General features: G+C 42.5%; 5 protein-coding genes across 7 annotated transcripts; 2 read left to right on the top strand and 3 right to left on the bottom strand.

Annotated features, from left to right (window-relative positions):
• Positions 1-53,560: 53,560 nt before the first annotated feature.
• LOC134578504 (germ cell nuclear acidic protein-like) lies at positions 53,561-63,262 on the top strand. The gene is made up of 4 exons (XM_063437493.1): positions 53,561-53,786; positions 60,927-61,065; positions 62,403-62,560; positions 63,233-63,262. Exons 1-4 carry the CDS (start codon positions 53,769-53,771, stop codon positions 63,260-63,262), a joined length of 345 nt encoding a protein of 114 aa, XP_063293563.1. The 5' UTR covers positions 53,561-53,768.
• A 1,468-nt stretch (positions 63,263-64,730) lies between these two features.
• On the bottom strand, positions 64,731-85,760 carry LOC134579563 (uncharacterized). The gene is made up of 4 exons (XM_063438891.1): positions 85,661-85,760; positions 72,106-72,205; positions 67,128-67,378; positions 64,731-65,399 (listed from the first exon to the last, which is right to left on the bottom strand). The coding sequence occupies exons 1-4, from the start codon at positions 85,673-85,675 to the stop codon at positions 64,827-64,829; spliced, it is 939 nt and encodes a 312-aa protein (XP_063294961.1). The 5' UTR covers positions 85,676-85,760; the 3' UTR covers positions 64,731-64,826.
• Positions 85,761-95,788: 10,028 nt separating this feature from the next.
• On the bottom strand, positions 95,789-150,019 carry ATL3 (atlastin GTPase 3). Of its 2 annotated transcripts, none has more exons than XM_063438613.1 (13): positions 149,838-150,019; positions 129,399-129,607; positions 127,124-127,264; positions 126,895-126,999; positions 123,830-123,880; positions 122,483-122,539; positions 120,811-120,903; positions 118,577-118,715; positions 118,299-118,426; positions 115,810-115,866; positions 115,654-115,725; positions 111,377-111,808; positions 95,789-98,172 (listed from the first exon to the last, which is right to left on the bottom strand). In XM_063438613.1, the coding sequence occupies exons 2-13, from the start codon at positions 129,603-129,605 to the stop codon at positions 98,089-98,091; spliced, it is 1,566 nt and encodes a 521-aa protein (XP_063294683.1). In that variant the 5' UTR covers positions 129,606-129,607; positions 149,838-150,019; the 3' UTR covers positions 95,789-98,088. The 2 variants fall into 2 exon arrangements, with proteins under 2 accessions (XP_063294683.1, XP_063294684.1); XM_063438614.1 differs by lacking the exon at positions 149,838-150,019 and adding an exon at positions 129,899-130,036.
• Positions 150,020-150,622: 603 nt separating this feature from the next.
• RTN3 (reticulon 3) lies at positions 150,623-194,723 on the top strand. The gene is made up of 8 exons (XM_063437718.1): positions 150,623-150,732; positions 152,011-152,097; positions 187,477-187,684; positions 188,352-188,490; positions 189,855-189,924; positions 191,892-191,938; positions 192,866-192,924; positions 193,101-194,723. Exons 2-8 carry the CDS (start codon positions 152,025-152,027, stop codon positions 193,144-193,146), a joined length of 642 nt encoding a protein of 213 aa, XP_063293788.1. The 5' UTR covers positions 150,623-150,732; positions 152,011-152,024; the 3' UTR covers positions 193,147-194,723.
• Positions 194,724-203,227: 8,504 nt separating this feature from the next.
• ZFTA (zinc finger translocation associated) lies at positions 203,228-236,861 on the bottom strand. Of its 2 annotated transcripts, XM_063438723.1 has the most exons (6): positions 236,506-236,861; positions 211,105-211,548; positions 208,708-209,958; positions 207,374-207,940; positions 205,379-205,798; positions 203,228-204,736 (listed from the first exon to the last, which is right to left on the bottom strand). In XM_063438723.1, the coding sequence occupies exons 1-6, from the start codon at positions 236,645-236,647 to the stop codon at positions 204,309-204,311; spliced, it is 3,252 nt and encodes a 1,083-aa protein (XP_063294793.1). In that variant the 5' UTR covers positions 236,648-236,861; the 3' UTR covers positions 203,228-204,308. The 2 variants fall into 2 exon arrangements, with proteins under 2 accessions (XP_063294793.1, XP_063294794.1); XM_063438724.1 differs by lacking the exon at positions 211,105-211,548 and having other exon boundaries at positions 236,506-236,860.
• Positions 236,862-267,562: the final 30,701 nt, after the last annotated feature.

Here is a 267,562-nt window from a genome sequence, read left to right as displayed (position 1 = left end):
CAGGGAGAGATACATAACAAGACATTCTCTTAAATTTAAGTCAGGGTAATTTCCCAAACCATTTTTTAACGTTATGCACTACTCTGGATTAAAGGGATTCTATGGTGTTAGCAATACAGATATGTATACCTAACACTATAGTGCTCTTTAGTTTCCTCTTAAAAAAACAATTTACTTACCTGATCTCCAACGGGGGACCTAATCCGCATGTGCAGCAAACGCCACAAATGCATTAAAGGACCACTCTAGGCACCCAGACCACTTCAGCTTAATGAAGTGGTCTGGGTGCCAGGTCCAGCTAGGGTTAACTAATTGTTTTATAAACATAGCAGTTTCAGAGAAACTGCTATGTTTATCAATTAGTTAAGCCTTCCCCCTAATTCTCTAGTGGCTGTCTCATTGACAGCCACTAGAGGCGCTTGCGTGATTCTCACTCTGAAAATCACAGTGAGAGCACACAAGCGTCCATAGGAAAGCATTATGAATGCTTTCCTATGTGACCGGCTGAATGCGCGCGCAGCTGTTGCCGCGCGTGCGCATTCAGCCGACGGGGAGGAACGGAGGCGGAGAGGAGGAAGAGAGCTCCCCGCCCAGCGCTGGAAAAAGGTAAGTTTTAACCCTTTTCCCCTTTCCACAGCCGGGCGGGAATGGGTCCCTGAGGGTGGGGGCACCCTCAGGGCACTCTAGTGCCAGGAAAACGAGTATGCTTTCCTGGCACTAGAGTGGTCCTTTAAGCCCTCCCCATAGGAAAGCATTGACTCTGCTTTCCTATGGGGATTTCACTGACTCTGGATGTCCTCATGCAGAGCATCCATCTGATAGACAGCCACTAGAAGCAATCTTAAACCTGATATGTAAATATTGCAGTTTCTCTAAGACGGCAATGTTTGGATTTAGGAGAAATCTGCAACCTTAAAGGGACAGTATAAGTATCCAGACCATTTCATCTCATTGAAGTGGTCTGTGTGCCATGTCCCTGTCTCCGTAGCCCTGAAACGTAAAATATTGTAGTTTTAGATAAGGGTTAAGACTGCCTCTAGTGTAGCCTGGCCCAGCACCAAGGAACATCAGAGCTGGAATCACACAATGTTTAAAGGGGTTTTAACCCTTTCGTGGGCAGGGGATACAGAAGGACACTTTAGTATGAGGAATACAAAGCTGTATTACTAACACTAAAGTGTTCCATCAATTATTTTCAAACTGACTAATATACATTTTACCTTATGCATAATATATATCATGTATAAGTCAAAATGTACAATAGTCAGTTTGAAAATAACTACATTTCCCTGCTTAGTGATTTAAAGAAAAAGTCAGCAATATTTTCAGGCTGATAATTTGGCCTAAATTGTGAAATTCACTTTTGAAGTTATTCACTAAAGTCCAAATTTTATTCAGATGTACAAAATTCAGTTAAACTGGACATTTTAAATTTATTTTGGATTTCCAATTCCATTGGTCATTTTAACAAAATCCTATAGAATATTGGGATCACATGTTCATCAAACATTAAATTTGAACTAAATTCATTTTAATTAATTTTAACCAGGTAGAAGGCAAATTCACAAAATAAATGTACCTGTATTTTGCAAGAAAACCTACCAAAATCCACTGTATTTGACCACTGGCAGCACAATGACAGCACTTGGTATAAGACTGTGGCATTTAGAGGACATGTGAAAAGCCTTGACAATATACGGCTCAGCGGAGGGGTTTTTACACCAAACACCAAACTGTTGTGAAATGAAACCTGAGCTAAAAAATGTATCCAAAAACTGCTGGTTTGAGCAAATTCCCCAACTCGACTATGGTTACAGCTTGGCTTTTTTTTTAGCTAAATTTTAAAGGCCAGTTTTCGATTAATTTTTATAACAATTCAGTGAATAAATTGTAGCAAAAGTGTAGAATCCTTGCTAAGCATTTAAAGCATAACACCCATAGTACTACAGTGGGACCTCGGTTTACGAATTTAATGCGTTCTCCGGGACGTTTCGTATTGCGAAAAATTCGTAAACCGAAACACGGTTTCCCATAGGAATGCATTGAAAACCAATTAATGCGTTCCGGAGGTGAGAAAAAAGTCAAATAAAGTATTTTATCTGTTCAAAACTCTTTATAAAGTGCACTTTAAAGGCATAAATACTGTACAGGGACATGATTAATCAAGCAATAACATTTCAAACATCCAACTTTATGTTTTAAAACATCACACATCAACACACAGTAAAAGGCATGCAAACAACTAAGCTCAGCTCCCTACCTTTCCACTTCTTGAGATGCACCAAAAAGGCTCCAAAACCTGCTGCAAATGGCTCCAAAAGGCTCCAAAACTTGCTGCAAAGTGCTCAAAAAGGCTCCACAATTTGCTGCAAATGGTTCCAAAAGGCTCCACAACTTGCTGCAAATGGCTCCAAAAGGCTCCACAACTTGCTGCAAATGGCTCCAAAAGGCTCCACAACTTGCTGCAAGTGGCTTCAAAAGGCTCCACAACTTGCTGAAAATGGCTCCAAAAGGCTCCACAAGGCTCCACAACTTGCTGCAAATGGCTCCAAAACCTCTCCAACACCTCCACACTACACACTCACGTGCTCCCCACACTTCAGTATGCAGGGGGCGGAGCTATAAACTGGGACACTTGTTTCGTATTGCGAAAAAAATACGTAAACCGAGGCATTTTTTTAAATGAATTTTTATACGTAAACCGAATTTTTCGTTTACCGAGGCATTCGTTAACCGAGGTTCCACTGTATTTACAGTAGAGTTTATGTATACTTATTGTGCTTAGTTTCATGTTTCCTCCAGTTTTGTGCAAATACTTTCCTGCCTTTTTGGTATCACGGTAAAATAATGTTTTTCTGCCAATTTTTATTCCTCGTTCTGTTTTTTGTTTTTTTTTTCTCCATTTTCACTACATTCACAAAATAAGAAAATATGGATATTTTTCCTTAGCAGTATTACTCAAGTTAAAAACTGCTTACCTGTTTCAGCAAATTCACTACACTGACTGTGGTGGAGAAATTTGTCTGAAAAAATAAGCACTTTTGGACCTCTTTTTTTTACACATTTACTGGAATATATTTGTGAACTGAAAAATAGAACCAAAATGGAAAAGGAAAAAAATTACAAAGGGGGGGCGGGGCCTGACTACCGAGCAAGCAGGACGCATGTTGAAGGAGCTCCTCGGCAAATACAGAGAAATTGGCCCAAAACTTGCTACCTGCTATACAGTACCGGCTGAACCCGATCTCTGAAAGCACGGGAAAGGCCGGGCACCAATTTCTACTACCCTGCTGAGAGCTTTATGGGCTCTGACAGTCATTGCGGCCTACAAACTACACTGGGGCGGAGGACGCGGCCGATCTCCCGCCTCGCCTACAAATCGACGACGGTCTGGGCCACTCTTCCCCCCCTATGGGCCGGTGGGGGTTATCCCGGCCCCCACGAAGCAACAGGACACAAGCAACTGTTTAAAAGCACCAAGCAACTGAAACCGCAAACCGGCATGCTGGCTGTAAAGATGGCCGCCACACGAAACCCAGATCCCTGGGCTCCCCACGAGGACAGCATATCAAGGGCATTTGATCGCTTTTGGGCGCAACTCTGGGAGAAACTCGCTGAACAGGCACAAGGACCTGCAACCACAGACTCAAAACAAAAGCTAGCGGCAACAAAAGCACCACAGCCTACACCACTCAGCGGCACCGAGAGGCTGATCATAATGAAAAGAAGGAGGAAGGCACGGAGGATACCCCGACTCAGTACGAGTCGTCCCACTATCAGAGCTCACTTGCCTGAAACCCAGTCCGTGCGGGTGAGACCGCCCTTGCACAGCTCTCGGCCTCGGATGACGAGCACTCCACGGAGACACCGGCTGCCGGCTCACACACACAGCAAGCCAGCCCAGACCACCCACAGCACTCACGCACGAGAGACACAACCGACTCATATGTGTCACCTACCAATAGACCCACATGCCAAACACCACCTTCCAGGGTCACTGCGCTTCCCGCCATCGGGAGTCGGCTGACCGGGGACTTACCTTGTACGGCGGAAGTCACACCAGGGCTGTCTGACCTACCGGACCCCCTGTGGACGCCACATGGTCTAAGGACAAGGTTCTATGTTTACCAGTTGCTCTCTCACTTAAAACAACTCTCTTTTATTTGCCACCCCACGCTTTGATGCGGAACCCACTTAACCTGATGGACTCCTGCAAAAAGCTTGCAGCCATGGACACACGCCATTATTTGCCTTTGCATTGACTATGCCTATGATTAGCCAAGCATACTGCCTAATGATAAAGTGTTGTACACGTAGCATGGCACATGCATCACTAAACTACACTAGTAAGCCTTAGAGCACAAACACCCACTTAAAGCAGCGCAGAGTGTCATAATAGTATAGGAGTGCATAGAATGTTTAGACTCACTGCCCATACTGCGCCCTGGGGTGCATTAACTAAGTAGCGCGTTGGTTTATAACTACACTTGTATATAATCACAAGCCTAGCAAGCTGTTTTTGTCCCCTAACAAAAACCAAGCATAACAAGCTTGTTGTAATAACTCCGATATACACTATCTCAACCAGCTACTGCTATTATGCAATCCGTGCCTATATACTATGACTAAGATAGCACAGCAGAACAGAATTGATAACTAATCGTTAGTATTTCATGGTATTTTAGTCCATCTCATATCATCAACCTGTTTAGTTAAGCTTGGTTAACAAAAATATATAAAAATGTGCGAATCCTCATGCCACTGTCAATCTGTATTGATCTATTGAAATACGCTGTTGTGTCGACCGTTAATATACTGTAATCATCTGCACATCAAAAATAAAGAATTTTAAAAAATTACAAAGGAGGTGCAGTAATAAATAATTTGACTCAAATAGGAAAAGCTGCAGAAAACCAGCATACAATTGAGCAGGACACTTATTGCACAAAAACTCCAATGTTCCTGAGCTTGTTCATTATTAATAACTATAGTGGTAGAGCCAGGAGCAGAGGTCCCTGCTAGAGCACCTGTATGGAGAAAACCACATTCTCTCCCGTAGATACTAATACATAAGGGATTAAAATGAACCTGTTATCCACAAATCATAGCAATCAAGTTCAGATGCAATTTATAAATTGTAAAAATGTATAGATTTAATTCTATCCTTCGCTCAACTTTGTTTCCAAGCACACAACATGGCTCCCTGGATTAAACTCGGGGCATTAAGCCCATCCCAGAGGTCTTCAAAAGCACCCTGTGCGTTTCCTACTCTTTCAGTCACCAGATGGACACATTTCATATACCGGGCTGACGGGGCAAGTTTGCCCATTTTCAGACTTGTACCTTTGGGTTTCAGCAGTGACGCAGGTTTCATCGCTGTCATTGGACCTACACCTCACTATGTTTGGAGGTATGGATATATTCTATTAGTGACACCCCCTTTTTTTATTTTTTGTACCACCTTTTGGAGCTGAACACTCTGATACATGTCCCTTATTATCTAACACAGTGGTTGTGTTTGAGGCAGACATTTTATACGGTGTGTTTTGAGATATGTATGTAATGCACAACCATAGACTTCATTATTTAGTTAAATCAGTAGGGAGTTTCTATCCCTTTTAATTCCACTGCACAGTTAACCACAATGACAGATTTTCAGGACGGGGCCTGGGCTGCACTATGCTGATGGCAAGCCCCTAAATTGCAAAACTATGCAGTCAGTGGTTGTTCATTGTTTGTTTTTGTTTTATTTTCCTTTTGGATAATTACATGTACATTGGCACAAAACACTATTTTAAAACTGCACGTCGAAGACAAGTGAGCATGCAGTGATGTGGGTTTGGAATCTTTGGGGGGTAAAAAAGATCTATGCCGGTTTGTTTGCATAGTCAGCATGTTAGCATGCAATGCTGTTTTGAGTAAATAGGGAAATATACATAAACTAATGTGTGACTCACCCAGTTGTTCCTGACTTTTAACTAGCTCTATACAATGCTACTCATTTACCATGAGATATTATCTATACAAATACTCATTAACAATGGTTACAGCTGTTTTTTTTTTGGCTGAAGATAGATAATAGCAGATGCTTACAGTGATGTAGGACTTATGGCAGGTTTGACATTTTTTTAGAAGGTTATTGCACATTTGTGAAGTGCTGTAGGAGAAGGGTACTTGTTGATTATACTCTCCCCAGCTAGCGTGAGGATTCCTGCAGCAATACATTGGTTGCAGCTGCTCCATTCCTGTCTCACATTCCTGTCTGGCTGGTGGTGGTATAATAAAAGGAACAAAAAGGGGCGGAGTTTGAGGACCCCTGCTCTATAGCATACCCTTTATTTTGGCACTAAAAGGGTTACAGTCAAATATACTCGCCTTTATTCCAGAGCTTAGAGAGTCTCTTTATTGCACCTCTGCTCCTCCTCTTGTCATCATTAATGATGGCTTATGTCCAATTAGATGCTTCAGATCGCCCCTATGCCTATCTGCAGTTGCCTGGTGGTGCAGAGACTAACTCTTTGGCTGAGAAAGATTAGTTGACACGCTCAGCCAATGATATGCTCCTAAACTGCTGGGTTTAGCTCAGGAAAGCTAAGGAAAGCTTTTAGTTGGAGATTCTGACTCAATATAATCTGTAGGAAAACAGGAATGGGGACCTGGCAGATCCCAGGTAAAGAGTTTAATCAATGGAAAACGGTTCATTTAATTACATTGGAAGGTGCACAATAACTACTACAGTACGCTGTATTGTTTTTGTTACTTGGAGTGTTTTTGTAATCCATTTTTTCTCTCTTCTTTCTCCTTGTTTTTATTTTTCTGAAATTCATCTTAATGTTTTATTTATTTACAATTTAAAAAAAAAAGTAAGGACTACTTTTTCTTATGCGGAGCATGATTTCTAACAATTAACACTCCTCCCCCCTAACCTGATAAGCGCTTCTTCTCAATTAAATTGTTAATGCACAAGAATGTCTGGAAGCTTACCTTCAGGGGTTAAACTGTTTTCCAGTGGTTTAAACCCCAAAGTTGTTTTCCCTGCATGACAACTCTGCCTCCTCTCTTCCTCCCACATTAGTGATCAGGCGCTGGAGAACTCTCCTCCCTCTGCCGACGTCAGCGCCAAATGCGCATGCGCGGCAAGAGCATTTCTCAATGCTTTCCTATGGACGTCAGCGTCTTCTCACTGTGATTTTCACAATGAGAAGCGCATCTAGCGGCTGTCAGTGAGACAGCCACTAGAGGCTGGAAACTGCTATGTTTACAGCTGCAGGGTTAACACTAGATGGACCTGGCACCCAGACCACTTCATTGAGCTGAAGTGGTCTGGGTGCCTATAGTGGTCCTTTAATTGATCTTTGGTTTGTCCCTTTAATTGTTTAGGGTGAGCTTAGGTTTTATGAATTGAACCTTTGATGTCATTTATAAAGTTCACTACGAATAAAATCTATTTATATATAAAAAAAAAAGTAAAGATGCTTAGTCATATTGGATAGAGCAAGGCTAAACCTTACTTTTACTTTCTCAATACACTATATGACATTCTCAGCTGCTGTCTCATGGCAAACCACTGCAGACTCATAATGAAGTTAGAACTTGTGTTCCTTCCTGTTGACTCACTTTGCTGGTTATTATGGAGAAACAGGATATTGGGTGTGTAAGTGACAACGTATAGCCATAATTTATGAGTGAATTTAAAGTGTACATGTCCTGGTACACCGAACTTATGTTAATTTTAAAGAGCATAAAATTACATCTATACAGAATTCACAGCAGATGTGTAAATTTTTTAGATATTCTTAATTAAATACAGGAGTTAAGTATGTTAATGTAACGAACGCTGGTATAACAGTTACCCATTCGTCTATTTTCTTTCTGAACTGCCAGAGCATGAGTGATTATAGCTCGCAGTTTGGGTGTTGAGGTGAACGATTCTCCATACGATATAACAGCCTCCCAAGTAGATTCTCCCAGTAAAGCAGACAGGTACCCAAACATCAGCCGAAACTAGATGGAGGGTGTAAGAGGGAATTAATGTTAATAGTGCCACACTGGCTTTTATGCAAGTCCCCATGCAAGGGGACCTCCCACGTGGACCTTGTGGGGACAGGGACACAAAGTGTACAGCCAATAATAATACAGTGACAAACTGTGACACTCCGAGTACAAACATATAATCCTCTCCTCTCTGCCTGGAGATAATTGGGTCAGATAAAGTAATAATTTAATTATCTCCAGGCAGAAAAACTTCAATTTCCCCAAAACTTGGAATGTACCCTAAGACACATAAAATCCCCACAAATGTCACATCCCCTGATAGCCCTGATCTGGGTGACCAACACATCCAAAAATCACCCAGATCAGTTCAGGGGTTTTCAAATTCTGTGGATGTCTTAGTTGACTGGCCGCACACGAGGCTCCTGCCCAAAACATTTCCATACGTTTAGGCTGTGTGGCTGTCTATTTCGACAAGTCTAAAAAAACAAATAAATGCACAAACTGCTCCCCCTGGCTCATAGTAGCGATTGTTCCCCTGGTTCGTGGGATCAAAACTACCGAACAGCGCTCTCCTAGCTGTTCGGGAAAAGGAAGCAGGTGTTCGTACAGTTTAACCAGTGTGTGGGAAGTCGAGTGTCCGATTTAGTTCCAGACACTCGACGACCAAGTCCCGCTGCCTCCTTTCGTGCAAACAAGATGGCCACACAGGGAGAGCACTTCATCGACTGTTTTCTTTGAAGTTAATGAGCCAGGAGGGTGGTCGGTGTTCGGTAGTTACAGCTACCGAATGGAGTGAAGTAAAATAAACGAAATAACTCTGGGATTTCTTCACAGTTAATAACAGTGAATATTCACCCAAAAAGCATGTCTCTCACTCGGATGGGGGAACAAAGGTACAGAGTGAATTACGTCACTCTGTTCTGATGCTGAAGTTCAGGCAATTTGGCCAACAAGTTGGCGTCAAAGGGGGGCTGAGCCTTATTTGGGGAAGTGTGTTTTTCAGGAGAATGTAGCCGTCAAGATGTTTTTCAGGAGAAGACAAGTAGCCGTCAAGATGAGCCGAATATACCTATATACCTAGGGAAACATGTATATATACACATATGTAACCACATCTGTATCTGTCCACTAAATGGCACTTCCATAACCCAGTGTTGTATGTGCACTGGGTTACGGAAGCATTGTGTGCAGTGAGGGATTTCTAGTTTAAAATGGCAATCAACACCCCGATTTTGGAGCCTTCCCCAGATCCATGCAGCCACATTTTAATAGTGTTGATAAGCTCTTTTGCTTGCTGGAAAGACAAACAGACAGCAGCATTGCTATTTTTTTTTTTTAATTCTTTATTTTTTCAGTGCATAAAAGTGGTACATGTAGTACTGAGGTGCCCCGAAAGCAATCCTCAGGCAATTCCTCGCTTAACATGCGGGGCATAGAAGTAACAGGCACAGTTTTATATTTTAGACCAGCTTGGTTAAGTAGGTTTACACTGATTGTATTATTAAAGGTAACATGCTAAGATTTAAAGAAGACAGGCTGTCAGCCTAGTGTTAAAATATGAGAGTCATGCGAGGCAAAGTTTCAAGACTTTAGATACAGGCTATCCATAACTAGGAGAACTCACTGAGTGTTATTGCTGTCAGATTATCTGGAATGAACATTCACATTGTGCATAGTATCATGCAAAGAGTTAAGTTAGGCAGTATATAGCTTGTACAACTACAAGTGATTCTCCTAAGCTAGGCAGCCAGCTTTTGTATAATACAAGAAAGTCATATATGCCTTATGTCGTGTTGGTCTTGAGGCTGTGGTGTTCCACGGGTTCCAGGGCCTGATGTATATGGTGCCGGTTCCCACGTCTGGCAGAGGCTTGCGTTCTGTTGATACCGTGTGGGTGGTCGTGCCAGAAGCATGTTGTTTGTATATCTACCCGTTGTTGCTTCTTGACGGATATGGCTAAGCCTGTGTGGTTGCCAGACATGCTCTCCCAAATGCGGAGCCGAGTGGTGGCAGGTAAGTCCCAGAGTGTCATAAGTAGCTCAGTACATCTGAAGCTGTTCAAAGGGGGCTGCTAGTTTATCCTGGATGGACTCCAGGGATGTTACCTGGGTCTGTGGCACGGGCACCCTGTTGTGGTCGTCTTGCCCCGCCATTACGCACGTGTCTGCATGTTGTCGGCCATTTTAATACTGCACTTCACTGCTGGGCTGGTGCTTGGGCCTTGCAGTTTGTGCAGCTGTCGCCCGTGGGGACTGGGCTAACCCCCCCAGTCCAAGGGGGGAATAGGACCGGGTCCGCCGTAGTTTAAGGTGCCTCTCGAGTGACGTTAGGCAGGATAGTGAGGCAGCGGCCGTCTGCCCCACTCACCGCCGGATAGGGTCCCGCCTGAGTTAGCGGTAATCTCTCCCCCGAGGGACTAAAACTCCCCGAGCAACTTGGCGGTCGCGGCTGTGGGTCTTAGAATTAGTATGCAGCTGGCTTGCAAGCTTAATATGCCGAGAATTGCAGGAGCCGTTCTTTTCTGCGACCGTCCATCTTGGCGGTCCGGCCCCGCCCTCCCCCCAGCATTGCTATTTTGATAACTCAAATACTAGTAATAATAATCTTAGCATAAACTATTAACCTTTTATTGTGCATCAAAATATGGCATTTTGTCACATGGAATCCTCTGCTTATTTAGCTATGAGAGGTCCTTTCAGTCATGTAGTCTTTATTTAAATGTGTGATTTGGAATAGGATCTTTAAAGAACAGATTGTTATGATACAATAGAGACCATTATTGACCCTTAAGTGAATAAAACAAGGTCTATAATCTTTGAAACGCGTTTCGACTATCTTATTGGCTTCCTCCGTTGACTGAGGAAGCCAAAAATATAGGTGAAACATGTTTTATTGGATTTTATTTGTTCATTGTTAAATACATTTGTGCTAGTTTACCAAGACGATTCCGGGAGTTTGTTATTCCAGATTTGTAAAGGGTAGGTGTTGCCTGATTAGTAGACGCCTAAACGTGGCTAAAGCCAGAGATGTTTCTGGAACCTAGTAATGCCCCTAACAAAAGAAGAGTAACAACTAATGTAAAAATATTAATTTTTAGTATATGGTTCCTATTTATCCTACGACTGACATCTTGTATGGTATTCCAGTTCATAAGGCTGAAAACGGCACTCGGGACAACCAATTTTTAGCATAAAACCAGAAGCTCTCATTTGCTAAACATGCCAATAATGCCTAAAGTGATCGTAATATGAAAAGTTTAAAGAGCTAAGAAAGGAAAAACCAAAAACACTACCGAAAAGTGTCTCCTTATTATATATGGTGTGAGAGTTGTAATAGTTATTGTCACAGAAAAATAATATAATCGGAAATAATAGATAAAAAAATGCTAATAAAAACTTAACTTGGAGGCGGAGTCAAGCTACTGACAAGGAAAGTCGCATGGCCGAGGAGCTCCCGACTAAAACCGCGTAAATCTGCCGATATTGGTGACCACCTCGGCTCAACGGACCCCCAAGGTGCCCTTAACACACCTGACAACAATGGGCAGAAAAACGAAGAAGCCTAAGCCCGATAAGCCCCGTCAGGGTATGAACATCGGGGACATGTGGAGGCAGGCCCACGAGGCCGCGAGCACGACAATGGAGTCCCTGCACGGAGGATGCACAGACTTCTCAAATGAGTCCTCCGACGAAGGAGAAGGGAGCCTCATCCCGACAGGCTTACCACCACTGCCTGAGAGATCTCGACCACCTGCTTCAACCCACACGCCAGTAACCATGGAGGCTATCACGGCACTCATGGCCTCCCACCACGAGAAAATTTCGACGGAGGTGGCAACAATCAGGAAAGACCTGCAAGGCCTGTGCACCCGGCTAGGTACGGTGGAAAACACCGCCAGAGACCACACAAGCCAACTTGCGGAACTGCAAGCGGCGGTCTGCGACCTGAAAAAGCAAGCGACACTTCATGCACAACAATTGGCCACCCAAGAAGATAGGAGACGCCAAAATAACCTGAAGCTAAGAGGGGTCGCGGACTCCACACCAGAGGCGGAGCTCCCTCACTTTACCAGGCGACTGCTAACCGCGCTCCTGACTCCAAAAGTGGCAAAAACGATCACGCTGGACGGAATTTTTCGCATCCCAAAGCCGACTACAGCACCACCAACGGCCACGGGGGATGTCATCCTCCGCTTTCAAACAGCAAGGGACAAAAGGGCAGTACTAGACGCCATCAAGGGCCTGCCAACATATACCTTTGAAGAAATGTCCCTTTCTTTTTATGCGGACTTATCAAGTAGCACACTATCTTGGAGAAGGTCCCTCCGTCAGGTCACCTCCCTTCCAAGGCACCGCTCCGATACCGCTGGGGACCCGGACGGACTCTGTGCATAGAGAGCGCAAGTGGCCCTGTGCTGGCCCGGAACCTACAAGATGCCGCAGGGGCCTTGGAGAAGCTAAACATCCCTGGAAGCTACATCAGCGCAGAGGGGCCCCACAAGCTGCAGCCTTGGGACACACTCGGTCAGCACACCGGAATTTGTGCCACGGCAAAGACCAGCGGAACCCTATGCGGTAGCTACCACCTGAACCGGGACTCTGAGCCTACAGACAGTTACCACACTGATTTTTCAGTCTGTGTAAGGGCACTGCACTTATCACGGATACTGTTTTTTTTGTTTTTTTTTTACTTTGTGCATGTTTGACATATTTTTCTTTCTACTAATCTTATGACTATGACACACTAAAGTAACCTAAGCACACTTTCTACCGCCCACCATGCTTTGCCCATTTATGTACCATATGAATAACATATACTTCCCATATAGACATGGTGGGTTACTATAGTATAGCCAGACATCCCATCGGCTAATTATGTTCTATACTTGTTTTTACCAAAGCTAATCTATATGCATTAGTCTAATGCATGACTATTATCCACACTAGCACACGCAGTATAGCCACTTACCTATAGTCATGTCATGGGTACGGGATGGATGCTCCGAAGAGCTCACCACACTTGCCCAGAATCACCCTATCACTCACAGCGCTACCACTCATATAGCTGTGTCCGTAACTTCAACGAGCAGAGGTACATAACATAAACTACACTAGCTCGCAGGGTGATACTATGCCCTAACTCTTACATCGCCCATATTAAGCGTAATTTATATCCGGTTTCGCGACCATCACATGTTTCTTTTTAATGTTACCATGTTAATACTGTATACAAGCATGTCTAGACCAAGCTTTCATGTAATTTATTTTAACAAAATCGTAAGATGACCCGACCTTTTCCACTTCAAAATATAAAAAGTGTGCAGTTCTCTCATTTGCCATGTTTGATAATGTACGTTGATGTTATGCCTGGGACTGCTGTTATGGCACCACAGGCTTGCTGTTGAACCTTGCACAACAAAAATAAAGAATTAAAAAACAAAACAAAAAAAAAAAACTTTTATTGGTTAATTCTAAAAGCCATAGAATGTAAAAATACACAGTAAAGACCCAGGTATTCAGTCCCTGGTGAAAAAATATATCTATATATACACTGCTCAAAAAAATAAAGGGAACACTTAAACAACACAATGTAACTCCAAGTCAATCACACTTCTGTGAAATCAAACTGTCCACTTAGGAAGCAACACTGAGTGACAATCAATTTCACATGCTGTTGTGCAAATGGGATAGACAACAGGTGGAAATTATAGGTAATTAGCAAGACACCCCCAATAAAGGAGTGGTTCTGCAGGTGGTGACCACAGACCACTTCTCAGTTCCTATGCTTCCTGGCTGATGTTTTGGTCACTTTTGAATGCTGGCGGTGCTTTCACTCTAGTGGTAGCATGAGACGGAGTCTACAACCCACACAAGTGGCTCAGGTAGTGCAGCTCATCCAGGATGGCACATCAATGCGAGCTGTGGCAAGAAGGTTTGCTGTGTCTTTCAGCGTAGTGTCCAGAGCATGGAGGCGCTACCAGGAGACAGGCCAGTACATCAGGAGACGTGGAGGAGGTCGTAGGAGGGCAACAACCCAGCAGCAGGAACGCTACCTCCGCCTTTGTGCAAGAAGGAACAGGAGGAGCACTGCCAGAGCCCTGCAAAATGACCTCCAGCAGGCCACAAATGTGCATGTGTCTGCTCAAACAGTCAGAAACAGACTCCATGAGGGTGGTATGAGGGCCCGACGTCCACAGGTGGGGGTTGTGCTTACAGCCCAACACCGTGCAGGACATTTGGCATTTGCCAGAGAACACCAAGATTGGCAAATTCGCACACTGGCGCCCTGTGCTCTTCACAGATGAAAGCAGGTTCACACTGAGCACATGTGACAGACGTGACAGAGTCTGGAGACGCCGTGGAGAACGTTCTGCTGCCTGCAACATCCTCCAGCATGACCGGTTTGGCAGTGGATCAGTAATAGTGTGGGGTGGCATTTCTTTGGGGGGGCGCACAGCCCTCCATGTGCTTACTAGAGGTAGCCTGACTGCCATTATGTTCCGAGATGAGATCCTCAGACCCCTTGTGAGACCATATGCTGGTGCGGTTGGCCCTGGGTTCCTCCTAATGCAAGACAATGCTAGACCTCATGTGGCTGGAGTGTGTCAGCAGTTCCTGCAAGACGAAGGCATTGATGCTATGGACTGGCCCGCCCGTTCCCCAGACCTGAATCCAATTGAGCACATCTGGGACATCATGTCTCGCTCCATCCACCAATGTCACGTTGCACCACAGACTGTCCAGGAGTTGGCAGATGCTTTATTCCAGGTCTGGGAGGAGATCCCTCAGGAGACCATCCGCCACGTCATCAGGAGCATGCACAGGCGTTGTAGGGATGTCATACAGGCACGTGGAGGCCACACACACACTACTGAGCCTCTTTTTGACTTGTTTTAAGGACATTACATCAAAGTTGGATCAGCCTGTAGTGTGTTTTTCCACTTTAATTTTGAGTGTGACTCCAAATCCAGACCTCCATGGGTTGAAACATTTGATTTCAATTTTTTTATTTTTGTGTGATTTTGTTATCAACACATTCAACTATGTAAAGAACAAAGTATTCCAGAAGAATATTTGATTCATTCAGATCTAGGATGTGTTATTTTTGTGTTCCCTTTATTTTTTTGAGCAGTGTATATTATCTTGCTATAACAGCACTGAGCGTTCTTGTCTAGCTAACTGCCTGAAAGAAACAGAAGTATCAAAATTAAAGATAATATAATGAAAAAGTATCTATTTACAGTTACACAATGTAATGCAGAGCAGCTCGGGGGAGAGAGGTAATAGCCATCTCTATAAACTAGACTCTACTGCAGTAAGAGTCCAATCAAATCAAACTGCCTAATAAGGTTAAACTGCCTAATAAGGCAAATGGCTAAACACCCCCAAATAGAAGTATTAGAACGCAAAAAACATATATATGAAAAAAGTACTGTAAAACGGGAGGTCCCTCATGAGAGTTAATCAGTGATAGTCAGCATCTGTACCTAGATAAGACTTGTCAGTATGAATCTAACTTGCCTTCGAGGGCACCCCTTAAGTCAAAACTGCACTCAACCCCCCACTAAGTAGCAAGACTAAAATGAAAATGATTTAAAAGCAAAAATGGGCATGAAGCCCAATCTCAGGATAGCCGTTCAGAGACGGTGACTGATAGGATGACGGCAGCGAAAGATAGAACGCTAAGATATTGCCGGCTATGGCGTCCTGAGCCCCTGACACGCGCGTTTCGTTCAGGTACTCATCAGAAATGGTAGATAACCATTTCTGATAAGTACAGAAAGCTCTACATCTGTGACCACCAAAGATGACACCCAGTGGCGTACACACGAGCCATGGGGCCCCGGTGCGAAAATTGATCCGTGGGCCCCCCTCCGCGCTTACTCTGTGCGGGCCAGAACCTCAACACATGGTGGTGGGCACCTGGTCGCACGGCTGCGACCCCTGCGACCGCAGTATATACGCCAGTTGCAGATACACACACGCACACACACACACACACTTAAAGGACCACTACAGACACCCAGATCACATCAGCTCAATGAAGTGGTCTGGGTGCCAGGTCCCTCTAGTTTTAACCCTGCAGCTGAAAACATAGCAGTTTCAGAGAAACTGCTATGTTTTACTGAGGGTTAATCCAGCCTCTAGTGCCTGTCTCACTGACAGCCTCTAGAGGCGCTTCTGCGATTCTCACTGTGAAAATAACAGTGAGAAGATGCTGGACGTCCATAGGAAAGCATTGAGTAATGCTTTCCTATGGGCGGTTTGAATGCGTGCGCAGCTCTTGCTGCGCATTCGGAGCTGAGAGGCGGATCGGGGCGGAGGGATCCCCAGCGCCAAGGTAGTCCGGCGCTGGAGAAAGGTAAGTGCTGAAGGGGTTTTAAACACACACACACACACACTCTCTCACGAACAGACACATACACACTAGCTAACAGACACACACATTTACTGACAAAGACACACTTAGCGACATACAGACACACATACACACTCACTTACAAAACGTACAGACTCACTAACAGACACACACAAACTAACACACTCAGTAACAGACACACTCAGTAACACACTCACTGACACACACACACTCACTGACACACAAACTAACACACACACAAGACACTCACTAGCAGACACACACTCAATAACAGACACACACAAATTAACACACACACACAAAAACTTACACACTCACTAGCATACACACACACACAGTAACACACACACTGACACAAAAACTAACACTAACGCATACACGTTTTTTTTAAAATGTGATCCCCAAGCCTCCCTACCTTTAGGAGTGCTGAGGAGATTCCCTGGGGTCCAGTGGTGTTGCTGGGCGGCCGGTCCTGAGGGCGCGCAAGGGAGCACCGAGATCCTCCTGTTCAGCTCCACCGCACGCCGCTTACTGATGCCGGGGCCGTAATATGACGTGGATCCCATACCTTGATAAAGGTCTGAGTAGTAGTCCGCACTTGGGAGGTTAACTTGTCCATGAGGTAATTATCTAGGATTTTTTAAGGCCTAGGGTAAGGGGGGTGTCTCCAGAGAGGACCACTTCTGCGCCAGGGCCCTCCGGACAGCTAGATAGATCATTTTGAGTAGTTTTTGCTCATGTCTGTTAAGTCCCTCAGTAGGTCTAGAGCAGAGTAGGCAACCTTCGGCTCTCCAGATGTTTTGGACTACATCTCCCATAATGCTTTTACAGCCATATTGCTGGCAAAGCATCAAAGGAGATGTAGTCCACAACATCTGGAGAGCCGAAGGTTGCCTACCCCTGGTCTAGAGAGTAGGCACGCCCATGGCTCTAAGTCTAGTTTCCGTTGCATAATTTGTGATCCTATGTCTACCACCCTTCGCCAGAAGTCCGCTACCAGCAGGCATGACCACCACACATGTATTTAGGTTCCCCTGTCCCCGCACTGATGCCAACAGGCATCATTGGGGACCAGTTTCATTCAGTATTGCTTTGCTGGGGTTGTGTACCACCGAAACAACATTTTATAAGACTGCTCCTGGAGAGTTACACACATGGACACCTGCGTGCATGCTTCCCAGATCTCCTGCCAGTCTATCCCCTCCAGAGTCTCCCCTAGATTGGCTTCCTATCGCTCTATATAGTGCAGAGGACCCCACTCATTGGACGCAGAGCTAAGGTGTTCATTCAGAAGTGTAATGAGTTTGGTTTCTGATGTTTCAGTAAAACACGTGTTAGAAAAATGTCATCGGTTTCGTGGCTTCCTTCTCTATGTCTTTATGTTTTGCAAAATCGCATATTTGCATGTATCGAAAATTCTAGAGGGGTGTAATGTTGTTTAAATGTTCGTATGTGACCAGGGCCGGTGCTTCCTATAAGGCGAACTAGGCAGCTGCCTAGGGCGCCATATAGGAGGGGGCGCCCTGCGCCACCATCGCCGGCCCTTTAAATGCTGCAGCCGCCTAAACGCTCTATAGAGAGCGCTCAGGCGGCTGCCGCACTGCCTCTCTCCTCACCTCCCCTTCCTGTAGTGTGGCCGAGCTCCTCTCTGGTCCGCAACCCGGCCGGAGTGATAGGAAGTGCACACTTAGTGTACACTTCCTTTCAGTCCGGCCGGGTACAGGAAACAAAAGCTCCTGTACCGCGGACCGGAGAGGAGCTCGGCCACGCTACAGGGAAGGGGAGGAGAACAAACAGGGTGGGGGGGGATTAAGGAGAATACAGAGAGGGGGGATAAGGAGAATATGGGGGGGGGATAAGGAGAACACGGGGGAGAGTAAAGAGAACACGGGGGGGATTAAGGCGAACACAGGGGGGGAGTAAGGAGAACACAGGGAGAGGGGTGAGTAAGGAGTACAAATGAAGAGGGGGAGGAGTAAGGAGAACACAGGGAGGGGGGGTAAGGAGAACACAGGGCGGGGGAAGTAAGAACACGGGGGGGGGGGAGACCACTAAGGGGCAGGGGAGAGCTCTAAGGGACAGAAGGGAGAGCTCTTTCACACTATGTGCACACACACACACAATGCATCCCTATACATACACAGAAACACACAATGCGACCCTACACACACACTGCTTCTTTTACATACACACAGAAACACAATGCATCTCTTACACACACTCAATGCACCCCTTAGATACACACACTGCATCCCTTACATACACATAAACACACCTTGCATCCTTTATGCATACAAACACAGATTTACACAATGCATCCCTTACATACAACCAGAAACACACAATATATCCCTTATACACAAACACACACTGCTTTCTATCCCTTACACAAAAACAAACTGCATCACCTACACAAACTGGTATCTCTATGCACTACATTCCATAAGCACACACATTAGATCCTCTACAACAACACGTAACACATCCCCATACACACACTCCACTCCCTGTGAGAGAACTCATGGGTGGAACATGTAGGCGGACTTTTGGGTGGGCCTTATGGGCATACTCACCGTCAGGCCCTGGGGGGCCAGAACTTGAGCTGTGTAAGGAGCCCAACAAAAAGGAGCTGCTTCCCGTTCTCCCAGAACATTGATTTTTGTGACCACAGTTACAAACAGCCTCCAGAGATCCTGTTCTACACCAGACCAGTGGAGCCAAACTGCAGCTAGAGCCCATCATCATCCTCATCTGGTTGTAAGTAGGCAATCTAGTATATTATACGTGGCACTAATCTCTAATTTACCTCACATTAAAGGGACACTATAGTCCCCAGAACCACTGCAGTTTAATTAAGTGTTTCTGGTGTCTATAGCCTGTCCCTGCACACACACTGTGTGCAGCACTGGCGTTTGTTCATATGGCAGATCATATTGGTGGGGAATTGGGATGTCACATGCGGGGGGGGGGGGGGGGGGGAGGGGAGCAAATCTTTCTTTGCCTAGGGCGGCAAAAATCCTTGCACTGGCCCTGTATGTGACCACTTCATTATTGACATATAGGTGCTTGTTTCTTTGGAGTCCAGTGGCTTCCAACCCCTTATAGTCCCTAGCCCTCATGCCCGGTGGGTATGCTCTGTTTCGAAGTACTGGTGTCAGCGGTGAGGGGGTTCCTCTTTTGTTTTTAATTCTCTTCATTACAGCATAATGGACTTTCTGCTGATGTTCCTGTTTTAGAATGAAACACAGTCACACAGCTAACATATGCTTCTGCTTCTGCTTAGTAACAAATGGATCTCCGTGAACTGTAGTGGAGGTGGGGAACAGCACCTAGTAATCTCTAAACTATTCAAAAATGGCTTGACTCCTATGGAGGCGGGCACAAGGGTACTCCTGGCACCATAATCACTATAGAGAGCAGTAGTGATTACGGTGTTTTGAATTTTCATTTAACAAATATGTATTTGTGAGGTGGGAAATGTAAACCTAGAAGGCCACACCTCTTTATCCTGCATGCCATCATGGCTACTGGTAAGTCATTGTTAAAAGCGCTATCGTTCGTGTCTGGCAGTCAGCATAGAGAAAGCATTCAGAAAGGTTGAGAAATTAAACAATTTTTGATTTCTCCTCTTGGTTGCCCTGGTCTGAACTGGATTATGTTTTTTTTTTTCTAAATCTTTTAATACAACTTTTAAAGTAAACAGAGCTAATGAAATAAAGTAATCCTAAATTACAGATAATTTTCTGTGTTTTATTCCTTGACCTTTCTATTTAACATATTGTAATTAAATGTGTTTATGTAATTTTTTTACCGAGGTGTATTTGAGACGAACAGCAGGACTAATGCGTAACCAAAATTCATGTAATACAGTATGACATTCCCATTTAAACAAGCAATATTAATACCCCATTTCAAGTTAAAGATAATAATAAAAGATGCTTCTCAGCAAGAAAATAAAAAGATTAATAACTAGCAGTCGGCATTCCTGAGGTGAGAGGAAAACCACCAAAGGGGCATGTGAAAATATGATCCTAAGTACAAACAAACAAGCTTGCAAGGTCAAATATAAAAGTCCTCCAAAAGAAAGCTTGGTTCAGGTTAGAACACATTCAGGTCTAGTCGATTCCTAGGCTAGAAGAATGCATCCACCAATGCGACTCCAATTACAGCAGTAACTCAAGAGACAATCACCTCCCGCCATGACACTTCCCTCTATAGCCGAAAAAGGAACAATGTCCCTGGCAGACTCTGTCACTAGGAGGTTACAGGAGTCCTCCAGACTCCCGCAGTTGTTGCCCAGAAGTAGGCCGCAGATATCTCTGGTACCGGGTGGATACCTTCCCATGGCTATGACCCATTAGCACGTCTGTTGTATACTCTGGTGGACTCTGACGTACAATGAGACTCCTTAGCAGGTTTCCAGAACTTTGCAAAGATCGCATCCAGTGCAGCCATAGTGGTATGCAGCTGAACTCTGAGGGACTCATGGCATCCACCGTATTAGATTAGGCTTTGTACTGCACAGCTTCCTCTACAGTCAGGACACTAGGACACTGAGGCCTCCCTGATGGTGACGAGGATAACCCTCTCCGGTCATGAGGGTAGGGGGGGACAAGCAAATAGCCACCAAATCTCAGGCAGCAACTGACCGGGAGTTTCACTACCTCTCCAATCCATGGCCGCATGAGGGTGCAATAGAAATTTGGAACTCTGTGGTCAAGAATCGCTCCAGAGTCAGATCAGTGATTAGAACCCCTTACCTTATTAAACGAGTAATAGCTATAGAGAGTACAATTTTTAGGATTTATTTCCTCCAAATAGAAATTGTTCTCACTAAATCTGCAGCCCTAAAAAGGTGCGCTTGGACCTATGTAAGAAACAAATCAAGGCGGAGCTTGCCTGCCGAGCGAAGCAGACGTGCCTGCTAAGAGCTCCTGAGCCTGAGGCCAAGATTTGGGTGTTAACGCCCGACCACCCAAGCGTACCGGCTGTGGACAGCGATAACCCTAACCAGGGGGTGATGCTGCATCGGGGGATACCCGTTATGAGACCCTCCGTGGCTGAATCGACCACATCGCAGACTGCGGCCTACACGGGTGGGAGCCGAGGAGAGGCGGCCGCTCTCCCGGTTCTCTGGCTGAAGAGGGAGCACTCTCGTATTGCCCCCCCCCCCCCCGGACCGGTGGGGGATATCCCGGTCCCTACCGAGCTGGACGACAGCAGCCCTGGACAAGGCAGAGGTAGCGGTGACACCCTCGTGCAGAACACAAGCGGCGACACCCAAGATGGCGGACACGCCTGACTCCGCAACACGAGACCAAGCAGACCGCTCTGACTATGCGGCACACTTAGATGCCATCTTTCAAACATTCTGGCACAAGCTAGAACTGCATATGAGACAGAACACTGCAGCAAGATATGGTGCCCGGTCTTCACAGCACCCAAGCGGCGGCAGCAAAGGACCCTCCCATCCATTCTACTCACCTAGAAAGTCCAAGCGAGCCAAAATAAAATGGCGCAGGAGAAGACTCCCTCTCATGCCGGCAGGGAAAAGCAAATGGCGGCGCCCGAAAACGACAATCACCCGGCGCGAAACACAGCCAGCCTCACCTGAGCAACCAACCTTAGTGCAATCCGCTGCCAGAACCGGTAGGAGCCGGCGTCCCAACACCAGAGAGACTCATACCGCACGGGCAGGGGATCCAGTGGAGACAGCGACCTATCACTGCCTGAGCAGGCGGACATGGAGGTCCACGAGGCTCCTAGACCCGACAGCCGAGATGGGTGAGCCCCTGAGTGGAAAACACGGCACAGAAGACATTCTCGAGGGCATAGGATAAAGGGGTCACTCTGGGACATGAGGCACGAAATATGGGAAGCGCAGCCTCTCGCAGTGGCATATAATGGTTCCCGCTTTAAGAACTTACCGACACACTTTTCCACAGCTGACTGCCGTATTTTACCTACCTAGCCCATCCAAACCTCTGCAGGACTTCCTAACATGTGAAACTCGGATACCGGCAAGCTTCTATTCATATGTTGTGTATACCTAGCCAGATAATACTAGTGTGTTAGCTATTCTATCTTACTTTAATTATAGCCTGTCTTAAGCTAAGCCTGTTCCTTACTTTTGCTAGTAATCAGTTTGAACACAACTCTGTGTCCAGCGTTAACAATCTAAAAAAAAAATGTGCAAAGTTTTTACACTGAAAATCTTATAGAGTTTTATTACCATGCACTCCTATATTGCCTACTTTATTCGTTTATATTTTTAGTTAATCTACTAGCTAACCGAACTACTGTTTAAACTCTAAAGCAATGTTTAAATATTACAGCGATGACATTCACTATAACTATTAACCCTAAACTACTGTTACCAAGCGACGAGTAACTCATAGTGACAATCGTAATTAACCAGCTTGTACCTAACCTGTTTTATTACCAAAAAATCTGTGCATTTCATCTAATGCTGCATGACTGTTAACAATTCTGTGCGCTCAAACTGTCTGATTATGCTGTTGTGGCATTATTGGCATGCTTATGTTATTCCTGCACAGCAAAAATAAAGAATTTAAAAAAAAAAAAAAAAAGAAACAAATCAAATAATCGAAAAGGACAGCTATTGGGCATACTGTCCTAAATAGCTATTGGGGCTGAAGATATATAAAGTAAGAAAGGGTGGAGAAAAAACTTTTATTAGAAATTAATAACAACAAAAATAAAAAATGAAGAAATATGGGAATATCTGCATAGTCGTAAAACGATAACGTGCAAACTAAAAATATAAGTGCTAGGTAAACGAGGCAGTGGATTATAGAAGAAGAATTTTAAAAAAAGGAAGCTCCTTAATATAAGTCTTGGGGATATTGTGGTGGAATCTCGGTAAAAAAATAAATTTAGTAGGCCGAGATTGCCACGTGGTATGTGTACGTGCATATACTGATGTATCGGTCGGTTGGTTGCACGTGGCAAAGATACAATCAGTAGTGTACGGAGCATGTGCAAGAATACAGGATATAGTATTCCCCTCCTCTATTGTGCTGGACAAGCCATGTGGTCAAACAGGAAGTTAGTCTTTGTTCTATTGATTGGTTAAGAGTATGTGTGGGTGGAGCTTATTATGGGTGGAGTTATATGCCTATATAAGGGACCTACACTGTATGTTCGGGGCTCAGATCTTGTTGTATTTTGGTGACATTAGTCCCTCTGAGTCCAGGTCGGTGAATCGAATAAAGATCTCTTCCTTCCTGAAGAAACCTGTGTCCATCTCTCTGTGCTCGGCTTCCGTCAGTTTCTCCGTTATCAATATAGCAAGTTATACTGAAAGGCTATAAATGGAAAGCCCAGGGAAATTTTGATTTAACCCTCCTGACCACACAAAAGACTAAAGTGGGGTGGGGGAGGGGGCAGAGAACAACGGGTAAAGGTTTAGCGAAATAATCCCCGCGACTACTTTGGTACACCATAGAACAGAGGGTGTCCCTACATCCAGTAAAGAGGCAGATAGAAGGTCCCTAATGACATTCAGGGAGAACTTTATTAGAAAATTAATTTCTTCCAACATGCAACCAGCGAGCTCAGCAGTCAGGCTGCGCTCCCTACATGTATTTATGACAATAATTACATTTGTAATATTTTTCTTATATAATTTTTGATTGAATTGCTAGCGTACCCCTCTATATTTTCTATTACTGAATGTATTGAAGGTTGTGCAAAATTTAATAAAATAATCATAAACCTTTTTTCCATCATGAAATATTAGTGATATATAATGTAGATAAAAATATTTTCCATTTTTTTCTGTGTATATTCCTTTTCTGTAATTTTAAAGGGACACTCTAGGCACCCAGACCACTTCTGCTCATTGGAGTGGTCTGGGTGCCAACTCCCACTACTCTTAACCCTGCAAGTGTAATTATTGCAGTTTCTTATAAACTGCAATAATTACCATGCAGGGTTAACTCCACCTCTAGTGGTTGTCTATTAGACAGCCACTAGAGGGAACTTCCTGGTTTCTAGCACAGGAAACCTGTGCTAGAGCGTCGCTGGACGTCCTCACGCTGTGTGAGGACCTCCAGCGTCGCTCAAAACCCCATAGGAAAGCATTGAAATGATTTTTCAATGCTTTCCTATGGGGAGACGTAATGCGCATGCGCGGCATTGCTGCGCATGTGCATTAGGTCCCCTCGGCCGGTGGGCGAGATCAGTCTCGCCCACCGGCCGACGCAATGGATAGGAGGAGCGTCGTGGAGGCGGAGACAGCGACAAGGGACATCGCCGCTGCCTCAGGTAAGTGACTGAAGGGGTTTTTACCCCTTCAGTAACCGGGGATTGGGGGGTGGGAGGGAGAGGGACCCTCCAGTGCCAGGAAAACTGATTGTTTTCCTGGCACTGGAGATTCCCTTTAAGTTATTTATATTTTTTTGGAATTGTGTGTTTTATATAACTAATAAACAGGTTTGTTTGGTTTATTCCTTAATGTTTCCCTACAACTCTCAAGGGAATTTTCCGATTCTGTGAAACCTTGATTTGTGTACTTGATTGTGTACTTGATGGGAAAAGTGTGTAAATTGAAGAAGTTTCAACTAATAGGGACATTCCATCCTTTTGTTTTGTTTGAGAGACTGTGTTTTATGTTTCATTCAGTGATATCTATGATTTAAATAGGTTATTTCACAACAATATTGTGTTTTGTAAAAAAATATATTACATCTGGCTAGTGATCAGCAAAAAATATTTCAGAACAAAGGAGAACAGACCATGAAAAACACTTCCCTATTTTCTGGATTGTTATGTATCTATCCTAAAGTGACACCTCAGACCCTTAAGGCACTTTAACTTGCTAAAAAGCTTTATGTGTTAAGTGTGTGTTTTTTTTTTTTTTCATTTTGCGGAAAGTGCAGATTTCAATAGAAATTTACACTTTTATAAATTATATTGGTTACACCCCCTTGGCTTCCAAGCAGACAACAGCTCCTGTTACTTCCTGGTTTGGTTAGCTTAGCTACTCAGAGCACCTGCCTTGCACAGCCTTCTCATTGAGCTGCTTTGGAAAGTCTGTGATTGGACAGCCACAGAAAGTCTGGGCGGGGCTAAAAGAAGAGGGTTTGCAAAGGCAGCAGACAAGAAATCTGCAGGTTTTGCAAGCTTTTTTATACCAGCAATGTAAAAATGCATTATTAAATGCATGCAAGTTTTCATTTGGGGTTTATCTACTAAACCGCAATTTTTATTTATTTTGTATTTGTGCAGTAGAGTGTCCTTTTTACTGGCAAGGCCTGAGTAAGTTTTAGCCCAGCCAATGGAAACAGTTAGCCCAATTTAAAGGGGCACTCAAAGCAACACTACATACAGCTCAGTGTTGCTAATGGTCTCGGACTGCCTTCCCACAGATTTTTATTAAACCATTTAGGAGAAATGGGCCTCTCTCTGGCATTCAGAGACGGCCTCTTCCTCAGTTGCCTTGATAAAATGGAATTTCCATTTCCACGTTATCTGTTTCAATCTGGATAAAAATACCCAGCAATTAAACCAGACTTTGCTAAATTTTAGAATAATGAACATATTTTCTAGTTTAAACAACTGGAGGAAAAGTGCATCGGTACAAACATGGTAGGATATTTAAAGATAGAGAGAGACTTTACCTTCACAGCATATTCTTAGAGGTTCACAGATTGTGTGAATAAGGTTTGCACACTCTTTATTTATAGAGTATTGTGGAATACAAAAAGCGGAGAAAGCTGCACAATGAAGTGGTGGACACTTGTAGTTTTTCACTTCCCCCTTATGTTCATATAATGAAACAAGTGTTTTAGAAGGCTCAAGGTTAAACCACTTGATTCTGGTCATATACTGAAGTAAAGTGCTTAGGAGTTGGCCTAGGAAAGAGATGGGACAACGGGTCTAATGTAAATTGTTGAAAGATAAGCAGGTATTACAGAGAGAAGAGGCATGGCCTGTAAAAGGCAGTAACTTAAAGGGACACTGTAGTCACCGGAACAACTACAGCTTATTGAATTTGTTCTGGTGAATATAATTATTCCCTTCAGGCTTTTTGCAGTAAACACAGTCTTTTCAGAGAAAATGCAGTGTTTACATTACAGCCTAGTGATAACTCCACTGGCCATTCCTCAGATAGCTGTTAGATATCCTTCCTGGGTCATGGCTGCCTAAAATGCATACAAACATTCAGTGTCTCCACCCTCTGCATGCAGACACTGAACTCTACTCATAGAGATGCATTGATTCAATTAATCTCTATGAGGAGATGTTGATTGGCCAGGGCTGTGTTTGATTTGTGCTCGCTCTGCCCTTGATCTGCCTAATTGACAGTCTCAGCCAATCCTATGGGGAAGCATTTGTGAGTGTCTTAGACCATCGCCACTCAGACCACACTACAGATGTCAGCAGACAGGGGCAGGTCAGAGGCAGACAGGGCCAGAGGCAGAAGCTGCAGACTTAAATACAAGTAAGAATTTACCATATTTAGGAAGGCAGGGGAGCTAGATGGTGGTTTTGCACTATAGGGTCAGGAATACACAGGGGCGGACTGAGAACCCTCAGGGCCCCCGGGCAAAATAAATAAAGGGCCCCCTTACAGGCCCCACCCATACTCCGCAGCAAGTGCCACCCATGTCCCGCCTCCAGCCACACCCTACACAATCTTTAGACACAAGGAACAAAAGTGCAATAATCCCTTCAAGGCCCCAGTAGAGACTACAATTGAGGGCTAATGGGCCATGGAGGGGGGTCTTTCTAGCAGAGGCTATCTCAGTGTCCTTTAGAGAGTGTGTTAGAAAGAATCCCCTCCAGGCCCTATTAGAGACTACAATGGGGTCTAATAGGCTTGGAAGGGGTTCTTTCTAACAGAGGCCATCTCAGTGTCCCTGCTGGAAACAGTCGCCTCCAGGCCCCAGTAGAGACTACAATTGAGGGCTAACGGGCCATGGAGGGGGGGGAGTATTCTAGCAGAGGCTATCTCAGTGTCCTTTAGAGAGTGTGTTAGAAAGAATTTCCTCCAGGTCCCATTAGAGACTACAATGGAGTCTAATGGGGCCTGGAGGGGGGTCTCTCCAACACTCTGGTTCCTATTCACAATATAGCAACACAACATAGCTCGCTGATACCTAGGCCAAGTTGGCTCCTCTTACCTTAATTACTGTTGTTGGCTGGCAGTCTGTGGGCTTGCTGGCAGGCTGTGGGCTTACTGGCTGCGGCTGGCAGGCTGTGGGCTTGCTGGCAGGCTGTGGGCTTGCTGGCTACTGCCGGCAGGCTGTGGGCTTGCTGGCTGCGGCTAGCAGGCTGTTGGCTTGCTGGCTGTGGCTTGCTGGCTGGCAGGCTGTGGTTTGCTGGCTGCGGTTGGCAGGCTGTGGGCTTGCTGGCTGTAAGCCTAACTGGTGGCCTGTGGGCTGGCTGGCTGGCTACTGGCCAGCCTGTGGGCTGGCTGGCTGACTGGCCTGTGGGCTGACTGGCTTGCTGGCTACTGGGGCACTTGGAGATTATTTAAATAAATAATCCATGCACAATAACCACTACTGCTCTGTGTAGTCGTTATGGTGCCAGGAGGGCCGGGCCCCCCTCCCAGAGTAAGTAGTCAAACAGTTTAAGAACAGTTTGACAACTTACCTGGGGTCTGCTGGGATATGAGGCTGTTGTAGGGCATAGGAGCAGTGGTGCAATGTGTAAGGGGTGCAGTGTGTGTGAAAGGTTCAGTGTGTGTGAGGGGGTGTAGTGTGTGTGAGGGGGTGTAGTGTGTGAATGTGTAGGGTGTGTGGGGCAATGTGTGTATGCGGGGGCTGTGTATGTGTGTGGCAATGTTAGTATGGGGGGCTGTGTGTGTATGGGTGGGCAGTGTGTGTGTGTGTGTGAGGCAATGTGTGTAAATGTGTATGGTGTGTGTGGGGGCAGTGTGTGTGTATGGGGGGCAGTGTGTGAATGTGTATGGTGTGTGGGGGTAGTGTGTTTATGGGGCTAGAGTTCACTCTCACCACTGCAACCACCAGGAATCCCTGGTGGTCACAGTGTTGAGAGTGAACTCTAGCCCGTAGCTCCAGGGCTAGAGTTTACTTTCGCCAGAGCCGTAACGTTGCCGTGGTAACCGCGGCAACGATCTGTGCTCGTGCAAGAAGGACCCAGAGGAGCTGCAGGCTGAGCTCCCGGGTCCTCTCTTCCTCCCTCCCCTGCCGGCTGCCCGCACGGTGCCTGCGGACAGGGGAGGGGGCAATTGCCCTCCTCTTACTCCCCCCTACCCCTCTTCTTACCCCCCCTCCCCCTCTTCTTACTCCCACCTCTTCTTACTCCCCCCTCTTCTTACCCCCTCCCCCTCTTCTTACTCCCCCCTCCCCCTCTTCTCACTCCCCCCTCCCCCTCTTCTTACCCCTTCTTACTCCCGCCCCCTCTCTTCTTACCCCCCTCCCCCCTCTTCTTACCCCCCTCCCCTCTTCTTACTCTTCCCTCCCCCCTCTTCTTACTCCCCCCTTCCCCTCTTCTTACCCCCTTCTTACTCCCCCCTCCCCCTCTTCTTACCCCCTTCTTACTCCCCCTCTCTTCTTACTCCCCCCCTCCTCTCTTCTTACCCCCCTCTCTCTCTTCTTACTCCCCCTCCCTCTCTTTTTACCCCCTCCCTTTCTTTTTACCCCCTCCCTCTCTTCTTACCCCCTCCCTCTCTCTTCTTACCCCTATTCTTTCCCCCCTCCCTCTCTCTTCTTACCCCCTCTCTCTTTTTACCCCCCCTTTCTTTTTACTCCCTCCCCTCCCTCTCTCTTTTTGCCCCCTCCCCTCCCTTTCTCTTTTTGCCCCCTCCCCTCCCTTTCTCTTTTTGCCCCCCATCCCCTCCCTTTCTCTTTTTGCCCCCCCTCCCCTCCCCTTCTCTTTTTGCCCCCCTCCCCTTCTCTTTTTGCCCCCCTCCCCTCCTTTTCTCTTTTTGCCCCCCCTCCCCTCCCTTTCTCTTTTTGCCCCCCCTCCCTTCCCTTTCTCTTTTTGCCCCCCCTCCCCTCCTCTTTTTGCCCCCCTCCCCTCCTCTTTTTGCCCCCCCCTCCCCTTCTCGCCCCAGCCTCCCCTTCTTGCCCCCCTCCCCTCCTTTTCTCTTTTTGCCCCCCCTCCCTTTCTCTTTTTGCCCCCCTCCCCTCCTCTTTTTGCCCCCCCTCCCCTCCCTTTCTCTTTTTGCCCCCCCTCCCCTCCCTTTCTCTTTTTGCCCCCCCTCCCCTTCTCTTTTTGCCCCCTCCCCTCCCCATTTTGCCTCCCTCCCCTCCCCTTCTCTTTTTGCCCCCCACCCCCACCTGTAGCGTGGCCGAGCTGCACTCCGGTCCGCAGTGCCGGCCGGAGTGATAGGAAGGTGCACATTGAGTGTGCACCTTCCTGTCAGTCCGGCCGGGTACAGGAAACAGAAACTCCTGTTCCGCGCGGAGTTTCTGTTTCCTGTACCCGGCCGGACTGACAGGAAGGTGCACACTCAGTGTGCACCTTCCTATCACTCCGGCCGGCACTGCGAACCAGAAAGCAGCTCGGCCACGCTACAGGGGAGGGGAAGTGAGAAGCTGCAGCCGCCTGAGCGCTCTTAAGAGAGCGCTCAGGCGGCTGCAGCATTTAAAGGGGCAGCGGGGCCCCCTGATGGCGGCCCCCCCTCCCGGCCGGGCCCTCGGACCATGTCCGAAGTGCCCGACCGGTCAGTCCGCCCCTGGGAATACATGTTTGTGTTCCTGACCCTATAGTGTTCATTTAAACCAAACTCGAATACTATGTTGTCTAACAGGATGCACAAAGATTCCTTGGGCTTTTTACCCAATTTTTTAAAATTGTGCATGGCATTTTAACTGTGAATGTCATAACACTGTTAACTTTTACTGCAATAAAATACACATACAGTATTTGAATTCAGTGATGTCTCACAAGTAAAACAGTATTTTACAGGGTGAAATATAGCAAATTACATTTTTCAGTTTATGCACATTGAAATTTGACAGATTGGTTATGTTGCCTTTGAGACCATATGGTAGCACATGAATGAGAATTACCCCCATGAGGACATACCATTTGCAAAAGTAGACAACCCAATGTATTGCAAATGGGGTATGTCCAGTCTTTTTTAGTAGCCACTTAGTGGCAAAATGTAGTGGCACAAACAGTGGCAAAATGTAGTGTTTATATGTTTGTGTATGTATAATGCAAAAAGAAAACAAATATGTTAATGTAACGGATCGCCTGGCACCCAGACTGGGTACCTCCGTTGAAGGATGCTCCTAGCGTTTCCTGAGGACTCCAAGCACTGCAGCAGACACCACAACCACCGAATCAGAGGAGCGTATAAATCCTCTCAAGCATATGAATGCTGTAGACAGTTGAATAGGAAACCATACGAATAGGTTTACACTCCTAGCAGTCAAACTGGAAAAGCATACAATAAATCCTCCCCCAAGAATGAGACGACACTTCACTTTGAGGGTTAAAACAGGAACTGAGGCTGGCACTCCCAGCCTGGTTTTTATTACAGTTGTTGAGAATACAGGTCCGCCCACAGGGAGGGACAAAACAACCAATCAATCGGTACAATACACACAGACACTCCCACACAAAATCCTCCCCTCTGCCTGTAATAGGATTACTGAACACAATGGGTAATCTCATTATCACAGGCAGAGGAATACAGTTTTATAAAAGACATCACAGGGACCAAAACATGCAATAACCCCATATAAAGTATATCCTCAGAACCAGGGGATCTGGGTGAACCACATATCCAAAATTCACCCAGATCCATTCAGTAGTTTGGAAGATACAGTTTAATGCAGATTCCGCAGAACATATACAGATTATATAAAAAATAATTACTGTATAATGTGTCCCCTGTTGTATAGTTTAGAACTACTGCACGATGTCTTTGTTTGCCAAATACCGGCGAGATGGCACCGTGTAGAAAAGCCACAACAATGTATGTGAGTTAAAATGGCCGCCATCCATTGTTCTCACCATGTGCTTAATCCATTGTTCTCACCATGTGCCTCTGATACATGAAATGGTGGTCACCCAGTAACTTCACAGTATGTCCCCAGATGGTTCTTAAAGGGCCAGTAAGGTCATACATAATCCATTATGCCCAAATATTGTACTTGAAGGGCCATATCTCCCAGTGACCATAATCACAGGGCAGGAGGCGAGCAAGCAGTCCCTTCCAGGAAACTGGGGCAGACTCAGGTGCAGGGTCCAGTCCGCTACATTTAACTTTGGTAGAACGCCCACCGTCCTTAACGGGTTAAATATGTATTTCCCCTTTACTTGTTCATTAGGAAGGAGTTAAATTCTAAAGCACAATAATATAATTCTGCCTTTGGGTTTAAAAGGAAGGCTGTTGGTTAGCATTAAAGGGACACTATAGGCACAAAAACAACTTCAGCCTAATGAAGCATTTTTGCTGTATAGATCATACACCTGCAGCCTCACTTCTCAATTATCTGCCATGTAGGAGTTAAAGGGACTATCCAGTGCTAGGAAAACAAACCCGTTTTCCTGGCACTAGAGAATCCTGGAGTGCCCCCCTCCCTCTAGCCCCCCATCCCATGTCGCAGAAGGGGTTAAAACCCCTTCAGCTACTTACCTGAATCCAGCACCGAGGGATATCGGCGCTCCGCTTACGCTCCTCCCTCGCCGACGTCAGCCGGCGGGGGAGACCTAATGCGCATGTGCGGCAATGGCAGCGCACGCGCATTAGACCTCCCCATGGGAAAGCATTATTCAATGCTTTCCTATGGCGAAAATCTGATGCTGAGGTCCATGAGGATTTGGATTCCGGAAGCCCTCTAGTGGCTGTCTGCTAGACAGCCACAGAGGGCAGACTTCGTGCTGCAATGTAAACATTGCAGTTGTACATTGCAGCACTAAGTGCAAAAGGGTCACAGCACCCAGACCACTTCAATTAGCTGAAGTGGTCAGGGTGCCTGGAGTGTCCCTTTAACCCCTTAAGGACCAAACTTCTGGAATAAAAGGGAATCATGACATGTCACACATGTCATGTGTCCTTAAGGGGTTAAATCCCTTTGTTTATACAGCTCTAGTCACACCTCCCTGCATATGACTTGCACAGCCTTCCTATACACTTACTGAAAAATAACTTAGATATTTTAGGTTCTTCTATTGCACAATATGTTTGTAATCTAGAATTTTGTATTGCATGCTTTAATAGCTTTCTAGACCCTGCAGGAGCCTCCTGTGTGTGATTAAAGTTCAATTTACAGAACAGGAGATATAAATTAAACAAAGCAAGTTACATTCTGATTGAAAATGAAAACTTTTTTTCTTTATTTTATTAGTGGTGTGACTAGAACTGCATAAACAGAAACAAAAGTGATTTAACTCATAATGGCAGAGAATTGATCAGTGTGAATTCAGGGGTATGGTCTATACACCAAAACTGCTAGATTGAGCTTAAAGGGACACTATAGTCACCAAAACAACTTTAGCTTCATAAGGCAGTTTTGGTGTATTGATCATGCCCATGCAGTCTCACTGCTCAATTCACTGCCATTAAGGAGTTAAATTAGTTTGTTTATGGTGCCCTAGGCACACCTCCCTACATGTGATGTACTCAGCCTTCCTAAACACTTTCTGCAAAGAGTCATCTAATGTTTAACCCCTTAAGGACACACGACGTGTGTGACACGTCATGATTCCCTTTTATTCCAGAAGTTTGGTCCTTAAGGGGTTAAACATCCTTTATTACAAATTCTGTTTAATTTAGAATGTCTCCTGCCGTGTTACTAGCTTTCTAGACTATGCAGGAGTCTCCTGTATATGATTAAAGTTCAATTTACAGAGCAGAATGCAAGTTGCATCTGATTGAACAAGAAGCCAGATGTGTCACGCTGGTTGTGTCATTTAGGGGAGGTGTGGCAAAGGATGAATAAACAGAAACAAAATTGATTTTAAATCCCAAATGGCAGAGAATTGTGCAGTGAGACTTCAGAGGCATGATCTATTCACCAAAACTGCTTCATTAAGCTAAAGTATTTGGTGACTATAGTGTTCCTTTAAGTTGTTTTGATGTCTATAGAATCACGTTAAAAGAAAACTATAGTCACCTAGACCACTTGATCTCAATGTAGTGGTCTGGGTGCAACAGCCCTTTAGTTTTAACCCTGCATTGCTTCCTCCTCCAGATTGAGTAAAACTTAGTCTGGGAATCAAATACTGCTGCTAGTATCATTTGATTGGGGAGTGCAGCATATTGCCCTGCATGTCTAGTTCCAATCCATTGCTTCTCTCTCCCTGAAGGGGAACTATGCCTCTTAGAAGAACGAGAGAAACAGAGTGGCAATAATGTGCTAGATAGGCAAGGATTTCTCTTTTAAACTTTTTTTTTTTTTTATTTAAGGACCACTCTAGTGCCAGGAAAACATACTCGTTTTCCTGGCACTAGAGTGCCCTGAGGGTGCCCCCACCCTCAGGGTCCCCCTCCCGCCCGGCTCTGGAAAGGGGAAAGTGTTTAAAACGTACCTTTTTCCAGCGGTGGGCGGAGAGCTCTCCTCCTCCGATCCTCCTCTTCTCCTCCCCGTCGGCTGAATGCGCACGCGCGGCAAGAGCTGTGCGCGCATTCAGCCGGTCACATAGGAAAGCATTCATAATGCTTTCCTATGGACGCTTGCGTGCTCTCACTGTGATTTTCACAGTGAGAATCACGCAAGCGCCTCTAGCGGCTGTCAATGAGACAGCCACTAGAGGAAATAGGGGAAGGCTTAACCCATTCACAAACATAGCAGTTTCTCTGAAACTGCCATGTTTATGAAAAAATGGGTTAACCCTAGAAGGACATGGCACCCAGACCACTTCATTAAGCTGACGTGGTCTGGGTGCCTAGAGTGGTCCTTTAATGTTTACAAAGAACTTATGTTATTTCATGAATTGCTGTTGCCTTTTTTTTTTTATAAATTCTTTATTTTTTTATTTTTAAATTTTAGTTGTGGTATTAGGGTGGGGGTACAGAAAGAAAAATCTGGAAACAAGGTTGTTTGATACAGAGTTGCATTGGTAACATTAACATTATTTGTAGTAGTTTTAAGTAGCATTTAGTTGTACAGCATGTTAATTCGGAGTCTGCGTGGTCATTTGTTGTCGCTTTTGGGCTCTGTGTTTTGTGGGGGAGCATGTCCGCTCCAATTATCTGGTGGGGGGTAGATCCGTGGTGCGTGTTGTCGGGTAGTGTCTTGGTTGTTTGTATGATTGGTGAGTTGTGTTTTGAGCTCTTGGGTACCCCTTGCGTCACTGTTGTTGCTGGTGGCTAGTGCTAATTTGGCTATGAGTTTGTTCTGTGCTCTAGGGATGTCTCTGAGGGGTCTAGATAACAGCCAGAGCCATGGGTCCATCGGGATAGTTGTGTGCAGTGCCTGCGTCGCCAGTTGCGCTATTTGGTGCCATAGTATGGTTATCCTAGGGCACTCCCACCATGTGTGTAGGTATGTTCCCTTATTCCCACATCCCTTCCAGCAGAGGTCAGAGTTTGTTTGTTTCATTTGTTTCAAGCGTAGCGGGGTGAGGTACCTTCTGAAGAGGGTTTTATACGCTTGTTCTTTGTGGTTGACACAAATCGATATTGTTGCGGTGGCTTCCCAGATGTCTACCCAGTCGCCTTGTTCCCTGGTGGGGCCTAAGTCTCTTTCCCAAGCTGCCATTTAAGGCATAGAGCCTTCCCGTGTGTGTCTACTTAGCAGGGAGTACATCATTGATATTTGTCCCCTTTGGAGTGGGTGGTTTTTGCATGCTCTTTCTAGTGGTGTAAGGGGGGTGGTGCTTGCTTGTCGTATGGTTGGCGTCTCTACAAAGCTACGGATTTGTAAATAGCGGAACAGGTCTCTAGTTATTAGGGGGGTCTGTTGGGGGAGGTCTGTAAAGGGTATGATGCTTTGGTTCTTATAGAATTGGTGGATACGGATCAGGTCATTGTCCTCGAAATGGGCGAAGTCCCTCGGGGACATACCTGGTGTGAAGTTCGTGTTCCGGAGAATGGGCATTAACGGGGAGGGGCACGAGATGAGTTCGTGCTTTTCGGTGACTTTATCCCAAATTTTGATCATGGTTAGGATTGCTGGGGAAGTGGGGGGGGGGGGGGGGGGGTCGGTGGTCTAGCGTCCTTTGGGAGCCAGATTTGTAAGGAGGGGAAATCTGATCCAAATATGTTGTGTTCCAAGTCGACCCACCTTTTAGCGCCTGGGGCGGCGTGGATTTGGATTGTTTGTGTCAGTTGGGTTGAGTCGAAGTACTGAGTGAGATTGGGAAGTCCCAGTCCTCCCTGTTTGTTTGGGATGTACAATGTTCGGCGTGCTATCCTTGCTCTTTTTCCAGCCCATATGAATTTGTCTATCTTGGTTTGCAATTTTTTGAAATCTGAGGCGCTGATCGGGATTGGGAGGGTTTGAAATAGGTAACCTCCTCCGTGGGAGGAGGTTTATTTTGATGGATGTCATCCTGCCAATCCATGAGATTGCCATGTCGTTCCATTTTTCGAGGTCTTGTGAGGCGGTATCGATCAGGGGTGTATAGTTTAAGTTGTAGGTTTGTGTGAGGTCTGTTGGGAGTGTGATGCCCAGGTATTTGATAGCTGTGTGCTGGTATGTGAATGGGTGTCGTGTTTGGAGCGTTTGGAGTGTGGGTTTGTCTACCTGGATCGGGAGGGCTTCTGTTTTCTCAAGGTTGAGTTTATAGCCCGAGACTTCTGCGTATTTCGCTAGTTCACTTGACAAGGATGGGAGGGAGTGTAGTGAGTTCGTGATTGTAAGGAGAACGTCGTCCGCGTATGCTGCGATCTTATACGTTTCCCCCCTAATGTTAATTCCTTGTATTTCCTGGTGGTGTCGAAGGGTCTGGAGTAGTGGTTCGAGGGATAGGGCGAATAGTATTGGAGATAGTGGACATCCCTGTCGTGTGCCGTTCTTAATGGGGAAGGTGGAGGGTGTGGTGGAGTGCAGGAGGAGAGTGGCTGTGGGGGATGAGTAAAGGGATCTCAGTGCGTCGATGAAGGGTGTTGGGAAACCGAATTTCTGTAGTGTTGCAAAAAGAAAGGGCCAAAGTAATCTGTCAAAAGCTTTTTCTGCGTCAAGGGATAAGAGAAGGGTTGGGAGGTGTCTATGGTCTGCGTACCAGATGAGATCGAAGGTACGTCGGGTGTTGTCGCTGGCTTGTCTGTGTGGGATAAATCCCACTTGGTCTGGGTGGATGAGTAGGGGGAGTAGGGGGTTAAGTCTTTCAGCCATTACCTTCGTGAAAAGTTTGACGTCGACATTTAGTAGGGAGATTGGTCTATAGTGTCCAGGGTCGAGGTGGGACTTGCCGGGTTTTGGTAGGAGGCATATGTTTGCTTGTAGCATGTCGGGGGGAAGAGGGTCTCCTTGCATAAGTGAGTTGAAGAGTTCGCTTAATTGTGGGATTAGTGCTGTCGCGATGGTTTTATAATAGAGGCCTGTGAACCCATCTGGGCCTGGGCATTTGTTTGGTTTGAGAGTTTTGAGTGCTTTTGCTATTTCTTCTGATGTGATTTCTGCTGATAGTCGATGAGCTCCTTCCGGCGTTAATGAGGGTAGGGTAAGTGAGTCAAGGTATATGTTGATTTTAGTGGTTAAGAGTGTGGGGTCGCATCTGTGTTGGGGGCTATGGTCATATAGTTCTGTAAAGTATTCTTGGAATATTGTTGCTATTGTGTCTGGTGATTCCTGTGGCGTCCCGTCTTTTGAGTTAATTTTGGTGATGTTTTTACGGGCTGCTCTGCGGTTGAGTTTGCGGGCGAGTAGTGTATCTGCTTTATTGGACTTTTCATATAAAAGTTGGCGGGTCCATTGGAGGGCTTTGGCTGTATCTGCGGACAGCTGTTGCCTTTTTAAACCAAAGTACTTGTAGTTGTTGTATTAGTGGTGGAACTGGACGGAAGTAAGATAGCCAAACTGCCCAGGATCCCACTGCTTATTCACACTTACATACAAATATTCTCTTCTACTAGGTAGTCTTACTTTATTGTGGCTGTTAACAGTTAGTGATGTTTGTTCAGGCATGTAGATAACATGAAAATATTTGTAAAAGTAAATTTAACAATTTATTAGAAAAATAATCAGGATTAAATGGATCCTATAGTGCCAGGAAAACTAACCCGATGAAGTCATCCTTTTAGATTGTAAGCTTGTTTGGGCACGGCCCTATTCACCTACACTTCCCATATGTTAAATGTGTTTATTTATTTTTTAGAATTCATTGTTTATCTTGATATATCAGCAAAATAATTAATTCTTTTGTCGAATCCGCTAAAATTAATTTTATGTATATATATATTTTTGAGTTATTTATGAATCTCACACTGATCTATTTTACATGTCTTTCCTGCTTTTACTAATTTAGCATTTCCTGTTGCATTCCAGTCACAAAGAGGAAATTGCAAAAACCTAATTAATAATATACGTAATGTTGCCCCTTCTGTGTTCTGTCTGGCTTTTTAAAGAAGTATCAAAGTCAAGAGATGTGCTAACCTCTACTTTTTTTTTTTTAAAGAGAAAATGTGTGCCTATTCTATTGTTTTATAGTGCTGCCATGAACTCCTATCAAAGTCAAGATTGGCAGTTTCTACAAAGCCACTTCCCCTTACTGGTTTCAGAAATCGTTGTGGTCAAACTATTTGCCACTTCTTAATGAACTTCACACCCCACTTCCCTAAAATGTGAACTTTACGATAAAAGCATGGAATCCTCAAGCAGTCTCAGCAGCAAAGTATATTTATAAAAAGTGCCCCTAAACATATGGTATGAAATTATAAAATAAGAACTCTAGTGATTTGAACAGCGGAGAGAAGAGAGAACATCCAAAGAGCCCTGTATAATCTTTAAAATTTTAATTGGAACTCTCACTTTTAAAGAGTGACATATTACATTATATAGGGGACCCATGTACTGCTCTGTTGCATAAGTAGTGGCAAAGGGGCTAATTTTGAACCTTCTTTTTAAAAATTCTCTAGGGCCTTAAAGGGACACTGTAGGCACCCAGACCACTTCAGCTAATTGAAGTAGTCTGGGTGCTGTGACCCTTTTACACTTAGTGCTGCAATGTAAAACATTGCAGCTCTAAGTCTGCCCTCTGTGGCTGTCTACAAGACAGCCACTAGAGGGCTTCCAGAATCCAAACGGACTTTTGGTCCGTTATCTGACACTGGACGTCCTCACGGACCTCCAGTGTCAGATTTTCCCCATAGGAAAGCATTGAATAATGCTTTCCTATGGGGAGGTCTAATGCACGCACGGCCATTGCCGCGCATGCACATTAGGTCTCCCCCGCCGGCTGACGTCAACAGGGAAGGAGCGTGGGCGGAGTGCGAGGGAGTGGGGACCTATTAACATTATAGTGCCAGGAAAACGGCTTTGTTTTCCTGGCATAATAGGATCGCTTTAAGGGTGATATGATCTCTGCTTTGTAGTGTTCATGTGAACTGTGCGAGAACTATGAGGGTCCATCCATGGCATGCAGCGCCATGGAGAGCAGTGCCAGATTTCCCATTAGGCAAGGATACCTGTGTCCTGTAGGGGGCGCCTACTTACAGCACTTTTAATATGCCTTTTTGGAGCTTAGATGGGCTAGTAAGGGGAGATAAATACCATGAGCCTTGGCCAGTGTCCTCTGTAGTCCAGGCAGCCTCCAATGCTTGCTAGCAGAGCTGCAGGATCAGATATAGAGGGTGTAAAACTCAGTGCTGTCCCAGCTCCTCCAGTGTCTGTGTGTGAGGCTGGACAGGGAGTGGAAGGGATCACTTCCTATCTGGCCACTACTAACCTTTCACACAGGAAGTGACTTGCAGGAGGAATAGGGACAGCACTCAGTTATTTACACTGTAAATAATAGCACCTATAGTTCTACTATCAATCATAAGAAGGTAAGTACTTGGCAAATAATCCTTACATTAAAGGAACACTATAGTCACCAGAACTACAGCTTATTGTATTTGTCCTGATGAGTATAATCATTCCCTGCAGACGTTTTGCAGTAAACACCCATTTTCTTTAGAGCCTAGGGATACCTCCATTTGCCACTAGATATGCTTTCTGTGGCAGTGTTGCATAGTGTGACTGACATTCAGTATCTCCTCCCACTGCATGGAGACACTGACACTTTCCTCATGCTGTCTTTGGCGTGTGCTAGCTCTGCCCCTGATCTGCCTACTTGACACAGAGTATATACAAAGTCGGGTCAGGATACGAGAAAATCACGAGTCAAAATACGAAGCCGAGGTCAGGATACCAGAAATCACAGGTCAAATACGAGCCGAAGTCAATAACAGGAATATAAGAAGAGATACTTCTATATAGCAGTAATGTGTATCAGGACAGATACCATGATAAGGCAATGAGTAAGGTTTAGAAAAGGCCTTAAATAGGTCAAAAAGAGTTTCCATCGGTCCAAACAGCATGGGCTCGCTTAGATGACGTCGATGACCAGCAGAGAGAGCCATTTGCGGGACCGAAGGTGAGTATACTATTCAGACCGTGAGGACTGCAGTAGTTCGGCCAAGCAGTACGTTCTGCCTGCGTGGTCTGAGGGGAAGAGCAGCGCGAACACCAGGCACCACTAAGTTTGTGACACAGGTGGTCCCCAGGCACACTCTTACCTCAAGGGATTAAACCGTTCTTGAACAATTTAACCCCAAAGTGAGTCTCCAGTGCCAAGCTCAAGTCCCTCAGACGGCATCTGTGTTCTGAAAGCTCAGTTTCAGTAAGCGTGGAGGGCCGCCAAGCAGAGGCACCTCTGATTGACTGAGAGCAGTAAGCTGACGCTCTCAGACAATCAGTGACTCCCCATTCACAAAACTAGCTTGAAAAAAAACGCACCTTTATCAAGCCAGTTTTAAAAAGCCTGGGGTTTCTTGGCACCATTACAACTTAATTTAGTTGAAGTTGTTATGGTGCCTAAACTGTCCCTTTAATATTCCTAACACTAAACACCCTATGTATTCTAACTTACATTATCCTCTCTAACCTTATTCACCCTTTAGCCTAACTACTTCTAACATATTAACCCTGCGTGCATTTACACAGCTGCATGCACGCACTATACTCACAGGTTCAAACACAATTCATTACACGTAGAAATATACCCATACATGTATACACAGGCAGTTGTCACATTTGAGTATATCATTTTGTATTTTTTTTGTTATGCCTACAATATCTAGTTAATATATTTACTCTATCTTCCTTTTTTAATTGTTTGTTTGGGAGGGTGTTGGTGAGCATGGGGTGCCTTAGCATTCTGTGCCCACAGGCACCTGGCATGTAAATTGGGCCGTGATGGAGGGACAAAAACTCCAAATAAGGAAATTGCCAAGAGTTAAGCAATCCGTTGCCACCTGCTAAGACATCGCTAGCTGCTGAAAGTTATGCCACCAGAATTTACTGGAGACAAAGAAGTAAACGAACATTCCTAAGCTGTGAAAGTCAATAAGGTAATCCCTAAACTTTATGACCTAGCTAGGAAGCACAACATTCTGTTTACATTAACCCAGTTAAGACAAGGCACACCAGGGAAGCTTTGCAAATAGAAGAGATTGTTTGTACTTTCTTCTTTTCTCTCACGGGTGTAGAATTTTTTTTTTTTTTTAAATCTACTTGTCCAAAGGACTGGTGGTCTAGTGGTAGCCCATTCTACTTACCCATCATGACAATCTTTTTTTCCTGACACAAAATAACTTAAATTCCAAAGATTTTGGCCCCTGCATAGAGCCTTCGATATTGACAGGCTATTTGTTAAACTCAGAACTAAGTAATATTCTCTAATTCTATTATAGTCACAACGTGGCTATTTTCCTTTCAGTTTTTCCATTTGCATTTAGTTTGCAAAAGTTCTGAATAATTGGCTGATAATCTGTTACATGTTTTCATTAGGTTACGCTAATATGTGTTTTTGTGCTCTTTTAGGTATGGGCTGTATCTATTTTTTTCTATGTACTTTCTGCACATACATTTACTTTTTTCTATGTATTTTCTGCACATACTCAAAGTGAATGGGAATAGTCCAAGGATGAGTGAACACGCTCTCAATATAAGTAAGACAATTCTCATGGTGAATGTGTGAATCTTCCTGTGTTAGAATAAAGTGACAGGATCATAGGTTTATGGGCAACTTAAAGTAGGTGAACATACTTTTGAGGTCTTTGGGTAAAATGACAGATTCTCAAGATTAGGAAGTGAATGGGCAGAGTCTCGTTGTGAATAGACAGATTCTCTGATTGGAGTATATTCATGTGATCTCAGGAGGAATGGACAGATTCTCTAATAAACCCATGACAAATGTAAAACCTAGAAGTTGGTTCACACTAAACCTCAAATAAATCTCTCAGGTTGATCTATTTGCCCAGCTCACTACACAGGAATTGGAAAACAGCACTAACAACACAGTAACCAAGCACAACTTAACCTGGGAAGAACGTAAAGCTCTTAAAGAAGCAGAAAATGTTATAATCAAACAGGCAAATAAGGGTGGCAATATTGTGTTATTACACAAGAAAAATATATAGAGATATGTATGACACATCTAAAGTTTCGCCAATGCTACCAAGAACTACCTAGCAACCCCACTACCACTTTTCTCAAAGAACTTAAAACTCTACTTCTTGAAGCACATGAGAATCAACTTATCAGTTCCCAAGAACTGAAGTATCTTCTTCCTTACTATAATCCCACTATTGACAAGTTCTATTGTCTGCCAAAGGTCCACAAATACATCAAGGACCCACCGGGCAGACCCATAATATCTGGAAACAATAGTGTAACAGAACGACCAAGCAAATACCTTGAAAATATTCTACACCCTCTAATGAAATCTTTACCATCCTATCTACAGGACACCACAGACACTCTCTTGGCATTAGATAATATTCAAGTTCCACTCACAACCTTCTAGACTGAATGTGGTCTCACGGTATAGTAATATATCGCACAACAAAGGTATCGAAGCAGGCAAATATTTCTTATATCACACATCATACAGTAACCAACAAAAATTGTTCATCCTGTCTCTCCTAAAGTTCATACTAACTAAAAACTTTTTTACTTCTAATGGAAAATTTTACTTGCAATTAACTGGTACAGCGATGGGCACGGCTTGTGCGCTGAGTTTTGCAAATTTGTTCTTAGGAAGGGGGGAGCAGTATGTTAGGAATTCTTCCATCTTCTCTACACACAAGCAGTACATCTTACTATGGTATAGATACATACTGCTCCTCTGGACAGGTCCCACACATTCTTTTAAACAATTTGCAAATCTTTTGAACCAAAACGATATCAACCTGAAACTTACTCATGTGATTCATGAAAGTGAGATGGTGTTCCTGGATCTAATGATCATGTTATCTTTAGACGGAACTATTCAGACACAATTACACCGAAAGTCTACGTCTACCAATAGTTATCACCGTTGGGGGAGCAATCACCCATATAAGTCTATCCCTTATGGACAATATTTAGGAGCACGTCGGAACTGTTCTGATGACATGTCCTTTTTCAACAAATGTCAGGAACTCAGAGGAAGATTTCGAGCCTTAGGGTACCCCAACAAGGTCCTAAAAAGAGCCTATTAGAAAGTTTGCCAAATGAATAGGTCCATTTGTTTAAGAACTTTGAGATCACCATCTAATACCAAAACCACAAGATGTATTGCTACATACGACAGGGGTTGGTCAACCTTTAAAAAGCATTGGCCAATCCTGAAACATAACCAAACACTGAAGGAATCCCTACACAGGTACCCAGAGTAGGTGCAAGGATTTTTGCTGCCCTGGGCAAAAATAAATTTGCCGCCCAATTCGCTCCACAGGGGTCCTTTATGTTTAAAAAACATAAAACATTGTCATACCTTGAAGGGTTAAACAAGCCTCTAGTAGCGGTCACACTGACAGCCACTAGAGAGACCTCCGCTACAATGCCATGTTTAACTACGAGAAGCATTGGATGTGAATCAGGTCCCCAATGCTCCTGTATGAGGAACATTGGATTGGACCAGCGTTGCCCCATCAGTGACATTGAGAGAAGTATAGAGGCAATCAGTGCAGGGGGGGGAGGGGGTCTTAAATTTATGTAGGGACAGAGACACTATAGTGTTTGGAATACAGGTTTATATTCCTAACACTACAGTGTTCTTTTAAAAGTATTGATCTTTTTTTTATTTTATTAAAATGGTCCTTTTTGCAGAAATGCAATAACTGATATATACTTACACACATTCATGCACGCACTCACACACACTCACTCACACTCAATCGTCCACACAATCACAATCGGTGACCTATACACACACAATGCAGTGACCCAAGCAGACACACACACACTGACTGATGCAGACAGACACACACACACACACACACTGGCCCCATCCCAGGGAGGCATGTCCTATAGGCCGATTAGGCGACTTCCTAGGGCGCTTGTTAAGGGGAGCACCGGGTCAAAATGTGTGCCCCAGCTCACCGGGCGCTAGGGTGCACTTACGTAGCTGCAGACTAGCGCCTGGTGCCATCAACCTCAGCCCGCAAAGATCAGAGAGCTGCCCCTCCTCTCATTTGCCGGCAGCGCACGGGTGCATCTTGTGATCGCTCCCTCCTCTTTCCCTGTACTCGGGGTCAAGTGGGCGGGAGGATAGTGAGGGGCGGAGCTAATAGGGGCTTACGGAAGCAAGGCGCAGTCTTCAATCCTGTGACCCACAGAGAGCTTAAATCAAATGGAGGCATGGAGGCAAGAGGGGGACTTACTAGTGTGTGTGTGTGTGTGTGTGTGTGTGTGTGTTATTTAAACAATGTGTATGATGTATGTCTGATTGGATCAGTGTATGTGTATGTCTGTTTGGATCCCGTACGCTGCCAGCAAATTGGAGGGTGGGGGGCGGCTTTCTAAACTTTGAGGGCTGAGGTTGATGCAACTGGGCGCTAGTGTCCAGCTATGTAAGTGCACCCTAGCACGCGGTGCCATGACCTGCGGCACACATTTTGACCCAGCGCCCCCCTTAACTTTTTTTTTTTTAATTCTTTATTTATTTGTGCTTGGTATAGCATGGTAAAAAAACATTTGAAGACAGTATGAAAGTTTAGCTTCAATCTGATCATTGACTTAGTATTAACATGAATGTTTTAGATAATAAGCACATTTTCATTTAATATACAAGTTGGGTGACAAACCCGGGGTTGGCATTATTGTGGTAGACATATGGAGTATGTTATGTTCCCCTGGGATACTCCAAGTGGTGAGTATGCGTTGCAGGCTAGTTCAGGCGTGAGGTTCTGGGTGCCTATGAATACTCACCAGTGGAGCTTTTGTGGGTTCCGTGTGGCAAGTGTGTGGGGTGCTCCGGTGTGTAATGTATTCTGTGTGGCATCTCCTTTGTCCCCTCCAACCCTGGGAATTGGCGGGGGTGGGCAGAGTGGCGATAAGCTATAGTAAGCGCCCGATATCTAGCACTTGTGGGGGGCTGTGTGGCAGTTTTGTAAGTGTGGGGGCCCCAACATTGCATTTGCCTTAGAAAAGAGACAGAACTTCAAAAGATATATATATATATACAGTGTGACATGAACAACAGGAGAGTCACATTAAAACTATTCAGACGGGAGAGTAGGCAGACGGGAGTATGTGATCGGGGTGACACCCCTCCTCCCATAATGGCTGGGTAGTCAGTGTGGTAGCTACCACCGTGCTCAGAGTTTCGCCCCTGGTTTCAGTCCTTGTGTAGTGCCAGGTGGTTAGTGCCAATGGTTCACCTGGTGGCTGTCCGTGAGTGGAGCTGTCCTCTGGTTCCCAATCCTCCGGTTGGCTTGCGGTCTCGGAGGTGTGTTGTAGACCCAGTGCCTTCATGAAAGGGGGCGCTCCGGTTGGGGATGTGAGATGGTGTGCAGTTCCGTTATAATGGACTAGCAGTGCGCCCGTGTTCCCCCACCTGTAGGTTATGCCGGCTTTGCGCAGTGCTGTTGTCACAGGCTCAAAGGTCTTTCGCCTTAGCAGTGTGGCTCTGGTAAAGTCCTGAAAAAAGGAGAGCTGGGCGCCCTCAAAGGCCAGTGGCGTTTTGCCTTTTATGGTAGTCATTATGTGTATCTTGTCTGATATTGTGACCAGGCGAAGGATAGCATCCCTGGGTGTACTGGGCGGTATACGTGCGGAGTTCGTCACTCTGTAGATCCCGTCCAACGCAATTTTTTTGGCGGTTGCCTGGGGCAACAGCGTTGTGAGCAGCCGTCGGATATAATGTGGCAGCTCTCCTCGGTCAGGACTGCGGCTAGGATGCCCCGAATTTTAATATGCGTCCGGCGTTGTTTGTTCTCCAGTGACATGATTTGACCTGCTAGCACATGTTGCTCTTCCTGGAGGCGTTGGACCGAATCTTTGAGGGTGGCCACTGTATCTTGCACATTGGTGATGTCTGCTTCTACAGTTCCTACCCTGTTATTCACTGTTTGTATATCAACTTTGACCTTGGCGACATCGGCCGCTTGTAGCTTTCGTATGTTAGTCCGAAGCACTTTTAGGTCCCCTTTAGTAGTGGGGGCTGTATCATCTTGGGGTTCAGCCAGCTGCGAGTGTTCCGCCGGGGGAGTCGTTTTTGTGGCTGGCTCATCGTGATCAGGATCGGCTGCCTGGCCGGTAGGGGGTTGCTGCGTGGTGTGTGCTGTTTCAGCTTGTTCAGGTCGGAGCCACATCTCTCCTATGTCTCTGCCTTGTGCGCTAGGGCCTGCCGGGGGTTTGTGTGAGCGGTGGCCCATGGCAGTAGTGCCAGAGTCCGGACTGTGTGCGTGTTGCTCGAGGAGGCTTCCACTGAGGAAGGCCTCCAGGCCTTGGATTGGCGTTGCGCGGTAGGCCGCGGGTTTGCGCCGTTGCCCGAGCTGCTTGGGTGCCTGGAAAAAAGGCATCAATCGGTGCAATGTGTGACACCAGTCAGTGCTGTATGCCTGTTGGGGCTCGATGGGCCTTAGTTTGGGGGATTTGCAGTGGATTATGCCTGGTTTCAAGGGAGCAAGGTTAGATGGCATCTGTACAGGATGACTGCCAGGCTCCGCCCTGTCCAGCTCACTATCCTGTGCTCCTGTTGGTTGACCTATACGATCAATCAACCATTCGGTCTGCCCATTGGAGGTCAGTTTCCCTCTGAAGAGCCGCTCTACTGGAGCAAAGTGCGTTGAGGCACTTATCTTAATCCAGTGCCAGGCTCCCTCTGCGTTGGTGACCTCTCCTCCCCCTGTTGACGTCAGCGCCGAATGCGCAGGAGCAGCACGCGCATTCAAACCACCCGTAGAAAAGCATAACTCTATGTTTTCCTATGGACGTCAGCGTCCCCTGAGAATCGCGGAAGCGGCCTATAGTGGCTGTCATGTAGACTGCCACTAGAGGCTTGATTGACCCTCAATGAAAACAAGTTTCTCTGAAACTGCTATGTTTTCAGCTGCAGGACTAAAACCAGGGGGACCTGGCACCCAGACCACTTCATTGAGCTGAAGTGATCTGGGTGCCTATAGTGGTCCTTTAACAGTAGGTCCTTATGTCAGTGCTTTAGATACATTGCACTGTTTCACTTTGAGAGATACTTTGTATTATGCATCACAAGTGAGAATTTACACCAGAGTGATTCAGAGCTATGTCTTAATGACATTCGACACAGGGATTTATTTGGGAATTTGTGTTCTGTCTCACTAATCATGTATGATTATTAGTCTTTATTTTCTTATTCATTGTATATAATGCTCATGGTTTGTATATAGTTCTATTCTCTTCTTTCTTTCACCTTATTCATTGTATATACATTTACTTTATTTACTTTTATATTTCTGAGATATATATTACTTGATTTACTTGTGACACTTATCTAATAGTGTTAGCCATTCATCTGATACACTAGTTATCGACATTTTTACTGGACATCAAAAAAAGTGAAGTTTTAACTATTTATCCATTACTTATCCATTGCTCTCTTGGTCAGGGAATTTCTCCATTTTTGTTTAAAAAATTTCTTGGGTTCATGCCCACCTTTGACCACTAAGTATTAGACTCCCACCCTTCTAGATACTAGATTCCCGAGGTGTCATAGTGAATGAGAGATTCCTGATAATTAACTGTACAAATATTCCAAGCATGCACTTGTTGTGTGCACATTCTGTAAACACAGTAAAACTAGATTTACTGTTAGAAATGTTGAATGCTAAATTCCTCCACACACAAAGGAGAGGTCTAGTACTGTTCCTTCTCTCTTTTCCAGATGACAGCATGCCACCCAGGTCAGGCATCTGAAACGGAATGGGTGTATACATAGAATGGAGAAGTGAAATCTTAGTATGACATTTTCGGAAACTTTAGATGAAATGCTTCATTTAATCCTACTGTCCATGAATTTCTATGAAAATAACAACATTACACAGATTCTTAGGAAACTATATTCAGTACTGAGAATTAAAAATTCGTACTTCTAGGTGAAGTCACCAGATTCACTTCCTTTAGTTAGAGATTATAAATAGGAATCTTTCAAAAAGAGATACACATATCTGTTATTTTGTTGTTAGCATAAATATATATGATGGAAAGCCTTAATCTTGGTGGGAGCATGAGCATTCCTGGTTGACTCCCAAGCTTGCTCCTCTGGGTCATAATCTTTCCAATGGATTAAATATGCAAGAAGACCCTTGCGCCTTTTAGAGTCAAGGATATCTGGATAAGTGGCATGGCTAACACCCCAGCATTACTAGTAGTCTCCAAGATCTTAGCCACCCCTCAAATTAAATTAAGCCTACATACCCCCTCTCACCCTAATAATAGTGAGGCAGGACCTTTAAACTAAATACCTGTAAAATTAAAGAAAAAATGTATACTTACTATCTTGTTTCTTCTGAATCTTTCAATCATCTGCCCCAAAAAGGCCAAAATAACGTGATGCAACAAAAAAGTACCAGATCGCAAGAAAAACAAAATTCCAAACTCTAGATAAAAGCAATAATAACTCAATAAAACTTATCTTCGCTCCTCTGCTCATACTGAGCTTGTATAGTCAGCAAAGCTTAGTCAGAGCGCTCTGACTGGGGCCTTTCAAGTGAATGGACAATAATGGCTGCCCAGTAATTAGATTTTAATGTTAAGTAGATATGTCCTCAACTGTCGCATGGCAGATGGGGCGCATAAGGGAGGTCTTTAGTATCCATTATATTAATATGTGGATAACCTAGGCTTTTTTGTAGCCTGGCCAGCCACCACATTTTTAACCCTTGTGATCCAGATGGTTATATAACTATTTGCCAGTTGGCTGCATGCAGGCCATAGAGAGTAATGGTCATTCAAAATCTGATCATTCTGACAGCCAAGTATCACTTCTCTCAAGACTTGCCTCTCAGACCACTCTGATTGGTTGGCTTAGTAGCCAACCAACCAGAACGCTCTTACTGATAGAGCATTCCTATGCAATGCAATCACTTACATAGTGTGGGAAAGCCCTTTTTAAAGAATTATTTTTACTTTGAGAGTTCAGCCTGCTCTGAGCCCTCTGGGGAGAAGATGAATTATCTTTAATTGCATTTTTTATATTTTCCAGATCTGTTTTTGTTAGTTTTTTCCCATTAGTTGCTGCTGGAATAGCGTTGGCCTTTTTTGGGGCTGAAAAAAAGATTAGTTAGCAGAAAGAAGACTTTTGATGTTAAGTATAATTTTGATTTTATTTTAGTGATATTACTTTTAATGGCCACAACCTCACTATTATTAGTAGTTAAAGTTACTTAATTTTAATGGTGTTTGGCTTGGAGATTGGGGACTCCTAGCCACTCGGTGGGAAAAGAGGGGTGGCCATGTCACTAATGGCATGTTCACCGCCGTAAGTGGGGGCTTGGTGGTGGACACTAGGTCCTCCCCCCCCCCCCCAAATCTTATAACTAGAACCCTCACCCCTGCCAATGGTTGGGAGCCAGGGGGAACATATGACTCAACTTGCTGCATCACAGTTGGAAGCATAGGTATAGAAATATTGGGGTCTTATTAACTCGTATACGGGTTTTATGTAGTTGTTTGGGAAAACATTTTATGTTTTTATAAATATTCTCATAATTTAAAAGCCTTAAAGCTTCATCCAGTTATGACTATCTGTTCATTATCCCAATCTTTATCATCTTGATTAATAACTAAATCATACTTTTCTTTTAATTACGTAATAGTTCATCAACTGATTTGGATACAATTTCTAACCCCTATCATTTTCAATTTTGTCAAATTCATTAAAAAGCATATCTTCAAATACATAAATGTATTCAAATTTCTTCCACACTGGGAACATTTTCAAGTTAGGTTTTAAGCCTGAATGAATACAATTAAACAATCTGATCATTTTGGATATTCTTTTTCTTTTCAAATTCCCTGATTATTTACATTTTCATGAATTCCCTTTTTCCTCAAATAATCTTTTCTAATCTTAAGCTTTCTAAGAAACTACTGAGTATCAATAAACAGTTCAAAACTGTTGGGAAATGGGGCGGAGCCTGACCGCCGAGCGGAGCACAAGCAGGGGACACGAGCTCCTGCTCGACGGGCTGAAACGGAGGCATAAACGAAGGCCAAATAGCCCAAAGACCTGCCAGGGTGCATCACCCACATCGGGGGTGCACCCCTAAACAGATAGATGCCTTTTTGGAGCCCGTAGGAGCTACAAAAGCAGGACACCGAACGCGGCCTACAGCAGCCGGAGCCGTGGAGAGGCGGCCGCTCTCGCCGACACCGGACCCCCAAAGCAACCAAGCAGGTCTCCAAACCCCCCCCCCCCCTTTGGACCGGTGGGGGATATCCCGGTCCCCACTGGGCAGAGAGATCAGGCAAGCTGATCAGTCCCCTGGCTACATCGCCGGCTAGACCACCAAGATACACACAAGATGGCCGCCCAGCAGGAGCCCAGATTGGCGGGCGCACACGCCACACTACCAGCTCGCTGCATGGAGGGCTTTGACAGGCTCTGTAAGGGCCTCTGGACGCTACTTCGTCGCCGCGGAGTGTCCAGCACCCAAGCAGCCAGAACAATCGCCTTATGGATCCGCCCTGAGACCCGCAGACGCCATTACAGATACCCACTCCAAGCCAACAGGCCCTCTAAGCGGCCACGAAGGCGCCAGGATCCGTCATAGCAGACCATGGTGCCAAGCTGCCAGAACCCACGCACTCGCTCCCAGACACACTGCAGCTGGGTCAACGAGCCATCCCTGCAGCCACATCACCTAATCACAACTAAGATGGCTGAGCACCACGTGGCCGTACAGGAGGACGCCTCACGCAGAAACACCACAGATGGAACTGAACCAGGGGGCCACACTGAGCAGCGAGCTTTACATGGACACAGCTAGTATCTGCTATCGATGCCCGTAACAGGCATAGGTTGAGGGATTCCTGGACTGCATAACTAAGCCCCCAGATTGGGCCCAAAGCGGTGGTGCACGCACCCTCCCTCCCCACGACCACATGCTCAATCATATACGCTTACACCCTGTACCTTTGTAGATCCCACTTTAGCAATAGCAGATCACCTACCAGGCCACCCAGTGTAACCTCACTTCACGTAGATAGAGAGGCAGTTACATGTCCTGTTTGCCTTTACAACCTAAGCATTAGCCGCTGACTCCACCTGTCTACATTGTTTTCTAGTGATCATATAACTACTAAAATGTGTGACCAATCTCTAACAGTCTCATACCTTATGTTTTGCAATGTACTAGCAGTTAAGCGATTATTGCCTGTTCTTCCTATCGTTAGCACAGATAGACCAAACATAGTTAAAAAAATAAGCGACTAATCTCTAACAGTTTCAGAACTTATATTTTGCAATGCACCAGCTATTAAGCGACTATTGCCTGCTCCTCCTATTGTTGGCACAGTTAGATCAACCATGTCCCTATGTTCTTGAAGCGATATATCTTGCCCCAGCTTGTATGTTATTCTAGAGAATGTTCTAGCCTGTTCACATAACCAGCGATGTATACTTGTAATACTTGAGCAATTTCATGTTTGTCACTGCATGTATATTGTTTTACACTGTCGACAACACCAACTTTGCTAAGACAGTCTCAAAAGACCTAGCTTGAATGTCATTATATGTTTTAATAGCTTTAGTCTGTCTCTAGCATTGCAAACCAGAGTTAACTATATCACCCATAGACCAGCTACTACACTGCTTAAGCCACATACTCACATAGGTAATGCTGCCACACTAGCAAAGCACAAACCATGGCAACCACAATGCAGCATATCCCGCGAAATCATATGTAATCCCCCAAGCGAGAACCCGCATATCTGTAAACACCTCACTATGACATTCAGCAAGATCAATCTTAACATGCACACATTTACCATGAATGTATTATAGCTTATCTTCAAAAAAAACTGCGCTGTTTAACCTGTCACGATCTGTAATGTATATGAAACTGCTTGCAGCAGCTGTCGTGGCGCTGCACGCTTGCTGTCATTTCATGCGCAAATAAAATAAAGAATTTAAAAAAAAAAAACTGTTGGGAAACAAGTCAACCCTTATTTAAAATATTGAATTGACCTCTAGTTAATTCATGCTTTCAAAGAATAAAAATCCCCCCATTTTTGTGATTTGTGTATATATATGTATAATTCTTGTTCATTGTCACTGTTATTTGGCGCCCTCTGGTGTCCATTACAACAGCACAAACAGACCGGGATTTTTTTTTAATGCTCTGTCTTAATTTTCGTCATTTGTCTCATCAAAGCAATATTTATCGGCTCCTCTTTAAACTTTCAATGGTGGTAATGTAATCAATTTAAAACAATAAAAAGCTTATTGGGAGACATTATAAGAGGGAATGCAGTTGAGGTCATATACGTATATTATATATACTATGTCTGACAATATTTCAAACAAGGTCTAAAATGTTGGTATAATAGCCAAATTATGATTCTTCTCACATACAGTAGGTGTGGCAAACAAAATTAAAAAAAAATTAAAATAGGTAAATGCCCTGCTTGTAGTTATTTGTAAGGACTTTCTAGGAGGACCTGAAAATGATCCCAAACTCTGCTTTGGCGTGATACATTAGTCACCACCCCCTGCCGTGGGCTGATGACAATGCAGGTGGATTTGCATGGGTGGCAGTGGAAACAGTTGCAACACTAACCTGTACATTGGCGTTTGGTTTATTAATGGAAATGTTAAAGGGACACTCCAGTGCCAGGAAAACAAACCGTTTTCCTGGCACTGCACGTCCCCTCTCCCTCACACTCCCCATCCCAGGTTGCTGAAGGGGTTTAAACCCCTTCAGTGACTTACCGGAGTCCAGCGCCGATGTCCCTTGGTGCTGGTCCAGGGTCCGCCCACACTCCTCCCCCGCCGGATGACGTCATCCGGTGGGGGAGACCGATTGCGCTTGCGCGGCCCCCGGCGAGGTGAGATCTAATGCGCGTACGCAGCAATGCCACGCACGCGCATTAGACCTCCCCATCGGAAAGCATTGAAAAATACTTTCAATGCTTCCCTATGGGGATTTTAGTGATGCTGGAGGTCCTCACATAGCGTGAGGACGTCCAGCGACGCTATAGCACAAATCTGTGCTACAAACCCGGAAGTGCCCTCTAGTGGCTGTCTAGTAGACAGCCACTAGAGGAGGAGTTAACCCTGCAAGGTAAATATTGCAGTTTATGAAAACTGCAATATTTACAGTTGCACGGTTAAGAGTAGTGGAACTTGGCACCCAGACCATTCCAAGGGGCAGAAGTGGTCTGGGTGCCTGGAGTGTCCCTTTAATGGTACTAGTACTGGTGATGTTGATGGTGGTGCTGGTTATGGTAATATTGACAGTTAATGGGTTGCTCGTGCCAGTGGTAGCAGAAGCAACTGATGTCACAGCTATCTCCTCTGGAGGAGGCTCTTCTATAGCAGATACAGAATTGGAGATGGTGAAGTTACAGGAGGCAAGAGCAAAGACGTTGCTGGAGACAATACTGGGCTGCTGTCTGTCCCCTCCACACTCTCCTTCTCTAATTGCTCTGGCTCATCATTGTTAGCATAGACAAGTGCAATATTTGCAGTGGTGCTGGAAATGGAATTCTGAACCCCCAGATTCATCACCACCACCAACAGGTACCCTGTTCTAAGTCCTCACTAAGAAGTGTCTCTGATGACCCTCACAAAGCAGACTCTTCTGCACTGTCTCTTAGTTGCTTGAACTAGCTCTGGTAGAAAGAGCTGCAGTGCAAACGTCAGTATACGTTGTTACAGCATGAAAAGGATGGGAAAATAATTTGACTCCTGGGTGTTGAATCGAACGTAACAGACATGCTGCTAATCTCCCTATTCTGAGGCTGAATACGACCAATAGTAATGGCGATGGTGGTGGTGGTGTTTCAGCAGGCCTCGTAGCCGGGACGTTCAAACTCTGAGAAGCCATGGAACCACTGTTGATGGTAGGTTTGTAAACAAGACCCCTTCCACTACTCTCCCTCTATTTTGTCTTTGGATTAGTACATGACATTGCTTATGGTGAGCTTGTAGGTTTATAAATGATTGTATATTGTGTAAACGTATACAACTTTATACAGTGAAATTAGTTTGTGTTGCAAAAAGGGTTGGTGCTTGAGGGATTTACTACTATGTTATTGTTTTTACATTAAACACTGCACATTGCTTGCACAGTTACACAGCACACACTAGACTGAATGCACTCACACAAATAGGATTTTCTTTCTTCAAACAGTTAATCTAATCTCACACAATGAACAATGATAAAATGTTCCTATCCCCCACCTAAAGTTGGCAGTAACTAATAACAGAACATTTGTATTTTTTTGCTTTTTTAGTGAACCGCATTGCACTCATCAAACAGTTAACAAAAAACAAAACACTTTTTAACCCCTTAAGGACAGAGCCAATTGTACAAGTTGTAATCAAAACAAAACCTGAAATTTGGTTGTTGTTCAACCATAATTCACCTCCTTGATATCAAGTGTACCCACACTTAATTGTATATCATTTTGTTCAGGAGAAGCAGGGCTTTCATTTTATATCACATATTTATATATGAAACAACTGTGAATAACATCTAAAAACGTATGAGAAATTCAAAAAAATAATTTTTTAAGTTCTTCATGACATTTTAACTGTTAATGTCATAATACTGTTTTTACTGCAATAAAATACACATATTTGTATTCAGCAATGTCACACGAATACCACTGTAAACCCCATGTACAGGTTTTATGAGTTTTTGGAAACTTACACAGGTCAAATATAGGACTTTCCCCTTTTCATGTAAATCATGTCTTTATTGTATTTAGGCATGAGAAAAACTAAATGAAATACAGTTGAGAGCACGCAGGCCTCTAGTATGTTACATTTGTAAATAAGATATACAGATGCGCAGAGGTGCCACTTGGGTAATTCCAAACGTTGCATTATAACTGGAGGTGTTCCAAGATCACATTGTATCTGTGGCGGGGTTGGTTATTGTAGGCTACGGTACTTAAATTATTATTTTTTTCCCTTTTTTTATTTTTTTATTATTATTTTTTTTTTACTGTAAATCAGTATAAATCAAGGACATTCAAAAAGCAAAACCCTTTTCCCTCGCAGGGGATATGGTGTACAGTACGCAAACAGAGTGGGAAAAAATAGGTTTACATGTAGCTCCTTATTGTTTTATTTATTTTTTTACCTTTCCTGGAGCTATATGTCGATCAATCACGGAGCGCATTTCCATAGTCAAACAGTTATGATTAAAGGTAAGTGTAGATGGGGCTTTCTAGTCCCCTGAGCATGGGTGCTAAGGTGGACCACTGAGGGTCTCTGGGCTGTATATCTATTGTCGTGGGGGACAAGTGCATAGTGTCATTTATAAGTTTGTTTGTTCGGCAATCGTTCGTGTCCTTCATTAAATCGTCATGTTCTATGTCAGCTATAGTCTTACTAAGGGTTGCTTGAGCCCTCTCTTAGGGGAAGGGTATAGATCCGCCTTATGTGTTGTGGTTTTGCCATAGACTGTGCTATGAGGCTCAGAGGCGGTCTTGTGAGGTGAATGTAGCCGTTGGTGTTGAGGTTATTGTCAGTCTTGGGGATCATTGTGTGGGTGGCTTTCCCCTTTTCCATTGAAATTTGCTAGATTGGTTTGCTGGGCCTGTGTTGTCTTTGAGACCGTATGGTAGACCAGGAATGGAAATTAACCCCATCTTGGCGTACCATTTGTAAAAGTAGACAACCCAGGGTATTCAAAATGGGTTATATGCAGTCTTTTTTTTTTTTTTTTAAATTTTTTATTTTTGTAGTGCAGGTGATTACAGATTATTGTCATACGCCACAACAGCGTTCATTTTCATAAGGTTACAGATGCGTTAAACAGTGGCATAAGGAACTTGCACAAAATTTTAGTTTTTGTTAAACATGCTTAGTTATACGATTTATGTATATGTTAGCAATCTAGTTGACAGACGAATATTACTCAGTGTTGCTACTATATGGTATATGTAGTAGATTCAGTGTTTTATCACGAATAGTAAGAGCATGCAGGTTTACGAATACAATAAGCGATTAGCTACAAGCTAGGATTGACATGAGTGTCCTAGAGTCTCTCCCCCCCCCCTGCCCTGACAAAACAATATTGCCCAGTGGCCCAATTAAGTATACAATTTAAGACAAACAACTTAATTGCAGGATGGGTTAATCCGGCGTGTGGTGAAGCATTTCAGGGGCGCAGATGCTTGTCTCCAGGCGTTGGGTTCAGCTGTGGAGTGTCCAGAGAGGGTTAAGCAGTTCTTAACGGGTGCTGGAGTAGGATAAGTCTCTGTAGGCTCGTACCTTCGCGGGAGTTGGTGAGAGTACGTTCTTACGACTTGTTTTGCCGCTTGATTGAGGGTTCTCCCTTCCGGTTTGAGGGAGCCCGGTCGACTTTCTAGGGTTTGTGTAGGCCCGGTCGGGATTCACTCTGCACGGTGCGTGGTATATGGCGTCGTATCGCATTGCAGGTCCCCTCTCATGGAGTCCGACGGCTGGCTCACCGGTGAACAAGTCGCTTTGCCATACGCCTGGTGGATTTAATAGCCGTTTCTCCCAGGTGAGGTGGATAGTACAGGGTAGGTGTTGCTGCGTTCCGTGCTCCACCATTAGTCTCGGCGTACGTGGGCTGGTTGAGCGGGAAGTGCTTTCCCTCGTTTGCAGGTCGGAGCTTGGCGGCCATCTTGGGCCCGACATGTGGACTGCAGTGCGGGTGGGGGACTCAGGATGCTGGCTTGGTAGGTTGGGTCTCAGAGGTGTGGACCGGGATCACCCCCCCGGTCCATAGGGGGGGGAACGGGGCCGGCATCCCCGCGGGTCCGACTCCAAGCCCCGAGCAGTATGCGGCAGGGCAGCGGCCGTCCGTCCCGCTCGCCTCTGGAGTAGGCCTCAAAAAGGGTCGGATAGGTTTCCTCGTCCAGGGGACTGTAGCCCGTAGGGCCAGCCTCGCCCTGGGCCCCAGGGCTCTCTGCCCGCCAAGGGCCACCGTTGCCGGCAAGTTTTTGCGAAGAATTATGCTTAAAATCGCCTGTTTAAAGGCTAGGCTGTAGGAGCTGGTCTAGCATGCGACCAGCCGGCTCGGCGGTCCGGCCCCGCCCCCTGCAGTCTTTTTTAGTAGCCACGTAGTCACAAACCCTAGCCAAAATTTGAGTTTATATTTGTTTTGCATTTTTCACAAATAAACTGGGCTTTCACCAATGATAACATCTGTATTATACATTTTACTGCTCTAAAGTACTCATATTTATGTAGAGTAATGTCTCACGAGTACAACAGTACCCCTCATGTACAGGTTTTGTGGTGTTTTGGAACGTTACAGGGTCAAATATAAGATTTGCCAATTTCTATTTTTGCTAATTGAAATTTGCCAGATTGGCTATGTTGCCTTTGAGACGGTATGGCAGCCCAGAAATGAAAAAAAGTAACCCCACCATGGCATACCATTTAAAAAAAATAGAAAACCCAGGTTATTCAAAATGGGGTATGTCTAGTGTTTTTTAGTGGCCAAAGTTAGTGTTCACATTTTTTTTGTGTGCATTTTTTTTTTTAACAAAACTGCACTTTTACTGGTGATATCATCGTCGTGATAAGTTATGCTGTTTTAAAACACACATATTGTGTTCAGCAAAGTCTCCCAAGTACAATAGTACCCCCCATGTCCAGGTTTTATGTTGTTTTGGAATGTTACAGGGATAAACATAGGACTTGCAAATTAAATTTGCTGGACTTGCTGCCTGGGTTGTCAGACTGGTCCCTCAAATTCTAATTAATTATGTTAAAAGAATACATAAGTATACACTTGGAATTTCTACACTATGTATTTAAATCCTACGTGTATATTTATGTAATTATTTATGTAATTATATCTGTTTATATGTATATATTTTTTCATTCTAAGTGTATTTAGATTATATATATATATATATATAATATATACAATTACTGTATGTATATATTGTGTGTGTGTGTGTATATATATATATTTAACTCCATAATAAGTGTATTTTGATATTGATATATATAACTATCAATATAAAAATACACTTATGGGATATATATATATATATATATATATATATATATATATTTTTTTTTTTTTTTTTTTTTTTTTACCCCTGATTGCTATATTCACTTTTTTTATTTTTTTCACCAGCAGGGGGACTGTCTGTCAGTTTAGGCCAGTGATGGCGAACCTTTTTGAGCCCAAGTGCCCAAACCGCAATACATGCCAACTTTTGTTTTCCTTAAAGTGCCAACACGGCAATTAAACCTGAATACTGAGGTTTAAGTTTAGAAAAAACAACTCGTACTGTTGTCTGAACTAATTAACAACTTTTGTTTTTAAAGAACACAACAACAGAGAGTTCCATGATACAAATTTTAAATAATGATATAAATAGATAAAATTGAAGCTTATATTTATTAGTATTTCCAACAAATGCAATACACACACAGACTGCTGAATACATACACACAGTCTGCTGAACACACACACACACACACACACACACACACAAGACTGCTGAATACAGAGACTGATGAATACACACACAGTCTGCTGAATACACATACAGACAGACTGCTGAATACATACACACACAGTCCGCTGAATACAAACATAGACTGCTGAATACATACACACACACACACACACAGACTGCTGAATACATACATACACACACACAGACTGCTGAATACATACATACACACACAGACTGCTGAATACATACACACACAGTCCGCTGAATACAAACATAGACTGCTGAATACATACACACACACACACACACACACACACACAGACTGCTGAATACATACATACACACACACAGACTGCTGAATACATACATACACACACAGACTGCTGAATACATACACACAGACTGCTGAATACATACACACAGTCCGCTGAATACACACACACACACAGTCCGCTGAATACATACACACACACACAAACTGCTGAATACATACACACACACACAGACTGCTGAATACACGTGCACACACACAGACTGCTGAATACACACACATACTGCATTGAAGGGTGTAGTGTATGTGTGTGTGTGAGGGGTGCTGTGTGTGTGAGGGGTGCTGTGTGTGTGTGGGGGGGGTGCTGTGTGTGTGTGGGGGGGGTGCTGTGTGTGTGTGAGGGTTGCTGTGGGTGTGTGAGAGAGGTTGTTGTGTGTGTGGGGGGGTGTGAGGAGTGCTGTGTGTGTATGAGGGGTGCTGTGTGTGTGTGAGGGGTGCTGTGTGTGTGTGAGGGGTGCTGTATGTGTGTGTGTGTGAGAGGGGTGCTGTGCTGTGTGGGGAGGTAGGGGTGCTGGGCAGGGGTATGGGGGCTGTGCTGTGGGGGGTGGGGTGCTGTGTGTGGGGGTGGGGGTGCTGTGTGTGGGGGTGGGGGTGCTGTGTGGGGGGTAGGGGTACTGTGTGTGGGGGGTAGGGGTGAGGTGTGTATGGGGGGTAGGGGTACAGTGTGTGGGGGGGGGTAGGGGTGCTGTGTGTGTGGGGTGTAGGGGTGCTGTGTGTGTGGGGTGTAGGGGTGCTGTGTGTGGGGGGGTAGGGGTGCTGTGTGTGGGGGGGTGTAGGAGTGCTGTGGGGGGTAGGAGTGCTGTGTGTGGGTGTGGGGGGTAAACGTGTTAAATAAGTATTCTAAATCAGTAGTAGTGCCTACTCTGCATTGATGGCAAACCTATGGCCGCGTGCCCACAGAGAGGGCCCGGCGTGCCACCTGTGGCACGCGTGCCATAGGTTTGCCATCACTGGTTTAGGCAGATCCAAAGCCAGCTATACTGACCATGTAATCGCTCTTTCTTCCGAGGGGCCTAAATTATAGAGGGGGGACTGCCTGGGCTGGCAGGCAGTCCTCCAGAAGAGGATCGCGGCGGAGGTGAGTAAATGGAGGTCGCAGGGGTTAAAAGTCATTAGGGTGTTCTATGCCGCCGTAACGGCTTTAAATCTCATTATAATATTGTAAAGCGCTACGGAATCTGTTGGCGCTATATAAATGGCAATAATAATAATATAATGGGGACAGCATTGAATGCCCTAATGGGTGTTAAGGGGTTAACAACTGTCTATTGGTAACCTAGTTTTGCACTAGGATTAATTTATCTCCTACTCAAAGTTGTTTCAAGTGCCCCTGGCAGTAGCCGCTACCTAATTACAGCAGAAAAATAAACCTAATCTCACAATAAAATTAATGACCCTCTCGCACCATCTCCCACACAGACACAGCAAGGGTAAAACACACTGTATGATGTCTGGTCTGTCTCCCACAGTAAGAGCAGTCAAAGTGTTTGGAAGAATCCTACTTAAAAGTATAGATTGTTTTACTGCTTCTCTATTGGTCTGTTGTCAATCTTTTTATCTCCTCTTTCATTGGGCAGGAGATTCGGCCCACGTGATTGGGCAGACCACTTCTCCAGTATGGCAAACTAAGCTGCTAATTTGCCCACAATCGAGGGGAGAAAAAATATATTCTTCTCCATTCTATCCCTCTTTTTTTATAGTGCCAGGAGCGATGCTGTCCAGGCGTTTGTGAGTCGGCACCCTGAGATTCTGGCACGGCCCAGATTTATCCAAATTGCAATTGGGGCTCAGCCGAATCTCCAAGTCTGCTTTGTGCAATGCAATTGTATTTTTAGTTTAGCATTGTATTAAAAAAGGAAGACTGATAAATCCTTCCAGTTGGGACAATTGTAGTAGTGTCATTTTTGACAGGTAGTTGTTTGATTGCCTGACTTTTTTTTCGGTCGAAGAAAGGTTCATTGTAGAGATACTGATTGTTTCGTATCGGATCTCTCTTCTCCATAGTCCGTCTATGTGAAGAACGTAAAATAAGGGTTGAAAAGAAAACTTTACAATCTCTACAGCCGCCCCATTTTAAACAGGAGGTGTGTTATTTATCAACTAGGTGGATTAATTAGGCTTACTCTACATTCACAAACTTATTTATTGGTTTCTATATTATGTGAAAAATAGCAAGTAAAGTATTTGGTGGTGGGTTCTGAACTAAAACACCAGGCATTGTACTGACCACCTATGTTTGTTTGTTTTAGCTTCCTGATGACCTGAAAATTCAATGGAATAAAAGGTTAAAGAAAACTGCTGGTTTCTGCAGAAACCCTTCCTACCAGCCTACTTACTTGGATCGCAGTGCCATGTTTGAGCTGTTAGAGAAAGTGTGTGACTGTACAGGTAATTTACTTATTGAATCATGTATGTTAGTTGAGTTTACTTTAATCTTTCTATCACTCTGTAAAATCTTCTGTAACATTATTTACATTTAGTTGTGTTTGTATCTCTTTCAACATTATCTTTTTATTACAAGTTGATACTACATTTGCCACCATCAATTATTATATGCTCAGTTCAAACTTTTAATACTTTATTACCTGGGGTTTATTTCCACTTTTCCCATTTGTGTACCATTCCTACTCTTTCAACAAACTTTTTTGTTTTTCCTATGTGTGCATGTATTCCACCTCTTTACCCCTTTCTGGATTTTATTATTTTTTTCCCCTCATTCTTCTGTCCCTTCCTGACACCCGTACACTGGGCCCTTGTAAGTATGTAACAATATTCCTATTAACATACGTTTAGTTAAGAAGAGAGCAGGACTTAATAAATGAACAGCCTCTAACACGTAAAGCAAGGAATAGGAGAGAAAAGTCTGCATCCTTAAATCTGCATATGAAATAATTTCATTAGAAAACCTTTTACTTAACCTATTAAAAAGGTAGAATGTTATGGTTCCATGCTTATCGCTTTATTTTTGTTACTTTTCTTTTCACCTGGTTTTATTTTCACTTTTATTTAACGTTCCCTTTTTTTTTCTCCTCTCTCATCATTTACTTTTATGTTTTTATACATACACGCAGACATCTCACCACAACGCCTGAGATAGGTACCACAACACCCAAACATAACGGGATCTATACACTGGCCTCTAAGACGCAGGCAACCTAGCAACAAGAGGCGTCTTAAATACCCGCCACCCCCTTAGGTCAGGGGTTACACTAAGCGTGCCAGACTACCACTAAGACATCTAACGGACCAACGGCCACACAAACATGCATAACGCACCGCACATAGTTCCCAGAAGGTACACACTCCCTGGCACTATATACACACAACAAAGCGAACCTGAGATCACACACACGCGTAAGCTCCTACGCAGCACTGCAGCCTCATGCAACACAAAGGAGCATACTTCACATCCCACGCCTTTAGTACCCCGGGAGCGCAACACAACCAACCACTAGCCTGTAGAAATCTAGCTAGCTCCGGGTTTGTCCCCAAACATGATCAAAATAAGAAAGTGCTTGCCAAACGCATTTCACTGTATAGCTTGACACTAACCCCAAATACTGAGAGTATACTCACTATTGCTGAATATTTGCAAACTAACGATCTCATGAAATGCTGAATGTAACTTTCTTGTACAACTGAGCAAAGAAAATTAAAGAATTAAAAATAATTAAAAAAAATAAATAAAACCTTTTACTTGATTTCATTATATTTTCTTTTCCTAGACCGTTTTCGGGACACACTGATCCATGAAGTCTGTCATATGGCTGTATGGTTAATTCATAAAGTTCCTAAAGGACCTGGCTCAGTTTGGAAATTTTCATTTAAACAGCAATTTGGGGGGAAAAATGACCATTACTGTGGCAAACTCTCTTGTTTTTTTGTTTGTGTTTTTTTTTTAAATCACTGTAAGATGACAACAGGAAGATTGGAGGTATAGCAGCCCCCAGGATGGTCAAACTGTTGCAGCAAGAGAAATGGGGCACATTCTTCTTATTTTATCTTAAGTTATTCAAATAAATTTGTGATATAAAAAAAATTGCATACCTAAATTATTATAATAATTACTTTATTACTGCACAGTATGCTGGTGTTCCTCTTCACGTTGTTAAGACCAGGAACTTAGACTGATTTCAAGCTTCAAAGTGGGGGTGTGGGGGGTAGCCACAGGCATTGAAGGCACCAAATATTGCAGCAGCCCCTGCTGCCATGTGAGGTATCAGGGAGCCGGGCTGGGGGCAGACATGTGTTGGGTGGTTGTCCTGGAATCATATTAAAGCAGGCCCCCAATAGCTGAAGTGATTCCTTTCATAATAACTGCTCAGATGGGGACTTTGAAGCTGGAGTCATTAAAGTAAGGAAGATAGGTGGTAGTTGTAGCAGTACCTGCCTTATCAGCTGCTCGGGCTGGGGGAACTTGTGGTATTAAACTAAGGAGGCAAGCTCATGATAATAAAGCAGTGCTTGTCACTGTGTGGGTCTAGTATCAAACATCAGCACAATGGGAAGGATATTGTACAAGAATAATTTTATAAAGACAAATTCTAATCAACAGATGGTGATGGAAACAAATATGAGCAAATGAGATCCTTTAGACCTCAAAAGATCTCCCATACTGTGAATACTGACAGCAGTTTGATTTTCTTTTTTTAAAAATACCTTTGTGTTTAATACCCTGTATAAAGAAAGATGCTTTTGCTTGTAGGATAGATGGCAGGAAATTTATTTCAAGCAAAAATATAGACTAATCTCTCAAACTGAAAATAACGATGATAGTTTGCACATTTGCAGCATCTGAACGATTGTCTCCGGTCACATACAGGAGCATTACCAGGGAATGCATATATGGGTATATAGAGTTTATCCCAATATTCTATAAGTGCTCTGCACAGCATATGTTGTTCATATGCATGAGGATGAAACACATAGTTGAAGAAAAATGATAGCATGTCTAATGGCAGTAGAAATAAACAGGAAAGAAGCATGTGTCTTGTGAAGGCTTCAGGGGTTAATTGAAGCATACTAGGTCACCCAACAGAGCTTCAAGGACTTCATAATATCTAACTGTGGTCGTTGTCAGCACTAGCCGCCTTGTCGCCATAGTGGGGCCATTGTCACTGGTCTCACTAAATTTTGATAAGGGTCTGGAGCTAGTCAACTATGGAAGTAATCATTCGGCTGTGGTGGGGCATGTTCGCGCTTCCTGCTTTCCAGCTGCTGCCAGAAGTCGTGAAAGAGCTTGACCAGCCATATTGGGTGAGTCGCATGTGAGTTTGTCAGCTTGGATGGCTGCACCTCGCGTGTTTGCTAGTTTCAGGTAGCCTCCCCATAGTAGCTTGGGTTTACCCCACTGGTCCCAAGGGGGGGTGAAGGGGGAGATAAGAGGGAGCTTGTCAGAAGGTAACTGCTTCTGGTCACTGACTTCATCATCCCCAACTGAATTTAACTTGTCTAACTATAAAGCTGAATATTGGAATTGTAAATGAGGCTAATGATACATCTATGATGAGTTCTACTGCCCCCAACCTTCTCCCTTTTGCACGTTTTCTCACATGTTGCTATTCTTATGAATACAAAGAATAATGCGCTCTCAGAATAAATAAATGGAAACCATGACGAGCACAGCACCAAATTAAAAGGAGGATTATATGGCCTTAAGAGGGCAACCATGTGAGACCAGAACATGAGTGCTTGTCGCCGGCGTGGTGATGCACGCACGTTTGCATCACCAAATAGAAATCCGAGGGGACGGAACCTTACAAAGGCTCCGGCATGCAGTGGCGAGCATCAGTAAGAATGCCAAGAGGAGGAGCAGCTACATCAGAGATAGACATGGGTGGCATGGACAGTAAGTATATGACCTGCATTGGTATGCGCCTCCTGTACCCACGCTGGACAGGCTCCATGACACATCATTACTTTCCTAAAGCTTCCTCTTGCCCCTCTCATTTTCTCAGTTTTCTGCTTCTGAATTGGAATTCTGCACCACAATTTTTTTATATACAGTTATGACTCACAATTATGGCATATCAGCAAAGGCAAATAAATCATATCCTTTACATTTTTTTTTATTGTATTTAGGATACTAACACAACATAAATCTTCTTCAACTGAGAGCACACGTCATAACTTTCTCAACAACGTTAAGTTTACGATTTGTCGGGTGCTTCAATAGTACTCATCTCTTCCGCTGTCTCTGATATTGTTGGCTCAGTGTCAGACTTCAGATAACCAATAATGCTAGACGCTCCTGCAGACGAGGCAGACCCTAACCAAGATAATCCCGTAGCAAATGCAGAGCCCACGGCTCCAGAGCTTTCGGAGATGGCAGATCCTAGATCTCTAATGCCACGAGTCATGGTCTCTTCTGCCTCTCCAGGCTGTTTAGCTAAAGATTCAGCAAGTGGGGCTATATATTCCGCAGCAGACAGCAACATGGCCGCTGGACCAGCAGGTAGTGTCTCTGCTTTAGAAGCTACAATAGGAGCTAATGTTTGTGCACCTGAGGCTAGCATGTTCCCAACCATTGCTAGCCCTTTTCCAGCAGCTGATCCCAAGACACCAGACACTGCTGTTACCCCTTGCCCTGCAAGATCAACGCCCTTGGCTGTTACCGAACCCATAACTTCAGATCCTGTGTTTAAAACAGAACCTACAATTTTGACTCCTTTAGCTGCAGTCAATGCCATCTCTCCCGGGATGGGGGCTAAGGCCCTTATTATCTGAAAAGCAAACGACATGTATTAAAATACAGCTTAACCTTGTTTGGGAGATCAATAGCATTCTAAAGTATTCACTATTCAAATGAGAGAAATGGTGAACCCTTTACACCAGCGGTCCCCAGATATTGTAGAACTACAACTCCCATGATGGTTTGCATGTCTTTGGAATACCTTTTGAATGGCACAGCATTATTGAAGCTGTAGTTTTAAAACATCTGGGGATCTACTTTTGGGCACCCCTGATTTACACTGAGTTCATGTGACTTGCATATGCCATACCAAATTATTCACAAACAATCTTCAATATAAATGAAGAATGATGTAGACTAAACATAACTTCTAACAGAAAAACTGTATTTATTTCACTAAAGGGCAACTGAAAGCACTTTCTTATTCAAATATGTTTATTGAAGATGTTTCACTTTCTGTGAATTGTTTACAGATATGATACCAGCGGCGTACATACCGCGGTCGCAGGGGTTGCAGCTGCGACCAGGCCTGGCACTCCAGGGGGCCCGGCCGCCCTGCGGACCCCTGCGACCGGGTACCAGGCCTGCTGCCACATTTTGCGGCCCCGGCCCACATATGGAGGGGTCCATCGGGTGGCCCATGCTGTCAGGGCCACCCAATGGATATGGATGGTGAGGGGGCGCGGTCTGTGCTGGGTGCTTTAAGAGCGCGACCGGGTCCCTGTGATTACATCAGAGCTGGGAGGAAGTGATTCCCCGGTCACTCCTCCCAGCATACTGAGAGGCTGAGCCCGCGCGGGAGGAAGGAGGAGGAGGGAGTCAGAGTGGGAACTATGACTCCCATCAGGCTGAGCCACCACTGTACCCCAGGAAAAGTAACAAGGTAGGAAACATTCTGTGTATGTGTGTGTGTTTCTCTGTATGTATGTGTGTGTCTGTGTCTCTGTATGTGTATGTGTGTCTCTGTATGTGTGTGTGTCTGTGTCTATGTGTATGTGTCTGTGCCTGTGTGTATGTGTCTGTCGAGGGATGTGTGTGTGTGTGTGTGTATGTATGTATGTGTCAGGGGGGGCATGGATTGGGAGAGAGAGGGGAGCACGGATCGGGGGAGAGGAGGGAGGCCACAGATCAGTTTTGCACCGGGGCCCCATGGATTGTGTGTACGCCACTGTATGATACAGATTGCTCAGAGAAGGCATGCATACCATCCAGAATATTTTCTTGGCATGTGACATAGTATTAAATTAGTAGCCTATGTGCAAAGCAAGCAACCATTAGGCTAATGTGCCAGAAAGTGTGTCCTAGCAACCACATTGCACACTGCATAGTAACAGCGCTACTTTCCTGCAGATATCAAAAGTCATGCAACTTTACCGCATAATTCATGGACACTCCATGGCTTTGGTGTCTAGATGTACAGAAAACTGTGCATGAAAAATGTGCAATTCTACCACATAAATTCTAAATGGCATGTGAGGTCTATGTGGACATTACTACTACGGTAACTCTAAGTCCATGCCACATCTGTCCAAACTTAAAAAAAAGCATGAAAACCATAAATTTCTATAGACTATAAATCACAAACTATAAATTGACCGTGCGTCGTTGTCCCACTATTCCATAAACAACACCATTACATGGTGGCTGTGGATAGCTTTGTGAGTTTATTTACCTTAACAATTCCACCTGCACCTCTATCCACCCGACCCCCATATACTTTACCAATATCACACTGCTCCCAACCGTGGACCTTTCTCACCATGTCTAGATTTGCACTGCCATATTTAAGCTCCAGAGCAAAGGTTAGGCAGCTGAACCCATAAGGTTTCTTCTCTCCCACCTCCTTCAGAGCAGACTCTACCACCTTGTCCGACGCCAAAGAAACCACTTCTCCATCAAACTTGTTATTCACTCGGTAAGTACAATCATATGCTTCTGCCTCCAGCTCTGTCTTTTGTACAACAACGGATCCTCCATGCACAGAGTCTTCTCCAGAGCCAACGATTCTACCTGGATAGGATAAAGAGGAAAAGATGTATAAAAAAAATCAACTGTCTACTAAAAAACAATACATTTGATCCAAAATTACAGCAGAATATCCACGTGCTTCACAGATGCCAAGTAATAACAACCTGAGCAGCCAACATGTTGCTCTGAGATAAGAGTCCCCCGTCCTTATCTTCGCAGTGGGATTCTCCCCCCACCCTTTCCCTTTCCCTTTCACACCTGCCCTTTCATTTTCCATTCCTTACTCTGCCTTTTCCTCTGTTTTAGTTATGTTTACTTATAATAAAATTTGAGTCAAGTTTGCATTGTTCTTTTCCTTTGAAGATATATTGTCATTGTATCTTTGTGACTTGTCTCTTAAGTAAAGTTTTTTTTGTTTTGTGGTTTTTCTTCAAATCACTATTTACATCTTGTAGATTTTTCTGTGCAGTGCCTTTTACTACAAAAATACTATAGCATGATTACTTGCTCCAATTTATAGCGAAAATCAATTACACTACCACGGACATGTTTGTACTCGTAAAACAAGAAAAAAAGTTTAGTCAATCCCCCACACAATCTCCTACAGTTATGGCTGAAGTAGAAGGCGAGGAGAGAGGACGTACAGCTGAGCTGAGGCCTTAGAAGTTTAAACTATCTTAGCTGTGGCATAAATCTTGGACACTGGTGTTATGATCCCCAGTCATCCATCCACATGTATTACCCCTAGCCACCCAACCACACCCAATCATCAATACCTATCAATCCATCCCAGGCAACATTCCAGCCCCCTTAGTCCCAGTCATCCATCCACACTAATTAATCTCAAAATGTCCTCTACACTCATTATATTCCCAGGCAATCCTCAACACCCATCATACAGGAGTGAATCTCTAACAACATTTTAAAATGGCTGCTATCATGCACAATAATCCTGAGCAGTAACCAAGCCAATAACATGGACAATTCATGCAAATAACGCATGTAAACAAAAATCTGGATGCAATTTCAAGTTATTTCAAGGAGTTTGCTATTGTAAACTATGCAAGGTATTTTCTATAAGATGTACATCGCAAGGAGAATATGTGAAACAATCGCATGCAATTATAAAAAAGCAGACAAAATGGTTATTGCTCAGTTTTTACTACAGGATGTAATTACGGCTGGTAATATAACCATTTAAAAGGATTGAGTATTCATTCACAACCCACTCTGGTCTAAACCATATGTAGAAGCCATTAACGGGAGTGGAGAGACAATCAAAATATAAACAACATAATGTAGTATTGACAAAATTCATTTAAAACCAAAATAAGATAAAAATCATAGTGGAGGGGGCAGGGCCGGACCGCCGAGCTGGCTGGTCGCATGCGAGACCAGCTCCTGCAGCCTAAAACCAGAAACAACTATATTTACATGAATTTTGGCACAAAACCTGCCAACAACGGTGGACCTCGCCGGGCAGAGAGCCCTGGATCCAGGGTGAGGCTGGCCCAACAGGCTACAGTCCCCTGGAGGAGGAATCCTACCCGACTTTCTCAAGGCCTACTCCGGAGGCGAGCGGGGCGGACAGCCGCTGCCCTGCCGCTTACCGTTCGGGGCTTAGAGTCGGACCCGCGGGGATACCGGCCCCGTTCCCCCCCCTCTAAACCGGGGGGTGATCCCGGTCTACACCCTCGAGACCCGATCGGCGACAAGTGCAACAGACGAAGTAGCAGGACCGCTAAGACCCACGCTCCAGGCAGTGTCATCAAAATGGCGGAGGCCATGCGGGATGGCATTGAGACCGGAACCCTCACAAGCTGCTTATCCATAGCAGCAGTACACAGAGTGGACTGCACACATCGCAGAAACTAGCTATAATCAATATGGCGGAGTCTACACTCGAGCCAGCGGACCCAACACAAGAGACTGACATCCTAGCACGGCTGGACGCCACATTTAAAGCGTTTTGGAAAAAACTAGCAGACCGACTGAGCACAAGTAAAGCTCGAGCTTCAGACCCACCTGAGACGCCACCATACCGCTCCCGCCCAGAACGCACACCCAGTCAGGCCAAACGTGCCAAAAAAATATGGCAGAGGAGAAGACGCTCTCTCCTGCAGGCAGGGACACACGTGACGGCGCCCGACAGCGACTGCCACACAGCACAAAGTACAGCAAACCGCACTCAAGCATGTAAGAACAGAGCAGCTAGCCATGAGAGCTGGGAAGAGCTTGCACTCACACCCGAGAGGGACCCACACTACACCTGCAAATATACCTGGGAAAAGGACAGTCCGCCCACACCTCAGCAAGCAGACAGCGAAGTACATGAAGCACGCAGCCCTGGTGGTCGGAACTGGTGAGTCCCTGAATGGATTACAAAGCCCGGGAACAACCCTTAAAGGCATAGGCTGAGGAGGACTCTGTGAGACATGGGGCAGGAGGAATGGGACACACAGCCCCCGGTAGTGGCAGACTATCGCTCCCCTTGATCCAGGAATTATACTACACCATGCTTATTGAGCCGCACATGTACCGCACAGAATTAACCCCCTGCCTCCTCAAGCAGCCCAACCTTGCAGATCCCTACATAACTCTAAACTCCTGCCATTGGAGAGACTGGGGCAGCCAAAGGGGAAGGTGTACCTGAAACAAACCAAGCTCACAACATGATCTATTACTGCTATTTATTTCTCATAAGCGTTGACTTAGCTTTTTCGTTTAAAGAGTTAGTGAGTTATATTTAGGCTTTCAGTGAAAATCTTCCTGCATCCAGATAGCGCAAAAATACTTGTGTATGCTTAACATTGTGTCTAGCTACCTAGCAGTGACAATCCTTTACACATACCCCAGACAAGTTAGTTAAACCTGTGTCTATGCTGGGGGCTCTAAAAAGTATGCGTTGTACTGTGATGTCAGGATATTGCTAGATCATCTAATCTGAGCTAGAATCATACAACACTTAAACGCCTATCGTTATGTCTAAACGTGAGCTTCTTAATTAATAAAAATTTGCTTGTAATTCTATATACCCCATTGTTAAAAGGAATGAAAATCAGCGTGAGGAATGCCGTTGGGTTACCGCACGCATGTTGTTATATTTCTTTGCACTGCCAAAATAAAAAAATCATAGTGGAAGTTATATAAAAAGTGTAAAACACAAGCACAGGAAAGAAAAATCTGTTAATGATGTGGATGAAATTGCAACACTCTCTTAGTCAACACACTGTATTGAGTCATTCTCTTATCAGATGCAATATTTATTTAAAACCAGCTAAACAGACCGTCTCGCATACCAAAGAAAATTTTAGATGGCAAGTATACACTATTACCAAAAGAAAATTAAAAATGCCCACTTAGTTCTGATCGAAGTTATTTAACTTTTTAAGCACGTGTACCATTCAATTGTACCCCTATCAAAATGATTATTATTCAACTTAAAAGGGATTGCCTGCTAAGCATCTACAGAAAAAAAGTGTGATCTATAATATTAATACAAGGGAAATGGTAAATATTTAAAGGAAAACAATAGGCATCAAAACAACTTTAGCTTAATGGAGCAGTTTTGGTGTATAGAATATGACCTTGCAGTCTTACTGCTCAATTCTCTGCTGTTTAAGAGTTAAAGGACCACTATAGGCACCCAGACCACTTCAGCTCAATGAAGTGGTGTGGGTGCCTGGTCCATCTAGGGTTAACCCTGCAGCTGTAAACATAGCAGTTTCAGAGGGTTAATCCAGCCTCTAGTGACAGCCGCTAGAGGCGCTTCCACGCTTCTCACTGTGATTTTCACAGTGAGAAGACGCCAGTGTCCATAGGAAAGCATTGAGAAATGCTTTCCTATGGACTGACTGAATGTGTGCGTGCGGCTCTTGCTGCGCATGCGCATTCAGCGGATGACGTCAGAAGAGGGAGGAGAGTCCCCAGCGCTGAGGGGGCCCGGCGCTGGAGAAAGGTAAGAATTTAACTCCTTCCTCCTTTTTCAGCCCGGTGGGAGGGGGACCCAGAGGGTGGGGGAGACCCAAAGACCCTATAGAGCCAAGAAAACGAGTTTGTTTTCTTGGCACTATAGTGGTCCTTTAAATTACTTTTGTTTCTGTTTATGCAACCCTAACCACAACTCCACTGGCTGTGACTGACACAGCCTGCATGAATACATTATTTAATTTTGAGTTAGATCTTTGATTACTTTACTCTAAACTCTGTAAATTAAACTTTATTTACGCAAAACGGGCTCCTGCGCGGTCTAGCCAAGGGCGGATCCAGTGGGCGGCACAAGGGCAAGTTGCCCCCCAGGAAGTCAAGAGGATATCTCGTCTGCCGGGCATTGCAGAGCCAGCCCAACAGAAGTTCCGTCCTAGAGAGAGGTCTCCACAGCTGGTGGGGAGATCAAAGATCTCCTTCTACGGCTAGGCCGCCCTGATGCCAGAGGTAGGGGCAAGAACTTGGTCTGACCATGCGAGTTCAGACCAAGTTCTCCTCTCCTTGTACATTATCAGAGTGTTGCTACTCTCTGATATTTTTCCTTGGCGCTAGCTGGAAGGAGCTGTCTGCACCCGCCAGAGGTACAGACATGCTGCATCTCCCACTGGACAATCAGGAAGGAGCAAATAAACTTTAGTTTATTTAGATTTGCTGGTTTTTGGATTTTAAATTAAAAAAAAAATCTTTCCTGTCCATACTTTCAAACGTAATAAAATGAGTGCAAAGTTGAATGTTGTCTAGCACTTCACTAGGGAAACAACCTCGTTGAATTGATAAGTTACCTGCTATGTGCACAATATAGCCGTCTCCTACATATATTGCCCAATGCTGATGTCCTGGTTGTGAAATCTCAATCATGTCCCCATTCTTGGGAGTAGGCGTCTATAGGAGAGAAAAAGAGAAAGAAAAGAAATGTTTTATTGTACTTATTCCATGGTATTTTACTTATTACAAAAAGAGTACCAGAATGACCTCTCCCATTAAAAATCTTGCCAGCATTATGGGTGTAAGATCATTATGGGGGATGTAGTTCGCAACATCTGGAGTGCCGAAGGTTGCCTATCCCTGGTCTAGGTTGAACTCTTTTTTTTTTTTCGGCCCACATAAACTTAAACCTTGTTTATCTGGCCCGTGTTAGCCTTTGCGTTTGACATGCTTGGTGTACACTAAACAGCCACAACATTAAAACCACTGACAGGTGAAGTGAATAGCATTGATTATTTTGTTACAATGCCATCTGTGAAGGAGTGGGATATATTAGGCAGCAAGGTAACAATCAATTCTTGAATTTCATGTGTTAGAAGCAGGAAAAATGGGCCATCGAAAAACATCTGAATGACTTTGACCAAATAGTGATGGCTAGACGACTGGAACAGAGCATCTCCAAAACAGCAAGTCATGTGGGGTGTTCAACATATGCAGTGGTTAGTACCTACCAAAACTGGTGTAAGGAAGGACAGGCCATAAACCGGCATCAGAGTCATGGGTGCTCAAGGCCCATTGATGCACGAGGGGAGCGAAGGATAGTCTGTCTGGTCCAATCACACAGAAGAGCTACTCTAGCTCAAATTTCTGAAAAATGTAATGCTGGGCATGATAGAAAGGTTTAAAACATGGAGTGAATATGACTCACTACGAGCCGAATAGATAAGTGCAGAGATAGATTACAGGTACGGAAAGTTAAGAGCTAAAAAGAGGGGACTCCCCCGTGAACTACAGAGCCACAGACAGTACATGCAAAACTGAACACACTGAATACAGAACCAAAAACACACACCACGGCAGGACGACGCACACACCACACGCAAACTCAGAAGCTCAAGCAACGCACACACGACACCACGGCAGCAAAACCCACCCAGAACACATTAGGAGAACACCGTATCATCGAGACGGACCAGAACACAACAAACCCAACCACGAAGAGACCATGCATTCAAGATACATACGGACAGCAACTTCCAAACCTCAGACGTACGACCACCTCAGCTTAGCACGAGGGAGACAGCGATTGAACCGCCCAGCACTTACACAGGGACATGGAAATGTTACCCCTACCGCATATAAAACTACGATAACGGCTCCTGTCTCGCTCAAAATAATCAAATAAAGAGACCACGTCAAGCACACATAGAATAAAGCGGGGGCGCACAGCTCTGACAAACAGTACTGCACATTTTTAACCTAAAATAGCCCGGCTTTACCAAGCCAAACATATTATCGCACCATTCATGCCTAACGATGTAGTATAACAGCCCTAGACTGAAGTATATAATGATACCAGCAGAGGGCCATCTCAGTTGTAATTATTGTTAAACTACATATGTTCTAAATGTAATATGACTGTCATTTCTGAAAAATTTCAATCAAAACAAAATAAAGCTTAAAAAAAAAAAATGGAGTGCTTTGCAGTTTGCTGTGTATGGGGCTGCGTAGTAGCAGACTGGTCAGGGTACCCATGATGACCCCTGTCCATCATCGACAGCGTCTTCAGTAGGGACATGAGCATCAGAAGTGGACCATGGAGCAATGGAAGCAGGTTGCCTGGTCTGATGATTCACATTTTCTTTTAGATCAGGTGGATGGCTACGTGCATTTGCTTAATTTACCTGAGAAAGAGATGGCAGCAGGATGCACTATGGAAAGAAGGCAGGCCGTGGGAAGCAGTGTTATGCTCTGAGAAATGTTCTGTAGGGTAACCTTGTGTCCTGGCATTCATGTGGATGTTACTTTGACATGTACCAACTACCTAGAAATTGTTGTAGACCATGGCAATGGTGTTCCCGAGTGGCAGTGGCCTCTTTCAGCAGGTTCCCTCCTACAATGCAAAAAATGTTCAAAGAGTTCAAGGTGTTGACTTGGCCTCTTAATTTCCCAGATCTCAATCCTAATCGATGGAGGCCCCAGCTCGCACGTTGCAGGACTTAAAAGATCTGCTGCTAATGTCTTGGTGCCAGATACCACAGGACACATTCAGATGTCTTGTGGAGTCCATGCCTTGACACATCAGAGCTGTTTTTGATAGAACAAGGGGGACCTACAAGATAAGAGGCAGGTGGTTTTACTGTTGTGGCTGGTCAGTGTTTAGGGGTTTAATAATTCTCCAACTCCCCTTTTTGTACTTATTGTATTGATGAAAGTTATAGAGTATTGATGGATAATATTCTTATTATTGGACTCTGGAATAGCAATAAAATACCTGGTTAATGATTTATTTCAATTAATGATTTATTGTAATGGTTATAAAATGTTATGATTCTTCCACAAACAATACAAGCTTGCTACCTCTCTGTTGCCCAATGCTATAAACATGCACAGCATGTTACATTAGGCTGAGTACCCCAGATCTTTATACTCACTCATAAAGGATTTTTATTTCATTCATTAAGCAAATTGAAAAAATAACCCAGCTCTACCCAGTGCAGGTCTCAAATTTATATACCGAAGTAGTTGCCATAGTAATTACCTAGAACATCCTATCAAATGCAAACTCTCTCTTGTTTACCAAGCCCGGACTGGCCATTGGGCAAACCGGGCAAAAGCTTGGTGGGCATGGGCCCAGGCCGAAAGGGGAAATTAAATGATCTCCCTTGGCAACTCATGCAGAGCCAGCCATGCTGTGTCCCTTTATGAGCCAGTGGGGAGATCAAAGATCTTACTCACTGGCCCACTGGCACTTCACTGCAGGAGAGTGAGGGAAGAGGAGGACCCGGGAGGATGAATATGCCTCCGGTGAGCTGGGCAGTTAGGAGCGTTGCTGTGGGTTACTATGTGCAATGCTACAACATAGTGCAGTACATGAACTCACCAGAGTAGTGATCTCAGCTTGCAGCCAGAAGAGCTGCAGGCTCGAGTAACTCACCACCAGCGGGCCATCAAGGTTTGCAATGCCCTCCTCCTTGGAAAAAGGAAGGAAGAAGAGACAGGGGATAGAAAGCTTTTTTTTAAAGTAAAAATTATATATATACTGTACAGACCCTAAAGCAACGTACTAATCCATACCTATAAAGCACTGACCAATTCTAGTCCCTCCTATATCTCTTCACTGATCCATTAGTATGCCCCTTCTCGGTCTATCCACTCTGTCCACGACCTTCTCCTGTCTGCTGCTCCCACCCAACTCACGCTTGCAGGACTTCTCACGGGCGGCTCCTTTCCTATGGAATATCCTGCCTACCGTCATCAGACTCTCCCCTAGTCTTCAATCGTTTAAAAACTGCCTTAAAACCAATCTCTTCAGGAAAGCTTATGGAATCCCAGAGTAACCTTAATCTCACATACCTGTCCCTTGCTCTCTCCTAAAGGACAGCACTCTACTCCCTCCTTCTGCCTCACTCCCACCTTGCTTGATTGCTATCTACTGTCCTATTGTGTTTTATACCCCACCTCCTATCAGGGCCGGTGCTAGGATTTTTAGTTACACAGGCGAAGATGCATTTTGGCGCCCCCAACCCTCATTAAAAAAAAAAAAAATGCATCTTCACCTGTGTGTCTTTCCTCCCAAGCCACAGGCACACAGGCATCATTTTTCAGTCACACAGTCAAAGTCATACAGGTACACTGTCATACAAAGACAGAAATAATCATACAGAGACATACAGACACATACAAGCAGAGATATACATGCATACAGAGACATGCAGGCATATAAAGACATACATGCATACAGAGGCATACCGTCATACAGACACATACATACAGACAGGCATACAGAAACATACATACAAAGACATTCAGGCACATACATACAGACATACAGGCATAAAGAAACATACATACAGAGACATACAGGCATGCAGACACATACATACATACAGAGGCATACCGTCATACAGACACATACAGAGGCATACCGTCATACAGACACATACATACATACAAAGACATACAGGCATACAGAGACACACACATACGTACATACAGAGACATAAAGGCATACAGTTACATACATGCATACAGAGACATATATACAGACATTCAGAGACAAACATACATCCAGTTACATACATGCATACAGAGACATACAGAAACATACGTACAAGACATACAGACACATACATACATACAGAGGCATACCGTCATACAGATACATACATACAGACAGGCTTACAGAAAAATACATACTCACACACACAAACTCACAGACACATACTCGAACACACACACACACTGACAGACACACATACACACACACACACACTGACAGACACACACACACACACACTCACTGACAGACACACACACACACTGACAGACACACACACACACACACTGACAGACACACACACACACACACTGACAGACACACACACACACTCACTGACAGACACACACACACTCACTCACACACACACACTGACAGACACACACACACACTCACACTCACATGCACACACACAGACACACAGTAATTAATTATCTAAATTAAATGTAAATTTCCCACCCAGCCTCCCTACCTGGAGTGCTGGCGTGGGTCTCTCATTGGTGGTCCAGTGGGGCTGCTGGGAGGCGTGCGGCTGCAGTTGATTAGGAGGAGGCGGCGAGGGAGCTCTCTGATCTCTCTGACCGGCTCCCTCGCAGGCTGTTTTCTGATGCCGCGGGAGCCGGAATATGACGTCATATTCCGGCTCCCGCGGCATCAGCAAAAGGCGCGCGAAGGAGCCGGTCAGAGAGATCAGAGAGCTCCCTCGCCGCCTCCTCCTAATCAACTGCAGCCGCACGCCTCCCAGCAGCTCCGGGGATCCAGGAGGTGACCAGGCAGGAGGGAGCACTTCCCTCCTGCCGGTCACTGGAATTTTGCGCCCCCAGAGCCGGTGCGCCCTAAGGCGGCCGCCTGTGCCGCCTTATGGACGCGCCGGCCCTGCCTCCTATAGATTGTAAGCTTGTTTGAGCAGGGTCCTCTTCAACCTATTGTTCCTGTAAGTTTTTTGTAATTGTCTAATTTATTGTTAAATCTCCCATTCTTATATTATTGTAAAGCACTACTTCATTTGTTGGCGCTATATAAATACCAATAGTAATAAACCATCCAACACAATCACACACTGAACGAATCCCCTATAGACATTAAATGCCTTATACACAAACGGCAACACCTTGTCAAGAATGGAATGGAATCAAACATGCAGTATGTAGATAAAGGTTAACGTATACCAGACCTTAGAATGGCCTGACTAACGTATAAGAATAAGGTAGTCAAATTCAAGCCGAGGTCAAGGAGTATAGAAATCAGGATAAGCGAGTAAGCCAAAGCCGGGTCAAAGGTGTATATAATGAAGAATAGTTACAAACGGAGCCGAAATCAAAAGCTGGAATACAGAATGCGGAACAAGCACTATAGGGATCAAAAATTAACCACAACAGGGCAAAGAACCTAGCCCTTTGAGTCCCTTTTATACGGTGGCTTGTTAGAATGGTAGCCACGTCCCCAAAACGCCATAATCCGAACGTTTCAGCGGAACGTGACGTCATTAGCGTCATGACATCGATGCCCCCTTTTCGCATCATAAAAAAGGGTGGGGCTATCACGGTCTGCGTGAAAATGGCTGGAGAAGGAAGGGAAAAGCTGAAGGGGACTTACATCATCATGTGAGAGGTGAGTACCATGAGGGATAGCCCTGGTCACCACAGAAGTGACCCTGACAAACCTGCACACACACACTACATCCCTTATACATACTCTGAATCTCTTACACACTATATCCATTTTAGACAAACACTACACCACCCACATACATAGGTTTTGTACACACATTTGATCCTCTATAGCAAACTTCCCCAAACTCCGGCCCTCCAGATGTTGCTGAATTACAACTCTCATGATTCTCAGCCTATTTATTTTATTCATAGAATCATGGGAGCTGTAGTTCAGCAACATCTGGAGTTTGGGGAAGCCTGCTCTATAGATACACATTACATCCTTATACACACTTTGGATCCCCTATACAGACACTACATCCTCTGTATGCAAAAATACATACACACATACGCTTTATCCCCTATACACAAACTATGCCCCCTACACACACACACACACACACACACAGACTACAGCATCTAACCACATATATTATACCACAAACACCAAACCGCAATCAGCCCATTCTACACACGCAATCCCACAAGCCTCCAAACACATGTACAGTACACTTTCCTGGCCCTTTTGTCCTCTTATGGAGACACCAGAGACAAGTCACAAGGAAACGCAGCGCAGTGCGTCATTAAATTTGCTTGCGCTGCAGAGAATAAATGGGGGAGCTCTTTAGCAGGGCTCTGCACATGGTCTGGCCTGGAAGAGCATTGAACTAACATTCTCGCTTTGAGGGGGCTGCGCTTGTTTTTGGTAATGACAAAACACCCCCCTCTCTGGCCCTTTCCCCTCTTACTTGGACGTTGTGATTGAAAAACGCAGAGGCTGAATTTGTTCCCCAGTCCGGTCCTGGAGTTGATCATTCACAATGCTGGCATGCGGCTGGTACCAGTTTTATAAAGCTGCCTGCAAAGTACCCGGCAATATACACTTGATGATTATTGATACAACAAATGGATCGTAATCAATATTGTGAACATGCCACAGACCTTAACTGAGTATATTTTCACTTACGTATGTGCAGTCATCTAGAAGTTTTTCCCTGCTTTTATTTTCCCTTATGTGAACGTAGCAATATGTCTGCTATAAACTTACTTCTGTATTCCTACACCAATAAATAAATAATAATAATAATAATAATAATAATAATAATTCAGCTAAATCTAACTTAAAAAATAAAAGTGTGTCCTCTTTTTTTTATTTTACAAAAAGTATAGGTTTCAATAGAAATCAGCACTTTTATAAATTAACTTTGTTATGTCCCCCTGGCTGTCAATCAGACAGATTACTTCCTGTTTGTTTAGTTCAGTGGAGCTAAACTCAAGAGGCAGGAATTGACCAGGGTACCTACATTGCAATTGGGAAATCTGAGATTGGACTGCCAAAGAAAGTCTGGTCTGGGTTAGAAGTGGAGGGTTCTGCAGCATTTGTAAGCTTTTTAAATGCTTAATAGATGCATGCATGTTTTCATTGGATCTACTAAATAGTGATTTATATTTATGGGTGGCATAATGTACCTTTAACCAAATAATTGCTAAAATAGTCTGAATCGGGAAAGCAGAGGATTTATTAAGTAAGATTTGTTCACGGAGGATGAACGATATTAGTAATATGGAATGAGAGAAGGGGACATGTTACTAACATCTGAGGACCCCTACTTCCTCACTGAACACATCTCTATCTGACCAAAAAAAGGGGGCTCCGGACTTGGTAGCTGCCCAGGGCCGGACTGGGGATACAAAGCAGCCCTGGAAAAAAAGCTATGCCAGCCCCATAAGTCATTGTGCTATGTAGGGTGTTGAGATATATATATATATATATATATATATATATATAGCCAAAAGTACAAGATAGCACTCCAGGGACATCCAAGTCGAATGAATAAAACTTAGCTTTTATTAGCTCAAAATAAAAATCAACGTTTCAGTCTGTATGTGGATGAAAGTCTGTGATACAGACTGAAACGTTGATTTTTATTTTGAGCTAATAAAAGCTAAGTTTTATTCATTCGACTTGGAAGTCCCTGGAGTGCTATCTTGTACTTTTGGCTGTATCTGTTTGCTGATAAGCACCGGGCAAGTACATCAAGGAAGGTGGAGCGCATTACTATTTTTGTTTTATATATATATATATATATATATATATATATATAAAATACAGAATCCAGCGCACTCGCTTATTAACTAAACAATGATTTTTAAATCTTAGAGATTGTAATAGTTTTATTTAAAAACACCTCACCTAGGCAAAAAATGATGGGGGTTTAGTTACATTATATGATCATACATTGCATAAGCCTGCCAACTACATCAAAGTACCCCATATTCGGCAGGTCCTATCCTAGTAGCAGCCTAATGCTTGCTCTTATGAGGGTACTTTGACGTAGTTGGCAGGCTTATGCAATATATGATCATATAATGTAACTAAACCCCCATAATTTTTTGCCTAGGTGAGGTGTTTTTAAATAAAACTATTACAATATCTAAGATTTAAAAAATCATTGTTTAGTTAATAAGCGAGTGCGCTGGATTCTGTATTTTGGATATTTTGGCCCCAGCAGCACCCTATAATGTATGCATGTTCAGGTGAGTGCAGCCCTCTTGGTTTCTTATATATATATATATATTATTGATTCATTTCTTCTTCTAATTCAAAATATTAGTCCTTTCAGGGTAATAAAATTATACAGTAAAGCATACTCACACACAGACACAGACAATCTTACTGATGCCCACAAATAGGCTCATTGACAGATAATCTCAATGACACACACAGACAAGGTTACTGGCACACACACAAATTTAGTACAGACAAACTCTGATACACACACAAGCTTACTACAGACAAGCTCACTGTCACACACACACGCTCACTACAGACAAGCTCACTGATGCGCACTCACTCTCCCTACAGACAAGCCCATTGACACACACATGCTCCCTACAGAAGAGCTCACTAACACATCGATTCACTACAGACAAGCTCACTGACACACACATGCTCACTACAGACAAGCTCACTGACACACATATGGTCACTACAGACAAGCTCACGATCACACACATGCTTTCTACAGACAAGCTCACTGTACACACATGCTCACCACAGACAGGCTACGACACACCCATGCTCCTTACAGACCAGCTCACTAACACGCACACACACATATGATCCCTACAGACAAGCTCACTGACACACATACAAGCTCACTCACTAGCACACACACACAAACTCACTAGCAGGCGCACACACACAGAGGCTCCCTCACTAGCAGATGCGCGCACACACACACACACACACACACAGAAGCTTGCTCGCTCTCTCACTAGCAGATGCACACAAAGACATCCACACACACAGAGGCAGACAGTCACTGACACCGAGGCAGACAACCACACACACAAAGACAGGCAGACAGCCACAGACACAGGCAGACAGTCACACACACACATACACACACACAGACAGTCAAACACACAGGCAGAAAGCCACACACTCACAGGCAGACAATCACACACTCACAGGCAGACAGTCACACACACACACACACAGGCAGACAGTCACACACACACAGTCACACACTCAGACAGACACACACACACACACACAGGCAGACAGTCACACACACACACACAGGCAGACAGTCACACACAGGCAGACAGTCACACACACAGGCAGACGGTGACACACACACACACACAGGCAGACACACACACAGGCAGATAGTCACACACACACACACAGGAAGACAGTCACACACAGACAGTCACACACACACACAGGCAGACAGTCTGACATATCTGACATACCTATGCCTAGGGCCGGCGCATCCATAAGGCGGCACAAGCGGCCCCTTAGGGCACACCGGCCCAGGGGTTGCTAGATTAGTGTGACCGGCAGGAAGTGGGGGCACAGCGCTCCGTCCTGCCAGTCACTCAGTGTAGCGTGGCCGAGCGGAGCAGTGCGCACTGGGGTACAGGAACTTCTGTTTCTTGTTCCCGGCTGGACTGAAAGGAAGTGCTCACCGAGGGGAGGGGAGGGGAGGGGCGGGGAGAACACTATGGGACAGGGAGAGAAGGGTGAACACTATGGGACAAGGGAGGGTGACACACTATTGGACAGGGGAGGGCGGTGAAAGAATACTAAAAGAGAGGGAGGGGAGAGGAACATTAAGGGGGGGGGGTCTAAGGTACAGGGAAGGGGAAAAGAACAGTGGGGTAGGGGGGACCACTAAAAGAGAAGGGAGAGAAACACTAAGAGGGTTGGTAGGAAAAGGGCCGGTGCAAGGATTTCTGCCCCCCTAGGCAAAGATTAATTTTGCCACCCCCTCATGTCACTCAGTCACTGACAGACACGCACTGACAGACACACACACTCATTGAAAGACACACACACTTACTGACAGACATACACTCACTCACTGACAGACACACAAACTCACTGACAGACATACACACACACACACACACTTACTGACAGACATACACTCACTGACAGACAGACAGACACACAGACACACACACATTAAGAAGGAGGGGGAGCACTAATAGACAGGTAAGGGGGAGGAAGGGGAGAGGAACACTAAGGGACAGGGGAGGGAGGGGAGAGAAACACTAAGGGACAGGGAAGTAAGGGTAGAGGACCACTAATGGACCTGGAGGCGGAGGAGAGAAGAACACTAAAGGACATGGAGGGGAGAGGAACACTAAGGGACAGGGAAGAGGACCACTAATGAACAGGAAGGGGAGGGGAGAGGAGAGGGACACTAAAGGACATGGAGGGGAGAGTGGCACACAGGGGGGCCTGAGTAGGGACAAATACACACAGACGGTCATGAGGGGGGAGAAAGACACACAGAAGGGCCTGGGGGTGGAAATTCAAAGGGGCTGGGGGTGAAAGAGACACAGAGGGGCTGGAGAAGATGAAAAAGAGACACAGAGGGGCTGGGGGAGATAGATGGGCTGGGGTGAAAGAGAAGCACAAAAAGGAGCTGGAAAGAGTAAAATACACAAATGAGCTGGGAGAGAAGGAGACACACAAAGGGGCTGGGGATTAAGACACACAAAGGGGGGTTGTAAGAGATACACAAGGGAGGTGTAAGACACACAATGGGGAAAAATAAGGGATAAAATACACTAAAGGGGTAAGACGTTTAAAAAGTGGATAAGAAACAAAAGGCGGGTTAAGAGGCACACAGGTGAAGATCATCTTCGCCTGTGTACCCAATAATCCTTGTATCAGCCCTGCCTATGCTCAATACTGCATTATAGTGGAAATATATTCAGTCCAATAATAACAAACACATTACGTGTAAGTCTCATAAAATTCTGCCAGAGCCACGACATTTAAATTACCGTTACACGCTTTTCTTCTTTACAATAGTCACAATATTCTGTAAGTGAAAATGAAAGCTCAGACTTTTATTATTGGAGTTAAAGTCTGCTGTGTTATTGAAGGACGACTGTCGTTAAACATATTTATTAGACCAATATAATCTATGTGTGTTTTACATACACTAATTTATTTTTAACAAGGTATAATGAAAATTCCTTCCTTACCTATACATTGAGTCGGATTTAACAGATATTCAAATACTTTTTGGACGACCAGAAGCGATAATATATCTACTTGTACATATCCCTCTAATTTTATAGATTATATTTATTTGTAACTATTTATTTATTGGCAGTTGCCATTTGAATTGTAACTTCTGCGAATCTGCGATCATATATGACGTCTGCTTAATACATCGTCAATTATCTGTTTGGGTCTTGCGGTCTTATTTAGATTATACTTCATTGAAAATAATAAGATCACAAATAAAATTAGAAAATTGCTGTGATACATGCAAGGAGAACTTAGATTCCTTCTGGCAGCTTGCCCTAGTTTGGTGAGAACTCAATAGACAGAATTCAGCTGTTGGAATTGACCAATGGATTGCAGGTAGAGAGGTTTACAGGTACAAAAAGAGATTTTAATTTTACATGTTTCAAAACATTGATAATATACAAATACACATGGATTCTATTACTTTAATAACAGATTTTCGAGACAGTTATAGAGAAATGCATCACCTTGAGAAAATGGTCTCATTCAAAAGCATTAGCTTTGAATCTTTGAATTACACCGTTGCCTTACTCTGCTGGGATGAAAAAAGCTGGTAAATATTATTTTTCTTTCATGTTTACCTGCTTTTTTATGCTTTCCAAACTCACTCCAAGAGGGACACACACTGTTCTAACCAATCAGTGTCTTATCCCTAGGAATACTGGAGCAGTGCATTGTACATGCCTGTCATCTTTACACATGTGTAGTTAGAAGATTTCTGGTATGTGAGATATGTGGGTAAAGAGGGGGGAGGGGAGGATTGAGGCTGAAGAAACTCCCCTGAGAGGCGTGCCCAACAATGCAATCTGACCTAGTTTATAGTATGTTTATTAGACAGGTTTCAAAGTTTTACTTGCTTTATTTTTGTTTGTTTATTTGTTTAAAAGTGTGTGCTGGCTGGTTTAAAAAAATAATTGTCATTGTTAAGTGATGAATGTCCCTTTAAAGAGTTGGCTTAAAGGAGTGCTATAGGGTCAGGAACACAAGCATGTATTCCTGACCCTATAGGGTTAAAACCACCATCTAGCCACCCTGGTCCCACTAAAATAGTAAAATCTTACTTGTATTCAAGTCTGCAGCTGCATGCAATGTCCCTATTTCCTTTAGACCTGCCCACTGCCTGCTGACATCAGCAGAAGTGGTAGCCTGATCCAATCACAATGCTTAACCGTAGGATTGGCTGAGACTGACAAAGAGGCAGATCAGGGGCAGAGCCAACATGATTCAAACACAGCCCTGGCCTCATAGAGATGAATTGAATCAAAGAATCTCTATGAGGAAAGTTCAGTGTCTGCATGCAGTGGGAGGAGACACTGAATGTTTGGATGCATTTTAGGCAGCCATGACCCAGGAAAGATCTCTAACAGCCATCTGAGGAGTGGCCAGTGGAGTTATCACTAGGCTGTAATGTAAACACTGCATTTTCTCTGAAAAGACAGTGTTTGCAGCAAAAGGCCTGAAGGTAATGATTCTACTTACAAGAACAAATTCGATAAGCTGTAGTTGTTCTGGTGACTATAGTGTCCCTTTAAGCGCCATAGCTATTACAGAGTAGTGATAACGGTGCAAAGTCTCATAGTAAGTAGTCAAACCATTTTTTCAGTTACTTTCGTTCCCCCCTTGCAATGGACATCACAGCACAACTTTTCTACTTTAATCTGGAGAAGCTGTGAAACTGCAGCAAACAACCCCTGTATGCAAAAGTTCTAGGGCAGGGGGGCAAGGGGGAGGGGGTTGTTGTTCACTCTGCTTTCTCTTATTTTCTATGCCTTTCATGAATGAGGAATTTAATAAAACTATTTTGTTTCTGTATCAGCTGTGTTGGCCAAAATGTTGCAATTTGCTACAATACGATGTTTAGTGAATAAACCCTAAGTGTGGCTTTAATTACACAAAGTGTCACACAGACACGCTTATAGATATAAAGCTTGCTTGATCAGAACCTCTTCTCATTTCTTGTCAATTATTTGCCGTTTTATATCTCAGTTGTAAAAGTTTTGCAAATAATGCAATTCAATATTATATTGATAATAATAAGCAAGTAAGTGAACTGCAATTGTACAACATCTTGTATATAGTTATCTTAAACATTCTAACAAAAGCATAAAGTATTCTTGGCGTGCTGTCACCCCATTACTTACCGATTCCAGAGACATATCTTCCACTCTTTCTCAGTCTGTAACAAATATTGTTCTGCTCCTAGATCACGATGCGTTCTCAATATAGCTGAACATTCCGAGGGCATCATAGCTGGCTCTAACTCAGGGATGTGTCACAGGTCAAACTCCAGAAACATAAACAGAAAGCACATCCCACTGTCTGTAGATATGACAAGAGTCATTTCAAAATAAAAGGGACAATGATGCCCCTCTTTTTACATTCTCAAATTCGGAGAGGTGGCAGCAGCGCATTGTGTATTTCGCAACAAAAATAACTAGATTATCTGTATTTATGGGAACAATCAGTCCCCGGGTGAATGAAGAATGGTAAACTTTGTTGTTACACTTAGTTTGGGTAGCACTACCCAAGTAGGTAATATGGCAGATTTAACATGTTTCCCTGAGGATGAATACACTAATTTGCCACAACATTAAAACCACTTGACAAATATCATGTAGGTCCCCCTTGTGCTGCCAAAACAGGTTTGATACGTCGAGGCATGAACTCCACAAGACCTCTGAACGTGTCCTATGGTATCTGGCACCAAGACATGAGCAGCAGATTCTTTAAGTCCTGCAAGTTGTGAGGTGGGGCGTCCATGTAATAAGTCTATTGTTCCAGCACACAGGGCTGCCATCAGAAATTTTGGCTCAATGTCTGGGTATTGGTTGCAGCGTGTGTAAAGTGGACACGGTGTGTGTTAATGCATGTGTAGTGGATGCAGTTTGTGTATATTAATATATATAGATATATTTATATACACTATGTGTGTTTGAACGTAAGCTTGTGTTTGTATGGAGTATGTGTGTGAATCTTGGTGTGTGTATGAATGCAGGCGTGCATTTGTGTGTAGTGTATACACTTCCGCACACATTGATACACAAACACACACACTGACATACCGATATACACGCGGACACACAGATTCAGACACACTGACACATGTTACACAGACACACAATGACACATAGTTACACACAAACACACAGGTGGCTGGCTTGATTAAAGGGACGAGGTCACACTATTAAAGAGCCACGGCTAACCGGGCCACTGAAGACATATGCCCATCGGGAGTCCCTAAGTGCATAGGCCACCTAAATTGGCCCCATCAGCGTGCGGCCCCGCTGCACTTTCCTTGGTGGCAGATTGAACAGATGTCATGTTCCTCAAACTATTCCTAAACAGTTTTTGCAGTGTGGCAGGCTGCATTATCCTGCTGCAAGAAGCCACTGCCATAAGGGAACACCATTGCCATGAAGGGATGTTCGTGGTCTGCAACAATCTCTAGTTAGGTGGCATGTGTCAAAGTAACATTTACATGAATGCCAGGACCCAAGGTTTCTTAGCAGAACATTTCCCAGAGCATAGCACTGCCTCTGCCAACCTGCCTTCTTCCCATAGTGCATACTGCTGCCATCTCTTCCCCAGGCAAACAATGCACATCTACCTGATGTAAAAGAAAACGTGATTCACCAGACTAGACAACCTTCTTTCATTGCTCCATGGTCCAGTTCTGATGCCTACATCCCCATTGAAGGCGCTTTGGGCGGTGGACAGGGCTATTGGTCACTATTACATTTTTCAGTAATTTGAGATACAGTAACACTTCTGTGTGATCAGACCAGACAGGCTAACCTTCACTCCCCACCTGCATCAATGAGCCTTGGACAACCATGACCATGGTTGTCTTTCCTTGCACCACTTTTGGTAGGTACAAACCACTGCAAATCGGGAACACCCCACAAGATTTGCCATTTCGGAGATACTCTAACCCAGTCGTCTAATCATCACTATATGACACTTGTCAAAGTCACTCTGATTGCCCGTTTGTCCTGCTCTAAACATATGAACTATAAGAACTGACTGTTCACTCGTTGCCCAATATATCTCATCCCTTGACAGCTGGCATTGTAACAACATAATCATTGTTATTCACTACACCTGTCAGTGGTTTTAATGTTGTGGATGATCAGCGAATATCACTTATACATATTGTAGGACAGCTAAGGAAAATAAATGTTTGCAATACTAAGAGTTTAAACATTAAAGGAGGGAAATCATATCATTAATCAAGAAACAATCCAGCAGCATATGAATGCTGCACACTAAAGGGTAGAATGTTTTTCGTGAGCTGGCCATCCTCATGAAAAGTGATGTGTGTAAGAAAATATGTTGGACATTTCAATACCAGTGATCAAGTGTTCTGCAAAAACCTTATTCTGCTTAGTTTGTTGGCAGCTCTCTTTGGGTGCAGGTTCTTCCGATCCGGTTTCTGTTGAACACTGGACCTAAGATCTCATCATCTAATTAAAATTCTTCTAATATAATAACAATAAAGTATTTAATCAGTAAAGATACATTCAAATTACTCAGGTTTTCAAGTACCCCCTGGGGTACGCCCTGGGGATGTTACCTTAGCCCAACATCCAGTGGTTGTTACTATATGCGCTCAATTTAAAGGGAAACTCCAGTGCCAGAAAAACGATCCGTTTTTCTGGCACTGGAGGGTCCCTCTCCCTCCCACCCACCAATCCCCGGTTACTGAAGGGGTGAAAACCCCTTCAGTCACTTACCTGGGACAGCGGCGATGTCCCTCGCCGCTGTCTCCGCCTCCGCGACGCTCCTCCTAATGATTACGTCGGCCGGTGGGCGAGACTAATCTCGCTCACCGGCCGAGGAGACCTAATGCGCATGCGCGGAAATGCCGCGCATGCGCATTACGTCTCCCCATAGGAAAGCATTGAAAAATCATTTCAATGCTTTCCTATGGGGTTTTGAGCGACACTGGAGGTCCTCACACAGCGTGAGGATGTCCAGCGACGCTCTAGCACAGGAAACCTGTGCTAGAACCCAGGAAGTGACCTCTAGTGGCTGTCTAATAGACAGCCACTAGAGGTGGAGTTAACCCTGCAATGTAAATATTGCAGTTTATGAAAAACTGCAATAATTACACTTGCAGGGTTAAGGGTAGTGGGAGTTGGCACCCAGACCACTCCAATGAGCAGAAGTGGTCTGGGTGCCTGGAGTGTCCCTTTAACAAATGTCTCTTTCCTATATTGTCAGTGAAAGTGCCGTTTGTGTGTGAAAAATGCAAAAGACTGCACTTTCACTAACAATATAGTTGTTGTAATGCGTTTTACGTTTTTCAAACACTGATATTTGTGTTCAGCCAAGTCTCTAGAGTATAGCAGTAACCCCCATGAACAGTTTTTTTTTCTTTTAAAGTTACAGGGTCAAATATAAGGCTTCCATTTCTGGTTTTTTTTCACACTGAAATTCGCCAGATTGGTTTTGTTGTCTTTGAGAGCATTTGGTGGCCCAGGAATGAGAATTACCCCCATGACGGCATACCATTTGCAATAGTAGGCAAAGCAAGGTATTGCAAATGGGTTATGTTAAGTCTTTTTCTACTAGCCACTTAGTCACAAACACTGGTCTAAACAGAAACGAACGGCTGTGATTGGTTAAGAGTGTCAGCTGATTGCTTTGAACCTATCATAAATTGCTGCAAAACGTTTATATTTTTATTTATTTACTAATTACCAAAAACTAAAAGTTATGCTGTCTACATTATCCCTATATTGACATCTCCTCATCCAATACAAAGCCTGTGCACTTTGCCCACTAGATATGATAGGATGTGCCGATTTACTGATGCATATGATAACTAGTTGTGTGTTTATTGATAGGCATTCCAAATACACAAGCATTGGGGAACAGAGTTCATAGTTCCACTCTCAATCAATCAATAAATCAGGATGTCTTTGTTATTATCAGGTGTGAAGAGTTAAAGTATTACATAAGACAAAGTTAGATTTTAGAAGGCATATCATTGCTTAAAGGGACACTCCAGGCACCAAAACAACTTTATCTAAATGAAAACATTATGGTGCCAGGAGGCACTCTTACCTCAAAGGGTTAAACTGTTCTCTAATGGTTTAACCCTTGAGCAGCGATGTCTACCTCCCACCTCCCCCGGCGGCATCCAGTTTCATCAATTTCATATTCAGGAAGTGCAGAGACCCACCCGGCAGAAGCGACACTGATTGGCTAAGAGAGGCCAGGTGAAGCGCTCAGCTAATCAGTGACTCGTTATTCACAAAGCTGACTTGGAAAGAAATATACCTTTCTCAAGCCAGTTTTGTGAATGAGAAGTCACTGATTGGCTTGATCCTTTAAGGACTAGGTACGTCCGACAAAAAACAGTCCTTAACGACCGCGGACGTACCTAATATGTCCTCACAGTCCTTATTACTTACCCGATCGCCTCCATTCCCTCGCTGGCGATCGGTGTTGCTCCCGGTCTGGGGGGGACTGCCTGACAGCCCAGACAGTCCCCCCTCGGCAAATTAGGCCCACGCGGGCCATGTGGTCGCTATGAAAGAGTGGTCACATGGCTGCAATAGGTGCCTGTGTATCTGCCTGCAAGGGGACTGCCTAAACGGACATGCAGTCTCCCTGCATCTGTAAAATAAAATGATATATACATATGTTATATCGATATAATGTATTTCTATATATCATTATATATAAATATATATATATCATACTAAGTGTATTTTTTATAATAATATATACATATATTAATATAAAAATACACTTAGAATTAAATTACACAGGTATATTTGTAGTATTGTATATATATTATTATACACGTAGACTTCAAATATATAAATATATATTATAATATATATTATATATATTATAAAATATAAAAAGTAAATAAAAATAAGGTTTACAAAATTATATATACCGTATATACTCGAGTATAAGCCGACCCGAATATAAGCCGAGGCCCCTAATTTTACCCCAAAAAACTGGGAAAACTTATTGACTCGAGTATAAGACTAGGGTGGGAAATGCAGCAGCTGCTGGTAAATTTCTTAATAAAATTAGATCCTTAAAAAATTATATTAATTGAATATTTATTTACAGTGTGTGTATATAATGAATGCAGTGTGTGTATGAGAATGCAGTGTGTGTATGAGTGCAGTGTGTGTATGAGTGCAGTGTGTGTATATGAGTGCAGTGTGTGTGTATGAATGCAGTGTGTGTGTATGAATGCTGTGTGTGTGTGTATGAATGCTGTGTGTGTATGAGAATGCTGTGTGTATGAGTGCAGTGTGTGTGTATGAGTGCAGTGTGTGTTTGAGAATGCTGTGTGTATGAGTGCAGTGTGTGTGTATGAATGCAGTGTGTGTGTATGAGTGCAGTGTGTGTGTATGAGTGCAGTGTGTGTGTATGAATGCAGTGTGTGTGTATGAGAATGCTGTGTGTATGAGTGCAGTGTGTGTGTATGAGTGCAGTGTGTGTATGAGTGCAGTGTGTGTGTGTGTATGAGTGCAGTGTGTGTATGTGTGTGTGTGTAATGCAGAGTGTGATGCAGAGCCTTGGTGGGGGGTGGGCATTTTTATTTTTTAATTATTATTTTAATATTTTTTTTGTTTCATTACATTTTTTTTATTATTTTTTTATTTTATTATAATTTTTTATTTAATTATTATTTTTATTTTATTATTTGTATTTTTTTTATTATTATTATTGCTATATATAAATTTTTTCGTCCCCCCTCCCTGCTTGCTAGCTGGCCAGGGAGGGGGGCTCTCCTTCCCTGGTGGTCCAGTGGATGGGCACTGTGTAGGAGGGGGCTGTGGGGGCTGCAGAGAGATGTTACTTACCTTTCCTGCAGCTCCTGTCAGCTCTCTCCTCCTCCGCCGGTCCGTTCAGCACCTCGGTCAGCTCCCAGTGTAAATCTCGCGAGAGCCGCGGCTCTCGCGAGATTTACACTGTGAGCTGACAGAAGAGCTGAACGGACCGGCGGAGGAGGAGAGAGCTGACAGGAGCTGCAGGAAAGGTAAGTAACCTGTCTCTGCAGCCCCCACAGCCCCCAGTCTGTATTATGGCAATGCAAATTGCCATAATACAGACAATTGACTCGAGTATAAGCCGAGTTGGGGTTTTTCAGCACAAAAAATGTGCTGAAAAACTCGGCTTATACTCGAGTATATACGGTATGTAATTTTATTATAACGATATCTTGATATTTATATATATTTATATCAAAATACACTTAGAATGAAATTATAAATAAAAATAATATATATATATCCATATACATAATTACATAAATAATTTCATAAATATACACGTAGACTTCACATATATAAATATGTACATATATATAAATTCTACGTGCATATTTATGTAATGATTTTACATAATTAAGTAATTTTATTGATTGCAATTTGAGGGACCTGCCTTACAACCCAGGCCGAAAGTTCAGAGAATTTAATTTACTAGCACTGTATTTAACCCTGTAACTTTCCATGACACCCTAAAACCTGTGGGGGGGTACTGTTTTACTCGGGAGATTTCGCTGAACATAAATATTAGTGTGTCAAAACAGTAAAACATATCACAGCGATAATATTGTCAGTGAAAGTTAAGTTTTTTGCATTTTTAACAGACAAACGTCACTTTCACTGATGATATAATTGTTGCACAAATACAAAAGATAAGTCCTGCGCTCACTCCCATCACTTCTGGGCGGCAGCAACGACCACATTATACACCAGCCCCAATATATACAGTAAAAGCCAAAGAAAATGTTACCTGCGCTCTCTCTCCTTAAACCCTATGTATTTTTAAAACAAATGGAGGTCATTTAGTTCCTCCAATGGAATGCCCGCCTGCCAACGTCAAGGCAGATCCCCCTAGGCGGGCCCTACACTGACCTTTCACCTTGCTTCCTTGAGCTTCCGTCAAAGATATATCTAATGAGACAGAGAGGGGTATTTTTATATAGACCCTTATATGATTATTAACCATTAATAGGGAACACATGGGATGGGTGGCAGCATTGTAACAAAGCTGTGTGATACAAAAAGTGAATACAAATACAAAAGGATAAATCCTGCGCTCACTCCCATCACTCCTGGGCGGCAGCAACGACCACAGTACACACCAGCCTCAATATATACAGTAAAAACCAAAGAAAAAGTTACCTGCACTCTCTCCTGAATCCCTATGTATTTTTAAACAAATGGAGGTCATTTAGTTACTCCGATTGCCATTGGAAGGAATGCCCGCCTGCCAACGTCAAGGCAGACCCCACTAGGCGGGTCCTACACTGACCTTTCACCTTGCTTCCTTGAGCTTCCGGCAAAGATATCTCTAATGATATCATTGTTGTGACCAGGGGCGTATTAGCCGCGAGGCAAACGGGGCATTTGCCTTGGGCGGCATTTTCCAGGGGGCGGCAAAAAAGCCGCCCCCAAACGCCCAGGGCAAATGCCTTGTTAGCCTTGCGGCTAACTGACATGCCGTGCGGGCGGTCTGCTGGGCAGTGCTGGCGGGCGGCCGGCGAGGGAGCACTTCCTCTGAGCTGTCTGCTCAGCTCCCTCGCGCGCCGCAGAGTGAGGCTGGGAGCCGGAATATGACGTCATATTCCGGCTCCGCCTCCCAGCCTCACTGTGCGGCGCGCGAGGGAGCTGAGCAGACAGCTCAGAGGAAGTGCTCCCTCGCCGGCCGCCTGCCAGCACTGCCCAGCAGCCACTGGACCACCAGGGAGAAATAGGATCCCCCCCAGCATTCCCAAAGGTAAGGAGGCTGGGGGGGGAGTAAATTAAAAAAAAAAAGTGTTAAATATGTGAGTGAGTATGTGTGTATGTCTGTTAGTGTGTGTGAATGTCTGTGTGTGTGTTAGTGTGTGTGTGTGTGTGTCTGTCTGTTAGTGTGTGTGTCTGTCTGTTAGTGTGTCTGTGTATGTCTGTTAGTGTGTGTGTGTGTGTATGTCTGTTAGTGTGTGTGTGAATGTCTGTTAGTGTGTCTGTGTATGTCAGTGTGTGTGTCTGTTAGTGTGTGTGTGTGTATGTCTGTTAGTGTGTGTGTGTGAATGTCTGTTAGTGTGTCTGTGTATGTCTGTTAGTGTGTCTGTGTATGTCAGTGTGTGTGTCTGTTAGTGTGTGTGTGTGTATGTCTGTTAGTGTGTGTGTGTGAATGTCTGTTAGTGTGTCTGTGTATGTCTGTTAGTGTGTGTGTGTGAATGTCTGTTAGTGTGTGTGTGTGTGTGAATGTCTGTTAGTGTGTCTGTGTATGTCTGTTAGTGTGTGTGTGTGTATGTCTGTTAGTGTGTGTGTGTGAATGTCAGTGTGTCTGTGTATGTCTGTTAGTGTGTCTGTGTATGTCTGTTAGTGTGTGTGTGTATGTCTGTTAGTGTGTATGTCTGTTAGTGTGTGTCTGTTAGTGTGTGTCTGTTAGTGCATGTGTGTGTGTCTGTTAGTGTGAGTGTGTGTGTATCTGCTAGTGAGTGTGTGTCTGTTAGTGAGTGTGTCTGTAAGTGTGTGTGTGTTTCTGTTAGCGAGTGTGTGTTTCTGTTAGCTAGTGTATGCGTATCTGTAAGTGAATGTGTGTGTGTGTATTTAGAAGGCGGGGCGGGGGAAGGGTGGGGGTGGTGCGGCGGGGGGAAGGGTTGGATGGGGGTGGCGCGGGCGGGAGGGGGGCGCCTGAGTTTTGTCCTGCCTAGGGCAGCACAAAACCAGGATACACCACTGGTTGTGACACGTTTTACTGTTTTGAAACACCAATATATGAGGTCAGCGAAGTCTCCCGAGTATAAAAGTACCTCCCCATGTACAGATTTTTTAGTGTTTTTGAAAGCTAAAGGGTCAAATATAAGTCTTGATTTTCCATTTTTTTCACATTGAAATTTGCCAGATTGGTTATGTTATCTTTGAGAGTGTATGGTAGCCCAGGAATGGGAATTACCCCCCCATGATGGCATACTATTTGCAAAAGTAGACAACCCAATGTATTGCAAATGGGGTAATTTCAATCTTTTTCAGTAGCCACTTAGTCACAAACCCTGGCCAAAGTTAGCGTTCATAATAGTTTTTTTGCATTTTTAACACACAGATAACAGTGTTACACTGTCACTATTGATACATTTTAAAAATATATATTTGGAAACAGCAATGTCCTACTTGTACTTATAGCCCTATAACTTGGAAAAAACAAAAGCAAAAAAAACCAAAAAAAAAGCTAAGAACATGTTAACATTGGGTATTTCTAAACACAGGACACATTTTAGAAACTATTTAGCACCGATTTTTTTGGCGGTTGTAGATGCGTAACAGATTTTGGGGGTCGAAGTTAGAAAAAGTGTTTTTTTTTATTTTTCATCATAATTTACAATTTTGTTTATAGTAAATTATGTGTTATGATAAAAATAATGATAACTTTAGAAAGACCATTTAATGGTGAGTAGAGATGTCCCGAACAGTTCGCCGGGAACTATTCGCCGGCGAACATAGCTTGTTCGCGGTCGCCGCGGCGGGCGAACATATGCGATGTTCAGTCCGCCCCCTATTCGTCATCATTGAGTAAACTTTGACCCTGTACCTCACAGTCAGCAGACACATTCCAGCCAATCAGCAGCAGACCCTCCCTCCCAGACCCTTCCACCTCCATGACGAATAGGGGGCGGACCGAACATCGCATATGTTCGCCCGCCACGGCGACCGCGAACAAGCTATGTTCGCCGGCGAACAGTTCCCGGCAAACTGTTTGGGACATCTCTAATGGTGAGTAAAACGGTATATAATATGTGTGGATACAGTAAATAAGTAATTACAGCTAAACACAAACACAGCAGAAATGTAAAAAAAAAAACAGCCCTGGTCCTTAACAGTAAGAAAATTGGAAAACGGTCTGGTCACTAAGGGGTTAATTTAGATTAAGTTGTTTTGGTGCCTGGGTCTATACTTTATCATAATGATGCAGACGTTAGCAAAACAAAATCTTCATTGTGATGGATTAGTATACCATCAAGGTATGGCTAGTGCTGCATAAACAAAGTGATTTAACTCCTAAATGGTAGAGCATTGAGCTGTGAGACTGCAGAGATCTATACACCAAAACCACTTTGCCAAGCTGTCAAGCTAATTAAGCTCAAGTTGTTTTGTTGGTTAGAGTGTCCCAATAATAAAGTCCTAATTGATCTCTCTCTCTCTCTATATGCCTTATGACTATTTTCTGGGTGTCTCTGTAAGCATACCTTGTTCAGTTACACCAATCGCACATTTTTCACATGCTTATTAAAACACAAGGAGAAGGATTACATTTGCTTTTATTAAAAATAAAACAAAGAATAGAAAAATAAGCAGCAACAGTAAGAAATATTGTTTTTTTGTCCAAATTATACATCAACTTGTGACATCTTTGCTTTGGAATGTAGCTTTTCATTGCCAAGACTTGAAAAATATTAAATATGGGAATATATGCAACATTTCAGCTTGTGAAAGTTCATAAGGGTCCACTTTTACACACACATACAGCAGGTTCATGCAAACAGATATAAATACACACAAAATATTGCACATTGGTATACAGAGAACACAAATATTTGCACATATAACTTTTGTGGTCGTATTTTTAGTGCAACATTCTATATATGTTGATATTTATGTGTATAAAGCTTAAAGCACATTTGTATGTATGTAGATATAACAATATTTTAACAAATGTACACAGACATTAGACAATAGATGTCCCCGATGACTCAATTTTTAAAGAAAAAATAGAGTTTTGGAAATGTCAGTTTACAATAATATTTAAGAATTCTGTGTATACAAAATGGCTCCCCAATCTCCAGCTGGTTGACAGAAAAAATATATTTCTCCTTAAATACCCATGATAACCAACGTTAAAATTCCCCAATGCTGCAATGTGACTGAAATAGTTTAACATGTCGGCAACCATATATAACATCTGCTGCTTTTGATCATATCTTAAGGTTTATTTATACTTTTGGCTACTGGGTGATCAGTTTATCTGGTATGTAAAATTGTAATTTGCAGGAATGAAAAGGCTAGTGCAGTAAGTAAGGGGTCTTACATCTAAGGGCTTTTTGTTTATCCCCCGGACTCTACCCCAAAAAGGCACAAGAAGCTTTAGGAATGGCAATAAGGCACCTACATTAAGATATAAAAAATATGCAATTATCAGGAAGGATAGTTAACCATTAACAATTAGTCCCTTAAATAAGAGACTGTAATACATTACATACTTTCAGCAAGTTCCTATTTTGAAATAATCTTCTTATCATTGAAAGAGTTCGTATACAGAGTGCAATGTGCCATTTTAAGGAACAAGGTTGGCTACAGAAAATCATTTGCACTGACTAACTACAGCTCAATCTCATGAGTCAATCCAAATGATTAGCCAACTGATTAAAAAGAAATAAAGTACAATAAATTCTTAGATCATGTAACATGAAGGGTTTATTAATGTAACAAGATCTAAGAATATATTGTACTTTAATCAGGAGGCCTGAAATTCCCCAAACACCATACAGAACGTGTGAGTAGCAAATACAGAAAGCAAAGATTTATTGAGCAATATATTAAAGGACAACTGTCAATCAAAACTATTTATTAATATAATAATCCTTTCGTCACGATTTGAAAATAAATAGATTTTTTAAAATTAAGTATATGTTGAAAACAAGAAAGAAATATCTTTAGTATATTACAGAACCCTTCAGCCATATACATGGATCTTGGGTCAGAAAGAGATTTAAAACCAACAGTTAGTCTCTATGGTCTTCCATGCTTCATTTCCTGCACAGAGGCAGTGAAGACCAGGAGGACTGTTGGTTTTCAAGATCCATGTATATGGCTGAAGATTGCTGTCACAAACTAAACGCAAGCATGAGTTTCTCATGTTTTACAAATATAAAATCTATTCCTTTTAAAACTTAAAAAAAAGGATTAGTGTGTTAGAAATAGTTTTGAAGTGGCAGTTGCCCTTTAAGGCTCAAAGGATGAATTAGACATTTAATATGTGACTATCCTTTCACCATCATGCCCTCTGACACATTAGAAGCCATGGTATTCTGTCCAATATTGCAACAACAAATTTTACTGTTAACAAATTGGTTTTGAAATACTTTTCAGTTTTGGCTGTATAACGTTCACTCATAATAGGTGCAATTATCAACATCTATTTTAGAAACATGGATCAAAAACCACACAACATAGTTTCGTCAATATGTCCCAATTTTAGAGTTATTTGACCCTGACTTTTTATAGCTGTAAAGGAACCCTTCCTTACAACACAGTTAATGGAATTGTTGCTTTTGAAAAAGTGCACAGTCCAAATACAGATCCCTCCGACAATAATTGTAATGGCGCACCCCTTGTGTCTCGGGTGACTGTAGTATGTCCTAACCACCTGTGTTGTATTGTGTGCATATTTGTATTCTGTCTTGTGAATTCTGGAATTGGAATGAAGAGGTCCTGTGTAGCGGTGGCATCTCCAGAGTGGATATAACGGTGCTAAAGGTGGGCATTTTTGCAATTAGAGGCAGGGCATGGAGGGGATCAAGTGCTCTTTTTATGCCTGGTCAATGCTACTTCTGTTTTTTCTTTTCAGGAGGAGCTCCTGCTGCAGTCTCAACTATACGACGGGTCGAATTTCCCATGCGGTTAGTGGCCTAAAGAATGAGAAAGTGACAAAAAAACAACAACACATCTATAAGTATACAAACATAAGCAGTAGCTTGTATATCTTTAGCATAATTTCTCAAAGATAAACATAAAAACCTGAATGCAATCAATGATAAAAAAAAATAAAATAATTAAAATAAAAAATACATGGGTTAGTCTCAAAGAGTGAAAAACATTTGGCATTTGAGGACTGCAATGCAAATTAAATCACATCGCACTCCACTGACAAAGATAGTGATAAGAGGTAGTTAAACATTGGTGATATCACCATCTCCTTCTGGCAAAAGGCAGGCAGGACACTATACAAGGAGGCGCCTGTTACCCGACCAAAGCTTACGACACCCCGGTCCAGCCTACAGCCACAGCTCCACGTGAGGACCCTGAAGAACCAACCTCCTTACCTACAATGGTTTACACAAGCAGTGAGTGGGATCCATCAGGTCCTGCCGGGAAGGTCCGCCTATGACCACTCTTCTCAAGTCGGCGAGCAGACAGGTCTAACACCGGAACTCTCTATACTGCCCCCCCCCCGGGGTATTGGCTGAACTCAGCGATGATCGGTATAAGCTATATCACTGTAATGTCTATAGCCCCTTCTCAGCCCTTCGTCTTCCCCTTCCTCTTGTTCTCTCTAAATCTCAAGCCTGCCTAACATGGATTAGGACCTAACATAGCCTACTACATAAGCCCCCCATGGTCCAACTGTGGACAGACCAAAATCCGCCTAGGTGGACTGCAGATTCTACTTCTTAGCAACCCACATTCCACTACTGCCTTTAACTTAACCACGAGAGCGTAGTGGGGCCACCTTGATAACACCAATAGTGATATCTCAATTAAGTCGGTACCAGACTCTTGTACCTTAGACATGCATGTCTAATTATTGTCAATAACCCTTTTCATTCATCTTTAAACCATACTACATTTTATATTTATGCATGCTATAGTATAACCATGACTGGCTAGCCTGCTCGACCAAAACGCAAAGCACCTGCATAGTATACAGACATGTTGGTTTAGCCTGTGTTTACTGGGTTGTCTCTTATGTTTACTGTTACCTTAAAAGTTAACCCATGAGTAACTAAGCATTTGAAACTGTGCAGATCGCTTGCAATATATGACTAAATATAGCACTTCATGATTTCAAGCAAAATTGTTTTAGACAGAATGTATAACCTGATTGTTACTTGTATTCTGTGAGCTTCTATGGTTTCAAGCAAAATTGTTTTAGACAGCATGTATAACCTGATTGTTACTTGTATTCTGTTATGCCTGTCTATTTTTACTCTTGAATTTCTTATAAAAAAAAAAAGTGCAACGTATCTTGAATCTGACACTAAAATGTCACCAATTGTCGACTACTACAACATTCTCTGGCAGTATTGAAACTTGTAATTATCTCTGCACTTTCAAAAATAAAGAATAAAAAAAAAAAAAGAAAAGAAAATTATGGTAAGTAAAATTTTTGTCTTTCCCCAGCTAGATTAGAGGCAGAAACAACACTAGGGATAAACAATCAATCTCATAAGGCGGGAACATTGGGACTTCACCACTGCTTGAATCACCTTGTGCCCAAAGATAATATCCTCAGAGGCCTTATTTTAACATCGAAACAAATGGAATTTTTCTTCTTCCTCGTTGTGTGGATTTTGACAGAAAGCAGGCAAAATGATTTCTTGACTAATGTTGTAAACTGATGCCACCTTACGCAGGACCACCTTATCCAAAAGAAAAGTCGGATAAGGATGTTAGGCTGAAAGTACTTGAATACCGTTTTCCAGGTTATAATTCTTAAATAGCAATTCTGTAATTGATCAAATGGAGGGTCGCAGAGTATTTACAGAACCAAATTAAGATCCCAAGGCGGATTTATTTTTCTAATTGTAGGAAGAAAGTTAGAGACTGCTCTGATGAATTTGGCCACCAGGGAATCAGAAGCTAAATCTCCGAAGGAGTAAAAACTGATTGAAGAGACTTAAACATGGAGAAAAGCAGGAAGAAATATCAGGAGGAGAGGGACAGGTGCTGTGATGGGATTAACCCCTTAAGGACTGAGCACGTTGTGAACAGAATCAAACGTAAACAAAACCTGGCATTTGCGCTATATGTCTGTCCAACCGTAATTCACCTCTTTCATATTAAATGCACCCCCCCCTTATTATATATCATTTTATTCAGGGGAAACAGGGCTTTCATTTAATATCAAATATTTAGCTATGAAACATAATTTAATATAAAAAAAATGGGAGAAAATAAGATTTATATTTATTTTTTTAGTTCTACATGACATTTTAACTGTCAATGTCATAATACTGTTTGCTTTTACTGCAATAAAATACACATATTTGTATTCAGCAAAGTCTCACATGTAAAACAGTACCCCCTATGTACAAGTTTTATGGTGTTTTGGGAAGTTACAGGGTCAAATATAGCGTGTTACATTTGAAATTGAAATTCGCCAGATTGGTTACGTTGTCTTTGAGACTGTATAGTAGCCCAGGAAATACATTTACACCCATAATGGCATACCATTTACAATAGTAGACAACCCAAGGTATTGCAAATGGGGTATGTCCAGTCTTTTTTAGTAGCCATTTGGTCACAAACACTGGCCAAAGTTAGCGTTAGTATTTGTTAGTGTGTGAAAAACGCAAAAAACGCCAATTTTGGCCAGTGTTTGTGACTAAGTGGCTACTAAAAAAGACTGGACATACCCCATTTGCAATAAATGGGTTGTCTACTATTGCAAATGGTATGCCATCATAGGGGTAATTTTCATTCTTGGGCAACCATAGGGTCACAAAGGCAACGTAAGCAATCTGGCGGATTTTAATGTGAAAAAAATGAAACACAAGCCTTATATTTGACGCTGTAACTTTTGAAAACACCATAAAACCTGTACATGAGGGGTACTGTTGTACTCGGGAGACTTCGCTGAACACAAATATTTGTGTTTCAAAACAGTAAAAAGTATCACAGCAATAATATTGTCTGTGTAAGTGCTGTTTGTGCGTGAAAAATGCAAAAAACTTCACTTTTACTGGCGATATCATCGTTGTAATATATTTTACTGTTTTGAAACACTAATATTTGTGTTCAGCGAAGTCTCCCGAGTAAAACAGTATCCACCATGTACAGGTTTTATGGTGTCTTGGAAAGTTATAGGGTTAAATATAGTGCTAGCAAATTAAATTCCCTATACTTTCGGCATGGGTTGTCAGGCAGGTCCCGCTAATTGTAATTAATTAGGATGCCTAATTATGTAAAAATATTACATAAATATGTGTAGAATTAATATATGTATATATATAATTTTTTTAAAATATTTTTATTTATATATAGGTATATATATAGTGATATATACATATATATTTATGTATATAGATATATATATTATTTCGTTCTACGTGTATTTTGATATAAATATATATATATATATTAATATCACAATACAGTTAGAACGAAATAACACACATCTATATATTTTCTAATTATTAATTTTTAATTATTTTTTACGTATTTACATTTTTTTATATTATATATAAATATATATATATAACAATAATTATATATATATATTTAATCAGTATCAGTCTATGTGTAATTTGATATTAATATATATATATAATTATATATATATATATATTAATAGTAAAATACACCTAGACAGTGTATGTATGTGTATGTATATGTGTATATATATACTTAGATCATATATATAATATATATATATATATATATGATCTAAGTATATAAAAACATTTTTACACTTATTTTAATTCTTCTTATTTTATTTCCAGGCAGCAGGGGGACTACCTGTCATTACAGGCAGTCCCCCTGCTGGCAATGCCTGAGCCAGCTAACCCGGCCATGTGATTGTGAGGTTCATCGCAAGGACCTCACTCTCACATGGCCGGGGGGCTGCTGGAGGGCGGACGTGCCGCGGGGGGCTCCCTGGGAGTCCCCCCAACCGCGATCGCCGGCGACCGGGTAAGTAAGAAAAAAACGGAGGGCGTACAATTACGCCCGGCGGCGTTTAGAGACGCTTAAAACAGGGCGTAATTGTACGCCCTCCGGTCTTAAGGGGTTAACCTTCATACCAAAAACAAGAAGAAGAAGAAAAAAAACAGAAAAAAAACAAACAAACAACCTTTTCCAAATTCTTGTGTATATTTTACTGATGGAATCTTTCTTGTCCACTACAAAAATATATATTTCAGGGCTTAAACCTTTTGAACTTAGGATTTTCTTTTCAGAAAGCAAGATGTGAGCTTGAATATTTTTCAAGGTCTGCGGATACACTAGGTCATAATCCAGAATTTTCAAAGATGAAGGTGACAGAAGTTTCCATAGGAAATACTAATAAGAAGAGAACGTTAACTTTACCAGGGACAGAATGCAATTATAGCTATAACTGTAGCTCTGTCCCGGACTATCTTCTGCAGGACTCTCAGAGTCAACAGGACTGGAGGGGAGATGTATGTCAGATGAAGATCCCAAGGAATCGCTAGGGCATCATACATTTCATAAGGAGAAGACTGATCTCTATACCATTCTGAAAGGATGATTTTCTATAATGGTCACATACTTGCTCTTGCACAGTGGACGGCTGGAATTGCTGAAGTGAAAAGACCCAGTACGGTGTTCTTTTTTAAAGCCATTATTAAATTAATCTGCTTATAGATTTGGCTCTCATGAAGATTTTTTTGACCCACAGAAAAGAAGGCCCAGAAACTGAATTTTCCTCAAGGGAACTAGATGTGACTAATGTAGATTTAGGAAAAAAATCCAGCCATTGGTATTAGAATATCGTTATTTTGGAGGGGCGGAGCTAAGCTACTGAAGCAGGAGGATGCATGGCTGCGGAGCTCCCAACATTTATTTGCCTAAAAGATCAATACTCACACTTACACAAGAGCCATCTTCACCCCAGGGCAACTCAGACACTCCAGAGGGCCCCATGGGTAGGAAGACTTAGAAATGACAAGCCCCGGGTGAGCATGAATATCGGAGACCTTTGGCGGTAGGCCCCCGATGCCACCAACGCCAAGATGGCGTCCATGCACGGAGGCTGCATGGATTTCTCGGACGAAACCTCTGACGAGGCAGAGGGAGACCAGGCATCGGCTCCAGTGCTGCAACTACCAACACGGGCACAGACCCGACCTACCGAGACACCTACCACCCCGGTGACCATGGAGGCCCTGGGAGCCCTCATGGCAGAACACCATGGCAAAATTGCCGCGGACGTGGCACAGAGGAGACCTTAAAAACACGGTAGCCCGGCTAGGGGCAGTGGAAGCGACATCCACCCAACATACCAGTCAGATCAAGGAGCTACAAGCAGCGATACACAGCCTGCAAAAACTAAACTCTGTAAAATATTACAATGTGAGCAAGATATTACTTTGCTGCAGAGAGATTTAGACTGGGGGACTGGACACTCAAATGGCAGATGAAATTTAATGTTGAAAAATGCAAAGTTATGCACTTCGGCGTAAAGAATACACAAGTAACGTATACCCTTAATGGAAGCGAATTAGGGATAACAACACACGAAAAGGACTTGGAAATTGTTATAGACAACAAACTATGCAACAATGTGCAATGTCAATCAGCAGTGGCCAAGGCCAGTAAGGTATTGTCATGCATAAAAAAGGGCATTCATTCGCGGGACGAGAATATCATTTTGCCTCTTTATAAATCACTGGTAAGACCACATATTGAATATGCTGTGCAATTTTGGGCACCTGTTCTAAAGAAGGATATTATGGCACTAGAAAAGTGCAGAGGTGGGCTACAAAATTAATAAAAGGAATGGAACATATCAGCTATGAAGAAAGGTTAACAAATTTAAACCTATTTAGTTTAGAAGAACGTCGCCTGAGAGGGGATATGATAACATTATACAAATATATTCGGGCCAATACAAACCATTGCGTGGAAATCTATTCACAAACCGGACTTTACATAGGACACGAGGTCATGCGTTTAGACTGGAAGAAAGAAGATTTTGTCTAAGGCAAAGGAAAGGTTTTTTTTACTGTGAGAACAATAAGGATGTGGAATTCTCTGCCTGAAGAAGTGGTTTTATCAGAGTCCATACAGATGTTCAAACAGCTACTAGATGCATACTTGCAAAAACAGAATATTCAAGGATATAATCTTTCAATGTAGGGTAATAACTGTTTGATCCAAGGATAAATCTGACTGCCATTCTGGGGTCAAGAAGGATTTTTTTTCCTAGATGGTTGCAAAATTGTGCTTCAAACTGTTTTTTTTGCCTTCTTTTGGATCAACAGCAAAAAACAAATGCGAGGAAGGCTGAACTTGATGGACGCAAGTCTTTTTTCAGCTATGTAACTTTGTAAAACCACCAACACGAGCAACAGCTCGCAACACTGGAAGACAAACGCCGACAAACTTACCTCAACATAAATTAGAGGTGTTGTGGACACGGTACCAGAAGCAGAACTCCCACACCTCATTACTCACCACGCTGCTGAACCCGAAGGCGGCCAGACTAATCCTGTTGGACGGCATCTTCCAGATACCGCGGCCACCTAATGCACCACCAAACGCTCCCAGAGACGTGGTGGTCCGGTTCCAAACTCTCAAAGATAAAGCAACAGTCCAGTAAGCCACTAGGGGCCTACAAACGTACCCCTTTGAAGATATGGCACTGTCCTTCAATGCAGACCTCTCGAGTGGGACACTTGCATGGCGCAGGTCCCTACGCCAATTCACCACCCTACTGCGACTCCACCACATAAAATATCGATGGGGACCAGGGCGCAACCAGAGGTACACCGCAAATAATCCGCGACCTGCAAGAGGCTACAGAAGCATTGGGCAAGCTCAACCTCCCCAGGGACTCACTCATGCCGTCGGAGATAGCAACAGGACCCAAGCGCTCCCTCAGCAGTGATGCAGCCGAGGCCCCGGAGTTCGTGCCCAGACGGCCGCCGGCGGAACCCTATGCAGTGGCTACGAACTGATCCGGGACTCTCACACACTTTCCCGCATAAACCACTACCCTTGGGACTACAGCCCAAACATGGTGATTTTGCTTTTTTATACACATTTTGTTTTTCTATATATTTTTTCTACGTTTTTACGGTTTCACCTACCTAATTTGCACTGCTAAGCACGCATATACGAGCACACCTTGATGTACTTAAAACAGTCAGCTAACACACGCATACCCTAAAGGGTTTTAACTAACCTGCTCAGCATATGCGGACAACCCATACTCACCTCTAGCTAGCCAGCTGGGCTTAACACCAGGCACACAACGACAGGTTATCACCCACGCGGTACGCATAAGACACATCGGGAAGCACAGGCCGAGCTCCATCAAGCGTAAGGAGCCCACACACTCGTGTTAGAACACACACAGGCTCCACTCACAAGACCACCCAAACATAGGACATAACAACAAGGTCACAGATTTTAACCTGAAGAAAGTTAGCAACGTACGCTACAATACAAGAACGGATATGCACGCACACCCACTACACCTAGCCACCCAACTCCTACACCTGTGACGTGCTAACAGTTTCTGCGTGTTATGAATGTTAAAATATTGTGCATTGTATTCTCCTGCCACTGTTTCACTGAGATGTCGTGGTGTACGCTGTTGTGGTGACACTAAGGCGCTGTGTACCCATACGCACAAAATAAAATAGAATATCGTTATTTTGTTTACCCATAAACTTGCCTTTATCTAAATATCTGTACCCAAAAGGCTGTGTCTGATAGTTGCAAAAACAATGTCTGTATGAAGATCAGGTTTTGTTAAAAATCTCTTGTCCCATCATAGTTGCTTTTCCTCTTCTACAAGAGCCTTTTTCCCATCTACCATTTGTAAATTGTCCTGATGAGAGCTGGAAAAGCATGCCTTGTTCAAAAGGCAGGTCACAAAGAGTGTATAGAGTCCACTGACCAGCTTCTAAGCCAGACAGGCCATCTTTCCTGTATGAAGTTGGTGCTAAGATTGCATTGCGCATGCACGTAGCAAGCCGCAACCTCCAAGTGGAACGCATAGTAATCAGTACATGCATTCCGCCTTCAGGACCTCCCAGTAGTGCATCCAAGCCCAACCATGCCACTTCCAGCACAAGCACCCAGCGTGCATTCCAACTATTGAAGAGGGAAGAACCAAGTCCACATGTGGAGCTGGTTTTCAGACAAGCAGAGCCTTCGCTGGCCATAGCCATCTAACCCCGCCTGGGAAAACAACAACGTAAGTCCTACCTACCCTGCTAAAGGCAGGCAGACAACTGGGGCATTTTATAGTTTAAAGAGGAGGAGGAAGAGGAGGGGCTTAACTTTTTTTTTATTGAGTCCAGCCTGTCTTTTGCCAAAAGGAGATGGGGATATGCCGCGCCGGACTGGGAAAAAAATTTGGCCTGGGCATTCCCCAATGACAAGCACGCCCCTCTCAAAGTGAGCATGCTGGTTCAATGCGCAGAGCCCTGCTGAAGAGCTCTTGAATGAAAAAAAAGGCCGCTTTGCACTGTGTGTGAGGGGTGCAGTGTGTGTGTGAGGGGTGCAGTGTAATGTTTGGTGTATAGTGTGGTGTTTGGGGTGTGTGTGAGATGCGCAGTGTGTGTGTTAAGGGTGCATTGTGTGTGAAGGGTGCTGTGTGGTGTTTGGGGTGCAGTGTGTGTCTGTGTGTTTAGGGTGGTCTGTGGTGTGAGGGGTGCAGTGTGGTGTTTGGGGTGCTGTGTGTGAGGGGTGCTGTGTGGTGTTTGGGTGCAGTGTGCGTGTGTGTGGTGCACTGTGTGTTTGGGGTGCACTGCGGTGTTTGGGGTGCTCTGTGGTGTAGTGTGATGTTTGGGGTGGAGTGTGGTGTGAGGGGTGAAGTGTAGTGTGTGTGTGTGAGGGGTGCAGTGTGGTGTTTGGGGTTTAGTGTGTGAGTGGTGCTGTGTAATGCATGGGGTGTAGTGTGTGTGTGTGTGTGTGAGGGGTGTAGTGTGGTGTTTGGGTGTAGTGTGTGTGTGAAGGGTGTAGTGTGGTGTGAGGGGTGCACTGTGTGTGAGGGGTGCAGTGTGATGTTTGGGGTGTAGTGTTTGTGTGTGAGTGGTGCAGTGTGGTGTTTGGGGTGTAGTGTGGTGTTTGGGGTGTAGTGTGATGTTTGGGGTGGAGTGTGGTGTGAGGGGTGAAGTGTAGTGTGTGTGTGTGAGGGGTGCAGTGTGGTGTTTGGGGTTTAGTGTGTGAGTGGTGCTGTGTAATGCATGGGGTGTAGTGTGTGTGTGTGTGTGAGGGGTGTAGTGTGGTGTTTGGGTGTAGTGTGTGTGTGAAGGGTGTAGTGTGGTGTGAGGGGTGCACTGTGTGTGAGGGGTGCAGTGTGATGTTTGGGGTGTAGTGTTTGTGTGTGAGTGGTGCAGTGTGGTGTTTGGGGTGTAGTGTCTGTGTGTGATGGGTGCAGTGTGGTGTTTGGGGTGTAGTGTGGTGTAGTAGGGTAAAAATAAAAACATTTAAAAAAAATTATTATATTTATGTCCCCCCTCCCTTCTTACCTCTGCCTGGGAGGGGGAACCTTGTTGCCAGCCCTAGTGGTCCGGTAGGAAATCCCTGGTGGTCCTGTGAGGAGCGAACTCTACCCTGCAGTTCCTGGGGTAGATTTCACTCTCGGGAGATGGAGCGTTGCCATAGTAACCGAGGCAATGCTCCGACCTCTCGAAAGGAATCCGGTCGGATAGTGTCGGCCCTGCATGGGCCAGCAGGGAAGATACACTGATCTCCCCTGTCGGCCTCGGCCCATGGTCATCGCGGCCCACCTGGAATTTGCCCACTATGCCAGATGGCCAGTCCGGACCTGGTGATATATATATCCCCAAACATTGCACTGCCTCTAATCCGGTGGGTAAAGAAAGGAATGTCATGTACAGCTAGCCAACCAGTGTAAAACATCCTCTAGTTAAAAGGTAAACATTTTTCTTCCCAAAGTGATCATTTGTGCACCAATCTCTCATAGCAGAAGTTAAAAGGACACTATAAACACTAAAAAAACTTTAGCTTAATGAAGCAGTTTTGGCATGCCTCTGTAGACTAACTGCTCAATTATCCGACATTTAGAAGTTAAATCACTTTGTATATGCAGCCCTGGCCACACCTCCCTGCATGTGACCTATAATTTAAGTGAATTTGCTTTATGTTGACATTATGCTTAAATGCAGAAATTATTTGCATCAGGGTCCTTGCGTATACCTATAAGCAAGCTACTTCAACATTTTTGTTTTGTTAAAAAAAACAAATCTGGGGGGGCGGGGCCGGACCGCCATGCAGGCAAGTCGCATGTCTGAGCAGCTCCTGAGGGCTTTAGCTTAAAGAGCTGAATTTCGGCAGAGCCTGTACCAACTCGGAGCCCAGAAGCAATAATCTGCTACTTAATTGACAGCTGGTGCTGGTGCCGGGCCCAGATCCGGGAATACTAAAGCCTTAAACAAACAATCGAGACTCTGGAATTCGAGGCCTAGTCGAGCGAGGAGCGGGGTGGACGGCCGCCTCCTTGCTTCCTTGCTCACTGCCCCACACTGGCTCTCCCACGGAGCAACTGATTGGTCCCGTTTCACCCCCCTCTGGACCGGTGGGGGTCATCCCGGTCCCCGCCAGCACACTTCTCTGTCGGACCTCCTAAACCACAAAGACGATCAGCACCGACCACTAAACACACCTAAGATGGCGGCACCTCATGTTTCTGAACAACACGAGGCAGCAGAGGCACACAAGATGTGGAAGAAGGTCTTTCTGCTGCCTTATGGGGAGCCCTGCACAAGCCTCTGGAGAGAGCTGGGAGATAGAAACATGCAGCTCGGCTTACCAATCGCCGACCCGGCGCCTCTACATCCTGAAAGGTACCTGCGTCCATGCCCCTCGATCAGCCATCATCAGCCTGAGCAGCGAGATGTGAAGGGAGAGATCCCAGAAGACGACCCACTGGCTCTGATCTGGGGAGTAACCACGGCTAAAGCCTTGCAAAAACGGCGTGAAGAGGCCCCAAAATCTGGCGTGTTGCCCCCTGAGCATATCTGGGGATGGGAGTGCGAAAATGGGAAATTCCAACTTGCCACAATCAGCATCTCTTCGGGCCTGGGTCAGGAGAACTCTCACAGCCCACTCAGTACACCCAGTCTGGGCATAGGCTGAACTCTTTTTTTTACCACATTAAGTTACTCAGCTCCCAACAGCCTCCATACTGTTTACTCTTGTTTATTACTAATGTTTTTTTTTGTTTTTTGATGTGTGTGATCTTGCTGGTTTATGAGCTGATTGCCTAGTCTTAATTCCAACATATCTTGTCTTTCATGCAGGTCTAGCATATATGTCACTATAAAGATGTGCTGGCGGTATTTCTACCCAGGCCACTGGTAATCATACAGCATCTTTCAAAGTCTCTTGTAACTTCCTCACAGTGGCCCTAGTATAAGCAGTAACATACCTTAGTTTAGTATGCTGACAACTAATGCGACTTCTTGACATGCATAATACAAGCTTGCAATTATCTCTACTCAATGTTTTTTGTGAATGTCGAGGTTTCTCACCTTTTGAATGTTTATTAAGTCTTTAGACATGACCTGTTCTATACCTCCCCCTGATGAACCTTGAAGCTAGGTGAAACGCGCGTCGGGGTGCGAATATCGGGAATTTACCGATATAATTAGGTTCTACTCGTGTGTCCTCGGACACCCCCTTGCCCTCTTGTACACTTTACCACGGGTTGGGAACTTAGGCGGCGATATTCCGCCGGTGAGACACACGGAGACCTTCTATCTCGATCAGGACATTAACTTTTAATAGCTTTATTTGACGAAAATACCCTGATTACTTAACCCTCTAGTTAGGGATTTGTTAGCATCTGCATTATTCATCTATTTCTTTCTACCTATCCTATATTGAGTGCCCATGAAGGCACCCTTCCTACTTCTCCTTTATTAAGGGTCTCTATACCCTTCTGACGAATGAACAACAGGACTAGTTGTAGGTGTTAACTTTTCCAGCCCTTTTTCTGACGATAGTGTGAGTCTTATTTCAGCATCAGTCACAGCTCACCATCCATCTGATATTATGTGCTCATGTTTGCACAGAAAGATTCAAGACATCGCTTTTTTGACGATATTATTTATCATGGTATGGAATTAGCTGCAATTATCTTTTACCACTATTAGACTGATGCAGCATTATATGAGACTAACATACTATGACGATGTGATTTAAATGTAATGAGATATTGTCAAACTGACACTCTTTATCGCTATTATTACAATAGATTGAGCTTGCATTTTTGACTATACAGAAATATATTGTTAATTACCACATCGAGACTGTGTATTACATTTCTCCTTCTGACACACTGTTACTAGTATTTCTAATGACAGTGAGCAGACTTGCCCTGTGGGATTTCTCACACTGTATCTTATTATTAGTTTTTTGATACATATGTGTATCACGAAGAGTGTCAAACTCATCTATTGATTTACACTGTTCTTTTTAATTTAACATTGGATTGCCGCTAGTGACTTTTATCTAGTTAGGCAACCATTGCTGGGGCTTACCTTGGATAGGTGTCCCCTATCGATTAATAAAGTATTTGTTATTTTTCTTGATTGATTTACACTGTTCTTTTTAATTTAACATTGGATTGCCGCTAGTGACTTTTATCTAGTTAGGCAACCATTGCTGGGGCTTACCTTGGATAGGTGTCCCCTATCGATTAAGAAAGTATTTGTTATTTTTCTTGTTCTTTAGTTACCCAATAAAGGCAGTGGGAATAGATTCCTTGCTTTCCCCTTTTTCTAATTTGTCACTAAATCTCTGAGGGTTACCCCCTCCCTATCTGTTCCTCTAAGACCCAAGACATTCACTCTGAGGCTAATTTCTTCTTTGACCTGTTGTATACCTGCAATATACTTTGTCATATTACTTATTAATGTCATGTCACTACCTGGTTATGTTTATTTCCATGCACTACTAAAATAAAGAATTATAAAAAAAATAAAAAATAAATCTATATTTGCTCTTTTAATAACATTCCAGGCCTTATGTGAAATATTGCATGATAAAGGACACTGTACATTGTCTAAAGCTTTTCATTTGCCAAACATTTTTATAAAGGCTGAACGAATAAATGAAAAATAAAAATTGTGCAGATTTACATAAGGATAGTGAAGATGTCTTTCTCCTTACCTGTTCAAGAACATACTCTGCACTGGAATCGATGACACCGCCGAGGTCTCTGTACTGTCCAGAGTATTTGATGTAGCCCCATGTGAGAAGAGCAATGAGAAGCAGACCCACACCACAATTAAACAGCTGTGCAATGATTTCGAGCCCCACAAAGCCTGTTATACCAGAGGCCATGTACAACGCAGCCACCAGTGCAAAAAGCACTGCAGGGGTACGGAAGGCAGTGAAGATGTTTTTGCTCTCGTTGTGTTTGCAGAAAGCATCGTAAACTGCATTCAAATCTTTCAGAAGCTCCTCTCGGTACTGTTGACTGAACTCCACGCCACCCATCTTCTTTGCACGATCGAATTGAGCCAGGGCCTCCTTGCTGCAGGTGGAATGGCGATCACGCAACATGTCAGGGGATACATAGGGTTTGTCCCCGCCACAGATCTAGGTGAAAATAGAGGGAGAAAAATAGTTTTAACAAACAAAAAAGGTACACTTTATGTAGAACAAACAATTATAAGGATAAGTGAAATTGGAAAAAAAGTGGTAAGATATGAAACCACTGATCACAAATTCGTGGTTTTGCACTCCTTCCTTTCACAGGTAAATTATTGCTAATTTCAACCTTTAACTGCAGAAAGCTCTAAGAGAATGGATGTCACAAGTAAGAGAATTAATCTCCGAAGAACAGAAACAGAAGATAAGGACTGCACTCATCCATACATAGCCCAAGTTGGTGCGCACAAAATGGAACAGGATTTAATGCATCCCTTAGTTCACAAAACATCTAACTCATGCAGCTTTCTTTGGGTAGTACACAAGCAACATGTCGGTCTTGCAATGAGATCTCTGATGAGTGTGCCATAGACCCTTCAGGCATGCAGTGGCAAGTCACTTTCATGCCTGTCTAGTGGCATTGGACTTGTTATATTTGTAGTTATAGCTGTAGAAATTGTTGCCTACTGAATAAAACATAGAACAGGCAAAGTATTATCTCAATCTTTATTTAGACTTTTATATACAAAATAGATTTTTTTTTTTAAAAAGTGAATGTGCCAAAACTCTATGGTGAAAAACAAACAAACTCAATCTCAGGATGGGCAGGTTCAACTGCTACAATATCTTAAAGGGTCTGTCAACTTATAAGTGTAATATGTAATAAAGAGATCGTTACAAGGGGTTACTAGTGCAAAGATCACAATTTGATAAAGGAGAGAGAAAGTAATCAAATTGCAATTAACGTTATAGGTACATAAAGTATAAGGAGATCGGACTGCCATAATGGGGTCAATATGGAGTTTTATCCAAGTATTTTTCAAAAATTGGAAAAGGCTTCAAACTGGGTTATTGCCTTCTTTTGGATCAACAGCAAAACATATGTGAGAAAGGCTGAACTTGATGGATGCATGTCTCTTTATGTAACCATGTATCCATATCAAGGACACACACCACTATATACCAGCAAAATGATATCTCATAACTAACAGACCACATACTGAAAAATCCCCTTTGTAATTTGATATAACCGAAAGAGATATTAGACATTAGGCTAGCTGAAGTAGTTTATAAATAGCAGAAATTGATAGGCGGTAACTAATCTATGTATCTACATCTAGGAAACTAAGTGATATTTTTTAGATGAATTGTATCCAGAGTAGAAACTAAGTATTCAATCCGTACCAATCAAGCCTCCATAGATTAGTAGGAGATGTAGTGCACCCACTCTCCTTTTTTATTCCAATGGAGATACTGAAAATACCTGGACAGTTGCTGGGCATAAACGTTACAGCTACGACAATTTGATTACGTTCCCTTTTCTTTCTCAGCTTGTAATCTTCGCACTAGTAACCCCTTGTAACGATTAGTAAGGGAAGGGATGACATCTTTATTACATGCACTTTTAAGTTTACAAACCCATTAAGATATTGTAGCAGTTGAACCTGCTCATCCAGAGACATTTACATGGGTTTGTTTGTTTTTTCACTATAGGGTATTTGGCACATTCGCGTTTTTTAAGAATATTTAGTATATAAAAGTCTAAATAAAGATTGAGATAGCAAATACTTTGCATATTCAATGTTTTATTCAGTAGGCAAGTTATATTTGTGTGTGTTCCCCTTTAAGGTGTACTGATGCATGTTTTCTAACATATGATATTCATAAAGGTTAAGGTATTGCCTGGATTGGTCACCTGGCCCCCTTTTGGCTTCCTCTGATTACTGTAAGGTTTTGCCCAGTACTAAATATTGAAAATATTTGCATCCAAACCAATTATGCAGAGGATGCAGCCCATCGCTTCATTAATTTTAGCTTAACCATTTCAGTTTCTATGTTAGCACCTCCCACATTGTAATTTACCTTCGTCATCTTTAGATTACTCACCTTTCTATTTTTCACTTTCACCTTCTTGGCTCTCGTTCCTAATATACCTACTTCTTTCTGTTTTATACCTCCCCTTATTACACATATGTCCTTTCACTATCCTGTCTCTCCATCCTAACCCCAGCATTTAGCTCATACATTTAAATCCTATTGCAATCTTTTCTTACTACTCATCCTTCTGAATGTGGCAGCTGGTGACATCTTCTCAAACTGTGGTCCGTCCCCCACCGCACTCCAATTATACTAACCTCAGAAACCCAGGCAATCTTGTACCTTTATTATCTTTGGATTTGGTTTTACCTCTACACACCATATCCAGTCTGTCACCAAACCATTTGCTCATGTTGATAATTTCTTACTCAAGGTACTACTAAGGAGCTTGCTCAAAATTACCCACGTTGATTACTGTAACTCTCTCCAGAACACTTATTAGCCTCTACTGTCCTTAATAAAGGCACATGCCAGACGTACTATCCCTTATCGTCATTTCTCTCACACCACATCTCACCTCTCCCGTTCCTTTTATGATTCATTTTCAGAAAAATTGATTATTTGTCCAAACATTCCTCTCTGTTCTGCCACTGACCTTCGCTTGGCCTGTGTTTGCACTAATTATGCTTATTCACACCTACATTATTTCTCAAGGGCAGTTCCACTCCTAACAACAGTTTGTCTTCTCCCATAAGGCCTACCCATAGTTTGCACTTCTTAAAGAATTTACGGTACTTAAAACTCATCATTTCAGATGACTCTGCTGATAAAATACTTCAAAAGCTTTGATCACTGTAAAATGTGTTTTTCAATGTCCTATGTCTTAAACAATTTCACTACAGCTATACAATGTGAAATCCCAATCAGTTACAAAATATGCATAGTTTCCAGTAAGTGTACTCAAAATGGGACTAAACAATTATATTTGCTCACCTCTCATTCACTCAAGATATTTTTTTTTTCTTGTAAAAGAAACTCATATACCCACTGTATGACATTAATCTGATATACAGCACAGCAGAACGAGACATGGTAAATGTAAAATTGGAAAAAACACACATTTCAATCAATTTAAAGGATAGTTAAGGATGTTGAAATTTGGTCCTACGATCACCTATGTGTTCACCCCAAACACAAATTTGTGTGCGCTCAGTATTATATTGACTATTATTTCTAGAGGTAAAGTAGGATCTTACTGATGTCAGATCAATGTAGTGCAAACTAAAACAGAGCAATGCAGATGTTTCATGTGTGGCATACGAGCTCTGATTGGCTGAGCAGAGTACATACACAACCATTTATTCATTTATTTATTTTTAAAAAGAGAAAGCTTGGCTATAGGGCTAGGTATGCTGCAGAAAACTGAAAACGTTCTTTTTTACCTGCAAGCAAATTTGAACATAGAGGCAAAAAAAACCACAAATAAAAGGCAGGAATGAGGCCCAAATTAATTAAATTGTGCTGGTACATATTTAATACAAAATAGAACATAGCGCAAATATTAAGCTATGCTAGGCTGTAGAGAGACTGTACCATCTATAAATAGTCAAATGTACTGGACAATTCAGGCAAATTAGCTTTCAACTGAGCATAATAATATCGTAAATGATGAAATTTTAAAGTGGAGCTCTTTTCCAATTGAGCAGTGTTGTGCATCTGACAATCCATAGACCAGCTGCATTCTGGAATTTTACATACTGCCCATAACCTTAACCACACGGGTTACACTCACTGACGTAACAGACCATTACAGTGTGTGGCAGTGGTTATGATGCTTGGAATATCCATTTACATACAGAAGAAAAAATAAAAATGGTAGGAAACCACATAAAAGTAGGGAAATGCATGATTAATCATAATGGACGGATAATGTAGTGTTTGGAGAGAGATAAAAAATGCTTCTCAGGAGATCTTACCTGCTCCATGTGGTTGTTGTACAAATCTTTAGCTGAAGCTACAGCAGCCAGATTATTGGCTTCGGCAGTGGCCTAAGGGTGAATAGAGATTGGAATCATGTGTATATTCTGAGTACAACTAGCAGATTACACTTAACATGGATGTAATAACCATACCTGCAGCATAGATTTAGGATGAGGTAAATCTTCCCCTTGGTATATTTTAATGTAGGCCTAATGATGAAAAAACACAATATTATTATTCATGATACAAATACGCAAACCATGAGACTTTATACCATCAGCACCACATTATCCTGAAATCATACACAAAAATGAAGGGGACTACAATAAGTAACATTATATAGTGTTTCCTGAATCCGCTGCTTTTGTGTTTTTAGTTTTAATTGTCAATTACCAAAGAATAAAAACAAAAAAAAAGGGTTATGTGGGGCAACTAAAGTACTGGGCTACAAGATTAAACCTTCTTTTTCTACATATAATAATATATCTTCCAACTCCGGAGTCCTCTCGGATGGAGTTAAACGTTTTTAGTAAGTGAGGGAGTAGTGAATCTGTTTATAGTACCCCAAAGGGAGGCTGACCGGTCCAGAACATTTCCCAGTCTTGAAGGATTAAAGGTGCCAGCTCTCCCTCTGTAAGGGGTTATACCAGAATCTGAGATCACCGTCACTCTTTGGTCAGGTAAATATTGTGGTTTACTCTCCACTGTGTGGATTCTGTGAATATATGCGGTTGCCTTCTGTTTATTGATCATGCGGGTCAAAGGTGTCCCACATTTGTAAGCAATGGAAAAGAAGAAGGATTTTGTCTGCAAGAGGGCTCTGTGGTAGTTAATACTGAGCAGTTTGGAAAGTTCTCATCTAGCTAAAGCCAGATGTTGCCAGGTTGAGGAATTCTGAGACTAATTGTGGTGCTTTTCCAGGTCCTGAATTTCCCGCAATATATATGGAAATGTGTGCGTTCTGGGCCCGTTTTAGAGTTGAAAAAACCCTGCACCACGCATTTATGTGCCTCCCAAATGCAGAAAAGCAAAGTGTTTTCCCTATTATTGTCCTAGAAATATTGGAAAAGTCTCATCTGGGGGTCCTGTACCATCAGGGGATCCAAGAGTTGAGACTCATAAAGTTTCCAATTAACCCTGGTGCGCCTGTACAAGGGCGAGACAAATATCACGAGGATTGGAGCATGATCAGACCAGGTGTTATTTCCAATTTGAAGCTATTGTAGCTCTGTCAGGTAGTAATGTTGGATAAAGAGGTAGTCCAATCAGGAGAATGTTTTATTCGGAAATTAAGTAAAATGTATAATCTCTCACATCGAGGTATAGGGCTGTAAAACAGTCAACTAGAGTTTGCTCACAGAAAAAGGTTTATATGGTCTTTAGGATGAGTCGAGGAACCAAAGAGGTTCCCATAGAGATATGTAACGTGGGCTCCAGTGGCTTGCTACCTGTTAACCCACTTAAAAGATAATAAAACTTACCTTATTTTGAGCGCTGTGCGGGTTTGCCGGCTCTGGCCTCGCCTTGTTGACATAATCAGAATCTATGATTTTTAGCCAATCCCATATGGAAAAAATCAGCAACGAGCCAGATCAGGGGCGGGCCAAACGCCAGCTTGGCCAATCAGCACTTCTTCATAGAGATGCATTAATTCAATGCATCTGTTTGGGGAAAATTCTGTGCAGCACTATGCAGCACTGCCCCAGGAAGCACCTCCAGTGGCCATTCTGAAAAGGTAGTGTTTACATAAAAATACCTGCAGGGAATGAGCATACTCACCAGAACAAATACATTAAGCTGTAGTTGTTCTGGTGACTCTAGTGTCCCTTAAAGGTCATCCCTCAAGACTAGACACCCTTAAGCAAAGCTTGACAGGGTCCGCATTGCTGACTTGAAAAACAGGTCCTGTGGTAAGTACAGTGCACAGTTGTTCTCTAGATTCCTCCCTCTTTGGAAAGTCCCACAGGCGGAGGTTCTGGCACCAGCCTCTATTATCTAAGATCTTCAATGTGCAAGACCATCTGCAGAAGCTGTGAAGTTTAGCACTCCATGCTGTTACAAAGTGGATGGCCCTAATCAAAGCCCTACAAAAACTACTAAAGCAGACCTGAAGGAGGCAACTGCATCACTATTGGCCACCCTCCAAGTAAGGTCCTGTAACTCATTCCTCACCATCTGCAGCTCCGCAAGGATCGAGGCCTGTAGTGATGCAGTTGCCTCCTTCAGGGCTGCTTTAGTAGTTTGGTAGGGCTTTGATTAGGGACACCCAGTCTGTGGTCCTTGCTGGGGAGTCCATGCTTTAGCATGATAAGGGCGAACTCCAAGGTGCAGTACTCCTTAGGCAGTGTGGGTTGTGATGCCAGGTCCATCGTGTTGTGCAGGTATTGCCGCAGGGATGGAGTGATTGACGGCTGGCATGCCTCTTGCAACTTGGCAATTATACCTGAAATATCGATTTATACACCTACACATCACATAATAAAATACAATGATCTACTAGATATTCATAAAAGATTTGGTAAAAGGATAAACCTATAACATTTTTTGACTTGTACTGCTCTTTATCGTAACTTACGAAAACAACCTTCCTTCTTTGCAGATTCTCCTTACTTTCAATTGTTAATTAATACCAAATGCTCACCTTAAAGTATTCAAGCAGACCCCTACATGTCACCTTCGAACCATTAATCTCTTTTTCTATAAGGCTCTCAGGACCCAACACAAGAGGAACCAAGGCACTGAGTTGTTCAGTAAATTCTGCTGCAATATCTGTGGAAAAATAAGATAATATAAACAAACTGTGGAAAAGTGAAAAACTATAATTGGAAATATGACTTTGTCAAGGTAATTGCAGATTAGCATAAACAGATGTGATGTAGGAGTTAACAATACTGACATTTAGAGAGTCTAATAACAAACCTTTCAGACGGCCATCAAACTGAGGACTGGTTGCCACCTTGAGTCCAGGATGTGGAAGTAAAAAACAGCTCACATTGGTGAAACATGTTTGAATGTGTTTACGGACATTTTGTATCTCTTCATGTTGATGTTCTTTCACCTGTTAAACACACATACAGTACACAAAAATCAAATTTCCATCCCAAACAAATACACGGTTATTCACTAAACTCAGAATTTTAGCAAATTACATCCAAATAGTAAATTTTAGGCACAAGTAGCTGACCCGAGTGGCACATCCGCTCTGTCTCCTCCCTCTGTGCGGCACTCTCCTCCGGCATTCTTCCTGACGCAGGCCACTTCGAATCCAAGCCCTTATATGGCTCCGTCTTCCTTGACCCGATTAATTATGCGGATTTGCGTGCAAACATTGCGCATGCACATTCTGACGTCAACTACGTTATACTGTGTCCTGTCGTGGTTATCCAAGAGTGCGTTTACTATAGTTGCATCTAAGTTATCTCACCCCCGGCTTGTATCTTGACCATTCTCCATTCTATTATCTTTGAACTATGGCTTGTCTATTTGTTTACAAAGTCTCTGTCTCCCGAACGTGGTCTGTCTTGTAATATTCAATATAGTGTTAAGTCTGGCCACTCTAATGCCCTGTAATACATTTTAGTATTTTGGTTTGTATTTTGTTCACTTAAGTTCTGCGTGTCCATCCTGACACTGGCAAATATATCAAACTTGCAGCTTGTCTATTTAAGCCTCAATTTTACAATGTTGAATTAATCTGCTAAAATCTGGAATTAGTGAATAACCCTGTTAGTCAGCTACAAACAGCAACAAAAATACACAGCTATGAAAAAGTGCAACATTCCACTACAATTTATGATGCATAAGAGGCTCAAAATTTGCCCTTGCCCACTAGCCATTGGTGAGGGAAAATGCAGGCCTGCCAAATAGAAATTCACTCCTGGTGGGAGTGCCATGGACCCTTTAAATTTGCAGTGATTATAAACTTTTAGGCCTTTCTAGTAACATAGGAAAGGAAAGTTTGAAACTTGATGTAGATATGGCAGCATCAACATCATCACATATGTTCTTCAAATCACATAGCCCTACCACACAAATACACAACTCACACATGCATGTCTCTCCCCACCCACACACCAGCCTCTCCCACAAATACACACACACACACACAGCCTTTCCTGCATATACACACACACACAATCTCTCCTCACGCATACAGCCATTAACACATATACACACGAAGCCCTGATAAGACACAGACACGCACACAAACAGCCTCTCTCACCTATATATAGACTGCCTTTCCCATAAACACACATTCAGTGCAAATAGTATAGGTTCTCTCTGTAATTTCACAAGTGAGCAAAATCATTATGGAGACCTGAGCAAGCTTATGAGCTTTTCTGAGTTTTTGCCCGTTCTCACACACACTGTTTTTGCTTTAAAGGCACACAATGAGTGGTGTGGAGAAAGTGGGAAATGCGGTTAAAATGAAAATGGCAAAGGAGAAAGAGAAACTTGCAGAGAAATAAAAAAGACAGAAAGGGTAGGATGAGTCAGATAGAAGCTTACTAAAAAGCAAGAGCACTGGCTGGCACAGAGAGAAACTAGAAAGGGGAAAAGGAGTAGTGTGAAGGGAGATTCGGGATACACAAGAGGGCAACAAAACCCTTTTTCCTAGGGCAGTGAAATTCCTTGTACCCACCCAAACTAATACATCTGCTCCCCCCCTCCCCCCCCCCCCTCGCTCTGGTATGAAGAGCTCCCCTCATATCCACCTTGAGAGCAGGTAGTATGTTTAAACATAAGCAGATATATTTTAATACCCATAATTTTGCCTAAAATTAGCAACTCACTGACGTCTACTAAGTTATCATCTTCCATCTATTATTCTACAATCAAATGTCATCTTTATCTGGCAATGTGCTCACACACACACACACACACAAAATAACTGTATCCTTCCTTTACAGATGTTATTCTGCTAGATTGTTTAACAATATTGTAGAAAGTGTGACATACAGCGGTGGTCTATTGGCTGACTGAAAATTATGATTAAGAGAATTAATGGTGGGAGCTGCCAACGTTGCACTATTTGTCTAAAATTAGAGTTTGCACATTTGGTCATGCTACTTTATGAAATTTGTACTTTAAAAACACAAAAAACTAATATACTTGTATATCATACTGCTCGCACGCACACGCGCACACTTTACCTTTAACCTCTTCTCTAGGAATTTCATCCCTCCTTTTTCTCCATAATGGTATTCATAAGGAAAGCTCCAGTCTCTAATCAAAAACATCAGAGTCTGTAGGGAGTGGAATTCAACATGCACATAATTAAATTCATGCTAAATAATCGTGACCTAAATAAAAGTCTTGTTTAAAGAAAAAGAAGAAAAAAAAAAAAAAAAGAATTTCAATAAAACGTATTCAAATTTAGAAAGTTTAGCTCCCTACTACAGCAAAATTTAAATTACATCAAAATGCAATGCATTCTATTCTTTCATTTTTATGATGTAGCCTCATGCTACAACTGTTTGCAATTTTTTCACATTAATTTACACTGAATACTAAAGACAAAGCAAAAACAGTTTTTTGGGGGTTGGGGGGTGTCAGGAAGGAGCCTGACAGCCGACCGAGACAATCGCATTGTGCTGGAGCTCCTCAGGGAAATACACTTATTAAGCCTATTGGACATAATAGCTCTAATTTCTGTAAAAATGTTGCATATAACCCTGGGGTACACTCTGCCTATTATTTGACACTTTACGTTGCATACAAAACTGAAAAATCACATAGACATAAGTATTCAGACCCTTAAACTCAGCACCGGCGGCATCAGTTTCAATCGTTTTTGGGTTTGATTTGACAAACTTTGCACACCTGGATTTGTATAGTTTCATTTCTGCATGAATACATAAATTTCTGCATACATGCTCAATCTCAGCCAGAATGAATTGGGACCATCGGTGGACAGCCACTTTCAGGTCTTCCCAGAGATGCTTGTTTGGGTTCAAGTCTGGACCACTCAAGGACATTCACAGAGTTGACCCTAAGCCACTCTTGTGTTGTCTTAGCTGTGTGCCTAGGGTCATTATCCTGTAGGAATGTGATCCTTCGGCCCAGGATGAGGTCCTGAGCGCTCTAGACCAGGTTTATATTAAGAATATCTCTGTATTTTGTGTTGTGCCTCCCCTCAACCCTAACAAGCCTCCCGGTCTCTGCTACTAAAAAACATCCACAAAGCATGATGTATTAAGTGTAGATTGATATGAAAATAATGATATTAATAATTTAAACAATTATTGTATAAGGCTGCAACATAAAAGAATGTGAAAAATACAAAGGGCACTGAATATGTTTGTAATGCACTGACTGTATCTTACATGGCGATTGACAGACTGAATTAAGTATTGAGTCAGTGCAACAAAGTACCAAAGTAATACCATGCCAAAAATGTCTAATGACTAGTAAACAATTATCTGTGAGGCATGTCATTCAAATGCTTAGCTCACCCAAACACTCACTCCAGTAAATGTAACTGAATGGTTTACTGGGGTGAATCATGCAGCAGTGGTAAAACTAATATATTATATATGTAATAATATATTATACATACTAACCTTTGTGCTCTTCCATATTCAGGGTGGCGTTGCCGCCCCTTGATGCCTAGGGTGTACACATGTGCATTTGTGCACCTACAGAGAAATGTCGTATTATTGTACATGTGTTTGGGCATTTGTCCAGTAATGTCATCCATGCACGACACTGTATGTGTTAATTTAATTAACATGCCATGTTTGGTCGTAAAACCAGTTGTCATGATGTGATCAACACGCACCTCTCTACTATTCTATCAAAAGAACCTGCACCTGAAAATATTACCTGAAAGGGTTTCAGAAAGATCTCATCCATAGCCAAACGCCCGTACTCTGTAAAAAGCTGAAATGGAAAAATATAAGGGATATCTTAATACATTTTATATACCGTATATATATATATATATATTTTTTTTTAACATTCTTTATTTGTCGTTTTAGAAATTGACAACAATTGTCAGCATATGTTTCAAATATCAAAAAAAAAAAAAAAAAAAATGAGGTACGGGTTTGTGCAGGGATTGTGAATTTGATTACAAAACATTACACTGATTAATGTGCATTTAATACATTTTATATTTTAACATGCCCTCTCTGGCCATTTTCTGGGATTTCATTTTTTTCCTATCTAGACAGGGTCATATTGAGAAGTAATGATATTGTGCACAGTGTTTTAAAATCCACTTCTGCTATGTGCACTTTACAAGGAAGGTCCACAATGACCTTTGCATGAATATCTCTCCTTGTAAAATTGGTGTTCAAGTAGAGATTGTAGCCATATTAGTCCAGTGATGTAGATGTAAAAAACAGTTAAAGTTCGTATCTTGTAATACCTTTTTTATTGGACTAACAGAATCTGTATCACAACTCGACTTTTAATTCTATGTGTCATCTTGCTCAGAAATGCTTCAGACTTGAGAAAGCGAGGTTCTCCCGAAAGCTTGTCATTAAAAAATTCTGCTAGTCCAATAAAAAAGGTATTACAAGATATGAATTTTAACTGTTTTTTTTACATCTTGTGAAATTGGAAAAGACATGGCCAATCAAAAAGGAGATTGAAGAACTAGAAAAAGAACACCAAAACTTTTACAGGATAAAAAAACAAACAAAAAAAACCACACACACACACATATATATATATATATATATATATATACACACACACACACACGGTCTATCATTACTGTATGTGGCCAGGAAACTTCAGCGTCAGTGCAATAGAAGCATGTTCATTGTCCTTCACTGTCGATACCATTCATTCCCAACACATGGGATGATGAAAGGAGTTAGAAGAACATTAGTTTATAATTGTGAGAGCGCCTTGTTGGACCCTTCTTAAATGGAATTGTGTACCCCCATCCTGTTTTAGATGGGATAATGGTTGTTGTCATACAAATTATTCAGATTCCTGTTTGATGTCAGTGGGAGTCAAAACAGCTTATTGGCTTATCCAGGAATTGCACTTATGAACAAAACCTCTGAGGGTTTCTGCTGTCCCCACACGGAACCCTGGATATGAGGGCATGTAATGAATCAAAGAGCGAGGATGCTGTAAAAGGAGTGTCTATGGACTTATACATCCATTTTATACTCTGGGAGTTTTTCTTTGTATGAGAGATACACAAATATTCACCTGTAGCTGCTGCAGATCATCCTCCTGTATATTCTGAGATAAATTGTAGATCTGTGGGTAAAAAAACATGGAGTTAGAGAAGGCAATGATAGACTAATGAAGATAGACTTGTGGGGAGGTGAGACCCATACTACAGGTGTGTGTGTAAGCGGGCACATTACGCAAATTGGATAGAAGTATAATAAAAAGAAAACGACTTGCAGTAGCTCTTCAAGCTAAAGAAAGTCATCTTGTTTACGGTTTCTGTTTGTAGTTTTAGTGTACGTGAATGTGATAAAGAGTGTCAACCAGAGCTCTAACAAATTATCACTGACTTGTACCATGACGTGCTGTGACATTGAATTATATTCCCGGGAGAATGGTTCATTTTAAAGTGAGATAATATAGGAAAAAAGTCAGGTAGAAAAATATTTTGAGCGATAAAGTGAAATGTCACTAGAGGTGTGTTAAATAAGATACGGGGCACAGACAGAGATTTATTGCTCTACAAAACAAAGCTGACAAAGTGTAAATGACAACGTTGCATTGGGTGCTTTTAGAAGAGATGAGGAGAATTAAAGGTCAGAAACAGAAGAAGATGATTTGCTAGCATGCAAGAAGCACCCAAATATACCTGTATAAGAAGAGGTAGCTGTTGGTAAGCTGTGTGAGAGGCATAGGAGTCCAAGTGGCAACATTAAGCTTGCTTTCTCAACCTGCCAATTGTTACTTGGGCAGCTCATCTCCCATACAATATTTGTTCTTTATTTGTTATTTCTCAGAAGTAACCATTACCTCTCCCTTTTCTATACTACACCAAGGAGTATTTTATTGTTCCATTTCCTTGTAACTTCTGTACTGATATATCGACAGAGGAGATGCTACTTTGGGTGTAATTCTTTTCACTATAATGTAGTGTTCAGACAGTACCGGTCATTCCAATGGCTATTATTTTTGTTTCAATGTTAAAACGTGTGTCACGATTCCGGGAACCAAACACGCTAACACACACACACAAAAGGTGCAGTACCGGACTTCAGAGTGGCCGGGCTACGCACACAAAGAATAGACAGGAGATAAGCCGAGTAAGGGGAACCAGAAGACAGAATAACGAGAGACAAGCCGAGGTCAAAGGGTAGGAGAAAGTCGCAAGGTCGGATGAACAAGCCAGAGAGTACATAACCAGAAACACAAGTTCAGTAGCAATGCAAGCAAGCAAAGACCACAACAGGGCAGGGAGGAACAGGAAAGGTAAGTATTTAAATCAGAAGGTTAATTCTGATTGGATAGTTTCCAATCAGAATTACCAATCACACGTGGGAGATATCTAGACCTCCCACTGTGATTGAGGCACTGTGCCTTTAACGCCGGGTCAGGTGGCTGACCCCGGCGTTTAATAAATTGGGCGGTCTCCCAGCGTGCAGCGTCATGCATGCTGCCGCTGGGGGATGTAGAGGAAGACGCGGGCGGCATCCGTGGCTTGGAGGATGCCGCCCGCCGAGCGCATGCCAGGAAGGGGACCGAGGGCGGCTGGAGGGTGAGTGCCGCGAGCGGACTGCAGCCTCCCCTCGCAGCTGCCCGCGGGATCCTGACAACGTGTTTCACAAAATAACGATTGTCAAAATAAAGTTACCTGGGCAACTATTACATCACTTTGTTCAGCTGATGTATAGTACCTGATTTTTGCTTCTTGAGAGAGAACTGGGACATTATGCATCAGTTAAAAGTGAAAGATTGGTAAGGGAGTTAAGAAGGCCAGAAAGAGGAAACTATTTAAATGGAATGGACTTTATGGAGTCAGGTGGAAGATTTTGTAATTCATTAGGAAGAATACTGAAATGAGTTAATAATGTTGGAATATTCAAGGGTGGATTATTACAGGACAGGTGTGAATGAATTTGTTTGAAGAAAGATGTAAAACACAGTTAGAGAATGAGGTGCTTAAGAGGTGGAAAATTAACAGAGTAAGGGAAGGGATAGGATTGGGGAGACGGATTTTGAGGTTGAAAATTTAAATATTTAAATTAAAGTACCCCCAAAACAATTTCATCTTTAGAGAGAGGAAGAAAGGAATCAGTGCAGATGAGTGCCCCAGCAACACAAATTTCAATTTTAAACCTGTAAGGCAAGTTTTCCAACCCCCATAACTTCATTGAGATGTAGTTGTTTTGCAATACGAGGGTCCCTTTAAAGTGACATTTCTGTGGAAGTTATTTTTTGTTATTATCCCAGAAAATGCTATTAAGGTGTTAACGGAGGTGAATAATGCAACAGAGGTAGTAACAAAAACTCAAAATGCGTACTTAACTCCCGTTAATGGTACAGGATTTCACTGAAATTCAAACCCAGGCAAAAGATATCACAAGACAGGACTACTTTGTCTTATGTCATTTTGCTACGCTTAGCAAAAAGGCAGAGCTACCTTTTGTCAAGCACTCAGCTGTCACTGAGGGCTGAGGTTGGAATAGGCTTTTTCTATTGAGGATATGGCGAGATCCTCTATAAACATCAGTACTATACTCTCATGCATGCTCTAAGGTCGGCACCTGGCAGATGAAGCACCAAGAGATAAAGGCGTCACGGGCGTAGGTGTCAGAACCCGCAAGGGACAGGTTCATGTAAGTAAAAATACTTTTCCCTTCACCCCACAGCCATCTTACTGCAAGCGGAACAGTCACCCTCTGGGGTCTTTGCGAAATATGCAAAGGCCCCGGAAAGTGACAGAGCTGCTTTAAAGGGAGGAAGGGGGGGAAGAAGAGGGTTAGCTGTTAACAATGACATACAGCTAGGTGTCATGCCTAGTTTTAGGAACAAATACACAAAATGGGTTGCTTAGAAGAATGAGGGGAAAAAAGGCTTTGTTACTGTTGAAAAAGGTCCTATTGTAGAAGCAAAGTACACATTTATGGTAAGAAGTCAGTGGCAGCGCTCCATAAAGCAAGATAATCTCTGAAGACAACAGATCTGCAGATACTGCTTTGAAGAAGGTTATGTGGGTATAGGAGGTAGAAGGAACAATTTGTTTGGGGTGACAGTGTTAAATTGTACAGAAACCTGGAAAGGTTATGGTTGAAAAAGGTTCTCACCTGGATAGAGCTTGTCATTGTGCTGAGAGCAAAGATAGTGGCACAATCCTTCACTGTGGACTGGCTGTCGAATGCTCCTTGTGTGTCCATAAGAACCACAGCAACCTAACCAAGAAAGACCATAATTAAGCTATATAGGCAAATCAGAGCGCTACAATCTGGCTATGCAATTCAATAGAGCATTTAACTTGTTTTAACAACTGTAACCTAGTAGACTGGAGAGTCTTACCTCCTTGCCATCTGGCTTTCTCATGGTGAAGACCTCACTCCAGATCTGAATACCTGTGGTATCTGGTTCTGATCCTCCTTTCCAGGAGAAGCCAGTAAGTGGTTCATCTTCTGTCCCGAGCCAATTACTGCTCTTTTCTTTCTGCAGAATGGAGATATCGTTTTTGTTCAAAATAAACAATAATAGTTTCAATAATTACCAAAAGTGAAAGCACAGCTTTAGATTCTGCAAGGCAAGCTACAATATCTCCCACTAAACAGGGTGAATATTTACCTGCATAAAACAGGTGAATTAATTAATTATTTCTCCTCTACAAAAGTTAGAAGAAAAAAAATTACACATAGTTGACTGAATTTTGCATCAGTTCTAGAACTTGCAACCTCAGGTTTTATTTTCCTTGTTTTGTTTTTTTCTAATTGTGGTTAATACATTCTACAACAGATGATTTATAGATGGTCAGAAACAAAAGTGATGTATATGATCTATACAGCCAAACTGCTTCATTAAAGGGACACTGTACGCACCCAGACCCCTTCAGCCCATTGAAGTGGCCTGGGTACCAACTCCCATCACCCTTAACCCTGCAAGTGTAATTATTGCAGTTTTTATAAACTGCAGTAATTACCTTGCAGGGTTAAGTCCTCCTCTCTTGGCTGTCTACCAGACAGCCACTAGAGGGACTTCCATCTTGGTCATTTTTGGTCATCTAAATTTTGGTCATCTAAATGACGCAGGACGTCCTCAAGCTATGCATGAGGATCTCCAGCGTCGCCGGAATCCCTATAGGAAAGCATTGAATAATGCTTTCCTATGGGGAAGCATTGAATAATGCTTTCCTATGGGGAAATCCTAATGCGAGCACGGCCATTGCGGCAGGGGAGGAACGTGGGTGGAGCCTGACTCAGGTAAGTGTCTGAAGGGGTTTTAACCCCTTCAGTGACGTCAGATGGGAGGCAGGAGGGAAGGGGGCACTCCAGGATTCTACAGTGCCAGGAAAACAGGTTTGTTTTCCTGGCACTAGAGAATCCCTTTAAGCTAAAGCTGTTTTGATGCCTATAGTACCCCTTCAAATAAAAAAAACAAAAAACACTTTATACTTGTATATTCCAGTCTCATTGTAAATGAATATTCTTTAACACTTGACATGGCACATGCAAGCTGTTTCATGGTACAACAGGCAAGAGACTTTAGAAATATTACATCCCTAGGGGGCAGCACATGAGAATTTTTCCAGTTAGGTGGTGCCTAAGGAACATAGGAAGTCTATAAAAATGTCCGTAAAAAGTAAGTCTATAAACATAATAATGTGATGGAGAACATGAATTAATGAGACTGTCATAATTAACATGTCATAAAACAATCTTAAAACTACAAATAATGTCACCTATGCTCACCGTACACTTATATAATTCAAACTAAAAATAAAATGGTTACCCCGGGAGTGCCTCAAGGAGCAGCCCGAGAACAGTTCTGTGTATATACACATCTATATGTAACACACTTGGGTCCCTGAGTGTGTATATTAAACTCTTCCAACACTTGTAAAATATATACAATGTACTGATACTGTGCTTTTAGAACTGAGATAGGGATGGTAGCCTTGCCCGAGACCTTCCTGTATGGTCTCTAACGCAAATACTTATATACAACACAAATATGGGAAAATGGCTCTAGATGTACAGGAAACAAAATATAGCATAACACCGTTTAGTTAATAAGCCACTTAAGCAACCAGATGCAAGATGTATAAATTAGCAGGCGTATCATGGAGCCTCCCCTGGTGATGTTAATGGGCCGAGGCTCCCTGATACACCTGCTAATTTCTACAGGTGAGTGCATTTGGTTGCTTAGGTGGTTTAGCTACTAAACAGTGTTATAATGATATATTGTTTCCCCCCTTAAATCTAGAGCTGTATTCCTGTATTTTTATTCTATACATGTTGTGTGTATGCCTGTACCTCCCCTGATCTGTCCTGCAATTTCTGACCTGGGACCGATCAGAAATGATGCCAGATGGAATGCAGGTGTTTCTATGTGGCTCTTTCTTACAGCTCCGCTACAACCAAATTTGAGATTTGTATTTTGCTCTTCGTTGAATTAAATCTGCAAAGTTGTATATTTACTAACCACGCAAATACGCAAGGTATAAATAAAATTTGGAATTGGAATACATAATTTTTTTGCAAAACAAAAGCTATTATGAAACCTGAATATGAGTGTGATACTCAGAGAATAGTACAACTTCGGAGAGAGGAAACGTGGATTGAAAAGATACCTGGCTGTAGACATATCTCAGCATAAAATCCAACAGAAAGGACTTCCCTTTTCGAAATGCACCGGCTACAGATACAACCACTACATCCAAATCTCGGATTCTCTCTTGGAGAAGAATAGAGGCCAGGGCCTCCTCGTCCAACTGGAAAGAATGATCATCCTTTAGTACTTGAACTACCTGGACTGGGCCGGGAGTAGCTGGAGCCATGGCTGCGGCAGAATGAAAGACATGGAAGGATTAGAGAATAGGAATAAAAAAAAACAAAAAACATAACTATAAACAAAACCACAGTAAGAGCAGAACAACTATAACTGGCATAGGAAATAGTTACTGCCCACAGAGCGGATTACCCAGAGAGAAGCAATCATCTACTTCCTAAACAGTGCACTCTAGTACGCACACAAGAGGGGAAAGTAAGAAAAGCTAAATATTTGGAAAGATGCCATAACAGCCATGAAATATAAAAGGAGACACTGCTAGTAGCAAAATATCAAACTTACAGAGCTGAAGGGTAGCAGTGCAGATACCAGGAGAAAGGGCCTGCACCTAGGAGGGGGGGATGTCTAACGTCTTCAACCGGGAGATCTGACTCACAGCACAGAGAACTATTTTACACTTCCAGCAGAATTTGGCAGAAACCAGAAACGTTGTATGACACATAAATGTGAGACAGAGAGAGGGTGGAGGAGGAGCAAAGAGAAACAGGGATGGGATAAAGAAACCAAAATGAGAAATCAAGTGAAGCTTGCAGATAGGAAAAGTGTAAATAAAGGATAAGGAAGGAATCCTGAGGGATAACCAGAGGAAAATAAAGAAAGGTAGGCAGGCAGGTTTTTCATTCTCATTTTGGGTCAGCATGTCTAATGATATATCCCTCTCTTTGAAAACCCACCTATAAGAGTACTATATAAAAACTGAAAATAAGTTACTAAAACTTCAGGAGACAGAGTGTGAGGAGAAATTAAAACTGCTCTAAATTCAATAGAGAGGTTTACATATATACTAATACATAAAATAACCTATGTGTATAAACATATACAACACAGCCCTTGAGCAACATCAGTAATGCACCAAATCTTTAAAGGATCACTATAGTCACACAGATGTCTTCACCTCAATAATTGGCTCCAGTGTCTATAGCATGTCCCTGCAGGCTGTTCAATGTAAACGCTGCCTTTTCAGAGAAAAGGCACTGTTTGCAATGCTGCCTAGCAACAACTTTAGGTGCAGTCACTGAGACGGTCACTAGAGAAGCTTCCTATTTCAGTGCTGCATGCTCTGCAGGACCAACGTTCAGTACTGAATGTTCCCCACAGAGATGTATTGATTCCATGCATCTCTATGAGAAGATCCTGATTGGCACAGTGCTGCGCATGCGCAATAGTCTCCCAATGCTTTACTATAAGAAATCATTGGATTGGCTGAGATCCTCAAGATTGATGATCTTAGCCATGGAGGTAGGGCCATTCGCAGCAAGACCGGCGCAGCATTGGAGAAAAGGTATGTTTAATACCTTTTTACTCCACAGAGAGGTGGGCCAGACACCTATATATGTGTGTTCCTTTAGATCTTCATTTTGTTTTTTACACACAGCCCAAGGAGTTGTGAATAGGGCAGCATAAACAGAAACAAAAGTGGCAGAGAATTGAGCAGTGACTGCAGGGGCGTGATCTATACCAGGTGTGCCCAAAAGGTAGATCCCCAGATGTTGTAGAACTAGAACTCCCACGATGCTTTGCATGCCTTTAGCATGACAAAGCATCAAGGAAGCTGTAGTTTAAAAACATCTGGGGATCTACCTTTTGGGCACTTCTAATATATACTGTAGAACTGCTTAAGCTAAAGTTGTTTTGGTGACTATAGTGTCCCTTTAATTTGCACAGAACCTTTGTTAACAGACTTAAAGGACCACTATAGGCACCCAGACCACTTCAGCTTAATGAAGTGGTCTGGGTGCCTGGTCCAGCTAGGGTTAACCCTTTTTTCTATAAACATAGCACTGACAGCCGCTAGAGGCGCTTGCATGCTTTTCACTATGAAAATCAGCTCTTGCCGCGCATGCGCATTCAGCCGAGGAGGAGGAGAGCTCCCCGTCCGGCGCTGGAGAAAGAGGTAAGTTTAACCCCTTCCTTCCCCTAGAGCTCGGCGGGAGGGGGACCCTGAGGGTGGGGGCACCCTCAGGGCACTATAGTGCCAAGAAAACGAGTATGTTTTCCTGGCACTATAGTGGTCCTTTAACCCCTTAAGGACCAAACTTCTGGAATAAAATGGAATCATGACATGTCACACATGTCATGTGTCCTTAAGGGGGTTAACTCATGCACAGCTGATATGAAGCAACCCTTAGTCTTCTCTTGGAATTCTTTGAGTACCATGAATACTGCTTTTAACATTCTGTGATTCAAAGACAGATATTTAATTTCCTGTAAAAGTTTCTTGTATCAGATGTGAATGCAGATGAGAGACACACCCTGACCCTGAGGCACTTGTAGAGTAGTCCATCTGGTTGGACTGAAAGAAAAAACCTAGTAAAAGCAGGAGTGGATCCACCTCTGCATCCCAGATATTTTGTCATATGAAATGATCATGGGTTTGTCTGGATTTTCATTTGATATTTTCCAGTATTTCACATTGCTAATAGCTCCAAGATTCTCATGACTCGGATTAAAGATACTGGATTGTTCTGAACCACCCTGATTGCTTCACGGGTCTTTTCCATTTTTTCTTAAGAATAAAATTTTTTTTTTTTTTTTTTTTTTAGAATAAATGGGATGATTCCTGATTCCACATTCAAACATGGTGCTGAAAGAAAGATTAGCTGAATATTAATATCCAAATGAGCTGAAGACTCTGCTTTTTGATAGCCGGCTGTCTAGACTGTGTACTATATAAAGGTCTCATTCTCATTTTTTGTAAATTGTTCCACTAAATAAACTGTTAAAGGAATACTCCACTCCAAAAACGTAAACTAATTAAATAAATTGCACAAAACTATTTAGTAAATATACCACCAATGAATACATGCATGGTGCATGAATTATTTGCTTCATGTTTTCATTGGGGGTATATCCAAAAGTACTTGCAAAAGCTGCAAATCTTCTGACTGCAGCCTTTGCAAACCCTTTCCTTTTCTTCTGCAGCACCGACAGGGAAATTTAAAATCAGAGGCTTCTGATTGTGAGCCACAGGCGAATGTGGTAGTGGGGGGGATGGGGGGCACAGATGACGCCGCAGCCGGGGAGTAAGGAGAGCCAAAGAAGACGATCCACAATGTTGAGTCCTGTGAATGCTCAATCTCACAGGCACTTGTAGAAGGCAGGTGCAGTTTGGAAGCAAGCTCCACCCTCCAGCTGTCTGATTGACATATTTAACTAGGTACTTTTAATATGTGCAGTTAAAAGCTTGCACTTTAGCAAGCTGGAAAATAATTTGGAAGCTAGTGCACATGCGCAGCAAATCAATTGTCTCTATGAGCAGCATTTTATGGAGTAACCAGGCCTGACTGTTATTCAGCGTAAGTGCCTCTCGTGTCTGTTGGGAAGACAGTCACTAGAGGTGTGCTGAATCTTGCAATCATATCTATTTAACTGCAATGTTTTATATTGCAGCATTAAAACGAAGGGACCGGGGGGGCGGAGCTTGACCATCAGCCTGCATGGACGCCATGCTTGAGAGCTCCTCCACACAAACTCACAAAAACGCAATTAACCCCAAATTGAGAGCCCATCCTGACCCCAAAAGTTACCAGCTACAACGGGCACCGACTCCCGAGGCGATAGATGCCCTTCTTTCAGCAAAAGACCCAGCCAAGACGGAAGCGGAAAACCGGGGCCTACCCCACGTTGTCCCTCTCAGGCCTGGAGACGCTACTCACGAGGCAAGTGAACGACGACCTCAAACCTCGCCCGATAACCTGGTCCACATGCCAGCCATGGGCCGCCGGTCGCAGAAGACGTCGACGATGGAAAACGCATATCGGGACTATGTTCCAAAGGCCAGCACAACCCCAACCCGCTCTTACGGAGGCTCCGCGGTCGGTCACTACCCCGCGGCCTAATGCCCTCACCCACCCAAACGAGCACACAGGGGCAGACCAATTGGTAGCCACTCACCAGATGGCGCCCGCAGCTCCCAACGACTGCACACCGACGACCAGACATGACCTGAAGGTCCTACTGTCAGACTTCCACAAAATACTAGCGAACTAACTCGCTCCTATAAAAACTGACATGAAGGCGATCACAGACCGGGTACAAGCCTCGGAGAGAGACATTGCAGATGTCCAAACGCAGATGACAGAGCTCCAGAACACGGTGCAACAGGTCTGGTCTCACCAGAGAGCAATCACTGCACAACTCACGGCCATGGAAGACCGCCAACGCCGCACCAATATCAAAGTAAGGGGCATCCCAACGACAGTTTCAGTTGACGAACTACCCCATTATGTCAGACGACTGCTGACCTCCATCCTATCCCATGCGGTGGCCAAAAAATTAAACATAGAAGGAATCTACCGCTTACCAGGGCCCACGGGGACATCAACCACGGCGACGAGAGACGTCATTCTCCGTTGTGCTACAACCCATGACAAAATACTAATAATGGCGGCAATAAAGGGAAAAACACCCATACAATTTGAAGAAGCCTTCCTGTCATTCTATCAGGACCTTACGAAGGCAACCCTCCTGTGGCGTAAAACGCTCACTCCTGTGACCAGCATACTACGCTCAGCCAACATGAGCTACAGGTGGGGAATGAATGGATCCCTGTCAGTGACCCGAAATGGCAGCCTGCACACACTCACCTCGGTGGAAGACGCAACTCCGTTCCTGACGGCCCTCGGCCTGGAGCACCTGCCGGACAACGCACAAGCGAGAACCTCCACCTCCACCTTGGACCCGGCACACGCACAACCATTCGTCCCGAGGTCCGCAAATGCGGGTGCGGCAGCACCAGGACTGAGCTCAAAAGACAACCCGACACGAAGCACTATTTTCCAGACCGGAGACCCATTTGCCCGGCTTGCCGGCCCTAACCTCACGGGACTGTCTTTCCGAGACTTTAAATATGGCTCTCATCTGATAATGTTTACCCTAATGTTATCCCTATCTTCCCCTTCCCCCTGTTTATAATTTACTTTTGCGATTTTGTATTCTAAGCACATAACCACTGGGGCGACACTAGCCACCAGGCACAACAGCTCAGGTTGGGGACCCAGTAAGGACGAACCTCCTCAAAATGGGGAACGTTAACCTACCACCATGCACAGACCCTGGGGCAACCCTGAACCACCACACACGCCTTCCCCCCCGCCACTCCCTCGGTAAGGAGTAACCAAACCCAACACATAGTGTGACTGGACGCCCCACGACCACCAGACCTTAGATTATCCCTAAACGGGATACACAGCATCTGGACCAGCACATGTATTCACCATAACCACCTCACACATCAGTACATATACACATGCTGATCACTCCAACCACGGGACCCTCTAACTACAACCCTCAGCATAGTGAAAACCCACGCACTTGACAGCAAGGTACAACACACCCGACCTCCCAACACCCTAAGGGCGACTCATCAGCTGTCAGGACTTACACAAATTCGTTTTAAAAAACAGAAAATGGTGCACAAATCTAGAGTGATCCTGATTGTTAAATAACTACATACCACTCATCTATGAAACGCTACAATGTTTATGCCTTGCACTGAAAAAATAAAGAATTAAAAAAAAAAAAAGGGCAGCACTCCTAAAGGGCAGCACTCTACTCTCTCCTCCAGCTCTGACTCACTCCCACCTTGTTTGATTGCCATCTCCTGTCCTATTGTGTTTGATACCTCACCACCTAGATATTGTAAGCTCATTTGAGCAGGGTCCTCTTCAACCTATTATTCCTGTAAGTTTTTGTAATTGTCTCATTTATTGTTAAATAGCCCCTTCTTATAATATATAAATGCCAATAATAATAATAATAATAATAATAATAATAAATGCTCAGATGTTGAAGAAACTCTTTTCCTGACCAATAACTTCTATGGTCTCTTGACAAAGACCATGTAGGTCGAAACGTTGTGATGGTGTGGGTTCAATAAAATTGCTGGGTTTGTACCTTGGAGTGCCTGGACCTTTCTTCTATTTTTGTTACTCAGCATTTGGTCTCTGGTACTGAGACTGTCCGAGTTGCACCCAGCTACATACTACTTAAAGGGACAGAGTGCAGTTCCACACACTACCATAACTACTTCTAGAACTTCTATGGACAGGGGCTGGTATCAGTTTTGGTTGTTATAAAAGATAATGCGACAAAAAACTAAACAAACAAAAAAAAAACAGGGGAAGGTATCTGTATTCACTAAATTGGCATGTAATTGTTATGTTGCCCAAACTGTCCCTTTAATTCTCTTACAAGGTATAATATGAGCATGTCAATATTTTTTTGAAGATTGAAGTTGATCAGTCTAGGTTATGTAACACATTAAATTTGGACACTATGTTAACTTGAGCAATAGACACAGAAAGTAATAATAATGTCAAAAGCATTCACTCTAGTGACACAAATCTCTCGACAGACCACCTTGTCAGCAGCAAATGTGGAATTTACATATCTGCAATATTAATATCTATTTGGTCCAGCCAGGACAGAAGTGACAGAATAAAAGTACTAAAGATTGTTAGCCTGGTGCTCTAAGCCTACCATTTATGTCAAAGTTGGACATAATGGGTAGATAATAAGTGAAAGAGCAATGAAAGCCAGTGGGCAGCAGTGTCAGAGCACCAAATTCAGGATAAACTGTTGCAAAAGGAATTAACCCCACAAGGTAAGAGTACATCAGACCCTCCTCCCCATAAAAACTTCAATAAACTTAAGTTGTTATGGGGGTGGGAGTATTTATTTTAAATGTTTACAATATTGTAACACACCAGCTGTTCTGGAGTACATTTCCAATTATATTCAAACCACTGGAAATCATTAAAGGGTTATTCCAAGCATCATCGTAAATACAGCCACTGTAGTGGCTATGATGCCAAATCCCCTGACCCAGTTCTCCGGTAGTGGGACAACCCACTGGCTGGCTCCGATGCTCCCTGGTGGTCCAGTGACACACTTCCAGCTTCTGCAGAAATGCAGAGGCCAAGGCTCAGGGTGGGCCTTTCCATAGGTCCCAGTAGGAATATGGCTCAAGGCGGCAGTTTGACAAAGGGGGGGCGCCCATTTATATATATATATATATATATATATATATATATATATATATATATATATATATATAAAAAAACCTACACCCCTTGTCCAATGAAGAGTGGGCCCAGAGATCTAATTCTCCAACTCCTGCAGCATCAAGTCCTCTCCTCTCTTGAACTGCGAGAGTGTTGCTGCAAGTTTTCATTGCAACGCTCCGCGCAGCACGCAATGCATGATGGAGCATTGCCATAGCAACCAGCGGCTCACAAAGGGCAAGGACCTGATGCTGCAGGAGATAGGACACAGCATTAATATATATATATATATATATATACATACAAATTGGTGGCCCAGGCTCTTTGCGGCACAGCACATTTGTTAAAGGTACAGGGGCTCTTCACAATACAGTCATATTAGTCAGCCTGGGACTGTAGCTGTACAAATCACCCTTTAGTCTGGAAATTGTGTAGAACTGAGGGAAATACAAACCACAAACAAGTAGCTAATTCAGATTAATTGTCCAACTCCGCTACAATTCCAGCTTGAGTAACTTGGCCTCAAATGTTTGAATTTACCACAATTTCCAGTTTAGTAAATATATCTGAAAGTCCACAGCAGTTGGTATTTTGCGTATTTTATTGTATAAATATGTTCTACTAATTTTGTATGAACATATAGTTGTTAAAATGGTTACAAACTGGTCTTTCATTTTTCTAAAACAGTCACAAACCAATATAAGATAATGATAAATGCCAGGTTTTAGGCCATATAAATTGTAATCCCCTGTCATATACAGGATTGTTCACTAAAGTGTGAATTGTTGGGAAATCAAAGTACATTTCAAAGTTAGACCCAAATACAAAACGGAGAATTGTTTTTGACAATTTTTCTAGTAGTTAAAGGGACACTGTAGGCACCCAGATCACTTCAGCTCATTGAAGTGATCTGCGTGCAACGTCCCATGTCCCTTAAAGGAACAATATAGGGTCAGGAAAACTATAGGGTCAGGAACACAAACGTGTTTATAGTGTTAATAAAAGCCATCTAGCCCCCTGCCCCCCATAAATATAGCAAAATATTACCTTTATTTCAGTTTACTGCTGATGCTGGCTCTGCCCCTGATCTGCCTTCTTGGCTGACATCATCACAAGTGGTGTTCTGAGCAAATAACAACGCTTTCCAATAGGAATTGGATTGGCTGAGACTGTCAAGAAGGCAGATCAGGGGCAGAGCCAGCACAAGTCAAACACAGCCCTGGCCAGTCAGCATCTCCTCATATATGAATTAATGCATCGCTATGAGGAAAGTTCAGTGTCTGCATTCAGAGGGTGGAGACACTGAATGTCAGTGCTGCGCAGTGACTGTGTAGCACTGCCTCAGGAAGTACCTCTAGTAGCCATCTGAGGTGTGGCCAGTGGAGGTATCCCTAGGCTGTAATGTAAACACTGCATTTATCTGACTGAAGGGGCCAATTATACTCACCAGAACAACTAGAATAAGCTGTAATAGTTCTGGTGAGTATAGTGTCTCTTTAACCCTACAGTGGTAATTATTGCAGTTTCTGGTTTTGTTTTCCTGGCACTATAGAATCTCTTTAATAACCCTACAAACATATTTCTCGTAACATGAACTCTCATATTGCGTATAATTATTTAAGTGTGTTGCAGGAAACTTTATGTGAATTTCAAACTTGAAGCCACAATAACAACTGTAGAAATTATTAATTAAAATAAGAATTATCAGGAATGTAAAACAAATGTTATATTTTAGACCAAAACAGCTGAATGCAATAATTCTCCATGTCAGATTATTTACTATTTATAAAATAGTAAAGGAACACTATAGTAACCCAGCCCACTTCAGCTAATTAAAGGCGTCTGGGTGCACTGTCCCTGACCCCCTTAGTGCTGCAATGTAAAACACTGCAGTTTTAGAGAAAATGCAATGTTGACATTGCAGCACTAAGACTACTAGAGGTGCTTCCCGTATCTCACCTGACTTTAGGTCACCTAACTTATTCTGGATGTCCTCGCACTCTGCATCCAGTGTCAGTGAAAATCTGAAGCACTGCTTTTCTACGGAGAGGGTCTAATGCGCTCACCACGCATGCGCATTAGCCCCCTGGTCAGATGACGGGTAAGTGATAAAAGGATTTTTAACCCTTTAGTAGCCGGGGGGCTATGGGAGGGAGGCCTTACAGGTTTGTATTCCTTTCACTATAGAACCCTTTGAAATTTAAATATATTAAAGGGACACTGTAGGCACCCAGACCACTTCAGCTCATTGAGTCCCTTTTGCATCTAGTGCTGCAATGTTAAACATTGCAGTGCTTACATTGCAGCACTAAGTCTGCCGACAGCCACTGGGGGCGCTTCCGGAATCGTAACTGATATTTGGTCCGTTATCGGACGCTGGACGTACTCACGCTCTGCATGAACACCTCCAGCGTCAGATTTTCCCCAGAAGGAAAGCATTGATTCATAAGACCCCGCACATTGCGGGACGGAGGAGGGGGCAGAGCTTCGACCCAACGCCGAGGGACATTGGTGCTGGGATAAGGTATTTACTGAGGGGAGGGGGGGGTGGGAGGAAGAGGGATGGTAGTGCCAGGAATATAGCTTTGTATTCCTGGCACTACAGTATCCCTTTAAGACAGATAGGCTTCCAAATCACCTATTTTGTACTGAAACTTGGAAATCACTTTGAATTCTCCCATTAGTGAATAGCCCTGTATTATTGTCCCTTTAGTACATAGCTCTGTATTATTGTCTCTTTAGTACATAGCTCTGTATTATTGTTCCTTTAGTAAATAGCCCTTTATTATTGTCCCTTTAGTACACAGCTCTGTATTAATGTCCCTTTGGTACATAGCCCTGTATTATTGTCACTTTAGTAAATAGCTCTGTATTATTGTCCCTTTAGTAAACAGCCCTGTATTATTGTCCCTTTCGTACATAGCCCTGCATTATTGTCCCTTTAGTGTATAGCTCTGTATTATTGTCCCTTTAGTACATAGCCCTGTATTATTGTCCCTTTAGTACATAGCCCTGTATTAATGTCCCTTTAGTACATAGCCCTGTATTAATCTCCCTTTAGTACATAGCCCTGTATTATTGTCCCTTTAGTACATAGCCCTGTATTAATGTCCCTTTAGTACATAGCCCTGTATTAATGTCCCTTTAGTGAATAGCTCTGTATTATTGTCAGTTTAGTACATAGCCCTGTATTATTGTCTCTTTAGTACATAGCCCTGTATTATTGTCTCTTTAGTACATAGCCCTGTATTATTGTCCCTTTAGTGAATAGCCTTGTATTATTGTCCCTTTAGTGAATAGCCTTGTATTATTGTCCCTTTAGTACATAGCTCTGTATTATTGTTCCTTTAGTACATAGCCCTGTATTACTGTCCCTTTAGTACACAGCCCTGTATTACTGTCCCTTTAGTACACGGCCCTGTATTATTGTCCCTTTAGTACATAGCCCTGTATTACTGTCCCTTTAGTACATAGCTCTGTATTATTGTCCCTTTAGTACATAGCCCTCTATTATTGTCCCTTTAGTAAATAGCCATGTATTATTGCCCCTTTAGTACATAGCCCTGTATTATTGTCCCTTTACTACATAGCCCTGTATTATTGTCCCTTTAGTACATAGCCCTGTATTATTGTCCCTTTAGTACATAGCTCTGTATTATTGTCCCTTTAGTACATAGCCCTCTATTATTGTCCCTTTAGTAAATAGCCATGTATTATTGCCCCTTTAGTACATAGCCCTGTATTAGTGTCCCTTTAGTACATGGCTTTGTATTATTGTCATTTTAGTACATAGCCCTCTATTATTGTCACCTTAGTGAATAGCCCTCTATTAATGTCCCTTTAGTAAATAGCTCTGTATTATTGTCCCTTTAGTACATAGCCCTGTATTATTGTCACCTGAGTACATAGCCCTGTATTATTGTCCCTTTAGTACATAGCTTGGTATTATTGTCCCTTTAGTACATAGCTCTGTATTATTGTCCCTTTAGTACATAGCCCTGTATTATTGTCCCTTTACTACATAGCCCTGTATTAGTGTCCATTTACTACATAGCCCTGTATTAGTGTCCCTTTACTACATAGCCCTGTATTACTGTCCCTTTAGTACACAGCCCTGTATTATTGTCCCTTTAGTACATAGCCCTGTATTATTGTCCCTTTAGTACATAGCCCTCTATTATTGTCCCTTTAGTAAATAGCCATGTATTATTGCCCCTTTAGTACATAGCCCTGTATTAGTGTCCCTTTAGTACATGGCTTTGTATTATTGTCATTTTAGTACATAGCCCTCTATTATTGTCACCTTAGTGAATAGCCCTCTATTAATGTCCCTTTAGTAAATAGCTCTGTATTATTGTCCCTTTAGTACATAGCCCTGTATTATTGTCACCTGAGTACATAGCCCTGTATTATTGTCCCTTTAGTACATAGCCCTGTATTATTGTCCCTTTAGTACATAGCCCTGTATTATTGTCCCTTTAGTACATAGCCCTGTATTATTGTCCCTTTACTACATAGCCCTGTATTAGTGTCCATTTACTACATAGCCCTGTATTAGTGTCCCTTTACTACATAGCCCTGTATTACTGTCCCTTTAGTACACAGCCCTGTATTATTGTCCCTTTAGTACATAGCCCTGTATTATTGTCCCTTTAGTACATAGCTCTGTATTATTGTCCCTTTAGTACATAGCCCTGTATTAATGTCCCTTTAGTGAATAGCTCTGTATTATTGTCCCTTTAGTACACAGCCCTGTATTATTGTCCCTTTAGTACATAGCCCTGTATTATTGTCCCTTTAGTACATAGCTCTGTATTATTGTCCCTTTAGTACATAGCCCTGTATTATTGTCCCTTTACTACATAGCCCTGTATTAGTGTCCCTTTACTACATAGCCCTGTATTACTGTCCCTTTAGTACACAGCCCTGTATTATTGTCCCTTTAGTACATAGCCCTGTATTATTGTCCCTTTACTACATAGCCCTGTATTACTGTCCCTTTAGTACACAGCCCTGTATTATTGTCCCTTTAGTACATAGCTCTGTATTATTGTCCCTTTAGTACATAGCCCTGTATTACTGTCCCTTTAGTACACAGCCCTGTGTTATTGTCCCTTTAGTACATAGCCCTGTATTATTGTCCCTTTAGTACATAGCTCTGTATTATTGTCCCTTTAGTACATAGCCCTCTATTATTGTCCCTTTAGTAAATAGCCATGTATTATTGCCCCTTTAGTACATAGCCCTGTATTAGTGTCCCTTTAGTACATAGCTTTGTATTATTGTCATTTTAGTACATAGCCCTCTATTATTGTCACCTTAGTGAATAGCCCTCTATTAATGTCCCTTTAGTAAATAGCTCTGTATTATTGTCCCTTTAGTACATAGCCCTGTATTATTGTCACCTGAGTACATAGCCCTGTATTATTGTCCCTTTAGTACATAGCTTGGTATTATTGTCCCTTTAGTACATAGCTCTGTATTATTGTCCCTTTAGTACATAGCTCTGTATTATTGTCACCTTAGTACCTAGCCCTGTATTACTGTCCCTTTAGTACACGGCCCTGTATTATTGTCCCTTTAGTACATAGCTCTGTATTATTGTCACCTTAGTACCTAGCCCTGTATTACTGTCCCTTTAGTACACAGCCCTGTATTACTGTCCCTTAGGTACACGGCCCTGTATTATTGTCCCTTTAGTACATAGCTCTGTATTATTGTCCCTTTAGTACATAGCCCTGTATTATTGTCCCTTTAGTACAAAGCCCTGTATTACTGTCCCTTTAGTACATAGCCCTGTATTACTGTCCCTTTAGTACATAGCCCTGTATTATTGTCCCTTTAGTACATAGCCCTGTATTACTGTCCCTTTAGTACATAGCTCTGTATTATTGTCCCTTTAGTACACAGCCCTGTATTACTGTCCCTTTAGTACACAGCCCTGTATTATTGTCCCTTTAGTACATAGCTCTGTATTACTGTCCCTTTAGTACATAGCTCTGTATTATTGTCCCTTTAGTACATAGCCCTGTATTATTGTCCCTTTAGTACATAGCCCTGTATTACTGTCCCTTTAGTACATAGCTCTGTGTTATTGTCCCTTTAGTACACAGCCCTGTATTACTGTCCCTTTAGTACACAGCCCTGTATTATTGTCCCTTTAGTACATAGCTCTGTATTACTGTCCCTTTAGTACATAGCCCTGTATTACTGTCCCTTTAGTACACAGCCCTGTATTACTGTCCCTTTAGTACACGGCCCTGTATTATTGTCCCTTTAGTACATAGCTTCTTATTATTGTCCCTTTAGTACATAGCCCTGTATTACTGTCCCTTTAGTACATAGCCCTGTATTATTGTCCCTTTAGTACACAGCCCTGTATTATTGTCCCTTTAGTACATAGCCCTGTATTATTGTCCCTTTAGTACATAGCTCTGTATTATTGTCCCTTTAGTACATAGCCCTGTATTATTGTCCCTTTACTACATAGCTCTGTATTATTGTCCCTTTAGTACACAGCCCTGTATTACTGTCCCTTTAGTACACAGCCCTGTATTATTGTCCCTTTAGTACATAGCTCTGTATTACTGTCCCTTTAGTACATAGCTCTGTATTATTGTCCCTTTAGTACATAGCCCTGTATTATTGTCCCTTTAGTACATAGCCCTGTATTATTGTCCCTTTAGTACATAGCCCTGTATTATTGTCCCTTTACTACATAGCCCTGTATTAGTGTCCATTTACTACATAGCCCTGTATTAGTGTCCCTTTACTACATAGCCCTGTATTACTGTCCCTTTAGTACACAGCCCTGTATTATTGTCCCTTTAGTACATAGCCCTGTATTATTGTCCCTTTACTACATAGCTCTGTATTATTGTCCCTTTAGTACACAGCCCTGTATTACTGTCCCTTTAGTACACAGCCCTGTATTATTGTCCCTTTAGTACATAGCTCTGTATTACTGTCCCTTTAGTACATAGCTCTGTATTATTGTCCCTTTAGTACATAGCCCTGTATTATTGTCCCTTTAGTACATAGCCCTGTATTATTGTCCCTTTAGTACATAGCCCTGTATTATTGTCCCTTTACTACATAGCCCTGTATTAGTGTCCATTTACTACATAGCCCTGTATTAGTGTCCCTTTACTACATAGCCCTGTATTAGTGTCCCTTTACTACATAGCCCTGTATTACTGTCCCTTTAGTACACAGCCCTGTATTATTGTCCCTTTAGTACATAGCCCTGTATTATTGTCCCTTTAGTACATAGCTCTGTATTATTGTCCCTTTAGTACATAGCCCTGTATTAATGTCCCTTTAGTGAATAGCTCTGTATTATTGTCCCTTTAGTACACAGCCCTGTATTATTGTCCCTTTAGTACATAGCCCTGTATTATTGTCCCTTTAGTACATAGCTCTGTATTATTGTCCCTTTAGTACATAGCCCTGTATTATTGTCCCTTTACTACATAGCCCTGTATTAGTGTCCCTTTACTACATAGCCCTGTATTACTGTCCCTTTAGTACACAGCCCTGTATTATTGTCCCTTTAGTACATAGCCCTGTATTATTGTCCCTTTACTACATAGCCCTGTATTACTGTCCCTTTAGTACACAGCCCTGTATTATTGTCCCTTTAGTACATAGCTCTGTATTATTGTCCCTTTAGTACATAGCCCTGTATTACTGTCCCTTTAGTACACAGCCCTGTGTTATTGTCCCTTTAGTACATAGCCCTGTATTATTGTCCCTTTAGTACATAGCTCTGTATTATTGTCCCTTTAGTACATAGCCCTCTATTATTGTCCCTTTAGTAAATAGCCATGTATTATTGCCCCTTTAGTACATAGCCCTGTATTAGTGTCCCTTTAGTACATAGCTTTGTATTATTGTCATTTTAGTACATAGCCCTCTATTATTGTCACCTTAGTGAATAGCCCTCTATTAATGTCCCTTTAGTAAATAGCTCTGTATTATTGTCCCTTTAGTACATAGCCCTGTATTATTGTCACCTGAGTACATAGCCCTGTATTATTGTCCCTTTAGTACATAGCTTGGTATTATTGTCCCTTTAGTACATAGCTCTGTATTATTGTCCCTTTAGTACATAGCTCTGTATTATTGTCACCTTAGTACCTAGCCCTGTATTACTGTCCCTTTAGTACACGGCCCTGTATTATTGTCCCTTTAGTACATAGCTCTGTATTATTGTCACCTTAGTACCTAGCCCTGTATTACTGTCCCTTTAGTACACAGCCCTGTATTACTGTCCCTTAGGTACACGGCCCTGTATTATTGTCCCTTTAGTACATAGCTCTGTATTATTGTCCCTTTAGTACATAGCCCTGTATTATTGTCCCTTTAGTACAAAGCCCTGTATTACTGTCCCTTTAGTACATAGCCCTGTATTACTGTCCCTTTAGTACATAGCCCTGTATTATTGTCCCTTTAGTACATAGCCCTGTATTACTGTCCCTTTAGTACATAGCTCTGTATTATTGTCCCTTTAGTACACAGCCCTGTATTACTGTCCCTTTAGTACACAGCCCTGTATTATTGTCCCTTTAGTACATAGCTCTGTATTACTGTCCCTTTAGTACATAGCTCTGTATTATTGTCCCTTTAGTACATAGCCCTGTATTATTGTCCCTTTAGTACATAGCCCTGTATTACTGTCCCTTTAGTACATAGCTCTGTGTTATTGTCCCTTTAGTACACAGCCCTGTATTACTGTCCCTTTAGTACACAGCCCTGTATTATTGTCCCTTTAGTACATAGCTCTGTATTACTGTCCCTTTAGTACATAGCCCTGTATTACTGTCCCTTTAGTACACAGCCCTGTATTACTGTCCCTTTAGTACACGGCCCTGTATTATTGTCCCTTTAGTACATAGCTTCTTATTATTGTCCCTTTAGTACATAGCCCTGTATTACTGTCCCTTTAGTACATAGCCCTGTATTATTGTCCCTTTAGTACACAGCCCTGTATTATTGTCCCTTTAGTACATAGCCCTGTATTATTGTCCCTTTAGTACATAGCTCTGTATTATTGTCCCTTTAGTACATAGCCCTGTATTATTGTCCCTTTACTACATAGCCCTGTATTAGTGTCCCTTTACTACATAGCCCTGTATTATTGTCCCTTTAGTACATAGCCCTGTATTACTGTCCCTTTAGTACACAGCCCTGTATTATTGTCCCTTTAGTACATAGCCCTGTATTATTGTCCCTTTAGTACATAGCCCTGTATTATTGTCCCTTTAGTACATAGCCCTGTATTATTGTCCCTTTACTACATAGCCCTGTATTATTGTCCCTTTACTACATAGCCCTGTATTAGTGTCCCTTTACTACATAGCCCTGTATTACTGTCCCTTTAGTACACAGCCCTGTATTACTGTCCCTTTAGTACACAGCCCTGTGTTATTGTCCCTTTAGTACATAGCCCTGTATTATTGTCCCTTTACTACATAGCCCTGTATTATTGTCCCTTTACTACATAGCCCTGTATTACTGTCCCTTTAGTACACAGCCCTGTATTATTGTCCCTTTAGTACATAGCTCTGTATTATTGTCCCTTTAGTACATAGCCCTGTATTACTGTCCCTTTAGTACACAGCCCTGTATTATTGTCCCTTTAGTACATAGCTCTGTATTATTGTCCCGTTAGTACATAGCCCTCTATTATTGTCCCTTTAGTAAATAGCCATGTATTATTGCCCCTTTAGTACATAGCCCTGTATTAGTGTCCCTTTAGTACATAGCTTTGTATTATTGTCATTTTAGTACATAGCCCTCTATTATTGTCACCTTAGTGAATAGCCCTCTATTAATGTCCCTTTAGTAAATAGCTCTGTATTATTGTCCCTTTAGTACATAGCCCTGTATTATTGTCACCTGAGTACATAGCCCTGTATTATTGTCCCTTTAGTACATAGCTTGGTATTATTGTCCCTTTAGTACATAGCTCTGTATTATTGTCCCTTTAGTACATAGCTCTGTATTATTGTCACCTTAGTACCTAGCCCTGTATTACTGTCCCTTTAGTACACGGCCCTGTATTATTGTCCCTTTAGTACATAGCTCTGTATTATTGTCACCTTAGTACCTAGCCCTGTATTACTGTCCCTTTAGTACACAGCCCTGTATTACTGTCCCTTAGGTACACGGCCCTGTATTATTGTCCCTTTAGTACATAGCTCTGTATTATTGTCCCTTTAGTACATAGCCCTGTATTATTGTCCCTTTAGTACAAAGCCCTGTATTACTGTCCCTTTAGTACACAGCCCTGTATTATTGTCCCTTTAGTACATAGCTCTGTATTACTGTCCCTTTAGTACATAGCCCTGTATTACTGTCCCTTTAGTACACAGCCCTGTATTACTGTCCCTTTAGTACACGGCCCTGTATTATTGTCCCTTTAGTACATAGCTTCTTATTATTGTCCCTTTAGTACATAGCCCTGTATTATTGTCCCTTTAGTACATAGCCCTGTATTACTGTCCCTTTAGTACATAGCCCTGTATTATTGTCCCTTTAGTACACAGCCCTGTATTATTGTCCCTTTAGTACATAGCCCTGTATTATTGTCCCTTTAGTACATAGCTCTGTATTATTGTCCCTTTAGTACATAGCCCTGTATTATTGTCCCTTTAGTACATAGCCCTGTATTATTGTCCCTTTAGTACATAGCCCTGTATTACTGTCCCTTTAGTACACAGCCCTGTATTATTGTCCCTTTAGTACATAGCCCTGTATTATTGTCCCTTTAGTACATAGCCCTGTATTATTGTCCCTTTACTACATAGCCCTGTATTATTGTCCCTTTACTACATAGCCCTGTATTACTGTCCCTTTAGTACACAGCCCTGTATTATTGTCCCTTTAGTACATAGCCCTGTATTACTGTCCCTTTAGTACACAGCCCTGTGTTATTGTCCCTTTAGTACATAGCCCTGTATTATTGTCCCTTTAGTACATAGCTCTGTATTATTGTCCCTTTAGTACATAGCCCTCTATTATTGTCCCTTTAGTAAATAGCCATGTATTATTGCCCCTTTAGTACATAGCCCTGTATTAGTGTCCCTTTAGTACATAGCTTTGTATTATTGTCATTTTAGTACATAGCCCTCTATTATTGTCACCTTAGTGAATAGCCCTCTATTACTGTCCCTTTAGTACATAGCTCTGTATTATTGTCCCTTTAGTACATAGCTCTGTATTATTGTCACCTTAGTACCTAGCCCTGTATTACTGTCCCTTTAGTACACGGCCCTGTATTATTGTCCCTTTAGTACATAGCTCTGTATTATTGTCACCTTAGTACCTAGCCCTGTATTACTGTCCCTTTAGTACACAGCCCTGTATTACTGTCCCTTAGGTACACGGCCCTGTATTATTGTCCCTTTAGTACATAGCTCTGTATTATTGTCCCTTTAGTACATAGCCCTGTATTATTGTCCCTTTAGTACAAAGCCCTGTATTACTGTCCCTTTAGTACATAGCTCTGTATTACTGTCCCTTTAGTACATAGCCCTGTATTACTGTCCCTTTAGTACACAGCCCTGTATTACTGTCCCTTTAGTACACGGCCCTGTATTATTGTCCCTTTAGTACATAGCTCTGTATTATTGTCCCTTTAGTACATAGCCCTGTATTATTGTCCCTTTAGTACATAGCTCTGTATTATTGTCCCTTTAGTACATAGCCCTGTATTATTGTCCCTTTAGTACACAGCCCTGTATTATTGTCCCTTTAGTACATAGTCCTGTATTATTGTCCCTTTAGTACATAGCCCTGTATTAGTGTCCATTTACTACATAGCCCTGTATTAGTGTCCATTTACTACATAGCCCTGTATTAGTGTCCATTTACTACATAGCCCTGTATTAGTGTCCCTTTACTACATAGCCCTGTATTACTGTCCCTTTAGTACACAGCCCTGTATTATTGTCCCTTTAGTACATAGCCCTGTATTATTGTCCCTTTACTACATAGCCCTGTATTATTGTCCCTTTACTACATAGCCCTGTATTACTGTCCCTTTAGTACACAGCCCTGTATTATTGTCCCTTTAGTACATAGCCCTGTATTACTGTCCCTTTAGTACACAGCCCTGTGTTATTGTCCCTTTAGTACATAGCCCTGTGTTATTGTCCCTTTAGTACATAGCTCTGTATTATTGTCCCTTTAGTACATAGCCCTGTATTATTGTCCCTTTAGTACATAGCTCTGTATTATTGTCCCTTTAGTACATAGCCCTGTATTATTGTCCCTTTACTACATAGCCCTGTATTAGTGTCCCTTTACTACATAGCCCTGTATTACTGTCCCTTTAGTACACAGCCCTGTATTATTGTCCCTTTAGTACATAGCCCTGTATTATTGTCCCTTTAGTACATAGCCCTGTATTATTGTCCCTTTAGTACACAGCCCTGTATTATTGTCCCTTTAGTACATAGCTCTGTATTATTGTCCCTTTAGTACATAGCCCTGTATTACTGTCCCTTTAGTACACAGCCCTGTGTTATTGTCCCTTTAGTACATAGCCCTGTATTATTGTCCCTTTAGTACATAGCTCTGTATTATTGTCCCTTTAGTACATAGCCCTCTATTATTGTCCCTTTAGTAAATAGCCATGTATTATTGCCCCTTTAGTACATAGCCCTGTATTAGTGTCCCTTTAGTACATAGCTTTGTATTATTGTCATTTTAGTACATAGCCCTCTATTATTGTCACCTTAGTGAATAGCCCTCTATTAATGTCCCTTTAATAAATAGCTCTGTATTATTGTCCCTTTAGTACATAGCCCTGTATTATTGTCACCTGAGTACATAGCCCTGTATTATTGTCCCTTTAGTACATAGCTTGGTATTATTGTCCCTTTAGTACATAGCTCTGTATTATTGTCCCTTTAGTACATAGCTCTGTATTATTGTCACCTTAGTACCTAGCCCTGTATTACTGTCCCTTTAGTACACGGCCCTGTATTATTGTCCCTTTAGTGAATAGCCCTGTATTATTGTCACCTTAGTACATAGCCCTGTATTATTGTAATTTTAGTGAATAAGCCCCCACCCCCAGTAATGGCCACATTGCACTATGTGTATTTGCTGGAGGGTGATTGTGACAGGCCCAGGGATGCTGTCACAGCCCGCCATCAGGCTTTGTGGCCACACTGGGCGGGAGAGACACCCGCTGGCACCCAACCAACCTGTTGCTGTCGGGGGATTCCTGCTGCGCGACAGGCGGAGTAAACAAGCCCTGTGGCCGAAGTGAACGCCGGGAGATGTAGTAAGATAGTCACCATCGGCGCATCCCAAAGGCTGCTGTGAGAGGGTGGGTCAGAACTACGATTCCCGACACCACCCGCGAGACACCGCTCCAACGGTCACAGCCAACTCTAATGGTTGTATTATTATTACTAGACATACATTTGTGAAAGTCAGTTGTGTGGCATACATAGCTGCTAAGGCAGTCTGCAGTCACACAAGGCAGATATATTCGCTAGAAATTAGATTCCACAAGTCAGACCAAAATAGCCGAATGTGGATACATTGCCCGACTCAGCTCTGTTTCCAGTTCGGCTATTATGGTCTGAAACGAGCTCTTTACCTCGTTTAGATAGCAATCCGCTGTAAATAAGACGCGTTTCATTCTATAGAGAATGCAATGAGTGGCTTTACTTCACATATGGATTTTGACCTCTAATTATTTATCTTTTATTCAAATATTATAATACCACAGCGAGGCTCTTTGTTTATTGTAAACGTATTAATAAAGTTTTTTTTTTTCCTTTTCGTTGAAAAAGAAAAAAAAAAGCCACCTAGGAAGGATGAGTGAGCCTCTGTGAGGAGATTGCGCACGCGCACGCTGCTGTAATTGGCGCAGCGCTTGACGACGTCACGAGCCCCCCGCCCATTATCCCCACTGCATAACCGCGCCTTCCACGCCTTGACATTTCCATCGAAGCCACGCCCCCCGCCGCCGCGAAGTCCCGCCCCCCGCCGCGAAGTCCCGCCCTCCGCAGGCGTTGCCCCGGTCACTGCGTCATTGTGTCGGTGTCGCGCTTGGTCGCTCGGTGACAGGAGCAGGACGGAGAGACGCACGTATATATCCATCTATCTTTTATCTCTTTCTTTGTCTCTGCCTCGTGCACCCCATCACCCTGTTTATCACAGCTAGCGGCACGTGTGCGCCATATTCGTACATACCCGCCCAGGGTAACGCACTGAGAGCCAGAGGACAATATCCAGGCTAAAATAGCCGATTCGGAAACATTCTCCAGCTCAGACATAGCCTCAGATTGATTATTTTAGCCTGAATCCATCCATTGGGGGTTCCAATTCTCTGTAATTCGGAGGATTATTATTATTATTATTGGTATTTATATAGCGCCAACATATTCCGTAGCGCTTTACGATATTATAAAAAAGGGGGGGGGGGACTTTAACAATAAATGAGGCAATTACAAAATGTTACAGAACAATGGGTTGATGGGGACCCTGCTAGAAAACAGCTGTACTGATATATAGCTCTATTCTTTATTATTCACATTAAATAGTGTCTGAATGCATGCGAAGATAATCATATTGTATAGAAATATAGTACACCCTGTATAATTGTATTTATTTATATATCTTTGTGTCTGATTAATGTATTCCTGCACCTGTACACACCCTTTTATGATATATATTTAGAAATGCAATTTAGCTGTCTAACACACAGGCATTTTTATTTAGCTGGTGGAAATGATTCACCATTAATCCTTATCACCTAATATAAAATATATATATATATATTTAAATCTGTATATTGAAGCCATTACAGTTGTTTGAAACAAAAGGTAAATGGTCGTGGATCCATGTTTTAATCAGATTTCAGGATGTTCTTTTAGATAGAGGTTTGATTTTCATATTTTGGGCTGTTTATATATATATTTTTTTTTTTAAGGGATGCTTATTCTAATACATGTGGCTCTTTCTTATTCAGTATCTGCTGAATATAACGCACTGTTCAGTCAGTAAGTGCTAGGGCTTATTCATGATTCTGTTGATCTCGGTCTGTAGATGTATGATGAAATCTGCAATTGGAACTCAAATCCACTCAGCATTTGCTAGTTTGCTATCCAAATGCTGACTCTTAATAGTAATCCTTCCAAGGTGATGCTTTTATTTTACATTACAATCTTTTTCTACTAAATAGTCTCGAATGACATTGAGCTCTTATCTTGTTATATATGACTAATGATCGCTTCATTTAGAATTGTAGATTAGGAACTGTAGATATATTTATTCATCCATCTGGTGAGTTTGATATTTTCAGCAATGCACAAATATATGTCTCTGCAAAGCCCCACCAATATGTATTTTGTTGTCTATATACAGTGATTAACAGCAAAATGGCAGACACCACCGGATTTCAGTCTTCTCACATATCTTCATCTGTTGGGGAGAAGGGAGGCAACTGTGCAGGTAAATCTATATTCACTATCTATATAAAGGAAGCCCAAATAATGACATACCTGTATAAATCAAATTTGATGCACTGTTTAATCTGTTTTAACTTGTATTATGTATGTTAAATATCAGAGTACATTGAGTATATTTTATAGTTTTTATGTAACAAAATCTTTTGGGTTCTGGTTTTGTACATTTATGTTTTCCCCAAATTGCTGAATTTTATGAGCAGGTAATATCGACCTGTGTGAGCAAATCCGTTACGATATCACTGTTAAATGATTAGAAAACCATGTTGGTAAGACATCAGTTGATTCCTGTTTAGCTTATGCAGCATTATTGAAACTGAGCGATCTAAAGACTGGTTTGAGTTGCACATTCTGAATTGCTAAATACATTCTTTTGTGTGCAAGCAATCACAATGAAAATATTTGTGAGAATGCAAATAGCCAAAACTGGATCGGTCTATAGCTTACTCAGTTTAATAGGCTTAGTTGAAATAAACCTCAATCATTAAGCGACACAATGTCTAGGGATAGATTGTCAGATTCAAGACCCTTTGCCATGCTCTGACTCTAAGAATATTATACAGCCTACAGTACAGATGAGTTTGAGAGGCTTTATTTTATTACATTATTTTATATTTAATACTTTGATTTGTGGTAGGCAATGCAGTTTACCAGCTTATAAACTTTAAAGATCTTCCTTTAGGCTATGCATTGTACTAGCCGGGGATGGCCAAAAGTTAGATCCTCAGATGTTACAGAACGACATCTCTACTCCCTGGCCATATTTTAAAATTCTCAGGTTTTGAGTTTTTTTTTTCTAGAAAAACAACTACTTAAGTATTTTGTCATCAAAGCAAGAATTTTATCTCGCTTGGTTTTAAAAATGATTCTGTTTGTCTAGGTTATTTCAAGATAGCTTTGACGTGTCTTTCAGGAGCATATGTGCAGATTAGGCAGTGTAGAATTTTTCTCATTCATTCATACATTGGGTGTTGGTATATATTATGTAGGTTACAGGATTGTGTCATTGGACCCTATGTTAATCATTATCTTGTGAGTTCCTTACTCTGTCTGCTCCTTTCTTAATATTCATTTGGGCTACACACCCACCCCCTCCCCCCGGAAACAAGTATATGAACTAAGAAAGTCTCTTCTGCAAAGATAAGTCTCACACCCCTTGCTATCTAGATAAGAGACAAGTTGTGTAGCAGGTATTGCAAATGGCCTTACAATGTAAAACCAGATGAATGCCTCGTCACACACTGCTACACACTAAAATGTTAATATAAAAATATAGTGAGTGCGGGCATTCCCCACAATATATTGAATAAATATTAAACATTTTGATTCAAATGCACTTTTAGTTAAAGGAACACACTAACATTAGGAAAAAAAACATATATTCCTAATGTTAGTGTTTTCTTAACTTCCTAGATTGGGGGGGTAGTCGACATTCTGTACTCCATGTATTGTGTACTACATCTTCCATGATGTTTTTAAATCTATAATGCAGGCAAAGAATCATAGGATATGTAGTTCACAACATCTGGAGGTTGCCTACCCCTGACCTAGATTATTGCACCCCCTTATACAGTAAAATAGTTTACTAACCCTTAGACCCTAACTGCGGCCGCCAATCCACCCTTGGCTACTATCCTCATCACAGACTATCTCCGCCAATGAAATGCTTCTCCATTGGGAGGCATGGGGGACCAGTGAGCATGCGCAGCAATTTGCTCAATGCATCTTTATGGGTAGCATGAATACACTAAAGTTGATCCTACAGAGATTGCAGGGCCCCACCACGGGACTCTAGTGGCTGTCTGAACGGTGGCCTTAGTAAGTAATGTAAAAGAAAAGGAGTGTTTGCATTGCTGAGCCTCCAGGGACAGTCACTTTGCACCAGAACCACAACAGTAAGCTGTAGTGTTTCTGGTGATTATGGTGTCTATTTTAAACAAAACTACTAACAGTGGTAACACAGCAGCTGCTTTAAAACGGCACATACATCTTTCTTTTGGCAACAGGTCCTCATTTACTGAACTATACAATAAATGCAACCAACATATTTACTGGAGTAAGCTTTGTGGTGGAGGGAAGTCAAAAACACACCCTCCCAGTATTTTTGGGTCTTGTGTGTCACTGTCTACTTGAAGTGAAATGTGGGCCAAAAGCTGATAACCATGGGAAATCTGGAATTTGCTTAATTTGAAAGGCCATTCCAGGACAGCTTTACATGTGGTTAAATGTCAAATTAAAGAGTTACTCTAAGATCCTTTAACAACTTCCCTTTAGTGGTTCTAGTACCAGAAGTCTCCTGGCATGGCCTGAAAGTAATCTGTCAAACCTTTTACCTGTCTTTATGGGCAGTGGAGGTCCTTCAGTCTTAGCTGGAACTATAGTGTCACTGAGTGGTTATGGTGCATAGTTTCCTTTTAAAAAATAATAGTTTTTGTCGCAAAGGTAATGGTTAACTTATTTAAATTCTAGAATCTGACTTTCTCTCCAAAGTTGCGCAGATGTATTAGGCACTCTAAAGGTGTTTAAAGTACCTTCTTTTTCTACACAACTAGGGTGTGGTTTTGGCTCCCTAGGGTAGAGGTAGGCAACCTTCACAACTCCAGATGTTGTGGACTACCTCTTCCCTGATGCTGTGCCAGCATTACAGCTGCAAGAGCATTATGGGAAATGTAGTCTACATCTGGAGTGCCGAAGCTTGCTTACCACTGCACTAGAGTCTTTCGCTAGCCTTTGAAGAGCCGAGATACTGCCCAGGTGTAAAGTAATTGAACCCTTTGAGTACCTGGTTCATCTGTATATATTCTGCCAAAGTGAGAGTTCCTATATAATCTATGGTAAACTGTATGTCTTGGCACTCATGTCTAATACGCAGGAGCTTGGTAGACATAGTTTGGAAATAAGGCTATCCTAGCTATAAGATAAGGCTAGGGATTAATGAAAGTATTTAGAAAATTGGGCAGACTAGATGGGCCGAAGGGTTCTTATCTGCTGTCACATTCTATGTTTCTATGAAATAATTATTCAATAGCACAAAAGGGTGTGGACAGTAATATTTTGGGGCCTGCTGCTGCTTGGAGTTTGTCCTCTATGTATCCATAGTGCAGTCCTCGTTAATTCTCTATATCTTTGCATTTAGTTGTAGGGGTGCGGGTCAATACATTCTTTACAAAATTTATTTGCCTGAGGCATATATTCTTTGTTCGTGGATCAGCCCTGTGAAAAATAATAGATGTTGCAAAATATTCTCTGTTTGGCAATGCTCCAAAACACATTTCCCCGAGCATTCGTAAAATGTTAAGCTTTCAGTTTCTGATTATTCAGCCTGTTATTATGCCTGCAGTCAGTGTATAGGGACGTGTGTTCAGTATAACCTACCACTATATAGGGTAATCAGATCGTCAGCTGAGATAATGATTGCTTACCTGAATGCTCACTGAGCCAGAGATTTATGGAGGTGTTACCATCTGCAGAGTATGGTTGTGTGTTTATTAAAGAAAAATTAATAAATGAAAAATATGTTACTGATACATATCCAGGAAAACAGGTGGATGTGACAACACATCTCTCTATATGTTGTCAGAAGAGGAAGGCTGCAGCATGTAAATGTTACATTTTGCAACAAGATGTGACACATGCCCAGAAATGAGGTGACTCTTGCAGCACTAGGTGTGGGTAATCTAGAAATGTAATTCTTTTAAACAATCAGACTTCTAAAATAAGTATAAAACACACACACGTGAGTAATATATAATTCAGCTTCCACAGAGGCAATTGTCAGCACAATCAAGCTTCTAAATAGTACAAAATTCTCATCAGGTAGCATCGGGAGTGTGTCCCTCGTCGATTTCTAGAGGGAGCATAGATCAAAGCACATTTTTAATGCAGTATTCAGAGTTGTGGAAATGGGGGAAAAAGTGTCGTAATCTAGTTATTTGAAAATCGTTAAGGGGAAAAAAATGTCTAAACACAGATGTGTATGTATATGCAGTTTGTGTGTGAATCGGGGTGGGGGGGGGGGGGCGTGATGTATATTGAGGCTCAGTGTGTATATCCAGGGGTGTATGTTGAGTGTACTCATCAAGTCTGTGATGTAAATGTGTGTGTGTTGTTTGTATGTGAAGTGTAGATGCCCATTTGCATACAATTTATGGGTCTGATGGAAGCAGGATCTACTTTTTAAATGTCACAGTTAAAAATGAGAAAGCACTGTAACTACTTAGCTGATAACTGATTATAGTACCTAGTTCTTGCCCTCTCCTAAAGGGCAATCCACCTTATTTGATTGCAAATTCCTGTCCTAATGTGTTTTATTTTTTTTTGTAAATTCTTTATTATGACGAACAGGTGAGTACAGAAACAAACAGTCATACACCACAACAGTGTATATACGGCAAGTCAGTTCGTAAATTAACATCAAAAGTAAGCATTTTTATCTTCTGATCATCTGATATGCAACAAGCGTCATATGGCTGTTCATTAGCCAATAAAGCGTAGGCAACTCAAGCAAAGTGACAAGCGAACAAATATAGATAGATGCATCATTAAAAGCTATTGCCATTCCAGTAACATCAAAAACCTCTCAATGAGAGCTAAATAATGGGATAACTTAGGGCCCCTATTCCGTGGCACCTTCAGGTGGCCCGGTTTTAAGTCTAATAGCCGGGAGAGAAGGTAGTATTCATATTTGTAGTCATAACGAGATGCGACATATATGACTGAGGGCCCCTGCGTAATCCTGAGTGGGAGCAGTGTCGAGGCCATGTGAGTATTTATCGATGAGCTAAGTGCATTGTGTAGCAATTGAGAGTGTGAATGTCAAGCACATACAGTGCACCACTAAGGGTGTAACCCTCAAATCCTCGTCCTAGTCTAGGGTCCCCTGGGGGAGAACCTCCAGTGGCCACCCATGTTACAGGAGTGGTTTAGGTGAGTCTGTCCACTTCGTAAGTCCGTCAGTCAGACGCCTGATGAGGTGCCTTGGAGTGTCGCAGGGCGTATGTTATGTTCCCTTCCCCTCGTCGGTCTATTGAGTCATACTGTGGAGTCGTTGTTCAGTTCGGTCAGGGTCCTAGTCGTCCCTGTAGTCAGTTTTTTGTTTTTTATTTAATGTTTTGGGGGGTGATGGCACTGGAGCGCCTCTCTGGTATCTACTACAAAGTTCTCCTATAGCTCACGCATCCTCACAGTCAGTTACCCCCGGTCTGGCCCCCCTGGGGCAGTCCGAGCCGCCACCACTGAGTCCCAGAAATGGGTCGCGTGGGGATGAGTAAGAAACCTCGTATGTTGTTGGAAGGAGAAGAAGAGGGGGGGAGTGGATGAGGGGGGGGGGAGGGGGGGAGGGGTTGGGTTTAGATATGGCACCAGACATCAGCGCACGCTCGGTCTCTCCAAGACCGTATGAAATGGTGTGTTTCAAGGTCTCCCTGCTCCTGGTCGTGAGAGGTATACATACCACGGGGTCCAGGCCTCTACATGTTTGGTGCTTCTTCCTAGTAATTTTGCATATCGCGCCTCAGCCGTGTGGATGTCTTCTACTCTCTGAAGCCAGTCCGTCACAGTCGGTGGTTGTGTTTGCTTCCATTTAGCGGGAATGGATGCTTTAGCCGCATTTAGTAGGTGTCGAACTATCGACCTCTTGTATTGGGCTATTGAGCCCTCGGTGTGATGGAGTAGGGCCATTTCTATGGTGAAGTCAGGTAGGTCTCCCAGTATGATCCTCATCTCTCGTTGTATATCCTCCCAAAACGGCTTAATCCGTGCGCAGTCCCACCAAATGTGTCTTATTGTGCCTGTGTGGGATTCGCATCTCCAACATGCGTCTGAAGATCCCGGGAATATTCTATGTAGCAAGGAGGGGGTCTTGTACCAGTGGGAAAGCAGCTTGAAGTTGACCTCCTGGTAGTTGGTGCTGATGGAGCTCTTGTGCTGCAGAGTCAATATCTGTTCCCATTGTGTGTCAGTGAACGTCCTATCCGTCAGCTCTTCCCATCTTCTTTTGAACGCCGTGTTCCTGGAGCGTTCTCCCGTTATTAGCCGTTGATATATGACTGAGACTCTGCCATCGGCATCCGAGTCAGTCGTGCAGAAATGTTCAAACCACGTTTGTTCCCTATGTATTGCTACCCTGTTGGGAAGGTTATAGTAAAAATGTCGTAGTTGCGCATAATGAAATCTATGCATGAGTGTTGGATGTGGTATTCCACTCCAGTCTCGAAGGTTCTGTATACCCGCGTTACTGAGGACTTTGGATATCGGGACAAAGTCTTCATTTCCTACAACTGGCCAGGAAGAACGGGGAAGTCCTCCGCCTATATCAGAATTGAAGGTGATCGGTATCAGGGGGCTCGGCTGCGGGGAGATGTGTTGGTTACGTCTCAGGTGGGACCATGTCTTCAATGTTTGAGCGACGGGTGATTCAGCACCTAGCACTGACGTTGCGTCCACCGAAGTATGCCACGTGAGTCTGTGGAGGGCTTTGTTACTACCCTCTCTATTCAGCGCCACCCACAGTTTGGTGTCAGGTGCCACATGCCAATCCCTAATCCGCTGCAGTACCGTGGCATGATAGTATTTGCGAATGTCTGGCAAAGCCAGGCCTCCCCAATTCTTGGGTAGGCATAACTTGTCAAAGCTGAGCCGAGCCCTTTCTCCCTTCCAGACGTATTGTATCACCGCTGACTTAAGAGATGCAAAAAATCCCGTCGGGATGTGCCAGGGGATGGTGTGAAAGTAGTAAAGGAGCCGCGGGAGAACGTTCATCTTTATTACCGATATACGTCCCTGCCAGGAGATGTGGTCGTAGTTCCAGCTTTTGAGATCATTTAGGATTGTGCGCAAAAGGGGGATGTAATTCGTGGCATACACTTCTTTCGGGTTCCTGGGTATCCAGATTCCCAGGTATCGCATCTGGTCCCGACACCAATGAAAGGGGTATTCACGTTGAATTTGTTCTCCTACGTCCATCGGGGTCGAGACATCTAATATTTCGCATTTAGTTAGATTGAGTTTCAGTCCCGATAACCGGCCGTACGTATCGAATTCTCGCATCAATGCCGGCAGGGAATCAGTTGGGTCGCTCACGAAGAAGAGCATGTCGTCTGCGTATGCAGCTACCTTATGTTCCTGAGTCCCATGCCGAAACCCCCTGATCTCCGGGGTATGTCTCACCCTATCCAAGAACGGTTCCAGCGAGATGGCAAACAAGAGTGGTGATAATGGGCAACCCTGACGCGTACCGTTGTGGATGGTGAAGGCGTCCGTAAGAGCGCCATTCACCCGTACTTTAGCGCAGGGGTCCGTATATAGCGCCTCTATCCAAGCCATCATCCCTCTTCCTAGTCCCACTTTTCGTAGCGTCGCCATCATGAAGCTCCAGTTTACCCGGTCAAAAGCCTTTTCGGCATCTGTGGAGAGCATTAGTAGGCCTGATTTTTCTCTAAGGGCTAATGCCTGAACAGAGAACGCCCGGAGCGTGCAATCTCTGGCTTCCCGTCCCGGAACGAAACCCGTTTGGTCCGGGTGTATCAAGCGTGGCACATACCGTTGTAATCTGGTAGCAATGATCTTAGTGAAGAGTTTCACATCCGCGTTAAGAAGCGAGATCGGCCGGTAGCTGCTGCAGTTTTCGGGGTTTTTGCCAGGTTTAGGAATTACCGTGATGGTGGCTGCCAACGTCTCCTGGCGTAGTGTGTCACCCTGTTGGAGTCGATTGAGGGCTGTCGTTAGATGCGGCGCGAGAATGTCCCTAAATGATTTGTAATATCCCGCCGAGAGTCCGTCCGGTCCCGGAGCTTTCCCTCTTTTTGCTGTCTTAATCGCTGCCTGTACCTCTTCCGTGGTGATCGGGGCCTCCAGCAGTTCTGCTTCTTCTGGTGTTAGAGCGTCGGGTTGGAAACCTTGTAGGTAACGCCATGTTGCGTCTTGTAGGTTCGCTCCGTGGGCGTCGGGGAGTGTCGGTGTGGAATTGTATAGTTGTCTGTAGTAGTTACAGAATTCAGTGGCAATTGCTTCAGGGAATTGAGTAAGTGAGCCATCAGTCTTCCGGAGTTCGTGGACCTGCGCCCTCGCTTGTTGGGGCCGGATCATGCGAGCCAGGAGTCTCCCTCCCTTATTCGCATGGATGTAGAAGAAGGCCTTGGATCGTTGTGTCACCCTATGGTGTTTGCTGGCAACCAGGTCTGCCAGTTGTCGGCGGGCATCCAAAAGTGGGCGATAGTGTTCTTCAAGTTGTGATCGTTTGTGTTGTGTTTCCAAGCGGGAGATTTGGTCGGTGAGCTCCAACATACGTCGCTGCGATTCCCTCTTCTTACGGGAAGCAATTCTAATGAGGTGACCTCGAAGTACACTCTTATGTGCCTCCCATAGCGTCACTTTTGATACCTCTTCCGTGTCGTTTTCCCTGAAGTAATTAGTGAGGTGTTCGGTCAGGTCAGCCAGCACACCCGGGTCCGAGAGGAGCGACTCATTTAGTCTCCACTCCGTCCTGGCAGGCCTGAATAGCGGGGAGTCGAGCTTCACGGCCACTGCACTGTGGTCCGACCACGGTGTAGGTGCGATTGTTGCCGACTGTAGGTGTTGGAGGCCTTCTTGTTGGATCAGAACATAATCAATGCGAGAGTATCTCCTATGTATGGCGGAGTAGTGCGTGAAATCACGGGTTGTTGGATGAATGGTCCGCCACGCGTCCACCAATCTCGAGTCCCGCATGGTCTTCTTGATGGCCCTAATCGCGGATTGTGGGATACAACTGTGTCCTGTCGAGGAGTCCAGCAACGGATCCAGTGGTGCGTTAAAGTCCCCCCCTATGATGAGGGAGCCTTCCGTGAATGCTGCCAGTTGGCGGAATGTTTTGCATAAGAACATCGCCTGTTTTGCGTTTGGCGCATAGATAGAGGCAAAGGTGTATGTCTTCCCCGTAATCGTGCCTTTGACGAAGAGATACCTACCGTTGGGGTCTGTCTGTCGGTCCAGCAGAGTGAAGGCCAGATTAGCGGCCAACAGTATCGCAACTCCTACCTTGCGGGCTTCGGGATGAGTGCTGTGATAGTTAATTGGGTAAACTCTGTCTTTCAGTCTATGGGTGTCCGAGGATTTGAGATGTTTCTTGTAGTATTGCTACCGAGATCCGTTTGCGATGAAGTTCTCGTAGGAGGTGTGCGCGCTTCTCAGGTGAGTTAAGGCCTCGGCAGTTTTGCGTAAGGACATGTAGAGGCGCTGCTATGTACGCCATTGGGATAGTGCGGGCGAGGTCGCTGGTGACTCCGCGGTCGTGTTCAGGTGTTCTGGGTCTAGTGGCCCTCGCGCGCGCTGCCTGCCGGTGTGAGGGGGGGGGGGGGGGGGGAGAGGGGAGGGTGGAAGAGAAAAAAGAAAAAGGATATAAGTGCAGTTAAAGAAGAGGAAAGGTAGAACCTTCGTAAGTTACAAGTCCCACGAGTTGGGGGCGGCTCGGCCCACACCCAGTGTAGCCCGCCCCAGGAGGCCCCTGGTGTAAGTGCTCAGTGATACGATATCAATAAGAATTAAAGTTATCCCCTCCACTCGAGGGTGTCCTGTGTAGCTGGGTGGATAACAAGACCGTACCGTTCCCTATCAGGCTAGGGCAGCCACGGTCCTGGGGCCCCCAGTAATGTGGTCTACACAGGTGTATGTCGGGGTGGCGGTGTGGCCGAAGAAGTCCGGTGTCACTGTCCAGTCAGTAACGGATGTACAGTGTCCAGTGATGTAGTAGTGTGTGTACTCTCAAAGGAGTGTCCGTGTCCCACATGTTCCTAAGTTGAATTTAATGGCCAATACTTGTGAAAATATCGAGTATTACGGTCACGAAGTATGGGGGAATGGGTCTACAACTGTAGGGATAGACGGTACGTGTGGCTGCTGGTCCTACCCTGTGTCGGGGCGGATAGCCCATTGCTGTCGTAGGGTAGTTCGAATTTTGGGCCGTGTCTGGCCGGGCCGGCCGCATAGGGAGTTCGATCTTAGTCCCCCTGTCTCCCATATCGGGCTCTGTCCCCGTTCCTATGTTCCGGGGACAGGAAGCGGGGCTGGCCATCCATGGGGGGGGAGGGGGGGGGGCATGAGTCAGGCGGTATGGGTGTGCGTGTGTTTGTCTGCCAAGAGTGAACATCGCAAGTGGGTCTTATCATACATTGCAGGGTACAGACAATGCCACCTAATAAACATATGACATCACATCTTAACATTATTCAGAAATCAGCCGCCCCCACACCCCCCCAACCTCAGAATTCTGGTACTATAGGTACATTCGTAGGTGTAGTCCCAGGTAAGCTCCCCCATCCCTTTCGTAGCCCTATGTCCCCGTGGCGTCTCCGCCTTTCTCCCACCCATAAAGCTATCACACCCAATATGGCCCGGCATAACAATATCAACGAAATAAGAGCAATATACACATAAAAATCCCCCATTCGTTCCCCACCTCCCTCAATCTATCCCCCTTCTGGTGCCATAGCCGGTGGTAAGTTACAGCTACGACCGGACCAGCTCACATCACAGCTTCAGTAGAACCATAATACATCAAATGCTTGAGTGTCCCGTGAATTACCAACAGTCTCATGAAGCAATCTAGTTCGTGTTCCGCGTGCACAAGTGGGGCATGTCTTGCAAGAGTCTCATCCCGCGGGCAAGCTAGAAGGTGCATCCCATCCCCCTTAGGCCCCCCTCCCAAGCAACTTAGAGCAGCCTCCCGTCTCCCGGGGCATGTTGAGAATGTGTGGCAACACCCCGCCTTAAGGAAGTCTCCGTATATGTGCACGTGTGTACAGCAGTTCAATAGTCCCGTATAGCGACATAGATTGTGTCTTACGTGCACATGCGGGGTATGCCCTGCAAATACCCCATCCCATGGGTAGGCCAAACGGTGAGTCCCCCCCCCTTCAGGCCCCCCTCCCTAAACAACTTGGGGTAGCTTTCCTCACCCAAGGGCGTGTTAGAAGAGTGTTGTAGCACCCGGTCATGGATAAGTCCCCTTACATGTGTATGCGTAAACAGTACTTATCTGGCATCTGATGTACACGGGATAGCGATGTCATCTGTGGTTGTCAGCGGGCCGTGGTACGTTAGTGTGTCCTGGTCGGTCTTCCTTGCTTGGTGGATACAAGTGGGGGGCAGAACTTTATTCCTCCGGGTCCGTGGGCATCAGTTGCCTGCGGGCCTGTGGGCGCCTAGGTGTGACGTCTCGTCGTCTTCGTTGCAAGTTCGGGGTGTGGAGTCCCTGCCTCTGGTCCAGTGGCCCCAGGATCCAGTCGGTGACCTCTGTAGGCGGGAGGTTGAGGCGCTGAAGGAACCTGGGCACCTCCTCCGGCCAGCGTAGCGGGAACCAGTCGTCATGATGTCTGGCTAATAACATAAAGGGGAAACCCCATTTGTATGGGATCCCTCTATCCCTGAGTAGTGCTGTGATGGGTCTCAGTGCCCTACGAGCCTCAAGCGTGAGGGGAGATAGGTCTTGAAAGAGGGCAACTTCTGCGCCATTGAAACGCCAGGTGGGCCTTGCGCGGGCTTTGTTCATAATTTTCTCCTTCAGCTTATAGGAGTGGAGGCAACATATAATGTCTCTCGGTGTGTTATCAGACGTGCGTGCTCTGTTAGCCCTATGCGCCCTGTCAAACGTTATGGAGTCTGGCGCTTCTGGGCCCAGTATGTCGCGGAACAGCGTCTGTAGTGTTGCTTCTACGGCTTCCGCCCCTTCAGGTTCCGGTAGGCCACGGACCCTAATGTTTGATCTGCGGCCCCTGTTATCAAGATCTTCGGTTTGGCGTCTCAGGTGTAGGAGAATATTGCCCTGTCTATGTATGGCCAGATTTGAGGCTTCAACCCTCTCCCCAACAGCTTGCACTGAGGCCTCAGCTGCCTGTATCCTGGAGGCCTGTGTGGAGATTTCGGCCTTAATAGAGTTTACCTCAGTGCGGATCGCTGAGTGTAGATTCTCGGATAGGGTCTGCATGTCTGATTTAGTTACCATTGCTGCTGCCAGGGCTTTAATTGCCTTTATGTCCGCACTGATGTCCGCCAGCGTGGGTGCAGCCGTCTCCGGTATTGGTGAGGAGGCCGGGGAGTCGGCCATGCTTGCGCCGGCTGCCTCGTGGTATTCGGCGGGTGCCGGAGCCAGGTAGCCATCCATGGGGCCCGTGTGTGCGGCAGTTGCTGGGAGCCTGGGTGTTTGGGATCCGTCTGGGCGTTTAGTGCGCCCCATTTTCGTGCCGTGCTGATGGGTAAGCCTGCTTTATTAGCTGAGTGGGTCGGAGCTCGTCCTTTACGCGGCCATCTTCGTTCACGGCCAAACCACGCCTCCTAATGTGTTTTACACCCCACCTCCTATAGAATGTAAGCTCGATCGAGCAGGGTCCTCTTCAACCTATTGTTCCTGTAAGTTTATTTGTAATTGTCCTATTTATAGCTAAATCCCCTTTCATAATATTGTAAAGCGCTACGGAATCTGTTGGCGCTATATAAATTGCAATAATAATAATAATAATAATAGTTATTATTTAAGTAATCTAACAGTGAGCTCTGCGCTCATAAGGCTTCAACAGGATGCATCTAGTCAAAGTCACATCCTCCCTTGTGTTTCTGCCTGACCACAGTATTTTTCTTTACTGCATACCATTGCTGTGACCCCCATTTACTGAAATCCTGGCACATAACGGATAATATCTTGAAAGGGAGTTTCCTGTTCATATAATTACAGCATGTATTACAATGTCCTGCTGCAATAGTGAAAGTAAAATCAAAGTATGGATTGCAGGGTAATAACTATTTGTTTAGTCTAAAAAAAATTCCAAGATAGAAACATAGACTGTGACAGCAGATAAGAACCATTTGGCCTATCTAGTCTGCACAATTTTCTAAATACTTTCATTCCCTGGCCTTATTTTATAGCTAGGATAGCCTTATGCCTATCCCAAGAGTTATTTATTTATTTTTATTTTTTTTAAGTCCAAATTATACTTTTATCTTCACTCTTGCTGTAGACACAGTGCTGAAATGAAATGTTACAGCTTTGTTTGTTTTTGGAATCCGTGTTTATTAAGAGTTTACAATGATACAGTCTGCCTTAAAAGATACAGTGTAAGAAATGTCAAACAAAGAACACATTGCAAAGCAACTTGCAGTGTATATCAAAATAACAGGTGCTTTAACTGTATCTTGGTTGTCTCGTAATATTGAGTAGTAGACAAAGGCAACCTGACAATCCACGGTGACACTCGCATGTCAAACCAACAAAAATATTAATCGAACTAGCACTGAACGTTGTGTTAATGTCAGCCCAACTCCAGCAATGCCAGCTCTGTGAAAGTCCTTCATCCCAACAATGCACCTCACTTTCTCACAAGTCACTTTGTGCGGTCAGTCAAAGCTGTCACCTGAATTAAGTGACAGAATAATTATTTCCTTCGTATCATATGTTCCGGTACAAGGAATATTGCACACTGTAAGCTGCCCCGGCAATTAACGAGGTGTACAGGGCACCTTAGCCCCAACGCCCTTCCAGTCCACAAAAAGGACAAAACCCTATTGGCTCCCTCCCCCTCTACTCCTCCCCATATTTAGTGAGGTCCGTGGTGTCCTCAGCCAATGGAACCAAGCATTCATGCATCAAGTGTTTTATTTTTGGGTAGTAGTGAGTCCAGGCTCAAAGGGGGGAGGGGGGGGCCATCTGTCAAAGGTCAATTATACTGTGGCCCTCCATCCAAAATAGCAGTATCATCTGGTAGTTCCACCAGACATGCAGGAATGTCCCTTCATCACTCATACATCGCCAGCAACTATCTAAGAAGCCAGTGAGTCTAGAATGGAGAAAGGAGAAAGTGCTGGATCACAGAGATTATATCTTAAAGGAAGTTTCCTGAATTTTCTCAGAGATTGTCCCAGTATGCTTTAGTTGAAAGAGTTGTTACCATTCCTCATCGGGAATTGTGCATTCACTCTCAGCTCTGTATAACCCTGCAGTAATTACCATTTTGGAATAGAACCCTAGAAGAAAAGTGTTATGACAGCGTAGACCATCATTACTGAAGATGCACAGGACCATACACCATAGCTAGTCTACTGTATTTTTACATGGATCTAGTGGTAAAATTCAGTAGAAGCATGAGAAATACTCTACTCATACAATATATGGATTTAATATTCCACATTTGAAGGCTCCCTTATTCTTTCCACTGACAAATATCTATAGTAGCCAGACTTTCGAAATCTCTTCTTTCTATCTAGTCTGCGGCAAGCTGATCAACTTTAGCCTACTCTTTGTTGTGATTCAGCTGTTCTTCGGTTCAGCTGTCTCCTTCCCCCACTGATCTCAGTGGAATGGAAGGGAGGCAATTAGAGAAGAGACAGCCAGAAAGAAACAAAGGCAGGCATGAAGCAATACACAGGAGCAGAGAACAGCCATTATGTGCTGTCTATCATACTGTTGACCCTGTGCCTTCTTCTAAGGATTTATCTAATCTTTTGGAGCACATAACTAACCTCCTGAGCAAATCTTGACATTTCTAACACGTCTAATGACACCTCTCTATAAAGTAGATTTGTGTGCATTGAAGGAGTTTATTTTAATATGCTAGTTTACACTTTACAGAGACAGTCAAGGCAGTTAAATTGCAATAACATAAATCCTGCTTTATTTATTTATTCCCATGATGCCTCGCTGCTATTTTGTTTGCATAAAATATGCATGCAGTTTTGGCTTCATTCCTTTAAAAGGAAGTGGTGAAGAAAAATTAAAATTGCGTGTAGGGGCTTGTAGAAATCACGGTTGGTTTTCTGTGGGAGAGTCCAAAGCAACACTCGTACAAGTAGACCTGTTTATGTAATCAAAATGAAAGTCAATTAAGGGAATTTCGTCCATACTAGCACTTCTCATTCTGCGTCCGGGGGTCACAGCTAGCCTCGTACAGATTTACGTGTACCTGTGTATTAAGAGCTAAAAATACCCCCATTACAGGAGGCTCAAAAACATTGAAATTACAAGAGGGTTTAATTTAAAGGTTATAGATTCTCTATTGTGTTTTTAATTAAACGTGCCAACGGGTGAAATTTGAGAATTATTTCTCTTCTGCCTCTTCCATTATCTATACAGAACAGAATGAACTGGATTAGGAAATGTTTGAAGTCTGGATTGTCACCCCTTTTTCGTTGGGAGCATTCTTTTTTTTAAGTGAAGCATGTAAGGATGATAGCGAAACATAATTTGTGCTGAATGTGTCAAATAGTTTTGGTACGTTTCAGTGTCTTCTTCATATGTTTTTTTTTTTTTTTTTGATGAATTGGCTTTTTAAATTATCCAGTTAGAATGACTCTCATCAAAGCAGTTGTGGCGCCCCACGAGTCACTTAAACAATTATCCGTATTAAACGGCCAGTCTGAATAACATAAACACTACATGTTGTTATTGTAGTAATGTGCTAGCAGGCTGCCAGACTGCCTCCAAGTCTGGGTCAGACCATTTTGAACATGCTTAGCCTATCAGTGCAAGTTCATAAAACTTACTTGGGTATGGGCTGACTTTTGGTGGTTATGGTGCTTAGACTGTTCCTTTAATAATTACTGATATTTGTATTTGTGAAAGGACTTGAAAATATAATCATGAATGTTCATTTTATTTCTACACTGCTGAACAACGGGGATAGTGCAATGAGCATAAATTATTGTACCATTATTATTTTATTATTTAAATTGCGCCAGCAAATTCCACAGCGCTGTGCAATGGGTATCATAACCATGATATTCAGCTGCATTGACTAGGGTACTTGGAGAGTTTTTTTTAAAACTAACTTAATTGCAGAGCACTGTGAGAACATGTGGTACCAGTTTAAAAGAACTCTGCATACACCATAACCACTACAGCTAAATGTAGTTGTTCAGGGCCATTAGTCTGTCCCTTTAGAAAAGACAGTGTTCACACTGCTGCCCAGCGCCATCTCTAGTGGCAGTCACTCTAACCACCACTTGAGGGACTTCCTGGGTTTCGGTCCTGCAAAGATTGGTGCAGAGCATGAAGACACTTAATAGCAATCATAGAGTTGCATTGAGTCAATGCATCTCTGTAAGGAGACGCTGATTCGCACATGTGCACTAGCCACCCAGTCCTTCCTTATGGGAATGCATTGGATAGGTCGAGATCGTCAGGATTTATTATCTCAGCCAGCGGAGCAGAGCGATCGTGGCAAGACCGCAGCTCTGGTGAATAAAATAAATAGTTTTATTTTTTTAAGGAATGGCTGGTAATCTAAATAGTTAGCATAAAATTATAGTGTTGTGTTTGTAGTGTTCCTCTGAGCTGCTTTCCCCCAGATGAACCCTTCCACATTACAGTATAATCTCACTTCATGTTACTTGATTCCAACAAATATAAATTCTGTTCCTACACACTAATCTGTGCAGAATAAATACTAAGTGGTTTATAAACTAAACAGGGTATATAGTGTGGATTTGCCTGAAGGGATTGTTAAATGTTATGCAGAAATCCCTAATGATCCAGAGCACAAAGTATGAGATCTGTGCCCTTTGATATCTCTTCTACTTGAAGCTATGTGTGGTCATCAAAATTATGACAATATACCAAAGTAGCCTTCAATATAAGACTGGGCAGAAAGGTTTGATAAGTGCACACATCTTGTGCTGCCTTTCTATTCCTAGGAGAGGTAGGAAAATTATAGAGGAACCATTACCTCCCTAGAGAAACCTGCACCCTGGACAGTTCATTGGGATGAGGTCCGGAGGAGCTTCAGATCTCCCCAGCTGAATCATGACCAATACGCTAAATTTAACATATACAGGGAGTGCAGAATTATTAGGCAAGTTGTATTTTTGAGGATTAATTTTATTATTGAACAACAACCATGTTCTCAATGAACCCAAAAAACTCATTAATATCAAAGCTGAATATTTTTGGAAGTAGTTTTTAGTTTGTTTTTAGTTATAGCTATTTTAGGGGGATATCTGTGTGTGCAGGTGACTATTACTGTGCATAATTATTAGGCAACTTAACAAAAAACAAATATATACCCATTTCAATTATTTATTTTTACCAGTGAAACCAATATAACATCTCAACATTCACAAATATACATTTCTGACATTCAAAAACAAATCAGTGACCAATATAACCACCTTTCTTTGCAATGACACTCAAAAGCCTGCCATCCATGGATTCTGTCAGTGTTTTGATCTGTTCACCATTAACATTGCGTGCAGAAGCAACCACAGCCTCCCAGACACTGTTCAGAGAGGTGTACTGTTTTCCCTCCTTGTAAATCTCACATTTGATGATGGACCACAGGTTCTCAATGGGGTTCAGATCAGGTGAACAAGGAGGCCATGTCATTAGATTTTCTTCTTTTATACCCTTTCTTGTCAGCCACGCTGTGGAGTACTTGGACGCGTGTGATGGAGCATTGTCCTGCATGAAAATCATGTTTTTCTTGAAGGATACAGACTTCTTCCTGTACCACTGCTTGAAGAAGGTGTCTTCCAGAAACTGGCAGTAGGACTGGGAGTTGAGCTTGACTCCATCCTCAACCCGAAAAGGCCCCACAAGCTCATCTTTGATGATACCAGCCCAAACCAGTACTCCACCTCCACCTTGCTGGCGTCTGAGTCGGACTGGAGCTCTCTGCCCTTTACCAATCCAGCCACGGGCCCATCCATCTGGCCCATCAAGACTCACTCTCATTTCATCAGTCCATAAAACCTTAGTAAAATCAGTCTTGAGATATTTCTTGGCACAGTCTTGACGTTTCAGCTTGTGTGTCTTGTTCAGTGGTGGTCGTCTTTCAGCCTTTCTTACCTTGGCCATGTCTCTGAGTATTGCACACCTTGTGCTTTTGGGCACTCCAGTGATGTTGCAGCTCTGAAATATGGCCAAACTGGTGGCAAGTGGCATCTTGGCAGCTGCACGCTTGACTTTTCTCAGTTCATGGGCAGTTATTTTGCGCCTTGGTTTCTCCACACGCTTCTTGCGACCCTGTTGACTATTTTGAATGAAACGCTTGATTGTTCGATGATCACGCTTCAGAAGCTTTGCAATTTTAAGAGTGCTGCATCCCTCTGCAAGATATCTCACTATTTTTGACTTTTCTGAGCCTGTCAAGTCCTTCTTTTGACCCATTTTGCCAAAGGAAAGGAAGTTGCCTAATAATTATGCACACCTAATATAGGGTGTTGATGTCATTAGACCACACCCCTTCTCATTACAGAGATGCACATCACCTAATATGCTTAATTGGTAGTAGGCTTTCGAGCCTATACAGCTTGGAGTAAGACAACATGCATAAAGTGGATGATGTGGTCAAAATACTCATTTGCCTAATAATTCTGCACTCCCTGTATTCATGGAAAATGGCAATCTTTTGTTGCATGAAACGTGAGTGATACTATCTGGATCCACTGGCTTTTTTTTGAGATTTGAAACATTCTGGCCCAGACAGGGGAACCTGGCAATTTCATTAGTATTTCTTCAAAATTGTAAGTGTTCTGTAACAAAATAGAAAGTCATCAGCAAAGTTTAGTTTCTGTCCATGGGGATCGTTCGCCTCCCTCTCACCCACAATAAGTAGGCCTGTCGCATTTAAGAACTGCCAAACGTGGTCAAAGCCTCTTCAAAATTGCTTATGCTGGACCCCACAAGAATATAGTGTGTCTGCAATCAATGAAAGATCACTTTTAAGTCGATTTTAAGTGTGTATAATACACGTTTTTTTCAGAGCTCTTTCAAGATGCGTCCAAGCAGCTCGGCCCGTGCTCCCCGAGTTTAGTACTTTAATCTGTCACACAGCAAACAACTTTTTGCAGCTGCACATAATTAGATTATTAGAACCTGATTCAAATTATTAGGTTTAGTGCAAATTGTCTTTGTATTTTTTAGAACTCTTATCAATCTCCTGGAACAAAACAACTTGTTTTTGATTAGGTGAAATGATCTGGATCCTGGGAAGCCAACAATATATAGCTGTTCAGCTATTGTTGAATTCCCTTGATCCTTAACAAACATGGGTATTGGAACCAGGAACAGGTGAAGTTCTACCTGTTGGCTCCACCTGCACTAGATTAATGTCCCCTCGAGTACCAATTCAATTACAGGCTTCACACGGGTAATTATAGTTTAATGAATCCTTTACAGAAACGCCACTTGTGTTAAAATTAACTTTAAAAAGGACCTATTTCAACCCCAATGTGAATTACAGGACTGGCAATTCATCCTCACTGTTAACCAGCAACTGTTCAAAAAGTTTTGTTTTTTTTTAACCATTGCAGGACTCGAGGGGGTACACTGCCTTACTGTGTCTCTTGGCAGTGAAAGGGTAGTACTAAGTAGAAGAGCATATTTGGTTACACAAGGGTGAAGCCTATCCTTCACACCGCAGTCTAATATGATTGGTGTGTCTCTGCCCTGCATTCCCCCCCCTTTCCTGGCCCTGTCTGATTGTGAAACAAAGCAGACCATTGTGAGTGTTGATCAGCATCTGGAGTTTAATGCAGCATAATCACAATGTGACTGTGGGGTGTATGCCGGCAGCAGATATTTTCAATTATGCAATCCTGGCTAAAAGTAAAGCTTCTTAGTAGTTTTATAAAGCTTTTTATGCTACAAATAAGCCATAACCAAGATTTAAGAGGCACCAAGAACCGACAACCAGTTGATTGCTTATCCTATGGGGGGGGGTTAATTTGTGCAGAGAGCCTAGTTCTTGCTTGTTATAATGATCCGACCCCTGGAGCTCTGCAAACCTGATATGCCAGTAGTGAAATCCTCTCTTTACAAAGGGTACAGCAACCACAGACCATTATTTTGGCCTCTGATTGACCTAACTAGTTTGACGTGTTTGATTTCCCTCTAGACATGATGACCCACAGGTCTGTGACTTTATTACCCGTTATAAATATAATAAGACGCGTGTTGAAACTACACCTATTGGCAAACCTTACTCCAGGAACATCTATATTATTTATAAAGCTCCAACAGAAGATTTAGATACTATGCAAACTATACTACACTAAGTAGCTTGTGCATTTGTAGCATAAAACCATGCAAGCTGTGCAGGTGTCGCCTTTTTAAAAACAATTCAAACTTAGAAGAGAACTAAACATAAATCTAATGTTGAGTAAAACATAGTTATTAAAAGAGCACAGTGTGTAATGCTGCCCACTCTCGTGGCAATATACTGGTGATATAAAGTGGGCATTTTGGTGATGTTAAAGTTGGAATCTCTTCCACAGTTGTTTGCAGCTAACCAGGAATTGAGGCAGGATCCTAGAGGTTCATGGCAAAGGCACGTTTTATTAAAACTTAGTGTCTCATGCTTGAATCGATGTGAATTATTCTGTATAGGACATTGCACTCCATGATTCTGTGCTCAGCGTTCTCTGTTTGTTATGATGCTGGGGCAGTTTAGTAGCAGAATTGTGAGTGCGTGCGCACTAAGCTTCCGGTGACAGTACTACCCTCATTCTATCTGTAGCAGTGTCAGCTTCTTAGAAAAGTGATATACGGTAGTAATATTAATGGTATCAAAAGGAGCAGATTGGGGGTGTTTAGTACAACAATTTTGTTTGTTTATTTATTAAATCTAGAACTAGCACCTTTAACACATGCTCCTATGTATAAACCATAGCGGTTTTTGTATTTATTTTTAGGATACTGTTGCCCTTTAAAGATAGACTAGCACATGAAAGATTATCCTGGAACTTTGCTGGTGTAAATGAAAGGCAAATTCTGATTCACACGAAAAATATTTTTGAAATCACAAGCAGGTTTCTTCACAAAAATGTCAATTGTGGGGAATTCAACGCGAATTAACATTTTTTGTCCAAAATAGGAGAAATGGAAATATAGCAGACATGGGAATTCTCCCCCTCCCCAGTTTGTCCAAGCTTATTGTGGCCTAAAATGTGCTTTGTAATCCATTCTTTAGTGAATAATCCTTTTTTATGTAAGAATTCTGACTCTTCATTTAGCAACCAGTACAGATTGCAGACATTATTTCTTGTGTGCTTGCTACAAAATTCCCAAAAATTTCCTCTGTATATCTGTAAAGTGTCTCTCATCGTTTTATTATGGTACTTGCAAAAATGATTGAAAATAACTTTATTATATGGTTTTACTGTGACACTTAAAGGGACCCTGATTGGGTTCTTTTTCCATGTTATTTTGTGTAATGTGTATGTGTTTAAGAATCATGCTTTGCAATGTGAAGTTCTTTGCCTTTTTCTGTCCTCCATCCTTCTGCCTTGCTTTATGACATTGCAAAGTTCAATATAGAGACTATTGTGTATGTATATCACACTGATTACTAGTCCTTATGCTGCTGTAATCTGATTGCCGCAACTAAAGTCTATTAGCATTAAAGGTCATCTCTAAGAGTTCTTATGTAGTGTTTTGTGTTTAGAATTGTGTTCAGTACATTTTCCAACGTGTATATCTGTTGTATATAGACTTTATCTTTTTCTTAATTAACCATATTTTATAAGGGACCCTTTTTAATAAAACCAATTACCCCTGCTGATGTCCTTTCTTTTAATGCCTGTTTCACTTACCTTCATGCCGTTTATTAATTCTTCTGCTACTGACACTTTATCAACAGACTGCATGCCATCACTCTCATTGGCCTATTCCTCCTTGCTTGCTTTGCATGCATTTTTTCAGTCTTGTCTGTTATAAACTCACGTGTGAGTATCCAATTAAAGGTGTAGGGATGGGAATAAACTGTTATATCCCATTTACCATGTTGGATGGCTTGGTTACCTAAAGTAAATAAATGCTAAAACTTGTCTCTGTTCGGAGTCCAAATTCTCCCAGCAGCTTAATCCTCCTTGCCTGATGTCACGCCGGACGGAGAGGATGGACTGAGCAGAGGATATGGGAGGGTGGGGGGCATGCCGCCATTGGCTGTCTGGCACCAGCATGCTGATCGTGTTGGCCTCAGACGCCAGTTTTGCACAGAATTAACATTGACCAGCTCAGAACTTTGTTCTGTGTTGGCTAATGATGCTGCTGGAAGTGAAGGTACAACCACTGGCAGCTAAGGGGCTAATCTTTGTATGTGCAAGGGTTGAAATGCTGCAGACTTGATAGCACCATAATTACTTCAATCCAACAAAGTGGTCATGGTGCTTTGAATAACCCTTTAAATTGTACATTCACAGAGCTCTGTGTAGTAATTGTCTATTTCAACCGTAGGTCATACAGTTTCTAACAACATTGTGAAAAGTTGCATAATTTATGAAAGTGTCTGTTTTTATAAATATATATTTATACAGCACTGTGTTAAGTCTTAAGCAGCTTTAAGCTTATTAGGGCCATTTATCTGAGCAGTAATTGTTTTGTTTGTTTTTTTTACGGGGAAAAAAAATGCATATTTTGTAAAACTGAAGTGGGCATAAAGAAAGAGTAATACAACAAAGATTAACAATTTCCTTTGTTTGTTTTAATGCTTTTTACCAGGTTTTTTATTTTGTTTGTTTAAAAAAAAAAAAAAAAATATATATATATATATATATATATATATATATATATATATATATTTTTTTTTTTTTTTTCTCATCCTTTGATATTAAGCATTGCTTTTCCAAAAATAATTTATGGCCCTTAAATCCTATCCAATGAGCTTTTAAAAGCACACTGGTAGTGACCCCATTTTAATACATTAAATACATATATGGCTTTATAGTTCAGTCCCAGGTAGCAGTTCCGTTCATTACATAGCTTACTTTAAGCAACACTATAGGGTCAGGAACACAAACATGTATTCCTGACCGTATAGTGTTAAAACCACCATCTAGCCCCCCTGGCCCTCCCTTGCCTCCCTAAAGAATGTAAAATCTTACTTGTATTCAAGTCTGCAGCTGCTTGCTCTGCCCCTGTCTGCTGACATCACCAGAAGGGGGGTTCTGAGCCAATAACAATGCTTCCCCATATGATTGACTGAGACTGTCAAGGAGGCAGATCAGGGGCAAAGCCAGCTTAAGTCAAACACATCCTTGGCCAATCAGCATCTCCTTATAGAGATGAATTGAATCAATGCACCTCTATGAGGAAAGTCCAGTATCTGCATGCAGAGGGTGGAGACACTGAATGTTGTGATGCACACTAGACAGGACTGCCCCAGGAAGCACCTCTAGCAGCCATCTAAGGAGTGGCCAGTGAAGTTATCACCAGGCTGTAATGTAAACACTGCATTTTTCTCTAAAAATACAGTATTTACTGCAAAAGGCCTGAAGGGAATGATTCTACTCACCAGAACAAATACAATAATCTGTAGTTGTTCTGGTGACTATAGTGTCCCTTTTAATAGTATTGTTCTTCCTATCAGGTGTTCTGCCACTTCTGGCATTTCGATAGCCCCATTTTCAGTTTTGAGAATAGGCTTGTGCGCTACATTCTCCAAAACTGCCAACTGCATAAGTTTGCAGCCCTGCTTGGGCTGTGACACTCAAAAGGGACTTGCATAGTGTGCACACGCTGTATGCAAAATTTAAGTGGAAACGACGGAAGGTAATGCTTTTTTCTTTGTCTTCAGAGGGAGATGACCTGCTTTATACTTGAATTACATTTTGTAGTAATGTTTCATTGGTTTTAAATGTTATTGTGTTTTCTTGTGTTTTTGAAAATAAACACTTACTGCTCAGATGCGTTTTGTTTTTCCTCAGAGTTGTTTGAGACTTTCACACAGCACTGCAGTTATTAAAGGGACACTATAAACATGTCATCTCATTAAGTTGGTTATAGTGCCTAGAGTCCCCTGGTACAGTCCCTCCAATCAGTGTAAACACGTTTTTGAGCAATTTAACACTGAATAAAGGTCTCTGGCCACCCACAACCCAACCTCCACCAGAGGTTACACACTTCCTTAGCCATACCATTTCATACATGTAATGGGCACTGTGATAGGCCGGAAGTTGTCAGCTGACACAGCCAAACACGGACTCCCATTTTTGCTCACAGATGCGATTCTGCTGGGGCCTCTTGTGTAGCAGTTAAAAATGGTTTAATGCCAGGGGAATTCAGACACTATAACCCCATCAACGAGATGAAGCAGAGACTACAATGTCCCTTTAAATGAGCATTCTAAGTACCATAAACACTTTAGCTCATTGTGATTATCATGGGTTTTTAGACCCTCTTATCACATCTTGTCAAGCTGTTTTAAGCACGAAAGTCATCCCGTCTGCTACTGCTCTACTAATATTGAAGTAAACTTTCACATTAGGTGTCCAACTTTGGATGGCAATTATAGTCTGAAAGATACAGGCTATCCCAGTTCTCTCAGCCTATCGTTACCCTCCAAAGTTGGACAAAAGTTAATGTTGAGTTAACTTTTGCAATAGCTGTACAAAAATTTTAGGCTTTAAGAACTGAGAAATATTTGTTTGTTTTGGTGATGTTTTTGCCTCTTCAAACCTCTCGAAAATGCTTTTTACACTAAACAAGGAGTTTGCAATGAGTTTTAACTGTTATGGACCTTAGAGTGCTCATTTAAGCAAATGGTTAATATTGGTTATAGGACAGCCATCCAATAGAAAATGAAAAGTAGGGGCTGCCATCTTGAAACGGTGAGATCATCTCCCACCCTTCAAAGCAGGAGAAGTAGAATAAAATTGTAAAAAAAACAAATCTAAATTGTAAACCTTCTATGGCTGTAAGCATCTGGGAGGTTAATTATGTATATTTTCCAAAACTGTTTTACTTTGTAGAATACACAAGAATTCTATGCAACAGATCACTTTCGTTTGTTATAAACCACAAATTCAAATGTAAAATTGAATTATTGCCTTCATGAAATCACAGCTTAAGATGGCAGCCTCCTGACTACCTATGTTTTAACAAATTTAGTATAGTTGACGAGGTGTGTAAAAAGGCTTTGTCCTAAAATCAAACACTATGTATTAATGAGACAAAGCCTTTACAGACTGTTCTCTGACACCTTCTCTCCAGACCTCCACCCCCAGCACATTACTCCAGATTCACCAGGATCTCCTTTTGAGATGATTGCCAGTGGCCAAGGTTTTGAGTTCAAGGATATCTCTGGTGACAAACGAACTGTCATCCCGGAATTTCCAACAGAAAATATTAAGAGATCCCCGTTTGATGAACGTACAGAGAATGTCCCAGTCTCTGATACTGGATGCACAAAACCAGGATTTTCTGTCCACAATGAAGAGACCTTTGTGCATTTGGATTCCACAGTGCACGCCAAAAAGGCCACTGACGGTGTATGTGATGATCAGTATTGTGAAGGTGAACAATTCCTCGCTGGAGTGGTTTCTCATCCAATATCAGGCAAGAAAGCCAGAAAGGATCCAGTAGACTTACAGCAAGCTCTGTCATTTGAAGAATTTTCTACTGAAAAAGAAGTAGAATCCACTTTCGAAACAAAATGTGAAATGCGATGGCCAGATGCAGAAGAAGAAGTTGACAGTTCTGGTGAGTCTGATGACACAGTCATTGATGCAGGCTGGAGGTTTAAGAATTCTGGAGCAGAGCGAGGGGAACACAATGAAGATGGCTGGGTGGAGCTCAGTGAATCACAGAAGTTGGAAAAATCTGGATTTTGTGTGCAGGAAAAAAATGGCAGTACTACCACAGAGCGTGAAAACCTTGTCAAAGGAGAACCCATATTTTCAAATAAACCTGCATGTCTACCAACTGATGGCCGCACAGATGTGTCTAAAACCCCTTTACAGATTCCAGACTCTCCACAGAGTGAAGCTTTTGTGGACTTGGCGGAATCCTGCATGGCGTGCCCATCAATGGCATTTGCTCAATGTCCACAAGCCGAGCCCTCGGATGACAAAGTACAGGAAAATCTAACCATTGAAGCACTGCGGTCACTGGCTGCAGGGGAGCAGGAGTGGGACTCGGAGAGCAGAGAGTCATCTCCAGAAATATTATGTCCACTGGCACAGTTGAGCAACACTCAAGGTTTAATGGCATCTACTACAGTCCAAAAGGAATCACTATGGGGAGTGAACTGTGACGAAATGCCATACCCGAAAGGTAAAAGAGGATGAATATCCAATGCACAGTTGAACAGTGGCATGCCACGTGCACCATGGGCATGACGCACACTCCGTTGACTTGCTCTGTTCATGCCAAGGCATGAATCATTGGCATGCACCGTAGATGTTGAGTCACTCATTGTTGGCATGCATCGTAGATGTCCAGTTAAGCACTGTTGATGCTACCCAGCATGCTTCACTCACTAATGACACTGCCGCCTGTCCTCTACATGCTCCAACAATGCACTGCCAGATCCTTACCCTCTCTGCTTTTTTCCTGCCTTTATAAAGGAACGTGTTTGGATCAGCATGTGTGCATCTACCCTCCATGCTGCCCGCTTTTCCCCTTTACCTACTTTATGCATGCAGATGTGTACATATATTTATCAATATTCTTTTATATGTATTTACAGAAACAAGGCTGTTGTTGGGAAATTAAGGAGTCATATTAGAGAGCTTGAATTGTTTTAATTATGGGGATATGCACAGTAAACCTTGCACATTTCCAATCCGTTTTTTTAAAATTCCTGGTTCTCTTAATGTCCTCTTTCAGGTATAGCCTACATTCCTGCCAGGAGAATTGGGTCTCTTTGAACATACAGAACTGTTTGCAATGTCAGACTGCAATATGCATACCCAAATGGTGTATAAAGGAACCCTTTTCAACTTGCTGTAGTTCTTTTTGTCTAAAGACTGTCCTTTTCATGACCGTTTAAAACTTTTATAATTGGGACAGAAACATCTGCCTGGATATCTGATTGGCCTTCTTCCTCTTCTGTTTGCTCCACCGAGCTAACAGTGGTGGCGGGTGCCCTGTGTTGGCGCATGCCTGCTACAGCTCAATGACAAGCATAGGACAGTTGCGAATGCGTGCTTGAAGTTGCAGTTCTAGTATAGAGGCTTCTCGACAACCAGTCTCTGATTGGTGCATTCCCTGACACAGACTTAAAGTCTGATCTGGAGAAGAGCTAGCAAAGGCTGCAGACCTCTTGCGTTTCAAGCCGTTCTCCCGTACGTGTAAATTAAACGTCCATCATCCTCATATGGTAGACCTCTCCCATTCATCTCTGTGGGCGATCATTGTAGCTGCACAATGCATGCCCCCTTATATGTGGTGCTCTTACACAGACTACACCCACCAGTAGCTTCTTTTCATTTTGCTTAGTTTGGATTCGCACTTGCTATGTATGCGTGTTATAGGAGCAACTGTTACTTGTGAGATCTTTTTTACAACCTGCTAACTAATTAAACATTAGCTGTCATTATGTTATAGATTACTATTTATTTTATTTTATTTTTTCCATATCTGAGTCTGTCATGGCATAGTCTTGCAAATGATTAGCTTAATTAGGATTAGGATCTCGCCTCTTAGCCCCAAAGTTTTTGGAAATGTCTTTTATACTTATCTCCCCGGCACACCTCACTCCCTTAAATGCTTGAGTGGGGTGGCATGTGTGTTTTTTTTTTTTTTTTTAATTCTTTAAGTGCTAATATCAGTCTGTCATAACAAACGAGTCTTTAAGGATTCTGTTCTACAATGGAAAACCCCACTCATTTCTCAATAATGAGGGGTAGAGCTGTGTATGAATCGAATGATATTGTATTCTGACATAAGATCTTTAGGGAGCAGATTGTGATAATTCGAAAGAAAGTAATTGGTTTCTAAGTGGCTCATATAAATTGTGAAACATTTTCCTTTGTAAGTGTTCTTAGTTTTGTGTGTGTCTCCTTTAGAAAACAGTATATGAAGGATACAGGATGACAAGTATAATTCATACAATTTAACATCCATCTTAAAGGGACATTATATGCACCAAGACCACTTCATCTCATTGAAGTGATCTGGCTGCGGTGTCCCAGTCTCCTTAACCCTGCATTGTAAAACGTTGCAGTTTCAGAAAAACCACTAGAGACATATCTTGCCCGCTAACGGAGTTTTACTCCATTAAATGACACGTTGCATGAGGACATCTAATGTTTTCTAAATCCCCATAGCAAAGCATTGATTTCCTGTGCAGAAGCTTTAACTCATGTGTGGCACTTGTTGCGCATGCACATTAGGTCCCTCACATCACTGTGATGTTACGGGAGGAGGAGATATAGCCAGTGCCCCTCGGGGGGCTTTGATCTGGAAAGCGGTAAATGTAAAATAGAGGTTTGGGTACAGGGACACTATAGCGTTAAGAATTCAGGCTTGTATTCCTAACACTATTGTGTTCGTTTAATTTTATCTGCATGCGTAATCGTATATATCTCCAAACGATATGTTATCGACTTTTTGAATATTACTAAATTAGGATAGGTGTTTGTTTTTGTTTTGTACATATGCAGGGTTATTCAGGTGAGAATTCGAATTTAAGGTCAAAATTGCAGAACCGGAAAAAGTTGGCTATGCTCTTAGTTCAGCTACTTTGGCTTTACATTTGAAATTTACTGTGAATTCTCAGTTCAGTGAATAACCCTGTTAGACTCCTAGGTAGGTTGACTAGCTTTTCCAGATTTTATAAAGCCTTCTCTTTGAATTTGCTTGTTTCTCTTTGGAATGATTATATGACAGAGACTCTTAGACATTTGTATTCATTTATTTTTTTAAATGCAGTTTTTTTTAATTTTGAGAACACAATCAAAACAAATTTAAAAAGAAAGTTAACCCTCAATATCCCTCATTTGAAGGTTTTCTGAAGTATTTGACCTTCCAGTGTCTTGCTACTGACAAATGTTCGATCTTTCAGCCAAACAACGATCTCCCATCACTTTTAATTGGAAAATGAGTGAGCACGTGCTGTCTAATCTCTTAAAATTGAGAAAAACAAATGGCAACAGCCTCTTGTACAACCAGTAATCCCCCTGACAAATGTGAAAAAATGCCAATCATGGCAGCATTCTACATTGGCTCTTTAGCTTTACTTCGTAAGAGAATAAGACTGACTTGACTGTAGTTTCTATATTTTAGGGGAAACTAGAACTACTGCAGCTTGCTGTAGTGGGTATGGTGCCATGAGTCACCCGCTACTGTCACAGTGTAATTTGTCAAACTGTTTTAGTATGGCTTGACAACATTCATGTTTCCCGTTGGATCCCCACGGCTGCATATTCTACTTGCAGTCTTCGCCTTTTAGAAGAATCCACTTAGCTTTTCCGATCTGTGCAGGGCTGTGCTCATTGGCTTTGTGTCAGATGTATTGTCTGTGTTTGTCCTGCAGGTACAATAGGTCATTTAGTGCAGTAGTCCTCAACCCAGTTCTCATGGCCCACCAACAGTCCAGGATTTATGTATTTCCATGTTTTATTCCAATAGAGATAGTGACAAAACCTTGACTGTTGGTGGTCCATGAGGACTGGGTTGGAGAATACTGATTTAGTGGACCCAAGTAAGTTTTAAACATGTCCTAAAGTGGTTTGACAAATTACACTTGGATGTAATCAGTGGACACTTATAGTTACACTACCGTTGACTATAGTGGTTATGGTGCTTTTGAGTGTTCCTTTAAGCAAAAACCATCGCACTCGGATCTTGCAAGAATTAAATATATTGATACTGTATCAACTGCAATCAGGCCCTAAAAGTGTCCTTATAACAAAAGGAAATAAAGCACACTTACGGAGTCTTGTTTCTGTTTATATAATGATGGTTCTCCATTTGGGAGAAAGTTGCATACTTTTTGGTTTAGCAGTCATAAGCTGGCGATGATTTTCTCTAGCAGGAAATATGTTTCTTAACGCTTTAGTCATACAGGGTTCTAAATGCAGTGGATTTCCATCTGAAATATATTTTTATTTTTGGTATATCTTGTATAGAATTGGCTTTATTATCTTGGTAAACTTTTAATGGCTTGTATTTGTACATGTAGAAATTACGGGCAAACACAGCATTTAAAGGGAAAGCATTGTGATTGGCTGAGATCATCACTTCTGATGATGTCAGCCAAGGAGGCAGATGGGGGGCAGAGCCAGCACCAGCAGACTAAATATAGTAAAATCTTACCTTATTCCAGAGGCTAAGGGGAGTCAGTTTTTTTTTGGGGGGGGGGGGGGGGGGTTTAGCACTATAGTGTCAGGAATACATGTGTTCCTGACCCTATAGTGTTCCTTTAAGATGCAATTAAACATATACAATTAAATATGCAGTGCTCTTGTCTGTAGGGCAACAGACAGCCTGGGTCAGCAAAATAAAAAACAGCATGTGTAGCTGACCAGTTGGCCCACTTTTAGACCTGCTGTGCTCTCCATGTTTGTCTGCTGGTTGGGCACAATTAATGAAGTAAGCAGCCATGCACACTTATGCTATTTCCCCAACCTAAGTTTTTGGTACTTTAAGCGTTTACATACTCAACAGTAGAGAAGGAGGCATACACTTCAGACCAACGTACATGGGCTACCATGCAGGACTAGTATGTAAATACAAGTGCAGCAACAGGGGTTGTTGACGTTTCCTCCTATATAAACCACTTTTGGCAGAGGTTCAAAAATAGAACACTTACATTGCGTGTGTCTGTGGGTTCCCCATTTTGTATGTGCAATGCTTGAAAACAGCAAGAAAAGCCTCCATATAAATATTACATAGCCACGTTCTACGTTTATTAGCACAAAATGTCTGTCATAAGTAATCCTGCTTTTCCTGGCACATTGTGTTTTTACATTTTTTTTTTTTTAAATTTACTGCATTATTCACATTCTACTTAAAGGAACACTATGGTGTCAGGAATACAAACATGCACTATAGTTCTAAAAACACATTTTAGGTCCCGGTCTCTATGTGGCTGGCTCCATTCCTTGGCTGAGAATATCAAGTTTGATGATCTTAACCAATGCAATGCTATTGAGCATGTGTGGCAAAACGTCAAGCTGCACCAATCAGCATCTCCTCATAGAGCTGCATTGAATCTGAAAAAACAGTGTTTACATTAATGTTTGCAGGGACAGGCCATAGACACCCTAACACACTTCCTGCATGTGACCTACACAGCGTCTTCACAATTCTTGTAAAGAGAGATCACATTTTTAAACTTCCTTTTATTGCACAGTGTGTTTAGTTTAGAATTTCTCATCTCCTGCTCTGTTAATAGCTTGCAGGATCCTCATGTGTGCTTAAAGGGTTACTCCAAGCACCAGGACCACTTAAGTGTTTTGAATTGGCCATGGTGCCTGGAGTTTGTATGTGCAGTGTTTCGCTTTGAAACACTGCAGATATGGAGTTTAACTCTTTTTCTGGAATAGCATTACACAGTCTGGGGCAAAAGTTAATTCATTAGCTAATAGCAGTCAGCTGAAAGGATTGACATCCAGCTTACTTTGTTACACCTACCTTCGTGACCACTTTGGCATTTTGAAAAGGTTATGGCGGTAAGGGTCTCTATGTGAAGCGTTTCTGCTTAAAACGCTGTAAAACCAGCAATATACTTGCATAGTATAGTTATCTAAGTTTAAAAAAGACTTAAGTCCATCAACCCTGATGCCCTTTCTTTTATGCGGTTGATCCAAAAGAAGGCAAAAAAAATAAATTTGTAGCCATTTCCAATTATGCCACAAAAAAAGGGGAATCCTTCTTGACTCCATATTGGCAATCAGATTTCTTCTTGATTCAACAACTTGTTTCCAAACATATCAGTTGTATCCTTTAATATTCTGTTAAGCTAATCCAGTTTTCCATTCCTCTCACTAGTTTTTGTAGCTCACCACTTTTTCTAGTTCTGCAATATTCTTCTTTGAAACTTGTGCCCAAAATTGCACTCCGTATTCGAGATGGGCTGATACCACTGATTTATTAAGTGGCAACATTATATTTTGATCTCGTGAATCAAAACCTCTTTTTATATAGGAAAGCGCTTTACTAGCGTTTACAATGGCAGACTGGCATTGCACACTGTTGCCTAGTTTGTTATATATAATTGTTCCCCCAGTCCTTTTCATTTAATGTTGCCCCTAACACAACCACAACCCTATGTTATGTATAAATGGCTTGTGGGTTCCTTATTCCAAAATGCATGAATTGACATTTATCTGTATTGAATCTCATCTGCCACTTGCCTGCCCAGTCCCCCAATTTATTAAAATCTTGCTGTAGAAAAATATCATGTTAAGAGTGTGTGTGTGTTTAGCTGTATTAGTCCAGTAGACAAGATGTTAAAACCAGTATTGCAGAATATGCAATGATCCCGCTTTCACTTACTTAAAAACATAGAATGTAACGGCAGAACCATTCGGCCCATCTAGTCTGCCCAATTTTCTAAATACTTTCATCAGTCCCTGGCCTTATCTTATAGTTAGGATAGCCTTATGCCTATCCCATGCATGCTTAGACTCCTTCACTGTGTTAACCTCTACCACTTCAGCTGGAAGGCTATTCCATGCATCCACTACCCTCTCAGTAAAGTAATACTTCCTGATATTTTTAAACCTTTGCCCCTTTAATTTTAGACTATGTCCTCTTGTTGTGGTAGTTTTTCTTCTTTTAAATATAGTCTCCTCCTTTACTGTGTTGATTCCCTTTATGTATTCAATAAGTACAATAAGACTTCTAAAATTTCAATTCTTAAAAGACGAACTTTTCGACAGTTTTCCTTTCTTCCTCATTTCTGAAGTAAACTATGATCAATTTGATAGTTTGACACTTCAAGTGTCAAACTCTGTCATCTTGATCAGTATTGATTAGGGCAACCAGCATATAGCACATTTACTCATCCATTTCCATTTCTGGAGTGTACAATTATAAGGATATTTTACAGACTCTAGATGAGCGATCGCCTACTTCTATCAGTCCGTTTTAACCTTTTACAGACTCTAGACAGTGTCAGTGTTTGCTTCTTCCAACTCTGTGATGACCTACCTTGATTGGGCATTTCTACAAAATCACAGATTCTAGATCAGAGAAGGCCCTCTTTGATCAGTGATGTCTAAACTTTAACAGACTCTTCCTTATGTTATGCAAACTGTGCACACGGTCTACTAGCAAGCCATGACCACTGCAGTAAAGAAACTTGCTAAGCTACGGTACTTATAACTTGCTTGTGCTAAAATAGGATATCTTGAAAATTTGACCTGCTCGTAGGTCACGAAGAAAGCTTTGAAGATCACTGTATCAGGCTTCAGCCAACCCTTGGTTCTCAGCACTATAAACACACAGCTTAGTAACAAGAGTTCATTTGAGGTTTCAATCTTTTGTCTATGTACAGAGATAAAATTCACAGAATCAAAGTGAAGAATAAGATTGTCTATGTAGATTAAAGAAAACCGGGTTACTTTGGGCAGACTGTGTCGTGCTCTCTTTTTTTCCTTATACAATTGTCCACAAAACTGCAGAACATGTTTCAATACTAAATATTACTAGCAGTGTAACATGTTCTGAACATAGAAAAACAGGGGCATAAATGATAACGGGTTATTTAGATTGCATTAGTTTATTTGCCCAATGCACCGAGAGGCAGGTAACCAATACGAGTACTGTCCAAAATTTAATTATTCAAACATTTCATAGATTTTTCATTGTAATAAATGAAATATGACACATGCCCATCTCTCAAATCCTCTACATTTACATGTATGATACCTTTAGCACATGAATCCATAATGCCGATTGCAATTTGCATAATGCTATTAATTGAACAATCATTGATTGAAACACCAATGGCTGCACTAGTAATTGTGTCACCTACCTTCTATGGATTGCAAACTCTCCAGCATGCAGTGCAATTCAAGTTTACAATGCATGATATGGCATGAACATTACAACCCTCTCTGTGTGGCTGCAAATCTGAGTAGTGGGCAAAGTTAAAAATAAAATCTCAGTGACCCATCTATAGGAATTTAGGTATATGTAATGTAGATACAAAACAAAATGTAATTCATATCATCCCTTAAATTGTAAGCCTAGAAGGTTGTTGGTTCACATGAATTATAGCCAAAGTACAATGAAAAGGTCTGGCACTGCTTCAATCAGTGCCCAAATGAAAGGAACTTAAATAGGAGTGCCAGACTTTTTCATTTTCTTTTAGCTATATAAATTAACTCCCTGCGGTAAAGTGAGTGCTTTCTTTTGTTTATGCCACATAAATTTATAAAACATGTGATCAATTTCAAATTCTAAGCAGAGCATATTAAATAAAATAGTACAATGTGTTAACACATAAATGTTAGTAATGTGCAAAAAAAAAGTTATCCTAACAAAGTACGTTAATAAAAGTTATTATTATTATTATTATTATTGTAGATGTTTCGAGAGGCTGGAAATACACTGCTTGGTAAATAATGCTAATCTTTATGACCTCTATGGTGTTATTGGCCTGAAACTCAGTATCATGGAAGGGAGCTGAGTGTAGCTGGCTGATCACTATAAGTTGGTGGTGTAGCACCCAGAAGTACTGTGGAAGTGTTTTGGACTTGCCAATACTGCATTCCTCACCCACAAACTCACACTTCAGTATTGTTTATTAAGGTGAAAGTAAGGGAAGCTGGTCACTGTTTACCTTTAATACGCTACAGGAGTGACATATTTAACGGATTCATAGTCCTATAAAAAGTGTAATATGTGCTCATAAATGTGTATTTTAACTTTCCACCTTTTATAACTACAAATTTGAAAAAATATAAAATTTGGGCTTTGCTTCTCTGGGCCTAAACACATACAAAACGCCTACCATTAATTTAACACAAACATGTATTCCTGACCCAATAGTGTTAAAACCACCATCTTGCCTGCTCCCCCTGCCCGCCTAAGTATAGTAAAATCTTACTTATATTCAAGTCTGTAGCTGCTGGCTCTGCCCCTGATCTGCCTGCTTGGCTAACCTCATCAGAAGTGGTGGTCTGAGCCATTCACAATACTTCCCCATAGGATTGGCTGAGACTGTCAAGGAGGCAGATCGGGGAGAGCCAGCACAAGTCAAACACCGCCCTGGCCAATCAGCATCTCCGTATACAGATGCACTGAATCATTGCATCTCTGAGGAAAGCTCAGTGTCTGCATGCAGAAACCACTTCTAATAGCCATCTGAGGAGTGACCAGGGGAGTTATCACTGGGCTGTAATGTAAACATTGCATTTTCTCTGAAAAGACCGTGTTTACAGCAAAAAGCCTGAAGGTAATGATTCCACTCACCAGAACAAATAGAATAAGCTGTAGTTGTTCTGGTGACAATAGTGTCCCTTTAATATATACAATGGCACAGTGGTTAAATATTAGAGAAATTCTAACTGGCCTTCGAGCATCAAATCTGTTTGTGTTTATGCATAAAATAGTTTTGAAGAAGTACTTCTTAGTATTTGTGGAATTCACATACACATTAAAGTACATTTTACACAGCTGCATATTTATTAATTTTCAGATATAAAATTGCTGACTGTTTTTTCTTCTTCTCAGTTCGGGATTTGCTCTTCTGGCGGGATGTAAAGAAGTCTGGATTGGTTTTTGGGGTGACAATGGTATTGCTTCTGTCACTAGCAGCCTTCAGCATTATCAGCGTCATTTCCTACCTCATCCTGTCCCTCCTGACAGTGACCATCAGCTATCGTATCTACAAGTCTGTAATGCAAGCTGTCCAGAAATCCGATGATGGCCACCCTTTCAAGTGAGTAGGAGAAAACTCACACTAGTAAGCCCCTAACCAGTCTTAGCCCTCTCCTTATTATCAATGTAAGTGCTGGGAGTATCCCATTAACTGCTGCTCTATAGGGTTTATTGGGTATATAGTTTAACATTCAGCATCTATGTCTTCATGAAAATATTTTGGGAAAAACTAATACACAAGTTGTCCCTGCTTCTAGCACTGTGCTAAAATAGCTCTATTTGGGGGGATGTGGATCAGGGGCTCAACTCTGTTATTGAAATTTGTGTTGATTGCTGTATCACATATCCAAAAAATAAAATAAAAACACCTACTGGACGATGGTATTTATTCAGCATGTCTGTTGATATCAGTCTTTTGAGAGAGTATGTCAGAGAATATAGGAACTAGGACTGCATGCACTCTCTGTATTTACATGACATTCAAGTACTTATGCAACCAGGGAGAAATGGAAGGTCTAGTGGGTGTGATGGGGGAAGGGCCAATAACCTACATTGCTTCCGTTTTCTATTTTGAAGAAACGGTTTGAATTACAAGCAACACATGGAAGGAAGACACACATGAGAATCTTCAATGGATCTGTGTGGGAAGAAAAAGCCAATTACTCTTAGCATGACTTACTAGGTTACTGAAAAGTATTTGAAATTGTTGATGTATGTTTCATTTGCAGAGATTTGCTAGAAAAGGATATCACTCTGTCATCTGACTCCATCCAGAAGAAAATCAATGCATCTCTCGCTCACATCAATCGGGCCTCAAAACATATTATTCGCCTCTTTCTTGTGGAGGACCTTATAGATTCTCTCAAGGTGACTGTGATACAGTGTATGGTAGAAGAGGAGTCTCATGGTTGGAAATGGGGAATTATTAGGAGGATGGTCTCTTGGCACAGTACAGGACACAGACGTTTTTAAAAGCTCTATGTTGCACAGATGCATAGTTATAAACAGTCTACTGTACTTACCTTTATCCGAATAAAGGAGAAATAGAATAAAACAAAGAAAAGGTGTACCTATGAGGGAACTAGGAAAATGATATTGTGTGTATATGGTAGAGTATCACTTCTAGAGTAGCCAGTCTTCTTCCAGACTAAGTACTGAACCATAATCTCAAATTACTAAAAATAAAAAATTCAGCATTCCGGCTAGTTATTGTTTCCAGTGTTTTTGCATATATCCGCATACAGACATGTATGGCTGATACCAGATTATACTTTATGATTTCGGTACACACATTACTCCCTAGCAAGCATTCTGGATAGAATTACCTTGGACTTTCTTTGTATGGTGCCACCTAGTGTTCATTAGCCTTACTGCAGTGCTAACCACACTTTGACACACACTGGGTGTTGCCACAGAATTAATAATACTATTTATCTTATATACTTGCAGTCATAACACCTATTTATGTACATGAGCACTTTTAAGTGCCAACACATATTGAGTTTTCAGTATATTGATTTAATAAAATTTGAAAAAAAAAATATATTTTTAGTAATTTGAGATTATGGTTCAGTACTTAGTCTGGAAGGAGACTGACTACCCTAGAAGTGATACTCTACCATATATACACTATACCATTTTCATAGTTCCCTCATAGGTACACGTTTTCTTTGTTTTATTCTATTTTTTGGGGGGGAAGCTGCATTCCCCAAAATGCCAGTAGATTTCTTACAAACAACACTTAACTACTGTGACAAAATACAGTTTTATTTCAAAATATTTCAGACAGGATCTAAATTTATAATGGCACAGCTTATAATCTTAAAACCGTGTACCACCAATATATTACTTTAAATATGAACTCCGCAACAGTCTATACACTTTTAAAATGTTTAGATAGTGTTTTCTGGTTGTGAGTGAACAACCACAGTAGACTTTCCCTACATTAAGTATGTTTTGCCAGACTGGTTCTTCTGGACATCAACCAGTTACAGCATTATCCCTGCAAACAAGTCTTAGAATAATGTGACTCAGCCAAGAACATGGTAGGAAGAAAGATACATAAGGCAAAACGAGAATTAAAAAGTCATTACGTGCAAGTGTGCCACTGACTATTGTAATAATATCAATGTATTATATTAATTGATTGTGTCTAAGTCACTTTCTGCAGCAGAGCTAGGATTCTTGGAGTGCGTTTTCTCTCTCATGTTGTATTGTTTATCTTTTCTCAGCTGGCCCTTCTTATGTGGCTGATGACCTATGTAGGAGCTGTATTTAACGGGATCACTCTGCTCATTCTTGGTAAGTGCTCTCTAACAGATGTGCAGACCTTTCTGACACTTACACTGAGCTGGGAGTAGATTTTAACCAGTGTTCATTTTGTTTTAGTCTTTGTCATAGTCGTTTGACTTAGATGCCATTTAGTTTTAGTCATTTGAATTGTTAGTTTAAGTCAACTAAAAATCTCATTAGTTTAATGCATTGTTTCAGCATTTCTTTAACATTTCCAAACCGCTTGGGTCTGCCTACATCTGCACGAAGACTCCTTCCACATCAGCATGAGACACTCCATATTGTGCATATGGTGTACACATTCACTGTGGATAAAACGGATATTGACAAACCAAAATAAGTCTTCCAAGCGGCTCGATTGACAGACCGAGTGGGCTGTCTTTAGCGGCAGTGTTTTTTTTGCTAATCATTGCCATCAATAATTCTCTGAAATGAGAGTGGGCTCAGGGTGCCCTAAGTACCACACACTTTGCAATAATGGAAAGTACTTATGATGCTTAGACTTTCCTTTTAACAGGAATAAAAAGCTACTTATACAGCACTCTTTAATCCAAGGTTTTTTTTTGTTGTTTTTTTTCAAAGCACTCCGCGCACATTCTAATTTTAAACAAACCAGACGCTAATGAATAGATGTTACCATTAGCAAACTTAGTGATGCTTATTTTATTGATCTCAGAAATTAATGTGGTCCAGCAGGCCATAAAAGCTCCAAGTCTTCTGGTGGAATATATTTTAGCAAACCCTGCAGTTTAAGGGTCAATTAAGCAGCATAATGACTACAGCTTGTTCTACTCATTTGGGGCTAAGGAGTTCTTGGGCGCTGTCCTTTCAATTTCTTTCAAACCAAGTCATTAAGCAAAACTGGGCTCTCCCGTCATCCAAAGCGCAAGTCTTCGGCTGCGGCCCTGCTAATGCAGAAGTGAACATCCACGTTTACCTGTCTAACTTTGGACCGGAACGGGTGATTGAAACCGCTAGATGCAGGTTGGCTCAGCACTGCTAGCCTGCCATTGCTACCCTAGGTTGAGTGACTAATGTGGAAACAATTTTTACAGCACAAGAGCTGGGTTTTAGGTTGCGGGAGATCGCAGTTTTTGTTAACAAATTCCTAACATTTTGACAGGTATTATTAGTATTTTTACACAGATGAATTGCCATGGCAATCATGGTATATGTTCTTTATTTGCGTTCAGTAAGGGGATAATGCATTTTTGCTTCATGCAGAAAATGTTAATTTTAATTAATGTATTTCAATTTTCACTAATTTTGAAGTCTGTTATATTTTTACTTTTAATTTTTATGTCTGGTCAGTGTTAGATAAATGCAATTTGAAACTGTCATAGATATACATAGCATGCAATTTCCTTTATAGAATATATTGTTTTATTTCTCAAAGTCTGTATATATGCAATGGAGTTACACCCAGGCCAACCCACGGTGTATCAAGACCATTCATTTCCTATGATATATTCACTTGTGTAGCCTGAAAAAAAAAAAAAAGATTAGGTCAGCTTTATGAAGGTATAAACATTTTATTTTTACATTGTGCTTGTGACATGGTCAGAAAATGTAAACATGGCAAATTACTCACTGTTTAGCAGAAATGCTCAATCCCTTGCAGCCTACCATCAACAACGCTAGGCCTTGTGCCATTCTAATTAAAATCAGTGAATTGGATAGTGATTGGCTTACAGCGCTTAGTTGGCAATCACTACCTGTTAAGATGTAAAGTATATACTTCTCTTATTGGAGGCCTGGATCGAACATATTTATTATTTGGTGAGTAAATCTTTTAGCAGTGATGCAAGACCTGGCGCACAAGAAATTTAGGCACTTTAGTATGTTGATGTAGTTATGGTGCCTACAATGTTGTTTTAATGTTGTACTTTATAGAACTCCATGATCTTTACTCAGAATTTCTACTCAAAACTTGCATACTGTTTTCTTATTTATTTATTTTTATATTTGCTTTTTAGGAGTGCTGGTTGCTTTTACTGCCCCTCTGGTCTATGAGAAATATAAGGTAATTGATCATTTGCTTTTTAACACAAGCCCACATCCCTCTGTTTCCCTGTTGTCTGCAACATGCTTCATTATTAAAGCCAATGATGTACACCGTTAAAAACATCATACACTAACCATATAATTATATTTTGGGAGGAAATTTTAAGGTAATCAAAAAAAAAAAACAGGGCTGTCCATTACAAGCTGCACTGAAAATGCATAAACTGGACAACATTTCAAGTGTATATCCATCCAACCTTGGACCTCAACAAAAGCCTGACCACCCCCACGCACTTTGTTTGTATTTTCTCATTAAGTAAAAATCTGCATTATCAATGTGGCTGCTGAAGGGTCAGTCTATGGGTGATGCAGACTGCAAAGTATGCAGATAGCGCCTGTTACTGCAACTCACTGCTGCCATAAACGGGCACATAGATTGAATATAGAGAATCTACACAGGAACTTTACCAAGGTTGTCTATACAGAGTTCATAAGAAAACAAATAGCAGCCGTAATAAGAGAACGTGCGCTACCCGACCACAGTTTCACCAAATCTACTTCCAAGTGGACGTCACCCGTCCCAAGTGTAATCAACTGTTTAGATGTTTAATAATTTATCTGCCAACTTAGCAATGTGATATATTTTTTTTTTTTACTATTATTAAATGAGTTTAGAATTATGCAACTTTAAGCAATGCATTTGTAATGAGAGAACAACGATTACTGTGTCTGCAATAAAGCACAATCCGCAAGGAAAAAGTCTGATTTTCCCCCTCCCAATTCCTTCCCCAAATCATATGTTCTCACACATCCTTTCATAGTGTAAACTATTCCTCGTTCTTCCATTCTTTTCATATATTTCACTCTTGCGATTTCCTCAATCTTGCTAAAACACACACATTCCCTTCACCTCTCTAATTTTAACTTTTATTTTATTTTTTTACAGGTACAGATTGATCATTATGTATCCCTGGTACACAATCAAGTAAAATCCATAACCGAAAAGTAAGTACCAGATGGAAATCCGGGATAAAACCAGGTTCTGGGAGTGGATAAGATAAGGTGTTGCTTGATAAAGCTGTGAGTGCAGTGACTGAGCGGGGTATGCTTTAGTATCCCGATCTCACTAGCCATTTATAATAATAGTGTCTAACAAAATATCCTTTCATTTTTCCCGGCAGGATCCAAGCCAAGCTCCCAGGAGCACTGAAGAAGAAAACCGAGTGAAGAAGCAAGATTGGGGGGGGAGGGTTGGGAGGGTAATAATGAAGTGTAAACACTGGCTATGCCATATCTTGTTTCTGGTCACAGGATTCCTTGTATTGTATAGATATATATATATATATATTTGGTTCCTCTCTGGCAGGAAAAGAAATGGTTGTCCGCACCTGTGTCCTTGTACAGTCCTGCTTCTCTAAACACTGGATAGCTGTGGAGGGACCCAGTAAAACACACAGCTCTCTTCATCTGTCACTATTTAATCACTGTCATTCCATGCTCCTCCACTACTGATCAAGGGCGCGTGTGCCCAACTTTCAGACTCCTTCACCCACAGCTCAAACACCTTTTGGACTTACTTGATCTTTTCCCCTCTCTAAATATCCCTTATACCTGTCCTACTCTGATTTCTCTACTTTAGATCTCTGATGGGTTCATCTATCTTGAAAGCCCAGCCTTACTGCATTATCTCCTGTCTAATCTTCCAAATAGTCTTTCTTCTTTTCTGTATTGTGTTCTTCAGCAGAAGCTAACATACCCTTTCTTATAACCGCCACCAAAACCCGTCTCTTCCCCACTGTCTACAACTCCTGCATAAGAACATGGTCTGTCCTTTAGTCATCGCACTGTTGGCCTGAGTTATATGTCTGGTAAATGCTACCAGAGTAAAGTCAGTCAAGTAAAATATCTGGTATCTAGTATTAATTTATAATTCACTTTTATTTTGTACACACAGTCAATATTGGACCCATGGAATAAATACCTTTTTTATGTACATTGTTACTAGTGCGTTGCCAGGTGTTATACTTCGAAGGACTCAACATTCTGTATGCCCCCTCACCCCTTCTGTTTCAGATTCATCATTCCCTTCCTTACCCTCTCCCTTACGCATCAGGAGAAATGCAGTATCGTCAACTCACTGCTAAACGCCGAACATTATCCCATTTTTAGGTTTGCATTTAAATGCAACTTAATTTAAAAAAAATAATAATAATAAATCTGCCCTCAAATAGAACAAATAGTTACATTTGTAGAACACGCAACATGTGACCGCACTATGTAAAGTTTAGTGAATGCTTTTATTAATTTAAAGAGAGGATCAGGGATTAAGTCTATTTGCATAACAAGCTAACAGTGTCTCCTCCTAGTTGTCCATAATTTTATGTCAAAAAGTATAAAGTGACTACCGACAGTCTAATAAGGATCTCTCTATGTTTAAATGAAAAATGAAGTTGTACATTTGAGTTAGGAATATACTCCTGTCATTTACCCTGCACCAGGGGTGGGATGTTTTTATTAATGTGATTTTTGTGTTGCACTGAGCTTCTAATTATTCACTGTGTATCAATGCTGTTTAAAAGCGAAGGCTTTACGATTATTTTAAGAGTGAAAGTGATGCAGCTAACTAAGTATTCAATAATACGACCATAAACCAGCTCCTTAGTACAGAAACAAAAGGTCTGCTTTTATTTTATGGGTGTCAGAAAAAAACACTATTTTTGTTTTGTTTTGTTTCTGCAAGTTGTTAGAACAAAATTCTCTGTATATTGCAAATACATGTGGTATTAAAAGGAGTAGGACATGTACATGTGGTCTTCTTTTCTGTGTACCATCTGGACAGGAAATTGTCATTCTTGCAAAAAAGGGTGGAAGATGAGGCTATATCTACGACCTAGACATCCGGAGACCTATGACATAACTAACAAGAAATTCTTGACTCAATACAGGGGGGGGGGGGGGGGGGAGGGGTTGCCCTAAACATATAAGAATGTGTGATTTAACATCTATATGTGCATTTGTTTGATGAAAACTCCTAAAGTAGGAATTGTGGGGAATTAAAAGTGACTTTAACCCCTTAAGGACGCAGCCAAATGTACACGTTGTGAACGAAACAAAATGTAAACAAAACCTGGCATTTGCACTATATATCTGTCCAACCGTAATTCACCTCTTTCATATTAAATGCACCCCCCCTTATTATATATCATTTTATTCAGGGGAAACAGGGCTTTCGTTTAATATCAAATATTTAGCTATGAAACATAATTTAATCTGAAAAAAATATGGGAGAAGATAAGATTTTTATTTTTTATTTTTTTAGTTCTACATGACATTTTAACTGTTAATGTCATAATACTGTTTGCTTTTACTGCAATAAAATACACATATTTGTATTCAGCAAAGTCTCACGTGTAAAACAGTACCCCCTATGTACAGGTTTTATGGTGTTTTGGGAAGTTACAGGGTCAAATATAGCGTGTTACATTTGAAATTGAAATTCGCCAGATTGGTTACGTTGCCTTTGAGACTGTATAGTAGCCCAGGAAATAAATTTACACCCATAATGGCATACCATTTGCAATAGTAGACAACCCAAGGTATTGCAAATGGGGTATGTCCAGTCTTTTTTAGTAGCCATTTGGTCACAAACACTGGCCAAAGTTAGCGTTCGTATTTGTTTGTGTGAAAAATGCAAAAAACGCCAATTTTGGCCAGTGTTTGTGACTAAGTGGCTACTAAAAAAGGCTGGACATACCCCATTTGCAATACCTTGGGTTGTCTACTATTGCAAATAGTATGCCATCATAGGGGTAATTTTCATTCTTGGGCTACCATATGGTCATAAAGGCAACGTAAGCAATCTGGCGAATTTTAATGTGAAAAAAATGAAACACAAGCCTTATATTTGACGCTGTAATTTTTGAAAACACCATAAAACCTGTACATGAGGGGTACTGTTGTACTCAAGAGACTAAGCTGAACACAAATATTTGTGTTTCAAAACAGTAAAAAGCATTGCAGCAATAATATCGTCCGTGTAAGTGCTGTTTGTGCGTGAAAAATGCACAAAACGTCACTTTTACTGGCGATATCATCGTTGTAATACATTTTACTGTTTTGAAACACTAATATTTGTGTTCAGCGAAGTCTCACTTATTTAACTTAATTTTATTTTATTTCCAGCCAGCAGGGGGACTAAATGTCGTTACAGTTAGTCCCCCTGCTGGCATTGCTGCAGCCAGCTATCCCGGCCATGTGATTGTGAGGTCCTCGCAAGGACCTCACTCTCACATGGCCCGGGGGGGGGGGGCTCCCTGGGAGTCCCCCCAACCGCGATCGCTGGCCACCGGGTAGGTAACAAAAAACCGGAGGGCGTACAATTACGTCCTGCGGCGTTTAGAGCCGCTTTTAAAAGGATGTAATTGTACGCCCTCCGGTCTTAAGGGGTTAAAGAAACAATCCAAGCACCATAACACTAGAGCCCTCCCAGAGTGATTTGTCAAGTCACTTTAGAACAGTTTGGCAGCTTACCTGGGTCCTATTGAACAGCCACCGTTCTCCATCCATATCCTTTTTGAAAGAGAATCTGGCTACCTCCATTGAGCTTAGCATGACCATGTTCCTTGGAAAGTTAGCTGAGCACGGTCCTGTATCTGACCTGCAGAGAACAATGTTATACGGCACAGATGGCGGGCATACCCAAGTAAGATATCAAACCGTTCTAACGCTGTTTTACAGATTACTGTGGGAGGCTGTCAGAGTGGTGCTATAACTATTACAGCAAGACAGATCAGTTGTGGTATTTGGAGCATTCCTTTAAAATGTTAAGCCAAAATAGTTGTCTTGGAAATATAGTTGAATAGGAGAAATAAAAGCTAAAGTGGCCTAAAATTTTAAACTCGCTTTAAATATTTGTGAATATAGCTGTTAAAGTAATCATATAGTTATCCATAGAGTGCTGTGAGTATGGTAATTTATTAAAAGGAATATGTTAACATCCTTTTCTACGTAGCTTTGTGGGGTCTTTCATGAATAAAAGGAAAAGAGGCTGTAAATGTGCTCAGCTGCTGTACACTTGTATAAGACAAGGGACTTATATTATGATGGCATTCCCTTTAATCACAAAGGGAACATGGAATTTTGTTAGTAAATTATTTATAAAGTGCCAACATAATGAACAGCGCTGTATTGTAGGTGCAATAATAATCAGTTGCAACAAGTCAAGTTGGACATAAAGGAATAGATGATGCGGGCAGTTCAATTTACTGTCTAATACGTGGCTACTTGATGGCCTTTTCAGCCTTTTAATTGCAGAACTAAATAGTTGATTACTTACTAGCCTAGGTAAGGTATAAGAAATAACACTCCTTTTTGCTCATCAGCTTCTTTTCCTTTGTTCTATTGTAACACTTGATAACACTATTAGCGTTGACTCTCCCTCCATGAACATACTCATTTACCCCTTGCAGAATAACGGCTCATTCTCTTTATCCCAATGCTCAAACTAAAAAAAAAAAAAAACATACCAACCAGTAGTACCAGATCCTGCTGTTCCCCCGGGTTGGGTCCTTACTGTCTCCCATTTGAGGACACCAGGGAACTATCCACAGCTAACTTCATTAGACATGCATGCTCTATGCCAAATGGTGTCCGGGCATTAGGACCTTGTGCTTAATCAGTGCTCTGCGTTTGGTCTGCAGTAAGTGGGGCTGACCAGTGAGGTTGTTAGTCAGCCCGCCAGCCTAAAATACCCATTCTTTGGGCCTTGCCAGTGACACTTGTGATGTTACAGACACGGCCCTATAGGTCTGTAAAAAACCCTGTCCTCTCATTCTTCCCTCTATTGGGAGATATGGTAAACTATGGTGGTAGTGTTGGGGATGTGTAAGGTCAGCCGCAGTAGAGATCTGGGATAGCTCTATCGTTGTATGCCACCAAGGTACTGTACATCTATTGTATCAAGCTCAAAACTACATTGTATACTGAGGCCCTGCACAATGTAATTACACTGCAATAAAGGTGTACCTGGTGATGGCAAGGTAAATAGCAACTTTAGTCTCCATATGTCATACCGGGACACTCATGGCTGAAGTTTGTACAGGCATACCCCGCTTTACATACACTAAAGGTGCCTCGCGAGTACAGACATTCCCGTGCCTCTTCTGTCCGTGAGTGAACAGGAAATGGAAGGTTCTATTCTCGCTCTGAGCAGCTCAGTTCAGTGTCTTTGGGGCAAGAACTTTTCACACCTTCTGACATGGCACAGGTTAATCATCTCAAATTTATAATGTCTACTCCTAGCTAAACATATATATTTTTTTTTTCTGCCCCTACATTGTCCATATTCTGCAATCGGCACCAGACAGTGAAAGGGTTTACCATGCCATTTTCTATAACTATGACTTAGGAGCTTAACCACAATTCCGAGGATTCAAAGTTAAACCATAAATGCTTAAAGCGATGTAGAGGTGTTTCTAAACAACCAAGCTGCTAACAAATACAAATTGGCACTGTATTGACAGAAAATGGCCCAGTTGGCAGGTTTATTTTACTTTTCCTCCCAGTTTAAGGTTGTCAGATGAGTTAAATATTAAAGATAAATGGTACAATCTGGAATGAGATTTTTTTTTTTTTTTAACAGTTTGTTTTAACTGAATAAAAGCCCACTGGAAATCTGCAGTTGCAGTATCAGTTATGCCTGTAAATTACTAGTACTGGCCCACTGACAGCCCTAAGCATTGTGATATGTATACTGTGACAGATGTATAGTGCATGTTGCTGCAAGCGGCAGGTCACGGTAAGGCGGGCCTTTGTGTACGGCGTATTTCATTGGCTTATTTAGTGTGTAAGGAAAAAAAAATAAAATAATCGCTGACCGCACCTGTCGCACTTTCAGTGCCACAGACATCATAAACAAGTGATAATCAGGCTCTCGTCAAAGCTCAAAAAAAGACCTAAAACAATTGCTGCCATTAATAGCAAGGAAAACAGAATTATGTTAAGTATGATTCAAAGTACCAGCTCTACAAATGCTTTCAAATGGAGCAGTTGCCAAAGAAGCTCAAGAGTGATACTGCTTGACAAATATGCCTTAAGTCCTTTATAACCAAAAGAGACTTAGAGTAGGACTGGATTTCCCATTTAGCAAAGTGGGCATCTACCTTCTGGTGCCTGACCACTAGGGAGCGCCTTTTTCAGCTTAAATAGGCTGGTGGGGAGATCAGTACTAGGAGCCTTGGCCAGTGTTTGTGTCGTCCAGTCAGCCTTAACAGAACACTTTTGTGTTAGAAATACAAAGATGTATTCTTAAATCAGTGTCCCTCTGCCACCATCTATGAAAGGGTTTAAAAAAAAAAAAAAAAAAAACTTTTCATGCACTTACCTGATTCCATCATAGAGGTGCCTTGGCACTAGATCGCACTACGCCGCTGACGTCAGGGACCTAATCTACGCACACATCAGCTCTTCCCCATTGGAAAGCATTAAATCAATGCTTTCTATTGGGGTTTTCCTTCATGCTGGATGTACTCGTGCAAAGCGTGAGGACGTCCACCATAGTTTCAAACTGCAGGAAATTACTCTAGTGACAGTCTTGGCACTGCAATGGGAGCATTGCAGTTTCTCTAAAACCAAAATGTTTTACATTACAGGGCTAAGAGGGACAGAGATGAAGTGGTCAGGTTGCTAATAGTGTCCCTATAATAGCAGACCTGCAGGAACAGCGGGTGTAAAACTCAAAGCTGTGCCAGCTATTCCAGTGTCTGAAGCCGGACAGAAAGGGGAAGGGATCACTTCCTGTCTGCCCACTAACAGCCTCTCACACGGGAAATGCCTTGTAGGAGGAGTAGGGAAAGCACTGGGTGATGCACACTGTATCACTAATCCTGCAGCTCTAATATCAGTCTGCCTTGTCTACAGAAAACATAGCAGGGTGAGTACTTTGTAAATAACCCTTCAAACGCCAGCACTCAAAGCCTAAACCTGAAAATAAATCAATCTTAATTATAGGTTTAAAATTACCACATGTACACCATTACTAAATTTAACCCAACTCCTAAATTCGGTAATCCCAACCAGCCATGCACTACAACTCCTCTCAAGCTGTTAATCTTTTCTATGAAACACTATGTAATATAACTCTGGTATTAAAGGTATGCCATAGTCACCCAAACAACTTTAGCTTAATGAAGCTGTTTTGGTGTATAGCTCATGTTCCTGCAGTCTCACTGCTCAATTCTCTGCCATTTGGGAGTTAAATCACTTTGTTTATGAACCCTAGTGACACTTCCCTGCATGTGACTTACACAGCCTCCCTAAACATTTCCTGTAAAGAGTCATCTAAAGTCTATCCTTCCTTTATTGCAAGTTCTGTTTAATCTAGATTTTCTTATCCCCTGCTATGTTAAAGGCTTGCTAGACCCTGCAAGTCTCCTGTATGTGATTAAAGTTCGTGGCCGACCGAGAGACTGAGCGGACGTCTCTGTGCGAGGCTCCGTGCTAAAAAAGCATTAAGAAGACTTTGGCCGACAAAAACAGAGACCTACCTGATCGAAAACCTCATCCCCACCTTAGGACACAACAGGGTGAAAAAATAGGAAAACTCAGCGCCCAGAGACACATCGCCTACCAGATATCCGACTCTCCTTTGAAAGGCCCGTGCCGCGGCCGTTATCCAAGATGGCGCCGGAAGCCAGCACAGAACAGGAGATGTCGGACGACTCCACCGAGGAGGAAGAACCCCTCACACCGCAATCGAGCAGGAGTCCGACTCATCCGAACCAGACGAGGACTCAGCCCCTGCCACGAAAGGGGACATAAAAAAAGCTCCTACTGGACCTCAGAAAGGTATGGAAGGAAGACCTACAAGAGGTCCAGGCAGAGGTGGGGATAGTCCACAACAAGGTCAGAGCTAAAGAGGCAACCAGGGAAGGCCAAATGCGGGAGGCTAGTACGCAAATGGAGGGCCTGACCTTGCAAGTGCAGAGGCTGAACCGCACAGTAACAATGCTGGAAACGCGCCACAGACGTAGAAACATACGTCTCAGGGGAATCCCAGAGATGATTGACACAGAGAAGCTGCTGCAATATACACAGAGCCTCAGACACACTAGGACTGCCCCGCCACTGATCACCTCAGTGTTCAGAGTCCGAAAATCCCCAGCAGCACCCGAGGGCTCCGCCAGATATGTTATAACGGTAACACGTGATGTTGCTGTCAAGAACGCGATCATGACCTACTCTAGAACGCAGGGGAACATAACCTTTGAAGGCAGTAAAGTGGCTGTATTCGGCGACATCCCGTTCCCTGTGCTCGTGGAAAAACGCAAATTGGCACCGGTGGCAAAGAAACTAAGAGACTGCTCTATAAAATACCGCTGGGGAGTGGAGGGATCCCTGGAAGTGACAACTGGTGACAAATCCCATACACTGACATCAGCAGATGACCCCGAGGAGCTATATAAACACATGGACATGCGCCCACAAACTCTGACAGACACATCCTCCGAACAGCACCGAACCGAGGGAAAAGAGACTGGCACCAACACAACACAGGTGGGCCCGACCACTAGGGGGAACTACCCCTTGGCGCTGAGCCAGAGACTTCACCTCGTACCCCCATCCCCAGGCAGTGACCCACCCAATCCTGGAGCCCAGAGACCAATATGTACCGAGACCTAGCTCAAACTAGACGGTAGTCCAATTCTTAATGTGAAACATCAGGGACTAACAACTACAGGCAGACCATCACAACAATCTCCCTCACTATGTATCCTAGGACACTGGTAGTTAAAGGTTCATAACTGTTAATCGTGGTATATAAGTCACAAAAGTTATGCCTGCTTTACTCATGATAAATATAAATAAAATGAAAAGTTATGCTTTATTCATGATAACTCAATAAAATATCAATTGAAAAAAAAAAAGTTCAATTTACAGAGATACAATTGTTTAACCCCTTAACCCCTTAAGGACCAAACTTCTGGAATAAAAGGGAATCATGACATGTCACACATGTGACATGTCATGATTCCCTTTTATTCCAGAAGTTTGGTCCTTAAGGGGTTACGGTAAATTACATCTGATTGAAAGTGAAACCAGGTTGTTTTTTTTTTCATGCAGGCTGTGTCAATCATAGCCAGGGGAGGTGTGTCTAGGGCTGCATAAACAGAAAAAGTGATTTAACTCCTAAATGACAGTGAAACCTGAGAAGCATAATCTATACACTAAAACTGCTTCATTAAGCTAAAGTTGTTTCGGTTAGGGGAAGGCCTAATGCGCAGACTCAATGTTTTCCTATGAGGATTTTACAGACGCCGGATATCCTCATGCCGAGCGTTAGGACGTCCAGTTTCATTTAGGGGATCTAGAGTCTGTTAGAATCACGGAAGCGCCTCTAGTGGCTGTCTGATTGAATGCCACTAGAGGCTGTCTAAGTCCAGCATGGTAATCAATGCAGTTTCTAAAAAACTGCAATATTCTACATTGCAGTACTAAGGGGAACAGGGACACTGCACCCAGACCACTTTAAATGACCAGGTGCACTGCCCAGTCTAATGAGATGGATATAGCAGTGTTCAGCGTGCACTGGCAGCCAGCCGATGGAGTCCGAGTAATAGCTGGGCTGTGGCTGCCATCATCCATACATACGGAGTACACAGTCTGACCGGTATTAATTCTCTGCTCTGGATCTGCCTGGACAGATCATTAGCCCAGACTCCAGTAACACCACCGTGTGTTTCATTATGGTGTGCACCGGGAAATTCTTCCTCTGTTATTTCGTTATTGTAATTGTAATGTAATGTAATGTGAATTTTTAGTGGATGCGTGGGGTGGCTGAAAGTGTTGTAGCTCTGTGTGGTAAGGTGCAACAGGACTGTAGCGTTGGGAATACATATCTGTACATGGTAGGTTTTTTTTTTTTTTTTTTTAAGCCCATATAAAAGAAGAATCTTTCTAATCTAGTTTCAAATCCATTTCAGCCTGTAAACACCAACACAACTGTTAATACCTTGTCAGCTCCATCAGACGTCTTCATGATCTATGGGAATTGTGTGCAAGTTTTGCATTTTCTTTTCTGTAAGCAAGTGCTACGTGTAATTGTTGCCAAGATGGTTTGAGATCACATAGAATCCTAGGCAGGTTATTAGATTTAGACCCTGCCTTTCACTAGGAATGGTAAATGGAATAAAGCTTGCCTACGTAATAACAGTCTGAAATGTGTGGTTTTCATATGGTAAAATAATAAACATTCACTTGTGCCGCCATCTTGATCCGCATAATCTAACAAAATACACGACAATCAGATTCCTTTTAATTTTTTTCCATTTCAAGGTTTATTTTGTTTCAGCCCCAGCAAAGAAGGGAAAAAAAGAAGGTGGGAAAAAAAACATAAGAAATAAAACAAGTCCAAAACAGATTTCCAAAAAAAAAAAAATGATTAGGAATTGATAATGGGACACGTCTTTAAGCCAATGGAAGTCCAATGTGCAGAACACAGGCCATTTGTAGAATACAGCAATTTTAATTCATTTTTAATGGGATATAAATATGTGAGAATTCTAAATTCATACTTTGATTTATCTGAACGAATTCATTTCTACCATTTCATTAATTCATAGATGCACCTCATTATTATAGGACCAATATGAATAGTTACACACAAATAGGTCTATATGGAAATGTAACTGTTTATAGAGGGAGACTGTGATTTACAAGAGAACATACCACCCTTTGAAAAGGGTTCAAATTCTCAAATGTCATCTCTGATCACACCCATGAATCCCACTTGTTTACACAGGAACACCCTACAAATCTTGCAACATAGGAGCTGACAAAGTTGAAAAGTAATGACTACATTTTTTGCTGGGAATTTACATATTAAAAAGAAAAACAAAACAAAAAACAACATATAGTGGGGCTAAAACTAGATGAAATAAAAAGATAAAAGGGGGGGAGAGAGAGTTTCAGGAATTATCACACAGAATGTTGTTCTAAACATGTGAAAGAGGAGGGATGTCACTGGAAAAAAAAAGTGAAAATACTTCACATTTATGGCCTGGTGGATGTTGCCAAACAGTATACTAATATATTACCCTACCAGAAGAATGTTCACGATACTTAGGGTCCTAGAAGTGGCTACAGGAGGGTTAGGAGATCTGTCAGCGTGAGAGACTACAAGATGGTCTGCAATTGTCTGCAAATAGAAGATGCTAAGCCACATAGCAACTCTGGATATTTCGGTTTCTGGAATGGAGATAAAGTCTTCGAAAATTACGGATAAAAGGGTGTCCTTTTCTTTCTGGATTGTAAATTACATTGAGCAACCCACTAAAACATAGTTGGGTCTAGTCAGTACTTGTCTGCATGTATCCAGAGACATTTAAAAACTTTTAGGCCTTTTCTCCTTTTTTTTTGCGGGCCTTAGTCTCCTCTATTGGTGGTTGCTTGAAGCACTCCTCTGAGTGGATGTAATGCAGTGCCATTTCACTGTAGGCCTCCAGAATTCGTTGTCTCTCCTCAGGTGTAAAGTCCACAGAGTAAGGATGCACCTGGACTATGTGGCGCTTAATAGTACTGACCTTAAGGGTGGCTAGAGTACCCCCACAAACCATACAGATCAACCCTTGACGGCGGCAATCATAGTCCATCATAAACTCTGTGCGCCAACGGACCTGGTAGTTCCGCCTGGCACTATTGCAAGGAGGGGGCAGAGAGGCAACAATATTAGACGATTTGGATGAAGATGGTTTGATGACCTCAGGGCGGCCAGTGCAGTTCTCAGCATTGGATCCACTGGCATCAGAAGTGGATGATTCTTCTATATGGAGAAAAGAAAAAGCAATTGATAAGAGACCGATAACCTTCCAACATTTTTAAGCCTGGTGTATTCACATAACTCAGATTGAGGAGAGAGATGATCACTTTATAATCCACACAAGAATCACCAACTATATTTAAAAGTAAATATAATGTTTATATTATTAAAAGAACGTTCTGCACTTTGTAAAGTAAAAAAAAAATGAAAAAAACGAAAAACGACACACTCTTAGCACATAAAACACTTTAGCACTTACCAGAAAAACAAAACACATTGGTTAAATATTTTAGAAGATTACCTTAAAAAGCCCAGGGTTTTTCACAAATTATGCATATATGATCAATGTTAAATTTAGTGACCCTCCACCTTTGGACACGATCGCCCAAGACTTGAGGACTTTTAACAAAAACTACATGTGCTTCTCTGGAGGAAATCTGTTATTTTGGTTTGGTTGGTTGGAAGGAAATTTTACTTGGGTAGATCCCACACTATCTAAGCCGCAGCCAAGGTCAAGGCAACCTGCATTGACAGCTATGTCAGGTGGATCAACTCTGGAGAAACAGACTAGGACACAGCATAACATATTGATAACAAGTACCCTTTACTGTGTGTGTTTTTACTTTTACACACACAATTTCTTACCATTTATTTCAAAGCAGATCTCATCCCCGCCATCTTGCTGGGTTGATGCTCTTTTCCCAACAGCCAATTTTTGCTCCCATTCTTCCATGACTACAGCCTTCTCCTGGTCACTTAAGTAGGTGGTATCTGGGTGCTTTTGCTGGATGTGCATTTTCACTGTGCTGATTTTTGGGTTCAGAAGAGTTGCTCCACATACCATACAGATCAGGCCATCCTTTTCTGGAGTGTAGTCCATGAGGAATTCTAGCTTCCAGCGATCATGCTCGTATCTGCGAGGGTCTTTTGTTTTACCCTGCACTCTTCCAAAAGCAAACTCCCAGGAGGATCCCCGGCCATCTGTGGGCACCATACCTGACCAGCTACTCTCCTCCTCTACAGCAGAGTACATCTCTGGTGGTTTTGTAACATCCAAAAGTACATCTGTATTGGAAGAAAGACACAAACAACAATGTTAAGATAACAGAAGGATGAAAGGTGTAAGTGAAACGAAAACAGAGTTGCCTAATTTAGTCAAGCTGTGATTACAGCAGAGTCCTCCCCCCATCAATTAAGCTATTTTAAAATGTGAAATTTGCTATCTTATCTTAAAATTTATTGTGGGTGCATGATAACTGAGAAAAGGAATAAAAGTATACAGAAAGAAATATAGAGAAGAGAACAAAGCAGAAGAAAATAGTCTAATTAAAAGTAAAACTGTATTAAAGTGAAAAAAGGCACAGAAATCTATGACGAGTGTGTAATGTTAAAGGACCACTCTAGTGCCAGGAAAGCATACTCGTTTTCCTGGCACTAGAGTGCCCTGAGGGTGCCCCCACCCTCAGGGACCCCCTCCCGCCCGGCTCTGGAAAGGGGAAAAGGGTTAAAACTTACCTTTTTCCAGCGCTGGGCGGGGAGCTCTCCTCCTCCTCTCCGCCTCCGTTCCTCCCCGTCGGCTGAATGCGCACGCGCGGCAAGAGCTGCGCGCGCATTCAGCCGGTCGCATAGGAAAGCATTCATAATGCTTTCCTATGGACGCTTGCGTGCTCTCACTGTGATTTTCACAGTGAGAATCACGCAAGCGCCTCTAGCGGCTGTCAGTGAGACAGCCACTAGAGGAAAAAGGGGAAGGCTTAACTAATTGATAAACATAGCAGTTTCTCTGAAACTGCTATGTTTATAAAAAAAATTAGTTAACCCTAGCTGGACCTGGCACCCATACCACTTCATTAAGCTGAAGTGGTCTGGGTGCTTAGAGTGGTCCTTTCATAAAATGCCAATTTTTTTATTTTAATTTTTTTTAATAAAAAAACATGTTGCCTCTATGCCAAAATATGGACACCATTTCATTTGGACCATGCAAGAAAAAAATTCTATATTAAAGTTATTGGGAGTTCTTACTTAAAGGGACACTATAGTGACCAGAGCCACTACAGCGTAACGTAGTGATTATGGTGTCAATAGCATGTCCCTGCAGGCGTCTCAATGTAAACACTGCCTTTTCAGAAACAATGTAGTGATCTTTATTTGCGCCTGCTGACATGTTCAGCCAACGAATTGCTTTAAAATAAGGAAAAAAAATTATATTGCCAATTCAGAAGAGAACTTCCGCAATATCAATAGTCGCTAGGTGCCTGGCCATCCCCAGTTTTGTTCAAGCTGTTAAAAAAAACAAATGTGACTCAAAACCGGGAAACAGATGTATTGTATCAAGATGTATTGGTTTTGGTGTTGTCTATTCTTTTAATTGCTATTAGTTGGCAGGTTGGTAGTAGAGGATAGAGATTTCACCATGTCACATTAAAACTGACATTATGTCACAAGAATTATAGGACAAATAGGATGTATAAAGAAGAATTCTGGAGCAATGTTGCAAAAGCAGAGCAGTAACCATGGATACCAGAGAATATTCCTGTAGAATGCTCCAATCCCATACACAACCCCTATTAAATTAAACAGAGTGACAATGATCACCAGAAGCTCGAGGGGCCTGTAGAGGCACCACTCTTCATTTCTTACCGCCTTTTCTAGCAACTCCATCCTTGCACTGCTCTGCCACCATCTGCCTCACTTCAGCCACTTTGGTCTCCCAATCATGGATGACAGCGGCTCTCTCCTCCGTGGTATAGTTTCCAGTCTGTGGGTGCTTTTGTATAATGTGCCGTTTGATGCTGCTCTCTTTTAAAACAGTGAGGGAGGAGCAGCAATACATGCAAACAACACTTCCCCGGAGTCCATTGTAGTCCATCAAATAATCCGAGCGCCAACGCAGCTGATAAGAGGAGCACTGGTTCCCATTTGCAGGGTTTCCCCGCCAAAGGCTCACTTCCCACAGCATAGGATCAACACCAGAAGGCCAGCAGGCATCGCTAGTGGTATTGGCAATCTTTGGGTTCCAGCTGGCAGGATCATTGTTTGCAGGGGCTTGCTTGGGAGGGCTGATTTCTCCTGGAGAGAGCTTAGGAGCTATAACTTTCCAAGATTTCAATAGATCAGGAGACGAAATGGAAAGAGAAGAGGAGGGTTTTGCAGGAAGGACGAGAGAGGACGAGACGCGGGTGATAAGTATAGGTGTTGGAGATTCCACTGAAAAATTAAAGGGAGAGAGAAAGAAGGGGATATAGTATATTAGTATGTCATGAAAATCTTAAATATCTCTCTTTATCTTTACAAACTTTAGACTTAATGCTTCCTTTGACTTTGTTCACAAATGATAAGGAAAGACACCAAGCACCATCACCACTATAGTATGCTGTATGGTTCCAGAAGTGTCTGGCGTGGCCCTCAATTTATGTAATCAAACTGTTTTACTAATGGTTTGACAGCTTAGCAGGGATCGGACAACCAGATGCTGGTCACATCCTCTACAAGTACCTGCACAAAGCTACTGTTGGCTATCTTGAGCTAAACTCTGTCATGTAAGTGCCAAGTGTTTTGTCTACTTACATTGGGGGGAGAGCACCAGGGCAGTGCTAACACTATAACCAATACATTGCACTATAATTGTTTTTTGGGGTTGGTTAATGTCAATTCTGTGCCTATTTCAATGCACGGTGATGCATTCATTACTTGAAAGCTGTCAGCTGACTCTGTCAGTTATTGAATAGCCGGTAGGATTGGAATCAAGTTTCTGCACAACAGGACGGCACAGCCAGGAGGAGAGTACTCTGTGTGCTCAGAAGAACGCAGGTAATGGGGCACACCGTTGCAAAGTGGTTTGCCACATTTCCGGGGAAGGGCACCAGTTCACTCCTGGCTGGCTGTATTGTATATGATGCTTGGAGTAACCCTTTAAAGCCGATTATATCTCCCTCCCACCACCCCTTCTTCACAGTATTTTCAATGTCACTCACTTTTTAACACAGGAAGTCCAATTCCCAGCATTACCGGGGACATTGATGGTGTTGAATGCGCGTGTACTGAAGGAGTCTTCTCTGTGTCCACATCTGGTTTTTTATCTTGCTCTACAGAATTCTGGAATTCTAAGCTCCTTCTTGGTTGCAGCCCTTCTATACCCTTTTGATTCTTTGCCTCCAACATTTGTGACTCTGATTTTTGCCTTTCCTCTTCCACTCTCTGGTCTATCTCCTGCTGCTCCTCCTCTATCTTCACAATATTTTCTTTATTTTTTAGTTTCTGGTCCCTTATTTTTTTCAGTTTTTCTTCCTCCTCCAATTTCTGACTCTCCCTCTTTCTCAACTTTTCTTCTTCCTCAAGTTTTTGGGCTGCCTTTCTTTCCGCCTCCAATTTCCGAGTTACCAGTTTTAGCTTCTCTTCCACCTCAACCAATTTAAGAATCTTTTTTACTTGTTCTTCTTTCTTTGGCACCTGGATTTCACTTGCCTTCCACTTTTTAACCTCTTGTCTTGTGATCTTCTCATCTTCCATTTTTTTAGAATCTTGTAACTTCTGGTTTTCTTCCTTGGTTCTCTGGGCCTCAACACTCTCCTTTTCCAACAGCATTCTAGTCTCCGGTTTCTGAGTTTTTCTAGGCTCTAGATTTTCATCATCCAAGATCAATCTCTCTCTTGAGCTCGGTTTCATTTTCTCAGTCTTATCATTTTTCTCTTCTATACCCTCAAACTTATCGATATGGCGTTCTGGTACTACTTTGTCTAGCTCCGGGTTAACGTCTAAATTAAGCAATGATTGGCTCTCTTTCATCTCACTGTTTAGAATATCTTCTTCTTCATCATCATCATCGTCGTCGTCGTCGTCATCCATTTCATCTTCTCCCTCTTCTTCTTGGTTCAGTCCACGATTTGACCAAGCCTCCAGGATGACACTTTTTTGTGTGGGGCTTAACTGGAGAGATGTTGGGTGTGTATCCAAGATGTGACGCTTGATATCAGCAAGGTTAAGACTGGGCAAGACACTAGCACACATCATGCAGTGAAGCTGATTGCCTACACAATCATAATCCATCAAGAATTCTACGCGGAACCATTGTTGAAGTGATTCATTAAGGTACTGTTCAAGATGACTGGTGTTTGGAAAAGTTGGCTGAGAAAGCTCTGGACCCATCATTGGGCGCCATACCCCTTTGGTAACTGGAGGCAGGCGGCGACGTTTCTTTTTTGGTGTTAGTGCCATGCATGGATCCTCTGCAAGGAAAACAAGAGACATCACAAGTAATTCACTAATGAGTAGCTTAGTACAAAAGAATATAAAACATGGAAAAAAGATTTAGGTTTAAAGGAAGCAGCACTGTAGATAAGAGGCAGTAAAATAGCATGCCAATTAAAGAGGCACTTACAATCGATATGGAATGCATTAGAAAAGATATTGAAGCGAGCCTTTAACCCCTTAAGGACACATGACGTGTCTGACACGTCATGATTCCCTTTTATTCCAGAAGTTTGGTCCTTAAGGGGTTAAAGATGGAGACAGATGTGTTTATAGAAGAGAAAGGGCAAGAAGGGACAGGAACAGTGAAAAATAGAAGTAAAAAGGAATAAAGAGCACAGAACAATAATAAAAAAAATTCTTCTGGAAGGAAGTATAAAATTTTAATAATAAAAAAAAAACAACATGTATATTCACTTTAAAAGTAAACTACAGCAGTGAACACTACGAACGTGCATTTTGCATATTTAAATCTAAACATAATGTTACAATACTTTCTAAAGAGAACCTTCCATCTACAAAAACAATGTGTATGATCAGGTTACCTTCAGGAAGGTATAACTTTAATCTATAGATTGTGCTAGCAAATGTGAGCAAATGTACAGATTAACACAGGACTTAAAATTTCAGGTTCCATGCTACTAGCTAGACCTTAAAAGGTACTCGCCACTGCAAGTCTGGAGGGTGCAAAGCACACTAGCCAATGGCTGTTGGAGAGTTTAAATTTTGAGCTCTGGATTAAAATATATACTTACCTAAAGCTTGCCTTCCCCTCCTCCAAAATGGTGCTTACACATAAATAGATTGTATATACATGTATCCACTACACCAAATAAAAGGCAGGCATTTGGGGGCTGAGTTGCATCATTTTAGGGTCCATGGATTTTTAGTTTACCTCTATGCCCATGGCACAGAGCTAAAATCACTGAGATGGGAGAGAGGTATGTAGAATAACCTTTAATCCATGCATTTGCTAGCCGTTTGGCTAGCACAATGTACAGATGGAGTGAATCTCTCTTTGCATTGTTTCTCCAGGACAGGTGTGTTTTATGTCATAAGTTGGTTTTCTTTGAATTTGATCTATATGCATTAGAATCATATATAAACACGAATAACGTTCCTACCTGACCCAGGCTCCTCGCCCGCAGTCCCTGTCAGTGTCTGTGCATCTACACAAAGGTGAGCATCCCAGCTGCCAATAATGACCTCTTTCTCACTTGGCGTCCAGTTAAGGGAGTAGGGATGCCTCTGACGGATGTGACGCTTAATAGTGCTGAGTTTCAAAGTAGCCAGAGAACTGCCACATACCATGCAGATCATGCTATGACAGCGAGGATTGAAGTCCATCAAGTACTCAAGCCTCCAGTGGCTGTGGTAATAGCGACGATGATCTTTTCCAGGAATGCGACTGTTCCCTGGCCGGGATGCACGCTCTTCATAAATGCCAGGTTCTGGTGCCCCTCCTGAGTGGCATAGGCCTTCACTACTGTCTGGAGAACTCCAGCTAAAGGGAGCTCCTGGGAAAAGCCCACCAGGTTCTGAATCAATGGGATCTGAGTAGATTGCATCTATAAACATGGTATTTAGAAAGAGTGAAGGGAAAAAAAAGAGGGATTAGGGGGATATTTGAAAATATGCCCAAAATAATTAAATTACTTTGTTCCATGTTATCAACAGGGGGCAGTAATTCAGACACCTAGCTGCCACTATCATTATAGCAGACAATACTACAAACAGCTCCCACGTATGACGTTTTGGCACTCCAGTGGCTGCACGTGGTCTTACTTGTGATGTTGTCAAAACAGCTGGCTGAGCATTCTGGTAAGGAGCGTATGTTATTTCAGCAACTACCAGAATCTTTCTGGTCGCAACTTAAGCTCTACAGCTCCTACTCCAACTCTTCCTCTACCTAAACACAAAACTATCCGGCACTGTGCAATTAAGTTTATTTCACCAACCACATCCAGTGGTACAGGTAAATGAGCAACATTTAAATAAAAAAGGTGTTCATGAAGCTATGATGAAGTTATCCTGCAACTTACAAAATCAAAATAACTGCTACTGGTCCATACCCCAACAACAGAAAACCATAATTTCCATTGAAGTTAAACATAGCAATAACTAGAAGGAAGTAGCTAATACATCTCACCAGCTCTGAATATATCAAAGTCTTGCAATTATATACTCCTTTTGAAAGAAATTAAAGGGACAATATAGGCACCCAGACCACTTCAGCATATTGAAGTTGTCTGGGTGCACAGTCTGCAGTTTTGCACTTAGTGCTGCAATGTAAAACCGTTCCAGAGAAACTGCAATGTTTACATTGAAGCACTAAGTCTGCCTCCGGTGGCTGTCTCCCAGACAGCAACTGGAGGCACGTCCTGCATCTAAACGGACCTTTGGTCCAGTATCTGACGCTGGACATCCTCGCGCTCTGCATGAGGACATCCAGAATCAGATTTTTCCCCATTGGAAAGCATTGATTCAATGCTTTCCTTTGGGGAGATCTAAAGCGTGAGCGGCATTGCAAAAAAAAAAAAAAAATAATTATAATTAATAATAATAAAAAAAGAGATAATATGGCTTTAAAGGGCATTCTAAGCACCATAAAGACTACAGCTCACTGTAGTGGTTCTAGGGAAAAAAGTCTGTGGGACGCAGCACCGTCTGTTTATGTCAGACTTAAAATGATTTCAAGCAATGGCTTAAAATTATGTTGTATTGTGTAGATTCCTACAGACAACAGAGGAGGACAAATAAGAGTACGTGGAGTGGATGTAAATATGCAACATGATCAGGTAAGAACATCCACAGAGGATGACTTTCAATCCTACATCAACAGAGAACTACATAGCAAAAACCTACACACACCTGTCACCACAATATTATTTCTGAGTATTTCATACAGATCCAATCGTTATGAAATGCATTTCTTGACCGTGTGTAATTTGACTGTAAAGTTCCAACACAATGAAAACATCATAAACTGCAAACTAGGAACTTATGTTGACTTACGGTCAAGCAGGAGTTGACAAAAAGACAGATTTGGTCTGTGGGGGGGGGGGGGGGACTCCTTGCTATACTCTCATACTTTAGCCAGTGATAATGGCTCCATGAGAAATTAGAGTTAAAGCAAAAATATGATCTAGGAGTGTGGTATAGCACAATATCAAAAGGCAAAATAGTTTAACATAGTGCAGCTATTGTGCATTAGCTGCTGTAGCCCCAACAGCGAGTAAAATATAGCAAAAGTATTCATCCACAAAGAGCAGCTTCGCTATAGGTGCCCACTAGTGCAGCCCAAATTTATTCAAAGAGCATTCAAAGTTCAGACGTTTCGGGACAGGGCCCACGAAACGTCGGTTCTTTGAATACATATGGGCTGCACTAGTGATCCGTTATAACTAAGCTGCACTTGGTGGAGAAATTAGGGTTAGGAATACATTCAGCTTAACCCTAAATAGGATTCTTAACCTAACACTTAAGGAAACACTCCAGACACTCTGTATGTGTCTGGGATCTGTCTTAAAGGAGCACTATAAGGTCAGGAACACAAACATATATTTCTGACCCTATAGTGTTAAAGCCACCGTCTAGCCCTCCCGGCCTCCCAAAATATAGTATTATCTTACTTGTATTTAAGTCTGCAGCTGCTACCTCTGCCTGTGAAACTGTCTGCTGACATCATCAGAAATGGTGTTCTGAACCAATCATACTGCTTCCCCATAGGATTGGCTGTGACTGTCAAGGAGGTAGATCAGGGGCCAAACACAGTCCTGGCCAATCAGCATGTCCTCATACACATGCACCGAATCAATGTATCTCTATGAGAAAAGTTCAGTGTCTGTATGCAGAGGGTGGAGACACTGAATGGCAGCACTTCCCCAGGAAGCACCTCTAAAAGCCATCTGAGAGGTGGCCAGTGAGTTTATTGTAAACACTGCATTTTCTCTCAAAAACAGTGTTTACAGCAAAAAGCCTGAAGGGAATGATTCTACTCACCAGAACAAATGCAATAAGCTGTAGTTGTTCTGGTGACTATAGTGTACCTTTAACACCTTAGTGACCATGGACGTATCAGGTACGTCCGACAGAAAACTTAAGGACCGCGGAAGTACCTGATTTGTCCGCGGAGAATTAGAGTGCTGGAAGCTATCATGATCGCTTCCAGCAGCTCTAATAGTATTGTAGTGATGCCTCGATGTAGAGGCATCGCTGCAATATCCCCCTCACTGACGGTGGCCGCCGGAGAACAGGGGGTCGAGGCACTCAGTAAATGTAACAAAAAAATAAAGTCATTAAATGATTTTAAACATTTTTTAAAAAAATTACCCTTACCTCCCTCCTCATGTACTTACCCGTCGCTGCCGTTCCCCCACCGGCGATCGGTCTTCTTCTTAAGCTCAGCCCAGACAGTCCCCCCTCTCCAATTAAGGACCCCAAGGGGCCATGTGACTGCTCTAAAAGAGCGGTCACCTGGCCGCATTAGGAGTCCACAGTGCTGCCAGCAGGGGGACTGCCTGAACTGACAGGCAGTCCCCCTTCTGGTGAAAAAAAATAATAAATAAAAGGAAATAAATGTAAAAAATATATATGTGTGTGTGTGTGTGTGTGTGTGTGTGTGTGTGTGTGTGTGTGTGTGTGTGTGTATATATATATATATATATATATATATATATATATTGTATATATTCATACTAAATGTATTTTTTATTAATATATACATATATTACAGGGACACTATAGTCACCAGTGCAACTACATGTATACCTGACCCTATAGTGTTAACACGACCATCTAGCCCCCCTGGGCCCCTCATACCTCCATAAATATAGTAAAAATCTTACTGTATTCAAGCCAGAAGCTGTAAATCTGCATGCTGTTAGACTCAGGAAAAACAAGCAGTCTGCTGACATGTGATAGCCTGATCCAATCACAGTGCTTCCCCATAGGATTGGCTGAGACTGACAAGGAGGCAGATCAGGGGCAGAGCCAGCATGATTCAAACACAGCCCTGGCCAATCAGCATCTCCTCATAGAGATAAATTGAATCAATGAATCTCTATGAGGAAAGTTCAGTGTCTGCATGCAGTGGGAGGAGATACTGAATCACAGGATGCTCGTGCACAGCAGATCTGAGTGGATGAAGGCATATTATGCCTCCATCAACTCCGATTTCCCTCTGGTTCACTCTGAGTGACTGCAACTGGAGGTGTTCCTAGCTTTCAATGTAAACACTGTATTTTCTCACCTGAACAACCTCATTAAGCTGAAGTTGTTCAGGTGACTATAGTGTCCCATTAATATAAAAATACACTAGGGTAAAATTACACACGTGTATATATATATATATATATATATATATATATATATATATATAATAAAAAAGAAATTAAAAATAAATAAAAAACGACAAATTTTTAACAAATGATAGATATATATATATATATATATATATATATATATATATATATATATATATATAGAGATACCGTATATACTCGAGTATAAGCCGACCCGAATATAAGCCGAGGCCCCTAATTTTACCCAAAAAAACTGGGAAAACTTATTGACTCGAGTATAAGACTAGGGTGGGAAATGCAGCAGCTACTGGTAAATTTCTAAATAAAATTAGATCCTAAAAAAATTATATTAACTGAATATTTATTTACAGTGTGTGTATATAATTAATGCAGTGTGTGTGTGTGAGTGCTGTGTGTGTGTATGCAGTGTGTGTGTATGCAGTGTGTGTGTATGCAGTGTGTGTATGAGTGCAGTGTGTATGAGTGCAGTGTGTATATAATGAATGGAGTGCAGTGTGTGTGTATGAGTGCAGTGTGTGTATAATGAATGCAGTGCAGTGTGTATGTATGAGTGCAGTGTGTGTGCATGAGTGCAGTGTGTGTGCATGAGTGCAGTGTGTGTGCATGAGTGCAGTGTGTGTGTATGAGTGCAGTGTGTGTGTATGAGTGCAGTGTGTGTGTGTGTATGAGTGCAGTGTGTGTGTGTGTATGAGTGCAGTGTGTGTGTGTGTATGAGTGCAGTGTGTGTGTGTGTATGAGTGCAGTGTGTGTGTGTGTATGAGTGCAGTGTGTGTGTGTGTGTATGAGTGCAGTGTGTGTGTGTGTATGAGTGCAGTGTGTGTGTGTGTATGAGTGCAGTGTGTGTGTGTGTATGAGTGCAGTGTGTGTGTATGAGTGCAGTGTGTGTGTGTATGAGTGCAGTGTGTGTGTGTATGAGTGCAGTGTGTGTGTGTATGAGTGCAGTGTGTGTGTGTGTATGAGTGCAGTGTGTGTGTGTATGAGTGCAGTGTGTGTATAATGAATGCAGTGCAGTGTGTGTATAATGAGTGCAGTGCAGTGTGTGTATAATGAGTGCAGTGCAGTGTGTATATGAGTGCAGTGTGTATGTATGAGTGCAGTGTGTATGCAGTGTGTGTATAATGAATGCAGTGCAGTGTGTGTATATGAGTGCAGTGTGTATATAATGAATGCAGTGCAGTGTGTGTATGAGTGCAGTGTGTGTGTATGAGTGCAGTGTGTATGCAGTGTGTGTATAATGAATGCAGTGCAGTGTGTGTATATGAGTGCAGTGTGTGTGAGTGCAGTGTGTATGAATGCAGTGCAGTGTGTGTATGTGCAGTGTGTGTGTATGAGTGCAGAGCATTGGTGGGGGGTGGGCATTTTATTAATTATTATTTAATTATTATTTTAATATTTTTTTAAATGTTATTTTTTTTAGGCAACTATTTTTTTTTTTTATTATTATTATTTGTATTATTATTTTTATGTTATTATTTTAATTATTTTTTGTTTTATTATTAATATTTGTATTTTTTCGTCCCCCCTCCCTGCTTGTTAGCTGGCCAGGGAGGGGGGCTCTCACTCCCTGGTGGTCCAGTGGATGGGCTGTAGGAGGGGGCTGTCAGGAAGCTGTTACTTACCTTCACAGCAGCTCCTGTCAGCTCCCTTCTCTCTTCTCCGGTGCGTGCAGCTCCCAGGTCAGCTCCCTCTGCAACTCTCGCGGCCGCGCGGAGCGTTGCCACGGTAACCCGTGGCAACGCTCTGACCCCGCGGCTCTCGCGAGAGTTGCAGAGGGAGCTGACCTGGGAGCTGCACGCACCGGAGAAGAGAGAAGGGAGCTGACAGGAGCTGCTGTGAAGGTAAGTAACAGCTTCCTGACAGCCCCCGGTCCATGTCTGTATTATGGCAATGTAAATTGCCATAATACAGACAACTGACTCGAGTATAAGACGAGTTAGTGTTTTTCAGCACAAAAAATGTGCTGAAAAACTCGTCTTATACTCGAGTATATACGGTAGATATAGTTATATATAATTTTATTCGAACTGTATTTTGATATTAATATATATACCGTATTTATCGGCGTATAACACGCACCTCATTTCCAGAAGGAAATTCCAGGAAATTTCCACCCCTCCCATAGTATTCCCCCCCCCTTTCCATAGTAATCCCCTCCCATAGTATTCTCTCCCCCCTCCCATAGTATTCTCCCCCCCTCCCATAGTGTCCCCCCCCTTTCCATAGTATTCTTCCCCCCCCCTCCCATACTATTCTCCACCCCCCATAGTGTGTCTCCCCCCCCCCCCCTCCCATAGTGTCCCCTAGTGCACTTTCCCTCTGTCCCATATTTACTTACCTGTCTTGAAGCGTGGGCCGGCTTCACAGCGCGCACCGCGGAACGGGAACTTAAATTTCAGGTTCCGGTTTCCGGCGGGACTGAAAGGAAGTGTGCACACAATAGTGTGCACACTTCCTTTCAGTCCCGCCGGAAACCGGAACCTGAAATTTAAAGTTCCAGTACCGGCGGGACTGAAAGGAAGTGTGCACACAATAGTGTGCACACTTCCTTTCAGTCCCGCCGGAAACTGGAACCTGAAATTTAAGTTCCAGTTCCGCGGTGCGCGCTGTGAAGCCGGCCCACGCTTCAAGACAGGTAAGTAAATGTGGGATATCGGCGTATAACACGCACCCATGATTTTCTCCCTATTTTCAGGGAGAAAAAGTGCGTGTTATACGCCGATAAATACGGTATATCAAAATACACTTAGAATGAAGTCCCAGACGTGGACTGAAACCTCGATCCTTTTTTAACATGTATTTTCATTAAACAAACAACTTTTAAACCTCTGGAAAACCGTGAGTGCTGGTCATCTCTACAACTGCAGCAAATAGGTGATCACGGTCCAGGGGCACCCCGGCCCTCCAGGGCCATATGATCACCATGATCACATTGCCGCAATAGGAGTCTAGGAGCTGTCTGAGCTATCAGACAGTCCCCCAGTTTGCTAAAAAGTAAAAAAAAAATTATACTAAAATAAATATATTATACATATATAATGCATATATATGATTTCATTCTAAGTGTACTTTGAGATATATACATATATCTGCTGTGTATATATATATATATATATATATATATATATATATATATATATATATATTATAAAATGCTTTCATTATAATATATTATACATATATAGGAAATAAAAGTGTGTGTGTGTGTGTGTGTGTGTGTGTGTGTATATATATATACACACGCGTATATAAAACAAATATAACAGCTAACTTTAGCCAGCGCTTGTGACAACAAAAGACTGGAAATACCCCATTTGGAATTCCCTGGGTTATCTACATTTGAAAATGGTATGCCATGATGGGGTTATTTCACATTCCTGGGCTACCATATGGTCTCAAAAGGCAACACAGACCCAGCAAACCAATCTGGCTATATTGACCCTGTAACTTTGCAAAACACCATCAAATCTGTACATGGGGGGTATTGTTATACTCAGGAGACTTTGCTAAACACAAATATGAGTGTTTAAAACAGTAAAACTTATCAGGACGATGAAATCACCAGTAAAAGTGCAGTTCTTGTGTTAAAAAAATGCAAAAAAACAAATATGAACGCTAACTTTGTCAAGCGTTTGTGGCTACTACAAATGACTGTACATTAGGGATTGACCGATATTGATTTTTTAGAGCCGATGCCGATACCAACAATCTGTGAACTTCAGGCCGATATCTTACCAATATTCTGTACATTTGCCATTTTGAAAAAATAAATTATTTCTAAAGGTAAATGCACAAAATATACATGCCACATAGTGGATGCAGTATGTTTAGACAGGGGAGCTGTGTGTTTTTGTGTAGTTTGTGTATAGTGGGTGCAGTGTGTATATAATGAATGCAGAGTGTGTGTGTATAGTGAATGCAGTGTGTTTGTGTAGTGTGTGTGTAGTGAATGCAGTGTGTATATAATGAATGCAGTGTGTTTGTGTAGTGTGTGTATTGTGGCAGTGTGAGGGAACACTGCTATATTAGCCCCAGAATGGCACTTTCAGTGTTCACCGACTAGAGGGGGTTAAAAATCAGGTGGCTCTAGTAGATTAATTAGGGCGCTACCTAAACCCTGTGCAGAGGGAAATCAGTCTCTCCTGTGAAGAGTTGGGGAGGAGACAGAGAGAATGAGTCAAAGAGACTGCCAAAATTGTGTGGAAAGTAAAGGTATTTTGCAAGCCTTTATTTGTATTTGTTAAACTACTGGGGTCAGCATAGTAGCATAGAAAGGGTACTCTATGTTAGTCTCCAGTGTGGATTAGGAGTTTGTTTGGTTTAATGCTTTGCTGTGGCGAAATTTGGGGCCGGCTTGCTAAATAAAGCTTTCCTTATATTAGAAGAAAGAACTGTTTCTGTTGTTTATGACCCAAGACCCGGTCAGCCTGCTACAAGTGGTATGTTTGTGTACTGAAAACCTTAAATTTTTTTATTTAATTTAAATGACGTATTATTTGTATTTTATATTATAATAAAATATATGAGAGTAACAAAATGAGCTCCACCTATGCAGAGGGGTCCCAAGGAAATAAGGATCCGTCCTGCTGGTGGAGTTACACCTATTTGGACCCTCCAGGGGTGTCCTGGGGCATAACCCCTATTTGAAAGAAAGTCAATGTACTCAGAAAAGTTGGAAAAATCCAACCTGACTGAGTATGCGCTGGAATATAATCAAATTCATAATAATAATAGATATATGTACTACTGGCCTTTACTCAGTAAAGGTAATAGTAGATAGCTTAGGAATATGTATAGAAACACTGTGATATAGTGCAATCTAGCCTTAATGGCTTACCTCCAAAGTATCTCAGTGACATATACAAACTTACTATGCTCCTAAATGGCGACTGACTAAAGACTTTAATAAACAGTGTATGGTCAAGTCTAGTTGCTCTGAGCTTATCAGGTAGGTCACTGGAAACCACCTGAATAATTGTAATGTGCTGTGTGAGTATTGATGGCATAATAAAGGATTACTGCCTATAGGTGCACGTCATATAACTCAAAAATCAGCCATTACCGGAAAAAACTACTTAGTGGGACAAATATCTGCTAATCGCTAGGATAGTGTACTTGGGGCACCTGTAAGGAATGGGTAATGCACCTTTTAATGATGGTGCATTAACTAAACCACTGAACAGTTCGAAACCACAGATAGTGTACAACCAGCAGTAAGTGGTTAAGTCCCAGACTGAGCAATGTCAGAGTGAGTCAGCCTTGTCAGGAAGGTAGTGACCAGTTAGGAGGTACAGAGTAAGAAAGGAAAGTGAAAGTGACTATGTGCAGAACCATACTTAGGATGTTGGTTGCCTGCACATAGTGATAGATAGCCCTAGTGAGAGAGATTGAGGAGAGCTTGAAGCCCGACGCGCGTTTCGGTGCATATATATATATATATATATATATATATATATATATATATATATACACACACACACAAGGTCAGTAACATGCATTTATTCATGGATTTATTACAGGGTGCTACTGAGACCAAAATACAAAATATACAGATCAGTGCACTCGCTTGTTAACTAAACAGTGACTTCAAATCCTACAAAGTACTATTTAAAAACACCTCACCTAGGTGAAAAATAATGGGGGTTTGGTTACATTATATGATCATACATTGCATAAGCCTGTCAACTGCATCAAAGTACCCCATTCTTGGCAGGTTCTACTCTAGCAGCCTAATGCTGGATTAATCTCATAAGAGCAAGCATTAGGCTGCTAGAGTAGGACCTGCCAAGAATGGGGTACTTTGATGCAGTTGGCAGGCTTATGCAATGTATGATCATATAATGTAACCAAACCCCCATTATCTTTCACCTAGGTGAGGTGTTTTTAAATAGTACTTTGTAGGATTTGAAGTCACTGTTTAGTTAACAAGCGAGTGCACTGATCTGTATAATATATATATATATATATATATATATATATATATATATATATATATATATATATATATATATTATTTTTATTTTACACTAGCAGGGAGACTGCCTGTCAGCTATTGTGACCATGTCAAAAGAAAAAACGATTATAAATAGGATGGCGCAAATGAGAGAAGGATCTTAGTACATGCAGCAACCAACAAAAACAAATCCTGGTAAAACGATTTGAACATAAAATAACTTACAGTAGTGATGGTGCGCAAAAAAAAAAATAATAATTCGTATTCACTATGGACCTCTTATAGAGAGTGAAAGTAACCCTGTGTACATAAAATGAGGTGTTTACATAGTGGAAATATTATAAATAATTGAAAAAAAAAAACAGTGGTTGTGGTGAAACAAAGCACAATCTGTAGGTATACTTGCAAACTTGGAAATCACTCTGACACCTATTAAGGAGACAAAAACAGAACTCCTAGTGCAGCATAGTAATTAACTTATAAATATATAGAATAAAGCAAAATATTTATAAGTTAATTACTATGCTGCACTAGGAGTTCTGTTTTTGTCTCCTTAATAGGTGTCAGAGTGATTTCCAAGTTTGCAAGTATACCTACAGATTGTGCTTTGTTTCACCACAACCACTGTTTGTTTTTCAATTATTTATAATATTTCCACTATGTAAACACCTCATTTTATGTACACAGGGTTACTTTCACTCTCTATAAGAGGTCCATAGTGAATACGAATTATTATTTATTTATTTATTTATTTGCGCACCATCACTACTGTAAGTTATTGTGACCATGTGATCGCTCTGTTAAGCGATCACATGGCCCCAGGGGGTCCTAATCCGCCATGGGGGGACTGCCTGGACTGCAGGCAGTCTCCCCTACACCGGGAGCACCGCCGATCGCCGCCTGGGGAACGACCGGATCGCGTAAGTACATAAGACCGTTGTGACGGTTCAGGACCGTCAGCAGTCGGCAAAGCTAAAATGTCGATGACTGTCCTGAACTGTCCTCGGTCGTTAAGAGGTTAAAAGGCTTATTACAAGCTACTGCTGCGCAGCAAGAAACCAATCGAGCCCTGCAAGAAAGCAACCGCTTGCTGGCAGCACAGCTTACTGCAGTGGTAGAGGAACAACATGCTGACCATTGTATACTTAGAGATAGAACATTGTCTCTCAAAACCTGACAAAGAAGAGCCCAGCGGTGTCTCAAAGTCTCTCCAGGCAAACCAGTATATACAAAAGATGACTCCCAATGATAATGTGGAAGCTTACCTCCTTGCTTTTGAGAGGACTGCAGCAAGGGAACAGTGGCCCAGGGGAAAATGGGCTGGTATCCTTGCACCATTCCTTCTGGGAGAGGCACAAAAAGCATATACTGATCTCGGGGGAAGAGGCTGCAGATGACTGTCTTAAGGCTGAGATTCTAGCCAGAATTGGTGTGACACCTGCAGTCAGGGCCCAAAGATATCACAGTTGGACATATCAAGATCAAAGGGCCCCAAGAACCCAACTGTTTGACCTTATATATTTGGCGAATAAATGGCTTACCCCAGAAAGCTCTACACCAGCACAGATAATTGAGACCCTGGTCCTGGACAAATTTCTGCGAGCTTTACCACTTGGATTACTCCAGTGGGTGGGACAGGGCCACCCTACCACCTATGATGAGATGGTGACCATAGTGGAATGGTTCATAGCTGTAACAGCACTAAAGGCTCCACCTCAGGCCAGAAACCAGAAGTTGAAGGTACCCCAACACCCAAAAATAGGGGGTTGGATCAACCACCACAGTCTGGAAATGGAACTTTGCGTCCCGATAAACTCCGACATAGCTTCAAGGAATCCCAGACTCTCAAAGACCTGCAGCATTGCCCTGTTCCCATAATCTGCTTTGAGTGTGGGCAGCCTGGACATGTAAAGGCTCGCTGTCCACAACTATAGGAACCAATGGAATGTGGAAATGCTACTACCAACAAGACCTTTTGTGGACTTAGGTGTTTAGTGGGAGATTCAGGAAAAAACAGTGATATTCATCTACAGGTTATCCTAAATGGGAAGGTTGTAGAGGCTATTGTGGATTCAGGGAGTGATATTACCTTAATTGCAATTGTTATCCAGGGGGAAAGTGGGAGTACGTTGTGTTCATGGTTCTACTGTGGAATATGCTAAGACAATAGTTGACATATCATTGCAAGGTTGGTCCATAAGGACATATGGATTGAAGCCGCAGTAGTCCCAAAGTTACCCTATCCCTTGGTGTTGGGTCGTGATTTCCCTGGCTTTAGAACCTTGGTGCCGAAGCAGGTAACCCCTAAGCCATTGGTGTTGGCAAGTGACAGCCCCTGTAATGTTTTTCCATTTACTCACCCTGACTTCTTTGTTAAAGAAAGTCAAATACGCATAGAAAGGGTAATCTGTTAGTTAGTCGCCAGTGTGGAGTAGGAGTTTATTTTGGTTTAATGCTTTGCTGTGGCTAAATTTGGAGCCGGCTTGCTAAATAAAGCTTTACTTATATTGGGGGGGAAAAAACGGTTTCTGTTGTTTATGACCCAAGACCCGGCCAGCCTGCTACAGTATATAATACAGCGTGTGTGTGTGTGTTTCTGTAGGTATGTAATTTGTGTAAAATGTGGGGGAGGGGGAGCAATTTTTATTTTACATTTTCTTCAAATATTTAAATTATTTTTTTTTTTTAGTCATCCCTCCCTGATTCTTACTTGACCAGGGAGGGGGAATATGGCATTCCCTGGTGGTCCGGTGTCATAGACTGTGCAGTGGGGGGCCCGCAGCAAGCTCTTATTTACCTTCCCAGCAGCTCCCTTCAGCTCCCCTGTATAAATCTCGCAGCCAGCATGCCGTGCGGAGCAGTGCCATGGTAGCCCGTGGCAATGCTCTGACGCCCGTGGGACTCGCAAGATTTAGACCGGGGAGCTAAACGGAGCTGCTGGGAAGGTAAGTAAGCGCTTGCTGTGGGCCTATCATGGGACTGGCAGTCAGGGTATGTATTATCAGCAATATCTATCTCTATAGGCAGATACCAATATTGCCGAAAATACCGAATATCGGTCGATAACATGGGCAAGACCGATAATCGGTCGATCCCTACTGGACATAACCCATTTTGAATACCGTGGGTTGTCTAATTTTACAAACGGTATACCATGATAGGGTTAATTTTCATCCCTGGGCTGCTATATGGTCTCAAAAGCCACATAGGCCCAGCAAATCAATCTGGCAAATTTCAATGTGCAAACATGGAAAAGGGAAAAGCCCTATATTTGACCCCTGTAATTTTGCAAAAAAAACATAAAACCTGTACATTGGGGGCACTGTTGCTGAACACATATTGAACTGTTCTTTTTCTGTAACACATAACAGGGACTGAGAATCCATGCCTAAAGTACAATGTGAGCGAAGAATAACACAAAAAAATGACTACCCATCATTTTGACAAAGCCTGGTGGTAGAATTAGTGCATGGAAAGTGTTAAAATACCACCATGAAATGAAATGTCTACTTTTCAAAAATATATGAGGGTATATTACATTGGCGAACATAGCGGGGTCGCAGCTGTGACAAGGCTCGTCACTCCAGGGTGCCCAGCCACCCTGCGGACCCCTGCAACCGGGTGCCCACCATCATGTGTTGAGGCCCTGGCCCGCGTGGCAAACTGCCGGGGCCGCACGTTCAAGAGACCCATCGGGTGGCCCATGTTGTTGGGAGCCACCCGATGGAGTTGAATTTCCAGGGTGCCCCGGTCAGAGCTGCGGCGCTTTAGCAGCGCGACTGGGTCCCCTGTGATAACATCACAGCTGGAAGGAAGTGACTGCCTGTTACTCCTCCCAGCTATCAGAGAGTCCGCGCGGGAGAAAGAAGAGGGAGTCAGAGTGGGAACTCTCACTCCCACCAGCCTGAGCCACCACTGGACCCCAGGGAAGGTCGCCCTCCTGCACCTAAAAGGTAGGAAACAGGAGGGTGACAAACTTTTTCTATGTGTGCCTGTATGTATGCATGTATCTGTCTGTATGTATGTCTGTATCCATGTGTATGGGGGGGCCCATTGGTCAGTTTCGCACCGGGGCCCCATGGATTATGTGTACGCCACTGATTGGCCGGCTACAAAAATGTCCCAAATAGCACATAGGTGCATGATGACCAGTTGGAAAACTGGAATATGCACCCTCAAAATAATGTCTTTTAGCACCCAGAAAACCCGATACACCTATACATGGTGGTATCACTGTACTCAGGAGATGTTGCTGAACATATATTGGGGTGTTCTTTGGCAGTAACCCTTAAAGTTCTCCATACATGTATTCTTAAATTGCTATGTGTGTCCAAAAAAAATCACTTTTTTTTTCATTTGGCATAGATTGGTGGTAAAATGGTTGCATGAAAAGAGTCAAAATACCCCAAGTTTAATACCTTAGGTTGTCTTCTTTTAAAAAAATATATACATGTGAAGGGTTATCCAGGGATTCCTGACAGATATCAGTGTTACAATGTAACTTGCGTTAATTTTGAAAGAAAATGGTTTGGAAATATCAAAGTGCTACTTGTATTTATAGCCCTATAACTTTCCAAAAAAAGCTAAGAACATGTTAACATTGGGCATTTCTAAACTCAGGACAAAATTTAGAAACTATTTAGCACAGGTGTTTTTTTGGCAGTTGTACATGCGTAACAGATTTTGAGGGTCAAAGTTAGAAAAATTTTTTGTTTTTTAAAAAAAAAAAAAATCATACAATAACAGTATGGAGATAATATATAGCAAAACAAGAATTATCTCACTAGGTGCTAGAACTCACAGGTACTCCTTCAAGCACCAAATAAACATAGATATTACTAAAAAGAGACTGCACCCTAGAACCACCAATGAAAGTTATGCAAACACCCTTGAAAAAGAGAGAAACGGTATAGAATATGTGTGGATACAGTAAATGAGTAAGAGGAAAATTACAGCTAAACACAAAAACCGCAGAAATGTAAAAACTGCCCTGGTCCTTAACGTTAAGAAAATTTAAAAATGGTCTGGTCACTAAGGGGTTAAAGTCTTAAAATATGACAGTTAACAAAAGTGCCAGTTTCAAAAGAAATTAACCCTTTTCTAATTGGGGCAGAAGCACCTTCCTGTCTGTCAGTAAGGCAGCCAAGGAGGTTTTCTTCAACTTACGTTAGCTCCACAGAGCTGATGAAGCAGCAGGCGTGCTAAGCTACAGAGCGCTTGCATTCCCCTTTTCTCAATGAGCTGTAGTACAGCTTATGGAGATGCATTGTAAAGCAGTGATGATGAGCATGTGTGCTACCTCAACGAGAAGCCTCTGATTGGACTATTCCCCGGCACATACTAAGTCAGATCTATGGAAAGAATGTGGGGAGCTTGCAAATGCTGCCGACAGCCTGGGATCAGTCTGATATGCAGATGGTATAGATTCTGCTTGTAATGGCCCAAGTGAGTAAAAACATTTTTGAGACCTGAGAAGGTATTAACCGAAGGGCAAGCTACTGAGTTTCTCTAAGTTTTGTCCGTTCTCAGAATTCTCATATTCTAGTTTTTTCCATATACCCCAAGAAACATGCAGGAAAAATAAATACATGCGTCTTTTTTGGGGGTAAAGCAGATAAATTGTCTAATCCTGAAACATAATTCTAAGTCTGCAAATAACGAACTGTCAAGAATTTGCTATGAGCAGCAGTGTATTGGATCATTGCATGGTAAGTCAAGCCTCCTCCATTACGTGGCGGGAGACGCAAAGGTCAGCTGAAAAATAGGTAAGTAAAAGCTGGGTTTTTTTAATAGCACACAGCTGGGAAGGGACAAGAACACTATTGCATTAGGAATACAGGTTTGAGTTGAGTTACTTCTGACAGTACATAAGCACATGCAACCCCCCAAACAATGACAAACAAACCTAAAAACACTAATGTACATCAAAGAGAGACTGCAGACACCTAAAGAACTTAAGCCTAGCAGGAGTGTTTAGGAGGTCCCCCTTAGTCCTGTTTTATTAAAGCGCCTATTCATGAAACAGGATGGAAACGAGCCCCTGGCTGTCAAGCTAACATCCACATCCTCTCTCTGTACAAGAGAACTAAACTTCTCTCGTAGTGGGTTTTCTCACAGTGAAGCATTGGTCAAGGATTCCCTATCATAGCCATCTCCAAGACATCCAGTAGAGGTGTGCTCAGCTCTGCAATGAAAATGTTCCGATAGACTGCAATGGAAGCATGCAAGGCTAAAATGACAGGGGTACTGCACTAAAAACTCTTCATTGAAAAGAAAGTGGTCTGAGTGTCTATAGCATCTTTTGAAGGGATACTATAGGCACCAAGACCACTTCATCTCATTGAAGTAATCTGGATGCAGTGCTTCTGGCCCCTTAACATGCCATTTTTACATTGCAGGGATAGGATAACCTCTAGTGGTTGTCTTCATGAGGACATAAAACAACTTAAATTCCCTATAGGAAAGCATTGATTCATACTTTACTATGGAAAAAGTTCTAATTTCGTGGTGCTCGCTGCACATGTGCATTAGGTTCCCACACAAGCATGATGTTGCAGGAGGAGGAGACTGAGCCAGCGCCAAATGGTGAAGAGGGTGGGGGCAGGGGGTTAACCTATTCATGACCGCAGGTGGAGGGACCTAATAAGTTACGGACAGGGCATATTATAGTGTTTCGAACACAGGTTTGTATTCTCAGTGATATAGTGTTCCTTTAATGTCTAACAGAGGACACAGACAACTTCACTATAAAGACAAGATGGAGTCCACAAGCAAAATAAATAAAATTAAAAATAAAAAACTGACTCAAAGCACAACTCCCTGTCATCTGTGTTCTAGCACAGCCTTTTACAAGTGATGCGACATCACCGAAGGGGTGAAATGTAAACAGAATGGAGGCAGGGGATTGAGAAAGAAAGTTTCAGATGCAGATGGAACTGCAGAACATAGGGAAAATGTTGGATAGATTAATATCGTCACCCATACTGCACACCCGCTTCAGAGGGGTGTAGAATTAACACTCGTGCATTACAAGAAGAATGCGGAATTTACACTTTTGCATTATCATATATTATAAGCATGCAGAATTTATACTTCTGCTATATCTTGTTTCATTCAAGGAATTCTTCCACATTATCATTTCAGTCCAGCATGGTCAGCAGTGATGGGCTATCCCCACAGAGTGATTATGGTGATTATCGAGCTGTAGTGGTTATTGTGTGTAGATTGCCCTTAACAGAAGTGGCTAAATAAGTTTTCCAATCATGACTTCCCTATATTTTGCCTTTTTTCAATAGCGTGCCCTTGAAGGATAAAACATCATTAAAGGGACACTATAGTCACCCAGACCACTTCAGCTCAATTAAGTGGTCCGGGTGCCAAGTCCCTCAGGTTTTAACCCTTCAGATGTAAACATAGTTTCAGAGAAACTGATATGTTTACATTGCAGAGTTAATCTAGCCTCTAGTGGCTGTCTTCCTGATGCGAAATTTGCATCCAGCATGCAGAACGTCCATAGGAAAGCATTGAGAAATGCTTTCCTATGGACTGTTTGAATGCGCGCGTGGCACTTGCCGCGCATGCGCATTCCACTCTGGAGCTGACGTCGGTGGGGGAGGAGAGGTCACCAGCGCTGAGGGAGCCCGGCGCTGGATTAAAGTAGGTAGCTGAAGGGATTTTAACCCCTTCAGCAAAAATGGGAGGGGCACCCTGAGAGTGGGGGCACCCTTAGGGCACTATAGTGTCAGGAAAACGGGTTTATTTTCCTGACACTATAGTGATCCTTTCAAAAATAATAAGGCCTGTCCACAACCTCACCAAATTGCAGGTGAGAGCGCAATTTAGATATTACCACTAATACACATTGTAACTTGAAATAAAATAATTCAGAGTGTAGTATATTACATAGTAACATAGCAAGCACATGGTTATCCAACTCACATGTTGATGAGCCACATATAGTAGGCTCAGATTTTAAAGACTCCAGTCAGATATCTTTTTTTGTAGTTCTTTGGATTTTAATCCAGCAGATTTATTTTCAAGACCTCCTTTGTGCTTTACTTAAATCGATCAACATAAGGGAAACTTACAAATAGGGATCGACCGATATTGATTTTTTTAGAACCGATACCGATATTCTGTGAACTTTCAGGCCGATAGCCGATATAATTTGCCGATATTCTGTACATTTACCATTTTGGAAAATAAAAACTATTTCTAAAGGTAAATGCACAAAATATACATGCCACATGTAGTGGATGCAGTGTGTTTAGACAGGGGAGCTGTGTGTGTTTGTGTAGTGTGTGTGTAGTGGATGCAGTGTGTGTTTGTGTAGTGTGTGTGTTGTGGATGCAGTGTGCATTAGTGTTGTGTGTGTGTAGTGGATGCAGTGTGTGTTTGTGTAGTGTGTGTGTTGTGGATGCAGTGTGCATTAGTGTTGTGTGTGTGTGTGTGTGTGTGTATATAGTGAAAGCAGAGTGTGTGGGTAGTGTGCGTGAAGTGAATGCTGTATATACTAAATGCAAAGTGTGTGTTTGTGTAGTGTGTGTATATAATGCAGCATGTTTGTGTAGTGTGCATTATATAAACACACTACACAAACACACTGCATTATATACACACGCTACACACTGCATTATATAAACACACTGCATTATATACACACACACTACACACACTGCATTATATAAACACAATACAAACACTACACAAACACACACTGCATTATATACACACTACACAAACACGCTGCATTATATACAGTGTGTTTGTGTAGTGTATGTGTATATAATGCAGTGTGCTTGTATAGTGTGTGTGTATATAATGCAGTGTGTTTGTATGTATATAATGCAGTGTGTTTGTATAGTGTGTGTGTGTATATATAATAGTGTGTGTGTGTATATATAATGCAGTGTGTTTGTATAGTGTGTGTGTGTGTATATAATGCAGTGTGTTTGTATAGTGTGTGTGTGTGTGTGTGTGTGTGTATAATGCAGTGTGTTTGTATAGTGTATGTATATAATGCAGTGTGTTTGTATAGTGTATGTATATAATGCAGTGTGTTTGTATAGTGTGTGTATATAATGCAGTGTGTTTGTATAGTGTGTGTATATAATGCAGTGTGTTTGTATAGTGTGTGTATATAATGCAGTGTGTTTGTATGTATATAATGCAGTGTGTTTGTATAGTGTGTGTGTGTGTGTGTATATAATGCAGTGTGTTTGTATAGTGTGTGTGTGTATATAATGCAGTGTGTTTGTATAGTGTGTGTGTATATAATGCAGTGTGTTTGTATAGTGTGTGTGTATATAATGCAGTGTGTTTGTATGGTGTGTGTAAATAATGCAGTGTGTTTGTATAGTGTGTGTGTGTGTATATAATGCAGTGTGTTTGTATAGTGTGTGTGTGTGTGTGTGTATATAATGCAGTGTGTTTGTATAGTGTGTGTGTGTATATAATGCAGTGTGTGTGTGTGTTTGTATAGTGTGTGTATGTATATAATGCAGTGTGTTTGTATAGTGTGTGTGTGTATAATGCAGTGTGTTTGTATAGTGTGTGTGTTTGTATAGTGTGTGTGTGTATGTATATAATGCAGTGTGTTTGTATAGTGTGTGTGTGTATGTAAATAATGCAGTGTGTTTGTATAGTGTGTGTGTGTGTATGTATATAATGCAGTGTGTTTGTATAGTGTGTGTGTGTGTATATAATGCAGTGTGTTTGTATAGTGTGCGTGTATATAATGCAGTGTGTTTGTATAGTGTGCGTGTATATAATGCAGTGTGTTTGTATAGTGTGCGTGTATATAATGCAATGTGTTTGTATAGTGTGCGTGTATATAATGCAGTGTGTTTGTATAGTGTGCGTGTATATAATGCAGTGTGTTTGTATAGTGTGCGTGTATATAATGCAGTGTGTTTGTATAGTGTGCGTGTATATAATGCAGTGTGTTTGTATAGTGTGCGTGTATATAATGCAGTGTGTTTGTATAGTGTGCGTGTATATAATGCAGTGTGTTTGTATAGTGTGCGTGTATATAATGCAGTGTGTTTGTATAGTGTGCGTGTATATAATGCAGTGTGTTTGTATAGTGTGCGTGTATATAATGCAGTGTGTTTGTATAGTGTGCGTGTATATAATGCAGTGTGTTTGTGCAGTGTGCATTATATAAAACACACTATACAAACACACTGCATTATATACACAGTGTGTTTGTGTAGTGTATGTATATATAATGGAGTGTGTGTGTGTGAGGGGGCATTTTTTATAATTTTTTTATTAAATTATTTTTTTATATTTAACTATTGTTTATTTTTGTTGTCCCCCCTCCCTGTTTCATACTTGGCCAGGGAGGGGGGATATAGCAGTCCCTGGTGGTCCAGTGGCATTGGCTGAGCTGTGGGGGGGGGGGGGGCGGGCAGCAAGCATTTACTCACCTCCCAGCAGCTCCTCCAGCTCCCCAGTGTAAGTCAACGCTCTGACTGCCGCGGGTCTCGCGAGACTTACACTGGGGAGCTGGAGGAGCTGCTGGGAGGTGAGTAAATGCTTGCTGCCCGCCCCCCCAGGACCGCCGGGCTTCTAATGAGCCTGGCAGTCCTAGGAGGTATTATCGGCAATATCGGTATCTGAATTGGCCGATACCGATATTGCCGATTATATCGGTAAAACCGATAATCTGTCGATCCCTACTTACAAATATTGCTGCATCTATTGAGAATAAAAAAAATAATAACGTAAATCCAAAATGAACCTTAAAAAATCTATAGCACAACATGTTCCGACCATGGTGTTCTTCAAAGTTACATAATTTATATTTCCGCAAATCCTTCATCCGTAGAGTGTGGTTGGCGCGCTTTTTGCCGGATCTTTATTTCCTGATGTGTCATTTCGCATATGCGCAACATCATTAATTACGCTCTAGTCAGAGCACTTTCTTCGCTAATTGTCATAAAGACCATTATATTTATGGGCAAATGGCCTCTTTCACCATATATAGGAAAAAATTAAAAACAGAGAGAATCAGCTGCAAAAAGCAGATGTATCTAGCTACATAAATCTGGAGAGAATGAAGTAGTCCCACAGAAAAATATAAATAAAGAAATAATTAGAAAATGAAAAAATGTGTTAATCTCCTTGTGACAATAAAACTACAAAATAGACAACATATATCCAATATCCCTAGTATTAGATATGAGTATATATAAACAGGATGGAACACCAAAAATGAGCTTTTAATAAATCCTGCTCAAAAGTGTTCTCTAATATATATAGTAACTCAATCTCAATAAGGAAGATGGGGGAATGGCAATAGGAATACAATCCCAATAAACTACCACTAAAATAAAGAAAACACGCTCATAGGGGATTAACGTAAATTCACAAGTAGACCCTTATTTACATATCACACTCACAAAATTCAAGTGATTTTCAGGCTCATCAATTTGGTAGATTCTCACGAATTCCTCGTAATTAGAATTACGCTTTATTTTTACTCCTGAGGAAGTCTGAGACTACAGACGAAACGCGTAGAGTTATATATATTTGCAATTTTATTTTTTATTTGTTTTCCTGCCTAACACTTCTGCGAGGATCATCTTACTCCATATTGATGGGACATACAGAATTGTATTGATGGGCCTTTTTACATCTTTTATATTGTAAGTGCAACCATTAAAGCTGATTTATACTTTATGACAGTGCTGTACTATGCTGATTTTTATCTTTTACATGCAATATACATCATTCTAATTACGAGGAATTCGTGAGAATCTACCAAATTGATGAGCCTGAAAATCACTTGAATTTTGTGAGTGTGATATGTAAATAAGGGTCTACACTTGTGAATTGACGTTAATCCCCTATGAGCGTGTTCTTTCTTTTTTTTTATAGGTTTAGGTATATCCTATTTTTTTCCATATGCTGAATGACGTCAGATGTGAATACGGAATAACGCAAGTGAAAGTGACAAATAGCGTTCCGCCAAAAAGTCAACAAAAGAAGGCAGAAAGCATGCCAACCACGCTATAAATATGGGAAAACTCGCAGAACTATAAATTAATCATCTTGAAGAAGAAGACCATCACGGTCTTAACACGTTGTGCTATATGCTACATATTTTTTATGTTCATTTGGGATTTTATTTGATTCACAGTAATATTTGTACATTGCCCTTATGCTTACTGACTTAAATAAAGAACAAAGGAGGTTCCTGGAAAAAAGAATCTACTGAATCCAGAAAATTCAGAGAATTACAAGAAAGCAAATCTGAGCCTTATACATGTGGCTCAGCAACACGTGAGTTTGATACCATCAAAAACTGAGAATATGTAATATATAATGATATACTACACTATGATTTGTTTGCACATTTATTTCATATTACAACAGAATTTGTATAAATGGTAAAATCTACCTTATTTACCGTGTGCTCTCACCTCCAATTTGGCTATTTAAGTTTACATTGTGGTTTGTGTTGTGATGCAACATTTGGTGATTGTAGAAGCACGTTTTGTACAGTTATCAATTTTTGCCCTTTATTACATGTATTATACAAGTCCAGCATAGCCCTTAAACCTAAAGTGCCCTTACTATCTTCTTACAGTAAAAACAATGAAAAGAGCCGCAACAACGAACTTCCGGATATAAGAGATTTTATTCCACCAAAAGTCAATGAAGTGTTTACTTTTTTATTTTTTTTACCCAAAATGTTTCAGATTTATATGTACCAATGGATGGTGAAATACAATACATATCACTGTTATTGGGGTGACGTACATTTCTATGTTTTAAAGGGTAATTGTCACTTCTCCAAAAATTTTATATTATACTTATCCTATATATTTGTCAAAAAATGTAAATATTTATTTGTGAGGTATGAAAAATAAAATCTAGAAATCCACACCTTTATCCTGCTACAGGGAGTCTCCATCTTGGCTCCCTGTCAATCATTGTTAAATAGTCTGTTCTCTGTACACAGCAGTCCGCCTAAAGAAGGATACGGAGAAGAGAAACCCACTGCTTCTACTTCTCATCCTCATTTGCTGTGTGCCTTAGCTGTGCCTGCACTGAACTAGACTGTATACCCTTAATAAAATAGCAGCCACAAAGCAGCATGGAGGGGAATAATCACCCACTGTAAAAAAATAAAATAAAAAATTAACTATTTTCATCCTAGAGTGAACACTGTCCCACTTGGGGCTGTTCATTAGTAGAGTGCTCAGCCATGGGCTCAGTGCCCTGAGATTCCTTAGTGCAGCCTCACTACACTGACTGGGGACATTTCCCTGAGGCCCCCAAATACCGGACCAGAGGGAACAAACCCAGGAGAGTGTGAGAGGACCCCGATTTCAGGATGATCCTGCTGAACTCGAGCTAGTTCAGAGGTATGGGACTGTAACGTAATTTTCTAAATCTTTAATAAAAATTTAAAATGAAACAGGGTATAACACTAGAGGGCTTTCTGGTTTGAAACTGACCTTTGGTCCGTTATCTGACGCTGGATGTCCTCGCGCTCTGCATGAGGACCTCCAGTGTCAGATTTTTTCCCCCCATAGGAAAGCATTAAATAATGCTTTCCTATGGGGAAATCCTAATGCGAGCATCGGAGGGGGAGTGGGCGGAGCCTGACCCAGCGCCGAGGGACATTAGTGCTGGATTCAGGAAAGTGACTGAAGGGGTCACTGTAGGGACCTATAGTGTCAGGAAAACTGCTTTGTTTTCCTGGCACTATAGAATCCCTTGGTCTTGGCATGTTGCTCCTACATTTTACGTAGGAGCCACATTTTTCAGGTGAAGAGGTATTTGTGAAAAATCGCACCATTGAAAATTATTAATAACGTAAGATTGAATCTTTATGAAATACTCAAATTGACTGTGTTAAAATTTCACTGAAATTCTTATTCAGTCAAAAGATATACTGAGACAAAGTAGGGACTAATTTGTCTCAGTATTTTTTCTACAATTAACAAAAAGGCAGATCAACCGCTGCCAAGCTTGTCATTTCTTCCAGCCATCCCCAGTGATGTCTGTAGGGGGGAAAAAAAGCTCTTTGTATGGAGGACATGCTCTTCTAGGATCCTCCACAGATCTCAATGCTGTATTCTAACTCATGCACAAGAGTACAGCGCTGACATTATCTCCTGAGGACGGTGGCCCCCGCGAGGGACAGGTTCATGTAAGTAAAGCTCTCCTTTCCCTACCCCCCCACTGCCACTGGACTCCCAGTGGTGATGCCACTATTGCATATCTTTGCAAATGACGCAAACACCCTGGAGGCGGACAGAGACGCTTTTAATGCACAAACTGCATTAAAATAGAACAGAAACATTGTTTCCAATTCTTCTATCTATATACTGTACATTTCTACATTTATTTTTACAGACCTCACAAAACACATTTGTTGGAAATAAGAGATAAGTAAACATAACCTTAAAATTCTTGGTCAGTGATTGCTTCCCCAATATCACTTTACCCCTGCAACTAACCGCTGTCCTACCAACTAACAACAATTACCTTCGCAAGAGATCCTACTGACATCTGTATGACATTACTATCTCACCACCATAGGTGGCCATCCTAATTCAGATGTCATAACTACCCTCTCAACGTCACCACACCAACACAATTCCAAATTGTAGAGCAGGGGTAGGCAACCTTTGGCACTCCAGATGTTGTGGACTACATCTCCCACAATGCTGGCAAAGCATCATGGGAGGTGTAGACCAAATCATCTGGAGTGCCGAAGAGTATTCGTCCCCGCTGATAAATTTATTAGCTCCCATTTCTGCAATACTATTTTATCCTGTGTTCAGGATGTTGCAATCTGTTCTAGCAGCATCAAGGGACGAACTGCATTCTGCATTAGAGAAATGCAGATGTTACTCTTCCTAAAATACCTAAATTCCCAAATGGCAGAGATGATGATCTGTGCCATCAAAATGATATTTTTTTTATATTTTTTTTAAAGGGCTGGATCAGCATTCTGAGAGTTGCAGTTCAGTTTTATAATTTATATTTTCTTATTATAATATAAAGTGCAGTCCTGTGACTGCCCATGCTGTGATAGAGTGTGAGGCGCCATGTTTGCTGGTTGCAGTCTCAGTCTCTGTGTAATACTGGATGCAGCCAGCCTGCATTGCGCCTCCATACAGCTCGCACACTGCCTGTAACATCGCACAGTAACAGCAGGAGACGCTGTGCTGCACTGCCCCATTCCCACCAGTAGGTGTCGCTGTTGCCCACCAGGCTCCGCCACTCACCCCCTGCGGCCTCGTCCTTGATCCTCATCCCCGGAGTTTCCTGCTCAGTCTGACCGCTCCTCGACGTGCATTCCCCGGATGGGCCCGCCTGGGACCCATCCGGAATTTCCGCTTCTTCTTCATTTCGCCCGGTGCGCTGCATGCCCTCCGCCTTCCGGTGTTCTAATTAACTCCCGACAGCTGGGGCTGGGGCTCGGCCGGCGGGGAGACTCAGGGCCCGGGTTAGCCGCCGATCAGTACCGCACAGGAGGGCGGGGCCTATGGCTGACGACACGGAAGAGGCAGAGCCGCCTCCCTCCAAGCGCCGCACAGGACTGAGGGGCGGCGTTAGTGACGTCACGGCGGCAAGCCGTGTCCTAGCGCCGCACAGGACAGAGGAGGCGGGAATAGCAGTATCCACGGGGCGGGGCTTGTCCTAACCCTTAGAGGGACGAGTGGGTGACGTCACCGGGATATGTACCGCGTGATCGCAGTGCAGTCCGTGTGCTCGGTGTTACCCGAGTAATAATACCGTGTGACCCGAGTAATAATATCGTGCAGACAGAGTAATAATACCGTGTGACCCGAGTAATAATACCGTGTGACCCGAGTAATAATACCGTGTGACCCGAGTAATAATATCGTGCGGACAGAGTAATAATACCGTGCGGGCAGAGTATCAATACTGTGCCATCAGAGTATCAATACTGTGCGATCAGAGTACCAATACTGTGCCATCAGAGTAGCAATACTGTGCCATCAGAGTATCAATACTGTGCGATCAGAGTATCAATACTGTGCCATCAGAGTATCAATACTGTGCCATCAGAGTATCAATACTGTGCGATCAGAGTATCAATACTGTGCGATCAGAGTAGCAATACTGTGCCATCAGAGTAGCAATACTGTGTGACCAGAGTATCAATACTGTGCCATCAGAGTATCAATACTGTGCCATCAGAGTATCAATACTGTGCCATCAGAGTATCAATACTGTGTGATCAGAGTATCAATACTGTGTGATCAGAGTATCAATACTGTGCCATCAGAGTATCAATACTGTGTGATCAGAGTATCAATACTGTGCGATCAGAGTATTAATAATGTGACCAGAGTATCAATACTGTGCCATCAGAGTATTAATACTGTCTGATCATGGTATATAATAATCAGTGTGTACATCATATACTGTACTGTGATCATGATATTATAAGCTGTGTGTAAATATTATATATACTGTATGGTCATAGTATTTCTTTATAATCAGTGTGTATATGCTGTCTGATCATAGTATATATTTATAATCAGTGTGTACATGCTGTCTGATCATAGTATATATTTATAATCAGTGTGTTCATGCTGTCTGATCATAGTATATATTTATAATCAGTGTTTATATGCTGTCTGATCATAGTATATATTTATAATCAGTGTGTATATACTGTCTGATCATAGTATATATTTATAATCAGTGTGTACATGCTGTCTGATCATAGTATATATTTATAATCAGTGTGTACATGCTGTCTGATCATGGTATATATTTATAATCAGTGCGTACATGCTGTCTGATCATAGTGTATATTTATAATCAGTGTGTACATACTGTCTGATTATAAATATATACCATGATCAGACAGCATGTACACACTGATTATAAATATATACTATGATCAGTGTGTACATGCTGTCTGATCATAGTATATATTTATAATCAGTGTGTACATGCTGTCTGATCATAGTATATATTTATAATCAGTGTGTACATGCTGTCTGATCATGGTATATATTTATAATCAGTGTGTACATGCTGTCTGATCATAGTATATATTTATAATCAGTGTGTATATACTGTCTGATCATAGTATATATTTATAATCCGTGTGTATATACTGTCTGATTATAGTATATATTTATAATCAGTGTGTATATACTGTCTGATCATAGTATATATTTATAATCCGTGTGTGTATATACTGTCTAGTCATAGTATATATTTATAATCCGTGTGTATATACTGTCTGATCATGGTATATATTCATCATCGGTGTGTGTATATACGGTATGATCATGGTATATAGTAATTATAATGTGTGTGTATATGCTGTCTGATCATGGTATATAGTAGTTAGAATGTGTGTACATACTGTCTGATCATGGTATATAGTAATTATAATGTGTGTGTATATACAGTCCTATCAGTACACGCATTGTTTATATAATTTTCTAAATGTCAGTCTATGTCTTATATACCATTATCTGAGCAGTCTATGTACAGTATATCTCCCCAGATCAGTGTGTGCACACAGAGTATACACACAGTGTTATCAGATACAATGTATACACTGCACGTGTTCCATCAGTCGCACTATTTCCTGTACAGCCGCCTTGGTCAGTAAACAAGTCCTCCGTCCCTCCCTGTACACCGCATGTACACAGCATAGCTCCGCAGGAGACCAGCAACATGTGCTCTGCAACAAGGCTGATCCTCAAACTGCTCTGCAGCCGCGTGTGCCCTGCATTATGCTCTGGGCTCAGGGCAGTCAGTGTATCTCATGCTCTGTTTTGTATTTAATATTTATTTTTACGAATGCAACCACAGACGCATTTAGCCTGCAGTATACATCGTGCACACGTGGTCACACAGTCAGTAGAAGTACAAGTACAGCCTGCAAGCAGCACAGAATAAACAGCAATGTCTGCCTGCTGTGATTAATGTTCTGCCTGCAGTGTGCTTAGAACTGCAGATTCCATTACTGCAAATAACCAGTTTCAATGTCTAGGCTATGACATACAGTATTCAGCTTGTTACACACCATGTACAGTATTTATTGGTATAGTATACAGTGTTCAACATGTATGCAGTGTTTATTATTATTATTTATGAAGCTCCAACACATGCTGCAGCGCTGTACAATGGGTATAGTAAACTGTGACTGGCATGATCTGCTGGGTGTGTGAATGATCCATATGTGTGTCCTGATCTGTTTGCAGGCAGTGACTGGGGATTATCTTGTTCTTTTAATCCCTAAACTCACAGCCTGATGATCACTTTGTTACTATAAGGATGTGGCATTGGGGAGTGGGATAAACTCAACACTGACATTACTCCAGGCCATAGGAGGGCTGTGATGGCCATATTTCTGTTAGTATTTAATAGAAATATTAGTAGAATTATTCTCTTTCAGTGATATGTTTTGGGCTAAATAATACTGCTGTTTATAAGCTATGTCAATGTATTATAAAAACACAATACACGTCTGCTTTGATGAGGGCGATTAAAGCAGTCTTTCTTTCAGTCTAAAGGCCATTCGCTAATAGTGTATCATGTTACAGTGCAGAGGTCCGGGTGGAATATACTGGCCCCACACCTTTTAGTCTAGCCCTAAAGGTAAGTGTTTCTCAACCTTTTACAGAGAAGTACCCCGCAGGTCTAAAAAAATTCCTAAGCACCACGCCCGAGAATTCATTTCTATTAATTTAAATTCTAAATTAAACGTGTAGACACTGATATTTAAGTTAATCCAGTATTGGAGAATAAGCATGATTACAGGTAGTAAAGAATAATTTTAAAATAAATATGACATAATGTGAATATTGTGTATATGAGGAGGCGTGTATGAACTATTAATCTGAAGTATAAAAGTTACAAAATGAAAATATAATGCACACATAATAGTTACACACAGAGGACACTGACACACACACACACTTACACACAGAGGAAACTGACACACACACTTACACACAGGGGACTCTCGCTGACAGACACACTGATTTGACACACTCACGACAGAGACATACACATTCTCTCACACTCACTCACAAATAATTTTTTTGTGATTTTTTTTTTCTTCTTAACCCATTAAGGACACATGACATGTGTGACATGGCATGATTCCCTTTTATTCCAGAAGTTGGGTCCTTAAGGGGTTAAAGGGACACTCCAGGCACCCAGACCTTCTGCCCATTGGAGTGGTCTGGGTGCCAACTCCCACTACCCTTAACCCTGTAACTGTAATTATTGCAGTTTTCATAAACTGCAATAATTACCTTGCAGGGTTAAGTCTTCCCCTAGTGGCTGTCTACTAGACAGCCACTAGAGGGCACTTCATGGTCCATAGCACAGGTTTTCTGTGCTATAGCGTCGCTGGACGTCCTCACGCTGTGTGAGGACCTCCAGCGTCGCTAAAATCCCCATAGGAAAACATTGAAAAGTTCCTATGGAGAGGTCTAATGCGCATGTGCATTAGGTCTCCCCAGCCGGCGGGCGGTATCAGTCTCCTCCGCCGGCTGACATAATGAAGGGGAGGAGCAGCGGCGGAGGAAGAAGCAGCGACGTGGGACATGTCGCTGCCTCTGGTTAGTGACTGAAGGGGTTATCACCCCTTCAGCAACCGGGGATAGGAGGGGGGAGGGAGAGAGGACCTGCAGTGCCAGGAAAACTGATTGTTTTTTCTTCGCACTGGAGAGTCCCTTTAAGTTCACCCTACCTCCTTACTTTTGGGAGACCTGGAGAGGATCCTGCTCCCGGGTGTAGTGTGGCTGCTGTCATCTTCATGGTCTTCTTTCTCTTCTCCCTCACACCTCTTCTGGGCAGGTTATGACATCACTCCATCCATTGTACGGCGCTACGGAACTAGTTGGTGCTTTATAAATAATAATAATAATCACTGCTGGGCGCACGAGGGAGCAGTACTCAAAGAGCACAGAGATTACAGTTCCCTCACCGCCTGGCTACAGCCAGTGCTAGTGCAAGGATTTTTTCCACCCTTTCCAGTGTTTGTGAATAAGTGGCTAGTAGAAAAAGACTTAACATACCCCATTGCAATTCCTTGGGTTGTCTACTTTTGCAAATGGTATGCCATCATGGGGGTAATTCTCATTCCGGGGCTACCATACGGTCTCAAAGGCAACGCAACCAATCTGGCGAATTTCAATGTGAAAAAAATGAAAAATGTAGCATGCTATATTTGACCCTGTAACTTCCCAAAACACCATAAAACCTGTACAAAGGGGGTACTGTTTTACACGTGTGACATCGCTGAATACAAATATGTGTATTTTATTGCAGTAAGAGCAAACAGTAATTTGACACTCACAGTTAGAATGTCACGTAGAACAAAAAAATTTCAAATTTTTCCCCCTTTTTTATATTTTATTCATATAAAATTATGTTTCACACCTAAATAGTTGATGTTAAATGAAAGCCCTGTTTCCCCTGAATAAAATGATGTATAATAAGTGTGGGTGCACATAATATGAAATATAACAGAAATATAGCGCAAATTCAAGTTTTTGTTTACGTTTCATTTTGATCACAACGTGTACATTTGGCTCAGTCCTTAACCCCTTAAGGACACAGCTTCAGAAGCTTGTTTAATGACACAAGCATTTTTTGGCCTTTTTTTGCTGTTTGCGTTCAACTGCAATTTGCATTTTACTCATTTATTGCACCGACGCATATTATATACCGTTTTTTAAAGGACAGAAAGGGCTTTAATTTGATGTAACATATATTTACATAAATGCTTATTTATTATTAAAAAAATACAGAAAAATGCAAAAAAAATGAAAAATCTTGATTTTTTTTAACAGTTTTTGCAATAATAATGTGTGCACAATTAGTGCAGGTTAAGGAAAGTAATTAAAAATAAATTCATTTAGTTGTTCTGAATTACAGAATATATCATGTGTCTGGGATTTTCAGTTTTTTTTGGTAGTTACAGGTCACAAAGCACAAGGAGTAAAATAAACTTTTTATGTGGAGCGATTTTAGAATTTGGTATGTTTGTCTTGTAAGCTTAATAGCCATAAAAGAAAACAAAATTGCCACACAAAAGTATATATTTATATAAAGTAGACACCACAGGCTATTTACCTAAGGTTGTTTTGACACTTTCTACGTAGCCATTTTACCGCCAACCTCTGCTAAATATTGGAGTAAAATTGTGTTTTTGGGGGGTTTTCGCACACAAACTTATAACAAAGAAATTCTCATGTGTATTTTGTAAAGTTGGTGTGTGCTATTCCTGTACAAAGTTTTATTATGTGTTCAGTTACTTCTGCTGAGTACAACGGTACCCCCATTGTATGTCTTTGGCACTATTTTGTGAAGCTACAGTGCCATATAGGAGACCTGCCCTTTTCAGTATTCACAGTAGAATTTTGAGAGACGGATTTAATGAGCCTATGCTTCCATTTGGGGTATTATAACAGTTTGACTGTTCAAAAAAAACCCACAAAGGCCTACCATTTGTAAAAGTAGACACTCCAGGGTATCTCATAAGGTGCATATTGTGCCTTAACATGCCCCCATTTTTTTACCATTACATGCCAAAGTATGTGGTAAAAAATAATTTTGTGCATTTTTTACATACGGATTGCATTTTTGCTGGCCATTTTGTATATTTCATATGTGCCACTAAGTTCAAACCCCCCAAATTATGCTCAGCTAAGTCTTCTGAGTAAAAGGACACCCCCATTGTATGTCTATGGCACTATTTCGTGAAGCTACAGTGCCATACAGGAGACCTGTCCTTTTCAGTATTCCCAGTAGAATTTTGAGAGACGGATTTAATGAGCCTATGCTTCCATTTGGGGTATTATAACAGTTTGACTGTTCAAAAAAAACCCACAAAGGCCTACCATTTGTAAAAGTAGACACTCCAGGGTATATCATAAGGTGCATATTGTGCCTTAGCATGCCCCCATTTTTTCACCAATATATGCCAAAGTATGTGGTAAATAATAATTTGGGGCATTTTTTTTACATACGGATTGCATTTTTGCTGGGCATTTTGTATATTTCATATGTGCCACTAAGTTCAAAACCTCCAAATTATGCTCAGCTAAGTCTTCTGAGTAAAAATACATCCCCAATGAATGTCTTTGGCACTATTTTGTGAAGCTACAGTGCCATATTGGAGACCAAGCCATATCAGTTTTTACAGAACTTTGGATTTTGACGCTGGGCCTATGTGCAATTTCCAAGCATCTTCACAGGTTTTAAATTCAAACTACCCTACAAAGGCCTACCATTTCTTAAAGTAGACACCCCAGGGTATTTCAAAAGGCATATTTTGAACCTTAGCGTGGGATAATTTTTCCGCTAGCTTGTACCAGGTGTAGTGGTAATAAGCGTTTTTTCTGCCTTTTTGACACACAAAGTGAGTTTGCACAGTATATTTTGCAAACCTTATGTGTGCTACGACTGTATAATACTTCATATGTTGCTCAGCTATGTCAGCTGAGTACAAAAATACCCCCGTATGTACCTTTGCCAGGTATATGTGGACATCAGAGGGGCACATTTGGGACATAGTCATTCCAGTTTTTTTCAAACTTTAAATTTTTACGCTGTGCCCATGTCCCATTTTAGAGTATTTTACCAGGCTATATAATTCAAACTACCCCACAAAGGCATACCATTTCTTAAAGAAGACATCCCAGGGTATTTCAAAAGGCATATTTTGAACCTTAGCGTGGGATCATTTTTCCGCTAGCTTGTACCAGGTGTAGTGGTAATAAGCGTTTTTTCTGCCTTTTTGACACACAAAGTGAGTTTGCATAGTATATTTTGCAAACCTTATGTGTACTACGACTGTATAATACTTTATATGTTGCTCAGCTATGTCGGCTGAGTACAAAAATACCCCCGTATGTACCTTTGCCAGGTATATGTGGACATCGGATGGGGCACATTTGGGACACAGCCATTCCATTTTTTTTCAAACTTTACATTTTTACGCTGTGCCCATGTCCCATTTTAGAGTATTTTACCAGGCTATATAATCCAAATACCCCATAGAGCCATACCATTTCTCAAAGAAGACATCCCAGGGTATTTCAAAAGGCATATTTTGAACCTTAGCGTAGGATCATTTTTCCGCTAGCTTGTACCAGGTGTAGTGGTAATAAGCGTTTTTTCTGCCTTTTTGACACACAAAGTGAGTTTGCACAGTATATTTTGCAAACCTTATGTGTACCACCACTCTATAATACTTTATATGTTGCTCAGCTATGTCGGCTGAGTACAAAAATACCCCCGTATTTACCTTTGCCAGGTAAATGTGGACATCGGAGGGGCACATTTGGGACACAGCCATTCCATTTTTTTCAAACTTTACATTTTTACGCTGTGCCCATGTCCCATTTTAGAGTATTATACCAGGCTATATAATCCAAATACCCCATAAAGCCATACCATTTCTTAAAGAAGACATCCCAGGGTATTTCAAAAGGCATATTTTGAACCTTAGCGTGGGATCATTTTCCCGCTAGCTTGTACCAGGTGTAGTGGTAATGAGCGTTATTAAATGTATTTTTTAACTTTTTAAAACTTTTTTAACTTTTTAAAACTATTTTTTAAACTTTTGTTATGCTTATTAATTTTTTTTAAGTTTCTTAAACTTTCGTAAAACTTTTTTTTACAGATTTAACATTTTTCTAAGCTTTTTTTTTACCGTTAACCCCTAACTAGCAGTAAGCAGCACTAACAGTAAATTCCCCATTTTCCCATAACTCCCACCCACCCCAGCTAGCAAAATATTTAATTATACAATATTTAAATTAGTTAATTAAATAAATTTAACCCCTGAGGGTTAAAAAATAAATAAAAGTTAATCGTCAGGGGTTAAAAAAAATTAGATCACAGTATAATACTGTGATCTGTATTTTGATCACTGTAGGTAGTGATCGACTGGCAGGGAAGGGGTTAATTTTTATTTGGACTGGGTAAAGGGTTTATTTTTTAAAATTTTTTACTTAAACGTTATTAAAACTTTTTTTTAACTTAATTTTTTAACTTTTTAAAGCTTATTTTAAAACTTTTTTAACGTTAACCCCTAGTTAGCCTAACACTAAATCCCCCAATTCCCCACTAACTTCCACCCTCCCCAGCTAGCTAAATTTATCATTTTAAAATATTTAAATTAATTAATAAAATAAATGTAACCCCTGAGGGTTAAAAAAAAAAAAAGAATTAACCCTCAGGGGTTAAAAAAAAAAATCAGATCATATTAAAATGTAATCCCTGCCAATTGATCACTGTAGTCAGTGATCAATTGGCAGGGAAGGGGTTCATTTTTTATTAAAATGGGTAAAGGGGGGTGGGATTTTAAATTTACTTTTTTTTTTTTTTTTTTTACACTAGGGGGCAGGATCAGCACTGATTTGTCTCCCTGCACTTCACAGTGAACCCGGAAGTGCAGGGAGGCGGAAGGTAAGTATACACAGAACATGTGCTCGCTCTGACATGCTGTCAGAGCGGGTACATGTGCTGGGGCAGCCCGATCCGGTGCTCCCGGTCTGCCTCTAATACAGAGGCAGACCGGGAGCACCAGGTCCGTCACCCATCGTTAAGGGTGATGTGGGATTATTTAAAAAACCTTATTGTATTTGTATTCAATTATTGCACTAACTCCATTTTAACCTTATACTGTGACAATCCTCCATTTTGTCCCCCTAACCTGACTTCTTCAATCCTCTATTTTGTCCTCATAACCTAACTTGTTTATTTTAAAATCACCTTACATGACAGAATTTCCCAGCACATCTAATACAATAGAACAAAGACTGTATTTTCTATAAAGATATGATTAACACAGGAATTGCTGACTTTTCCTTAGATTTGCAACAAAGTATAATTTGAAGGCCATGCGAACACAGTAGTAATGAAATGTTCTATTCATAAGAGACCTTGCACCTGGCCACGAGGCCTGAGATCACCGACCATGTAAAATGACGCTCAAGACCCCTTGTCCCCCACCCGTGTCCAGAACAATCCCACCTCTTGGTGGGTGGACACGGGATTAACCACTTAGTCTTTTGAGCCAATTAATAATATTGATAGGTGGACACTAATCCCGACACTTGACAATTAATCCAATTAATGATGTTTATTTACTGATATTCTAATCAGCAATGATGACGTAAAATGTCTCTTAAAAGGACCTGCGTGTCCGCTTTTTAATCACTTGCCAATAAATTTTCTCGAAGTTATTTTAACCTGAACCTTGTGTGTCAGACTTAATTACTTCAGCGTATATACGCAATTTATTTTATTGATTTGGACAGGAACAGATAGACATTTAAACATTTTGGTTTACTGCAAAAAGTACCATAACAACTTGGCGCCCAACGTGGGGCACCGGGCTATGTCTGGCCGGTGAGCCGTCCTAAGGAAGACGCTGTTGGACGGAGGAATCCAGGGGGAAGGAAGGGAGATTGATCACCTCCAAATACACGGTAGAGACTTCTGCAGAGCCTCCGGTATGTTCCGGCCCCTTTGATTGACCCGTCCACGTGTCTGTGACTGCTTCCCGGGAGGACATCAAAGACAGGTAATATCTTGCCCGGTGTCTCGTTACTCATTTGTTTACCTGCATTTTAGTCTATCTGTTGCCTGGGTATGTTTGAATTGTGTTTGAATTGTTTGCCTGTTTCCCCATTTTGAGATAAAGGGGGGGTGGACCTGCAGGGGATTTGCCTGGGGTTCTGTCTTGCTTGTTTTCCCCTTTTTGGGATAAAGGGGGGTGGACCTGAGGGGATTTGCCTGGGTCTTCTGTTTTGTCTGTTTATCTGTTTGTATTTTGCCCCTTTTGGGATAAAGGGGGGTGGACCCGAGGGGATTTGCCTGGGTCTTCTGTTGCCTGTTTTACTCCTTTTAGGAACCACGGTGCCGTGGTTGTAGGGAAAAAGGGGGGTTGACCTGTGGATGCGTTCCTGGGGGTCTTCTTTGCCTGTTTACCTCTTTTAGGAGCCTCGTGGCTGTGGCTGTAAGGAAAAAGGGGATTGTTGGAACTGTGGATTTTGTGTAGACTCATAATTTCCTGTGATCCTTCTCGTGACACTCTGAGAGCTTAGCTAGCCTCATTGTGCACGTGGTAACCCACAGTTTCGAGTACTGGGGCTAGTGGAATTCCAAGTTTGGTAACCACTGTCCCGGGTACTGAGGCTGGGGGGATTCCAGTTTTGGTAAACCTCAGCTTCGGCTGGGGGGATTCCAGTTCTGGTAAACCTCAGCTTCGGCTGGGGGGATTCCAGTTTTCTCTTGGTAACCGCCGCCCTGAGCGCTGGGGGCTGGTGGAATTCCAGTTTTTCTGTTTATTTGTGGTAGTGAGACTTATAAGTGGGTTTTATAGGGGCACTACGGGGTTGAGGGAGGTGACTTTGGAGTAAGCACATGAGTAAAGGAAAGGAATTACTGTTGATTTCATTTGAACTGTGATGCATACACTGTATTTCAACTGTATTGTTGTCTTGTTTGTTTAATGAGGAGTCTCATGTACTCCTGTGTCTGTCTCTAAGGATTTTTTTTTTTTTTCCTTGCCTTTCATCTTTTCTACACTTTCTATATTATTATACTATCCACTCCCATTCCTCTTAAAAGAGAAGTGATTGGTCACACACTTCTCACCTCGCTCCAATCCGTGTCTACCACCCCGGGTAGGCGGATTCAGTGACTAGTCTACGTTTTGGGAAGACGCACCTGAGAAAGATCCACGATTCTCGGGTGGCAGTCGAGCATTGTAGACGTTCTGTTCAATTTTCCTTCTCTCTCTCTATATCTAGGACGCTGGTATAGGGGTAGAGGGACTATGGGACAGGATTTAGATAAGCCCAGCAAGGGCTGGTTAGCATGTGATTTAGTAGAGAACAGAGAGGGTGAAGAGATGGTTAAAGGTGTTGAAAAGATTGCAAAAGTATGTAAAATTGCTGTACCGACATGTGGGAGATTGCAACCAGAAAGTTGGCGCAAGTTACTAGCAGAAATGAAAGGCAAGCTTACAGATAATGGTTTATTAAAGACTGCTGAAGCATGGTACAGAGTAGCGAAGGCTATTCAGTCAGAAGGTTGGGTTGAGGAAGAAATAAATCACAAAGGTGTGAAATTGTTTGTGTATCATAAGAATTGTGTTGCTGGGGTTTATCCTCAGCCAGCGCCCCAAAATGGCGCCCAGGGGATGTCTATCCCCAAGGTTCAGTCAGCCATAGGTGATAGCCAGCTGACTATGTTCCCCACTCCCGATCCTCCCGAACCCCATCTCACCACCTCCCCTGTCTGCCCGGTCCTGAATCCTGATGGATCTTTCTTTACCCCTTCCCTTTCTCTAACGGTCCCATCATCCTCAGCCATCCCCACGCTCCCTTCCATGCCTAATCCTAACATCTCATCTGCCGCCTCCTCCCTGCAATCCCTCTCTATGGTTAATCCCCTTCCATCAGCACCCGTCCAGCTAACTACCCCTCCCTCCCATGCTACAACTCCTCTTTCTGCATCCATCCCCACTAATCCTGTCCTGTCTCCTCCGATAATCAGCTCCGCCCCAGTCCAATATCCTACCTCCTTAACCGTGCCTGCCCACCCTACTCTTTTGCCCTCCCCTGCCTGGCCCTACCCCTTCCCATATCCCATGGCCCTGCCCTACCCCGGTTACCCTCCCTTTCCCCAAGCCACTCCCCAGGTTCCGGTCATGCCCAGTCCGGCCCAATCTGCCCCGGAAGTGCCCATATCAAATATGGCCGCCGCTTCTTCCCTTAATCCTGAAGCAACTCCTTTCCCCACCTCCAATATGGCGGCTCCCAGTTCAGCCCTGATGCCAGTAATTCCCGGCGACTACCTGTCTCCAGGTTACGACTCGCTAGCCACCCCTGCATCTGGGGCTCATTCCCAACCACCGGTCCTTTCACCTCACGCGGGACCTGCACCGCGTAGAAGAGTCAATATCATAGAATTCGATGATGACGAGATGGACAGGGTGTCCCATGTCTCATCGGAACTTGCTGCGGGAGCCCCATCTCATCGTTCTATCGATGATCCCTTCGGCCACAAGGGTCGGGGAGAACAGGCCCCTCCTAAATATGTAGCTTTTAACCCCACTCAAGCTAGTGCTCTGATGAAATCACTCCCGGACCCAGAAAAGCAGCCTATGCCCTTCTACCGAGGGATAGTTCAAATTCAAAAGACTTATTCAGCCGCATGGCGTGATTTATTGAGCATTTGTGCTATTAAAGCAGGGGATGCATATTGGCCAAGTATGGCCCGACACCTCAGTACAGATCAGCTCAACAGTGATGTTGATTACCCCTCTGGAGTAACTTTTTGCACCCAATTAAAAGAATGGGCTAAGGACAAACTTGCAGATCAGGCTGCTGGCCTTACTGATGTTATTCAAGATAAAGGAGAATCAGTGGAAAGGTTTCATGCAAGACTGTATCAAATGTTTACAGATTTGGGGTTTGATCTTACTGACAAGATTCATTCACAAATGCTGTCAGGTGCGTTTGTCCAAGGTGTTAAGGACTCTATACGCAAGGGAATCATTGCTGCACGCCCTGAATATAAGGTTGTTCCCCTGGACACCCTACTTTTAGTTGCTAGAGGTTTGGAATCCGCTCAGACCCCAAGAAGATCCACTTCAGCGCCTCTCATGGTATCCCGCTCCACCCCAGTCCCAAAAGGTACTAGACCGGAGGAGGGGGGACATTGTTTTAATTGTGGAGCCAAGGGGCACTTTAGAAGTGACTGCCCAGAACCTAAAAAGGAGCCAAGGGAGCCCAGAAAGCCCTCCAAACCTGCCCCAGCTCCCAAAGCCACCAAACAGGTTCCGATAATTGAGGAACCAGATGATTAGGAAATTGGCAAGCCTGTGTCTGCAACCCCTGTTATGGCAGTGTCTACAGGGGATAAGGGGGGGCCACTTGCCACAGTGACTTTGCCCATTGAAGGCCACCCTACCACATTTCTAGTTGACACAGGTGCAGCCCGTAGTGTTCTGCGAGAACAAGACCTGCCAGACCCATCCTTTCTGTCAAATATTGACGTCTCTTGTGTTGGAGTGGATGGCCAGCCAAGACATAGCCCTTTAACAACTCCATTACGAGTTGGCTCTAGCCTGCTTGCTCGCTTTGTGGTATCCTCCACATGCCCAATTAACCTGTTAGGTGCTGATGTTCTCTCACGCCTGCAAGCATCCATTACCTTCACCCCGGATGGGCAGGTAGAAATGTCCTCACCTCTATCTGAATCAGACACCTCAGCCTTGTGCTCCTTGCCTCTAATGCTGCATTTAGAAAAGCCCCGTGAGAAAGCAGCAGAATTAAGGTCCAATTTCCCAGAGGCATTAAAAACACAGGTGCCCGCCAAGTTATGGTCCTCAGGCCCAGAGGACATAGGTCACCTAAATGTTCCCCCTGTGGTGGTAAAGCTTATTCCAGGGGCTAAATTACCAAGAAAACCACAATATCCATTAAAACCAGCACAGGCTGCTGCCATTTCTACCCACATCAAGGCACTCTTGGAGAAGGGTGCTCTAGTGAAATGTAAATCTGAATGTAACACCCCATTATTCCCTGTGAAAAAGAAAACTCCAAAAGGTGAGCCAGAGAAGTACAGGATGGTTCAGGATCTCCGTGCTGTTAATGAAGCTACCATCCTGGACACCCCTCTTGTACCAAATCCCCATACTCTGCTCTCTGGAGTCCCACCATCTGCAAAATTTTTCACAGTCATTGACCTAGCAAATGCCTTTTTCAGTGTTCCACTGGACCCATCCTGCCAATACCTGTTTGCTTTCACCCATGAGATGCAACAGTATACCTGGACTGTCATGCCCCAAGGGGCACAAAATTCACCAAGTCAATTTGCAAAGGCCATGGCCACCATCCTTGACCCATGGCAAGCCGAGCACCCAGAAGTTGTTCTGCTTCAGTATGTGGATGATTTGCTGCTCTGTGGAGATGATATACCCACTACTGAAAAGTGCTCAATTAGCCTGCTTTGTTATTTGGCAGAACAAGGATGCAAAGCTTCACTCATCAAGCTACAGTTCTGCCAACCCTCAGTAATTTTCCTTGGACATTGCCTATCTCAAGGTACCAGACATCTTACCCGGGACCGGGTAAGAGCCGTACTGGATATTCCAACTCCAAGAACTTCAAAATCTCTCCATGCCTTCCTAGGCCTTATTTCCTACTGCAGAGCATGGATCCCAGAGGCCTCCCTGCTCATGCAACCTCTCTATGACGCACTTAAGTCTGACCCTTTCTGTTTAACTAATGAAGCAATAGACAATTTCAATGCTCTAAAACGTGCCATTGCTTCTGCTCCTGCCTTGGGCCTGCCTGATTACTCCAAACCTTTCAAATTATTTGTCTCTGAAAGACAAGGCCATGCAACAGGAGTTCTCACCCAAACTAATGACTTAAGAGGCCGCCAAAGGCCTATTGGATATTTCTCATGTCAACTGGACATTGTGGCCAGAGGGACCCCTTCCTGTCTCAGGGCTGTTTTTGCTGCAAGAGAGCTCATAGAAAGAACCTCAGACCTGGTCCTTGGCCACCCTCTGGTTGTTTTGGCCCCTCATGACATCTCTGCCATCATCAACCAAGTCCAGCTCAAGCACGTGTCTCCTGCCAGACACCTACGCCTACAGTGTCATCTTCTTCTACCTGACAACATTTCCATCCAAAGATGTCAAGTTCTTAACCCATCCACTCTTCTTCCACTCCCTGAGGGGGGTATCTATTATGGATTTGTCACAGATGAAACCTACATTTACCTGCTTTGTGGATGTATCAAGAAAGTCATGCATCCACATTTGACATTTTATGAAGATGAGAAGCCTCTCTGTGAAGGCCCAGATTACGCCTTCTGTACCATGTGGTACAAACCAAACATTACTCCCGAACCTTGCTATGAAGATGAGCTCTACCATTGGACTGATGTTAAGCTCACTGCTCAAGATTTCTATTGTGACTCTGAAGGCAATAGCATGGTCTTGGTCCAACTACCTCAACAACTTAACTACCTCTACCGCCATTGGGATACTGCTATCCCACATATTCCTGTTACCAAATTGAAGACAAGGTCATGGAATGATCTTGGGCCCATGGCAAAGTTATGGGCCACCATGGATGAAGAACAGCTACAGGAAAATGGTATTGTCAAATACCCAACAACTGACCTTCTGGAAGCATGGCCACGCCACTTCCTAGAAAAGGAATTTCAAGATCTGGTCATAGTGAATGATTATGACCCCGAAACACCTCATGACTGTTTTGAACAGATGAAGATGGAGACAGTGCACCTACCAACTGTGCACGAGAACCCATTACCAGATCCAGATTTCACCCTGTTTGTGGACGGCTCAAGATATGCTGATGAAGAAGGAAGATATCATACAGGATATGCCGTAACCACAACAGACGAAGTTATCAAATCATCATCTTTACCGCCAGCAATGTCTGCGCAAGAAGCCGAATTACAGGCTCTGACTTCAGCATGCAAAATTTCCGAAGGAAAACGTGCCAACATCTATACAGATTCAAGATATGCTCTGGGTGTGGCACATGACTTCGGCCTAATTTGGAAGACAAGAGGATTTCTTACCACCGCCGGTACACCAGTCAAACATAGTACTGCAATTAAGGAGCTAATGGATGCCCTCCTACTCCCTGAAGAAGTGGCCGTTTTGAAGGTAAAGGCCCATGGGAAATTGGATACAGATGAAGCAAAGGGCAACCATTTGGCTGATCAGGCTGCTAAGCTAGCAGCCAGGGATCTGCAGGAAGTGGATGAAGAAGTGTCCGGACAAGAAGAACAAGAAGAAGAAGTCCCTATTTTTGCTCTGCAAACTCTTCCTACTGATTTGCGAATTTTGCGAGAACAGCAAGCTGCAGTCACTCCTGAAGAAACCAAAAAATGGAAAAATAAAGGAGCTGTCCAAAAGGACGGAGTATATTACAACAACTTCAAATTTTGCCTTCCAAAAAATTTATATCCAGCAGTTGTCCAATGGGCACATGGGCCTGCACACCTGTCAAAAGAATTGATGGCCGCCCTCATACAGAAGTATTATGAAGCACCCGGAATCACAACATTGATCAACAGCTTCTGTAAGGCCTGTGTTATTTGTGCAAAATGCAATCCAGGAAGACCAATCAAGGTGCCTGCAAAACACCTGGCAAAGCCCATGTACCCCTTCCAGCGAATCCAAATTGACCACATCCAAATGCCCAAGAGTGGGCCCCATGAATATGCACTAGTCATAGTGGACATGTTCTCAGGATGGCCAGAGGCCTACCCAGTGGCCAATATCACTGCAAAAACAACCGCAAGACGCCTACTTACAGAAATAGTATGTAGGTTTGGACTCCCAGAAGTCATTGAAAGTGATCAAGGCCCCGCCTTTACAGCAACAGTGACTAAAGAAATTTGGACTGCTCTAGGGGTGACCCTAGCCTTCCACACCCCTTACCACCCACAAAGTAGTGGTAAAGTAGAGCGCATGAATGGCACTCTAAAAGCCAGAATGTTAAAAATGTCACAAGAAACAAAGATGCCCTGGCCAGAAAGCCTGTCAATAGCTTTATTCAGTGTTAGGCACACACCTAGAGGGAAGCATTCACTGTCCCCATATGAGATTCTATTTGGGACAGCACCCAGACTAGGTTGTTATTATCCGCAGCAGTTACAGCTCCAATCAGATGTTTTAGTAGATTATGTAACTGAACTTGCAAGTGCCTTAAACAAAATACATGCCCAAGTTTTCTCTTCAATTCCAGATCCCGAATTGGATACAGGTGCCCATAACCTGCTCCCCGGAGATTGGGTTCTGGTCAAGAAGTTTGTGCGGAAAAATACCCTGGAACCAAGATTTGACGGTCCATTCCAAGTTCTCCTGATTACCGCAACTTCCGTCAAATTGGCCGGTAGGCCAAATTGGATCCACGCTTCCCACTGCAAGAAATCTCCTGCCCCAGAGGAAGCAGATACCGCACAAGCATGTACCTCTGGCACATCTTCTCCTTAATCAGCCTCATAAAGGCCCAACAAGTAGCCATCACCAAAGATATTAGTGGGTATACCTTCTGGTACAATTCATCATGCACCCATGTGGCTACTTACACCTTTGACTATTGTGATATTGTAGAATGCCCGTTCCCCACATCACAAATCCAGAGTATTTACAGAGATATCCCTCATTCAAAAGACCCATATGTTTGTGTAGTTGACAAACAATGGGGGCACAATTGTAATCATTGGGGGGCAGCGGGATGGAATGCCGGGCCTGCCTGGGGTTACAAACCAAAAAGTGCCTTATCTAAAGTAGATGATCAAGGTAGATCCCTTCTCCAGAGAATGACTTTAAGAAAGCCTGGGGGGGGTACACCAATGAAATTAATCCTTAACATTGAGCATCCAAGCCCAACGGATGCAGACCAGTATGTGATGGGAATGTATTGGAAAAAGGGTTCCTACCGTAAATTAGGGCATTTCTTCTTAAAAGATATGTGCAACTCTTCTGAGTGGCAAGGGGCCACCCACATGGTCCCTAACCCATTAAAACCTCACATCCAGACCTTTCAAGACATGATGGCCATTGCTAACCCCACCTTTGAAGATACCATGGCCGCTGAAACAGGTTTTAATGATGTAAATCTATGGTTAGAATGGATGAAATATAATGCCAATAAGCATAATAAGACTGCATGCTATGTGTGTGGTGGTGCCCGGCCTCACCTGGGCACTGTACCTCTAATCCTGCCAGTAGATATAGAGGAATGTGTTTTAAGCCTTTTTGCCTATCACTATGATTTTAACAGGTCCATATGTATTGCATGGACAAAGGAGTATCCTCTCCTAACCAAGGATGTCAAACCCCCAGATGGTATTACCGTGTATAAAGGTAATTACACTTGTTATGCTAATTATGATGGAATTGGTAAATTCTTGGGTAACTTCTCTAAGGGGTATTGTGCTACCTACAGGAGTGTCTCTATGAACTTGTTGCAGTTTCACACCAGGTCATTAGGGGATATCTACTGGTTGTGTGGGGATTTACAGCTAAGATCCAGAATGGACAAGGAGTGGTGGGGGGAGTGTACTTTGGCTAAAGCTATTATGCCTATACATATCATCTCTGACACACACCTCAACACCCATGAGTCCAGACACACTAAGGTTAAGCGTGATGCCCCAGTAAAAGGAAGTTTTGATCCTCATGTCTATATTGATGCCATTGGGGTGCCTAGGGGGGTGCCCAATGAATTTAAAGCAAGAGATGAAGTTGCTGCAGGATTTGAATCACTTTTTGCCATAGTTACCACAAACAAGAATTTAAATTGGATAAATTACATTTATTATAATCAACAGCGTTTTGTTAATTATACCAGAGACGCCCTCCAGGGATTGGCCGAACAATTGCAGGCCACATCCCAAATGGCTTTCCAGAATAGAATGGCCCTAGATATGATCTTAGCCGAAAAAGGAGGAGTTTGTAAAATTTTGCCCGACACCTTGACATGTTGTACCTATATCCCAGAAAACACAGGCCCTAATGGTAAAGTTACATTAGCCATAGAGAAATTAAATGACCTGTCTATAGAGTTGAAAAGGAATTCTGGGATACAAGATCCCTGGGAAAGATGGTTTGGCTGGATGACGGGATGGCAAAAGGCTTTAATGCATATTGGTATGGCTATACTAATTTTTCTTTTTCTCTTTGCTCTTCTCTTTTGTTGTATTCTCCCATGTCTGAGAAAATCCCTCCTGAAGACTGTTGACCAAGCGGCACCCACTTTCGCCCATCTTGAAGTTGATGACCAAGATTTCCAAGACATCAACTCACCCTGTCTGCCGCTGCAAACAATCCCTTTTGTTGATAAAGTGCAGGAATTCTAGGAAGGGACTAGCTCAGGGACAGCATCTGTCAGTGAATGGTAAAGGCCCCATGTGGAGAAGTGGTGGGTTAGCTGCCATGGGATACCCTTGGGTGTGAAGTGTTCGAGAGCCATACTGACGGATGAGTTAGCCTATTAGGGTCAGATCTAGGGACAGCCTTGCACTTTGCATTAACACCTAGCTAGCGGCCACGGGGTTTCTGTGCCTTTGGGTTAACACGTCTTCCTGGTACTAACTTAATAAAGTTTTATCTCTTAGAATCTAACATTTCATAGGGGGGACTGATGTGGGATTATTTAAAAAACCTTATTGTATTTGTATTCAATTATTGCACTAACTCCATTTTAACCTTATACTGTGACAATCCTCCATTTTGTCCCCCTAACCTGACTTCTTCAATCCTCTATTTTGTCCTCATAACCTAACTTGTTTATTTTAAAATCACCTTACATGACAGAATTTCCCAGCACATCTAATACAATAGAACAAAGACTGTATTTTCTATAAAGATATGATTAACACAGGAATTGCTGACTTTTCCTTAGATTTGCAACAAAGTATAATTTGAAGGCCATGCGAACACAGTAGTAATGAAATGTTCTATTCATAAGAGACCTTGCACCTGGCCACGAGGCCTGAGATCACCGACCATGTAAAATGACGCTCAAGACCCCTTGTCCCCCACCCGTGTCCAGAACAATCCCACCTCTTGGTGGGTGGACACGGGATTAACCACTTAGTCTTTTGAGCCAATTAATAATATTGATAGGTGGACACTAATCCCGACACTTGACAATTAATCCAATTAATGATGTTTATTTACTGATATTCTAATCAGCAATGATGACGTAAAATGTCTCTTAAAAGGACCTGCGTGTCCGCTTTTTAATCACTTGCCAATAAATTTTCTCGAAGTTATTTTAACCTGAACCTTGTGTGTCAGACTTAATTACTTCAGCGTATATACGCAATTTATTTTATTGATTTGGACAGGAACAGATAGACATTTAAACATTTTGGTTTACTGCAAAAAGTACCATAACAAGGGTATTCCCTGGATGACGGACCTTGTCCGTCACCCGTCCTGAAGGGGTTAAGGGGGTAATGTGGCATACAATATCAGCATGGTAGAGCAGTATGTGTCAAACGATAAATCAAACAATTGAATTAAGAACTAAGCTGAGTCTAGTGACATCATAAGTGTCAACTTGTGCTATAGTTCTGTGCATATCTTATGTCTGACGTCAGTGCACTGGCGAAAGACGTAAAGAGATTTTTCCCTTGCAGGGGGAAGGTATACTCACTCCTCCCTCCCTGTGTTCTCCCTATATTACACCCATGTTTTTTCCAATGTGAATTCTGTGTAAATATCGCATCTGACAACAGCACAACAGACAGCCAATGGTGGTATGCCGCCCACTTTGTGCCGCTCCAGTCTTCCCTTCAGGAAGTCCACCTGGACATTCCGCCCCTCATGTGTGGGGGAGCAACATCAGGTTAGTAGGAATGGACTGCAGGGAGAACTTACCCTGAGGTCAACACAAGTTTTAACTATTTTCTAATTTGTTTTGGGTGGGTTTGGGTTAGTGACCAGTATAATAAGGATTAATTTCCTTAAAACACAGTTTTGGTTAGAGTAATCCTTTATACCACAGACATACAATATCAACAGATATGGATGTGTTGCACACAGAAATAGTAATACCAAACTGTCTGCCCACACTGGTGCTCCATAAGAAGAATACGCTATCCCCATGTATTAATTAGGAGAAACTCTGAACAGCCCCGCGCCTTCGCTCTCTATGGTTGGAAAACAATAGAAAGGCCAACCCCCGAAGCGAATAGGGAGGGGGAAGCATGACTGCTGCCCTGAGGGATTGGCATAGCAACCAAAAGGATACAGTTGGCTTTACAGTTGAAAGCATGGAATTCTGGGAAAAATTACCAGACTACTGGTGAACAATGCTGAGGGAGCCTGACAGTGTCTTTCCTCTGGTAGTCTCTGTAAAAAATACTTTATTAAATTGAGTTTCCCTCCCTGAGGAAACCTGGAAGTGCTGTTTCTCCTTAAAGGGACACTATAGTCACCTGAACAACTATAGCTTAATGAAGCAGTTTTGGTGTATAGAACATGCCCCTGCAGCCTCACTGCTCAATCCTCTGCCATTTAGAAGTTAAATCAGGCCCCCGCTGAACCCGGAATTCCCAGAGCTCCTTGGACTGGGGAATCGGAGGAGAAGCACAGCTGGCTCTCGGCAAGTGGGGCAGGCCAGCGGGTGGTGACGTGCTGGTGGAGGATCTCACCAGCTTCTGGACCGGAGGCCAATGGAGCACCAGGGAGGGATGCAGGATTCCCCTCCACATGCCTGGCATGGACGGACTGGAACTCCCTGGGGTGTGAGCCTCCGCTCCACTGGCAGAACAGCAGGTAGGTAGACTGCAGAACCCTCACAGCAAGAAGGACCGGAATTATAGCCTGGGATAGAGAGACCCCTTCTCCTGGACCGTGAGTTGGAGTGCGCTCGCGCTTGGCAGGAGTTAGGGGGGGACTCAGGGCTAGTGGGGGAGGGTCAAGGAGAATTGGTGTAATTGCTGCACTTAGCGCTTGGCCAGTTGGCGCCTGCAGGGACCGTTGAGGCAGCAGACATGCGTAGGGCTCAGCGCTTCCCTCTGGGGCTCCCCCTTCAGGTACAAGTGAGGTGAGTACTTCAGGGGGAACTGTCTGTGACATTGCACCCCTGGGGTTACATGTGTCTTTGGAGGTGAGAGAAAAGATATTTAAGGGTGTGTATGTGGATCTACTATCCTTGGTACCATTTGACAAGGAGTAGGTGGATAGACTGCGTCGGTGTGACACAGATGTGTGTGACACAGATGAGAGGGTGAAAAGGTAAGCAGATACCCCATACCCCATACCCCATACCTCAGGGAATTGGTAGCATCCTATCAGCTAGGTTTCCGGAAAAGGCCCCGTCACGTTTTTTTGCATCTGGACTTGATTGGGGGGGCTTATAAGGTGTACAGGGGGCAATGCTGGTTTAAATATGAGCAGCAGTTAAAAATAAAAATAAAATACAGCGGTTAGGCCAAGCTTGGATTTCGGTGTGCAAGACGGAAACCTATGGTTGTTTCTCATTAATCCCTGTCGTCCGTCGGGTTCTTACTTTCCGTCGGCCGCCGGCACTTCCGGAGGAGCATCGGCACGTCACAAGAAGGGCATCTGTTGGCTCTTTAATGAGAGCCACTGCAGAGGGTACAGCAGTTGTAGGTTTAAGCATGAGTGCTTCCACTGTGGTGGGGCTCACCCAGCCGTCCGTTGTTTTAAGAGGTGAAAACCCCACCCGATGTCGGAGTCCAAGGATTACGTTCCTTGGGGAGAGGACGCCATTGAGGGCAGAAAGACAGGTGCCGTGGCTCTCACTCTGTCTCAGGCGTTCCCATTTACTCCATCGGGGGAGGAGTCGTTGCGCCTAACCTGTCCTCGGTTCGGGGTAAGTAGGGGGTCCCGGCAGCCGAGCTAGGGAAGGAGGTGGAGCTGTAGGAAATCTGTCTTATCCGTCGGGGTCCTCGGTTCATGATGGGATTTCAAAGGAGGACTGTTGGTACGATACGCTTCTTTTGATTGGGCTTTGGATTTGGTTTGTGGAGTAGTACCCAATTCTTTATTTTGGTTGTGCACAGGATGAACAAACAGCCGGCTTGTGCCACAACAGCGACATCCGGTAGGATAGGTGAACAGTGGTATTACATAGTGTGGCTTTTGATGTACAGGCACATTTTTTATAGTATTGATATGTCTTCATAGGTGAAATATACGAGTTACGCTAAGCTCTTAAATAGGTGAAATACACGAGTTACGCTAAGCATTTTACATAGGTGAAATACACGAGTTACGCTAAGCATTTAAATAGGTGAAATACACGAGTTACGCTAAGCATTTTACATAGGTGAAATACACGAGTTACGCTAAGCATTTAAATAGGTGAAATACACGAGTTACGCTAAGCATTTTCCCCAGGTGAAATACACAAGTTACGCTAAGCATTTTTCATAGGTGGGATACACAAGTTACGCTAAGCATTTTTTATAGGTGGGATACACAAGTTACGCTAAGCATTTTTCATAGGAGGGATACACGAGTTACGCTAAGCATTATTCATAGGTGAAATACACGAGTTACTCTAAACATGCTTCATATGTGAAATACACGAGTTACGCTAAGCATTTTTCACAGGCAAAATACATGAGTTACGCTCAGCATTTGACATAGGTGAAATACACAAGTTACTCTAAGCATTTTTACTATTAAATAGCCTAGCTAGGACGATTATTCAGGTAAATTAACGTAAGGTATTATAAAACAAAGTGAGGTACGATAAGGTACCACCAGGCAGAGCGCGGCACTTTAGGTCGTCATCTGCGGTATTCTGGGTGTTGAGGACCGCTATGTGGTATTCGCCTGGCTGTGATCCAACTGCCAGTTATGTCCGTGTAGCGGTGTATACCGCCAGAGTGTTCTTTGGTGAGGCTGTCTGCGGTGATTTCCGCGGTACTGTCTTCCTTCATGCTGTTAGTTGGCATCCTTACACAGGCATGGGTATATACTCAGCTGTCAGCCAAAGTCCACGAGGTTTCAACGTCCCGCCGCCGGGCATAGTGTCAGAGGGTCGCTGTGGTTATAGTGCCTGGACGTGAGGTAAGTACAGGTGTTGCGCCATGCAGATCACAGTGTCCAGGTACGGGTAGCTGTGTAGCTGTTTATAGGGGATAGCTTATCCGGGCCTTCCCCCAGTGGTGGCCCACAATCTTGGTGGTAGGAGGTTGAGGTGAGGCGTTCTCGCTTGGGGCTTGCCCTGTGCTTGTAGGTTGAGTATGTGGCAGCGCTGTAAATTGCCCTCTCCCTCTTTCCTCCACGTTCTCCGTTCAGGGTTGTTCTGCAATTCAGCTATGTGATATGTGGGGTCTGTGTCTGCGTTGCCTGTGCGGTCTGTCTTCCGCGGCCTGTGGGGTAGGCGCTGCACAGTCGGCCATTTGAGTGAAGCCGCGTGGTAGCTATCAGCCGTCGACGCCGAGTCACCCAGGCTCGCCATGGAGATGTTTGCCTGCCCGGTGGGGACCGGGATAACCCCCACCGGTCCAAGGGGGGGGGGGGTACACGGGGCCGGGCGGGCTCCAGTCGCGTTGTGGTTCGCTGTAGCCGGGATGGAAAGCGAGGCAGCGGCCGTCTGCTCCACTCCCCTCCCAGGTAGGCCTCAGTCCCCAATCCCCAGAGCATCTCACCGGGACCCAGATCCACCCGATTTCAGGTGCTCTAGCTGCACCGGGACACTCCAGGAGCTTGTGCCACAAATTTCTCGGGTGTTTCATGCGGATTTTAGAGGGTTTTTGCCCAATATTATATGGTTTCCTCAGGAGCTGTGGCGACTTGCATCCTGCCAGCAATGCCGCCCGGCCCCGCCCCCCTCCTTCACTATCTCAACGACTTCTTGTTTGTCGGTTTTCTAATTCATCACAGTGTTGTGGTTTGTCCATCTCTTCCTTTGGGGTTCCAACTAGTACGATTTTTCTTCCTGGGGATTTAGATACAGACTAAGCTTCAGGTTGTCATATCTCGTGTCATCTCTAGGGGGCTCCCTAGTGGGCTATTTGAATTCTGCAATCCCAACAGGGCCATTTGATTTTTGGCTGTAAGTCATGCCCATGGGGCGTGCTTTCAGTCACTTACTTTTCTTGACTGTGGTTGGTATTCATCTACCTTTTAACTTTTTTTACTTGCCTTTTGGGAGTTTGGAGTTTTGTTCCTCGTGGGTTACAATGGTCAGACATTTTGGCACAGTAAAACAGTGTCTAACTTGGCCTTTGAGCTGTTTACGGAGGCTGCAACTCAGTTGGTTTTGGTGCTTTTTTTCTGAGGGCTATGATGTGCAGGCCATTGGCGTGGTCAGATTCCTTTTTGGTGCTATTCCCGATTGTAGTGTTGGCCAAGCTCTGGGTCTCCGCTTTGGCAAAGAAGCAGGTTCTTTTCCATGCAAAAAACCTTAGTGTGGTTCATGTCGTTAACCAGTTATCTTTGGGTACTCTTCTGGGATGGGCTTTATTGCGACGGTTGGTTCTGCATTGCTTGGAATTTAATATTTGTTTGGGTGCAGGTGCCAGGTGTGTCTAATGTATTGCCGAGTCTTTTTCTCGCTTCCAGGAGGATAAATTTCAGGAGGTGACTCCAGAGGCAGAAGCTTGTGGAGGACCCTGAATTCTTCTGGAACCTCAGTTTTGGAACTTGACTGACTTGATTGAGAGATCCCTGTCTCCTAAGTCTTGGGCAGCATACTTGATGGTGTGGGATCAATTTGGTTGGTCTTCGTCAGAAAGTAGGTTGTTATCCACTTAGCCTTTCTTTCTGACTTGCGGCATCGAGGGACATCCGTGTCAGTGGAACAGGGTATGTCAGCTCTTTCAATCTTAATGCTCTTCATGTGATGGGAATTGCACTGTTGGAGACGTAAACTGGTGGCGGTCGTTAGGCATCCTGTATTTGTGCACTTTCTGGTAGACATAGGTGGGATCCTGCCTGCTATTTATATTTTCCCATTGGAGGCAATTCTGTTTCTGGTAGCCTTTTCTGTGTGTTTTTATGCAACTCTATGCGTCGGCAGATTGGTGGAGTTCTAGAGCTCAGTCACCCCTTTTTAGGAAGGAGGTTCTTTAGTTTCAAAAAGAAGTGGAATTTCGAATTTGGCGATCTAATACTGATCAAGCGGGTAGTGGTAGAGTGATTAGGATTGGAGCGTCCATAATTGCAGATACGTTCCAGTGCATGCATATGGGTTATTATCCATTCACTAGAGTGTTTATGTTGGTGTTGCGCTCGTTAGGAGTGGATTATACCGTATTGCGCTTGTTAGTAGTGAACTCCCAAACGAAAATAAAAAATTATAGTGGTTATTCAACGCATTCATTCCGCATCATTCTGACTCTGCAGGCAAGCAGGTTAGGTCTGTCAGACTCTTCCATTTGGCTGCTGGGTCGGTGGGAATGAGCAGGTTTTCGATTGTATGTTCGGCCTTTAATAGGTGCCTGGGTATGGTTAATGTTCGGTTGATTTCTTTATTGCTAGATATTCTCTATATGTTTGGATCCTTGGGCATTCTTTTATTTATTGGGCAGCTTGTCAGGTAGACCAGAGGTTGTATGACCAGGATCTTGGGATTACTCATCACCAGGTCAATGTTAGGTGGTGTGGGATCAGGGGGTTGCGCTGGCAGCATTTTTTTTTTTTGTTTTTAATTCTTTATTTTTGGTGTGCATAAAGGTTTACAACATTGCTTGTACAGCCACAGCAGCTCTCACAAGCGTACGTTTCAGAAAAAAAAGGAGCATTTACGTGGTCTGCGAGGGAACAGCACACATTTTTTTTATGAGCTTTCTTAACATCGTGTCTTCAACAAGTTAAACAACATTAATAATAATAATAGGTGATTACATGCTTAAATATTAGTGTGTTATCAGGTTTACGTCAACATTAGTAGGTATACAAAAAAATATAATAACATGCTACTAGGCTGGTTGTGATAGTCATGCTAACCTAGATGTGCAAATTGTTAAGCTACTTATAAAGAGATTGATCATGGTGAAATCATTTAGTACAAACAGTGAAACTATCATGTAATTTGCACATAATGCTTTTCAATTGGGAAGCATGTCAATCAAGAGTTTACCACCGCATGGCCCCTAGATGTCATTAGACCTGCTTATTTGGAGGGTCGAAACAGGACAGGCGCTTGAGAGCTGTTAAGTGCGGTGTGAGACATTGGTGGAGTATCAGGCAGGTGTCAAAGTGGCAGTGTTCAACTTGCGGTTTAGCCGATGCCCCCCGCAGACAGGTCACAGCTCCGAGCGTTCTCGATGTTCCTCTGGGTCGGTCCCTTCTCTGCAGGCTGCTGGTTAAAGCGTTATGGTCTCCTCACTAATAGGGAGGTATTGCAGGCAAAGCTGGGAGGTTGGTGCGGTATCTCATGTTGGGAGCCGAGATCTCGGGCAGGCATGGTGATCCTGTCGGTGCCGCAAGCGTCGGCTTGGTTTGTTTGTCAGTCATGTTTGGCCTGTGTCTGGAACCCATATTTTGAAGTTAAGTTCGTGAGGCATAGGGCTGGGTGTTTCTGGGCACATGTTTCTTGTCAGCCCGAATCGGCAGTTAGTTGATGTTGAGGGCATGTTGTAGCACGTCATCTCCGCCATTTTTAGTGCGGCCTCTGGGCTGATATCGCTGCAGCCTGGGTCGCTGGTGTCTGCACGACCACAAGGCCATAGGGTGGGGACCAGGATCACCCCCACCGGTCCAGAGGGGGGGGAACAGGGTCAGTTCCACCTAGCCTCGCGTGTTTGGCTAGGTCCTGGTAGGCATAATCGCGGGGCAGCGGCCGTCTACCCCACTCACCGCCCGGGTAGCCCTCATCTTGGGCGACAAGGATTTCCCCTCCAAGGGACTAAAACACCTTGGCAAGTCTCACCTCGGTACCAGGGTGCCTTCCTGCGAAGGGCCACGGCTGCCAGTCGTCAGGTGGGTGTTTAATCAGGGTTTTTTAGTTGATATTATAATAGATTGCAGGAGCTGCCCTTTTGTGCGGCCGCTCCGCATGGCGGCCCGGCCCGGCCCCCCTCGCTGGTTGCTTTTAAAAGGACAAACATGCCCAGGGGTCTAAGTCAAAGTGTCTTTGGAAAATTGTATTATCCTCACTCTCTTCACCTGCCTCCAGAACTTAGCCACCCATGGGAGGACCACCACATGTGTAAGTATGTACCCCTTTCCTCACATAACCACCAACAGGTGCCAGTGGCACTTCTACCAATGTGACAAAGCTTGAGTTGTATACCAGCAGAACATTGTCTTGAAGGGTTACACACATGCCTTCCATTCTCTCCCAATCTCTCCTCTCCAGCACATCTCCCAGCCCTATTGATCTACATATCTAAGCTTCCCCCATTCATAACGAAAGACTAATGTGTTGATATAGTATAATAATCAACCCTGTCTGAGTAGTTTCCTCTATACATAATTTTTTGAAAAAGGTCAGGGAGTGTGGGCAGCCAGTTTTACTTCTTCCTGTTTGGCGAAATATATCATTTGGAGGCATCTAAAATCTCCAAGTGGGGGGGTGTTGACTGCTGAGAAAAATAGCTGATTGAACGCTTTCTCCTTGAAAGCTTTGTGACAAAAGCACAGTTTTTTCTGATTGCCTCAGTGAAATGGGGAAATTTAACAAGATCTTCCAATTCTGGTAAGGCCCCGGATCTGAAGAAGGGCAACTTTTCTCCTCTCTCTGCCAATTCCTGGTGACACCTGTGGGAGAGCTGAGGGGATTCCCTGGGGTCCAGTGGTGTTGCTGGTCCTGCGGGCGCGCGAGGGAGCACTCTCCCTGGCTGAGTGATTCCTCTTCAGCTCCCTCACGCGCCGCGTACTCGCGCTGGCAGCAATTTTATCTGGAGAGATCGCTTCAGCGATATGTGACGGAACCAGTTATACTGCTGATTCTGCTAATCCACGCTGGTGGTTATTACCTGGGTCAAGAGTGCGCAATGCAAAAAGGGATATAATGAGGTGGATGTCGCTTCAACATGACAATATCACGATTCGTACAATGCTTGGGTGGATTGGTGATTTCTCATGTTGAACTAGAAGGAGATAACCATAATGCTATGCATACTGATTTGGTACATCTTACTCATGTTGGTTTGGATACATTTAAAATGTGGTTATGTGGTGGAATCTCGGTAAAAATAAATTTAGTAGGCCGAGATTACCACGTGGCATGTGTACGTGCATATGCTGACGTATCGATCAGTTGGTTGCACGAGGCAAGATACGATCAGTAGTGTACGGAGCATGTGCAAGAATACAGGATATAGTATTCCCCTCCTCCATTGTGCTGGACAGGCCATGCGGTCAAACAGGAAGTTAGTTCTTATTTGTGTTGATTGGTTAAGAGAATGTGCGGGTGGAGCTTAATATGGGAGGAGTTATGTGCCTATATAAGGAGCCTGCACTATTGTCCGGGGCTCAGAACTTGCTGTATTTTGGTGACATTAGTCCCTCTGAGTCCCGATCGGTGATCCAATAAAGAATCTCTTCCTTCCTGAAGAAACCTGTGTCCATCTCTCTGTGCTTCGCTTCCGTCAGTTTCTCCGGTATCATTTGGTGCATTGGCCGGGAAGCTCATCGTTCAACGGTAGCTGAGAGGCAGAGGCGTGAGACGGTCTATCTTTGCCCACGTTCTCTACGGCTGCACCCCTGAACTTCTGCGTGGACCTCCCTTCGTCTCGGCGCCACTGGTCCGTTGTCCAGGAGATCATCGGCCTCTACGTAAGAAGTGCTGGGGTGTCCCCGTCGATGAGTGTGAACTCAGGTTCAGGAACGAGGAGGTAAGACAACTGCTGTTTTAGACGGCAGACCCACTAGGGGTATACCGATTGTGCGGTAGGCCCAAAGGGGTTTAAATCTGTGTATCTGCCCCCTCTGTCGGAGGGAAGGAGCGAAGGCGCACCGCTCGATCGAACGCTCTTTAGTCAGACCGTTTGATTTTGTTAGTCAGGCGGGGCTCTGGTGTAAATAGCCCTAGCCGGACACCGGTGTCTTGTCTAGACTAGCGTTCTAGGGTGTATATTTTGGTCGCTAGGTCGGAGGGACCGGGAGACTAAGCGGCGTCTGTGTAAATTCGGTTCGCTAGCTCTCAACCTATCTGGGCTAAGTGGGAAGGCGTGTAAATTTGGAACCCACTAGACTTTTGATAGTTATCGACTAAGAGGCGTCTGTGTAAATTCGGTCCTCTAGCTCGCTATATGTGGTGCTTGGGCAGTGTGGCTAACCAAAACGGGTGTATATAGTTTTAGGTAGTCCATTCAAGGTACTGGCCAATAGTTTAGTTGGGAATTGTAAATGTGTTAAAGATTGTTTAGTAAAGTGTATATCTTGATAGATAGCGCGAGCTCAGCCGTCTAGCGAGAGTGTTAATAGTGTGTTGCTGTATTATAGTGCACGGTACCATAACCCTGTATATTTACTGACACTGTATATAAGTACTAATCATTGTCGTCCATTGCATGTTTAACACCATAACCACTAATAATTGTATTGTGACCTTAACTTGTGCTTTGACCTATGCTAACCGTACTGTAACCGCTATTTGTAAAAGACGATGTTACTGGGGTGTGTTATAGACGGGTAATTCATATATAGAGAATTATAGCGTGGGTGACTGTATAGTTTCGCCAAAGGGCATAATATTGATTATCTAGTGACTGGTGTAACAGCTGTGTGTGTACGGGAATTCCCTGAGTGTTTATTGTATTATTGTGTACGTTTCACTTGGTAACCGTACCACGTGGTGCTGTTGCCAG

The sequence above is a fragment of the Pelobates fuscus genome, chromosome 12 (genome assembly GCF_036172605.1).
Source record: "Pelobates fuscus isolate aPelFus1 chromosome 12, aPelFus1.pri, whole genome shotgun sequence".
Classification (NCBI taxonomy): domain Eukaryota; kingdom Metazoa; phylum Chordata; class Amphibia; order Anura; family Pelobatidae; genus Pelobates; species Pelobates fuscus.
The sequence above is the reverse complement of the archived record's forward strand: the minus strand, read 5'-3'. Positions and strand labels throughout refer to the sequence as shown.

Coding starts and splice junctions, on each gene's coding strand:
- LOC134578504 (XM_063437493.1), top strand. Junction 61,066..62,402: donor GAAAGTGTGTGACTGTACAG/GTAATTTACTTA, acceptor TTCTTTTCCTAG/ACCGTTTTCGGGACACACTG. Junction 62,561..63,232: donor GCAAACTCTCTTGTTTTTTT/GTTTGTGTTTTT, acceptor TCTAATCAACAG/ATGGTGATGGAAACAAATAT.
- LOC134579563 (XM_063438891.1), bottom strand. Junction 67,379..72,105: donor CTATATTGTGCACATAGCAG/GTAACTTATCAA, acceptor TATCCTATCCAG/GTAGAATCGTTGGCTCTGGA. Junction 65,400..67,127: donor GCAGTGCAAATCTAGACATG/GTGAGAAAGGTC, acceptor TTTGCTTTTCAG/ATAATAAGGGCCTTAGCCCC.
- ATL3 (XM_063438613.1), bottom strand. CDS start 129,605: ATGGCTCCAGCTACTCCCGGCCCAGTCCAGGTAGTTCAAGTACTAAAG. Junction 123,881..126,894: donor CAATGACAAGCTCTATCCAG/GTGAGAACCTTT, acceptor TTTTACCCACAG/ATCTACAATTTATCTCAGAA. Junction 115,726..115,809: donor ATCCTAAATCTATGCTGCAG/GTATGGTTATTA, acceptor ATTCACCCTTAG/GCCACTGCCGAAGCCAATAA.
- RTN3 (XM_063437718.1), top strand. CDS start 152,025: ATGGCAGACACCACCGGATTTCAGTCTTCTCACATATCTTCATCTGTT. Junction 152,098..187,476: donor GAAGGGAGGCAACTGTGCAG/GTAAATCTATAT, acceptor TCTTCTTCTCAG/TTCGGGATTTGCTCTTCTGG. Junction 192,925..193,100: donor GTAAAATCCATAACCGAAAA/GTAAGTACCAGA, acceptor TTTTCCCGGCAG/GATCCAAGCCAAGCTCCCAG.
- ZFTA (XM_063438723.1), bottom strand. CDS start 236,647: ATGCAGCGCACCGGGCGAAATGAAGAAGAAGCGGAAATTCCGGATGGG. Junction 207,941..208,707: donor TGGACTTCCTGTGTTAAAAA/GTGAGTGACATT, acceptor TTAATTTTTCAG/TGGAATCTCCAACACCTATA. Junction 205,799..207,373: donor TGGAGTTGCTAGAAAAGGCG/GTAAGAAATGAA, acceptor CTTCCAATACAG/ATGTACTTTTGGATGTTACA.